Source organism: Sylvia atricapilla, chromosome 17, assembly GCF_009819655.1.
Source record: "Sylvia atricapilla isolate bSylAtr1 chromosome 17, bSylAtr1.pri, whole genome shotgun sequence".
NCBI lineage: Eukaryota > Metazoa > Chordata > Aves > Passeriformes > Sylviidae > Sylvia > Sylvia atricapilla.
The window spans coordinates 5,019,450-5,307,807 of NC_089156.1; the positions used below are offsets into that span (position 1 = coordinate 5,019,450).

General features: G+C 44.8%; 1 protein-coding gene across 1 annotated transcript; it reads right to left on the minus strand.

Moving 5' to 3' along the window:
* Window positions 1-24,402: 24,402 nt before the first annotated feature.
* Window positions 24,403-209,906, minus strand: MED13L (mediator complex subunit 13L). The gene is given in 32 exon segments (XM_066331362.1): window positions 24,403-27,252; window positions 28,267-28,379; window positions 28,685-28,846; window positions 30,737-30,891; window positions 32,993-33,169; window positions 34,378-34,536; window positions 35,709-35,851; window positions 36,298-36,521; window positions 37,930-38,118; window positions 40,429-40,584; window positions 40,586-40,649; window positions 41,994-42,438; window positions 44,021-44,213; window positions 44,806-45,029; window positions 46,587-46,766; window positions 47,410-48,356; window positions 50,627-50,832; window positions 53,915-54,135; window positions 61,789-61,888; window positions 63,000-63,118; window positions 63,438-63,543; window positions 63,964-64,186; window positions 64,845-65,570; window positions 67,851-67,955; window positions 68,778-68,940; window positions 72,869-73,060; window positions 73,461-73,655; window positions 74,799-74,944; window positions 107,011-107,094; window positions 111,086-111,170; window positions 190,135-190,372; window positions 209,117-209,906. Coding segments are annotated over 32 exon segments (6,645 nt in total). The 5' UTR covers window positions 209,189-209,906; the 3' UTR covers window positions 24,403-27,119.
* Window positions 209,907-288,358: the final 78,452 nt, after the last annotated feature.

Sequence of the window (288,358 nt, forward strand, 5' to 3'; positions counted from 1 at the left end):
TTGTTTTATCCCTCCCTACAGCTGACGTCTTCTGTCATCTCAGCATTAATTTCTACCAATATGTGGAGAATTTTGGTATGAAATTTTCTTATTCTCACACATTATGGATGCATTTTTCTGCAAACATCTTGATTGCAGGGTGGCAGTTTTAAAGCAGAGACAAGGAGGTAGGAAAAGTAGGTCTCACTGCAGTGAGAGCCTGTTTTGAGAACATTAGTCATCTGATCCCTAATTCCTGGGGGGACTGGGTTGGTACAAGATCACTTTATACTTACCTTGTTTCTTACAAGCTTTCCATTTGCATCCACAATGACCATTGTAACAGACAGGATGCTGGGATAGATTTAGCTGTGATCTAATCCAATCTGACTCCTCCTGTGTGATTTGATAGTGGCTCCGAGACACTGTCTCTCCAGTGAGAAGATTTACAAGGTTTACCCAATTTAAGTAGTCCCCATCAGTGGAGTTAGGGAACTGTGGTGCCTCTAAGTGCTTGACAGAAGGACAGAGACTTTGTTCAGCTGAAGTGGGACTGAGAGGCCTCTCGAGGCAAGTGCCTCATTGAAGAGCAAGTGCTATCATCGTTCCCTTCTTGCTCCCTAAATTTAAGACACTGAACTGTTAAGATCAGTTGCCTGAGGTCAGAATGTTTCTCGGTGCTATAACAGGATTCTCTTCTCCTGGGGAAAGTACCGTGTCAGACTAGTTAGTACCTCCTTGCTGCTGGCAATTTATTTCTAATGGCAGGAGTCGGAATTCCCCTTTTTCCACAGGAGACAAGGAAGACAGGAGGCTCTGGCTCTTGGGTTTTCTTGTCTTTTTAAAATACTGTTTAATACTTTGTAGATGTAGTTTTGCTCATTCATAGCGCAGCATACTGCTTCTACACCTATGTATGTTTTCTCCCCTCCCATTCCCTCAATTGTACCAAGAAAGCTCACAAGTGAATTGCAGCTTAGAGTGTGAATGCCAGGTTAGCTGGACCAGTCATAAAATACCAAAAAATCAGGATGCAGCAAGGTGTTGACTGCAGAGAGAATCTATGACCAGTAGAAAGTAAATAGAGAGGGGAAGAAACCTCAGCATTGATGATTTGTGTCATTAGATATCACAGTGAACTCATAACTGCTTAAAATTTTAGAAATGGGCTCTTCAATGTGTTTTGAGCCTCTCTACTGCTCTGTTGTCCCTTGCAGGACTGGCAATAAGGGCTCAGGGGCAGATTACTGCATGGAGGGCTCTCTCTCATCACCAAGTCTTATATGGAGTTCTCTGAAACTTAAGAGCAATGGTAACATAAGAGGAGCACTACAAAATAGGAATAATATGAGTGTTTGGATGGTGCTACACTAATGCTGTGGAGCAGTCCCTGGAAAGACAGTATAGTTAAAATGGAATAATGTGCAGGTCAGTGTGAAGGGCACACTGTAGTCTTCTGTATCTGTCCTTGCATTGGCAAAGGAACAAGAAAATCTGCTGAACATTATTTAAACCTGTTTTAAAATTTTTCTTTTCCAATCACCTCTTTCAGATTTGTCCCAGAAATTCTGCAGACTAGTGAAATATCATATTTATAGTGCTTGAGGAATCAAGAGGAAAGTGCTTCAACTCTTCAATTATCAGCTTTTCCTCTAATCTCCCTCCTTCTTGCCAATATAAATTGCACCATATTAAACTCCCCGTTGCTGTGGGGACAAAAGTAAGTGAACAAGGGGAAGAGCAAAGGAAAAGGAAGGGAAAGAACGTGATATTCCTACACTAAAAAGTAAACAGGACCAAAAATGTCTTTTAAGTATTACAGGAAATGCACAACATGCCAACATCCCCTGCCACCTGCCTGCCTAGAGCATGAAGGGGAATCTCTGGACACCCTCCATTTTGGGCTGTGTCACTAGACCCAGGAATTGATGGAAAGAAGACATAGGTAGAAAAACCTTAATCTCTTTATTCCCAACTAAAAGCATCAGCGAGGGGCTTTCCTCTTCTCTTAGAAAGTGCAGAAATCCCATTTCACCCTCCTGTTCAGAACTGCCTGCCTGTACCTGCTCCTCCTGCCTCTGCTGGTCTGCTGTGTGTGTTTGGAATGAAAGATTTTCCCTGCAAGCCCTGAACCTCTTCCCTGGCCTGTCAGGCTCTTATCAGCACAGGTTCCTCAGTGGGCCACAGTGATTTACAGTCCAAATAGTGCTGTTCTTTGTCAGAGATTGTGATCGAAAAGCCTTACTTTCGAGCTAATAAGAAACTCTTCCCTTTCCCTCATGTTTTTTTACCTGTCTCCAAATATTGTTTTACGAGCCCATTGCTTGCTATCTGCCTGACACAGAAGCTGTGCCTCAGGGCATCATTTTCTCACCTTTGAGCCAGAGGGTTGTTGCTTTGATGCTGGGCTTGAAGAGTTTGGAACAACTCCACGAAGGGTATCTACCCTGTCTCCCCAGGGCAATCTGCTCAGGTGAGGAAAGTTGCCTTCATGGTTCACACTGGTATTCTGGGCATTGCTGTTTTGTTTGGTTTCTCCCTGATACAAAAGGAAAAACATTTTATAAAGGGAGAGGGCTTGACATTTATCAGATGTTTAAAAATGGCAACACGAACGGGAAAATGCCTGTTATTCACTGCAGGTTTCTAAGGTTAACCTTCAAATGCTTGGGCACTTGGTTCTTAAGAGGTCAGGGAAAGGGATTCTGGGCTGCAGTATACTTCCAAAAAAGACAGGAAAAACTACTCCACAACTTCAGTTGCTACTTGTCAAGTTTCTTTCCAAATAAGAAAGGTGATGTTTTCTTGTTGATATCAAGAAAACCAGACCTTCTATTGCTTCATTTTCATTAGAAGCTTCCTATTAATTGTGCTATTTTTCAGAAAGGTCCCATTTCTATTTCTGCCTAGAAAATCACCTACTGAAAGTATGGCCATAACCTTTAAACAAAGTCCTGCCCTGAGATGCCTTCAACTGTGTGGGAACATCTGACAGCATGGCCACTGCAAATGCTTTTTTTCTTTAATTCAAGCACAAATACAATAAGACACACTCAGCCGAGATGATATTTCAAGCACGAGGCAATAGAGATGTCCAGACTACTCACAATTCCATTCTAAATTGATTTTTTTCTTTTTTCTCCTTACTTTACATAGAGACACACAAGTGTGTATTGCACTATTTATCTTCATACTGTAGAAATGTGTATTTTACCTTATCATTTTTCTCAAATGCATGCTATTATCTCGCTGTACACCTGAATGGTGACTTGACAGCCTATCATTTTCACATGTTAGAACACATTTTAAAGTGTCTATCAAAGGAGCCTGTTCTTAGCACCAGCTCTGTCACCCTTCAGCAGGGCTGCTTATTAATCATCATTCACATAAAAAGCTGTTTCCTTTGACTGTGTAACAAACATGAGAAAAAGAAAAGGGCAAAAAGGTAACAATGCATAGATTCTTTGAGATTTAGTGAAGTGCAGTTGAAGCTTGCATGCCACCTCAAGATACTATCTTATCAGATTCCATACATTTTAAAAAGAATTGCAGAGCAATAGATGATAAGAGCTCCCAAGTCAATGCAGCACTGCAGGTAGTCATGCAGATCAGCAGGGATTCTGAACATCCTGCAGCATTCTTTGCAAATACAGAGGTGCTAAACCTGCCATCCCCTCCAAATTCCAGCTGTAATTATTTTCTCTCCATTAATGTCTCATTGCATTTTCAATGGAGACATCATTCCTTGCTTTGTCCTGAGTTCATGGGTAACATTCCTCCATCACATTAAACTGCTGCCAATTTCTGCCCTGAAGGGGGCTGCAATTAAGTGGAGGATTAATGCTACTCCTTGTTTGACCTAAAACAAGTTTGGGTCCTTGCTGAAGCAAAAACCTGCTCCAGCTATTCTACTGGATTTCTTGGTTCTTGAAAGAAAAAGCAAATGTGGACTTCACACCTGGCTCAGAGTGTGCTGATACAAGAAAGTCAAGGGTAGCTGTGTATCCTGTTTGCTGTTTAACCAGAGGCCCAGAGGCTTAATGGGCAAATTACTGATACAGTGTCGAATTTAGATCAGATTAATACCTTGCCATTCATCTTCTTCTTCAAAAGGGCATTAAAACAATATCTAGTGCAAGAAGAGCTCCTTCTTATACTCTTCATGTGGCTTCAAAGTTGAATTAAGAGCTTTTGGTGGTGTTGGAGTTTTTTCCTTCAAGTCAAATTCGAGTTTGGTTTGTGTATGCCAAGCATTTGTGTGATCTGCCTGGAAGTGCTCAGCATCAGTGATTTTGGTTGAAAGATAGTTCTGGTTTTGTGGCTCTCAGAGGTGGCATTTCTCACCCTTTGCTGAGTACGAGCAGCACTTGAGAACCAAGACTTTAATTAAGGATGGCATCTCAGGCAGCTGCTGGTGGCTGCCCTCTTAGAGCAGAGTACATCCGTGGTCACACTGACAGCACAGGGGGCAGGGGAAGAGAAAATGAGGAGACCTATGTGCACAGAATTTGAAACTTATCTTCTGTTTGATTGTGTTTTAACAGTTAGAACTGAACTGTTTAGGAGTGCTTAATTTTTTTAAGTTCTTAATTGTTGAACAAGCAATTCAGCATTTCAGTCTCCTCTGCAGTTTTCACGTTGCTCGTGTCAGAAGGGATGTCTCTCATCAGCCAAGTGCCCACTGGCACAGGCACTGAGAGTGTCCAAAATGCCAGCTGCAATTAAGCATTTCTGTTGTGAAGCCCCCCAGTTTGTGCATGGTGAGAACAACTTCCCTCCCTGAGAATGAACTGGAGCCTACCAACCTCAGCAGCAAGAAAACCGCACATCCTTCCTCGGGTACTCACAGGCTCACAATACAGAGGCTTGCATGTAGATTAAGCAAAATAAACCCATTCTGTGTATCCATCCACTGCTTACAGAGAGCAGAGGTAGAACTAACCTCAGTGCTGTCTTTAGATTTCCCCCTAAACCATGTCTACTATGTGACTGCTTACTTGATGGCCTTGCTCTCTCTCTATTACCAGTCATATTCAAAATCAGGGACAGAATTTTTTGTTTGTTTTAGAGCCCCATGTTACCTCTGAAGAACAAGTATAGTGAAGAAAATTGTTCATTTTTATCACTGAATCTTTTGCTGATGTCACAGAGCTGACACAGGTTTTACTTTTGTCAATAACTATGTACACAGAAAATACGTAATGGTGTAGTTTAGCACCAGGCTTGGCCTATAAATCTGAGCTGAGAGAGGCTGAGGCTGTTCCTCCTCCCATTTCAGTGTGAAGTCCTGCTCATCTGCATTTAGCCTGAGTTTGCAGAGCCAGCAGTTCAAGTTGCCATCATTTCACTTGCAAAGACAGCGCATTTGAGCCAAGTCTACAGAATCCAAAACAGAACAATGCTCCCCTTCTTGCAGGGGAGTAGCCCAAACGGCTCTTGCTCCAATCCTCAGGGTTTATGTGGGACTCAGAGTTATCACCTCAGGTGGCTTGACTCACCTGGTCGTGACCTCCAGCTAACACAGTCCTTCATCCTACACAAACAGAGGGTTTTTCTCCTTGCTACAGAGTGAACAGATTTAGATAGTGCAGATTTGCTTCCTTCAGGGTTGAAGGAGACAGAAGGCTGGAGCAATAAAATCCATTATATATATCATTTTGTATCTCCTTATCATGAACTCCTAAGAAAGGGAACTAAGAGGATCACTACTGAGAAAAGCACTGTAATTGTAGCTCCTGAGCACCACATGGAGAAAATTGCCAAGGCAACCAATCATTCCACAGCAAGGGCAGAGGTAGTTGAGTTAAGATGAGGTTGTTACAAACCCCTGCGGTGCATAATCATATAGTAAGCAACATTTTAAAAGGCTCTTGTAAAAAATAGGACAGAGGGGAAAGGAACGAGAGAAATTAATTTAGTCCTATTTTTCTGCTTGTTCACTGATTGAGGTACAAGAGCAAATTATATGTGTGTCCTGCACCTGAGGACACTGGGGGCTCACAGGGAACAGCTGCTTCCTTCAAAACAATGCAGAGCATCTGACACATAGAGCACTGGGCTAGTTTTACCTGAAAAAATGTACTTTTGTTTCTAATGTATTTTTAAATATGAATTCTGTGCAAAAGTGTTCTTGTAATGCAGAAGCTCTTTGTTACAAATTGTGTTCTTGGGGGATTGTTTGAAGTCAACAAGATCTCTCTGAATAGGATTTGCTTCTGAAGTATGAGATTTGCAGATCAAATCTCTAAAAATTAAAAGGGTATGTCCACAGCATCCTTCCACCATCAGCAAACTCCTGTGAGGCAGATCTTTCCCTGAATTCCTCCATTCTGTTACTCCAAGCTACTTACCTGAGCTGCTAGAAATCAGCTGTATAGCAGTACAGTGATTCACATGGCTGGATCATCATCTGAAGCAGGTAATTTTATTTTTGGTTCAAATTAACCTTTCCAGGCAGCTATATCAGTGGTTCAGCCTGTACTACTGCCCCACAAATAGTTAACCAGCACAACAAAGCCCTGGCCAAGGCCAGGTACTCCAAGTACAAACAACTGCCAAAAAAATCTGCCGCAATACTTCAGTGAACAACACTTGTCACTTTTCCAGTTCCACACACTGCTTTCCTCCAGTGACCTTCCACTTCAACAAGGAATAATTACTGCTTCACAAATGGGTATTTCCATTGGGTTTGCTCCATTTTTGTTTTGAGCCATGCTGGCTCCTGCTAAATAGTTTGCAGACCAGACTGGAAGTGTTCTAGACTCACTTGTGCAGATTCCAATTTCCACGAGTTGAACTGACCCCTATTTTCTGTAGCTAGAACTGTGTCCATCATACATGGGAGCAGCAGAAATGGGATTCACCTGGGATTGTCCTGCAATTATGTTCTTGCTGCATAGCTCAGCAGTAGCCATACAGCAGGGAACAAATGAACCTTGTGGAAGAGCAGATGCCAGCTGGAAAGCTGAAGCACCACAGTAACCTGTGCTGTTGTGTGAATTTTTGCCTCAGAAAAGTCACATGTAATAAATATGATACTGATCTTCCCTTTATTGACAATTAGCAGGGGTGATTTGTATTCAGACAGGTATCTAATGGCCGACTAACTACATAGCACTCCTGCAGTGTGGTCTGATTTAGTGATGTTACAGCTAAAACCAAATAACACTTGCCCAGACCTTTCTTTTACTCTTTTACTAAAAATAAACTCCAGCTCATTCCTAAACAAGTTTAAGCTCTATGTTTCCCCTTTGGTACCCTTCAGGTGAAAACTGACATTCAAGGAACTGAAAATCAAATTCTTTAGCTAGCAGAGGGCCCTCAAAGGAAGTAATTTTTTTCATACACAAGGTGACCAGAGAGGTGGATGGTTCTCCTCTGTAATATTCTGAACCTGTGGAAAGATGTTTGTTTGTCCTACCATCCAAGATCCACTTCAATATTGATGTTTTCAGCCTCACCCTTTTAAGGGTCCTCAAAGTAATCTGCATATCTTTTCATTGACAGAATCAGCTCTTCCCAACTTAATTTCAGTAGAAAAAATGAGTCCCAGTTTCACTATTTCACTCTTGCATTTAAAAAATCTTTCCTGCTCTACACATCGCCTTCAGCCTGCAATACCACATCGTTCCATAAAGAATTTAGGTGTGGGGTTTGTTTGGTTTGCTGAGGAAGGATGCTTTTATGTCGAGGCAGACAACTGCAGTTGAGGGTATTTAGGTTGTGCCCACAGGGCTTCTCACAGAGTGAGCAGTGTGTGTAGCAAGTTATTACTTGACTGCTGTGGCATTGCTAAAAAGATAGGGATAATACTTCACTATTTCAAGGTGATACAAAACTGGAGTAGTGTTTGAAATCATGCTGAAACAGCCTCTTTTCCCTCAAATAGGAGGTGTAATGGAGGCAGTGGTTTGTTATTATTATGTATTTACCCAATCTCATCTAGATTTTACATGTTTTTGCCCTGTGGTTATGTCAAATAGGGAAGAATATGGCAAATATGATTATATGCTGTGAAGTAAATTGCTCTTATTTGCTGTTTTGTCCATAAAAGCTTCCTGGGGGAGCTAGGAGCTCAAAGGTAATTTTAGCTATGTCAGAGAGAGGTTTATGCACCAATGAAAGCATTATCCTCTTCCCCATCCTCCTTGCCACCCCAAAGTGATTTGGGTTATCCCTCTCCTTCTCCACCAGGTTAGGAAGGAGCCCACCTGGGGTGGCGGGGCTGACTGAGCTACTCAGACCCAATTTGTTTCTGAGCTGCACTTGCAAATTCATCTGCGCAAGCACAAGCTCAGAGCTTGGCATGACACATCTTTGAGACACAATGGCCCCCCCCCTTCACTTGAAGCTGACCACAGCCAAGTTCCCTTCTGGTATCACTTTGACAGAAATAATAGAAACAGTATTTGCACAAAACAACTCTGTGCTCACCTTGTCTTTTCTGCAGCCTTAGGAAAAGAATTGGACAGCACTAAGGTCATCCAGCTGGTGCTGCTTGGGCTGTTCTGAAACTGAGCCATGGATCAATGGGCTCCTTTCTGGCAGCCATTTGCCACCCCTGCTTTAGTTATTATGCTTTGCTTTACTCCAATTTCTACACAAATTGTGCCTAAGTGGGCAGGAGAAGTCTTGATCAAAGCTAGAGAAGTCTCCTCTGGTTTTTCTGGCTTTACAATCCCAGTCCTACATGTGTGCCCCTGGAAGGCTGATGTGCATCCCAGTGGTTTGGACTGAGAGAGAAAGACTCTCCTGAATGCCTAGTGTCCCAACTTTGGCTCGGCTCAGAGGAGTCAGGAGCTTATCAGTACTCTTCTTGAGGCTGAAAACAGCATTCCCAGACCAGGGAGCAAAGAGTGAGAGAATCTTGTAGAACCAAGTTATTCTACACATCAACATAAGGCACTTTATCCAGATTATTCCAGACAAATATGTTTATTTATGCTACTAAACTTAGAAGTTATAGCACATAAACTTATGTTTATGCCAGTGAAGTTTCACCATGAAATGAGAACCTCTTTCCCTTCCCTTGGATTTGAAACAATGTAGATGTAGCTCCAGGTTATCAGGCCTGAGATGCACAAACTTGTCTTTTTTCTCACTTCAAAGCTGTACATTCTGATGTCTCTCAGGTCAGCCTTTATCTCCCCAAATATATAGTAGGAGCAGAAAAAGTTATTAAACTCTGGGGAGAAACTGGTTCCTTTCCTGTGGGACTTTGTTCACTCTCCCATTCCCTACGAATGTCATTGTATCTGCTGTTTGCTGAGCAGGAAATGCATTATTAAAGTAGTTTCTCCTCCATAAACTGCTTTGCATCTGACCGTTCCATTGTAAATCCATAGCCACAAAGTCAGGCCACCTTGGGATAACCCAACGTGAAATCTGACCTGATGAAAATGGTTCATGCCTCCCAGCCTGCATTGCAACCTGTGAGAAGGGCTTTTATTATTTATTCAAAACCTGTTTAAATCCCCCTTTTTCTGAAACAACCATTTTAAAAATATTAAAACACCACAGCTAAGCTGCGAGATTAAACAAGTTTAAACCTTATCATCGCAGGTGGGATATTAGTCCAATAAAATGAGGAGGGATGGCAGGCTGCATGGTAACTGGAGCCCTTTCTACTCAGTAACTAATCAAAGAGAAAGCATTTGGGGAAGGAGGGGGAGAGGGGATGAGGGACTGACACAAACAATGCATCCAGGCTCCTGGCAACCCTCTCTGTTTACCATGGTGATGCACAAAAGGAAGAATGTCACACAGAGTAGCAGACCTGGATCTGTCCCCATAACACTTGCCCTAGATTCAAGTGCTCTGGGAGGCTGAAAATATGACCTTCAGATATTTTTTTCTGATGGGTGATGCTGCAGCTGGTCAGCACTGTTCCAAAGCTGTCAAAAGGCTGCAGAGTATTTGCCTACATTTCTTCCATTACACATTTTTATTTTACATCTTTAGCTACCTCTCTTCCATATTTTCACTCTTGTACTGATACTTTTTAAAGAGAAACACAAGTCTTTCTGTGGGCCTTATTCACCCAGAAGTGTAATTTCCTTAAAAGCATTTGAATTAAACCACATCAAACTCCAAAGTTTTCAGGTGAGGGATGACTATTTAAAACAGTATTCTCCTCTCTTGAGAGCACTATTTTCTAATAGGCCATTTGTGTTCTAAGGTGCCCTAACTTCTGTTTTCCAGTCAGGAGTAGCTTACGGGAACAATTTCAGTGTCCTACAGCTGGATCAGGCCTTCTCTTCTTTCCTGAGAGGATCACAAGTGGAGGTACAGCCTGGGGAGCCCAGCAGGAGATTGGACACTTCTAACCCTGAGACGCAGATATGCCAAACAGGAGAATCCTGCACTGCCCAACAACACGGTAAGAAAGGGGTTTATCAGTACAGGGACTTCACCATCTGACTGGTGAGAGAATCATTTAATGCTAAGAGAAATTATACTTGTTGCTTACAAGTTTAACCTCTTTTTGTCACCAGCATTGAGACCTGTGAAGTTGGCTCCTTTCTAGGGCATCTTTACACAGACACAGACTTAGAGCGGAGAGGATGCAGTGTTAAAAAAAAACAAAACAAGCAAAGCAAACAGTGCAAGCAAGTTTTTAGGGGCTACATAATTGTCCCAAGTGAGGAGCAGTAATCACTCAGTGATACTTCAGTAATTTAGGTTCTCCAACCTAAATTGAGAACTTTTAGGAGGAAAATTCTACCATGTAAAAAAAATCCACTATGACCTTAAGTAGATGAAGACAAAAATGCTAAAAACCACACCACTATTCCTGTCCCTCACTGTTTATTCTGATATAAGGTTTAACCAGAAACTAGTACTCCACACTCTACAAAGGAGAAGGAAGGTTTTGAGAGGTGGAAACTGGCTTATTTGAGCTGGACAGCTTTCATCAGGATATCACTGAGGAAAACTTTGAGTGTATATTCATTTGTTTTAAACACAAACCTGTCTCTAACAGAAGAATTTGTGCTCTTACCATGTATCACAGGTACTTACACAGGCAGTGTGTGCTGTATAAACTCATTTCATTAAATAGCCCTTGGCCACTGCTTAAAGTGAGACAAGTATCTGCCTGAGTTACGTACTTAAATGCTTAAGAGAGGGGAAAAAAAGGGGGAGGGGGGCAAAGTTAGGAGAAATCTCAGAGCACTAATAGTGCAGGTGTAACCCCTAGAAGGAGAACTACCGAATGGTGCATCCAGAAATACTTAGGAGTAAATAGTAAATGAGGTGCTTTGGAGGAGTGACCAGTGTGTGCGAAGGACAAACACAGTGTTAGAGACTGATGGAGAAAACCCTCTAACCTTGCTGGGTTGCTTGAGACCAGAGCCAGGGGGAGAATAGATCCAGAGCAGGTGTGGGATGGCCCAGCTCTCAGGTATTTTTGAACGCACCTGCCTGTAAGCCTCCTGCCCATATACCCAGCCCTTGATGATTGCATCTGCCTCTCCTTGTCATTAACACACTTTTTTTGGTGGGAATTGTAAAGAAATATTTAGTTGCAACTGAAGGAACACTCCACAGGGGAGTGGGAGAAGGATGATTTCACTGAATTAGAGATTTCCATGAGATTCTAAGGAGTAGCAGAGAAGTGAATGCACAGGGAGGATCCACGTGGGCCACAGAGCATCTGATTCCTTTTGGAAGATGGACTTTCTATTCATGATGTAGTTTTGGTATGTTTCCAGCTCTCAGCTCCACAGGATTAGAGTGACTCTCCAGTGGTTTGGGACTGTGTTAGTATTCTTGGATTCCTTGGGATTTATTTAACCTCCCTCCCACTAAATATGGCCTCTGCAGTCCGAGATATTCCCTTTTTCTGAGAGTGACACAGGCAGTTCATCCCCATTCAATATTCCTATATACAGTTAAATTTTATATGAGGGATAATCATCACTTCCTGTCTCAACTACATTAATCTCTTCCTATATACCAACTTATAACCAATATAAATTTGGGATATAATACAAGTTTAAAGCTTACTCCCAAAATATTCCTGTGTTCTGATGCTGGTGTACAGAAAATGTCTCAGTCTGATGTGTGTGGCTACATGTCCTCACACTGACTTGCCCAGTGGTGCCCAGTTTGCAAACACCACTAGACCAGCCAGTGCTGAGCCTCTGTTGCACTGGCAGCTGTATTTTCAAATACAACAAAAGGGTACCTTTGATGATCGCAAACACAAGTGCTGCATAAATGTCTCATTCAAGTGTAATGGCACTCAAGATACCCAAAAAATCAAGTTAATTATATAGTGCACAAGATGCCCAATACTGCCTTCCACTCTCAGGACACAGTCCCAGTATTTTACACCAACCATGTCCCCAGTGAAAGGCTCTTTAAATACGTCTTCTCTAATACAAGTAAAGCGGCTCTTTATGACATCTCTCTCCATATTCACAATCTCAATTTCTTTTTGTCAGACGTAATCCCAAATCCCTCTTGTTTTGAACATTTATTAGGCTTTAGCATAGGGGTCATCCGCGGAAGACAACCCAGCCGGCAGCAGGCTCAGTGGCCAGCAGGGATGGCCCCTCGCCCTCAGGCCTGCTGCAGGTGAAGCCCCAGGTGCACACGGCGGCCGCTGACAACGGGGGCCGTGGGAACGAGATGGGCACGGGGAGCCTCAGCCTGCTGCTGCCAGAGCACCACACAGGAGCTCTCGCTGGAGTCTGGTTCTGCCACCTGGGGGTGGCGTGTCCCCTCAGCCGGTGTCCGGGCGCAGCGGGGACACACCATGTGAGGACACAGCCTGCGTGTCCTGGCGCCTCGAGCCTTGGGCTGCGGCGACACCTCCCGGGAGCCGACAGCACAGGAGCGGCACCCGCTCCTCTCCTCCACTGCCGCGGCGCTTGTCCGATCCGCCATTTAGAAATAGCCTTTTGATTTTTCACTTGGGGCCCAGGAACCTTCCCCGTTTTACATTTGTTGTGTTCATTCCTCAGAGAAGCAGCCCTTTGTTTTACTACCAGGAAGACTTCTGATCTTGAGCACATCAGTACTAAGCTCGTAGGAGACAAGAGTCGAGCTATTTTCTATAGAAGGTACCTGGAATTTAACTGCTAAGTGGGTGAAAAATGCTTGAACAGTGGTAGTTAAGAGCCCTTTTTGCTTCTTAACCCTAAGACCCAGAACATTTGCCTGCATGGACAAACACTGGCACTTCCTGGGACTGGATCATAGGGATCAATAAGTACCTGGATGCACTAGGAAAGTTGTTAAGCCCCAGTTCAGCTCAAGGACTCCCAAATTATACAAAGCCTTTGTTCTGGTTGTGACCTTTGAACGGTGATGTGTGAGAATGGAGGACACTCTTGGGGGATCCTTTGATAAGTCAGTTGTGATGTGACTGGGTAAGTCATTCCCACATCAGCCCCGTGTAGGTTCGTGTCAGTGGTGTCTGTCACACTCCAGAGGGTACTGAGAATTTAAAACCCCTGTCAAAGGCAGAAGCTTCCAAAATCTGAGCAGCAAGGAAGAACACAGAATATCTGTATCTTCCTGCTGGTGACCTGGGCTCACTTAGTAAAACCAGATGTCCTGTATAGTTCCTCACACCTCAATGGGATGCCAGTCCTTTACCAAGGGAGCAGCCTGGTCACTCCAGGACAGAAGCCTCACAGTCCTAGCTGGCTCTTTGGGGGAATTCCAGGGTTTGTACTCTAACATAGATCTAAGGATGTGCAGGTATCCTGCTAAGCTCCCTTTGTAAGCAAAACCTGAGATTTCACATAGGTTTAAGTTGTGGGGAAACTGGCAACTGCAGAACAAGAAACAGAACTGACTCCTCATGTCACTGCAGAGATCCCTCCTGTCAGCTCTGTTGTATCATGTCTCCTGAGAATATTTCATTCAGTAAAAAAACGGTTCTTGCTACACTTTAGGAACAAAAAGTAGCGGTATCATTACATTCAGACATAAAAAGCAGACTAAAGCATCTGAGTTCAAGCTGTAAGTGGGAGTTAAAAGTGTTCTGCCAACTTGGATGCTTGCTGTCAGTTGCTGTGCAGTGGGCAGTGGGACAGGACACTATCTAACCACTTTCACTACCTTTTCCCCAGAAATGAGTGCTGGAGTTGTAACAGCAAGAGTGTTCCTAGACGCTTGTTTTTCAGTCTCAGCTCTTGTCCATAAGGGGTTTTTTCCCCTCCTTAACAGAATGGCACAGTCTTCAGCCTCCTCCCCTGGTTCCCATCTTCTTCGGAAAATAAACAGCTCTGATTGTTGTGCACTTGAGATTATGAAAACATCAAGTCCATTAGTATTTGGCAAAGTGCTCTCTCATTTCCTTCTGATGTAATAATTGAGAGAGAGGGAGCGGAGACGGCAAAGATAGCACAAGGCACGAGTTAATGACCTTCTCGCATGTATGTGTGGGCTCTTTGAGAGGGAGCCTTTTCCAAGCCCCATCTCGCCTCCACTCATACTGTTTCAGCTGAAACACTGCTTCAATGTGGCTTTTATTATTTGATCTGATGTCCCTTGGCCAGCCTTCAGAGGCAGCTAAATGGCAGGCAGGTGTGGGGGGCTAAGAGACAAAAAGCAAATGGATCTAATGCTTCAGCAGGCCTGCTGCACACAGGCCCTCGGCTCCAGCCCTGCAGGCAAATGCCACTGGTGCCCAGTTCCTCTTGTCTGCTTTGGTTTCACTTACACATTGAAGTCTAGGGCAAGAATGCATCCTGCTTCGCTCTCTGAGGGAGATTCTTTGGAAGACTGAAGGCCTGATAAAAATCGGGACACGGGTGGAGTGGCTGAGTGTAGAAAGGGATCAGCTGTAGAAAGAATTAACTGAGGTCAGTGGTCACTACTCTGTAAGTGTTGGACTGGCCACCCACTTACTTGATTGCAAAATTTGTGGCTTTACTGTGGTGCCTAGAGCCAAATTAAGATAGGTTAAACTCCACAGAAGGGTATAGTGTTCCCTGCTGGTTTTCTCAAGACTTTACTTTAGTCTTTTGAAGTGCTTCTAGAAGCCTCCAGAGATGTGTAGGTTTCCACATTAGTTTAACTGGAACCTAAGCCAAAAATCTCATCTCGTTTAAAAAATAATCTGAATTTGACAGCTGAAGTTTTGGGAAAATAAAGATTACCCTTTGCCAAGTGGTCCCTTTGAGGGCCCCACCTTGAAGTGACAAGTCCCTGAGCCAAAAGGTGATCACATGGATACTGCTCTTCATGACATTGGAGCCTGGTCCTTCCCTGTACCAGGTGTCCCTGATCTCAGCGGATTCACACAGTCAGCACCCTGGAAAGAGGAAGCATGTGAGGGATCACAAGTGGATCTGAGTGAGGTAGTCCCTCCTGCAGCCAGCGGCTTCTGACAACGAGTGGGTGGAGCTCTGAACAACCTGGGCTAGTGGAAGGTTCCCTGCCCATGGCAGGCTGACGGAACTGGAGGATCTTCGAGGTCCCTTCCAACCTATTCTGTGGCCATTCCAACCCATTATCACAGGCCATTCTGTGATAAAGGATTACTAATTTCTGCGAAGGATTGACAGCAGTGCCAGAAGATAATTCCACACTTCCTGGTGCCTAGAGAAGGTGCATACCCTTCCCCCCAAGTAAGGGTGTCCAACTCTTCCCTCTCTACCTGAAAGTGTTGCAAGTAAGTTAGTTCAATATATTCCAAGTCTCAGCAGGTTTGAGCTGCCCCTGTTTTGCCCCTACAGCACCCTGGGCTTGCATTTTCCAAGGCAAACTGGGTGTTCTTTGTGCAGCAGCATTGCAAGGCTTGTGGGGGGCATCTTTTCGACTCCCATTCCAAAGGGAACTGACAAATGGATTATAGGATTGATCTGCACCAGAAGGCACATTATTTTTGAAAGGATCTTTAGAGGGGCCCCCAGCTGGTTTCAGGGCTGTGTAACAATCCTTCCCTGCCAATCTAATATACCTTTATATTTGATCATGAAAAATTTCATATCGGAATTTTTTTTTTCCAGACCTAGCTGCAAGGATAGCTGTTTCCTTCCTCCCTGTACATTTCCTCCCCTCATATTTTATACATGCAAAGGCATATACATTCTTACTCCTTTCTGCCTTCCTTACATGGCTGCAGTTTTGATTTCATTGATTGCACACACCAGTGTCTGCAGAGCTGCCTTAAGTAAGTCGAAGCCGTTGGGAATTCAAGGTGAATACATTTTTCTCCTTCAGATGCGTTGTTTTAGTTAAAAGCCACTCCGGCTGCTCCGTAACAAAACCAGACACAGTGGGCCCCATTGTCCCGCTCTTGGCCAAGGTAGCATGTATGGATTAAGTGATGAATTGCAAAAAGGGCCTAAAAGCCAAGCTGTAACTTCACAAAAAGGCCATTAAAGGTGAGCGCTGTCAGTAAAGTGCCCATTCAGAAGGGCTTTTATGACCCTCGGTGTTCCAGAGACACTCACAAGCTACAAATGGTTCAGGCTCCCAGACTGCGGCCCAAGTGACACATCCTCAGCTGAACCTGGCTGGGAGACCTGCTCCTTGCAGGGATCTGGGTGGGATGCTGGCACTACCTACACCCAGTAGGTGAAGAAAAGCTGCACCTTGGTCCTGCTCAGACATAAGAAGTCATAAGTTTAACCTCAAGGTGAAAAAATTGGGGGGTGGGGGAGTGGGGGAAATGAACAGAAAATGAAAGCACGCATTTTTCAGGCTACTTTTACCTCCTAAACTTCACCCTCATCAGTTCTGCATAAAATAATAATTTTGTTTCTTTTTATACATCCCTTCATACGGTTTTCAGTGCATCTATAAAGCATCATAATTTCAATTACTGATGCTTTTAAAAGCATATCTTAGAATTTTGTACAGAGTGGAGGGGTCTACATAGCTTAGATGACAGAAAATAGCTCACCTGTGGACTATGATGTGCATATCCTTTAGTGGCACAAAGCTGCTAGAGATAAATTGTGCCTGAGTTCCCTTACACTCCCTATTACTCTCTAAAAGATGAAGGAGAATGAACTAAACTTCAGCCTGATTGTTTCTATCAAGCTTTAAAAACACAGTTCATAGAGCAGCAGATTCATTACAAATATTTTGATTGCTCCCTGGAAGAAAAACATGCAACTTTCTTCTTCGTAGGGGAACTGAAAGGAGTGGTTTGTTGACTTCTTTCTGATGCTTTGAAATCTGTAATTCACACTTGTGAAATGTTGGTGATGGTGGTTTGAAATAATTGCAACTCAAAGCAAGTAAATCTACCCAGGCTGGAGCATTGGCTACCTAATACAGCTGAAGTGAGCAGTCATTTCTCACCTGGACTCCACAGCTGAGAGGTATTTTGGGGCAACTGTAGTTTAGCTTGAACTATATTCAGGTCTTGGCTGAATTTAGTGTTCCAGACAAGACATGTTGAGGGCATTTCTTTCTCCACAGCAGCAGCTGCTTTTCCAGCACTGTTTTTCTGAGATCTGAGCTGGCTTTGCTGATATCTCCTTACTTGTACCTTAAACCCCAAGTTCCTGCTTTGGTCCAGTTGTAACACTGGGCTGAGTTCAGCCCTCTCTTTCTTTGGCTGAGAAGAACTGAGGCTGGGAGCAGCTGGGTGAACTTCTACCAGTTTGGTTGCAGTTATTTGCTGTGATGTTGCTGCTCCTCCATCAGCAGCTCCCACCCCAGCACCCAGCCGGACACGGTCTCTGCTCAGCCCTGAGGAAACAGCTCCCCTGGCAGTGTGCCTGTGTTTGGGGCTTCACTCTGACATGTCATAGCCTCACACATTGCTGGGGAGGTGTTGGAAAGGCACCACAGCCTCTCTCTGAGCGGTGCTCTTTAAACTTTCTACTGATTAGGGGCCTTTTAGCACTCAGCTGGCTTTTCCTAATGGATTTTGCCTTTTCATTGAGACCATTTTTTTTGCAGGCGTTGCCAAAGTAAACAGTCACGGATGGCTATTTGGAAAGCAGGGGAGAGAAGAAAGGGACTTAGAGTCAGGACTGGTCCAAATGTGTCCAGACAAGCACTGTACATCAGCTGATATGTGTTGAGGGCTAAGTGCTGCCAGAGTTAAAATCTCTGGGAAAAGGAGTCCATTTGTTGAGAGACAGGCACAACAGATACAATTGCAAGGTCTTCTCCTGGGATCAAAGATGCTATGCCTGAATTCTTGAGCCTTTAGGGGGAGCAGGGTGTGATGTTGGCATTAATCAGCCTCCTTCTGAATTACTTCCAAAGTTTTGAAGTCAGAGGAGGTGTTTGAGTAATTCCAAGCTTACAGAGTTCAAGCATATCAATCCTTCACTGCTCTGAAGCAGATAATTTAGCCTTCAGCCAGCTCACTGTGTGGGAACCTATCAGGCACTGTCCTAAATGAAACTCCCTTCCTCTGTGCTGTTCTGGTCAGTGGAAATCACACATCAATGCAGAAGTTCAGAATCTGGTCCAGGCCAACAAAGAAAACTTGGTATAGTGGCACTGCCCCCACCTGGGTCAGTGTGTCTGGTAACTTTTGTGTAGGCCCTGGATGCACTGCAGAAGTATTTTAGAGAAGTAATATATTTATGGCCTGCATTTTCTATCAAGCTCTGGAAAGAGTTGTTCTAGGTTTTCCTTCTCTGCTGCCTTGACAAAGTACAAGAGGAACAAAGCAGAGCTTTTGTGTAGGAATTATTCTTTCCCTGTCCCATCTCCACCCTGATTTGCTCCTTAGTTCAGCCAGCTGCTGAATGTCTGCTCTTCTTCCTCCTCAGATTAACTACAAGAATTCATAATTTACCCCTGATGCTGGGACTTGCTCCTTGCTGGAAGCTTCAGCTTTGTTTCATCTTGCAAAGCAGCGAGGCTTCACCTGGCTCCTTCTGGTCAGATGAGCATAATTCATGGACAGAGCTTGGGCTACTGACAACTAGATCTGATCAAATGTCTCAAGTGCTTGGGACTCCTGCAGCCTCCTCTCCCCACAGCAGAGTCACAGAATGTCCAGGGGCAGGCTCTCATGTGACTTTGATCCATGCCAGGGATGGATTCCAGATGGATACTTCCCCGGTATTGGCCTACAGGCATGTTTCACACAGCATTGATGGGGTGTTAACGATGCTAAAATTTCAGCCAAGCTCCTCAGACATGCTGGGTTGGGAATGAGGAGAAGAGTTCTTTAATAAAAACCTGATGTAGACCCGGCACTTTTACCTGTAGTGCAGTCAGAGGAGCAATCAGAGCACCTGGAAGAGGAAAGTGAAGGTGCAGCCCCTGCCTGTTACCAACTTACTGAAGCACCAGTGGATTTCTGCATTTCCCAACCTTCTGGCTGGAATCAGGACTGGGATGAAGCCATTTTTTGGAAGGTGCCAGGTGGTGTGCAAGTAGTGGCTTGATCCTGTGGGATCTGGAGGGGATTTGCCACCAGGAGCTGCGAGGTGGCCCAGGGCAAGGTGAGCTGAAGGGAAGGATCAGACACATCCTCACACAGCTGTGGCTGCAGTCCTGCCTCCAGCTCCCCACAGGGCCTGGGGTGCCCTGGGACACACACAGCTTGGGGCAAGGGGCTCAGGGTCTGCTCTCCCCTGCCCTCAAGTCCTGCCTGAGTCCTGGGGTGGGGACATGCCACAAGCAGAATGGAGCTGAGCATTGGGGTGGGCTTGAGTGCATTACCACACTCCTGCTGGGGTCATTTTTGGCTCAGAAATCCCACTTTTTTTTTCCTGAAGTGAATGATCCTGACCTGTATCCTAGTTTAGAGAATAATTTTATATCATCTTGACTAAATTTTGCAAACTAATGCTCTGTGTTCTGCTGTCTGAGAGCCTTAAAATGAACCAGAGCTCCAGTGAGCCAGTGGCATTGATTGTTACACAGACAAGGAGTAGCAAAGCCAACAGTGTGCCCAAAATCCCACATCAGTTTGGGCAGCTTTAGAGTGTTGATTTTTCCTCTCCCCTCAATCCCTTTAGCATACCTTCCTTACTTGCTTATTAAATCTAGAGCTGTTCTTCTGATTAACTTTACCCTTAATAACTGCAAAGCCATCGCTCAGGAGTCTGAAGGGGTGGGCAGCAGTTGCACAGAAACCTGAAACAGCAGTTCCATTCCATGAGTGCTGGCCTCGGGCACTGTGAGGTTATGCATTAACACTGAGTGCCAGTGCCCCTCACCTGCACAGGCACCCCGGGCTGCCGTCTCTAAGTCTCCCAAGGAACAGGGAACTGGGGTCGAGGAGCCCACATCAGTGTTGCACATAAAACAGAGGTCACCCCAAATACCCCTCCCTGATTAGGAATCTCTACATCAAAGTATTTGTGCTTCCTGAATGGACAGGGGACTCATCCAAGCCACCTAAATAACAAAAGCAGAGACATTCTGGGAAATTCGGTATTTACATCCTCTCAACTTCTGATTGAATTTTTTTAGGCAGGGAAGGTTATTATATTGTGGAAAGGGATGCTCACTTGTGTGCGTTTTTCTTTTAAATAAAAGCAACATTTTACTAGTGAAAAAAGGCCTAACATCAAAAACAAGCTTGCAACAAAGTGCAAAGAGATGGATAAACAAGAGATGATGAGGGCAAGGGAGGGGTGTCCTCTGTCCCTCTGTTGCCACAGAAGCAATAGTGCCGCTGGTGGTACAATTTTTCCACCTAGAGCTCTCTCCCTGTTGTTTACAGCTCAAGTAACACTGAGACCAGGCTTGGGCCCATGCAGGTCCCTTTTCTGTCCCCTGCCTGTCTCTGGACCCTCAGGGGGTGCAGCAGCATGTGGCATTGCAGCATGGGGCACTGCAGCAGAACCCTTCCCCACACACCGCAGCCTAACAGGGAGAAAAAAAATCCAAGGGCAATTACTTGTAACTGAAATGTTGCTGAAGCCAGGAGCCCGGAGAGCTGCTCACAGCATCATTCTTTTAGCACTTCCATGGGCCATTACTCTGCTGGGATTAAGAGCCCCCTGCCCTGCCATGCGCACCCTGCCCCATCACCTGCCTCTCCTGGCCTGTCTTTTCCCCAGGCACTAATGAAATTACCACCGAGACTGATTACAAGTGGGGTGGAGCACTTTGACCAATGAACCCACACCTGCTCGCGTGGTTGACCTTTAATGGTCCAGCTCTGTAACTCTGCAGTTTAATTTGCTTTTTTAAAGCCCGGTTTAGGGAGAAGCTGGTGTTTCATTTGCCATCAAAACATGACCCCTGCTGGAGGACCAGGGATGTGACTTTCAGTTATTCATATGGACAACCCTACACAGAGAATGGCACAGATGTGATTAATGCGACATGATACAGCTGTCACCGGCTGCAGGAAATCACAGACAACTAAAATAATGTTGGCTTAAAACGACTTCTTAAAGTGCTCACCCAACTGCAAAGGTAAAAAAGTTTTTCTGGCTATTGTTTTTTTGATTGATTGGTTAGCTGGTTGGCTGTGGTTTTGATTTTATTTTGGGTTTTTTTTTTTTTTTTTTTTTTTTTTTTTTTTTTTTTTTTTTTTTTTTTTTTTTTTTTTTTTTTATGTGTGGGATTATGTTTTACAGAATTGCAGGAACCAGTGAGCTTTTTCTGCAGGGCTCTGTGTATGTGTAATCCTTTATTAATGGGGGTTCTGGATATCAAATCTTTTGGCAGAAAATTATCCAAACACTTGTAGTAGCAGCAGTGCATTTGAGAATGTAGTTTGTTCCTAGATTTATACCAGCCTGACATTTTCCCAATGGCAAAATATTTAAATAAAAACAAAGAGAGTGTCAGGCTGGTAGGAGTTTTTTAAACATATGTCTAATTTAGTGTGTAAGGAAAATAAATTCCACTTGTGGCCCTAGGCCTGCCCTGGTTGCCACGTGGGCTGCAGCAGTTCCCTGCTGGCCTGGCTGTGTCTTTTAAAAGGGCCCAGCTGGAGTGAGCATCACTGCCTGGGGAGCAGCTGATGTTGCTGGGGAGATGACAAAGGTCCTGCAGGAGCAGGTATTGCTGAAATGAGACATCTGTCCAACAGGAAAAGGTGTGTGTGCTGTGGGAAGGAACCCACATTCCTGGGAGGTGAAGGTAAAGGAGGTGGCTGGGTACCAGGGGTTGGCTTAGAACTGAAAGCTTTGGTGAACAGTGAGGGTGTCAACAGCAGATGCTGCTGCAGTATCCTCAGAGCCAGGTGACAGTGGCACTGGAATTGGACCAGACCCTGTGGAGCAACCATAGGAAGCAAATGAATTTCAGTGGGTGTAGCAGGACCACAAAAAATGTTCCTGTACAAAGAGTCCTCAGCAGTGCCATGTCCTGGTTTGCTGCAAAGGGGCCCTTGTGCTAAACTGGTTTTTAACCATGATTCTAGAAGGTTTCAATAAGTAGCTCTTACAGGGGAAAGCTGTTCTTTATCAAAGGAGCATGAGCTGTATGGTTTTTGCTTCTATCAGCTGTACTGGACATGTGTGTCCATGGTTGCAGTGGCTGACAGGGCCCAGCGTGGTAGCAGAGCAGGAGCTGCTCGAACAGAATGGCTCAGACTGGAGCCTGCCCTGCCTGGAGCAGATCTCCCATGGGATCCCAGCACTGACAGCTCAGGGCAGCCTGAATTCCCAGCTGGCCTCACACAGAAACCGGGGCTGTCTTCTTCCAGGCCTCTGCAGAGTATTTCAGCTTGTAAACAGCCTTGAGGTGTCTGTATCCCATGGGGTGTGCTGTGGGATCCCCTGGCAGGGGAACAGCCAGTGAAGCACAAACCAGGGGCTGCCACATCAACTTTTGTCCAAAGGTTAAGGTTCAGTGTCAAAATAGGGAAGTGGAAGCTGCATAATTTTATAAATCCTGCTTTGTTGTCAAAGACCAAAGACATCCTGTTTGGGGATCCAGGGCTGTTTCCATTTCCACTGTAAATGGTGAGAGACTGCCCATAAACCTCATGTTTACTTCACAATTTCTAATGCTTTCTACATGTGCTGAAACAGCTTTCAGGTGGCCATGACATTTTGTCAAAAATAGAGATGGCAGATGAGAAAGGAAAAGTAGTTTAATGTCAGCTTAATATTAGAAAGCATTTCATTTATTGGAGTTTAAGAGCTGAGTCTATCACCACAGTGCTGCACACATTTGTTGTACATATTCCATTATTGTTAAAAATCAACTGAGTTTTCAGTGTTTTCATTCACTTCCTCCCTACAGTCCTCATGGAATGGAATATTTAATTGGTAGGTTTTGTCTGTGAAGCCAATGAATTAGCCACAAAGTAATCTCCATGTAACTAATACTGCTCTACCATAATTCCAGGCACTGGCAGCTCTCACAGGGGAAGACCAAAGTGTAACTGTTCTGTACAAATTTGGACAGGGTAATTGAACAGTGTCATTTAGTACCATAATTTACAGTAGTACAGTGAACTAAAAGATACAAGCTTGAAAGTTTAGGGGGAAAAAAGGTAAAATCTTAGGGACTATTTTTCTAACTACCTAAATTCAGAACTAAGACACACCAAAGTTCAAGTGGACAAAAATTAACAACTACTGAGGAAATCCCAAATGGCCATTAAAGAGCCAGGGAAAGGAGTGGCAGTTCCTCCATCCAGTCACTGCAGCTGTTACGGGATGCTCATGTGGGCTGCAGCTGTTATGGAAAGTAAGTTCTTATAGGATACTTTGTTAAGGGAATGAGCCACAAAGATAAGCTGTGAAACACTTGGAGCCTGCAGAAACATCCCCATCCTCTTTTGCCAGCCAGCACCACTGTAACAGGGGCTGTCCCTGCAGCCCAGGATGGCACAGCTGGATCCAACCCACACATCCTGGGATGGCACAGCTGGATCCCTCCTCACATCCCAGGATGGCACAGCTGGATCCACCCCACACATCCTAGGATGGCATAGCTGTTCATTAAATGTCATTTTTGGCACGGCTGTGTTTAGAAATGACTCTGCTAAACCCAGTGTTTCACTCTGAAGAGCCCTCCTGGGGTCCAACAGTCCAACCTAACCCTGCCCACAGCAGCTACACTTAGTACAGAATTCACAGTTAGCACAGAATGCCAGAGTATCCTGAGCTGGGAGGGACCCACAAGGATCACGGAGACCAGCTCCTGTGGGCAGGGGGTTCTGCAGCTCCTCTGGGAACCTGAGGCATGGCTCTGCTCCCTCATCCAGGGCTGTCCTGCAGCCACAGTGGCCCTGTGCCTGTGCAGGGACCTGCCCCTGCCAGCTCCTGTTGGAGACTCACCTGCTGCACATGGAGAAGTTCATCCAGCATGGATGGATCCCTGGGTTTGGAGTTGCCCGTGGAAAGCAGCCACTGCTCCCATGGCACTGGATGAGCCCAGGCTGCTCCCACCCACCCCTCTGTCAGGATTTTCCATCCTTGGCATCGCTGACACCCAACAACAGCCATGGTTTGAAACATTTCATTCTGGTTCCATTCACATCCCTGGCTCTGCACCTTGCAATTCCTTCCCAGGGAATGCCAAAACTCAGAGCTCAATACAAGACAAAACCTCCACCAACAGTTTCAGTAATTCAATAATTTATTCATCTAAAAAAGTGTGTAAAAGTATATAGCTCTCATCCACAAGGTATATATGAATGACATTTAAAATGGAGGTCTTTTATTATTATTGTTTCTTTTTATCAAAGTCTTTTTTTAGTGTATTGTACCAGCGATATACTGTAGATTTAAAATGAACTTCACATTTTTTTTTGTTTTCTTTCAAATTGTCGGCTATATATAAAAGAAGCTCACTGCAAAATGCTCAGAGGAAAAAAAAAAAAAAAAGAAAACAAAAAGAAATTCAGAACTCCCCAGAAATGTACAGCTTTTACATTTAAAAAAGGTTCTGAAATATACATACAAGCATGCTGGACATTCCCCACCCTCCCACTCCCTTTAGCTCAAACAACTGTAATAATTCTGATTTAGGCATGATTTTCCAAAGTTAAAAATAAAAAAAAAAAAAATAATAACTTTCTTCACTCTGTAGGAAAGCCAGGGCTTGTACATTTCAGATTAATTCAGTAAAAAACTCACAAGTAAAATAATGCATATTTAAGAGAAATATTATACAGAACTTTTCACACTGAAGTACATAAGATTTTTCTTTAAAATCTATTGCCATTCATTTATTTTGCACAAAAACGTATAAATATGTCACCAGCTTCTCTTAACTTAAAAAAATTAAATAAAAGACACCAGATGAAAACTACTCCTTGCTGCCCTTTTTTTAATTTCTAATTTTTGCTTAGAACCAGGTTTGTGGGGAAGAAATGCCCCTGGATAAAAACGGCCCATTTAAAAACAATAAGCAAAATAATAATCCAAAGTTCAGATGAATCCTGGGAACAAATAACCCCCAAATGGTAAAAGATTACAAATGTCTACTTTACATTTTTTTCCTCCCCAAGTTAAATTTTTTATACAAGTTTACAATCTTCATCTTTTTATGCTCTTCAAAAGGCCTTGAGAATTTTCTTTTCTGATTAAGAAAAAATAGTACTGCAATATTTTTAAAGTCAATTTTACACTGTACACATTAGATACAAATGGTTTGATATCAGATTTTTTTTTTAACCTATACATTGCAAAGAGGACATCCACACGGAGGGGTGGAGCAGGGAAGGAAATAATCCATTTACAGGTTCCTCTCCTGCCTTCACCTTCTCATTACACAAGCAATTCTTTTTTTTTTTTTCTTTTATTATTTTATATAATTTGTTTTAAATGTTACATTATCTCAAGAAAAATACTTTTTAAAATCATAGAATTTCATTTTTTTTAACCAGAACATGAAAGTCTTTTGGAAGAACTCTAAACCTGGTAGTTTTTCTTCACAGCCAGGGGAGGGGTCACCCAGCCTGATCCAAGTGCCTGACCCTGGCCCCCTCCTGCTGCCCAGTGCACCCCCAGAAATGAGGGAATGGGGCTGGAATAGGACCCCCTTGGAGCCTGGAATGAAGGAGTCATAAAAATACTTCAATTAGCCATTAACCTTCCCAATGGCGATCATTTCATTAAACAAAGTAACTTTGCCACCACAGTGGTGTAACTTCAAGTACTAATTTAATGATATAATTTTTAAAAATTATTTCTTTGAAATAATATTCCTATAGTCAGAAAAAATACACCAGATTTGTGACTGATTTAGTGTAAACAAAAACCACATTTTTGGATATGTACATGGACGAGTCTGCCCAGAATTAAAGGGCGACTTGGCTTTCAGTAAATACTTTTCTAGCATCACTAAATTTACTGGAAATATATTTCAATCATAGCTCTACAATAGATTAATTTACCACTTTCCACTTGCCCTGATACTGGGCTTTAAAGTATTTTTCCTCCCTACCTCCCTCTCACTCTTCTCCCTTAGGTAGTGTTATCCTTCATTAAACACTGGCCATTCCTTGCTTTAACCAGGCTAAACACAGGGGAGAATTCTTTAAAATACGAGCTACCCTTACCAGAACATGCGTCCCTTCCCAAACTTTGATTGTTATGAGCTTCACTTTTGATTTCCAGGCAGAAGAGTGAGAGGTCTGTAGATAAATAACCCTACAGAGGAACGGAGCTGGATTTTTAAGGTATTTCTACTGTTCCTGGTCCTTTATAATTTAATCCCTCCCCTCCCCAAACCTAAAAATAAATAAAGTATCTCCAGACCATTCATATCTACATGGACAGGTAACAAATGCATGCATTCATCCCAATCCACTCTGACAGGAACTCCAGGTAGACAGAAAACTCCAATATTTATACAAGACTACAACTGTGTGGTTTTGTGTTTGTGGTTTTTTTCCTCCTGCAAAGTCCCAGTTTATGACGATTAAACAACGAAACACCCAAACTGGTCACTACAAGGTGGTTTTTACTGGCAGGGCTGACACTGCTCGTGGGTCTTTATCAGTTCCTAATGCAAAAAAGATCCTGTAGTCTTCCTTAAAAAAATAAAATATTAAAAAAAAAGAATCACGCTGACCAGTCGTTACCGAGCCACCAAACTAAAACTGGCTTGAGGTTACTGTGTTCACTGTTCTTGGATGTTCCCAGATTTTGGACTGAAGCTGCCAGAGATGTTAATGGGTAGTTTAGTTTTGAACACTGCAGAATTCACATTTGGAGGAACAGAAGCACAACACAGGACTGGTCTGAAGAGAAGCAAACGGAGCTCTTTGCAGGTGGTGGCACGTTCCCGGGCGGAGGGGAGAAGCAGCCAGAAGAACAAGTGCTTGTGTCCTACAGGATGTTCATGATGGCGTTGTAGAGCTGGGTGAGCACCACGAAGTGCACGGGCAGGCAGGAGCTGCGGTCCTGCGTGGCCGGGTTACACGTCAGCCAGGACAGCGCGTTGTACTGCTCCAGCACGAACCTGCACAGCAAGGACACACATCACAGCCTGCCCTGGGGGGTCTGTCAGTGAACCTACACCCTGACAGAGCTGCCAGTGTGCTGCTAAAGGAGGAACCTCACTGAAAGCAGGAGCGTTTAGCTTTGTTACATCTCAACTATTTGCAAGAAGCCCTCCAAAATACACACAGATTCTGGACTCACAGTGGTTCAAATGCCACTGCTGTCAAGGCCTTGGGGATCGAACACCTCTCTGGGCACCCTGTGCCAGTATTTGCTCACACTGTTCCTGTGATCCTGTATCTAATTGCAATTTCTCCTCTTGTAACTTGTGTCTGTTGCATCTCATCCTTTCCCTGTCCACTGCATTCTTGTTTTACTCAATACCCGGGACACCTGTGAGAGCTCAGTCCTCTAAGAGGATGCAAATTCAGATCTTCTAGAACATTACGCCCCCAATTTCCTTAGATTAGACATTCCTGTTCTCTGATGATGTTTGTTTGTTTACTGGGGTGTCCCAAAGTGTGTGTTCTCATACACAGATCTGTGTTCAGTCCCCAAAGATGGAGGCAAACAGGGCCCACAATATCCTGAACAATGAAACACACACCTTGTATGTATTCAGAAACAGTGTCTCCTTTATATCCCAATCCTAGCACAGTGGCATCAGGCAGTGCTTTTATCTCCTACAAATCCATTTGGTTCCGTGAGCTAGGGTAATGAGTGGCACAGCTCAGATTAGATGCCAGAGGAACAGGGCAGTCTGGGTGGAGGCAAACAAACCATGATATCCCCATGGCAAAGCTGAGCTGTTCTGAGTTTCCCTGGCACCGTTGTGCACAGCAGAGGGAAACCCACAGAATTCCACCTCAAAGCCCTGCTCTGGCATCTTGGAGGAGGAAATGCCCTGAGACACATAGGGCATGGCAGGGATAAAATGTGCTGATAAAACTGATAAGTAATTGTGATAGGCTGGAAACCTCTGAGCTCAGTCCCCAAATGTTTAGGGCAGAAATGAAAACCTAAAGGGTGTTACCTCAAGACATCAGATGTAGTTTTAGAGTCAAGGGGGTGAGGAACTCGCTGAGAATTTCTGGCAGGTAGAAGCTCGTCTGTCTGCGCTACAGAGATGTGGTGATGGAGAGAGGCCTGTGCAAAGTGAAAGAGCAAAAATTAACTCCTTATACAGCAGGCACTGCAAAAGATTCCCCCAAAAATCCATTGTCAATCACCTCAGGGCAGCATGGGAAGTCAGCAATTCTGTGTTGAACCCCCCACATGACCACGTGTATTTCCAAATTAATGGTAACATTTTTGAATAAACTGACTGCAGCTCTGCAGTTCTGGAGTGAGAGGGCTCAGGTTCACTCTGACACCACAGACTCCCAACTGCAGCTTTTACAGGCATGGTAATGGAAATGGATAATGAGTGCTCCATGTGGAACATGACAGACCTTCAGGAAGAGGGGACACTGGTTCTGTGCCTGAGGACAGGAGGACCAGAACCACTGCGGGAGGTTCTCCGCTTTGGCAGTGGACACAAAGTATCCCAGAGCCAGAGGCTGCTGCTTCAGCTCTTCGGGGGCTTCCCTGGAGAGGAGACGTTCACCTTGGCTCTGCAAGACAGAAAAGGCAGCTCAGAGGGTGTTGTCAATACACCCCACTCCTGGAACCGTGACTTCATTTGCTAATTACTGTCCTGTGACAAATGAGCCTTCCTTTAGCCAGTCAGGAATAGTAGTCAAAGTTATCCAGGCCCTGCCTTATTCCCCTGTAGCTGGTTCTCCAGGCTTATGTTTCAGAAGCGCTGTAGATTCCCCAACAGCTGGGAGAGCAGTTCACTTCATCCATAAATGTCAACAGGTTAAAAAAAAAAAGGCAAAGATTCCACTGCACAGAAACCAGCTCAATTACAAATCCCTCCCTGCCAATCCGTTCCAGTGGGTCTGGACAGGAATCCAAGGAAAAAGCCTGGAGCAGGCACAGGGAGCCCAGCACACGGGGCCAGTGCCCAGCCATCAATTATTGCCATGACCCTGGGCCCACGGGGGAATGATCACACACTGCTGCTCTGCTAAAGCCAAACATTACACTGCAATTACCAGGCCTGGCTTAATGGTTAATGGGAATTACTCAGGTTCAGCTGGAAGGGGCTTGTCCAGGGCTCTGGGCACAGGCCATGAACCTCCCAGGACTGCTCCCAATGGATGCAAGCTCTATTGAAAGCAAGCTCTGCATGGACGTGGTACAGAATGGATTGCTGAGGGAACTGCGGGGAGAGAGGGAGAGGAGTTGTGATTTATGGCTGCAGGGTTTGGCAGCAGAATTTAGAAGTTTTCATTTGCCCACACACCAGTTTGGAATAACTGGGACAGCAATGTGCTGTTATCAAGCCTTTGATGGGAGAGTTGCACAATCCACACATGGTGGTTGTGGACTGAGCTCACAAAATGCAGGATTAGCATTTCTGTGGCTGAGGCAGGAGGCATTTCTCCCCCACTGATTGTATTAAAGCTGCACTGAGGCATTTTGGAGAGTCTGCAAGGAAAATACAGGTACGACTTTCTACTTCCAGGGAAACTACTGCACCCCTTTTAGTTAGTCACATTCAGGAGTTGAAATTCTGACCTCAAGATGGCTCACTGACATGTCAAAAATGGTATAAAAGTTACCCTGTTTCTCTCATGAAATACTGCATTATTTAGTGAAGAAGTAATATGCTACTGCTTTAACTTAATATTTTTAGAACAAAACTTCATAGAAACCTGTGAAGCATAAAACTTCTACCTAATTGTGATGGAAACCATTTTAAGAGAACAACTCAGTCTTAAATGATAAAATGTAGGAGTGAAAGAGCTCCATCAAACCTGATCCAAGCTATGCCAATTCAAAAAAAATAACCTGAATTACCAAAAATAATTTGCATTTTAAGTAATCACTGATGTTGGAACTGACTTTATAAAAGCCACTTCAAACAAAAATAACTCCCAAACGCTGTGTGCTCTGGGCTAAATATTCTGAAGAAAACAACATTTGCATAACCATCCAGCACCTGCGGAGTTTCCATGGGCAGAGTTTCATCACTGGGAGAATTCTCTCCCTCTTGCCTCCCCTGAAATCCATGGGAACAGGACTGTCACAGCTTCCCTTCTCTCAAAGACCTGTCACTTTGTGCCAGGGACATTCCACAGGATTTTCCAGGAAAGAATGGATGAGTACAGTTTAAATCCATGTAGGATCATCAGTTATGGCTGTGCCACACAAAAATAAAGCTGCTCTCCTCCTGCGCTCTCCCCTGCAATTATCCACCAACAGCTACCTTGGAGGGTGCAAACAGCCAATGCAGAGACACCTCCAGCAGTATTTAACCTTCAATTTTAACCTTATTTTTCCTTGCTTTGACCTAATTGTTGTGTCAGGATCTAAAGGAAAAAGACTTTGTTGGAGGGTTTGGGTCTTTGTATTTTATTTCAAGCAGTGTGTGCCTTATGGTGCTCCAGCCTTACCCTACTGTGATGGTAGTGAGATCCCACTCCAGTGCCAGATGGTGATCCAGGGGAAGGAACTGGGGAGGAATTTGGTGAAGAGTGAAGATTCCCTGTTATCAAAATTCTAATGTCATTGTCCATGTCATCTGGGAATGGGAGGTCAAACATGTCATCTGAAAAGGAAAAGAAAGGAGAATAATTTTCAATGTGCTATACTCTTTTCTCCAAGAAATGTTTATAATTTATTACCTTTCCCTTTAATTTATTATCATTCCCTTTTTTCTTTTACATACTCCCAAGATAGATGAAAGCAGAGATAAAGACTTTACTGTTTAATCCCCCTTAGAACCCTTGACTGCAACCACACAGACATGAAAGGGAGAGTTGGCAGGCAGCTATTCGGATAATGAATTTTAGCAGTGGCCACAGAGTGAACAGAATTCCCATTGCAGCAGCTCCATAAAATCCAGACCAAATTTTGTAACAGAACAAGTGACACTTCTGTACAGTTAGATAAAGTCCCCTTAACAAAAACACTTGGAATCATCACACACAGCTCCATGTGCTGCTGCCACAAGTGCTGCTCCTCAGGCTCCCAGAGCTGCACACCAGCTCCAACCCCGGGAACAGCCCTGGCAGCTCCAGGGAAACTGCCCCGGAATCCGTGAGGGCAGCAAAGGCCTGCTCACAGCAAGGGACTCGTGATCCTTCCAGACACTGCACCAGGATCCCCAACAACTCAGCCTTCATATTCCACTTTCATCTCAGGAGTTCCACACAGCTCATTAGCATAACTGGCTGGATTAATTTGGTTTATGTTAATATGTGGGGAGGGCTAAAGATACAGGGAAGATGTGTTTGCCTTGTGCATTCCATTACTCATCATCTTCACACAGGTTACAATACCCTGAGTAAGTTACAGGACAGAAGGATAAGGCACCATCAATATAGAGCCAAAAATTACAACATCACAATATGGTTTAGAGGGGTTTTTCTTACCCAGATTTCTCAGCAGGGGAAGAAATACAAGCGTATAATGACATTTAAAGTACATTTTAGTGGGTAGACAGGGACAATGGGAGCTGTCTGAATTAACTGCATTAATTAGAATTGCAACCAAATTTATACTAAAACACAAAGCCCTAAATAGAAGTCATGCATCCGACATATAATAAATAACAATTTCTCTTGAAAAAGATGAATTTATTCTGTATAAAATGAAAAAGTATGTGTGTCTTGAACTAATTTCACCTGAAACCCCAGTATTAAAACAGGCAGGTGGTTATTTTCCTTCATCTCCCAAAGAGAACCTCTGGATTGCCAGAGCAATGCTTTAACTGAAGTTTATTAACTTGTGTCCTACAGCCTCAGTAAACAAACCAGAGCTAATATCATGCTCTGCTTGGCCCCCAGAGCAGAAATGAGCTGGCTAATGGCATAGGAAGGAGCTTAATCATTAAGTAGAGCAGAGTTAAGAAAATTAAATTTAACACCATTTTGGAAAAGGCTATTCTTGTACCTGACTCTAATTAACATCTGCAGCACCAACGGGCAGGTTAATGCAGGTTAATGTTTGTTGTGCTCGGGAGGGATCCCAGTGCCTCCTGGGACAGGGATTGAGAGGGGCAACTTCACTTCAGAGGCCCTGGGACATTCCAGGAGGGACAGATCAAAGCCTTAAAAGCAGTAGCCTGCCTTCCTCTCTAACCCAACTGCCCTCCTCATTAATACAGCCACTGTACGTGTTTGTAGCTACTCTTGGCTTTAATTGCTTTGCACTCATTTAAAGGATTTGGGACAAAGCAGGAAAATGCTTATTTGGATATAAAGCATTAACCAGAGTCTGGCTGACTCAAACTGCAGGTTCAGTGTAAATGCACTCTGGAGGCATCAGGAAATCTCAGGTTGGGATATTTTCCCTACTCAACAACAAGTGCCTCTTTCCTGTCAGCTCTGCACACAACAGGGCACAACGTGAAGCACGACTGGAAAACAGGGGCTGGCCTGAGCAAGTCACAACAAGACGAAGCACATTCTGATCTGTGCCACTTGGTGCATTGGCTGGTCCTTGCCCCAGTGGGTATAAACCAGTGTGACTCTGAAAACACACTCAGGGAAAGCACAGTGTCCCCTGTAGCTAAAGCCCTGCATGGTTCCCTTGCTGGGGTGCTGTGGGGTCTGTGCAGAACCCTGGCCCCCTCAGGGGTTTATTCCTGCCCAGCTCAGCTCTGCTGATGCCCTGGCAAGGCCCCAAGGGCTTCCCCCCTCACTCACCATTGGTGGGGCTGAAGCCATCCTCGTTGGGGTAGTTTGCAGGTGCCACCTGGATGGTGGCAGAGGTGGGGAACACCAGGATGTGTGTGCAGGAGGCGTCCTGGGGGGTGTTGAGCTGGGATGACTGCAGGTTGAGCGCCGTGCTGCGCCCGAACACCGAGCCCATCGTCACCGCGTCTGTGGGGACAAACACCACGGCACAGGGGTCACTGCATGGTCTCCAAACACAGGAGCTGTGTCCGGGACTCCTCTGCCCACCCACCTGCTCTGCAAACTCACAGACACAGCTGAAGGGCCTTATCTTCACAAGATTACACTGCTCCAAGAGCTTGACTTTAACATCACCAGCCCCACCTCCCCTGTCATTCTGCTGCCCCTTAATCAAATATTTGCTTGTTAAATGAGTGAGTTAAATTGATTTTTCACACACATCTCTGTAGAATTATGGAATACACCCCACTTTGGTCGATATGAATACAAACACAAAAATAAAGCCATAAAACAATAAAGTTTCTATCTCCTCCTCCTCTATTCTACTCAATTATCCACCAACAATTAACTTGGAAGGTGCAAATAGTCAATGCAAAGACACCTTCTTCAGCAGAATTTAAACAGCACCTTCAATTTTAACCTAATTTCTGCTTGCTGTTGACCTAATTATGTGTCAGGATCTAAAGGGAAAAAATTCTGTTGCAGGATTTGGGTCTTTCTTTGTGTTTTACTGTGATATTGAAAAAGCCTCATTTGCCATCTGTTTTCTCACATTACAAAATCTCTGCTTTGAAAATATTCAACATGATACGTAATTTTCAAGCTCAATTAATTCTGCTCTATATTAGTCTTTTCTTTCTAAACCTAAAAACTCCCCGAGTGATTTGTAAGGATATGTTAAGGATGTATCACCACATACATTAAAATGTATATGCTTAGGTAAAACAACAAAGGGACCACAGCATTAAATTTTACTTCAATTTAAGCCCATGGACTGCTGCTTCTAAGTGAACTCTCTAAATAACTTCAGCATGTGATGAGGCAAGTGAGAAGGCAAGTGGGCCTTATTCCCATTTCCACAGGCTCCTACTGATTCCCACTGCAGCCTCCTTCATGCAGAAGGATGTCTGTGACACCACTTCCAGCCCATGGGAACTGGGCTGCCTGAGCTCAGGGGACAGATCAGCACTTGGGCAACACCCCACAGTCACCTTCCCTCAGGAGGCTCCTCTCCCCCCATAGCATCTCTCCGTGGTATTTTGGGGAATTCCACTGGCTCAACCTATTTTCTGCCACACATAGCCATGCTAGTCAAGTCCTTCACAGAAATCCCGAGATTACTGTACCTAAGTGTGAAATGTGACACAAGAACAGTTGTGTTGGCCAAAACATACCTGGCATCACCACGAACGATCCCTGTGGCTCCATGGCAACGAGGCAGGCACTGAGGATGGAGGGGGAATCTGCTGCGGAGATGCCGCACATGCGGCAAACCTCCTTCAGCTGTTTGCTGATTGTCTGCAGGGAACACTCCCCGAGCAGGATACTCCAGTCTGCAAGGGAAAAGCACCGTGGGAGGACAGAGCTGATGCAGAGCCAGCACCTGCCTGGAAACACCAAAACACCCCCAACACTTGGCACTTCCCTAATCCCAAACTCTCCAGGAATTACTTCTATACACACAAGGGGTCTGGGCCCACAAACTGGGTGTTAGAGGAGTTCCTGTGGAATGTTTTATTCCACAGGTTTTCCTTTATTCAATACATTTTTTCCAAGACCTTTTTGTTTGTTTAGTGATGTTTAAGTTGAAGAATCACAGCTGAATCCTGTCTGTATTTCTGTGTCAGGATAACTTCGTTCAGAACTTTTTCTAACATGACAAGGCCCCCAACTTCCCTTAGAAGGACAGTGTGCAAATCCTGCACACCACAAGAGAGTAGCATCAGACCCAGGGCACAAACAAGGAAAAGTTTATGGAGACCAATACAGTAATTCAGTGCTGGGTAAGACTGCAGCCAGCTCTCCTGTAATCCATGCTGTCATGGCCCAGGAAATTCCAGTTTGGAGGATCCTGGTGATTTCTCTGCCAGTACTTTACACCCAGATCCATTTGGTCAAGTGGGCATCAGTGTCAAGACAATGATGGGGACAAAGGGAGAGAAAGGGCTTCAGCAGCTCTGATGTTGATTATAAACTTCTAAGGAGCACTACCTGGGAAGCCTGGATATCTGGCTTCCCATCCATGTCTGCCCTCACTAAACTCTGGCAAAATAAACAACAGTCCTGTGATAGAATTTGGAAAACCTTGTTTAGCTTTGGTAAGGTCATGGTTCTAGGAAGCAGAGACAAGACTTGTGAAGGTTAAGCCAAATTTACCCCATCTAATGCCACTGTGTGATGGCAGAGCGCACCCTCAGTGAGTCTGCAGGTGACACAAAACTGAGAGGAATGGCTGAGTCCCCATTCCTGTAAGCGTTCAAATGCTGTGCCAATGTGGCACTTGGGGACACGGATCAGTGCTGGCCTCAGCAGTGCTGGGCAACAGCTGGACTTCATGAGCTCAGAGGGCTTTTCCAACATAAACAATTCTGTTGTTATGTGATTATCACTCTCAATTTCTGAGTTTGAAAGGTGTGTGATCAGGCCTGAGCCATCCTGCCTTGCACCCCGGGTCCCCCTGTCCCACACCCTGACCCTGAGAGAGGCAGCCCTGACAATTGCACACCTTTCAGCTCCCCGTGGCCCAGCCGGCCCAGGCGCCCGATGACGACTCTCCAGGGCAGGGATGTCATCTGCACAATGCCAATGCACCATTCCCACAGCTTCTGCAGCCCGATCTTCCGTGCAGACAGCTTGCTCCTCCTTGACCTGCAGGGCAAGGAATCAAAAACAACAGTGAGAGGAGAATCAGGGACGATATTCAGATTTCTGTTCTCTCTAATGATGTCTCTGTCTACCCTCTACAGAGCTCTGGGCAGTCCCTAACTTACCTTTTACTACTACTAACAAGAAAAACTATGTGTCTGCTTTCAGTACTGTTACTGCAGTGCCATCAAACTGCTGAGCAACACACCGGGTGTTCCTTAAGGGAAGATTTGTAAGCAAAACAGTTGTAAAACAAACTGTCAAACAAGTGTAACTCAGTCACTTTCACCTGTGCAGATCTGAAGATCTAAAAGTGCCAACTGAAATGTTCTCACTGTGACACCAGCACGATCTCCTGAGCAAGAAAGGGGATGGAAGGGAAGTGCAAGGAGCTGGTGAGGGATGACTCCAGGCATGGATCCATGGGAGAAGCCAAGGGCAGTGAGTACCTGCTGGGCAGGTCGATGTTGACGATGCAGGTCTCCAGCAGCTCCCCGTGCAGGTCGGTGCAGGACGCCAGGAGCCAGCGCTGGTCATGGGACAGGCAGTACCCCACAAAGAGCACGTTGTATTTCTGACTGGCCTCTCCAAACGTCTCTCCCAGCTCTGTCTGCTTGTCTTTGATGGGGGCCAGGATGAAAGGAGGTGAGTACAGCTGGATTGGGCTGGGCCTCTGCAACAGAGTCAGCACAACCATCAGCAGATAGATCAGAAACTACTGAACACAAGGAACACACACACACAAACTGGCAGTGAGTACAGAGACAGGCAAGCTTGAAACAATGAGTAAATTCAAAGCATTCCTAGTCAGAAGGGAGACTGGGAAAAAGGAGGTTATAGACAATTCACTGCTGCCAGTTACAGCTGATGCACTTCAAACCTTATCTAAAGATTTTTTTTTTTTTTTATGTACAAGTAACCTGGGGTATGAAAGCAGTCTTTGGACCAGTCTCTGAGACAGGCAGGAGTTTAAAGCCCCTCGGCTGTCAGATCCTCCTGTCCCTTAATCATCTTTAGGCCCTTGGCTGGATTTGCTCCAGTGCATCTGAGTTTCTTGTTCTGAAGAGCCCAGAAGGGAGGAGGACAAGCACCTTCCTGGTTGTGCTGCAGCACTTTCCCAGAGCAGCCCAACTGCTGCTCGTTGGGAGCATCCATCAGTTCCAACAGGACCTCCAGGTCATCTTCTGCAAAGCTGCTTCCCACATGGGCACCCCAAACCCATCTTTGCCTTGGAACTCCTCCCTGGAGAACACAGAGGAGGGGCCTCACCAGACATGTTCCATAACTAAAAAATGGTCAGGGTATTCTCTTAATTCTTCAGCAAAGTTTGGGAGTCCGCAGTGCAGACTGAGAGCAAATGTGTAAAATGCAATAAACAGAGATTAATTAAATGCAATAAATAAATGGCAAAAGGTTTGGTTTTGCAAGTAGGTTTTTAAACCTCCCAAGCAGCTCTTTATGCCAAGGTAAGTGTTTAAGTGTTTCGTTGGTCCATTAGATCTAAATAAAATATTCATAGTTATCTTTTAAAAAATGCAAAACATTCATAGAAAGCAGGATGGATTATTCTTCCTTTGAAATCCCTGAAATTCCAGAATCAGGACTTTAATATTTACAGTTTAAAACAGATAAAAGATAAGCCCATCGAAGAGGGGGATTTCTCCATTACCTCAGGGAATTAATATAACATCTGCAATTAGACACAGGAACTTATTTCATATATATGCATATATATGTGAATAGAAATAAAGGTTGGGTTTAAACTCTGGTTGAGCACTACAGACCAAAACCACAAAATGACTCAGAACCCAAACTAACAATCTTCATTTTCTCTTCTTTCACATTTTAACCTTTTACTTTATGACTCAAAACCAGAAGCTTAAAATGTTTTGAAAGCAAGTCAGCCTTATGTTTTTGTTACTATTTTCTATTCCATATTGGCTTGCCTTTTCCCTTTATATCATTGTCTTCTGTACCTTGAAAAAAAATCCCCTAACAAGTATTTTCTCTACTCTTTGATATTTGAGAAAAGTGGTTACAGTTTATGAACAGACTTTGATTTTCTTGCCACCAATACCAACCTCAGGATTTTTGAGGGTCATCTCAATGCTGGCAGCTGGCCCAAAGCCTGTGAGGGACTTGATGTGGATCTGTGTGGGCAGGGGCCTCCTGCACTGGCAGTACACAGAGAATGCCAGAGACTTCAAGTGCTGAATGTAGAAAACCTGTTCATCCTTCATTGTCTGCAGCATGTACTGGCAAGGCACAATCTGTGGAATTCAGACAGACAATAAAACAGGGCTGAGAGGCTTCCAGGAGCTGCTCATTAATATCCAACCAGATCCACACAGTCGTTAGTCACTGAACACCCAGCACACTTTGGGATGCTCCACAATTCACATTTCAGGTCCCTTGGCAGGACTGGCTGCAGCAGGCAGGGACTGCATTCTCTGGGACAAAACCTCCATCACAATGACAGTGAATTTAATTCCATAAAACCCAAACACTTGTATTCAAATACCCTGAATTTTTAAGAAGCGTTTTTCTGGGCAACACCTTCACTTGCAGGTGGGCCTGAACCACACAATCCCTGAAGGTTGTGTTCAGACAGGTTTGGCTCCATGGCCCATGATCAGGGTTGGGAATTGTTTGCTGCCTTTGTGGGAATTGGCACTATGGTGTCATCCTTAGAGAGGGGTATAGAGTGTGATTGTTTCCCCTTTTGTGTGATTTTGTTTCCCCTTTTCAGTTTAGTTCTCAGTGGAAGCTCAGCAGTCTCAGCTGCTGCTCAGTTCCATCTGTTTCAGAAAGTCATGGAAGCAGCCCACAAGGCATCACAGATTCAACCAGCAAGAACCAGAGGTACAGGGAGATTTGCCTGGGAGATGAGTTTGGGGGTTAAGATGCAACTACACAACAAAAGCAAGAAGGAGAAATGGCACAACACTCCTTCAGAAGGAAACAAAGAATGACAAAACCCCAGATTTTGGATCAAACCTATTTTAAAATCAAAATTAAATCCCTGTAACCTCACTTTTATCTACTGGTTTTATTGTACAAGTCCCACTTGTGGCAGTTAAAGCGTCTTTCCTTTTACAGTGAGATCTTTGGAGCAGAAACTGTCAATATAGAACATTTACATTGTAGCCAACACTACAAGACTCAAACAGATTCTTTCAACAAATATTTTCAGTAGTAATAAAAGTTAAGTGTCACAAAACTTTTACTGCTTTACAGTTCTTGCTTGAACTTCAGAACCTTGGCAGCACATTCTGCTTACTAAATGTGCCTGTGTGTTTTTAAAAGCCAGCTTTACCCAAGGATTTCAGAAGCTGAGCCTTTCCCCTCTGTACAGGAATGGTAATAAAGCTGCAAGCATTTGGGTTTGATTTATTTTGAAGTAACTGCATGTTGTGTGTGCCGTGGTACAGCTGTGAGAATACAGTGCTGGAACTGGATCATGTTTCCCTTGACTTAGAGAAAATTGCTGTTTTGACTTCAACTGGCAAAATGAATTTTGAGGAACAAACAGTGAATGTAGAAACAAACAGCACTGAGAAAAAGGGTCAGTGTGCTACAGCCTCAGCTCCAATGGCAGTGCAGAGGTTACACTGTTCTTGTGTTTTAGACACCGTGGTATCAGTGGCTGTTTGGTTTTAGTGTCTCCAGGTCTAGATCAATCAGCTGCCGGCAGCCTACCACAATAGGAAGTTGTGCATCTGATTTTCAGTTCATCCCCAAGCCTGAAATATTCTGGTGACCGTTTCCCCCATCCTTTCAGGGGACAATGAGGTCAAAACTTATAAAAAAACCAGTTCTCCATGCCCACCTTTAGACACCTAGAAGAACTTCCAAACTTTTATTATTTTTTAACTAATTTGAAATATCTTTAAACTAAAGTGAGCAGACAAGGGTAAGGTGCATAGAAATCCTTCCCACACTGTTCCTGCCTGTGCCCTCTGGCCTCCCATTCCCCCCACACTTACTGAGGCTCAGCCTCTTTGACAGGAGGCCTGGCAAAATGCAGCCAGCCTGGGCAAGAGGCCAAGAGCTGCCTCTGGCTGCACAAATTCAATTCTTCACCAATTCCATAGTAAGTAACTGTTTTTATATGCCAAGTTACATGCTAAGTTATTTTTAAGAAGCAGATAATAACAATACTATAGTTATACATTAAATGTCTGGCTTCACATACTTCTTTTGGATTAGAGAGTATAAATCAAGGGAATATAAACAGCAAACAACATGTACAGTAATCAAAGGAGGAACTGGCCAGTTTTGGCAATGGCAACTCGAGTTTACAACTTAATTGGAATGAGCCATTGAGCAGATAGGATTGCTGGAACCACAGGACATATTCAATGCAGGGATACTGTGGCTGCTCTAATTAATTTCCTCATCAAAACAAACACAAGGGCTTGTTTTAATATACAGACTTGTACTGTCAACAAAATAATTTGTAAATACCACCTACGTTTCATGCATTATCTCCCATGTATCTCTTTTAGCACAGTGTCCATATCCCAGGTGTGCTGCGACACAGAGACTCAGCGTGAGGATACAGAGGAAGGCAGAATTACCTGGAGAATGAAAGAATTCCTCATATTCTCAGGCAAGTTGTCCAACATTTCTGTGTAGCATCTCATGAGGCTCAGGAGCCAGAAGTTGGTGGAGGCAGACTCCTCGTCGGCAGTGTAGGTGAAGGGGTCCACCATGTAGATGACCACGGCAGGGGGGGTAGGCGTTGCTGTCCGCAGCGTCCGGCTCCGTGGGGATCCCGATCCGCTCCCGCTCCGACGCGCTGCGGGCAGAGGACACGGTGAGAACTGCTGCTCTCTGGGGCCAGGCTGAGCCAGGGGAAGGAAAGCATGAGGAATTCTGATGTCCAGGGGCAAAACTAATTCCCATGAGGACAGCCATTGAGATGAGTTGTGCTCACAGGAGCTCCTAATCTGAAATAGCTGGGGTTCATTAGGCATCAAAGCTACCATACAATCTAACAGCATCTCACCGAATGCAATCTGACCAGATTATACCTGAAGAATAGGGAAAAGTTGACTCCTTAGCTATGTGTCTTTTCGTGTGGGTGCGTGTCTGGGTTTTGGTGCAGTTTAGGGTTTGCATTTGGGAGAGGTGGAAGGGAGAGAGAAGGAATTTAGAAGTACCAAAGCAATTCATGGAGCCTGGAATCCTGCTCAGGCCCAGGGAAGACTCCGCTGGTAACAGAATGAGCAATCAAGAATTTCTTACTTTCTTACTTATTTTCTTACTTATTTCTTAATTTCTTGGTAAAATGCTCCTCCCATGCTTCAGCCGGGAGAGAGAGGCTCAACATCTGTAAGTGATCAAAGCAGCTCAGCCTCTGTCAAAAGCCCCTGCAGCTGCTCAAAGGGTGTTTTGCACAGATCAGGGAACAGATGTCTCAAGGACAAGCCCAGCTACAGCAGGATGTGGGCGTTTCCCTCCCTAACACACCAGGACTATCAGCAATGTGCATTATTATGAGAGTAATGAAAAACATGCTGCCTCAGGAAGTTACTTACATACAATGCTAAAAATCCTTTTCATAATTTTTATGTGATGGATGGCTATTCATAATGAAGTCTTTAAAAAGGTTGTGTTGCCCAAATTTATTTTAAAGTAACAGGACTACAGTCGTGTCTCCTGACCTCACAGTATGCCTGCTTGCAAAACAACACCTGCAACATCTGCAAAAAAAGTAGAAAAAAAAATCCATGGCTTGCATTTTGCATCTGTTAATGTTGCAGGTGTGATGGAGCAAGAGGCATGGGGTACTTGCTGCATAGGGCACCTGCAAGTGCCAAGCCACAGGTGTGGCACAGGACCTGACACACCCCATGTGCTCCTGGTGCTGCAAGAACAGGGTGGGTGGAGGGTCCTAAGGCAGCTCCACATCCATGCAGCTGAATCAGGCTGGGATTCTTGTGATGAAAATGGGGAGGAGTGTTTTTTCCAGCTCCCGTTTGTCAGTGACTGCTTCACACGGGAACAAGCCCTGCTCACTGCGCTGCACCTGTCAGAGGCGCCTCTCCTTGGAAGGGTTTCCCTAAGGCTTGGAGGCTGTCTGAGCACAGCACAGGGGACTAGTGAGCAGCACTTGGGGCCATGTGAGCGCCTCACTTACCCCTCCTGTCCCTCTTGCTGCTGCTGCGGCAGGCTGGGGCCCGGCTCGGCGTCGGCGCCGGGGCCCGTGCTGCCCTGCGGGCGCTCGGCCGTGCCTCCCGCGGGGCCGCTCTGCCCCGAGCCGGCCGCGCCGCTGAAGCCCGGCGTGGAGGACGTGCCCATCTGGCTGGCTCCAGGCGTGGCCGAGGACGCTGACAGCTGTGGCACCGAGGAGCCCGAGGAGGACGCGCTCCCTGCGGGAAGGCTCGTGGTGCCCGCGCTGGGCGTGGAGCTGAAGGAGCTGCCCGTGGCTGGGGCCCCGGCGGCGGCCGAGAGACACGAGGAGGAGCCGGAGGGAGCGGGGCCCGAGCTCCCGGGAGCTGCCTGCGGCTGGCTCGGAGACGGCGTTTGGTACTTGGGGGGCAGCAGGAGGCTGCTGTCCAGCTGCAGGGTGGCCAAGTAAGGTGCTGGAACGGCACGGAAAGAGGGATTAATGGCAGACAGATCAAAGGAATCTGCATCAAGCTGCAACTCAGATGATGTTCCTGCACTTTTACAACATTCTAAGAGTATACAAGAGCTAAGAGAATGGAATCTCCATGACCAATGTTTGCTCTGAAATCCATTTCTCAGGGTGTCAGTTCAAACTGATATGAATCAATCGTCTTTAAAGCCAAGGGCTTTGCAGGGCTTTGTGACTTTAAGCTGGTACTGACACGTTCTGCTCTCTGGCTAAAGTGTGTGGCAATACCAGCATTGTACAGTGCTCAGCTCTACAGCCTCTGACAGGTTATCTCCGTCAGGCTGGAAACCTTAGTCATTTATATCTGAGCTACAATCATGGCAAACTTTGATGCAGCTATTTCTGCTGTGAGATACCACAGTGATAAATGAATGTATATTATTTATTTGCTCCACCAGGTGGTGTAAATCACCAGAGGGGAAGTTTCCAATGCTGCCCCTGCCAGACACCTCAGGTGTGAACTGAGCAGCCCAGTTCCTCACCTGGCTGTGCACATGCTGCCTCTTTCTACAGGGAAGCCTGAGGTACTTCAGTAGCATTGTAATAATTTCTCAGCTTGCTATAATTCCTGTGTCTCATGCTAAGACCCCAATTCTCAGTCACACACAATATATATTGACTCTGGATCATTCTGGGAGGAAACAGCCATGTCTGTCCCCAGCTGAAATCAGGTGACTCCAGGAACTCAGCCAGGAGAAGTCAGCTGATCCTACCCCAGGAGATGTTACACACTTCCACATTCTCAGGTTCTACCAGACCCTCACCAAACAAGTGCTCCTGACATTGGTGTAATACAGAACAGGGCAGGGTGCCATAACAAAGCCAACCAGACCGATCTGTTAAAAGTCTCACTGTTTCAGGGGGGAAATAATCCTGCATGAGGTCCAGAGGAGAAGGTGCCTTCAGGGTCATGTGGTTCCAAGGATCCACACACAGCAGACCGAGGCCCAAGGCACCAAGGACACCAGCCCTTTCTCTTCTGCCCCTGTGTTAATTCCTTGCCTTTGCAGAGTGCCAGTGACCTCCCCTCTCCTAAAAATACACTTTTACACTGGAGGCCACCATGACATGGCTCTGTCACACAGGTGTGATGTGTCAGCACTAATAAACCACATCCATGGACACCTTCAGCCTTGTGTGGAACACATGCCCCATCCCAGGAAGTATTCGGGGACACGATGCAGAGGACTTGGAGCAAAACCTGGTCTGGCGGAAAGCATCCCAGGGGGCAGAAGAGGATTAGTTTTATGGTCCCTTCCAACCAGACCAGACTGTCATTCTGTGATCTTTGCGATACACAAACACCTTATACCAAACTGACTTTTCTACAAAGATAAGAATTCGAACCTCTGACACAATCCCCAGAGTGACAAGCAACACAACTTTCTGAAGCAGGCAAATTTAACATGGGAAAATTTAAGATAAAACCATGTAATATCTTTTAGATTTTTAAACAGACCCTAATCTGCACACTGTGGGTTGGCATCTGCCCCCCACAGTCCCCAGGGCCGTGGGATGTCACTCACCGAGGTGATGGCGGCAGACCTGGGCGTAGAGCTTGAGCCTGGAATGATTGTCACAGTCCTCGGAGCCCCAGGGCTGGCTGAACCACTCGCTCACCAGCTCGTCCGTCAGCTTCTGCGCCACGCTCTTGCCCACCCGCATGATCCCGTCCCGCAGCACTTTGCAGATGGGCTTGTGCTGCCCCAGTCTGCACATCTGCCAGGGGAGGGAAGGACAAACGCCCGTAAGGAGATGCCAACCACCCCAGCAAGTTACAGACACTGGTTTGTGGCTTAAGCCTCTCATTCTCAGCACACAGCTCGGGGCTTCTTAATAAATATCTAAAAAATATGAGTTACGTTTATCTGTTGGCTTGAGCAAAACTAAGGTTACAAAGGACTCTGACATATTGGGGAGTACACGCTAAAGAAATAAATGCTTTTATCCCCAGCCTAGCAACTGTGAGAAAGCAGCAGCTTCTTCAATGTGCTCCTTGCTCTTTAGGTGTGGTTGGGCCATCACTGGGAGGCTGCAGGTCTATTAATGTCACTGCTGCCTCCTCTGTGAAATGAACGTGTGCTGGGAAGAGCAGACAGCAACAAACACCTCAAAATGCCCAGAGAATCCCAGTGTCCAGACAGCATTCTTGGACTCCGAAAGTGCAGAAAGCCCTCAAAATAAATTAAAAAAAAAAACCCTTCTTCAAATAGTCGTTACTTTAAACCCCACAGATTTCTCCCTGTGGACATGCACTAGAGCAGCAATGACACTTAAGAAGCAATAATTTAGTGTGGTCCCTCTTTCCAACCTCGTATACAGCACTCAAGTCCCTGAAGAAAGTTTTGGCTCCGTCGAGCAAGGCCTCATTTTCCGGACACACCACGATGTAGGCGACATCCCGATGGCCCCCGTAGGGGTCCAGCAGAAGCCTCTCCCAGAAGGGCAGGGAGAAGGGAGAGATTGTCAGGAAGTCCTTGTCATAGCCCACCAGCAGCGTTGGGATCGGGAGAGGCTCAGGAGATTCCTCAGAGCCTTCACAGGACAAAGAACAAATAAAGAAAAAATGTTAAAATATGCAGCGGGTCTCTGATGGCCTAGGAAGTGGGTTCTTTTACAGGAATATGGGAAATCACTCATCCTTTGCTGTTCTGAGTGTCCTACAGGTTTATCATGGAGTGGAAATGGCTATCAAGGGTATGCCATGCCTGATAAACCATGTGCTCCCAGCCTTTCTTCTTGGAAAAGATATTTAATAAAGGAGACGAAAGATTTATATTGTACTAAAGGAATGTCGTATAATCAAAGTTGTTGGCCAAAGTGGAGGGAGCTGATCCAAGCACCACTTAAACTTTCCTAGAAAGCTGCAATAAAACATCTCCCAGTGTACTCCAAGCTCATGTACTGCCCTTCCCGAGGCTTCATCTCATGGTTTTCTTTTGTCATATCCATAACCGCAGCCCAGTAGCTCCTGTTCAATCACAGGCAATAACAGGAACACACAAAATCTGACCTTACAGCTCTTCATCCACCTCCACTGGTTGTGCAAAATTACTGATGCTTAGAGAAATTCATTCCCAGGTATATAATACTATACAAAGTTATTATAATTCTAAAAATTGTCTCCTGCCCCTCTCCATAGGATGTGCTCCAAGCACTGCTGTCCCCACAGAGAGGATTATTATCCAGTGTAACAGGGTGTCTCCCAGATACTGCCTCAGTAGAAGAAATATTGCTGAAAATGTCAAGTTAAAATATACCCAGTAGTTCCTGCAGAATATAATTCAACTTTATTAAAAAGTCAGCATCCAGTAAAATTCACTGACTTTCCATCAAAGGTTCTGCTCTGCACTCTATGGGAATTTTGGTGCTATTCTCTGGCAACAATTGGCAAATCCTAACTCTTCAAATTACAAATGCTGGAAAAATTATCAGAAGTGCTCCTGGTGGGGCACAACAGCTTTAGACAGGAACTGGAGTTATCCCCAGTTGTCCCAGCCCCAAGGAAAGCAGCAATTTATCAAATACCAACAGAGAGTAAAGTGTGGTGGAGCTGTAGGAAAAACATTAAACCAGACTGCGCTGGTTAAGCCTGAAATAAACTGCAAGCAAGAAATACAGACTGAAATGTTGTTATTCTGCAAACCTGCACAGACAAAATCTGGTTTGTTATTCTGTACTTTACAGAAGTGCCACTTACAGCCAAGAGATACTGAACTAAAACTTCTCATTAAATTGACAGGAACCTGTGTGGAGAAAGCATTCCCAGTTTTTCTGGATTTGCAGAGCTCACACACACATCAAATGTTCCCATTATGACGTGGCTGATTTCAGCAGCTCCCTCTGCTCCTCTACACCAGCTTTGGTCTGAGTCTCACCCACAGTTTCTGCTCCCTATAAATTTGCGTCACCTGGAGGGGTAAAACCATCACCAGAGTGTCACAAAGGCCTTTTGAGGCACTTTAAAGCTCTGTGAAGAGCTCCTTGCATGACCCCAAGCTGTATGAAGAGCCCCTTCCTGACATTTCCAGGACAAAGTGCCCATTTCTAGGAAGCTGCACTCTAACTTGGCACAGAGCCCCAAGTAGGTACCGTAGGTCCCCCGTCCTGCCATCTTATGGAATTGCTGCCAGGTGAGTGGTCCCTGCACGTGCTGGATGTTCTCCCAGGTCCTTCCCGTCCGCTTCTTCTGGATGGCATCCTGGAGAAAGGGCTGCAGGGAGAGCAGCATGCGCACCACGTCCTGGGAGGAGAGCATGCTGATGTCCAGCACTGCAAGGGACAAGGAGCAGCAATCACTTCAGGGGCCAACAGCACTCCCTCTGACACAGCAACAGCTTTTGTGGATTGTTCCTTGAATTGCTCTGCACACCGCCCATGGAATCTGGACAATTCTAATTAGCTGGATGGCACTCAATGTGGCATTTTCAAATACAATGCTGTCACCACAGGCCTTTACCCAGACATTTCAGTACCACTGGGGTCCAGCTCAGGTATTAAGATGTTAGAGCACCTTCAATATACAAACAAGTGATATTTAATTATAATTTCCCCCCTCCTTGGTTACCTTTTCCTCTTCTTCCCCCTAACTCAAACAGAGCAATTCTTTCCTGCTGACTGCTTCCACCCTCCTCCAAAGTAAAAAAGGGCCTCTAATTTTGCCTTCCCCCAAATACATGAATTTGCTTCAGATTTGTGAACTTCCACAGACTCATACCCAATTTAGGCCACAAAATCTGAGGACAACTAGAGTATTGATACTTTAGAAGTAATTTAAAGGTTTCAGAAGTCTACTTTATCTCTAGCATATTTTCAGTCCTGTCATTTCCCACATAAAGATTACATGGGTCACAACTAAACAAATTTACAGAAGTCACAAAACATTCAGAGTCAAAAGGCTCAGCTATGCCCATACCATTGCTGTGAGGCCAGGAATGGACAGTGGCACTTCGGACAAGGGCTTCATCCACCTTGCCCCCCGTGGGGTTGTCCACGTACTGCCTGCCCTGCTCCAGGGCGTTGAAACATTCCACCCAGGAGTCGTTGCTGTCAGCCTGCAGCCGGTCGTAGCTCAGGTTGACACAGGGCAGCGTCTGGCGGTTGTTGGAGGCCATGTAATCCAGGCAGCTCAGCGAGGTGAAGGGCTGCGTGTGCTGGTTCTGCAGCAGCAGCAGGAGGCTCATGGGAGGCTCCTGGCTCCTCCTGGCTCCCTCTCCCATCTGCGAGACCAAGTTACTCTGGCAGATCATCAGTCGCCTTTCTGCAGCCTGGCCGATGTCCGAGGTCTTGCCGAAAATATCCAGCTCGTCCTCGATGAAGAGCCCGGAGTTGTAGCCCAGCTTGCGGTTCATGATGGCGCTGAAGCCGCACGTGCAGCGGTACTGATCCTCGTTGGAGGAGTCGGGGATGTACAGCCCCACGTCCGCGCCCTTGATGTTCATGTTGCAGGCGCAGATGCAGCAGCTGTCGAAGTTCCTGTCCTTGAAGATGTTGAGCACGGAGTCGGAGAGGATCAGGGTCACGTAGAGGCTGTGCGCCTCCGGGATGGGCTGCACCGTGCCCGGCTCCACCGAGTTGAGCGGCCGCGTGGTGGAGGGCGTGGAGGCGGGGGAGCCCTGGTCCGTGCTGTCGTACTTGACGGAGCCCTGGCCGCTGGCGGTGCCCCCGCCGCGGGGAGTCCTGGGCGTGCGCGGCGTACGCGGCGTGGGCACCGAGAAGCGCGGCGTGGCCGGCGACGGCAGCACCCCTGCGCCGCTGTTGCTGGCGGGGGCCGCGCTGTTGAGCGTCACCGGAGTGCTCATCTGCGGCGTGCTCATCTGCAGGTAGTCCTGGTCCGCCAGGCTGCCCACGCTGGGCACGTTGCTGCAGGGGAGGGATGGGAACACAGAGCCCTTCTGTCAAAGCGCATCTTTTAAATACAAGGAGATTATAATACCTGAAGGGACTCATTGAAACTGCGCTAAAGAACGCTCTGCTCGTAACCCTGCCTCATGGCTCTCAACAGAACTCAGAATTCCCACCTCGAGCACTACTGTTTTCTTATCATTATGATAAAAAGTATCACTTCACCCTCTTAAAGATTATTCTCATGGCCTAAAACTCTAACGCTCTTGAGAACAATCTCTAGATAAATGATCAAGACTTATAATGCTTGCAACTTTTTTAGGGAAAAAAGGAAGAATAGTAGCTTTTATTTTAAACACCACTATCTGTAAAGAGACACAGATTAGTAGAAATGAAAGTATTTCAGAGAGATAGAAATCTTTATTTTAGAAATGATCACTTGAAATAGCTATCACAAGTCATAGATGTGGCTCTGATACATGAAGTCACCTCATGGACGCACTCTATGTGTTTATATTCTACAAATCCAATCCTCATTTTGGATTACACAGTCTGTGGCACAATGGGATACATTCCATTACAAAGTCTTGGTCCAGTAAAGCTAAGAATCGTATTTTTGGGTCATCTCCATTCATGACTGGGTTTTATTACTCTGTTTTTTGTCATTTCCTGCCAAATTCAGGTGATCACAGAATAGTTGGTACTATTCCCATGAAATCTGTCTTCCATCTGCAAGAACTCATTTCAAGAAACAGGTAATAAGGGGCCAATCAAAGAAAAAGATCCTACTTTTCTCTTTCCACATCACTTCTCATCTGCTTACTTGTAATATATTAATTACATATTAGAATGAGGAGAGAGTGTAAGAACTCAATGAGTCTCTGGATAAGGAAGGGGAAACAGAATTTTCCCATGTTTGTCTGTCCTCACAGTGTATTTTGTGTGCTATTGGAAAGGACTATCATTTGAATGCCCACCTATCATTAGTGACTTGAAAAGGAAAACACTGAAGACCTCTTTCCTTACAATCATTTTATTACCTTGAACTGATGTGTGTCCAGCTCAAAGCAGCAGAGGAGAAAATAATGAAGCAGGGTCTGAAGGAGTTGTGGAGCTGCAGCAGAGTGAGTGCCTCAGACTAATAAGAAAAGGTGACCTAGAAACCCTGATTGGCAATCACCACTCTGTCGGAAGCCTGCAGTAATAATCCTCACTCTAATTGGATTAGATTGAAAATGAAAGGGTTTTTTCCCCCAACAAATACCTGAAATTAATAACCAGCTCAGGCCCGGTGCATCAGTTACTATTATGAAAAAACCTGAGAATTAAATTGCTCCCTAGGCACTATATCAAGGGTGTACAATTTCTTCTTTCCAGTTCTTTTGAGAACACTGAAGGACCCTTTGGGGCTGAAAAAGGACTGATTTAAAGGATTTACAGACTGATTTAAAGATACAGACTGCTTTCTCTAGAAATGAAGCAGTGCAGCAGGAGACCTTTGTACTATTACTATGCTTTTTAAGAGGTTTTATTAATTTAATGGTGCAAATTCTTGCTAGCTTTCAAAACCTCCAGCAATGAATTTTGTCCATAAACATTGCTAATTTCTGAGAACTGAGTGAAGATTCCAAGCTTTGAAAACGAATGTCAGTGGTTTCCTGTAGGTCACAGCACTCTCCTCTTTTGGTATCAGGAAGGGTGGGACAGGACAGGACATGGACCAATGTCTGTTTGATCAGCAGCTCCCCATGGCCCCACTCAGGGACACCACAGGAGCTCAGAGGAACTCCCATGGGAACACAGACTGGGAGCTCTCACAGGGCCACTCAACATTTCCAGAGCCCTCAGAAGGGCAAATGGAATCGCCAGGACCAGAGATCACCAGGCTGGAGCTCAAAGTGACACAAGGGAGCCTGGCAGGAGGCTGGACATGGAAATGGGAGGGCAGAGATGTGATAGGTTCAGTGCATTCATTTTGTTCCCCAAGACTTGTGGTTTCTGTTGAATTACAATATTTCCCTGTATCAGAAATTACCATTAATTCAGGCATTGCATGTGCCTGTTCTTTTAAAAGCACTGAGAGTGGACATACACTGTAACACTCCTCTGACTGCCAAAGCTGGGGTTAAATGTTCCTGCTATCAGAACTTTTTGATCTCAGTCAAGGACAAACCTAAAAGGTTTAAAATACATTTGCAGGTTAAAGCACTGTCAATAAAAACAACCATTTTAGTTACTCAGCTTTAGGCATGGGCTTGGCAGACCCATTTCTCCAAGGCTGTACTTACTTGTAGCCATCTCTGATGAAAGTGGCTGCAGGTGGCAATGGAAGTTGTTCAATTTTCGGAGGAACAGCCCAAGAAGGCCTGAAGATGCAGGCATCAGGAATCTTCAGAGGTAGGAGGCACTGGCTGGGCAGGATCTTCAGTGGAGCAAACAGGGAGGAGCCCACAAAAGGTTGAAATGATGGAACTTTGTGCACATACGAAAAATCCTGTAACACCCAAGTGACCTTGGTTACAACAATGTGGTCAGGTTGCTCTTTAGATAATTATTTTTAATTAAAATCTATTGTATTGTTTGAACCCTCTACAATTACCTTTTTTCCCCCCAAATGAACTATATTTATTCCTTCTACAAGGCATTCAAGAGCAGTTCCTTCAAGGAAACTCAGCTGAGGCTCCCTGTTATCCTGAGATGCTGCACAGCTTTATGGCAGGATTCACAATCAGATCAGGCTCACTTCAGACAGGCTGTGCCTGAAACATGAGTAGTGCACGACAAAATTTTCACACTACCTAATTTTTAGCATCTCATTTAGGCACTTAAAAGATTGATCTTTGCAAGACTTCTTGTACTGACAGAAGGGAGAGGCTGTCACAGTGTGAGGAACCCTGAGGTGTCTTGAGGCAGCCTCTCCAAATAACCCCCACTATGGGGGTTCACATCACTTTAGCCACAACAGTGCACACTTTGCATATGCCAATCATTACACATTGTATTAAATACAAATATCTAAACAACCCAGCAAACACAGTGTTAACTATCAATGAAGTTCAGCCCAGCTGGGCTTGCAGTGACTGTCACGTTTGCTCGCAGAGAGTGATGACAAGAACTTCAGCCAGAGTTTCTAGAGCTATTCCAGCTCTTTCAGGAGAACAGAACTAGTCCTCTTGAGGCACTACTGCAAAGTAAAAATCAGTGTGAAAACAGTAACAGCAGTCTCAGTACTTAACATCTCGTTAGAGCATTTTTTTCCCTTGCACCTTGTCAAGCATTGAGGGATGAGGAATGTGTGGATTTCTGTCTCCAGCTGCGGAATGCTCAGCACAAGGAATCTACTCCCATGTTCTCAGAATGATCAGCAATGGGTTTAGTGCTTGTTTCCCCCACTGGTGTGTATGAGCAGGTGTGACACACACAGAAGCAAGTCAACTGTGCTGTTGGAAATGTTCTCAGGCAAAATTGAAGTAAGTATTTTAATACTCCTGTAATGGCTGTGAGGGAGATTAAAATATCTTTGGTATCAATGACGCCCTGAAATCTGCTCTCACTCCAAAACCTTCAGCTCAACAAATTCCAAGACAGACTTTTTTTTCTTTCCCAGGCCCAAGTTATCCTGTTCTTAAACAATTTGCTGCACAAGCAGAAGAGAAAACCCAGCAAGGTCTGTGGCAAGGTAAAGTCTTACAAACCTTATAAAAAACTTATTTCAAACTCCTGTAGTGGCATAGAAACTTGTGGATGCACCAGCCCAAGATGGGCAATGGAGACTGTCCTGGAGCAGACACTGAGAAGGTGCCTCTTCCCAGCGTGCCTCCAAGTGAGAGCTCAGGGAGGAAGGAGGCAGAGCTCTGGCAGTAAGTACCAAAGCAGACTTGCCCCATGTCCTGATGTCCAGCTGGGTCCCACCATCAGGAGGGACACTGGGAATTCCCTCCCACATCTGCAAAGCCCCTTTCCCCACAAAACTGCTGGGACAAGTTCCCTGCCAGCTCAGCCCTTGGCAGGGGAATGAGCTGGGAATTCTGGGGTCTGGCACACAAAATATGGGAGCACTGGACTGGCACCAAAATACAGGAGCACAACCCTGGAATGCTGTCCCACACATTGTCCTGCTTCTTGCCAGGGACAGGGACACCCTTCTCTCCCGGGGACAAAACTGAAAGCTCCTGTGGAAGAAGTCACTCTGTCAGATTTGCCACAGCCCCCCTTGCAGTCTGCCTGAGGGATACTATTCCTACTGGCAGGAAAATGTCCTGGTTCACAGCTGACCACACCATTTACACTGAACAAAGACATCCATCAGCACCCTCACACCACCATGTCTTGTCCATGCAGCTGCAAGTGTGTCCCTGGCTCAGCAGTGCAGAGCCCTAAAAATCAGCCCTCAGTTAATTCCAACACAGGCACAAAGGAGAGACAAGGAGGTGGTGCTGAGGAGAGAAGGATCTGCTGAAATAGAAGGAACAGGCTGTGGCACCTGAGGGACAGAGTGAAGGAGAAGAATAAGGCTATTCAGTCAAAGGTTGGGGACTACTAGGAAGCCAGACTTAGAGTGGGCATCTCCATTTTTATTCCCTGTGTACAGAGCAGCTTGCTGCAGAACAACGTGCTGTGCATTTTCACACAAAAAGCGCAATTTTTTTTTTTTTTTTTTTTTTTTTCAAAAAACACCCTTCAGGCTGTATGCATGGAAATATGGTAACAGTACCTTCTGACAAAAGTGACAAAAACCAGCCCCAGAAGTTCAGTAATGCAGGATACACAGGCAGAATGATCTGTGCCCTGCTCTTGCCCTGTGATGGAACAATGACACAACCAATGTATATCAGTGCTGATGCTGGGTCCCTCCATGGGATGCTATGGAGAAATGGCCACACTGGGATGTCACAAGAACCCAGAGTCCCCAGCTACAAACAGCTCGTTACTGAGACACTACAGGACTCGAGAGAGGAGGAACTAGGTGACATTACCTGACCTGTGTTACACAGAAAGTCAGATAAGAATGGTCCCATCTGGCCTTAAAACTTGTGAAGTAACATCAGCTGAAGAAGAAACAGAGCAAATTCAACCCCTGGACTTTCTCAGAGTTTCAACCCTAACCAAAAAAGGAACATTTCAGAGAGATAAAGGCAGCCTTTCTACGTGCACCACATCATCCACTGTATGCCAGCCTGGCACCAGGGAGAGGGGCACAGCAAAGGTGCCACAGAGAAATTATCTAAAGAAATACATCATTTAACAGCTACTCAGCCACAAGTGTGGTGTTTTTCCATACATGTACATTCTTTCTGTTAGCACAGGGCCTATTTCACAGACAATACTGTTTGTTTCCTGAGAACACCCAGAACCATTACAAACATAAAATTACAAAATGCATATAGTTAAAATCAGGGCAACAATTAAAAAACTCTTCTACTAGAGAAGAGTATTTTTCCAGCTCCAGGCTGACAGGTTCTTTACATGGGTCCAGCTCACATTTGTTAGTTGCTACACACTACATGGGACTTGTTTATAAAAATTAAAGTGCACATAGACAAATCTGTAAAAATTCCACACTTCTGGCATGTTACCTTAATTTCTTCAGGTTTAGGGCTACCTAATCCATCTTCCACCTCCATTTTAAACTCAGCCAGCTGTGTTGGAACCACATTGACCATAGGACTCTCCATCATTCCCAAGGTAGTCACAGTCTCTGAATTTATTCCGTCTTTGTAACTCATCACTGGGGAGAAGGCAGGGTGCTGTTCTAAAGAGGGTGGTGTTGGGAACATCCTTTGGAGATCTGCCACAGCTGAAGAGGATGAAATAACACAGTTAATCATTCAAATAACAATTCCCAAGGAAATTCAATAAAATAGAAGAGATCGATTCAATGCTAGCTCTTATTTCATCAGTTAAAAACTAGCAAAGCTTCTCCAGACTTACTGAGGTTCTGACAGCTGTGTAAGTCTAGACCAAAAGTTAACTCCTAAGGATAAATTCCCCAAATTCCTAGGGATACTCTGCAATGTTATTGTTCAGTAGAAACAACCTGTTAGACAGACAAATAAATGTACAGTTTACCAGCAACTAATAAATCCTTCGTAACTGGAGAGGTGAATTGACATTAATGCCAAGCTCACTGCAGTGACTTTCTACGGAGCCAAAGAGGAGTTTCCTCCCTTTGCCAGAGCTGACCTAGCCCTAAACCAGGAGGCCTTTGTGTGCCCTGAGCTGGATTTCTCCACTCAGTCACTGTAGCCTTGTCTGGTCCATGACAACCCAATTCCTGCCACAAACACGGGCAGTTCTGCCCAGGAACAGACTGCCAAGCATCACAAAGTTCTAGTGTCAGAGGAGCCACAAAATTATCATTTTGCATCACAAGACATTAAGCCAGGAAGATCCCTAAATGACTTCTCAGGAAATGAATGTAATGGAATCATCCACTGTCTGTTTTTCTTCTTAAAGTAGAACAACCAACCCCAACAGAGATGCTCTATACAATGTAATGCAATCAAACACAAATCACAGCAAAGTCTTGCATATTCTCCTGTGCTCCATTCTGCTTCCTTCCACCTACAGCTTCCATACTTACTTTGTGTCACATTCAGCATAAATGCTCTATTTTCCTGACTTGAATTAGGACAGGTCCTCTCTGGACAAAACCATCAGTGGTGAACCACTGTAATTAGAGAAGGGTGAACTCCCACAAGTATCTTAGATACTTTTTTGGACAGATTTAATGCCCAATCTCATTTCTATACCCAAGCTGACGGGACACGAGGACACTCTTGTACTCACTAACATCTGCATCCTAAAGATCATGGAAAATTCATAAATCAATACAGATGGTTTTCTGACTGGTGAACACTGTGTTGTGGAAATCCAAACCACTAAGAAGCAGTACTGTTCTCAAAAACTAACAGAAAAAGGCAGAAATAAGTAAGGGGATTAGAATTATCTATTGACTGTGAATACCTGCACTAACAGTACATTTGTGTAGGATGCTGATGCCTCAGGATGTGTCTCCACTCTGCCTCAACAGAGCCAACCCCACATGTGATGCTTTTGTGCTCAGAGATGACACAGCCAGGCTACTGAACTCTTTAGACAAAGGGAAACCACTCAAATAGGGGCAGTCCTCTCAAAATGCAGTTCTTTTGGTAATAGCTGTCCAAGCTGAACCCAGTCCTTCACAACCTGGAGGAGCATAGTAAACAGTGGGCTATGAATTATCCCCACTCTGTCCATATTCTTTTTCCCCCACTCTCTCAGTATCTGAATTTAAAAGACCTTAGTCTTGTCCTGATACAGTATATATCAAAGCTGAAAAAAGTTCAGCAGAATGGAAGAAACTCTTTTCCACCAAATTTAGTATGGAATACAATGCTCAGGCTGGCAGCTGGATTAGCTGCCTCTGTTTCTCAGCAATGAGAGGTGCTTTAGGCACTGGAGAGGGGACAGGGAGGAAGGTGAAAATGAAGGGTGGCCAGTAGGAATTTATGATGCTCTACAAGCACTTCAGCTCCCCACAGACACTGCTCTGCCTCGACAGCTGGTGGCAAGGCCACGGCTACAAGTGGAGTGTATCTGTTTAACTTCACACTACATCATTTTCTCACCTCCAGCTCACTCCACTTAGCAAAATTCTGCAGTGCAGATTCATAAAAAAGTTTAATTACAAAAAATCCCCCAACCCTACAGCAACAGGCAACTATCATCATTCATTTTCATGTGTGTCATGCTTGAAAAAGCTTTGCATATTTTAAAAAGCTATGGATCAACTAAACCTGTCAAAATCCAATCTCTGTATACTTCAGACTTCTACATTTGAGTAAATCAGCACAGCTTTTATGGGTCCATAAAACTCTGACTCATCTCCTTCAGACTGGTTTTTTTCTTCACCTCAATTTGTTCTCATTACCAGCTGAAGTTAATGAGAAGGCTTTAAAGAATGATTAGCAGAGAGATTGGATTTCTGCTTACAGTGGCCACAGAAATCAAACACTCTTCCCTCTCACCACTAAGTAAGTTGTGACTTGATTCATTACTACTGTACCAGAAATTCTCACCTTCCTCCTGTCCCACAAACACATTTCTCCTTTATCTCAAAAGAAATGCCACCTACACCAGCAGAAGCAGAGATCTGTTCAGGCTGGAAAAGCCCTCTGAGATCATCAAGTCCAACCACTCCCCAGCACTGCCATGGCCACCACTGACCCATGTCCCCAAGTGCCACATCCACAGGGCTGGTAAATCCCTCCACGGTTGGAGACTCCAGCACTGCCCTGGACAGCCATGCCAGGGTTTCACAACCCTCTCAGTGAAAAAATGTTCCCAATATCCTACCTGAGCCTCCCCTGGCACAGCCTGAGGCCGCTCCCTCTCCTCCTGTCCCTGTTCCTTGGGAGCAGACCCTGACCCCCCCAGCTGCACCATCCTGTCAAGTGCAAGAAATGCAGCAAAGCCCCCAAACCTCAGAGTACAAGTCACCATTCCCAATATTTGTTGGCAGAGTCCTTAGAAAACAGCCCTATTGTTTAACCTAATTTCATACAATTCCATAAGATTCCTGCACTCCCATAACTTCTCTTGTCCATGTGCAGGGCCTGCACAAGTATCACTACCATAACGACCTATAAAAGGTCCACACCAAGCCTCCAGTTAGAACCCAGCACCTTGATTTTAGTCACGCATTTCCACATCCAGAATAAACCCTGAAGGTGATTTTAGTTTTAATTTGTCAAACGTTCAATGCAATTTTCTTCCGAGATCAGTTGCACCATCATGGCCAGTTGATAAGCCATGGTTCTAAAATCTTTGATTTCGTTAAGTAGAAGGATTTATACTTAAAGAGGGATTTGGTAATGGTGGAAGCGCCCAACAGTGAGCAGAGAAGAGAGAGGAAGTCTTCCAAAGGAAGATTTGTAACAAACCCCTCCCATAGTTGCAGACCAAGACCACAATGTCAGCAGAAGAGTACCTCATATCTCATTAAACACCTGTATTACCACTGCCCTCATTACAAGCTGGCAATTCCAGCACCAGGTGTGCCCTCGGTGACACTGCAGGGCAGTGCAGGGCTGGGCAGTGCAGGGCAGGGCAGTGCAGGGCAGTGCAGGCAAGGCAGGGCAGTGCAGGCAGTGCAGGGCAGTGCAGGGCAGTGCAGGGCAGGGCAGTGCAGGGCTGGGCACTGCAGGGCAGTGCAGGGCAGTGCAGGGCAGGGCAGTGCAGGGCAGTGCAGGCAAGGCAGGGCAGTGCAGGCAGGGCAGTGCAGGGCAGGGCAGTGCAGGGCAGGGCAGGGCAGTGCAGGGCAGTGCAGGGCTGGGCAGGGCAGGGCAGTGCAGGGCTGGGCAGGGCAGGGCAGTGCAGGCAAGGCAGGGCAGTGCAGGCAGGGCAGTGCAGGGCAGGGCAGTGCAGGGCAGGGCAGGGCAGTGCAGGGCAGGGCAGTGCAGGGCAGGGCAGGGCAGTGCAGGGCAGGGCAGTGCAGGGCAGGGCAGGGCAGTGCAGGCAGGGCAGGGCAGTGCAGGGCAGTGCAGTGCAGGGCAGGGCAGGGCAGTGCAGTGCAGGGCAGGGCAGTGCAGGCAGGGCAGGGCAGGGCTGGGCAGTACAGTGCAGGGCAGTGCAGGGCAGTGCAGGCAGGGCAGTGCAGGGCAGGGCAGGGCAGTGCAGGGCAGTGCAGTGCAGGGCAGGGCAGGGCAGGGCAGGGCAGGGCAGGGCAGTGCAGGGCAGTGCAGGCAGGGCAGTGCAGGGCAGGGCAGGGCAGGGCAGGGCAGTGCAGGCAGTGCAGTGCAGGGCAGGGCAGTGCAGGGCAGGGCAGGGCAGGGCAGGGCAGTGCAGGGCAGGGCAGTGCAGGGCAGGGCAGTGCAGGGCAGGGCAGGGCAGTGCAGGGCAGGGCAGGGCAGTGCAGGCAGGGCAGTGCAGGGCAGGGCAGGGCAGTGCAGGCAGGGCAGTGCAGGGCAGGGCAGGGCAGTGCAGGGCAGTGCAGTGCAGGGCAGGGCAGTGCAGGCAGGGCAGGGCAGTGCAGGGCAGTGCAGTGCAGGGCAGTGCAGGGCAGTGCAGTGCAGGGCAGGGCAGTGCAGGCAGGGCAGGGCAGGGCAGGGCAGGGCAGTGCAGGGCAGGGCAGTGCAGGGCAGGGCAGTGCAGGGCAGGGCTGGGCAGGGCAGGGCAGTGCAGTGCAGGGCAGGGCAGGGCAGTGCAGGGCAGGGCAGTGCAGGGCAGGGCAGTGCAGGGCAGGGCTGGGCAGGGCAGGGCAGGGCAGTGCAGGGCAGGGCAGGCAGGGCAGGGCAGGGCAGGGCAGTGCAGGGCAGGGCAGGGCAGGGCAGTGCAGGCAGGGCAGTGCAGTGCAGGGCAGGGCAGTGCAGGGCAGGGCAGGGCAGGGCAGGGCAGTGCAGGCAGGGCAGTGCAGGGCAGGGCAGGCAGGGCAGGGCAGGGCAGGGCAGGGCAGGGCAGGGCAGTGCAGGGCAGGGCAGGGCAGGGCAGTGCAGGCAGGGCAGGGCAGTGCAGGGCAGGGCAGGGCAGTGCAGGGCAGGGCAGTGCAGGGCAGGGCAGTGCAGGCAGGGCAGTGCAGGGCAGGGCAGGGCAGTGCAGGGCAGTGCAGTGCAGGGCAGGGCAGGGCAGTGCAGTGCAGGGCAGGGCAGGGCAGGGCAGGGCAGTGCAGGCAGTGCAGTGCAGGGCAGGGCAGTGCAGGGCAGGGCAGGGCAGGGCAGGGCTGGGCAGGGCAGGGCAGGGCAGGGCAGGGCAGTGCAGTGCAGGGCAGGGCAGGGCAGTGCAGGGCAGTGCAGTGCAGGGCAGGGCAGGGCAGTGCAGTGCAGGGCAGGGCAGGGCAGGGCAGGGCAGTGCAGGGCAGGGCAGGCAGGGCAGGGCAGGGCAGGGCAGGGCAGGGCAGGGCAGTGCAGGGCAGGGCAGGGCAGGGCAGTGCAGGCAGGGCAGGGCAGTGCAGGGCAGGGCAGGGCAGTGCAGGGCAGGGCAGTGCAGGGCAGGGCAGTGCAGGCAGGGCAGGGCAGGGCAGGGCAGGGCAGGGCAGGGCAGGGCAGGGCAGGGCAGGGCAGTGCAGGCAGGGCAGTGCAGGGCAGTGCAGTGCAGGGCAGGGCAGGGCAGTGCAGTGCAGGGCAGGGCAGGGCAGGGCAGGGCAGTGCAGTGCAGGGCAGGGCAGGGCAGGGCAGTGCAGTGCAGTGCAGGGCAGGGCAGTGCAGGGCAGGGCAGTGCAGGGCAGGGCAGTGCAGGGCAGGGCAGGGCAGGGCAGGGCAGTGCAGGGCAGTGCAGGGCAGGGCAGGGCAGGGCAGTGCAGTGCAGGGCAGGGCAGTGCAGGGCAGGGCAGTGCAGGGCAGGGCAGTGCAGGGCAGGGCAGGGCAGTGCAGGGCAGGGCAGGGCAGTGCAGTGCAGGGCAGGGCAGTGCAGGGCAGGGCAGGGCAGGGCAGGGCAGTGCAGGCAGGGCAGTGCAGGGCAGGGCAGTGCAGGGCAGGGCAGTGCAGGGCAGGGCAGGGCAGTGCAGGGCAGGGCAGGGCAGTGCAGTGCAGGGCAGGGCAGGGCAGTGCAGTGCAGGGCAGGGCAGGGCAGGGCAGTGCAGGGCAGTGCAGGGCAGGGCAGGGCAGGGCAGGGCAGGGCAGTGCAGTGCAGGGCAGGGCAGTGCAGGGCAGGGCAGGGCAGGGCAGGGCAGTGCAGGCAGGGCAGTGCAGGGCAGGGCAGGGTAGTGCAGGGCAGTGCAGGGCAGGGCAGGGCAGGGCAGTGCAGGGCAGTGCAGGGCAGGGCAGTGCAGGGCAGGGCAGGGCAGGGCAGTGCAGGGCAGGGCAGTGCAGGCAGGGCAGTGCAGGGCAGGGCAGGGCAGTGCAGGGCAGTGCAGGGCAGGGCAGGGCAGGGCAGTGCAGGGCAGTGCAGGGCAGGGCAGTGCAGGGCAGTGCAGGGCAGGGCAGTGCAGTGCAGGGCAGGGCAGGGCAGGGTAGTGCAGGGCAGTGCAGGGCAGGGCAGTGCAGGGCAGTGCAGGGCAGTGCAGTGCAGGGCAGTGCAGGGCAGGGCAGGCTGAGCTGGGCAGGCAGGGCAGGGCAGGGCAGTGCAGGGCAGGGCAGGGCAGGGCAGTGCAGTGCAGGGCAGTGCAGGGCAGGGCAGGGCAGGGCAGGGTAGTGCAGGGCAGTGCAGGGCAGGGCAGTGCAGGGCAGGGCAGGGCAGGGCAGTGCAGGGCAGTGCAGGCAGGGCAGTGCAGGCAGGGCAGGGCAGTGCAGGGCAGTGCAGTGCAGGGCAGTGCAGGGCAGTGCAGTGCAGGGCAGGGCAGTGCAGGCAGGGCAGGGCAGGGCAGGGCAGGGCAGGGCAGGCAGGGCAGTGCAGGGCAGGGCAGGGCAGTGCAGGGCAGTGCAGGCAGGGCAGGGCAGGGCAGGGCAGTGCAGGCAGGGCAGGGCAGGGCAGGGCAGTGCAGGGCAGTGCAGGGCAGGGCAGTGCAGGGCAGGGCAGGGCAGGGCAGTGCAGGGCAGGGCAGTGCAGGCAAGGCAGGGCAGTGCAGGGCAGGGCAGGGCAGTGCAGGGCAGGGCAGGGCAGTGCAGGCAGGGCAGTGCAGGGCAGGGCAGGGCAGTGCAGGCAGGGCAGGGCAGGGCAGGGCAGGGCAGTGCAGGGCAGGGCAGGGCAGGGCAGGGCAGTGCAGGCAGGGCAGTGCAGGGCAGGGCAGGGCAGTGCAGGGCAGTGCAGGGCAGGGCAGGGCAGTGCAGGCAGGGCAGTGCAGGGCAGTGCAGGGCAGGGCAGTGCAGTGCAGGGCAGGGCAGGGCAGGGTAGTGCAGGGCAGTGCAGGGCAGTGCAGGCAGGGCAGTGCAGGGCAGTGCAGGGCAGGGCAGTGCAGGGCAGTGCAGGGCAGTGCAGGGCAGTGCAGGCAGGGCAGTGCAGGGCAGTGCAGGGCAGGGCAGTGCAGTGCAGGGCAGGGCAGGGCAGGGTAGTGCAGGGCAGTGCAGGGCAGGGCAGGGCGGGCAGGGCAGGGCAGGGCAGTGCAGGGCAGGGCAGTGCAGTGCAGGGCAGGGCAGGGCAGGGTAGTGCAGGGCAGTGCAGGGCAGGGCAGTGCAGGGCAGTGCAGGGCAGGGCAGTGCAGGGCAGTGCAGGGCAGTGCAGGCAGGGCAGTGCAGGGCAGGGCAGGGCAGGGCAGTGCAGGGCAGGGCAGGGCAGGGCAGGGCAGGGCAGGGCAGGGCAGTGCAGTGCAGGGCAGTGCAGGGCAGGGCAGTGCAGGGCAGTGCAGGGCAGTGCAGGCAGTGCAGGGCAGGGCAGTGCAGGGCAGGGCAGTGCAGTGCAGGGCAGGGCAGGGCAGGGTAGTGCAGGGCAGTGCAGGGCAGGGCAGGGCGGGCAGGGCAGGGCAGTGCAGGGCAGTGCAGGGCAGGGCAGTGCAGGGCAGTGCAGGCAGGGCAGTGCAGGCAGGGCAGGGCAGGGCAGGGCAGGGCAGGGCAGGGCAGGGCAGGGCAGGGCTGCGGGGCAGAGAAGCCATGGTACTCACTGGGAGGGTAGGGAACCGCAGTCCGGCCGTCCTTGCCCAGCGGCCGCTCCTCGGAGCCCGCTGCCGGCAGCTTGGAGGAGCGCAGGGCTGGGGACACGGCCTGCCAACCAAACACTGCAGTTAGCACACGCTGACACCGCCGGGGCCACTGCACGGCCGAGATACACCTGCCTCCCTACCCTCCCACCCACTCCCCCACACAAGGAGTCTGGACTTTTTCCCCCCTTTCAAAACTAAAAACAAATATTTTGTTATATATATATATATATCACAATCCCTGAGCTTGAAATGCATGTGACTGCCCTCTTTGTTTCCATGTTTGGATTACTCCAAGGTAGTAATGGGAATATGACACTGACAGTAAGCCCAACGCACGCAAATGTTAAGACAGGAAGAACATTAGGGCTGTCCAGGGCAACTTCAGAGAAGAGTTTTTTTTTTTATTTTGACAGGATTTTTTTTTTTTTTTACAAAATTAAATTTTTTATTTTGACAGAACAGTCCTCTGATAGATTTGCATATTAACTGTGGCATCTGATGTGCAGTTTGTGTAGAACCACAGTAAGGAAATTATGCACTTATAAAGTCCTGCCAAGAACAAGACATAAGACTTTTAAACACTGTTATCTACTAACAGTCACTTTAGGACCACCATCTGTATCATTATGGCTGTATCAGATTATGCTTGAAGATAGTGACTACCCAAATGTTTGCCTTCCCAGGCAACTTCCCTCCCCCCCATAACTGATATCAATCTGCATTTCCTTCTGTATTTCCTAACATGCAGCAACTATTCCTCTCTGCACTGAAATAAAGTGCTTGGAGGAATATGAGGGAACATGATTCAGAGAATTACGGGAATCCTGTACGGTTGAATTTATTTTTCTATGAGCAGGTTCTTAGACAAAGGTAAAAGAACCCATCATCGATTAATAAAACTTGAATATTTTCCACCATAATTCTCAAACAGAAGTCCAGGACAGAGAAGTAGTATAATGGATTTATAAAGGAACTGCATGGCTCTCCCTGTGGAAACTTCTTACAGCCTGTCCATGCAGGACGGATCTCCTGAAGGATCTCTCTCTTTGCCAGCTAAAATCCAAGCCTGCCTGCCTGGAAACTCTCTCTCTCTCCCATCTATTAGGGACCATCATTCCCACTGGGATCCCTGTATCCTGGCCTGCAGAGGGCTGGTCCCCAAGGAGACTCACCCCGAGCTCATCCTCGTCGGAGTTGTCGAAGATGTTGTCGAGGTCGTGCAGGGACGGGGCCAGGTCGGTGACCTGGGTGAGGCTGCCCGAGCCGGCCCTGCCGGGCTCCTGCCGCGCCTCTGCACAGGGAACACACAGTCAGGGCAAGGGGGGCACAGCCAGCAGCACAACGGCCCCTCTGCTCTGCTGGAGCCCTGCAGGCTCCTCAGCAACCACCCAGGCTCAGCTGGGGAACAAGGAAGGGGCTGCTGCTCATTTAACGTTCTAAAAAATATATAATTGCTTTTTATAAAAAGGACGAGGAAAATCAAGACTTTTCCAGCTTGAGAGCTTGTCTGTAGCTGTGATATTACGACCAAAAGTTTACATGTGATTTTTCCCTCCAGATGTTAATGGGTATTTTTTCTTTGCAAAGTGAATCAAAGGGCTTTAACTCACCGGTCTTAGGAGCAGAACTGAAAATGGACATGGCATCTTTTCCATCAGGAACTGGCGTGGAATGGCCCGTTGAGGGGATTTCCTTGGAACCAATCCCATCTTCTGACTACACAAAACACCAAAGAGATTTCATGGACATGAATTTAAGCTATGTAAGAACAAATGTTTTCCTTTGTCCAGTCAAACTCAGGGGTCTGAGTTAAATATAAGATTTACAAAGGATTCCATGGACCATATTCAGCTCTGACAGCCAGTCCAGGTAATCAACCACCTCAAACTCTCCAGGAAAAAACAGCTTTCAGAATGTTTGCTTGCACAGCCAGACACCAAAACAGCTCCATAAAGGATAAGATATATATAAGGAGCATTGTGCAGGTGACAATATAAAATAATTAAAATATATATATAAAAATATATACATCAGTGGAACCGACCTGTGTCTTCGAGAGTGCGGTACAGCAAACACTGTGCTACAGGATAAACCCCCCCAAGAATATTAAGGCCAAAGACTGGATTTACACCTTACCTTGTTCTTTTTCAAAGGATCTTTCTCAGCCCCAAGTCTGCATTTCTTATTGACTGTGAAACTGTACTTAATATCTCCATCTTCAAAGGTGTAAGGATCACTGGTGTCTCCCCAGCCTTCTCCAGGGGGTTGTAGTAGAGGCAAGGGGTCGAGATAGTTTAGAGTCTGCACTGGTTTCTGCTCTTCCAAAATTTTAAACCGTTTGTTAGGTTGTGCTAAGAGCCTGAAGTGAAATAAACAAGCAAAGCCACCATGAAACAAAACCAGCGAAATCTGCAGCTGTCACACAAATAGAGCCCATGGCTCACTCCATCCCCCTTGATCAAGGAGAAATGTCTTTTTCCTCAAATAGAGGATGTATGGGATATATTTAGTATTAAATACCTTACTGTATTAAGATCGACTTTGGGACAATGAAAGAAGAATCAATTTTGTCACTGTATAAACGAAAACACTTTTTGAAGTCCAGCTTTCCCAGACTGTGTTTTCAGGCTGAAACTCTTTTCAGCCTAGCAAGCTCCATTGTAATTACCAAACCAAATAGTCTTTTAACCCAAAATCTCTTCCTCAATTAATTTTTCCTAAACATTTTCATTAACCACTCTCTCTGGTGCATTTTTTAAAATGCATAATCAGAATGCTACAGTAATTTTTAGGATAGCACAAAACACAAACGTAGGTTACAAAGAGATTGATCGGTTCTTGTAGTGTCCAACAGAAACCCAGAGATGGAAAAGGCAAGCATCCTGCAATAGAGTGATTTTGTTTAAGTATTTGGTGCTCTCTGCAGCATCTGTGATGGTGAAGCCTTAGCCTTTCTCAGCTGAAACACAGAAATTAGAGTTTGGTGATGATTCAGACTGCCCAGCGTGCACTCTCACCTTTTCAGTGCAGTGCTGTCGGGGTTGATCTCCATCCTGCCATCATACCTCTCACACGGCAGCTCCGGCGGCCGGAACTCGGGGTCGTCACTCGAGGGGACACTGTAGGTCCTCCACACGTCCACGGCCTCGTTGCTCTGAGTTATGCCACAGTACAAGGCTGTCTCACTGACCTCTGCCATCAGAGGTAACCTCTGTCCCACCAGGACTGTCCTGTCATCTAAGCTGGGCAGTGGCTGCAGCTCCAGCCCGCCGCCGTAGAGTGCTGGGTTCACAGCAACGGAAGGGGGGTCCAGGTTCTCCGCCTCCTGACCTCTGGGCTGGGGGCTCAGGGTGGGAGGCAGAGGGGAAGTGGGGGAATGGGGTGAATCCATAGGATTCATATTAATTGGCTTGCTTGGATTTCTAGCAGGTAGCGAGAGCGGCTTCTCGTATTTCCTGGAATTGGGAACCTCCAAGGCGGACTCCATCCCGGCCAGCCCCAGCTTCTGCCCGGACGTGTCCTGCTCCATGCATAGCTCTTCAGTCACCGAGGGCCGATGGTGAAATGGCATCAGGGGCCTTTTTTGCAGTTTGTCTCCCTTGTCCTGCCTCTCGGTGGTTTTGTGCTTTGAGGAGGCAGGAGGGGGCAGCGCCGAGGCCGCCGGCCCCACGCCGAAGCCGGGCTGGGGCAGCGCCGGCGGCCGGCCCGAGGCACCAGCGCAGCGCTGCTTGAACACCTTGTGCCTGGAAAGGGAGGGGAGAAACCACTCACGGCGTGCTCTGGGCAGCTACCCCACCTCAGGGGAAAGCCAAACCCAAAGGACAGCAGTGAGAAACCTCCTGACTGCTCCTGATCTTTTAACCGGCTTTTAATTCTTGCCCGATGGAGGAAGCTTGAGTAAATATTCTTAAATATTCAAAATAAAATAATGCAGTAACATAACATCTTATTACTGGCTCCATATGGCTTTTTTTGACTTTATATCCAGTATCTTTGAGACTAAGAAGCACAGGACTGAATTGCAGTGTTTCAGGTCCTGCTAGAAAGTATTTTCATCATACTGATGATGATTTCCAAGGATGTGACAACAGGGATAAAATTGCCCATACTTCTACTGGTCTTTTTTGTTGTTCAGAGCTTTTTGTTTAGTTGTTTATTTGATTTTATTAAGCTAAAAAGAAATTGAAAGATGTGTTTGTGCTTAGCATTGAAACATGTTTAAAAATAAACACCATTTCAAAACGAATGACTCCAGCCCTATTTTATGAACAACAATAGGGCAACAAAAACCCATTTCAAAACATCCAATGTGCTTTTTACTTAAAAAAGATAAGCTACATGATTGCAAGTGAAGTGGACTAGATTGGAGACACCCAACCCTGCCTACAGGTGCAAACACAACACCCTGTGTTTGCTGCCCCTGTTCCCTGGCAGCACCCAGGCTGTGTGGGGTTATCCCAGCTTTCTGCAGGGCTTTGCTGTTCCCAAAGATTCCCTGCAGCAGCAGATGGTCTGTGCCTGCAATCACCCTAATGTGCAGCTAATGCCCTGGTAACTGGAGGTTTGCCTTAAGCATGTTCTTGTAGCATTTCATTGCCTTAATTCTCCATCATTCACCGTATTTTAACTGACTGTAGAGAATTATTTCAGACATTCTGCACCTCACACACCAAGCTGGGTCTGCAGGAGACTGAATTTGATGCTGAGCACCAGACAGCCCTTTGAGACTCCAGATCTAAGATTATATCCTGACATTTATCCAGTACATGGAATGGGCACAGAAATGACTAAACCAATTTCTGTATGCCAGTAGCTGCTCAGGTTCTGCAGCTACACAGAAAGTACTTATTGCAGTTTGAAATCAGGTACTGCCTTCATTTTAAGGATAATGTTTCCATTTCCCAGCTGCTGTGTTTACCAACTCCAGCATGATGCAGTTACCACTGGAGGGAAGAACAGACAGTGTGAAATGGCAAGTGCAGCTGAACCTATCCACAGAACCAGGCTCCCACTGCCCACTATTGAATCCCATGCTTTCCAGGCAAAGCTCAGTTTTCCACAGGAAACACTTGGCATTCTGACAAAACATTTATCTGTTCCACATTCCTGAGTATATGAATACAAACAATGTGTATAATCAGGGGGGAAGAGCTGCAGAAAGCATCCTCTCACTTGGGATAGAGCAGAGTCTCCAGGTTGAACATTCCACCTTTGTAGGATGCACAGTCCCTTCGTCTCTTCCTCACACTGCACAAAGAAGAGCTGCATGCTTAAGGAATAACTTCTTCTGGTAGAGGTGCTTTTACCACATACCTTACAAGCAGATGCTGACCTTGGGAATTAAGAATTTCAGTAGAAGTGCTTCACAGGACTATTTCACTACAAACTGGGGGGTTCTCTAGCCCTATAACATCTCTCTGATAGTTTTAAGAATGGTTACCATATTGGTGATGAAGGTTTGCCTTTCCTGAGTGAGGAGTTCTGGAATTCTAACCACCCAAAGATGACAGATAACACTAATAACCTCCTAAAGTGTTTGTGTGAGTGAGCTGTGAATTCTTTCTGATGCAGTGACAGTGGGTGACCAGGCTGCAAAGCTTTAATATTCTCTTGGGTGGGTTTTGATGCCCTGGCAGATTGACCAGAGGCACATGAAGTGATCTGTAGGGATGTTTTTTCCCTCTTCCTCCAAGTATCAGGATGCTCACAAACTTCGGCAGATCCTGCCCTCTTCACCACAAGCCTTAACCACTTAATCAAAGGTCACAGCTCTGAAAAGCTGCAAGATGAGCTCCTTATGAATGAGAAGTGGTCCTGGCCCTAATACCATCATTTTTCCACTTGGATTGGCTCCTTCAAGTGACAATGGGCTGAGATGCAGATGCATCCCCCAAATGTGTTTCCAGGTTTGATATTACAGTTTCCTCTTGCCTCAGCTAAAGCATAACTCCCTTCTGTAAGTGTACCTCTGTCTGAAAAGGGCTCTCACAATATGACAAATGTTTATTCTCTTCAAAACTCACCTGGAACAAGAACAACTGACTCTTTGGACTGGATCCACAAAATCCCATGAAACACTATTGTTAGGAACTTCCTCCTCCAAATTTGCAGCTGTAATTTGATTCCTCCTGAAGAAGAGAAAATTATTTTAGTAATCACCACCTTTGGAAAAGCATTATTTTAAAAATGTATGTGCATAAATTCATATATGTTCCCCTCAGATAAATTACTTCCTTCTACCTGACCTTTGAAATTGACAGCAGATCCCTGTACTACTCCTTAAATTTACAGTTTGATTTATGTAGGAGGAAGGTCCCAGCTCTGCATTAGATAACTCCGGAGTCTGAGCACAAGAAACAAGGGGAAAACCATTTAAACTGCTTCTGGAAATTAGTCTGACAAAGCCAGTGAGGAAATTGCATGGAAATAGGAAAAAACACATATTTCAGGGCTCACCATGCTGTGATACACTTTAAATCTCCAGCACTAAAGGTCTGTGATACTAACATCAATTTATACACCCTTGTCAATTGAAATCTTAGTCCAACTCATGTAATGCTTTACAAATACTCCCCTTAGAGCACTAAATATCAAATATATAAATCTGTTCTGCAATCACCCAGCTTTCAGTGTGGTAACTACAACTGGAGATAGAAGCTGCCATCACTAAATCTGAGAGCATTTGGCTGAAGGCACATCCTTTGGATGTGTGGCCTCAAGGACTGTCACAATTAGGGTACACAACTGCAAACACAGTGGGAAGTGTCAGAAGTTCTCAGCTGAACACAGGGACAAATTCACAACATTTTCTTTGATAATGCTGTTTGGCATCATCAGCTCTGATTGGTGGCAAAGGAATCCTGCAAGGAGTAACATTAAGGCAAACCATGACAATTTTAGCTGTATATTATGTGTTTTAAATCAGCAAAGCATGAGGACTGCTGCCATACTTGGACTGTGCCCTGTTGAGGATGCATTCCTTCCACACACGGTGAACAATACGGTTGTGAAATTTGGGAGTAATCTTGCTTGATTTCTTTGGACTGTGGACACTGACTGTCCCCTCCTGCACAGCTGGGTGGCTGATGCTGCTCTGAGAGCAGCCACTTTCTCCTGCAAGAGAAATAAAGCATTAATGTCAGAACTGTTCTTCATATTGTCACTTGCTGTTTTTTCCTGGAAGTCTCTTAGCAGGCTGCTGCTGACTGCACCAATGTTCACATTCACTGGGGAGGGCTCAGAGCATCCTTACAAAACACTTTTCAAAGCAGCACTTCCTTTGAGGTAACAAAGACAGCACTGGGTTGGACAATACACTTGTGCATGTACTGCACCTCACCTGATGTGATACACTCTGCATAGTATATATGTCTATAGATATCTATAAAAAAATACACTCCTTATTAAATGGAGGTACTTCAGATAGTCACTACAGCCCTGAATTGAATCACTAAAAAATAGTGCAGATAGAGCTTTTTCATTATTATCCTGGACGTTAAACTTGAATTTATATAGTCTTTGGTGAGTTGCTTTTAAGACAATATTTATTGTAATATAGATGGTCCTAAACGCATCTATTAGGAAAACTAATTATTTATGTAGACTATTTCAAAGCAACGATAAGTTCTTTATACTCTGTATTAAACCTCACTGAGGAAATGAATGGATCACTGATGCTTTCCTACAGACACAGGCTGGTAGAGCTGTGGGTGCTCACCTGGAGAGGAGAAGGCTCCAGGGACACCTCAGAGCCCCTGGCAGGGCCTCAAGGGGCTCCAGGAGAGCTGGAGAGGGGCTGGGGACAAGGGACAGGACACAGGGAATGGCTTCCCACTGCCAGAGGGCAGGGATAGATGGGATATTGGGCAGGAATTGTTCCCTGGGAGGGTGGGCAGGGCTGGCACAGGGTGTCCAGAGAAGCTGTGGCTGCCCCTGGATCCCTGGCACTGCCCAAGGCCAGGCTGGACAGGGCTTGGAGCAGCCTGGGACAGTGGGAGGTGTCCCTCCCATGGCAGAGGATGGAATGAGTTTACCTTTAAGGTCCATTCTAACTCAAATCACTCTCAGATTCTGTGCCATTTCTTTACAATATGTTTGAATTGAAATACTAGAATCAAAACTGGCTTTGCTGAGATCTTCTAGTTGAGATCTACACTACTAAAGAAATTTCCAACAGCTTATCACCAGTAGATACACTATTAACACAGCATATGATATTCTCAGTATGTATTTTCTGTATGATTATCAAAGAGATAACAAATGAAGATATTACTTCAGCATGTCTGAGAGCCTGAAAACTCTCTGCACTCCGTTCCCTCCTGTGATACAGAAGCCTGCACCAGCTATTGTACAAGCAGATGCTGCTTCTTCTGCCCTGCAATGTGTTTCTGTTTAGCTGAATTCCAGCACATCCATCTTGCCAAGCCCGAGCTGCAGCAGCAGAGGGAGCTTTGGGTCCACTGGCCTGGGCACAGAGTGCCTGCTCTGGGCTGGGCTGGAACAGCAAGGAGGGATGTGCTGCATTTTCACAAGGTCACACCAGGGTACAGAACACTTCGTCCTCCTGCTGACGCAATCCAACCAGCCTCAAGTGTGAGGTGCTGAAGGGACTCAGTGCTGCACATCGCTGCAGCTAACAGGGAATCCTGCTGCTTGCCACCAGGTGACTTGCAAAACACAACTTTTGAAATGGTGCACAGCCCTGCCTAACCCTGCATTTCCTTTCATCCTTCACATTATGAATTTCTTTCTTCAATAAGGTCTTCCGTGATTATCTTTTTGTAAAGTCAAATGAAAGTGAAATCCCCTGGCCACACTGAGGTTTGTGACTCTAACCATGTATTTCCCTGGCTTTCAGATGTTCTCTAACAAGTGGGAACTTGACAGATGATCAAAAAACAAACAGGTCAGAACTCCAGACTGGCAAATGTGCCCTCCTTTGGAGAAGGGGAGAAGGAATGTGTGTATAGACAAACATCACATGCACACAGAGGCATCACGTGTCAACAGCAGGAGGAAAACAAGATAAAGACTGATGGGAAGGGAAGGACAGGAGGCACGAGAGGATAACGAAGGAACTACCAGGGCTTTCAAGTTACAATGGAATGCATTAATTATTGCTTTCTGTAATTATGTAATATTTTATACTATACAGTACAGCAATATACAGCGTAACAGGAGACAGAACTGCACAGCAGGCAAAAGCCCTTTGTTCTCACACACTGACACTAATTTTTATCCATGAACATCCCTGACACAGTCCTGAAGACACAGAGATACCTATGGCAGGTAATGGGACAGTGAGTGGAGGACACAGCAGCCCCTCACCAGAGGCCACTGCACAACCCCTGCAGTCCACACTGGTGCCACTGGTGGGAAATGCCATTCCCCAGTTCCAGCAACAATTTGTTTTGTTACATACTTTAGACACAACCATGGAAAATATGATTAAAAGAAATCTGAAGAGATCATCTAGTCCAGTCCTTGCTTTAAAGCTGCATCAACAAATTTAACTGATCTGTTTCTTAAAAACAGCCTTACAAAATGCCCCCACCAAACCTCCCAAAACCCATCACCCCTCTGCTAATGCAACTTCTGAAGCTTTCCAACAGCCAATTTATTCCAACATTTCATTATCCTTCCTCAGAGCAAGTCTTTCCTCCTGTTTAACCTAGTTTTGCTTTGCTCCAGTTTAGATTCATTACATACTGGTTGCAGAGAAAAGCCTATTCTTTTTCTCCTTGAAATTCCACTTCTCTGGATTAAACCACCTCGATTCTGTCCATCTTTTCCTGGAGGTCCTGTTTGCAAAATCCAGCATCACTCTCACTGTACTTCCTTGGACTCCAGTCAGTTTGTCCACATCTTTAGGTGCTCCACACTGGACATGGCACTAAACTCACATTTTAAATAGCATCAGGCAGAACTGAAGCATTATTCCTGTGCCTCACACTAATCCAGTTTATGGATCCCATTAGTGATTCTGGACTGCATGACATGCTTTTCCAATTCATTTCTCTCATTTTTTAAGGTCTTTTAAAATGTTTTTTTGATAAAAAAGAATCCTTTCATTGTTTGCTGGAGAGGCACCCCTCTGATACAAATTCATACTGCCCTCAAACAACAGCAGAGATCAAACAGAAGCTGTGACTGCCAGATTGGACAACATGAACACTTTTATATAAATGATAGTTTATAAATATTCAAAAATAGAATCCCCCTTGTGATACTGAACAAGTGTAACAGGGTTCTAAAAATTTAAAAAATACAATAGCACACTAAAATATGCATAAGTACTTGAATAGATTGTTATTTAAATTGTGATTGTCTTGCTTCAGTCAGTTATTAATTGGCTTCTTGCTTATTTTAATTCTCAGTTCCTTTGAAAAACATCATTCCAAATGAATTTACATCTCATGTTCTGTCTTATTAGCAGTAAATACTAAATACTTTGACTGTCTTCATCTATAGGCTCTAATCATGGACAAGTGAATCCAGATGCATTTTCTTTGAACCTTGATCAAAACCAAAGGTTGGTCTTGATGACCTCAGAGGTCTTTTCCAACCTCAGTGACTCTGTCATTCCAGGACTGACCCTGTTGATGTGACAGAATTATCCCCAAAAGGCTAAGCTTGGGAGCTCCTCAGTGAGGGTATGACAAGGATTCTTTAGCCCCATCTGGCTGCACAGACTCACAGAAACTCGTAGGGTCTTTCTGTCTTTGACACTTGTATTGCTCTGTGAAATTTAATAAGTGCTGCCCAACAGGCTCAGAAATTCTCCAAGTTCAAGCAGAAGGTTGTCCAGTGGCGAGAGGTTTCTGTGCTGCTCTGCAGCACTGCACACAGATTACCTACAGGAAGGGAGCTGAACTGAATTCAGCCCATTCTGTGTAAAGGGGTGCTCACAGCACTGACTTTTTCCTTTCCCACAGACCTACAAAGTCTCCCCCAACACTCCTCCACTGCTGCCTTTACCCTGCACTCCCAGGAGCTGAGCAAAACCCAGAGTGTGACTCCACCTCCCCAGCCCACTGCTTACCCATTACAGCCTGCTCTGGAGAGGTGGGGGGAGTCAGGGGCATCCCACAGGTACTGACAGGATCCTTCACGCTTCCAAGGCCCTGCTGTCCCACATTTATATGGCCTGCAGCACTGGCAGCGCTCTGTGACACTGGGATGTCACTCTGGGAGATGAGAACAAAGGCTGAAGGATACACCATCCTCACACCCCCTGCAGAGAGATGGAAAACCACAAGTCTTAGACACACCTGATAATATCCTGCAACCACAGCTACTTCCACTTGTTTCCAATGTCAATTTGACAAAACTTATTATCTGAAATACAGAGAGCTAAGGCATTTCCATGCTAATACACATCCAGCCCTCTGTAACCAGTACAGAGCTGAAACAAGCAGCTCAATCCAGTGAATAATGGCATGTGGGATACAGGGAGTACAAAAGCTTGAGGCGACAGAACTACTCAGATGTTCCGGTGTCAAGAGAGCTACAAGAGAATGTAGGAAAATTATAATGGCTCTTTCTGATTAATTAGATGACTTTTTTTTTTTTTTTTTTTTTTTTCCAAATCATGGGGAGGAAAATAATCCTTCAGGCAGAATATTGAAACTTACCAACAATGACTTCTACTGCCACAGGAAAATCGTTGTCATAGCCCAGCTCCTCCTCCTCTTTCATGCCTTCCTTTTTCTTCAGCACCATGGGGTAGAAGTACTGCCACTCCTCCATCAGCTTGCGAGTGGCAGGGTCTGACATCTTGTAGGACTGGCCCGTGAGGGTCCCATTCAGGCCATAAGGACTCACCAGCACTGCAACACAGCAAAGAGCAGCCCTGAAGGACTCAGCAGCACTGCAGGAGAGCCAACGACAGCCCCACAGCAGGGCTGCTCCAGCTGTGGGTCAGCAGCTCTGCCTCTGCCACTCTTCCATCTCCTGAGGACTGAAGGGTCCAGGGAAAGCCACTGCAAAACCCAGGACAGGTGTGAATGCAAACCTACAGAGCACTGAGCCCTCCTGAGCAGCACCCCGGGCTGGTTTGGGTTCATTATTTCCACAGCAAGTGAAAATTGCAGCAACCCCAGTGTAGTGAAACAGCACTCAGGGATGAACACTCACAAAAAGAAGAGAGGACAGGAACATTTGAGACTTCTCAGCATTAAAAAGGATAGATAATACACAAAGAAGAGTCACAACAAATAGGGAAACTACTTGCTTAACAACAGGTATTTTCATTCTGACTCGATTTTGCTTTTAGTTGTATTTGATTTGAGTCATGAATTCAGCTCACTGAAATAAAATGTATGACTGAAGTGCCTGAGCCTCTGTCAATGCTTTACATCTAGACACAAAATGTTTTCAATAACGCTTCTATAAATAAACATCTCTATAAATGATCATTTCATGTGTCTCTGGGTGTTTTTTACTCTATGTTGAACTTTACTAAAGATTTCTTGCTTTAATTGCTTTGAAATTATAATTTCAGACTGTAGTAAAGACAGCATAATGCAACGACTCAAAATTCTTAATGTTCTTTTTTTTTTTTTTTTTTTTTTAGAGCATCACATGAAAATTGCACTATGAATTTACTAAGCCATCAACTTAATTCTGTAAAATTTTAATTTCTTACACTGGCAAATAAATAGTCATAGATACTTAAAAGTTTTGTCATTGTTTCTGCTACATTTTCACACCCACCCACCCCTTGTCTTTAAAACAAACCAGTAAATAGTTGCCAATGTATGAATGAAAAGCAGTCCTGAAACAGAATCCACACAGGATTCACAGAAAGCCCGTGTCAGAAAATCACACGGGCGCGCCGACTTTCTTAAATATAAACCTTTTTCAACTGAAACGATCGATTTGTTCGGCATGTCATTAATGTGAATCATGTGAATAAACAGAAGCTCTGGAGAATCCTCCCCACAAGGCTGATGCCCCGGGAAGCCGGGTACCTTGGAAGGGCGAGGGGGAGGACTGGGCCATCTGGATGTGCTCCTCGGTGATCAGGTAGATGGGCTGGTGCTGGGCGATCTCCACACTCGTGCACACGTTGCTCTCCCCGTGCAGGAAGAACGTGAAGGCACACGACAAGTGCTCACTGCGGGACACGGGAGACAAAAGCAGACATGGTGTTAATGGGCTCCAGGAGGGAAATGCAGAGCCTCGGGGGCCAAGCACACAGCCCCCTGTCCTATTCCCAGGCTCACTGCCTGGCTGATAATCGTATGACACAGGGATCTGTCACCAGTCAAACGACGGGCAATGTTGGCAGCTGTCTCTTCCATGTGTTCTCCTACTTGTTTCATCACAAATAAATAGGATTTTAACCAGAATTGAAGCAGTAAAATTCTGGGTCGTTAGAAATTCTTCAAATTCTGCTACTTTCACCTCACAATGAGGCCCAGCTGAAAAGGAATAATGAAGGAATAGGAAAGATGTTTGCCTAACATCTCATGAGAATCTTGATTAAAAAATATAGAAGCATGTGAATATTACAGAAAGTTGTCAACAATCTAAGGTGAACCATGGATTTGCCACTGCTGACCAAATTTAACTTGAAATGAATGGCACTGAAAATGTTTTCATTCTACCCACAGAGTGACTCCCATCACAGCAAAGTATTTGCTTAAATAGTTTCTTGCTACAAAGCCACAAGAAAAAAAGAAAACAAAGCACATTTCATGTTTTTAATCATCATTTTAATCAACTAAAAATGTACAGAGCTGCAGTAAGTGTGCAGAGATTTTTCTGCCCAATTCAAGAGCTGTGCACAGTTTTATGGGTGTTGGCTTTGGCACAGGGCCAGCCCTGACCCGTGTTTCACACACAGCTCTCACTACCTGCACCAAGAAGAAAAACCAGAGGCAACCACAACCATTTCACTTCAGCTTTAAAGCCAACCAACTGCTCTGCTACTGCTGCCAGTTGTTTTGAAACAAAGGCACTGATGGTCTAGGATTGGGAGCTACTCCAATCTCACTAAATCTCTGAATGATTCCACACATTGGGCAGAGTAACTTATCCTGTAGCCCCAGTTACTCTTCTGTGAGCCTCAAACCCGACCACAAAAGGAGAGCAGAAGAAAAAGTTCAGCTGAGAAAAATCCAGAGAGAAAAGGTTACTGAAATAACAGGCAACAGCCACACTTCCCTAGTGCTGCCATCCACAATTCCAAAGTACTCTGGAACAATAATTCCACGAAATAAAAGGGTTTATTATGTTTCACTTTACCCAAAGGAAAGAAATTTCACTATCCTCGGTGAGGAAGTGGTAAATTGATCATTAAGTTACACAGGGGGGAAGGAAGAGAACAGGACATGGGACAAAATGGGTCAGACTCCAGGTATTTCTATCCTGCCCCAAGAAGAGAAGCAAATCAATTAATGTAATAAATGTAATTAAAAATTAAAAATATTAAAAATTAATGTAATAAAACCCCCATGAACAATGGATTTCTGCACATACAAGAAATACAAAATTACAGCAAAGTCCAATTATTTAATCAAAGCCCCTTAGTTTCCTTACACAGGGTGAACACCTTTAATATAAAGAAGGTTTTAATAAATAAACCCCCCGTGAGAAATCTGGTGTAAGATCAAGTGGGGATAATGTGTGCAGAGAGTTCACATGCAGCAGGTCAGCACTTCCAAAGCAGACAGCAAAGCTGTTATTTTCAGCTCCTGTCTTTAGGATATACACAGAAACAGTCTGGATTCTGCAAGCTTCCTACAGGATTTAACTCTGGGTCTTGCTTGGCTGCTCTTGAACTGAAAGAAAAAAATTGGGACCATCCAGGGACCCTCTCAAGTGTATTGCAGAGTGTTCTGTCATGAACAAATCATGTGGAATCTCATCTAACAGTCACAGCTACCCATGAACACTGTGAGGATAAGGAATACACCAAATCATAGCTTGAAAGACAAGATTTGTTTGGTTTTGGAGGGATCAGTTGTTTGATGTGGACTACAAAAAAGAGGGCATTGAAAGGCAAATTTGAAACAGAAGAGTAAGTGAGAGCAAAATAAAATAATTTCCTTTAAAGCTGCTGAAGCAACAGGACAGGAGCAGGTCACAGTGGGGTCTGGGCAGGAGATGGCAGCAGCTGGACACCTCTACAGTCAATAACACTCCAACATCAAAGCAAATTAACAACTGAGTATGGAAATCACCTCTTCTTCAATATTCTGGAAATAAATAGGCCCAGAGAAGCTTCAACCTGAACGAGCTCCCACTAAAGGAAGAGAAGAAAGGCTGCCTGCCTTGACTTTAGAGAAGGCAGAGCCCCAGTTCCAGTGCAGAGTGGCCTTGAATGCTCCAGCACCCAGTTAAAGCACTCCCCTTGGCTGAGAGGAGGGATGCACTCCCGGAGTGCCCAGACCCTCCAGGACACAACACACCATGGCCAGGAGCTCCCAGGCCCCTGTGTCAGCAGAGAAAACTTCCTCACAGACACCACGAGAGCAGAGGAGCACCCGGAGCAGCAAACAAAAAAAAAAGGCCAGGCCATTTTCTGGCCCTTAGGGGAAATCGCACATCCCAAACCACAACTAAAGCTCAAAGGAAAGAATTTCCAGGCGTGACACAATTCCAGAGTCCTCTGGACACCACAGAACCCACCACAGAACCCACCCCAGCCCCCATTTCTGCACCAGACATGGGACCCCAGAGCCAAGTCCTCTCACTGTGGCCCCAGACGCAGATCCACACTGAAATATGGGAACACCAACCTGGAGCCTGCCTGGGGCTCTGCCACTCCACACACCAACCCCTGGGAAGGAAGGACTCCCTGCCTGACTGGATCCAGCATTCTCTGTGTGCTGGAGCCAGCACAGGGCAATTATTTCACTGTATGACAGCACCTGAAACAACTTTTCTTCAGGTGAACACACTGCTGGCTCAGGAACAAGGGAAACTGATGTCTGCTTATACACCTCTGCCCAAAGTCACTAGTTTTTATATGGCACAGAATAAGAATACAGGAGACCAAGCTGCAGATTAAATCATATCACTTTTGCAAAGACTCCTTGCCTCTTGATTTTATCTCTTTCTCTTCTACAACTCAAAGAAATAAAAGGAAGACCAGGGAACAGAACATCAGTTCCCAGAGCTATCAGATCTTTAATAATGGTATCTATAAGTCCATTTGTTGTCTCACATATTCTGCTGGATTTTTTTTTTTTTTAAATTCCAATGATTTAAGATGCACAGACAGAAACTTTGTCTACATATTAATCGCCTATAATGTTTTTCCAGTAGTGAAATAAAGCACTAAGGTAACAGTTTCATAATGCAGCAAGCATTTAGATAACATTATCTAAACACTTGCTGTGTTACAGACTTATTATCTCAACACTGCCTCAGTTGTCACCAGCAAAGCCCTTGCCAAGGCCAACACACACCTCTCTAAGGGGACTCCTTCCGTGATCCCATCCCCAGCAATCTCCCATTAATGTATGCACAGGATGAGCTGCCAGCCTGGGGGACACAAGGGATTATTCTTCCAATGGAGCCATCAATCTGCAGTGTGACAGGGTAAGGACAGCAGTAGCTGCACGAGTCCAGGGGAAATGCTGCACATCCCATCAGCCTGTTCTGAGCAGGAATTCCACTGCAGCATCACTTGGAACAAGACCCACATCAGGTCTGTGCTGGAGGCAAGGTCATGTCCAACACCCGTAACCTGTGGTGGGAACACGGGACAAACTGCTCCCATTTCCTGCCCTGGCTTATCCTGATGTCTCAGAGAGCTCCAGGTTTGGGTTTTTTGGAGATGGACTGGACTGCTTAGAGAACAGAGAACAGGCTTGGCTGTGAGTAAGTAACACAGTGACAGTGCTCCTGCTGAGGAGGAGTTTGCACTTTAGGGAAGCAGAGTTTCGCCCCACAGCTCCTGCAGGGAGGAACAGGTTCTGCAGTAACAGCCATCCCATGCTTGCCCTGGAAACTACACATAGAAATAAGCATATTTTTACACTGTATTCAAGCAGTATTCAATATTTGGTTCCGTTTTTATTAATGGATAATTTAAATGTATAAGGAGCTCCTCCAGTGTGCTGGCATTGGGAGATTCCCTTGTATGTACAGAGTAGTTTTATTCCTGTGATCCTCAGTGAAGTACTACAGGATAATAGGTGAAAATTTCCCCTAAATATTCACAATAAACCCTTGTTTTTCTGTATCAAGTAAGTTTTGCATGTTGAACATCAAAGTTTATTGATCTATTATTATTACATCTGCATAAAATGTGACTTGTCGAAGTATGCTGGTCTTAAAATGCATCCCACAATTTTTAAGATTAACTGAATTCATTCTCAGACCATTGATGGTTACTGAAGAAATAATTCAAAATAATACCCTGAATAACTAAATCAGGCAGCAGGGCTGTCATAACTACTGCAACGTATTTCTTTTCTCTACACTCAGGGAAAAACCCTGCTCTTGATATCAGTTAATACCAAAGGTAACCTGGAGCAACAAAGTAAGTCTCTGGATCAAGGATAGCATTTTTCTTTATCCCATATAATCAGAAATATGTGACAATGACAGGTGGCACAAAAGGTTGGTCAATACAGCTGCCAATATGAAAATAAACACGGTAAAGTCAGAGCATGGCTATGCAGGATTTTGGTTTTCATGCTGAAAGTTTGACCTGCTTGAAAGAACTGGAGAAGATTCCTGCTCTGGAAACGGGCTGGGATCCATCTCTAGGGGGATTGTAACCAGCAGATCAAACCACAGTAACCCAAGAGCACTGCTCAACAGGGGAGGAGCTTGTGCATCCTCCCACCAACACTCCAAAGTCAGGAACACTGAAGGAATGCCAGGTCACAAAAACCCTGTCTGCAGTAGGTAAGCAGAGGTTGTAGGGTAGATGAACAGAGCAGATCAACATAAGCAGTTTCCCTGTATCAGAAATTCAGATCACTTAAAATTTTACGTGCTAAATTATCACTTTTTAATGAAATCTGATTTTTACTAACTGTAATCAATACCAGATAAAACTGACCAAACCCAAAGGGTCTCCTGGATCTCAGAAATAAAATTCCTGCAGTGAAATCCCAGTGAACACTCCTCCCTTGGCAGAGGGATGGTGAGTGATGCACCATGCAGCTCAAGGCACTGAGGATTACTGAGTCCATTATTTGTTACATTTGTGCCACACTTCAGAGCAGTGTTGATTTAGAACTACAACTATTTTGAATTATTTAATATGTCAGTACCAAAAAGTGATTCTGCAAGTTTATTATATTCATTATGAATTAAAATCCATTGTGATGAGACACTGGATCCTGCCCTATTTAGAAAACACATAAGTTGCTGTGATCATATTTCTACTGTACTACAGGATATAGACTTTAAAATACTATATAAATGCATACCAAAAAAGAAACATGGAGATTATTAAAGTTATTTTCAGGTTAATGCCAAAACAAACACATATTTTTCACTGGAAATTCTGAGCTTTTTAAGATGTATGTCTTTAGGAATCAGTAACTTGCTCATATCTGTACCAGCATTACCAGGTATTCTACAAACAATACTACCAGCTGTGAAAACTACAAAATGGATTATAACTAACTAGAAGACTGTCAGAATGGATGCAATATTTCTTGCTTTAGCATACTCAAAACACCAACACATCAGGAAAAATTGCATATAAATCCTCTAAAATCCCTGCTGTTATCAACCCTCCTGCCATCCCTCTCTCTGTCTGAAGCACTGTGTTTCCACACAGGGTCTGAAATGGGTCCTTTGGAAAATTCACTTCCATGAAAGATCTGATACCCTTCCCAACAAGAATGCAGGCAGATAAGCTCATATATTCAACGTGCCCCATAAGTTATTCATGGCACATGAATAAGTTACATGTTAGTTACATGTGGCATCTCCCCAAAAGCCCTCTTTTTGTGCTGTTAGTCTCAGCAGTTCTTAAATACCATCCAGGCCTCAGAACTGTCATGAGCAGTTGTGCTCTGGAGATCAGGACTGAAAAAAACCCTTTTGAATATTAATAACCCCAAACTCCAGCACGAGCCTGACGAGCGCTGATGGAGGTTCGCCAACCAACTATTGCCATTTTTTTTTCAGCCTAAGGCATAAACTGACCTTTCCTTAACAGCTCGGCCCTGCAAAGTTTAAATGCTGGGTTCCCCGAAATTGAGGCTTTCTGTGGCAGTTTGATCACAGATAACACAGCTATCAGTTCCTCTGGCTCACAGCTCCAGCTGGATGGTTGACTGGCACAGTCAAAATGATTTGTCTGTGGGTCACAGACCCAAACGGAGCTGAAGCTTTGGAAAAAGCTTCCCACTACCCCCCATAAAGAGGTAAAAATATTATCCTTTCTATTAAGGTTTGTGTTGCACACTGGCTATTGGTGAGCAGTTAACCTTATCCAAGTTAAGGCAGCTCGGTTTTCAGTCTCACAGCTGACCTGCAGGAGTTGTGTGTGAAGTCAGTGATGAAATCATGTTCAGCAGAGAAACAAAAGGAGAATTGAACACGGTATGGGGGAGTATCAAACCAATTTACATCGGGAGCTTCATTTTCGTAAATTAATGCTGCTCTAGGAGTAAAGCCACAGGTCATTAGTGATCCCTTAGTAATTGCTTTAGACAATTCCTTACTTTAATATGCCCTTGTAGCACAGATTCACTCAAAGCCACAGCTGAGTTTGTCACCAAGATTTGCTGTGCTCTACTGGATTCAAAACTGCACATTTAAGATGAACATCAACATGGGATATCCCAGAAATTTATTTGTAACAAATGATCAAAAATTACCTAAATTCTGTTTTGATTTACATCACAATTAGCTCTGAAAGCAAGAAATTTCATGCATTTGATAGTCTGTTTTGGCTTGAAATGGCTTTGATCTCAACAGCCATTTGTTAGAAATGACTACTCTAAAATCCCTGGACGCTGAATGAACACTGTGACGTGGATAAGCACTGCTGTGTGTTTTACAGGGCTACTCTGTTATTGTGGAGACAGAGTCTGAAAGGTCACATTATTTGTTTATGTAACACATGTGGTGTTCTAACAAATAGCAGCCCTGAGTTCTTCAGAAACCAAACACTCCCTCACCTGGGAACACCGAGCAGGAACAACCGCCCAGTGCTGTGCAAACCAGGCTAGGGAGACCCAAAAAATAAAAATATGGGAACAAAACCTGTCAGTGCTCTACAAGAACCCTGACTAGCAGGTATAAGGTATAAGGGGAAATAACACGTGAACATCAGATTCTCTGAATGCTCACTGCATAGGGAAGAAAGTCAAGCAGCCACTGCCACTTACTCCTGCTTGCACCATGTGTTTAAATTAGGGAGGGCTTGTGTGAAGCTTTAAAATTATTTTATCTGAATTCTTTCAAGATAATCAGTTCTACACAAATCCTAAAAATGAAGCTCAAAACCAATGAAAATTAAAATTCCATAAAAGAAAAGACACGCGTTTCTTACAAGCAAATGCCTGACTTTCTCACAAGCAGCCAGGTTTATCTCCCTGCTGGGTAAGTAAAGCAGCACCAGCATGGTAACACAGTGCCCAGTAATTCACAAGTTAACAGACACCACAATTCATTTGCTCTCTCCCAATTTAAATTCCTGCAGTCTCAGTCACAGGGATGCTCTCCAGACATGCACACTGGCTCTGTCACCACACTCAGCAGCCAGAGCACAACCAGGGTGCTCCTTTCCATGTCTGAGCTATAAAAATAAAGCCCAGCCTGTCCTAGGCTCCTCCTCTGCTCTGCAAGGCCAGCACTGCCTTGTTTTCCCTGCCTGCTAATGTAGGTTAATGCACCCTTCTCCCCTTCGCCCCATGGAGGCTGAGCTATTATCCAAAGTAGCATTATATTAGATTAAGGCCATTCAGGAAACAGATTCCTGGGAAAAAAACGCAGCAAACCAAAGGGGAAGAAGGGCCACACATCCATTTCTCATTGTTATTGAGTTCACTCCACGTGAAATTAAATGTATCAGTTTCATTCACAAAGTAGGTACATCAACAAGGGGGAACTGTGGTTACCCAGCTTGTTCAACACAGAAATAATAATAATAATAATAATAATAATAATAGTAGTAGTAGTAGTAGTAGTAGTAATAATAATAATAATAGTAATAATGTTCTCAAAATCTCAAAACTATTAATGCAGTTTTGATTGGTGCTGCTTACTGTGGGCTCCCCAAGGGAAAAGGAGAAGTAAAGCATTATATTGTTTTATGTCGCACAGTCACACAACCTTAAAAAGAAATTCAGACTCTGCAGGCATTAAACCCGTGTACCCACTCTCCAGTGTGAGCAAAGTTCAGTTTTTCTGGCAGGTGAGCACCACCAGCCCTGGGAGCTCTCCAGTGAGGAAGCACTCACTCTCAGAATGTGGGTGCTGGGGACCTTCTGAACGTCTCACATCCATTTAGGAGTGGCAACTAGAAACAGGATTTGTAAGTGCTGCAAGTCTTTAACCCCCCTCTAAATTAATTTCTCCCCGCAAACTAACTCTTCTGATAACTTCATGTGATTATAGATCTATAATAATAACTCAGTATTTTCCATTACAGAACACGAAGAGAGAAGAATCCTGATGGAGAGCTTTAATATTCCCAGGACTCGCAGCTGAACTCCTGAATGTCACAGGACAACAGCACTACTGCAAAATGGGAGGAAATAACACTCAGCCATACCTGGAGAAAATTAAACCAAAAAACCAAAGCCCCTCCAAAATGACAAAGCAAAGCCAAGTGCCTAAATCTCTCCACATTTCCCCGCACAGCACACCCTGCCCAAGCACTAAGCATAAAATGCCCTTCACACTTCTGTTGAAGAGCACAAGGTTTAATGAGCTACACAGAACAGACACAAAGTTTTAAGAGATCTGAACCTCATTTTACAGCATGGTCTCAGGGAAAATTTGATCTCCTTTGCTGTATGGAGTGTAAAAGAGCCTGCAAAGGCTGTAAACACCTCCTAACACACACTGAAATTGGTGCTGTAAGCCTGCTGCCAGCTGTCCTTTAGGAGGATGGCTGCACAAAATTATTTCACATGCGTCCATTATGCAGCATGATCACAATTAATGGAATAAATTTTATGATTCAAAACAAATTAAGCAACATGTAGAAAATTCTAAAACCATGAAAAATGCATTAATTTATTCATTGCCATGCATTTGTGATCTTTCCACTTTTGGAGTACGGTTTAATTGACTAGTTTAGAGACCAATTAATCCCTTTACGTTTAAGTCAATCACTGAATCCTCTCCAAATAATTTAGCTCCTACATGCTGCCTTCCATTTGATGTCCCTAGAGAGTGACTGCAGTTGAAACAGGTGGTACACAAATCACATTTAGGAATGAAGAAAGAGCTGCACTAGCAGGGACACAAAGCATTAAAGATGCACAAGCCAGTCAACCATGTTCACTCCCTGATCTCCACTACTCCAGCTCCCAATCGTGTCCTAAATCTTTGGGGGAGTTTAAATGACAATTGTAGGTCACACATAATTATTTTAATTTTTGTTATTTTCTAGTCCTCACCTACCTACTGCTCCTCTCTTCATTTTATTACAAGGCACATGGAAATAATTCAGTGTCAAAGTTCGGAGAGGTGGATTTGTCACCAAGGAAATCATTCCTCAGTTTGGGAAGTGAGGTATTGGACACCAAACTTGTAACCTCCAGCATCACAACCCTAAGAGAAGGGAAAAATCCCAACATATTGAGGGGGTTTTGCCTATTAAAACCACTCACAATCTCACCAGCATTGGAATGAGGCAGAACATTTTATTTTCCCACAAAATAATACCTTAAAAGGTATCAGAATGAAGGTAGGATTTCTTTATTTAAACAATAAAGTAAATCTGAAAATGAGCCAAGGACTTCACCCCTTCTATAAGGTGCCCAATCAACAAAAAAGCTTGAAAAGAAAAATTATTTCAAATAAGCTAAAACCAGCTCCTAAAACCACATGAGGCTCAAGTAGAAATGAAAGAAAAGTATTTTTTTTGTACACCAGTGCAAGGCTTGTTGCATTTTAAACATTTACATAGATACATGATAAACAAATGATCTGACAGCCAAAGAAAACATGTTCCAAGCAAAAAATTCGAGAAAAATCATGAGAAGGAAAAATAATTATTCTCATACCAAATGCAAGATTTTTGTGTTTTCAGTTCCACCAAGTAATTTTACAATATAAATTATTTTCTCCTTCGTTTTCCTCTTGAATTAAGAACAAGTTTCTGTCAGAAAATGAAAAGAAAAAACCTCAACCCCACCACCGCAGATAAACATTTCTGCAGTGAGAAGGATTTTATGGAAATGCCTGAAATACCAATTCTGTGTCTTGGCAGGACTGAAACTCCACCCAAGTGAGTGAAGCAGACAGAGCCCTGGTGACCAGCACCCACCCACCGTGGGACACAGAGTGATGCCCAGAGAGAGGGCCAGCAGGATCCTTATCCATCCTCAGCTCCAGCAGGTCTGAGCCCTGTGGGAGCCTTGTGGAAGCCTGGGTGGGCTCAGCCCCTGCACACCCAGAGCCTGTGCCCTGCCCTGGGCTGCTCTGGCTCAGGAGCTCTGCCAGGCCAAACAATTCCTGAGGCAGGGAAGTGCTGCAGCCGTCACTGTGTGCTCAGTTCTCACCCACGGACAGGAACCAAAGGATTCAAACGTTCAGGCTCCTTCTGTGGTGGTGGCACGGGTCTGTTTTCTGCTCAGAATGACTTCCACCCAAACGTGGAAATAAAATTAGAAATTGCTCTAAAAGCTGGATTAGCCTATTAATTAGCAGGCAGAAGTGACACTGCTCTGCCATGTGCACACAGCTCTCCACGTGTGTAACGCTGAGCAGCAGTGCACAGGACAAACCACACAGAGACAGCACGCAGGGGAAAAGGATGCAGCTTGCCCTGATCTTCCAGCAGACCTCTCCTGAGCAGAGCCAGCACTGGGAGGGAATGTACCCACCAGGGAAAGCTGAGCTCCATGAACCCAGCTGTTAAAAGGCAAAGCTCCTTACCTGGACTCCACAGTGTTCAAACTGTACAAGTCCACAAAACTTCTCTGACAACCCCTACAATAGCATTATTTCTAACAGGTCACCGAGATGTGGCAGGATCTTCCTCAAGGTCAGAAACATTCTGTTCAGGCTTTCAATTAAATACTGTTAATTTCTGACTGAATTACAGGGTGAAGGAAAAGCAAATAACCACTTCTCAATTCTGGTTGTTCCTCTTCAGCCTGGTCACTTTGACAGGCTGTCAGAATTTCTGAACATTCAAACTCCAGTGTGTGCTATAGCAATGACTGTTACCATTTTGATCTGGAGGAAGCCAAAGATCACACACCATGTCCCAAGACCAAACCACCAGAAGCAGCAGCAGCTTGAAGTTATTCAATGTTATTGTGCTTCAGTCATCAGCAACAGAATTCGACAGGAATCACTCAAACTTCAAAAAGAGAGAAAGAAAGGCCCCCATGCCCTTCACAACTCCCCAGCTACACTGACCAGAGGCAGGAGGACTTTCACACACTCTTGATACTCCAGTGGCCTAAAGATACAAGTACCTACATTTCCTATGCAGTCTGTGAACTGCATCTTCCCTCTTTCACACACTGCTAGTTAAGACATTTTAAAGACAGGCTTTCAGAGGAAAAAAAAATTCCCTGAGAATTGTGTGTGTAGCAAAGAACACAGTCCTTATGTAAAAATTAAGTGTGAAGTTATCATTCATTAACATTAAAACCCATCAAGTGAGAGGTTTTGTCACACTGGCCAATAATCCCTAAGTGACAGAAGTTGTGAACATTTTCTATTCAGTCAGCCAGCAATTTGCAGCAAGTATCAGCAGTGAGACAATTTGTTTGTGAGTGTGTCTGAATCACACAGAGATTGCAAACATCACACAAAAAGCTACACTTTTGTATTTTACATAAATGGAACTTTCAACAGGTATCTGCTGGAGGAAGACACAGGTCCATGATAGAAATGAAACTATGTGTTTGTGAAAATAGTAGGATGTTCATATGCAAGAATTACTTTTGCCACACAATCAGCTTCAAAGGGTGATCTGCATCCAAAACCCAGCAGGAGTCTGCTGTTGTTTTACCCCAGTAGGACCAGGGCATAAGCTCTGTAATGGCTGGAGATTGTCAGTTAAATGTGCCATGGATCCTTCTACAAGGAAGTTTGAGTACACAGGGATGGAACATGATATTCTTATTTCAATCACACAACCAGTCCTGCACCAAGCTTCCAGGGAAGCTGTTCTTTCTGCGACTCCTAATAATATCCAGAGTGACTTAAGAGATGTACAAGCAGCTCCTCTCATTCCAGACTTCTTGTCACTTCTGACTCATGTCACTGATTTCTTCCTGGGGAAAAAAGCCCCATCAAAACATCCAGAGAACAAACAGAAAGATCCAGCTTAAGCTGAGATGAACATGGAACACTTTGAGAGGCTTTTCAGGTGTAAAAATCCTAACAAAGCACAGCCACCCCTTGAGAACGTTTGGGGATGTAAGGAGCAGAGCTCCAACTCATCTTCTCACAGACAATGCTGGCAAAAGCCTCACTTGGAAATGAATCTGTATAACCAAGAGTTCCCTTCTTCTGTTAATACAGCTTCTCAAGGCCTGTTTGAAACTGCCAGAATACAGTATTTTTGCAAATTTAAGCTACACCAGCACCATACAGGTTTGGTGGTTTTCACTCCCTCATAAACTCTAAGTAGAGAGAGATTTTTCAGTAGTCCTACTTGTGGGGTCACTACAGTCACCATCTGAGGTGGGAAGGGTGAAGTGCTGCTGAAAACAAGACGTCTGCCTTAAGAGTATTAAACATTTCATCTGTACAGATATACATACATCAGAGAGCACAGGTGAACTGTAAGGATAAGGTCAGCCAAATGAGAAAACTGGATTCCATACAGGGTCGTTTCTTCTCAACCAAACAATACCAAGATTCTCAAAGTACCTAAAAACATGTGTCTCATGAGAACTTTGCAGTTAACTGTGTTTTTTCTCACAATCTTTCCTTCTGTAACATAAAGGCTGATGATAAGTAATGCAATAGCAATCTAAGCTAGCCCTGAAATTTCCATTTCTAAACCTCTCTCCATAAAGCGGAAAGGATTTCAATTTTCCAGCAGCCATGGGAATTCAGAGGAGCAGGAAGGGGGGGAAATCATTTCAGAGAGATGCCAAATTTTATCACATGTGGAAGTCTAAATTAAATCCAAATCTAGGAAAATTATTTCGAAAGAAGACACAGTATGTTTTTGTATAAAACTACATAGATTTAATACCAAGGTAAGCCACTGCCAGCAAATGGCTTTAGCAGGTTCTGCTTTCCTTGTGCTGGGATCAATTCATGAACTGAGCATGAGGGAAGACTTCCTTCAGGGTTGAAAGGGTAATTTAGTTTCTATGGTCCATTAATTTCTTGGCTTCTTTCCCCAGCCTGCTCATTAGTGTGAAGTGCGGTGACGAGGTTTAGAATATGGAAGTTGAAACAGCACCTACAAAATTCCTTCACACAATGATTGCAAAACATCTATCAGAATCAGCAGAGCTTTGAGATTTTTTGACCTAGAATTCAGACTGGCCTGCATCAATAACCCTTTCCATCTTTAAAGACGGTACCAAGTCAGTTAATGGCATTATTAATGGTTCCTCACGATTATCCATCAGCACTTGCTCCACCAGCCTCCAAACAGACAAACTAGTTTTACTTCAGCTGAATTAGTAACAGATGGAGGAGATGCATTACCCTCAATCACAAGGTTAAACAGATAATTATGAAAAAACACCCGCAAGTCTCCGATATTATCTGATCCTATTAATGTTGCAGGCAACGGAGTAACACAGAGCCGAGCAGAGGAAGCAGGAAAATTATTTAGGTCACTCGAAGAAACAGATTTCTCTCTGATTTCTTTCTTTCCAGAAGCACAGACTGCAAGTGAGGCAGCCAAATTTGGCAGCATGGAGGCAGATAGAAAGCTGGGTGTGAGTTCTAGACTCCCAGGAACAGCTCCCACTCTGCAGAGCACTTCCCTGGATTAAACACTAACAGGATTTGACCCTTCCCTTCCAGAGGGCAAGATGAAGAAGAGGTTTATGTTTTTATTCTGCTGGCCTGTGAAAGCCAACCCTGCCCTACACCTTTGTATTCTCCATCTGTAACACACAAACAAATGTCATCCTTTCCCACATGGAATTAAATGGTTAAAAAGGTATAGCAACATTAAACTATAACCAGAAAAAAATAAATAGAATTGTCCCTCATGCTATTCCCACCCTGTACTTCAGGTTAAGCTTGTTCATTTTCTTTTTGAAACCTGCAGTAAAAAAAAAGTAAAACTCAGAAATGAATAATTCTCTTATTAGCGCCCACCTTAAATCTCAGTATTTGAAGTAGATTTCAGCAGAATAAAAGAAAAGTTTGAGTAAAACCAGACCTACATTTAAAAAAAAAAGTTGAATTCAACCACTTCCTAGAGCTTGGCTGCCTCACTGACAGCACTTGATGAAAGAATATAAACTTCACTAATTCCTGCAGCCCAAGATGTCCTGCAAGATGCACCATTCCTGCCTCCAGGCACATGGGTGTGTGCAAACCACCCCACTCCTGCAGAAAGTGTCTGTCCCCCGCACAGGAACAGCACCGTGCCTGTGTCTCCTCAGGGGAGGTTTCTGTGACTGCCTGGAGCCAACCCTGTGTCACTGCTCCACACAACACCTCAGTACACCTGACTGTGGACAGGCAGATATTAAATAAGAACTCTGCAGTGGGATAATTTATTTCTTTGGAAAAGAATCAGATTAGGTAGTTCCTTTCTTACTTTCAACAACAAACACTCTCCCAATATTAAAATGGCCTGGGTGGAACAGCTCAGCTCACATTTTTCAACCATTAGTGAATGTTTTCCTAATGCTCCCGTTGAAAGACAAAATTTTAATAAAATCTGTTAAGATTCTTTAGATGCTACTATCTGTGAAGACTAGGTCAGAGCAAGTAGCAGACAAGAAAAATCTAAATAATGACTTAAAGCTATGTTACCTGGCCAGAAAATTGACTCATAAAATTAAGCTCCTAAAAATAAAACTAAGTATTTGAAGTGCTCCTTGAAATGCAAGCTCTATTGTGTGCACTCTGCTAGCAAAGTGATCCCATGGAATCAATTAGAAAAAAGAAATTACACAAGTGTGAGGAGACCATGGCATTTCTAAATACACACGCAGAGCTACACGCACAGCCATCTCTCAGCAATCTCAAACAATCATCAGGACAAAATCTAAAGATCACCAGGGGAGTAGGGAGGAAGCAGCAAACACCCTGCATCCTGTAAGGAAACCCAGCCAAACACACCGTGTACTTTGGAATTTTATGCCATGGTGGGAAGTGTCAGGTTTGCAGAGGTGCATGGCTGCTACCAGATAAATTAATCCCAAGAACATGTGAATATAGGCATTTAGCACAAGACATAAGGACAGGAATACACAGTTCCTGTTTCTAAATGCGTTGATACAGCAGGAGGGGTTTTATTAATACCCATTCAGGATTGCTGAAGTGCTTTGCTAGTGGAAAGTCCAGCAGTGAATTAGGCAGCTCAGATGCTGGTTAAGCCCTCCCATCACACAGAACTAACATCTCCCTGAGGATGCAGGCCAAAAGTTACCCAATTTTAAACAGAGCCATGGCTCCACATTCACATCAGAAAGCTGGAGGATCCCTGGCAGCAGAACGGGCCAGGAAAAGAATCTCTTTGAAGCTGCTCATGAGTTTGGAATGTACAAATGAAGACTGTATCCTAATTCAGGCAGACAGGGAAGGCAGGACATAGCTTTAAACAATCCTGTGGTAACAACGGCCTCACTGGAATGTGATAGTCTGAAATTATGTGCAGCTCGAGTGTTTTTTAAACAAGAACTCGAAGGAATCCAACCGCAGGGAAGGAGCAGAGCACTGTTAAACCAGCAGGCACCACACACAACCCTCTGTACCTGATGGTGCAGCTCAGCCCCTCCAAGGGCAGCTCCCAGCTCTGCCTTCCCCCGGGCCACTGCTGGGTGCTGGTGCTGCTCCCTGCGAGGAGTTCAGCCCCAAAGCCTGCCTCCTGAGCTCTGCTCTCATCACTTCACTTGTCATTACTCACAAGGTTTCCCTCAAACCTACGGCAATGTTTTTGTATTTCCAAGAAAGTCACTTGAAAGACAAAAACCAAAACAGTGGTTAAGTATTCCTTTGCTCTGTGATTATTAATATTTCAGGACAAGCCTTCTGTTGTGTTTGGGGTTTGTTCATAGTTGGAAATACCAAGTTTTAGGGTATACTGGTACAGTAGGTCTGTGGTTGGGGTTTTCCAGCCCCAATCCACACAAGCATAATTTAATTTCTCAAACATAGCTAAATAAGGTTTTATAAGTAACCCCAATGGAACTGTTGTCATGCAAAATGAACTAAGAGTGAAGTGTTCACCACATATTGATCTTAAAGTGGTTCCATTAGGCTTAGGAAATTTAAATTAATTCTAATTGCTGTTATTCTGGGTTTCATAGAAAAAGTTCTACAGAAAATATATTCATTTATTCAAATACAAAACAGAAAAGCAGCTCTGTATAAGCATTTCAGTTTTCAACTAAAAATATCTGAAAATTATTCTCCTTAACAAAAAATCTAGTTGAAAACAAGACCAGCAGCACACATCTATCTATAGCTAAGCACAGATGATGTAATGTGTTTGCATATGCAGCAAGGATCTACAGGCACAGTCCAGCATCCCTAGGCATCACATTTTTTGACTGCTCTTCCAGTTTATTTCAGTATAAAGGGCCTCTAAACTAATAAACAAAGCAAAAAACCAAAGGGTTGTTAAAAAGATAATCAGAGCCATTCTTTGGAGCACAGAAGGAGCCATCTTCTTGCTAGAAAAGCCAGTATCACAGGTAATCCTTTGACTTCACTGACAACAAGGATAAAAGCACCTCATCGAGGGTCACATTTGCATGGTCAGCAAAAAAGAAAGTAAAAGCAGCTTTCCACTCCCCCTTCTCCTGGGAAGGCTGAATATTAGGCTATTAGGTAGTCAGATATATTATTTTATAGCTTGCAAAGCCCTTGGGTAATAAAGAATGAGTGCAACTGCCACAGGCAGCTTTACAGGAAATTGTGTGAAACAATGACAGATGCTCCAGAATTGTTTCAAAACAAGAAAGCCAGGGAAGAGCAGTGTGTCAGCTCAGGGGTTTTGCCCACAAACCATATTCTCTAACATGCTGACAGAAACTGTGTGCATAAAAATTGTGCTTGGGATTATGTGCACATGCACACAAACAGCCCCATGAATGCAGAGTTAAATAATTCTACCCGTAATGAAACATTTCAACATTTCTATTGTCACTCTCAGAAACAGGTGGATAAGCCTCACTCATTTAACAGAATTTAACAGGAATTACTTGAGAAGCTACAAAGGAAAGTAAACAGGAGTGACAAAATTAAAGCTTTCATACTGAACTTTCAAATAAAGCTGAAGTACTGGTCAAAAAAACCCATGCAGGCATTTAAAATACTAAATCTCACAAACCCTCAGCTGGATTTAATATCCTTTACTCAGGGAACACAGGACCTACATCACAAACCAACTTCAGAGCTAGATTTTAAAAGCAACTGGCTGCTGTTAGATGGAAAAAGACACCAAGCAGGATCTTGAAGAAACAAATAACGCCCAATTGCCACTCACAGAAACATGAAGTAGCTGCCTAATGGTGCCAGCAAATCCTACAGGCAGATACCTGCACATTAAATCCCAGAGATGCTCTGAACTGCCTCCAAACTCAGAATTTTTAACTACAACATAAAAATCACTTACGAATTTTGGAACAGTAGCACAGGGATGATTCTTTCACCCAGCCCAGGTGGCAATCTGCTGCTTTTGGCAGAATGACACTGATATTATTTTGCAGTGCCATCTGACTGTTTAATAAATAGGGCTGCTTCTCTGTGATCTCCTGGTTGGTTTGTGTGTGTAACTAACCATGTCTTTGTCTTGCTTAATACATGTTTACATTTCCAGAGTGCTTTTTACTATAAACTGCTTTAAACGATTTATTTGGTTTAAACACGTTACCAACGCAGTATGTAAAAATTCACTTGACTGGCTTTTATAGAGACTTTTAGAAAAAGTAATAATGTTTAAAAGCTTAACAGTAAAATCACATCAATAAAGTCAGCTGACTACTTTTTTCAAACAAAGCAGTGGAATTCCAGTGCAGGATGCATCTGCAGAGTAAAGACAGGTGAAATTATTGCAACATTGCCAACTGTGTAAGTAAGTGATTTCAGTTGTGATTTTCATTGTTTATTAACATTTCCAGAAAATACCGTTATTTTTAAAAGACTTTGGTCCAAACTATTTCTTCAAATAATCAGTGTTTTCATTTAAAAAATATTGCTGAGCCTTCTCAAAAGATCTCAGAAACTCTTGAAGTGTGAACCAAGTGTATCCCCAGAGCTCTGGTAACCCAGCACAGAGAGGACAGAACAACATCCCCTGGCTCCAGAAGTGGCAAAAGTCAAGTCTTCCTTGCTTAATCTCTGGAGTTTTACAGTAAGAAAATTGTGTGTTCAGCTTTATTAGAGCAGTTTAGAACAAAAACAGAGAGCAAATTACAAAAATCCACCTCCAAGCAGCAGACGGGTCACACGAGCACGTCAGTGACACAGCGCCCAGTGCCAGAAAAGCAGAGAGGCATCAGGGCAGCCTAAAATAAAGCACTGCTATTTTTAGTTCTTTGTTGCTGTTGATTGCACTGTACCAGAAATAGATTCTAAAATAAATATGGAGGTTTGGTGGAGACTTTATTGGTCCATCTGTTCTCCAGGAGACTTCGATTTTTCTGTAATACCACACAAATGACAAAGCTGCAGTACATGAAGATGCCCTTAAATATAAAAATATAATCAAAAGAACTTTCAGGAAAACATGCACTAAACCAAAGTCAGTCCAGTCTCAAAACAGTGGTTTGCAGTTTGCAACTTGAGCAAAACAAAACCCCACCAAACTAACACTTCTTATTTCAAGATCTCTATTGTGACAGTGTATTGTAAAAGGATTGACTGGTTTATTTTTTAACTCAAAGTAAATCATCTCCACTCATGCAAAACTGTCATTCAAAATTGGAACATTAAATAGATTTCTCTTTTTATACTCTTGAACTGGTAATTTACATCCAAAATGAATCTTCAAAGATCATAAATGCTACATAAAGGGAAATGGAAATGCAGTAGAAATTACCAGTGTGTGTGTGTGTGCGTGACACAAATGGGAACAATCATGGATTTGTGGAAAAGTGGCCTTAAGAATAATGAAGTACAACAGCAAATCCTGCTACACTGCACTCTTTATTACAAAGAACAGCCACTCTAAGAGAATAACAGAGATTTGGTGTTGCTGACAGTGTAAGCCCCTGTAAATAAAATGCACATTTGATGCACAGGGTGGGGAATGGACAGTAAAGTCACTGGCCAGTAGAATTTCTCAATCAACTGTTTTATATTATTTAATTCCTTCATTTAGAACAGCTGTCTATGTGCTAACTACCATCAGTGAGATTTTTTTTTTCTCTGTAATTTTTACCATCAATACAAGTGCTACAAGTTTGGACTGAACTGTATTAAACAGGTCTGTGTGGGCAGTTCATAAAGTGCTCCAGCTTACTTTAATTAGTTCTTTTAATTCTCTCACTTACACAAACACTACAGCTACTTAAGTGCCTCTCCTGAGATCACTTAGCCCTCTTTGATTTCTTCCAGCATTGAGACACAGTCCTTGACTTAACTTTGCATTTAAAAGAGATGTCACAATTATTAAGGCTAAATAATGAGAATTAAAAGAAGGCAAACACCACAGAAACAAATTCTGCTCTGATTATGATACTGGAAAAATATGAAAACTAGAATTCAAGGCAAAGAACTGTAGTACAACTTCAGAGAAGTCAGAGACTGGATGAGAAAAAAACCACAATAGGGAAAAAATCCTCCACTAACAAACCCTAAAATTAAATTTAATAGAAATAAAGAAAAGGAACAAGAGGCAAAATTGATAATAATTCCATACAAAGAACATAAGGAGTTTTCATTGTGAATGAGATGACCTGAACAGAGAGGGAGCAGATGTGTACTAAAATGAAAAGGCTTGAGACAAAAAAGGATATAGTTACATTCTCTCCTTCACACAGAAAGTAGGAGCCCTAAAGTACATTAATGAATGAAAAAATTAAACCAAAAATCCCAACCTTTTTTCTACCCATTGCATAGATGAGCTATGGTATTAATTACCAACAAGCATTTATGCAGGCTGAAATTCTGTGTGGGTTCAAACTCAATTAAATGCACAAAAGAAAAAATCATCAACAGTTGTTAAACGTAAAAATATGTCAAGCTGTATTGTCAAACCCAGCATGAACCTGACCAAGTGTAGAGAAAAATAACTGAATTCTTGACATGATCTGAAGACTCTTCCCTGAGCTGTCCCACTTATGACCACTGCTGGATACAATTTTTATGGTAAGGGATTATTTAGGATCTGGGTATATTCCTTTTTAAGAAATTAGAGGCACATAATCGTAGGCAGCTTCCTGAAATGCCCAGAGCAACTGTATTACACTGATTTTTATCTGACCTGGCCAAATGCTACATCTGTCTCATGGCTGGGGCCAAACTAGGCAGAATCTGATACTCTTCAGGCAACATTTCCACTCCTTCCTAAATTAAATCTTTTTCTAGGAATTGGGCAGGGCAGTAAATAATTTCCCTGTATGTGTCTGTCCTCGAGAACTGCTCTCCAAAATGTCAGATCTAAACGTGGCTCCAACAACACTGCGTGCACACATATGCCTTTCTACATAGTTTAAAAACTAGTAAAGAGAGAATTCTGTACATTAGACATCCAGTTCCATATTTTAGACTGTTGGATCCTTCAAAAACGAAAAAAAAAGAAAGATATTTTAATGTTCTTCCTTCAGCTCTTCTCCATCAGCTTTCCAGTCAGCAGATGGAAATTATATAATTAGATATACTGACATCATCATCCAAAAAACACTTGCAGTTCCCCGTGTCTTTAACAGCTGGCAACATGAAGAGATTAAAGAGATGAGATCCCTCAAAGTAATTTTTGCATTTTGCTTTCCTCAGGAGACAGAAAATCCCCTTGCCTGGTGGGAAATTCAATCTCCCCCTGCGTTACCACCTTGTCCTTCCAAACCCTTCTCCCCACAGCCCTGCCATGCAGACACCCCGGCCACCAGCATTAGTCTCTCACTCTGCCACGTCACCTCCTCAATCGTGGAACCATATTTTGGAAGTCTTTGGATCCTTCACATAGGCACCCACAGCTCCCACTTCTCTCAGAAAGCCTTCCCCCTCCCATTCCTCCAGGGAGGAAACCCCAAAAATTGTCACCATGACATCCAGAGTGACAGAAATCAAGGGAAGGTAACAGCCTCCCATGCAAGTTTCAACTTTCCCAAATACTCGTGTCTAGCAGTGCATTGCTGCACTTAAAGATGGCCATCATTACACAATGCACGGTAAGAAAACTGGTTTTCAGTCCAAATCTCGACTGGTCCTCAGAAATCCAGATAAAACTTGAACACCAAGACAAGAAGAAAGAGTGGAGGGAAAAGGAAGAAGTTACTACTGCGGGAAGAAAATGTCTTGCAAGTCTCACCCCGTGAGTTTCACACAGGCATTGCTAAATCCAGCGATGCATGAGGAATTACTGATGGGATTTTCCTTATAGATCACCAAGGATTTCAAGGCACTGCCACAGGCATGGCCTGGGATCACAGGATACTTCATCTGCAATTCCCTGGGCAAGGTGAGTGAGCCCTGGCCAAAATACTCAGAGGTGACTCTGCACACACAGAGTCAGGATTCAGAGCCTTTCCCCTGTATAATGCAAACTCTCTGTAACTCACATAAGCTGCATAAGAAGTGCTTCCCATCCTGAAGAACAGTGCCCACATCCAAGCCTTGCACCAGCAAATCTGCAGACGTGTCATTACAGCACAGGATCTCAGGTGCTGCCACAGAGAAAAGCCACGGTTTGATCCCTGCAGCACCACCAGACCTGATGGCAGTAGGTGGCAGCATCAAGCACAGTACGGGCAAAGATCAGTTTGGCAATGCTGGAAGAGTATTTTGCTGGCCACCTGGAGGAACGCTCTGCTCCTTAGGAATTACCCACCCTTATCTTTATTAACAGGGTAGAAGAGTTAAGAGACTAAATGCAGTCTGATTTATTACAACAACGTTTTATGCTAATTGATTTTTCAGAAAAAGACTTTACATAAATACACTGTGTGCCATGACTGTGAAGCAGAGGGCTGCCCACCTGCAGGTCCAGACAAGTGGGTCTATCCCACCTTGAAGGAATCCAGACAGCCCAGAGCCACACACTGTTAGAGATCCAATTCTTGTTTCCAAAATGCTATCCAGTCACTTGTCCAGGAATTCTCAACTTCCAAAGTGCAGACACTCAGAACAGAAAGTCACTTCTCTGCCCAAGTGAGAGCACTCGGGAGTTGCCCAGCATTTGGGATTGAGAAAGGACATGCTCCACACGTGCTCCTCACTCTGTCTCCAGCTCAGACCACACATAACTTGTGCAGAGGTCACTCTGAAGGAACAAAGTCTGCCCTGCAATCCCAAGCAGGAGGAGAAATGGGTTTTTCCTGAGGATTTGCCCTTCAAAAGGCAAAATTCTTCAACAATTCACCCCAAAATCCCAGTTTGAGGGAGGTACGCCAGCAAGGGATCACACATCCAGAACCTCTCCTTCTCTCCCCCTCCTGCCCCACTCTTTTCAATGAAAAAGCTATTTTTAACCATATGAGATTTCTCAAAGAGGAAATGTAAAAGCCCTGTCACCAGTCAGTACTTTGTGCAACAACTCAGAGAGAGCATCCAAGAAAAACAACCAGCGGCTTCTCAATGCACTTTACTAATCAAACTGTACCCAGTTTGCCCCAAACATCACTGCTCCAACTGCAGCTCCTCCTGTTCTAGACAGGTTTAAAAACAAATACTGCTGAGCTCAGGACAAAGTTTGGTTGGAGTGATTATGCAGGAGAAGAGAACGAGCCATTGGAACAAACGGAAGGGAGAAGCAGTGAGCATTACACTTCTGTCCTCTCACCAACAGACTGGAGCCATAATTCAGATTTTTGCTTTCTCAGTTGCCAACAGAGTTCACAAATGGTGATGCATTTTAAGATGAATCTGCTGTGTAATTGTTTGTATCAGCAGATTGGGCCTCTGCAATGTTCACTTCAGCCCTGCAAAGCCAGCCTACAGCTCCCTGTGCATTGTTCAGATATGGGTTTGTTTGTGCTACAGGCCCACCCACAGGAATTGGTTTATACAGCCTTATTTAGATTATATAGGGTATACCAAGCATTCATTCAAGTTTGCTGTCTTCTAAACCAGCAGTAAATTTCTGCCAAAGCTACTTTAAAGCTGTGCCATTATCCTGAATCTCACCATTTAGTAAGTTAAAACACTACAGGCATTCAGAAGACTAATACAGCTTTTGCTCAACTTTATAAATGGTTCCAGACAATTAGTGTTTAAAAATAAGCATTTCCTTTTTTTTTTCTTTTTTTTTCCCCTGCACAGCAGTCACAAAATAGTCCATTTATATTCCTGTCATTTGAGGATTTCTTAAGCAAGGGACCTGGTTGCAGAACACCTAATGGATCATGTGGTATTGCACAGAAATTTTGCAGTATTTAAAGGACTTGTTCCACTCTGCCATGGGCAGGGACACCTTCCACTGTCCCAGGTTGCTCCAAACCCCATCCAGCCCGGCCTTGAACACTTCCAGGGACCCAGGGGCAGCCACAGCTTCTCTGGGCACCCTGTGCCAGGGCCTCCCCACCCTCACAGGGGAAGAATTACTTCCTAACTTAATTTAAACCTATTCTCTTTCAGTTTAAAACCATTCCCCTGTCACCACCATTTTAGTCTGAGTCTTTGGAAAATAAGGGTTTGCAAGAATTTTTCATGCAATGTAAGTCTCAGAAAACAGACTTTGTGAATAAATAGCCTACATAACTGTTATGAAACAAAGGTTTACTTCAAGATTAAGTTATTTATAAGTGATATAAAAGTGTCAGAAAAAAATGAAAAAGGTATTATTGACGACAGAAATAATTCAATGGAATTGCTTTCAACTGAAGTTTTCTTTCCTGGTTTTGGAGAGAGATTGAAGATTTTTTTTTTTTTTTTTTTTTTGCTTTGGAGACCAGTTTTATATGTGAATATGAGAAAGTGTATTTACTTCTGAATTGGACTGAAAACAAACCCCGCAGTGCTATTATTTTTGCAGAACTCACAAGACCATATACGAGGACTTTCAATCAGTGTAATGCCCAAATGCAGCCTGATTTTCCAAAACCCAGGCAAGCCATTCTCTCCTGTTCCTGGAGGTTCCTGCAGCACAGGGAGGAGAGCTGCACTGCACCTACAATTAGAGTAGCAACAGATTTAAATATTCCAAACTAAGGCCCTCTAAATATCTACAGAAGCCCTTAAGTCAATTCATTACTGATACAGTAAGTGACAACACTTGTGTTTGGCAGACAGTGCAACTGGGAGCCCTGACAAATCTCATTAACAGCACATCAGGGGCACTTAGCTGATCCTTTACACACAGTGCCAGTACTGAGTGTATAATGAGAAAAGGAGCTTAAACTTTAGTGGGACTGCACTAATTGGTCACCAAGTCCTGATTAAGCCAGGCTTCATATATAATTACTGAAGTTCAAGTATTTGACACAAATGTATCCAAAAACACTTAATGAAGATACTCAGTCACTTCTAAACTACACAAATAAAATTAAGGCATGAAGAAGGAAAGAAACAGAGAAATAGGCAGCTTATTTACTTGAACTACCTGCCTTTTATATACTGCTTGTGCAAAATATTTCAATCATTTAAATAAGTATATTTTCTTAAGTTATAAAAGTGTGAAGATAGTATCTCAATTACATTAAATAATGCAAACATCTCGAATATATACAAGCATTCCAGTAACCTTATATATATAAATATTTGGATATATAAATAACATTGCCCAGAAAAAATACTAGAAGAGAAGGTTTTACAACATCCAGAAGCTAAAGATTACTAGATCAGCTTTATATATTTATTCATTTACATTAATTAAATCAGTAAAGAGGGCCCTTAAATTCAACACTGCAAAGGCAACTCGTCTGTCTTCTGGAATTCGCAGAAGTGTGTGCCAGCACATCCCCCCTAGATGGTAAAAGAGGAAACAGATGGAAACTTATACCCTAACACACATATCCTGGATCTCCTGGCTTCTTCAAAATCCTACAAGGAGGTGGTAGTTACAAACACACACTGAGAATTGATGGATTCTGAGTATTTCAGAGGGGAAAAGGCAATCCAAAGTCTCGGGCACCTCACAAAAATCAGACTGTGACACTCTGTGACAGCACCCTGAATGTCTGTCCGGGCTCAACACAGCCCAGGGGTGCAGGGTGCCTTTGGAAGCAGAGGGTGTGATGGAATTCTTCTTTCTCAGGACATAAAGGGATGAGAATTCTGTTACCATTTCATTTCAGACTGGTGGATGATGGAGAACTTGTCTCCTGTGCTGGAAGCTCATGAGGAGCCAAACGCCTGGAGTTCACAGAGATCCTTTCACAAGACTCTGCCACACCAGATGATCCTGTGAGTACCAGCCCTGCTGCCTCATGCTGGGAATTGCTGTGTGACAGGAGGGACCTGACCTGCCTGCTGCTGCCACAGACACACAGACACTCCAAACACACCGGGCAAGTGCCCCACCAGCTGAGCTGCAGCTGAGATAATGCTGCACCTGGACAAGGAGGTCACCCCAGTCACAGAACCTCTCCTACCAAGGGGACACTTGTGAAGAAACAATTCCTACCTCACTTCTATCACCAAAATACAAGCTCTGACACGACTGAACAGCCCCCAGCACACCTACCAACATCCCTGCTGCTTTATCTGAGGTGGCTGGCTCAGGTCCATGCCCTCAGCAAACAGCAGGGCAAGGCACTGCCCAGCATCACCTGAACTGGCTCCAGTGGGGATGTGCAGCAAACTGGAAGCACAGCTCCAGTGACATCTCACCGATGACCCCATGCAGGGAGCCCTTCTGTTGTTCCCAGGGCCTTATCCTGATTGGCAAGGGACAAGGAATCTGAAGACTCGATGCCTGGGGTTGCCTTGCTCCTGTGTGTTTAATGGTTTTAGCCAGGGAAGGAGATGAAAGGCCAGGCCCTGGGGCTGGGCCAGCTCCAGCTGCTCGGTTCCATTCCTGAAGGACACCACACAAAGCCCCACTGCACAGCTGGGCACAGCCACTGCAAACTGGGTCACACGGTTCAAACCGGCAGTGGAAACTGTACAGCACGCTCCAGCACTGTTCTCACCAGCTTTTAGAAAACTCTGGTTTATTATTTTCATTATTAAATAAAAAAACAATAAAAGGACAACTGAATAGCCCTTGATTTATAGCTTATCTAGAAGGTTACTTTGGTGATAAAGCACATGAACATTGAGACGTTCAGTCTAAAATGCTTTTTTTCCTCCACAGTGTGCTAACGTTTTCGATCAAAAATTTTACATACAAGTTTCCAGAAATACAAACACACAGAATATTCCAAGAGTACCAGTAGCATATATAAGAATAGATGATAGTTATTAGAAAGGTGTTGTTTGAATAGCATTTACCCAAACCATTTTAGTAGTATCCTTAAGTAACCCTAAGCTGCTACTATTATTTTGCTGGTTTGCCTATAAAACATAAAAATATGTTATATTTATTAGTGGTATTAAATTAATACACTTGAATAAAATGATATTAAATTGCTTGGAAAGGTCTATAAACATAAGCACATGATATGAAGAACACCTTGATATCACCTTGATATATTTGCAGCTTTGCCTGAAAAATGCATGTGAAAACACTTCAAATCTCTATTTTAGGACTATTCCTTCTGCTAAAATACAAACTCAGAGTATCTCATGTTTGGTACATTACACAATATTTCAGAGTAAGTAAGAGTTAATTCAGCTTTAGCACACACAGGATTATCAATTAAAGTAACACCAGCCACAAGACATAACCAACTTGGTGTATGGTTTATACTGAAACTATAAGTAATCCTCAGAAGAAACTCAGCAAAGATGAACATAACGTTTCAGAACTTAAACCTCGAAAATATGAAAATATTTCTCTGGGAACTAAGCCTCTTAAACTGAAATAGAAAGGCTTATTTTTACAGAGGTGCGAAGAATTATTGGAAAATACACAGTATTTCTTATTACTCCATATTTCTATCACATTTATTTTGACAAGTCAGGAATAAGAACACATTAGTTAAAATTAAGTCAGATTGATTTTTATTATTTTCCTGCCTAGCCTTTCCTCATTTATAATGGTGCTGGCAATACTGTACATATATATTCGTATAGCATCGCTAGGCACCATTTTCAAGACACATATATGATCACATTGCTGAATTTTTTAAGATGGCTAAAATACAAGCACACAAATGTGCAGAATTAAAATAATTTATAAGACTTCTTTTTCTCAAAGTCAAGGAAATAAAACCCTCTTTGCTGCATCACAGCAAACTGTACACGCACAATCATTTACTTTTTCTCAGCTGAGGAATTCAAATCTCCATAAAAATTTAAATAGAGCACTTCAACTTATTTTACTTTGCTTTTACTGCACTATGTCACCATGTAATGAAACACCTGAGTGCCATTTGCCAGAAGACATTATCTGTGTGCCAGGAGCAAAGCTCTGTGTGGGATTCACTCAAGGTGCCTCCAACTGCTCCTGGCACAGCAGCTCCTCTCCAGGGCTCCCCAAACCCGGTGTTTTCATGTGAAGACACTGACCTGACTTGCAGGAGTTCCTGACGTGGCACAAAGCAAATGCAGCTTGCAACAATGCTCAGTGTCAACTGATTTAGGTATTCCTTGGATGGTATCACTGATTTAGTTATTCCTTGGATGAGTCCTATGGCTAACCCCAGGAAACTGAAGGCAATGATGATTTCAAGGATCTGAGAGTGGGAGCAGTGCTTTAAGTGTCTGCAGTCTTCAGGTTTGGCTGGCACTAATTAATGCCCAGTTTTCATGTTCACAATGAAGGGAACACTGACCAAAACTGGCTGTGGATGCAGTGACTGAGCTGTTACAGAGGGAAAAGTTCCTGGATTAGGTCTGCAGGAGGAGAGCTGACATGGAATGCTCTGGATATTTACAAATGTACCCATGCATTCGTAACTCAGGAGATTTCTGTGTTCCAGCACATCACATGAGGTTGTCAAGTATGGGACAGTGAGAGCCAGAAACCTGTTTGGGAACTGCAATCCAAGGGCTGCATGTCCCTGCAGCCTGACTGCAACCCCACTGCCCCATCCATGCTGGTACACAGAGGGCACAGGGGCTGCCTAAGCCCCATTCCTACCTGTCAGCCCTCTCACTGAGTAACAAGACGAGGAACAAGCTCCAATTCTAAATATTCTACTGATGTAGTAAGTTTTTTTAAGGCTAAAAACACCCAGCACACTTTTGGAAGAGGGGGTGACCCATAAATTGTTTAAGCTACAAAAAGCAACAATTATTTTTTCATGTGTTCTTTACACTGAATTTAAATAAAAACAGCTTAACTACTTAAGCTGCTCACACAGTTCAAAACAAACTGATTTTCCCCCCAATTTCCTACACACTAAGAAAACAATCACTAAAACAGTCAGCAAACATTCTTACATAAGATGATCATCATTTTTTTTTTCAGTAAGTTGTTTAACACTTCACTGTGGTGGTTTCCAAAACCAAAAAAAAAACCCCATAATAGACTGTGAGAATGAACTTTCCCCATACAGTGATTCATTACCAATGCTTCAGATCAGACAAGTTCTGTGAACTCCAAACCTACAGATCTCCTTTAGAAAGCTGTGTGAAAAAATAATCAAGCCTGCCATTTCCCATCAGTCGCGCGAAACCTATTTTAGACACACTGCTGTAGGATGACAATAAAATGTGTAGAATTATTTAGGAAGTGACACATAATACTGAAAATACTTCGGAAAGGAAACCCACAAATTTTGCACTAAATTTCCTGTCAAAAGCATCTGGTCTGCACTGAAAGCAAAACAAAACACAAGCATAGAGAGATCTGTCTGGAACTCCCTCTGCTGCTCCCCCAGCCCTCCTGAAGAGCAGGAAAGCTCATCCTGCACTCAGTTCCCAGCACTGGGAAGGCAGGCCAGGCCCTCTGCTGCTCTAAGGCTCCCTCTCACATTCCAGCATAAGTAGGTCAAGGCCACTGCCATGCTCCACTTCATCTTGGACTTCATTCTGAAATCACAGCCCTCCCATCCTTCTCCTTTAATGCCATTCACAAAAACCACAGGCCCCGAAGGACTTTACTCCTTGAAAGCCAGCCCGTGACTTTCAGCTCCTGCCCTGCTCATTTACACCCAGCCCAGGACTTCTCAGTGTATCCCTGAAAATGGCATCAGGAACTCCTGGACATGGGAAACTTGAGACGAGCAACTCTGCCACAAGCAAAAAAGTACAAAAGCAGACTTTAGAGATGGTTCTGTTCCTTTAGCAGAAAGACACCTGCTGGTTCCCACCATGCAAGGGGTGATATATCCATACAGATCTCTTTCCACACTCAGGGAGAACAGAGCAGGGGTTTTCAACAGGGACTGCCTGTTCCCAGACTCCAATCTGATCACTGTACACACATTCAACTTATTTCTCTTACTTTATATAATAACACAGCTTTAAGTAATATTTTACAAAATGCCCTTCTTTTTTGTTATGAAAATTTTATGTTAAAATACCTAAACACCCTCAGTTGGCCTCTTCTTCCCGTGACTATTCCTTATTCCTTTATCTAGAATGAGCTGCTGCTTAGAGCAAGAGCTCCACAAAGAATTTATCTGGAATTAACATGAATCAATTTGTGAAGACAGTTTTTTGTGCTATGCTGAGAAAGAAAGCTTAAAAGATTAAATAAAAGGTGTCTGGACAGATTAGTGCCCAAAGCCTCCTTCTACTTGTTGCTACTGTCCACAGTTGACTCTACTGTCCACTTTTGCAGTCTTTACTGCAATCTCAGGAAGATTAGTTAATTTAATGTAATATTTGTTGCAAAAAAAAAAAAAATTAAGAACCTGAAACTACACAAAACTTATTTCTAATTAGGCATAATTATTATTGCCAAATAAACACTTTTAAATGGTGCATATCCAAAGGATCTATAGTGACCAGAACTTATAAAAATAAACAGAGAAACCAACACCACCCTGCCCAAACAACATTATCTTCTACAAATCAAGAGTGCACCCTCCAACCCCAAAATCCTCAGTGTCAGATTTATATATGGAATACTTTAAACACAAACAGAGCTCAACATGAACTCAGATTTTGTGATATCTTCCAGGATTTCTTTATGCACAGACTGCACTTCTGTTTCCAAATGCAATTATCCCCTACAGAACCCTCACTGTGCAGGTTGATTTGGTGTCACACACATGTAAATCAGACACAAGACCTACTAATCTGTCAGAATTCTAGTGTGGCATTACCTCCCACGCCAGTGCTGCTGCTGTTTTTGACAGACATCATCTACTGTATCAGATGCTTAATTTATTAAATTGATACACACCAGGAACAGGCAGGAGACTCACAAGCACATTTAATCTGAGCACTCAAGCTGCAGTGACGTGGGTAAAACAAACAGCTTTTGCTGAAAGGAGCTGCCTCTCTTTTCCAGAAACTGGAATTGACCCCTACTTACGTCACTTAAGGGAATTAATCTTCCAGAAAATTAAGCTGTTGTTGGTATGATCAGAAAAGCAGCAGAGTAAACACAAGGGAGCAAAGTGGTTACGCACAGCCAGGACAGGGGAAGGTATGGAAAAACCTGGACCTTTCCACGGCTCCTTGCTGTTAGATTGATGTGAAATCAAAGCTTACACACAGCGTGGCAGCCACAAAGTAAACAGTAACAAAACAGGTAACTCCAAGCTACCTTAACACCTTTGGGTTTTAGAAAGGAGACAAATCCATGGTTAATTCCTGCATTCTCTCAAAACCAATTTCTGCTTGTAAGCAGCCGATTCGCAGTAACTTTTCTACAGAAGGAAGCCAATGGTTTGTAGCATTGCACTGTAACATTTCTGCAGTTAAACCTTGCAGTGAGATCACGATGAGAAGGAGAAGCCAGGTCTGATGTGCAGGATGATTTCCACCTGTCCCCACCCTGCCATCAGACGCTGTGTGACTGCAGCTATGCTGGATGGATGAAGAAGTTGCCACCCCACTTCATCTCCACTGCTCATTACCTTCAAATCTCCCAGCATAACTGCGTGTTTAGTCACTTCCTAACCCAGTTCTGTCAAAATGATTCCCGTTAGAAAATCTGTGTTTCAGCTTAACTCAGATTATTTTTGACAGAACTTGTTTAGCGGATGACTATAAATGCAAGTACCAGAAGATCTGAGAACACTGTAACCTTTAGAGCTCGGAGAGGAAACAGCGAGCACTGGAGCCAGCCACCCCTGTTCATGGCTGTGCTGCTGTGGGAGAAGCACATTAATCACTCCTATAGGTCTGAGCTGTCAGCCTGCCTGAGCAGGGAAAGCTGTGTATCGAGGGTGGCATCTTTAAAGAAAATAAATCAGGAAATCTATAGACTACTTATTTTACTGCTTAAAATGTCAGGTTGGGGTTTAGTGTCCAGAAATTAAAATAATTCGTTGTAACTGCCTCCAATTCTGTTCTATAATGAGTGGAAAAGGCAGATGCTGCTCAAAAGATATTAATAAATGTGACATTTCTGTGGAGCTAATGGATAAATACCAACCTCGCCTTCTTATCTTAAATTATCATAACAAGGCCTGAAAACTTACTTAATTGCTTTCCATGTATTACTGATGTGAACACGGTGTCTGTGTTTTCACTTGTTACATGGCAAAAGACGTGGGAAAACTCCCAGGAAAATGCAGCATCCAATTGCCATCACACAATCCACAGCACTGACAGGAGCAGGACTTCATGTAGAGATCTCCTTACCTTTTATTAACAGGCTTCTCATCCTTGTCATAGGGTCGTATGAACCATTTCCCAATTCTTACAAAATTTTTATCCATCAGGCATCTAGAAAACAATTACAGGAACAATTACTAGTTAGATCTTAAAGCCTAATTAAAAGGAGTCCTTGAAGACAGTGACTCTGAGGGATTAGGCAAATGAATTTCAATCAGATTGAAATAGAAGTTTGAACTTTTTGGGTTCCACTTTTTGTTTTCCCACATCAGCTATAGAAAATCCCTGACCCATCATCATGACTGATGCTGAACTTCACACATGCATTTTCCCCTCACCTTTGCCACAAACCTTTCCACCCTGTGCTACTCTTTTTGCTGACTGATCCCTTGTTCTACTTCACATTCCTCTTCTTGAACAAAGGCCATTCATTAGTCCTGATTCTTTTCTATTCGGTCTTTCAGATTTTAGATGATAAAGAATATGCATTCCCTTATTTTTGGCACGTAAATGGTGTAGTATAGGAATGACAGAAAATTAAGGAAATATTAACAATGATTCCATTTTCTCTTCACATGATTCCCAGCACAATTTCAGGTGCTGAAACTCCCATATTTACGGCTTCCTCTGACAGAAAACCTCACAACATCAAATATACTCCCACATCACCAAAATTAGAGCAGTAAGTTCCATTTTCTGTGATCCGTTTGGAAGTCCAGTTTCTTTTTAGAAACTGTATATTTCTCTTTAAAAAAGCCTCAACAATGAGGACTCAAAGTGATCAATATTCAATTTAAATGGACAAGGTAGGGAGTGCCTGGTGCCCTTCCAGGTCCACCTGTGCAGATGAATCACAGGAGCAATTTGCCAACCCTGAGTATGCCTCATACATTAAACATGTACTTGAACATGCTGCCCAGGGGACCACACAGAGAAATTCATAATTAAAGCATATTTTTCAGTGAGGTAAATAATATGCTTCAAAAATTCTGTAAAACTGGTTATTTGTGGCTCATGGTTTATACACCATTACAAGCAATATGCAAGCCTTGCCCATGTATTTCACATCTATTCAGTATTTTTTATTTAGATGAAAGAACTGGATTTTTCCACCCTTCTAAGTTTTCCAATAGTTTATTTCTATAGCAGCTGCTAAAGATTAGCCAAAACAAAGGGGAAAAAAATCTAAAAAATCACATGAAACTTTCTGGGCAAGTACATTCTGCAAGGTTCAAAAAAGCTGTGTGATCTACACTTCAAAAGCATACCTAGAAGACACAGATAGGAAATGGACGACTGACAACATAAATACTAATAAGCTCCTAATTTTTCTGTATAAACTTGGCAGGATTTTCCAAAGTTAAAGCTGAAGAAAATTCTACCAGCACTTTCACAATTAAAGCAGAAATAATCCATTTCAGTTGAATAACCAATATCTTACACTGAATATGAAAGCTAAGCCAGCAGAGATCTAAAGACATTGGTGGGGGAAAAAAGCTTCAGCAACTATTTCCCTAGGAAATATTTGCTATCAGAGAGTCTGTCAGTGCCAGCATGTTTTATACAAACAAAAGGAAGTCTGTGAAGTTTACACAGATCCCTAAAGAAAACAATATGTACTAGCAAAAAAGTAATAAACTCTTCCCATCACACACACTTCAATGCCACATCGCTGTGTCTCACCACAGCAGGTTTAACTGCCTCAAACTAATGCTGCTTTCCTAGGAAAAAAGTCTTCATGGGAAGATTTGTCCTTAAAAATCAGTCAGCCCTCCCTGCTAAACTAAACCACGGGTTATTTAAGGAATAATCCCATATAAAATCAGAGCCATGCCTGCAGCAGCACAGATCTCAGATGTGACCAGGTGGGCAGTTAATGGCAGTATGGTTATTTTTGCTGAAGAAGCACTAAAGGTAACTAGTCTTTCACAGTGAGCTGTAACAAAGGACTTGTGAAGGAAAAAAAACCCAAAAACAAACCCACCCCAATATATGGTGATAAAAAGCAGTTATTTAATGATATAATGAAACACCCCGCAGGGCCTGGCTTCTCTCCCACTTCAGGGCTGGGCAACCCCTCCCTCAGCAGGGCAGCTGGTCCAGCACTTCCCTGGAGCCTCACCTCCTGGATTTCTGACTTTTCCATGAAAAAACGACCCGCCAAGAGCACACCAACCACTACAAAACGACACTGTAATATTTTGAGTACTCATCCCTCCAATCTTGTAATGTTTTCTACAGTGTGAATGAACATAAACCGAGCATTAGTGTGGGTACAAAGGGGGTGTGGAAACAAAAAAAATCAAAAAACTCACAATCAGTTATGTAAAGGCCCTTTTTCTTGCCTTTGCCTGTGTTAGGTAAAAGCAGAGGCTACTGCTCCCTTCCTGCCCCAGCATTTTGAATCCCAGAAATGGATTTGAGCCTTTTGCTTTATTAATGGAGGTTTTCCTAAACACTGGATAAAATAGGGCTTTAACATTTAAACTGCTGTTTAATAAAGCCTGCACACATGTTGCTATTACTTTAAATGAGAAATTATGATAAGTTCAGATTTGGTATGGCAGGGAAAAAAATAAGAGAGATAAAAAGTGAATGACTTGAAGTAAATTCAACTGCAAAACTGTAAAAATTGCCATAAGAAAAGCAGCAAGAAGATGCTCATGTCCAAGGCTGGGATTCCAGCAGGAGTTGTCTCAGCTCATAATGACATGAATCATATCAGCTTATCATAACATTAATCATATCATCTTATCTCAACATTAATCATATCAGCTTATCATGACAGGAATTGTTTCAGTTTATCAGGACGTGAACTGAGGCTCTTGGCAAATACCTGAGGTGTGTTCACCAACTACTGCTGGAAGAAAAAGACTTTCCAGTCACAGCTGGACAGAACAGTTCTGCTGACTCTGCCAACTGATTTCAATTAAGTTACATTAAAAAGAAAGATTAAATTTATTTCACAAGTTTAAAGAGGTCTAAAGAATAAAATTAGCCACTTTACACTTAAAAGTCAGCTGGCTGGATACCACAGATTAATAAACACATATCAAATTAATTTTCCCTTTTATACTATAAAGCTACAAAAGAACTAATGAACGTTCTGGACTTGGAATTTAATTTTTATACTTTCATTCATTCTAAGTAGCCTACAATTTCTATAAAGATCCCCTAAAGAGACTGATGGGATAGAATACAGGGAACACAACAAGTAATCCTTGTACCTGCAGATATGCACACAGGTAACTCAGTTACCCCATGGAAACAGCCTCAGGAACATAATGCAAACCTCATTACCAGTAAATCTACATCAAAGCAAACAGGACACTAAATGAGACAAGATGAAAGTGTTTTCCATTTGCTTATTTTGTCTGAAAGAAAAAATATCCAAGGCTGCATTCTACAAAATTACTGCAACACAAAGGTGCATTCTATTTTGTTGGTATTATTATTACCTCAGAGAAAGTGGGAATAGTCTAATGACACTTAATAATTAATGGAAGATATCCAAATTTGTAAGAACTAGGATGTAATTCAAGAAGCTGATGATGAATAACTCTGCAGTCAAGTCATATATATATCTATATCTATCTATCTATCTATCTATATATATATATATGTATAAAATATATACGGCTCATCAGAGCCAGGAACTGGTGAGCCTGAATACTGTGCACAAATGTAGTCAAATTGTAACCAAGATAGTTGAGAGAAGAGAGTTAAGAGCTTTTAAGATAGGTGTCATTTAACCTCATCAAGGCACTGAAGGTGAGATACAATTACACTACCTAAGCACTTCCAGAAGGTGAAAATTTCCCTTTTTTTGGCTTTTAACATGGCTCCTTAGCAAAAGTCTGAGCAGAAATATGTATCAACATTATTGTTTGTAGGAGTGTTTAATTAGTTTGCACAGTATTTTATGATAAATTACCAGAGACTATGACTTAAGAGATCCATCTTGATCCTGTTTGTTTGGATTCAAGGTCTTAACTCTAAAAAAATATAGTTTAAGATACATAATAATATAATTGCTCTATAGGTATCCTGTATGATTGTAAGTATCAAAATGAAATATTTGAGAACACTCGATTTTTCTTACCTTTCCAGAAGATTATGAATTGCTTTGAAGAGCAGGGTTCTACACTCATAGGAAAGTCCATTCTCCCAGAATCCTTCTTCCACCACTACAAAAACACAAAATGTCAACACGTTTAGAATAGGGAAATACAAACATTTATCCAAATTATACCTTCAACAGCTTGAATTTCCAAAGTAGCTTATTTCATTAAACTATTTCAACTATTACCTATATCACCCAAGCAGCTTTAATCTCTACTTGCCGAAGATTCAGCCTTTGAATTAAAAAGAAAAAAAAAAAAGGAGAAAAAAAAATAAAAGCGCTAACACAAAAGCATAAAAGCAAAGCCATTTGTTTGCAGCATTCAGTATGCCAGTACAGGGGTGAGGAATGCACGACCATTCTTTGCCACCACTGCTGAGAGATCCTTTAAAACTTAACCACAGATGCCGACGATCAAGAAACAAAGTGAATCATTAAAGGTGTAAAATCAATTTACATAACTGAAACAACATGAAACAACCCTCCCGAACCTCTCGTTGTCGCACTCAAGTGCAATTCTTCCATTGTACTGACTCCAACTATTGCAGTTTGAGCAGTACACAGCAGATTTTATGCCAAAATAAAAACTGTACACTCAGGACCGAACCGCAGAGATTTTAGAGTTTAAAAAAGTATGTCAAATTATCTCTCCTAGTAGAGTGCAGCCTGAATTAGTCACCTGTAGGGCAGACAAACCTCAGAAATATCTGCTGTCCGTACCGGTGCCTTTTGGGTGTTCGAACCACCAGGAGCAGCACTATTTCTGGTACTCCTGTACCACATTCTAAACCTTACTCAGCCAGAACACGCCGAGTGAAAACAGATGACAACACAACTTTGTCAAGGAGTAAGAATCAGTTAATTGCCTGAGTTGTGTCATTTCGGTTTTACACGACTAGTCGGCAGACCTTTAAAAGCACAAACATAAAATACTACTGCAAGTTAAGCACTGAACACTTCACACCCCTCCCGGGCCAGCCCGCAGGACGAGCGCGTCTATGGCACGGAGATGGTTATCTCAGTGCGCTTCACGGCATTGCTCAAAGGCAAGCGAAAATACTAATACTGCCAGCAGCCTTCACAGCCTCGAGCCACTGTCTGCTGCTTCTCCGGGAGCTGTAACTCACACTCAGAAGAGAAAAGGCACATTTTTTTTTGCATGTGCAATGTTGTGATATGCTAATGGCGGTAACTGAGCCTCTCTCTCGGAGCAGAATGGAAAAGGCAGGTTTTAGTACCTAAATCACCATTATCGGCGGCACAGGACTTGCCGGGAGAATGGGGACACAAGCAGCAAGACACAAGAGCTTCTCCTGACAAACCAGAGCCGGCCCTTCAATGCCCGCAAGCCCTGCTGAGCCCGGGATGTAATGGGGCTCTTTACTGCACAGAACTCCTCGGCTTTCGTGGGTACAACAAACACTGTGCTTAAGGAATTCGAGCCCCCGTGCAAGGTCAGAACCATCCATTTGTAAATTCTCAACAGCTCAGATCTACTGATGCCCCCCAAGCTGCAAGGCAGGTAGAGTCTTGCACTTTAAAAAATTACATAATCCTCAAATATAGGAAAAGCTACAGGTTAGTTACACGATGAGAGATCACACCTGCATGAAAATTCACTATGTAAATTTTAAAAAATCGAACTTTTGGCAGAACCTGTAGAAGTCAAAATAAATTCACTTTTACACGGCAGTGAGCTCTTGCCCAGTTTCACACTATCACACTGTACTGCCACTATTGCCCTGCTTTAGGAACTTCATGCAAAACAGGGGAGACAAGACTCAGTCTATGATTTTACAGGGAAGTTCCTACCACCGGTTCTGAAGTTCTCAGTTCCACCTCCCTACCTCTCCCAGGTACACACAGCAGACCAACGGGACAGTTTATATCATCTCTCAGAACTATTTTCTGCAAGTATAATTTTGCCATTTCAGAAGAATTCAGATCTCATTGCTTTACACCACTGAATGTAATATTCTGTAGAGTTGGTAATTTTAATCCAGAAGAATTCTTTTGTGTCTGGATATGACCTGTATTCTTTTTTCCCTGCTCAGTTCCCCTGGGCTACTGCAGCCTGTTATTCCTGCACAATCCCAGCCATGAAAGCACTACACTCCCAGCAGGAGGGACTGGAACCTGGCAGCACTCCCCCTCCCCAGCCACCACCACAGCTGTATCCACAGCTGTCCTGCACTGAGCACAGGGAATGGCTCGGAGGAAGGTGCCCAAAATCCTAGCAAAAGCAGGCAAAAGCAATGTTAACCCTGCAGCCAAGTCCCGAGGGTCAAGTGTGCCATGAGGTCAGACTGGCGGAGGAGCAGCAGTGGAGTGGGACAGGGAAAAGTCTGGAGTGGTATCAACCCTCAATATTCTAATTTTCCAAACTGCCGCTTTTTGTACACAGAATTCACATAAATTATATATGAAATGGAAATAAAATTACTTCCCTATTAAATTTAACTCTAGGTATATCATAAGACATCGCCATAACCATTTTCCTATAATAAATAATGCCTCTAATTCCCAGATATATTAATGCACTATACTTACTGTAATTATCTCGAATGCTTCTTTATCCTACTAAAAAAGTACATTTTACAATTAAGAGCATGTACATATGTCTGATGCCATAAAAATGAGGAGGAAATATCAGAAGTGCAGCATTTCACTTCCTCTCTGCTCTTCCTCATCCAGACTCCACAAGAGAAGTGTTGAAATGACTGGAGCCAGTTACAACTTCAGGGTGCATATGGGGACCAGTAAAAAAGCTTGGCAAAACACTGAAAATCAGACTATTCCTGTAAATTCCAAAGTTCCTGACACTTATAATTTAACTAGATTTTCGATATTGAAGAGCAATTTAAATTCTTTATAGGAAATTGAAGCCTAGGAAATAGTCTCTCTTTGTCTACATGATGATTTCTAATGCTTTTAACACTCCAAGCCCCTCAGCTTTCCCATGCTCCTGACAGCATTTCCAGACACAGCCAGCAGAACACAGGTGCTGCACAGGTTCCAAAACATGGCAATACCTGTGGCCTGTCCTGGAGACCTTTCTGTAACTTCAGCTGAAATATTTCTCTTTAGACACAACAACTGAACAGCGGCTGTGAAAGGCATCTTCCAAAACAGAGAACTTCTAGGGGGACAATCAAGGACAGATGGAATGTTTTAGTGAAAGAAAGTACAACAGAGCACAAACAACACTTTCCTCCATGGAAGAGCAGAGGACAAGAGTCTGGAGAGGCAGCAGAGCAGAGGGGATGGTCTATGGGTCACTGCTTGCCATGGGGAGACAAATCCATGGCTCATGTGCTCCCTGTCTGCAGCAGCCCCATCCTGGGCAGGTGCCAGGCTCCAGGAGCCCAGGGCCCTTCTCAGCAGGTGACTGCTCCTCCCCTGCGGCAGGTTTGTGCACACACACAGCTATAGCTCTGTGTGGCTATATATATATTTCTGTAAATGTTAACTACCCTATCCCAGCCTCTGTACACTCTGGAGAAGGGTGACACCCGGGAGAAGCATTTGCTTAAACAGGCGGCTCATCTCCTTCTCACTGCCCTGCAACAGCGGGAGAACTCCACCACATCATTTCTCACCAAAAGAAGCAAACTGCTTCCCTGTAGTTATGTTTTGGTTTGGTTCTGGGTTTTTTTTTTAAACGAAATCATCTCTGAAAATAAACCACTAAGTCTATTAAAATTCTGTCTGTAAAAATATGGATTTTCAGAAAAAAAAATAATCAAGAGTAGCAGAAAATCCAAAACAAGAAAAACGTGTATCTGACACTTGTAATAGATTACAGTGGGGGTGTTAATCTCACTGCTGGTGCTCAAACAGAACGGGAATTAATCAACAGCCTTCATACATAAAGTTTTTAGGCGTTTGTTATGATATTTTTTTCATAGGTTCAAAAAATGCATAAAACGTTTGTGCTGATTTTTATGTTTATTCTTGCAAATCAGATGTTGAAAGAATAAAAGGCAACTACAATAATTTAGGCTTACACGGGAAATTTATAATTTAAACATACATTAATGAGCAGCTCAGTTGGCTTGGGATCTTTTTTATTTTCAAGTCAGAGATATTAAGGTCTTCAAAGTGTCCAACAATTTTTATGAAGCCAGCCATGTTCTCAAAAAAAAAAAGATCCATTATAAAAATTTCAAGGAGAGAAGTCACAGCAAAATATCAAAGCAAATACTTCAATAATTTTAGGTCTCCCAGCAGAGATACAGGAAAGATAATAAGATCTCTGTTCTGCTTCAGTGGCCAAACTGACATATTTTACTTAAAAGAAATATAGGAAGGAAGGAGAGGAGGCAAGTCGAGGCTGTGTCGGCGCTGCAAAGACAGTTATACCTTTAAGAAATCCAGCCACCCACATTTTAATAATTCAGGTCACACTGCCTTGTGCAGTTTAAACGCAGAATTAGTTTCAAAGAATACATATTTCCTCAGAGCTATGTTACATATTTCCTTTTAATGTATCATATTGCAGCAACAGCTGAAATGAACGTCTAGACATCAAAAACAAGGCTTTATTCCCACCTACTGCTTTTTTACCTCAGGCATCAGAGCTAATGAAACCCATTATCCAGAACACTGCCCTCAGTTACCACATTGGCCACTGCAAATATGAAAAAACACTCTGGGACAGCACCAGTTATTCAGCCATTAAAATTACTGAAAATCAATTTCTTGCTGCACACTGCAGAAATACTGATAGATTAAAGCAGGACACATGGGACAAGGAGATTACTTCCAGGGAAGATTACTATGTCAAACTGCTGAGGACGGGGACTTACTCAGCTCCTCAAGATTCACATTCAGAGCAGCACATGCTCCTGCCCAGCCTTTGATATTTTGCCTCCTCGTTGTCATGAAATATGAAGGATGTGGGGTTTTCTTCCATGTTTTAAAAACACATGGCTAAACAACTCCAACAAAATCAGACATAAAATTACTACAAGCAAGCATTTAATTTTTCATCTGTATTTTTGTTAACATGCCCTTAAAACAATATTTCAAAAACCAACGAGCATTTTGAAGCATCATTTCTCCTAAAAAAATTGAGTTAAGAGAGTAACAACACAATGCAATGGTACATTAATTCTGAAAAACTATATTATACCCATAAAAATCCAATTAAAGACAACGCCATTGATCGATCATTGCTGTACTGCCATTGATCACCTTGTAAAATCTGCGTTTGAAGTCATTAGAGATTAAATTGACTTATTACTAAATCAGATTCAACCCACTTAGAGATCTAATTTCCTTGTGCTGGTTATGATCGTAGGGAAATTGTGCTGCTCACTCGTACAGGCCTGAGAATCCATCTTGGCTCCCTTCCCCAAGTCAGCTCATCACAAAATGAACCAAAACAGGGCAAATGCTCCCCAGGATGATTCATTTGTGTTCTCCTATTTCCAAACATAGGGAATATTCACTGGACATGCAGAGAAGTGTTTCCAATCTGCATCCTCCCAGGGTATCCTTAACAGCTTCCAGGAAAATCAGAGTATTAATGGAGACCATGCCCGGAGATTGCTGCTCAGGCACAACCCGAGTTTGCATCTCAATGCACCGCAATTTTCGATAGAAAAACCAACACTTGCAAGCAGAGTTGACTATGAAACTAAAATTGTTGCACTTCAGAAGGATAAATAAAACCTTCAAAGGCAACAGCTGTTGAATATCACAGGAATACTCCGAGGCTTTAATTGTTGCGCATTGAAACAGAAATTAGCATAATAGCTATTTATTGAAAAACAGATGGTAGGTAACTATCTGCACTTAGATTGTGTTAGCACTACTTAAAGTAATACTTTTATCACTTCCTCAATCCTGGTAGGTACAGAGTTGTTTTTATAAAATACACATTAAATGTTACATCCTCTCCCTGGCCCACACACTCACATTCCTGTGCTCCTGCACAGCCCCTCCTGCCTTTCTCCAGAGCACACCACAGCCACATCTTCACGGGGATGGTTTCTCAGCAGCTTGGTTAACCAAAATTATTATCTGTGAAATCAGAATGAGCATTTCTGTGCAATTACAGCTCGAGTCTACTCTCTCTGTAGGAATGCAGATGAGCTGCACAGAGAGCTGAGCTGCTCACTCCCGAGACAGGACGGATTCCAAATCAAACCACGGATTTGCCGTGTGGTTTTTGCTTTGAATGCTTTCTACAATCACCAGAAAGAGTAAAAGGAACAGAAATAATGCACAGTTTTACGTGGTTTACACAGTTTCCCAAAGGAAAGCAGAAATTGTATGCAATGGGAAACCTGCTCTTGCATGTCAGAAAATCCCTCCAATCCCTGATTTACACTGCTTCATTTGTCCCACCATGTGTTTGTGTTAAGCAATATTATTTCCAAGTCATTTTATATTTCTTTGCAGTGGTATTTCCTATAAATGAAAAGCATAACCTGACCATAGTGAAAAGGCACTAAAGGTTTGGGGAGATTCTCATCATAATTTCCTAAAACATTCCAAGCTAAGGATACCAGTAGAAAAGAAGTATTTTCTTAACTTTACTCCTGGGAGTTTCTAAAATTTCCTCTCACATTTCTGAACTTTTCATTTTCCATTACATCTCCAACTCTTTTGAATAAAGACATTAAAGGTAGTTTGTCAGAAGAACATAGAAGCAACCCAAAAACTCCAAAGAAAGATAAAATTTTCAAAAGCATACTGTGCTTTCCTAATCCCAGAAACCACCTGTACACTCCAAACTTGATTTGCTCTCTTCTTTCCCCTTCCAAACCTCCCAAGTTTTCTTCATTTCCATTTCCAGTGACCACCTGGGCCTTGCAGCCAGCGTGACCCTCAATTCCACACATCAGCTGCAACCCCCCCTTCTTCTGCCTTTTGATCTCCCCAGTTCAAAGAATACGGAATCCCTGCAGTGGATGTGCAGCAGGGAGACCTTCCTCAGCACCCTCAATGTGATGAGGAGGACTTGTATTTTTCCTCTCCAAAAACAACTGGTGTTTACCAGCACTGACAGGACACGGGCTGCATTCCCTGTTCCCAGAGCTCCGCTGGAGGTGACGGAATGTACAAGGGCAGCGAATCTCTCCAGAGAAATCAGAGCGAGTTCAGCCATCCCCGATTAGGACGGGGCTTCTTCTGAGGAAAAATGCTGTCCCTATTAATCCCTACTTGGAAAGCGAAAGGAGCCCGGAGTCTTCTCTCACTTCCCAAGCATGCAGGACGTCACTGCTGGAGCACAGCTCAGCCCGGAGAGCAGCACCAGGCTGAGCTCTGCCCGCCCTAACACACGGCTTTGCTCAGAAACGCCCACACGGCTCTGGACAAGCGACTCCACTCACACTGCAAAACTGCCCCTCCTCGTTCCCGTTCCCATTCCCAATCCCAATCCCAATCCCATTCCCATTCCCAATCCCAATCCCAATCCCAATCCCAATCCCAATCCCAATCCCACCCTGCCCGCTGGCCGTGCCTCCTGCTGACCCATCCCCACATCCACAGGAGCTTCCCTGGCCAAGGGGCACGGACACGAGACCCTGCCATGCCCAAGGGGACACAAACACGAGTCCTCACTCTGCCCAAGGGGACATGGACACGAGTCCCTGCCTTGCCCAAGGGACACGGACACGAGACCCTGCCATGCCCAAGGGGACACGGGCATGAGTCCTTGCTGTGCCCAAGGGGACACAGACACGAGTCCCTGCCATCCCAAGGGGACACAGACACGAGTCCCTGCCATGGCCACAGTGACCGCCATGGGGACACTTCCCACCGCTGTCCAAGGACGGCAGCCGCCAGGATCCTATTTTCTTCATTATTTTTTTTTCTTTTTTTTTCCAACCTAATGGTTATAAAATTAACAATTTTCACTAGAAAATCTTTTTCTTAACTTACTTGTAATGCTTTATTGTGAGAAAACAAGATTTGGATTTAAGTGACACAAGAAATATTTTTAGAGCGGTTTCTGGTGTTAAATACACGTCATGTGCCCCACACAAAACAGCCAAAGGTTGTAAGTGTGAACTACAACACTAATTCCTTTATACATGGAACATATTAGATAAGTCCACTTCATGTCAGTGTTTGAAAATAGGAAAAGATGTGAATGATTTTTTTTTCTAGGTTATACATACTTTCAAATGAATGTTTTAAAGCTTATTTTACTACTTGTTTTCCTACCTCCCAGCTGGAATTCATTACATTTTACACAGGAATAAATGACAAAATTGACTTTTCAATTTGCATACTAAAAAAGTTGCTGCAGCAAAGGCTGAGGGATGCAAAAAAACCCAAACCCCAACCAATAATCCCCAAAAATACAAAAGTAAGAGCTAGCAGCAGGAAACCCCACGTTTAATATTGCTGGCGGGTTTTTCGAGTAGCAAAGTTAAGCAAAGGTCCCTTCAAATCCAAACCATAACATGATCTTGTAGGTCTTTCCAGACCTGACTTTCAGCTTCTGATTTTTATCAATTAGAAAATAAATTTCAGCTTACAAGGTTTATATACTTCAGAAACAGAGGGTGAAGCTTGAGCAATAACCAACATCACTGCAAAAATTGTTACGGTCAGACTTGATACTTGTAAATAAAATACTTAGAAAAATATTTTCAAAAGAAAAGACTCTCAGTACTGCAACAATTCTTAGAAATAAAAAAAAAATTTAAAAAAAAATTGAAAATGCATCTTAAATTGAGGTGCGAAGAAGAGCATAAATGAAATATCTTTTTATAAATGTGTCAGTGAGAACCTTTTCCCTCATATCCTCATCTTTTTGAAGAGGCCAGGAGCCTTCCAAAACCACAGGCACAGAATAAAAACGCAGAACAGACTTCAAAGACAGAAGAAGCATATTTTTGTCATTTTGTTTGTTCTTTACTCCCCACAAAACATGCCAAAATACTTTGTGCTCTTCTGTAAGCAAATGTTTACTGGAGTTTGCTGCTACTTGAACGGAAGCAAAAGCAAAATAACAGTTTTGTGTTGAGTTCCGCCAGCAAAGGGCATGAGCTGGAGGCAGCAGAATGTCAAGCAGGTTTTTAAGCAGGTTTTTAAATCTATTTTTGTCCTCTAAGGAAGCCAGCAGAGGGAGCTGGCTGGGACCCGGTCTGGGCTCTTTACCCAGGGGCTGCTGTTTCGATTAAGAAAAGGATCCGAGATCACACAGGCTAAAAATAAAACTTCAGGGAAAAAAAAAAAAAATCGACCACATGCAGTAATAAACATATTAGGAGAGAGCAGGTTTGAAGTGGGGACAGTGTAAGTGCTCCTTTTAAAATAAAACCCTCCATATGAAACAGTTTTGAAAGCTGAGAAACTTCCTTGAAAAATAATCTGGTCAAATGTGTGATCCCTTGGGAAAGGCTCCGGAAGATCTCTGAAAATCCTGATGTCCATTACTTCTGCTGGCTGAACAGATACTTGCCCCAAACAGGTACTGAAACCTCAGTGTAGGAAAACAAGCCCCCTCCTTCCCCTCCCTGCCTTTCCAAGCAGCGACTACTGCAGATGCTCTTTCAATGGGGACAGAAAAACAATTTCTCCAGCAGCACGTTCTTATTTATAATAATATGTTTATTTACTCCTGTTTATAAACAGAAGGTATTACAGGGGGAAAATAATGAGGAAGACACAACACAACATTGGGAATGGAAAAAAAATAAATTACTGAGGACTGGAGAGCTGTTCTGAAATAAAGGAGTCCTTGGATTTCCACACAGTAATAAATTAAGCTGCAAGATTTTACAGATTTAGACTACCAAGTACTCAGCTTTTCTCATGATCATTAAGGCTGAACATATACACAGCAATTATTAATTTAAAGCCAATCCTGCACTGTAAGATGTCTCCTGTAAGAATCTCTCCTTGAGAGTTACTGCAAACAAGAATCCAAGTAAGCAGGATTCCCTTGGGGATGAGCAGGCTCCCAGAGGAACACCCAAGATTAGAAAGCTGTGATTTAACTTTCTATTCAATAAAAAAAAAGTGCTGCAACTTCTGACTGCTCTGCACTTGGGACTCCTTCTAAAGATCACTTTTATAGAATTTGAGCCAATTGACCACATTTGACCACTACAAAAGAATTCTCCTTCCCAGGCATCCCCTGTGCTCACTGCTGGAGTTCTTTCCCATATCCATATTTCAGCAGGAGCCGTCTCCCTCACCGCTGGTTCTGCAATGCAAATGCAATATGTTGTTCACTTTACAGCCTGTTGCCATGGATATTAATGTGATGTCATAAATTGTTACATCTTCATTGCAGAAACAAAATGAAAGGGCTTGGAAGCAGGAGAAGAATAAGAACTCATCTAACCAAGCATATTTAAGAATAAGCAACTGTTGTACAAATCACAGAGGAAAAAGAGGCACATAAATGTGCATCTTAATTCAGTGTTGTTGAATGTTTCTCTATGTGCTTCCTAAAAGATTCTAAATTCCCTATTGAATTTTTTTACTGGACTGTTACCTGCACAGTGGGACACCCTCAGCAACAGATGGAACAGCACTTCTGAAATTCAGCTTTCCCCACAGCTGGAAATATATTTTTCTGTTGGAAACATCAGTTTCTTAACTCTACTTTAAATTATCAGGCAGTGGCCAACCATCCCAGCAATGCCAACATGCCTTGCCTCTGCTTTTCCTTTCATTCCAGCTACTTTTTGACTGACCAATTCTATTCATACGGCCCATAGCAAGTATTTAATTTTTGAAAAATCAGAGTTGTGAGTTGCCCTTAAAAATTATTACCGACAAGTATTCCTGAAGTTTTTCCTCTCCAAGGACTCCAGGAATCAACAGTGACAAAATGTTCTTTTGCCTTATTAAAACAGTAGCTAAGATTACAACAACTTAATCTACTTTATCTGTAGATATACACACAGAGAAAAGAATGATTTAGCTTAGAGAAAAGCAGAATACAGTACAAAGCACACCCAGTGTTCACAGTCACAGAGGATTTCCCTCATTTTCAATTAGTCAAACTGTCTGGTTTAATCTTTTTCCCAAACAGTTTAGCTTTGCTGAGAGTGGATTTAACTAAGTCAAAAGACACACAGCAAGTGGGGAATGAATGGTCTCTCTGCCTGCCTGGAGCTGCTGACCTGCCAAGGAGGGACTGCCTGGGGACAGGGATAAACACATCCCCACTCCCTTCCACTGTCACCAAATGGGCACCCAGAGCTGGAGCAGCACTTGGCCAAGGAGAATCCTGGTGCTGTCTGACCCTCTCCAGACCGTGGTGCCAGGAAATGCAGGCACTCCTCAGCTCCTGAGCATTTCCTCTGGCAGCTCCAACAGGAAAAAAAGCCTCACACCTGGCCTGCATTTCTTGTGGCACTTCTAAATCTACCCATTCAAGGGTGAGGATGTCATCCACTTACAGTGGTGAGGTGTTCCTCCCCTTTCCAAACTCCCTTGAATTGCACGTGGAACGGGATAGATCCACCCTTCCCTTGAAATAGAGCACCCCAGACTCCCACATTTCAGACAACAGAAGAGATCTCATCTTCAACTACCCAAGAGTACCTTCCCTGGCCTTGTCTGTGGCTTCCATTTCTGCATTCCATCTAATCAGGAGACCTAACCTGTTCCTCCAAGCCTCTCACCCTTAACTCTCCACTCATTTAGGGGAGGAGGAATACTCCTCCAAAGATATGTTCATCATTTCAATATCTACAAGACTTAAAAGGCTACTGAATAGCTGAACAAATACAAAACAAAAATAAGTTTCTTTTTAAAATTGGTGTTCTGTAATTGCAGCTTTATTAGTTTGGGAGATGTTCAACTTTCTTGACTTAACCTGTTTAATTCACTTGCTCATGAGAGCTCCTGCTGCCAGTAAAACACTCAGTGAATAGTCCCCCTCCCAGTTCAGCCCAGTCCCTCTCTGCAGCTGCATTTCTTGGTGATGGCACCACTCCCACTGACTCTATGGCAGCTGCACTACTGCATCAGATGTTTGGGGACAATCTGAACAACCTGGGCAACACAAAGTCACCTGTACTCTGTATTTCAAATCCTATTTTTAATTCAGGAGCTTAAAGGGCAAAACATCCTCCAAAAGACATCCCCTGGTCACCCACTCATCCCTGCCCTCTGGCAGTGGGAAGCCATTCCCTATGTTCTCTGTCGCTCTATCCCTTGTCCTAAGGCCCCCTGCAGCTCTCCTGGAGCCCCTTTAGGCCCTGGAAGGCTGCTACAAGCCTGCAGATCCCCATTAACTGCTCCCTTCTGAAGTACTTCTTGATTGGAATAGTTTAATTCAATTCCCAGGCTCAGTGGGTGCCTGTTCTGGGGGAGCCACCCAACACAGAAATGCTGCCATGGGCCCTGCTCTGAACAGTTAAGCAATAGCTGCTGGGTGAGCAGTAACACTGAGAATTTATTACCCTTGAAGGATTTGCCTCCTACAATCCTACAGACTGGAAGTCCAAGGTCAAAGGGCAAGAGAAAGGCAACGAGCCCTACAGGGCAGCCTGAACACACCATAGCAGCACGCTGCAACAGCAGACAGAGGGATCAGACAGGAGCAGGAGCAGCACAGGTGTTGGAGGAACACCTCTGGGATACAACATGAAGGACTTTCATCAAATTCCCCACCCAGAGCACTCTCCTGAGCTGTATCCCACAGCTATCCAGGCAAATCCACCCAAGAACAGTGCTCTGCACGCAGCACCCTGCAGCTTCTCTCTAAATAAGGAGGGCTCTGTGCAATGTAGCCCAGGGGTTTGCTGCACAGGAGAACACAAAATGCTATTTCTAAAATAAAAATAATTATAAAATTGAGCTTTTATTTTATTAAAAAACCTAATTCTGTTTTAAAATGCAGCTCTAAGAAGATTACAGCTTAGCCTACTTAATTTCCCCTAATATTTCAATAAATAACAACCATCCATTTCTGCATCTCCAGGAAAACCCTTGGCTGTCATGGAGAAGGAGCGACCCAGAGAACTCTGCAGAGACCAAACTGGACTGTGGGGTGACCCCATGAGCCCTGGCCCTTGCTGTGCCCTGGGACAGAGCATGGCCTGGCAGCACCATCACCACATCAGCTTCACCCTGCCATGGCCTGGCCTGCTGTGCTGCCCTGGGCACAGCCTGTCCTGGGCACAGCCTCCCCTGGGCACAGCCTGCCCTGGGCACAGCCTGTCCTGGGCACAGCCTGTCCTGGGCACAGACTGCCTGGGCACAGCCTGTCCTGGGCACAGCCTGCCCTGGGCACAGCCTGTCCTGGGCACAGCCTGCCCTGGGCACAGCCTGTCCTGGGCACAGCCTGTCCGGGGCACAGCTCACCTGGGCACAGTCTGCCCTGGGCACAGCCTGCCCTGGGCACAGCCTGTCCTGGGCACAGACTGCCCTGGGCACAGCCTCCCCTGGGCACAGCCTGCCCTGAGCACAGACTGCCCTGAGCACAGCCTGCCTGGGCACAGCCTGCCCTGAGCACAGACTGCCTGGGCACAGCCTGTCCTGGGCACAGCCTGTCCTGGGCACAGCCTGCCCTGGACACAGCCTGTCCTGGGCACAGCCTGTCCTGGGCACAGCCTGTCCTGGGCACAGCCTGCCCTGAGCACAGCCTGTCCTGGGCACAGCCTGTCCTGGGCACAGCCTGCCCTGGGCACAACCTCCTCTGGGCACAGCCTGCCCTGAGCACAGACTGCCCTGAGCACAGACTGCCCTGGGCACAGTCTCCCCTGGGCACAGCCTGCCCTGGGCACAGCCTGTCCTGAGCACAGCCTCTCCTGGGCACAGCCTCTCCTGGGCACAGCCTGTCCTGGGCACAGTCTCCCCTGGGCACAGCCTCCCCTGGGCACAGCCTGTCCTGGGCACAGCCTGCCCTGGGCACAGCCTGTCCTGGGCACAGCCTGTCCTGAGCACAGCCTGCCCTGGGCACAGACTGTCCTGGGCACAGTCTCCCCTGGGCACAGACTGCCCTGGGCACAGCCTGTCCTGGGCACAGCCTGTCCTGGGCACAGTCTCCCCTGGGCACAGGCTCCCCTGGGCACAGCCTCCCCTGGGCACAGCCTGCCTGGGTACAGGCTCCCCAGAAGATGGGCACAGCCTGCCTGGGCACAGCCTGCCCTGGGCACAGGCTCCCCTGGGCACAGCCTCCCCTGGGCACAGCCTGCCTGGGTACAGGCTCCCCAGAAGATGGGCACAGCCTGCCCTGGGCACAGACTGTCCTGGGCACAGTCTCCCCTGGGCACAGCCTGCCCTGGGCACAGCCTGTCCTGGGCACAGCCTGTCCTGTGCACAGCCTGCCCTGAGCACAGCCTGTCCTGGGCACAGCCTGCCCTGGGCACAGCCTCCTCTGGGCACAGCCTGCCCTGGGCACAGCCTGTCCTGGGCACAGCCTCCCCTGGGCACAGCCTGTCCTGGGCACAGCCTGTCCTGGGCACAGTCTCCCCTGGGCACAGCCTGCCCTGGGCACAGCCTGTCCTGGGCACAGCCTGCCTGGGCACAGCCTGTCCTGGGCACAGCCTCCTCTGGGCACAGCCTGTCCTGGGCACAGCCTGTCATGGGCACAGACTGTCCTGGGCACAGCCTGCCCTGGGCACAGCCTCCTCTGGGCACAGCCTGCCCTGGGCACAGCCTGTCCTGGGCACAGCCTGCCCTGGGCACAGACTGCCTGGGCACAGCCTCTCCTGGGCACAGCCTGCCCTGGGCACAGCCTGCCCTGGGCACAGCCTCCCCTGGGCACAGCCTGTCCTGGGCACAGCCTGTCCTGGGCACAGACTGCCCTGGGCACAGCCTGTCCTGGGCACAGCCTGTCCTGGGCACAGACTGCCCTGGGCACAGCCTGTCCTGGGCACAGCCTGCCTGGGCACAGCCTGTCCTGGGCACAGCCTCCTCTGGGCACAGCCTGTCCTGGGCACAGCCTGCCCTGGGCACAGCCTCCTCTGGGCACAGCCTGCCCTGGGCACAGCCTGTCCTGGGCACAGCCTGCCTGGGCACAGCCTGTCCTGGGCACAGCCTGCCCTGAGCACAGCCTGTCCTGGGCACAGCCTGCCCTGGGCACAGCCTGTCCTGGGCACAGCCTGCCCTGGGCACAGCCTGCCCTGGGCACAGCCTGCCTGGGCACAGCCTGTCCTGGGCACAGCCTGCCCTGAGCACAGCCTGTCCTGGGCACAGCCTGCCCTGGGCACAGCCTGTCCTGGGCACAGCCTGCCCTGGGCACAGCCTCCTCTGGGCACAGCCTGCCCTGGGCACAGCCTGCCCTGGGCACAACCTCCTCAGGGCACAGCCTGCCTGGGCACCCTGGCAAGGGCCCAGCACTTACAGGATCCTGAGCCAGTGTGACACAGAGTCCACAGGATCCTTCCCCAGTGGAGGAATCCGCTGCCAGGCTGTGCCAGCTGCCATCTGGAGCCTGCAATGGACATCGGCATTTTGCCTTTCTGTCAATAATTTTAGTGTTAAAAACCAAGCATACACGTGGCTCCATCCCCACAGTGTGCCTGCAACAACCACGGCTGTCCCTCGTGGAACAAAAATAAGTCGATTTTCCAGCACTGATACATCTTGCACTTCAGAACGCCTACAGCCAAACCCAAATTCTCACCCACTTACCCCAGAAGCAGCAAAGCCAGACTTAATTGACTTTGTCACGCTAGGGATGCAAAAAGCAACTTCTAACTACTTCAAATCATGGCTAAATACAAATCACAGCACTCGAGTTTCACTGCAAATTACCAGGGAAAAATCCTGTGAAATCTCCCAGCACCCTGGCAGCCTCACCCAGCTCCATCTCTCTGGGCCAAAGAATTTCACTCACTTGTAACATTCAAACATAATTTGACAGCAAATGAAGCTTCAGCTGAAGACTACTAAAACACTGGGTTTGCTTACTTGTCCCCCCTCAAGTAGAATATAAACCAGCTGGAAAGATATTCTCTTGGAAATGTATTCCATTATGTACTCTTCATCCTGATAAAAGTTGTTATCAAATACAACCAACAGATCAATGACTGATGCTACTGACAATTTATTTTCTTTTATGCTTCCCTTCTTGTTTATGTGATACCCCCATAGCCTGTAAGGGGCCTCTGCCTTCAAGCACAAAGCAGCACAATTACTCCAGACATTATTTTGCTGGTATAAAACCCCAGCTACAAATGCATTTAAATTTCCACAAAACATGTCTGGGTTGTTTAAAGAGGGTAGCAACAGGGAGATAATCCCACTTTAATAACTCTGCATGTAATTGCTCTGAGCTACCATCTTAAGCTGTCTTACATAAAACCCATGCCCTGGGTCACTCCTTGTGCCCCTTACCTTGGGAGCACGGTTTGTGTCAAGCTGCACCTCCCAACCCAGCTGTGCTCCATCCCCACCACCAGTGTCCTTCACCTCCCTGAGCTCTCCACATGATCACAGCAGAGATGGTCTCCCCCTAAATTAATTTCCAGGATTGTCCCAGGATTTTGTAGAAAGTATCACACGAGAAAAAAAAAATAAATCTTGATTTCATATTTAATAACTAATATCTATGGTCTGTGGAGCTTTATGTTTATTTCACTGCAGCATTAGCACACTAAAATTATCAACATGCAGCTTCTCTCTACTAAAATTACTAGAAAGGATTTAATGTCTGAAGTAACTATACCACCTCTGGTTTAGGTAAAAATACAAAAATAAAGGTCTCTACTGCTGGTATTTAACCTTTATCTCTAAAATTTAACTTTCAGCTGTGAATTTAACAAGCGGTGGGTTTTTTTATCTGGGCTATCAGAAAGGAATAAAAGTCAGATCAATGGAGGTAATTCTGGAAAATTATTGATATTTTTCATTTATGCAAAATAAAATCAATCTGGTTATGAAAACCTACAAGAACCTCAGTAGAAAATGCCTTAAGTTCCTATGCTCAGGGAAGAGAAAAAAATTCACCATGCATGAGAATCTTTCCCAAGACAGACCAGTAAGAGACAGACAAATTATTTAACCAGTCCTTCACTTCCACTGGGGCATGTTTTGGCAAGAGATTCATACCACAGCGAGAAAATGCATTTGATGAGCAATGTTTTATACCTAAAATTCTCCTCATTCCCAACAAATTTCCCATGAATTGTCAGCAAATCTATAAGGCAATAGTTCCCTGTTCTCACTGCTGTCACTTTTGCATTTCACAGAAGTGGTCTGAATGTCTTTTCCTTGCCAAGACATCCCCACTGGAATGCTGCATTTTTTCTACAGCTAAAATAAAATACACCCTACTCAACTTCATTTTCGTCTCTCTATATTTTAAACTCATTTTCACGTGACATCAGGCACAAATCAGTCCAGAAGACTTTGAAGTTCCTGCATTGTGTCCCGTGCTCAGATTCCAGCAGTACCAGGCAGCTTCTCCTTGTCCCACCCACCCCAAACCAGGAGTGGAGATGCTCATTTCCAAGAGCTGAGCAGCCCGGGTGCCAGCAACTCCCTCCTGCAGCTTCCCAGGCCCATCTTATTTGTAAATAAGTTCATTTTGGTGCAAGTTACACAATCAAATACACACAAGCTTAGCTAAGAGGAAAAAACAAATTAACTTCTCATTTGGCTCATTTTCAAACTCCAAATTAAGAAAGAAGTGGAAGTAACTGGCTTCATCCCACTGCTGCTTAATAAACTCTTAGTTTGGTGTATCAAAGGAAGATAAGACTCTTGTGTGTATATATATATATATATAAAAATATATATGTTCACACACACATTTATACTGAAAAGTCTTATATTCTACACCACCCCTTAAAAACATAAGAATTAATTAATTATTCTAGAAAACATTATGGACAGCACCACAGATGCTTTTAAACATGATTTTTAAGCAAGTACTTAATGTATTAGGTACTGCTAATGCTAAGGAATGATCCAAACTCTGAGGTATTCACATCGAACCAGTGCACACCAGAACCTTGTCACTGGAAGATGTTCATTTATTCCCGGCTGGCTCCCCAGCGGATACCAGGATACATCTGAATCCAAGCAAGAGAATGGGAGGGAGGAAGCTCAGAAGCAATTTCAGATCTGTCAAAATTGAAATATCATCTCAATACAACAACATTTTCACTTTGGGAGCTCTGGCAGAAGAGAAGAGCCACCCTGCAGTAACTGTTGCTCTTTGGTGTGGTGTTTGTGTCCAGGAACCATCTTCCATGATGCTGCTGTGGTGAGCTACTACGGGAATCTCCACACTTGGACCTGCCTTAAAATCTACCAAACCCACTGCATACAGCAACTGGCAGCAGGAGCCAAACAGGGAATTGGACAGGGATGGTCAATGGAAAAAGTAATGCTGGAAGGCAAGGGAACCAAGGCTGGTGTCACTCTGCTCCTGAGGCCCCTCTGCTCCTCAACCAGCACAGGCTGGGGACATCCCACCTGGCATCAGCACAAAGTGGTGTCACACAAAGTGGGAACAGCTAAACAAACAGAAAAGATTCATATAAAAGCAAAACAAAAAGCACTTGTGATTCTATCTGCAAGGTAGAGCTCTCATCAGCATCTCCCAGTTTAACCCAGTTTATTACAGCGAAATTACTCAGCAGAAAAAGCCCAACCCAAGTGTGGTAGGAAGGGCTCAGGGTGAGTGCACTGTTGGAGGGGCACATTTATCTCCTCATGACTGTTTGAGAGGGTTTGCTGTTCATGGATAAGATATTTATAGCTCATCTGGGCAGCATCCACATCTTTAATTCCGTAGCAGCTTCCCTTGCCTTTTGAATTAAAAATTGAACTTTACTCCAACGGATTCTCAAGGGGAAAGCATTAAATGTGCCACATCCTGTTCTTTGTTTCAAAGCAGCAGTGTGAAATAATGTAAAGAGCTCACACAGCTCTGATGATTACTGCATATTTCATTACCACTCCAACACTCTTTGTCCCACTTAGAGCTGCCTACATGCCTTGGGCCATATGGAGCTGGTTAAGCAGGGCCTGTGATTACTACTTGGAAAAATCTACAACAATCATTCTCAGACAATTCTCAGCATTGTGATTACTTAACTTCCATTTTTCTAAACCTAAAAAAGTAATCGACCATGTCTGGAATGTAAGCGAGCCCAAATTTTTCAAAATTTATTAAAAGATGCAACTGATTATATAAATACAACACACAACAAGTAACTGAGCAGAGGTGCAATGGGTTACATTTATTTTTGTCCATCATTTTGAGTAAGTTTGGGGGAAATGCACAACTTCAGAGTCAGAAATGAGTGATCTTTTATAGCCAACACACATGGCTGGCAGGTGGCACACATTATTTTGTTGTCTGTGCTGCCGAAAACTTCCAGACTTTTTGGTCTGTAACAGGGCAAATGTTAAATCCATAGATGAATTTGTGGCCAAAACAATTTTACCTGGAGCCTTACACAGAAGTGCCCAGCAGCTCCATCCCACAGCCATGGAAAGCCCGAGCCCATCCCAGTGTCACCCCCGGGACTCTGCAGGCCCCAGACACAGCAGCATCTGCTCCTGCTCTCCAGACATGTCCCTCTGCCAGATCCTTTATTCCCACTGTCCAGATATATTGAATTAATTACATCATGGTTGTGCAGCATCCAGGAAAGGGGGATGCTGTTAATAATGTAAGCCCAGCTGACAATTCTATTTCAGTTTCCATGGATCTCTGAAGGCAATCATTCCGTGGTGCTCATCCCCTGCGGGCTTGCAAAAGCGCTCCAGGGAAAGTTTCCAAAGGAGAGGCTTCTGTGCTGCTCACACGCCCCTTGGCCAGAGAAAAGGGCACATTTAGGGGCACCTGTCAGCACAGGGAGGGTGGGCTGATCTTTCTGAGGGCTGGCTTATTCCATAAATGAATCCTGATCAGTTCTCAGGTAACACTGAAATCATTTATCTTCTCTCTTCAAGGAGAGCCCTCTCAGGGAAGTTTAGGCTGGACACTGGGAAAAGGCTCTTCCCTCCAAAATTACCCAATAACATTGAATTAATCACTAATTGACATGTCTAGTGGTTTAATACCATGTAATTTCTACCAGCACATACTCTGCATCACACCAGTTCCCTCACAGGGCTTCAGTGACATTCTGTTACTTCATGGCTTATTCTACTCCCAGGATTATACTGGATACTGAAAAGCAAAAGTAAAGCGCTTTATGCAGAAAAACAACACTTGCAGCATATGCAAAAGCTGGTTGCAGAGCAAGCCCAGAATTAGCTATACAGATATTTTTCCAAGTTTGACAGTTGAGCCTTCTGTGCTTGTCATGCATATGCCACATTAGAAAAATAATGTTCTTATGTAGTAGTGAACACATGTTTATTTAATGGCATCTGCCCAGAGCGATGAGATATTTGCTGGGAGCACTCACAGAACTGTTTCTCTCAACCCAAATCACGTTTGAAATATCTAGGTTAAAACCAATCTGGAATGGGTTGATTTCTGAAAAACAAGACCTTTTTAACTTTCAAGAATTCAAACCCAGGGTTTTTTCTACACATAACTGAATTTGCTATGCAGGAAAATATCCCCCTCTGAAAAGAGGGAGAGGAAATCAAATAAAAATATTTTAAATATTGTAACATTTATAAACAAAAAATATGGTTTCAAAGAATATACTAGGAAATTTTATTCTTTCTGTTCCCCACAAAACCACGTTGTCTGTCCTGATCTATGATTTTGGGCCACAGCCACAGGGAAACAGAAACTAATCCTTCAAATAAAAACAGATTTGCTTGGGTTTGCCTTGCATTTGTGGGAGGGTTTTGTGTGGGTTTGGGTTTTTTCATTTGGGTGGAGTTTGGTTTTCTTAATAAAGCAATGGAATATTTATGTCTTAGGGTATTTGTTAAAGGAAATCATCAAAATGCAGAAAAGAAAGCTCTTTGTACAAGACTCACTACCTTAAAAGATTAAAAAAATACAGGAAACAATGGGTAAGGCTCTAAAAATAAATAAAAATGAAAAAGCCTGTGTTCTATTCCTTCTCTTCTTCCCGAAGTGATGACTTCAGCTGAGTAACTCAATATTTGTGCTTTGGCACCACCATCCATAAAGACCAAACAGAGTGAGTTCATTCATCTTAAAAAGACACAAAAGAACTCCATCCTTTCCCATCCATGACTAACACACGTGTAGGAGACTGCAGGCACTCAAAATGTGATGGCATCATTCGAAAAATTAGGAACTAAAGGGATTTTGGTGTCAAACCCAGACTGAGGTCTGACTGAAACACATGCCAGCAGTGCAGCAGCAGTTATGGGGACCTGAGGGAAGGGACAAAACACCAACAATTGTTTCAACCTCTGCAGGGAATGAAGATTAAAAATTCCTTGAAAAGGAAAATTAGATTTAGGTCGTCTTCCCCTTCTAATGTTTATTTAAATCTGTTTATGCCGGAGTTTTCTGGGGGGCAGCCTGGCAGGGCACAGGGGAGTTGCTGAGGCACGTTTTGGGCACAACATTCAGGGATGCAGAGCAAAGTTCTGTCTGAACTTTGGAGAAGCACTTGAGCCTCCACTCTGAGATTAATGCTGCTGCACTGGAGGCCCTCAGGGTATTCCAAGGTCTGCAATCTCCCAGGGTGCCATCCACGCCAGGGCCCAGGCTGATGGACATGGTTCCCTCACCAGGGTGACATTTGCTCCCCAGCTTCCACAGCCTGACCCCTCTCAGTATCACCCTCTCCCCCTATTTCTCTCCCATCCACATTTTCCCCTCAAATTTATTCCTCAGCTTCCATCAGGATCTGCCAGCACGGGGACCTCTGCAGAGGTGACATCAGTGACAAAGACTGGGGCAGAAGAGCCCAGCTGGAGGCAGAGGGGAGGAATTGGCCCCGTTTTTTGGAAGCAAATCAGATTGAAATTTAGATGATCCTGCAAACACAGCTGGAAGCATCTCCTCCTAGAGGCAAAAGCACCCAAGCCTTCCAACAGCACTCAGAATCTGAGCTGAGGGGGAAATAATCTAGAAATAGAGAACAAATTGCCTGATCAATTGGTGTTTAATCAGAATTTCTGCTGTATTACATTTGTGTTCTTCAGGGTTCACACACTGTAAACAACACGTCCCTGTCCAGAACATCGAAACAAGCTGCACATGGAACACACACAGCAATTACAAATAAATGTTGTGTTTCTGCAGTGCCTAAAGGGCTTAAAAACAGCTCCCAGAATATCTAAAATATTGTAATTCTGCTTCAGTGGCAAAAAGCTGCAACACATAAATAACTGCTCTGCAGAGCATCCAGGCAGGCCTAAAAAGGACATTCTATGTTATGACATTTTTAGTGCTTTGTAAGAACAAACTTTGGATTTCTGCTGTTACAACGAGGACAAAGTCAGGAGCCATATCCCCTCCTTGCCTCTTTGCTCTGCTTCCTCCTGGGAATGTGGCCAGAACTCAGGGAGAGCTGAAACATCTCCACTGGTACAGGAATTTAGGAACAATTCTTTGTCCTTTTATCAATATTAGGGTGAGGATTTGGGGGTTTCTGTCCACTTTGCACTATTTCCTATCTTTTTACTGCTGAGCTAATAATAAATTGATGATGAGCTCCAAGATGTATCATGTATTTCAGCTGGATAGCTGAAGCTGAGATGTTTGTCATCCATTAATTAATCTTTCGGAGGGTTTCAGGGATGAGAGAGAGAAACAATAAACCGTTGAATAAATGGGATTTAATTCCCTTCCTCTCTCATCTTCCATTACTCAGAACACACTCAGTATGAGAAAGTCTATTTGACAAGAAGTATCAACATATTAAACACACACAAAAGCCATCCATCCTGCCAGTGCTTCCTGCAGCAGCAGCCACTAACTGTGATTAATTTACACTAATTTGGAGTTTAAAGAAAGACACTGATAAAATAATGTTTCTCCCGCTATTAAAAATATGGAGAAAAATACATAGAAGGCAGCCAGCAATTCGACAGTGTGCAAGTCAAAAATAAATTTACCAAGACTAAATTCTGGGCGTTATCATTGCCATGCTACACCTGAGGACTGTCAGCATTCCAGGCACTGGCAGGGACATTTCTCCAAGGCAATTACAGCCCACACCTGGGTCCCACCTCCCTCAGAGTCTTTTTGCTTTCAGAACTTTAAGAGGACAGTTCAAAAGGAAGGAAGACACTGAACCTCTCCTCTGTGCAAGCAAACACAATAATTAATGAAAACTGCACATTTGTGGTTTTAATTTTTTTACCTGCACTCAGTAGGTGCTGCTTAGATTTTGTAGCTGTTCACATTTTTTTTTTTTCATGCAATGAGAAAAAGAGATCTTAAATGTTTTATTAGGTTAGTGTCTGTCTGGTTACTTATGAATGTTTTATTTGCTGAAAAACAAAACAATTTCTAATTATTCATTCTCCCTCTGCTCTTCCATCCCAGAGGCCAACCTGGTTTTGATAAGAGATACCATTCAGCAGCACAGCCCACAGCCAAAGGCTTGGAGGAGCTGACAGCATCAGCTGGGGTATAGTCTCTTTCCTGGAAAGCAAAAGTAGATGTTTTTATTTAATTGTGGTCTCCTTGCAGCTTGCAACAGGAAAAATTGCACTATCAGTGAGATCCACACTGCACCACTAAAATACTGGAATCCTTATCAGCTCAGAAGCAAATCAGAATTTCCAGATAAACCTAACTCTTGAACTCCATAATGAGTTAAGACGTGTCTTATCCTTCCACCTACACAAGGATTTTAATTGTTCAATTATTTTCCGGTATTACACTGATTTGGGTGGTTGTCAGGCAACAATTCCATCTGCAATGGCACCAAAATCTGCTGCCCCCTTCCAGGCAGCTGTGCACCCAAAGAACAGTGTCAAACCACTCCCAGGTGATGTTAGATCACAGCAAGAAAACAATGGCTCAAGTTCTATATCCTTATCCTTTCCCTGGGGCCACAACTCCAGCCTATCTTTTATAAAGGCACATGCTGTTGAAATTAGGAAGTACATAGACTATCTGTGTGTTAATCTGGGGGGTTGAGATCATATTTACTTTGTGTTTTCTCCTCTATCTGAACTCATTAAATTCTTCACAGCCATCAATCAGTGCAACAAGTGTCTGAAGGAGAAACATTCCCTATGGATCTCATCTGAAGCTTTCCTATGGAAAAGAGATACATCAACAAACAGGAAATCGCCACTCTCTTGTGCCAGCACATCCGGAATTTCTGCAAGTCTAAGGATCATTGCCCAAATTTAAGTTAATTCCAGTGGAGTTCCACAATGTGACATGGGAGCTACAATGAAAATCTGGGCCCAGCAAACAAAGTTGGCACAGAAAACTGAAGGAGAGGGAAAGGAGGAGTGGACTGAGCCCTAGTTTAAACGTAAATACTACAGGTGCTCCCTCACTTCTGTGCTTCTGGCATAGGAGCTGCACTCCAGACACTGCTCACAGTGAGACTGTTCTGGGATGACAATCCAAATGTTAAGAAAAGGGACCTGTTTTTTTTTTTTCTAATTAGCATCTAATAATTCTGCAGGTTTCAGAACACTTTGGAGCTGCTCTGTGAGTCACTCCAAAGTGAATTTCTTACCCTTACCTCATTCTACAGTAATCTGAAGTCCAATGGACTGTGCCTGTATGAAGTGTAATGAGTTTCTAACCTTTAATAATTTATATGAATATTATCAATAATAATATTTTCAAACACACAGTCTCTCCAACAGCTTTAGGATAACACAAAACATTGGAAACACAACCATCCCTCCATGGGAGTTCCCACAGGAGCTGAGTAACAACCAAATCCAACATTTCTTTCATTATAAATCTCATGCTTTACCCCACAAACCATTCCAGTTTCCCCCAAGGCACAGAGGGATATCCAAGTAACAAAGGATTTAACAAAAGCTCTCCTAAGCTCTTTTATCTATTTATCAAATCAAGAGGGATCCAGACCTGAGTCTGGCAGGGTGAGGAGTTCTGCCCCTTGGAATCAGCCCTGGCACCACCTGCAGGTTTTATTCCCAGAGCAGGAGACCACGGCTGGATCCTGAGCTGAAATCAAACAGCACTTCAGCTCACAGCTCCAAGTTTCCTTCCGCACAACAAATGATCTGAACAGGTTCTGACGTTTTCTTAGGGCTCTATTCCAAAGTTAATTTGGATCATGGCTCCAGCTTGCCTGGCCCTCTGATACTTTCTCTGCCTCCCTAAAACCACCAGGGGCATTCCTGCAGTGTTACCACCAGGAAATTTTTCTTTCACCTTGCCTGGTGCATCTCTTGCTCAGCCTTTCCGAAATCTTTATGTATTGACAAAACTGGATCTACAACCACCTCAAACATAAATATGTATTTAACCTTGACCTCCCTTAAACTTGGGTGCTGCACTACATAAACCCAGCCCCACTCCTTACCTTATCTTCTCTTTAAGGACAAATTAACTGCTCCCTAATTTCAGTAACATTTCCTCCCACAGGTGTGTGCCAAGCAATCCCACTGGAGCTACCAAACCACTTTTCCTTGGACACTCCACAATCTGTCTGCAAGCAAGGAACAACCAGCTCTGCCCCACAAAAATTGGTGAAAATATCCAACATAAGAAAGCCAGGATTTGGCTGTGCATTAAAAAGATTTATGGTTGTGCTCTCACAACTGAATGTAGACTTGACAGGATGAATTGGCCTTTAAAGATAAGACAGGTTAAAATCCCATTTCTGCCTAATTAGCAACTTCCCCAAGAGCAGGAGCTGGTTTCAGAGTAGAAAATCCCATGAAGGACCTTTACATGATGATAGTTCAGAGGAAATATTTTCCTAAAAGAGGAAGCAGATAACATGCTAAAAAAACATAGCTTGATTGTATCTCCCAGATTATTTGCTCCCTCTTACCAACTTCCTGTAATTTTCTGACATGTAATTCCGAGGTGGAAAACAAAAGAAACCCAGGATCTCACAGTAACTCCTCACCACCACCAAAACAGCACATTAAGCCTCGTTAACAATAAGGGCACCTCAAGGTATCTTTCGTATTTAAAAAATTTATTAGAAATCACAGAACACCCTGATGTTTCAATTCCAGTAGGGAGCAGGAAGGCAGCAGAGAATTAGGCCACCAACAGCATCCATTCTCCAGGGAGGAAAGCAGATCTGGCCCAGGGCAGACACCCCTGCCAGGCAGTGACCAGGTAACATCCCCTAGACTGGCTCAGGCATTTACAGTTACCAAGTTTGGCTTGGAGTTTTGATGTCTTTTTATAACCCAGTGTAAAAACCTTTTTTTGTTCAATTTACATCATCCTGAGTGCTGTACTGCAGGGAATTACAGTTCTAAATTCCACCAGAGAGCCCATTAAAAAGGAAGAAAACAAGAGTGAAAGGACAGAGGGATGGTAAATGCTATACTCCTCCTTCCAGGCTGTATTATGGAATGGGAACAATGCTTTTTGGGATATGAAAAGGGTCAGAGCACAATGCATCACCACCAGTGAATGTTCCAAGAGCTCTAAATAGCAAACTGGGTATCTCAGCTCAGCGAACTTTAATTTCTTTAAGATTCAAATACTCCAGGAAAAATGTTCCTGCATCAGAAAACAAGTGAAATAAAAGGGGGAGGATTCACACTGTGGCAGAGAGGGCACCTGGCAGGGAAATTCTATCCCTAATGTTCATTTGCTCTTTGTGTCCAATCTCTTGACAGCAATCTTGTACCAAACCAGAGCAGCTTCTTCGCACAGCCCAGGTCTGCATCCACAGCTTTTCTGTGGAAAAAAAGACACTCCTCGACTGAGGTGATCCCTTCCAAAAAGCAAAGGAATCACAGTAAAATTTAGCCCAGAACCCTCCTGAGGCCATGGCCTGTAATCAAATCAAAAGTTAGCTAACGCTGCTCACACAAGTCTGGAGCATCTCCAGGGATGAAGATTCCATCATCTCTCTGGACAGCTTGTTCCAGTGTTTGAACATCCTCCTTGGAAACAAATATTCTGATCCAAAATGGAAAATTCTGCCCATTGAGGTAACTTTTCATGTTGTTTTTCATTTTCCTTGAGCACATCTACAGCAAGAACCTGCTTCCCCTGCCTGCTGCCCCCCAGCCTGCCCACCTGAGGGGCCTCCATGGAACCCAGGGCTCCAGGTGGTCCCACCAGTGCCTAAGAGTGAGGAATGCTCATTCCCAGAGCAGCAGGGAATTCTCCACAGGAGAACTGCTACTGATACATATTCAGGTCCTTGCCCACCAGGAGAGCAGATCCTTTCCTACAAAAGCTGCTTTGCTGTCCCCAGGCTATAAGTGGTTGTCAGTGCAGGATTTCTTTCCATCTCAGGTGAAATAACCGGCATCAAACCCAGGACTGACTCTGGAGAAGTGTGCTGCTATAACCCAGAATGCCAACTGGATCCTGAACCACTCCCTCTGAGCCCAGAGGCCAAGCCTGTGCTCCACACCAGAGACCAAAACCATCCCAAAAGCCCTGCTCCTCCAAAGTCAAGTCCAGAAGACAGAAGTGAAATCAGAAAATTCCAAGATCTCCGTGTCCTGTTGCCCCCTTGAAGGCTTTCCAGTTTTTTAAACCAGCCCAGGCCAAAACTGTCCAGTAAGAACATAGTGTTCCATTTAAAAGATACAAACATATTTGGTACCATGCTCCTGCACTGAACAGATCTCCTTCCACCATACAGCAAGTTATGTATGCTAATATATGCTAATTAGGCAAGCTAATCCTCTGAGCTGAAAACCTGTTTCAAGAGGAGGTAAATTTCAAAACATTTCTCAAAAAAGCTTCCACTGAAATCCATATTCATTACCTTGCAGGCACAATGTACCACAGCTTGCTACATTTGCAACTGGGCTTGACAGAAATCTGAACCAAGTACCTCCATTTGTCCAGAACTGATGGAGAAGATGGACTTGTGGAGGAAAAATCCTTTTTTCTTTAAAGATGAAATGAGACCTCTCCAAAAAGATTAAACACTGCCAGTCTCCCTGGTTGTAGAAAGTGGGGAAGCTGTGCATGTTGATTCTCCCAATTATTATCCAAACCAACACTCCATAAATGCAAGGAATTTGTACCATGACTTCATTAATAGGTGGCACATACAAATGTTCTGCTCTGAGTGACACAGTATTTACTGGATCACTGCAGAGGCTGCTCTCTAAGGAAGCAGCCATAGGAAATCCATCTCCATGAGCATTGTTAATATTCTGTGCTCCAGGAAAAGCAGAGGGAATGCTGTGGCAGCGTCCAGTGGGTGACCATGACTGTGTGTGTGTGCCCAATCCCTGATTTCCATGGATACACAGGGAGCTGCACAGGCACATGGCAGAGAAGGCCTTAGAATCGCACAGGTTGTGCAGAAATGAGGAACTGTCACATAAAATCTGGAATCTGTTACCGATCCAACTGTTCCACTTAATCAAAAGCAAAGAGACTTCTAAGAGCTCTCTTGCTACTTCTGACAGCCAATTTCCCAAAGAAAGAGCAACTGTGCTAACAGATCTTAATAATTCACAGGGCCTGGAGAGCTTTTTGCTTTTAAAAAAACAGGAGGGAAGGAGGGAGGGAGGCTTTTCTTTTTGACAAAAACCAGCAAATGGCCTCTTGAAAACAGCAAGAAAAGAGTCTGCCCTGCCTACACGGAGTCTGCAGAGGAGAGGGAGCCAGAGCAGCGCCACATTCCTCATTCATTCCCTGGATTTAATGGCTTTTTCATGCCTGGAATGATGAACAACACGGCTGTCTCCAGTGGATTACCTGTCACACAAAGTGCTTACCTCCAGGACTACACCCTCTCTGCTGCTGCTGCAGCCTTTTATGGATGGTATTGTTCTGTGGATGACCTTGTTAGAAATGATTAAAAGAACAACTCCTACCACAGCCAATTAATCTGAATTTAAGGAAAAAAAGCCCAGCTCTGGTAAGAGATTTATTTTCTCTCAACAGCAGGAATAGTACATACTATAACTTCTGTAGGTTATGGGAAAGCCCTCCCAGAACAAGTAATAACCATTGCCTAATTCTTGAAAGAATAACCAATAAAAATGGCTCAAATAGAAAATGATTGAATATCACCCCTGTCAGATAAAGCTTCCAGGCTCTGATAAAATGAAACTTGCAGAGGAATTTTTCTATAAAACAAACTAAATTTTATCACTGAACAGTAGAAAATTTCTGAAGATATTTGCAACAGAGTATACAGTTCTGAAGAAGTGTTCAACTTTATTCCCCCTGATATCAAAACCAGATGTTGCTGCAGAGGGGAAGGAAAGCCTAACTTGGGAGAAAAAAAAAAAATCCACAGGATCCATAAAAAACCCATAGGTATGGAAGCGGTGTTTGACTGCGAAGGTAACGCAGCTGTGCACAGCCACCGAGAATTCCCCAAGCACTTTGATAAGATCATTTCATTGGAAAGGGATTTTTCTATTCCAGACACTTTCCAACAGGCACAAGTGGCAGTGCTGGCTGCGCTGTGGCCCTGCAGCCAGGCACAAGTGGCAGAGGTCTCTGTCCTCAGGTGCCTCTCAGCCCCTCTCTGCGAGGAAGGAGCTCCCGGATCCGGCCTCCCAACAGGAAACGGTTCCAGGCAGCAGATGCTGGCTGGGACAAAGCCCATTCCCTGCCAGGAATAACTCTGAAACACTTCAAACAATAACATTTTAACTTTTTTGAGTACTGCCCAAAGAAAAATAAGTACAAAGAGGCCTGGAAATGCTGGCGTGTTTATAGCACAGAATAAGCTACAACACAAGCAAACCAACAGCGGTCACTGAAGTCTCCTTCTCACAAAAAGGAGTTGTAAAGTTTTGGAAGCAAAAGCAAAAATACCAGGGTAAAAGAGCTTCATTTAAAAAATCCACGTAGAGAAAATTATTTTCTCAGCTGTTTTATGAAGGAATAATAAGAGCAAAACAATAATAACATGAGCACGATAAATGAGGAATCTAAGACTGGCTGAAAGTCCATTTTATAGATTAGCAGTAAATGTTTTGTTTGCTTGATTTCTCCCTTGATTTAAAAGCAGAAACATGCCACTGTTCATTTTCTGGCCTTTCTGTTCATTTTGTTTTCTTTTACTTCTGGAGAAAGATAAGACCTTTGTTGCCAAGCCCATAAATCATGAATGACTGCATGAATGCCTTTGGGGTCTCCTGTTGTCCACAGGCACTCCAAGCATCTCCTCTGTAAGGACACAGGCAAAATAGGTGGAAGGGAGGTTACACAAGGGAAGGAATCAATAATATACCCCAAACCTGCCTGTTACAGCTTCCCCCCAAAGAGCAGCACAGCACCACAGTTAAAATATCAGAAATAATTGTCATCAGTCCCAAAGGACACTTGAGGCAAATCAGTTTGATGTCCACATTAAAACCTTATCAGTTAAACTCAGGATCTGCAGAAATCAGTGGAATTGATGTAGGATATCTTAGAATGGCAAAGCCTCCCAAGTTCCATCAACATTGTGATAACAGAGTCTGAATTTCATAGACGTCACATTGCTGAACATGGAGTTTGAAGCGTTCAAGGAGGAAATATTTAAGGTAAGACTTCCATGGAGAGCATGGAGTGCAGAGCGTGTGTTACACGGTACAGTCTGCCGCTGGGGGAATTCAGGACTGAAATTCTGGGGCTCCCTGCAGTAGAAACTCAGCCACTGGCACCCAGAACTGTCAGGCACTGCCCAAGGGAGGTGGCTGAGCTTTGATCCTCCGGCTCTGCAGAGCTGCCAGCCTTGCCAAGGCTCTCTAAGGGAACACAAGGTGCCCTTTCCATGAGTTCAGACCTGGGATCCCAGAACAGGCAGCAGCAAACAGCAGAGGACCAGCATTTCATCTCCGTGACAGGCTCTGCTGCAGGCATAGGGAAGGGAAGAATTTTGTGCACAGAATCCCAAAGCCAGACTGACAACTCCATCCTGTACAATTTATCAATTAATTCATCTGCCATTTTCATGTCAGGGATGGAAACTGTACACAAACCATCCCTGCTAGAACACACACTTTCATATACTTCTACTCCATCTTTCCTGGAAACAAGGGAGGTATTTAATATCTTCATACTCATCTGTAGTTCATATTCTGTCAGTGACAAAACTAGTTCTGAAACTTGAAAAGTTGAAAGTGTGACCTAAAGCAGAAGTGAAACAGCTTCCAAAAGAAAGGTTTTTAGGTAATTTCTCAAAACAATCCACGGAATTCAGATATTCAAAGCAATTCACAGGTGACTGCTTGCTCTGGATACCATTAATAATTCAACTTGAACTTATTCTCAACTGCTTCTCATGGAGCTCTGTCAAAAACCTGCTGCACAATGCAATGAGGGTGTTTCTTCAACACACATCATTATTTCCAAACACACCTTCCACTAGTCCAAGCTGTTGTGACTATGTTAATAAAGTGTATTTTCAAAGAACCAAATAAAGAGTCTGTAAACAGAGGCTCATAAATAGAAACAGCAGCACAGGTGATCATTGACTTCTGACACCACAGAAATTATCACTCTTTTCCACAAAAATGAAGTAATGCTTACAATAACAAAAGGCCAGAAATTAAAGCTCCTTCTCACCATTCAAGTAAAAGCATTAAAAAGATGTACAGGGGGTTCAAGTGTGCTTGAATACCTTTCTAGCCCTGACTATTCCTGACCCAGCCAGCACCATCAGAAACTCCCCAAAGCACTGGGGTTTATCCTCAGCTTCACCTCAGCCCCTGCTCCAAAGCACTGAGCACAACTACTGTGAGAGCAGCAAATTTGATTTAACCGCACCAACTGACCTGTAATGCCATTAATAACAACAGTCAGTCTAATAAAACACTTAATGCCTCCAAACTCTCACATTTTGAGCCCATAAAAGCAGGAGAAAGGCAGATAATTAAACAGCTTTCCTGTAAAACCCAGCCCCATCTGGCTGCAGCTCATTTTCCCAACTGCAGGATCATCAAGCACAAGACTCGACTTTTCATAAGGATAAAGGGAATGGAAAACTGGTTTTGTTGCCCGTGAGCCTTGCAAAAAGGCACTGCCATCCATATGGATACCTGTGCTGGATTCCAGCTCAGCCTGAGCTACAGGTGTGCAATATCCCGAGCCGCAGGAGGGGCAGCTTACAGGGGAGCAGATATTACTTTTTGGGGGCTTATCAAAAACCATCCATAAAGGAGGAATTTTTGCTTCTTAATGTTTCCCAAATCCCTGCCTGCATTATTTGATCACAAACAAATCCAACAAAACCTACTCACAGTATGCTTTTAACAGCTCATTTTAGCCTGATTTACATTTTAAAGAGTCCACCTACACATGACCATCTCTGCTAACTCTGAAAGATGATCCAACTGTTTCCATCAAGCCTGTGCCTGTTCAAACTCCTCGTTTCAATTTGAACACTGAACAACACTTAAAAATTCCTAGTAAATTTTATCACTGTGTTTGTTCCAGGTGAGCCACTCCAATTTTTTCAACAGGCAAGAGAGAAAGAGCTCGAGAATTTCAAACTGAGAGTAGGTTTAAATGGGATATTGGGAAGGAATTGTTCCCTGTGAGGCTGGGGGGGCCCTGGCACAGGGTGCCCAGAGAACCTGGGGCTGTCCCTCGATCCCTGGAAGTGTCCAAGGCCAGGTTGGACAGGGCTAGAAGCACCCTGGGATAGTGGAAGGTGTCCTTTGCAAGATCATATTGAAAAGTGATTAGGGATTAGAAGCACAAAGCATTCTAGTTATGGAAGTTAAGAGAGGGTCTAATCCAACAGTCACATTACAGTTTTGCCCTTGTTTCCCAAATGTGAGTAATGCAAAATAGAAAGACTGCAGTAATTGAGTATATGGCCTCTCCTGCAAACTTGGAGAGAAAGTTATCCTGTGCTCATTTTCATCTCCAGGATTTTTTTTTTTTTTTTCAGCGAAATAATAGCAGCAGAATTTCAAGTTTCAAGAAATGATGACAGGGATCTCAGTACCTACAGACACTGCTCTCAGGGCCAGGAAAGCAATTGGCCATGCTTCAAATCCTTAAGAAATGCTTATCAGACAACATGAATTGCAGTAAATATAAGGACACAGCTCCCAGGGGACAGTATTGCCAAGGCTGCACTGGAAAGGTTATTCCATGTAACTCCAAGGGCAGTTTGCCTAATGAATCCACATCTCAGCCAGCAGGCCTTAATCCTGTCAGTCTTCCTGGGTTGCCATCCCAGTAAAATTGGATTTTCTCTACAGGAAAAGCCTCCTTTTTGTTCTTAAAATGCAGCTCTGGGGCAGCAGGAAATTAAGAAGGCAATATGCACTGTGGAAGTTGCAGGAATTCTAGAGGCTGCTTTGGAGCAGGTGAAGGCTGGAATGGAAATGCTCTGATCAACCTGAAGTTAAAAAGCACAGCAGGAGGGTGGGTGTAAAATTAGTCCATTAAAAACAAATAATGATCTTTATCTCAACCTCCTTTAGGACAGAAGACACAGAGGGTATTTCCAGAGCTCCCTGGGGAAGCTGGAGCAGAGAAATGGTGCCTTCCCTGAATGCCTTCCCCAGTGATGGATTCACCTGAGCACTATCACATTTCTGAAACCAGCCTGCGTTCAGGAACACCGATGGCTCCCCAAGCCAGGGACACTTTCCCAAAGGTGGCCCTGCCTGGAAAGCCTGGGCAAAGCCTGGGCAAATTCTGGGCAAAGCCTGGCACCATCAGCATCACGAGGCTTCTGGCACGGAGTCCAAACACTCTCAAACACAGCGGGAAATTGAGCTCAGCACTAGTGTCACCACTGGCAGCATCAACCTATGAAAAGCTTCATTTATGAAGAGTGATTTCAGCTGGAATTGTCCCTCCAGGAGCAGCACTCAGTGGCCCAGCACTGGCCCAGCCACACCGGGCTCGGGGCACAACGTGCACAGGGAAGATGCTGCTGGAGCAACGCCCCCCAAATGTCACTGAGCATCTTCAAAGTGTTCAAGGGTTTGCAAATTCCTGAGAAATGGACTAGAGGATGGCACACAATTATTTCTTATTTTCACAATCGGAGCAGATTTTAGCTGAGGAAATCAAAAATACCACGATTCTATCTGCAGTTATTTTGATCTCAGATATTAGGAATGAAGAAAGCTTAAAAATATTCTGGCTTACAACAACAACAAAAATAAAGGCAAAACAAAACCAACCCCAAAACAACCTAAAAATCTGTTTTATCAATACCTTTTCTGCTTCCACACAGACTAATTTTTGAGAAAGGTCAAAAAACGTTTGACTTCAGAATGGAATGCCTCATTGTGAATGAGAATGAGGCTACCCCATCTCTTCAGAAAAAGCCAATTCTGTCAATAATTTCTAGATAAATAATCCTGCGTCTTTCATGAGCTTTGCTAAACTATCCATTTATGGAGCAGTATATTATGTGTCATGCTGAGCCTCAAGCCTGGGTGGAAATATAGACAGCACCATTAAACTGCAAGAAAAACCCAGTGTTTCAAGTGATCAACACAAATTCAGCTTCATGGACTTGCAGTGATCTAAAATTGTTCCACACAATTCTAATGTCACAAGAAAATCGGTGTAGCTAAACCCACATATGGCCCAGGATAAAAAAGAAAAAGAGAAGAAAAAAGCAGTAAAAGCCAAGTCCCAGCACCACAATGCAAGGATTCAAACCCTCACACAGCTCATTATGTATCTGAATAAAGCTGGCATGGTCTGGCCAGGGAATTTGTTCCATATGTTTGTGTGCACTCTCCTCTCTTTTCCTACAGAGATCTCAGTAAACGGAACGATTCCTGTCTGCAAGGTGAGCCCTTGAATAGGTGTGGTGGCCAAACCTTGTGCTCACCTTTAGTGCCCGTGGACAAAACTCCCAAATTTCAGGAATTTCATTTACAATTCTGAGCTGAAGATGACATTGCTTGGTCTGAGCTAACAAAGGGAGGCCCTGGAGACACTTCAGCCACGATTTTTTCTGCACCTTTTTTCTGTAGTAGCTGGAATGCAATAATACTGAGAATTACCAGTGAAAAGTAGGTAATAAATACCTATTCAATAAATATAGTCTCATAAAAACAGCCATATAAGCATTTCCCTGATCATTTTAGCAACACCCTTCACATCCAGGGCAGCCTTGAAAGTGGATTCCCAACAAGTGTGTTGATGTCAAGAGCAGTTCATTGTGTCAATGGTTTTATCTCTTGGATGAGATTCAGACCTCAACAGTTCACAGCATCAGCAACCCTCACATCTGTGGTTTTTTCAGAGGAAAGGCACCCAAAATGCAGCTCCTGCTCTCCTGCCTCTCAGGGGCTGCTCTGCAGCCACACAGGGCAGAGCAGTAAAAAAGCTCTGAGCTGCACTTTTATGCAACAAATAAATTTTAAAAAAGGATGTAGTTTCCAAGCATTTCCCCCGTCTTTCCTCTTTCTTTCTTACATGTCTTAAATGCATCTATTTCTGCCAATGCTGAGGACACCTGCAAATCACAGTTAGTGCTTCCCACTCACCACTGCTATCAGGTGTCTCTTATAGTGAGGGAATCCCTTTAAACCACTTCCATTAATTCTTTAAAAAAGAATTCCTAGATTTAACGAGAAAATTACGTATTTACAAAAGTAAAAGCCATTATTCAGCAGAAAGGTTGTTTTAATTCTTTTTTAACAGAGTGCCATAACATAAGTAACAACACATTTTTTCCCATTTTAAGCAGCAAGTTCTCCTACGGTTTTCCCTTACACAGCACATCTGGATTAATACCTGTGGGAGGCAACAAGGGGATCTCTAACACCCAACAGATTCAGGCGTTTGATCACTTGCCAGAAGCCACGAAGTAGCAGATAAATACTGAAAACCGAGAGCAATTATGACAAACACGGCGCTTACACAACCGAGGTTACTAAAAATGCAAATAAAGACACAGCCATTTCAGATTTGGCTCACTCCAGGGAGTGCAAATTCCTCCCTGGAAAACATGACAGAGGATGTGGGACCTCCCTCCACGGAGCAGGATCTACACTGCTTAAGAGAAGTAGGGAATGGCAGCAGTTTGGTGAGTCTGGATTAAACAAAGACCAATTATGTACAAAAGAAATCCCAGTGCCCCCACCCCAGAATTCCTGAGCATGTCCTGACTCTCCATCTCTCCTGTATCTCCCGCAGTTCAGCCCAGATGTTAAAATATTGTGTTTACAAACCAAAACAGGTTTTGTCATAGGATCTACAAACATCACAAGCTGAATAATTTAAAATTTTGTTTTCCCTTCACACAAATAAAGGCCCCAATGTGACTGAACATCGCAATATATCACTGGAGCAAATCTTCTACTCAGCCTTTTTCTAGAGACAGTATTTCTTTATTTGAACAAATAAACATATTCTCAAAGTATAGTCAAATATTTTTACAGCTGACAAGGTTCTTCCCTCATTTAAAATGAGAGTCGAAGAAGAAAAAACAATTAAGCAAGTGGTTAAAAAAAGAAAAAAGCATCAGCTGTTCTGTGAATTGGGGCACCAATAACCATCAGATCCCAACACAGAGTAAATTATACTACACAAATCTCCAAAAGCCATTTCTGTTTAAGCATTATGTGCTCAAGTTTCTGAAAAAACATAAATTTAGCTTTGGGGTGTATCTCCTCTGACTGGTGGGAAAACCTGCTAATTCTAGTTAAGGCAAACAAAAACCAGTCACCAGAGCTGGTGTTCTCACTCTAGCACAGCCTCTCCAGGGCTGGAAAATAAAGACCAATCCAAGTGGAACGTTAGAGCTGGGAAGGGATGGACTGTGCTGAACGCTGCCCTCAGAAGGAAAGCAAGGAGGGAACAATGGCCGGACAAAATACACATTTAACAATCAGAAAATCAAAGCAATCAAATGATTCGGTAGATTCTTTCTAAAGAACCTTTCAGGGCTTGGTAGAATTTATTGAAGGAAGAGAATGCTGAGAGCATGGGGAAAAGAGCCAGCACATTTCCTGAGACCACAGCAGCAGCATAGCGCATGAGCTGGAATTTAATGCACCCCCACATGCAAAAAACATGTCAAGGTGATGTACAAAGACACAGTGGCTACAGAAAAGGATGCAGAATCCCTAAAATGCTGGGAGGCCCACTGTAAAGAGCTGGACGGAGTGGAAAACCAACTTATGTGACAGTATTTTAGGGTGAGAGGGAAATTCTGTGGTTGAACCAGGAACTTCTTTTCATTTGAAAAGTGTCAAAAAAGTCTCAGACTATTGAATGATACACAGACCCTGGGAGAGGCATTGAGGTATTGGTCGTACCAGCTTCTCCCCATAACTAAGGCACTGCAAGGAAAAACTTGAGAGAAATTCTCAAAAAATATGCATCCATCAGCTTTCTTCTCGATGGGATGAGGAAACCCCCATCAGCCCACTCGAGCACTAACCATATCAAAAAGAATGGAAATGCACTACAGGGCTTCCAGAAGAGAAATGCTGTAGCCATGAGCTCTCTTGGGCACTCCGTGCTGCAACAACATTCTCCCCTGGAGCCTACCCACGGCAACCAGAAACTTCCAGAGGGGATGAGGGACACAGGAAGAGCCAGACCTGAAGACCCCTCCGCTGGGAACTCCAGCCATGGAATGGGAACGGGAAAGCCCTAAGACTCAGCCAAGTGCTGACTCTGAAAGTGCTGGAACTGACCTCAGAGGCACTGACACACTGAGAGACCTAAAGGTCTCCAATGGCCAGGAAAAATATAGGACTAGGGAATTGCCCCCGGCCAGGTGCAGAACCTGGCACTCGGCCTTGTGCGACCTCGTGAGGTTCTCGTGGTCCCACTCCTCACGCTTGCCCAGGTCCCCGGGCATGACTAAGTCCTGCTATGGTGCCCCTGCTGCACACTGTGGCACCGCGGGAGGGGCCTGGGGAACACCAAGGCCTACAACGGCCCCGAGTCCGGGGCCTCCTCCATGCCGCTTCCAGCGGCCTGGGCTCGGCTGCCGAAGGGGCCGGGTGTGGCCCTCGATGACGCGGTACATGACGCCGCCCGGACACCACTGTGACATCACAGAGCTGCACCGCTGAGGCTATCAAAGGGCCCGGAGCCCCGGGTGCGCAGTCCCGTGCGAGCCGCTCTCGCGGAAGGAAGCAGCTGCCGGGAATCGCTGCAGGACCTCAGCAATGGAGCGCGATAAGTCAAACCCCAACTCCTTCCAGCCACCCAGCCCCCTGCCCAGCTGGGAGCGAGACCAGGCCCTCAGCGGGCACTTGGTGGGGGCAGTGGCTACCTCAGTCTGGCTGCAGCCAGCCACTGAGGAGGATGAGGGGGCCCTGGTCTTCCCGCAGGATCACAAGAATCCTGACGTGGAGGACGGGCCTTGGCAGAGGGGAGACCTTTGGGCCCAAGACCTTTATCTGGGGGAAGAGGCCACAGGCGGTGAGTTCTACCCCGGGGAGGAGGTGCCGTCAGGAGGGGCACAGAGCCCAGTGCCTGCCCTACACAGCCCCTGCTGGCCCCGGGGCTCCCTCCTCAGCCTGCTGCTCGCCCAGAGCTCCAGCGAGGAGGAGGAAGAGGAGGAGGCAGACGAGGGGACACCCCGGACAGGGGAAGGGAGCGCGGAGGAGACCCCAGATGGGGAGGACGGAGACTGGCAGTACAACAGCCAGCCTGGGCCTGCCCAAGAGTGCCAAGGTGAGGCAGAGTCAGAGCTGTCCCAAGGAGAGCTCAGCAGCTCCCAGGGCCTCTTCCGCTGGGAGCACTGCAGCGAGCTGGAGCTGTGCTGCCGAGAATTCTCCGACTGGCTCTCCAGCAGCCAAGGCAGCTCCGTGCAGCAAGACAGCAGCAGCGACGGCATCAGCATCTTCACCTTCGGGTCCACTCCCTCACCGCCGGAGGAAGACGCCTGGGACAAACTCAGCCTCATCGAACTCCAAGAAGATGGAGGCAGGGCCCAAAGCCCGGCGCAGGGGCTGCCGGCCTCTGTCCCTCGGGAGGCCTGGGTTGAGGAGGAGGCAGCAGAGTCACTGTTCAGTGCCTCGCTGCCCTCCCTGCAGAGCCAAGACTCCGTGGCCCACCAGGGGCCCCAGGCAGGGCCGCCGAGCCCGGGGCCCGCGCCGCACAGCCCCTCAGCTCGCCGGCCGGCGGCCCAGGCCCCCAGGCGGCGGCCGGCTCTCTTCAGAAAGTGGCCGGGCCGCCTCAGGAGGGGCCTGAGGGCGCTCAGGGCGCTCTTCCGCTGTCCCTGCCTGGCACCGCAGCCGCAGGAGTAGCGCCCACGCCAGCACCAGGCCGGGGCCTGCAGACGGCGGCTGGCCCGCGGCCCGCGCGGGGCCCCAGGGAGCCACACGGGCGGCTTCGGCCCGACGTGGCCCCGCAGCCTCCGCTGCCCAGGGCCATCTCCCCAACAACCACAGACAGCGCTGCCGCCGGCCCCAAACAGCACCCGCGGGACGTCCTCCGTGCCAGGGCACCGGGAAGCCCACCCAGTCCTCCACGTGGGAAGACACCCTGACGGTCACCCAGTGCCACTGGCACCCTGGCTGCACCACCGGCGCCGCAAAAACCGCGTCCCCGAGGGCCACCTCCGCACGGCTCTCCAACACCTCCCTGGGGAACTTCTGCCAACGCCTCACGCCTCTGCCACAGAGAAATGCCCTCTGACATTGGATCAGAAGCTCCCCTGCTGCCATCAAGGGCCATTTCCCCTCATCCTGAAAGGAGCTCCATGCCGGTCCTGTGGCACCATATCCGAGAAGAATGGGCGCAGATGGCAGATCTTGCCCCACGGATATGACTGGAGGACTTCTACACCCACAGTCCTCCAAAACAATTCAAAGTTCTCTTAAGAATTAGAAGTAGATAAAAAAAAAAAAAAACAAAACAGTATTAAAAAAAATAGGAATAGGAGTAGGAATAGGTAGAGGATTAGGAATAGGAAGAAGAAGATGATAAGAATAACAGTAGTAGTACTAGTAGTAGTAAAGAAGAATAAAAATTAAAATAGGAATAAGAAGAATAAGAATAAGACAAAAGAAGAAGAAAGAGTAGTAGTAGTAGTAGCAATTAAGAAGAAGAAGAAAGGAAAGGAGGAGAAAAGAAGAAGAAGAAGAAGAAGGGAAAGAGGAAACGATCCAACTGATCATCTCCTGAGCTCTCTCTGGGACCTCTTTACTATTGCTACGTCCCTAGATCCCATTTCTTCTCCAATAAATCCGTGTCCAATTAAATCCACTTGTCCTCCTGTGGTCTCGTCTGCGCCTTCACTGGGGCAGAGGCACCTCTCCCTCATGGCATCCTGACCCTGGATGGAACCACGGGCAGCCTCCCTTCCAGCCACAAGCCTTGCGGCATTCTCTCAGGGACTCCCTTCCCTTCTTCCCCCAGCTGGAGAACGTGCAGCAAAGCAACCTTTGCTGTCTGCTCTGGGAGCCCACCCAGCTGCCCCTGCACAGCTCCCTTGGGAGGCACGGCAGGGGCAGCACCCTGGCGGCCTCAGGGATTGCCCTCTGGGATCCCCGGCACGCGCTGCAATGGGCTGGAAGTCCAGCTTCCAGCCAGGAAAAAATGTTCCTGCCCTTCAGAGCAAAGCTCGGAAGGGGCCAGGCCCAAGTGGAGCAAGATCCTACCATGACATTTCACTGCCAGTCTCCAGAACATCATCCGGAGCTATTTTAGAGCCTGGACTGGGGAAAAAAAGAAGACAGTATGGGGAGGGTCTTTGGCTGGGAGCTGTCACAGGTAAACAGAGACACTGGGAGGGGACAAGAGCAGACAAAGGAAGGCAGGAGAGAAAGCACAACACAAATGGCAGCCAGCTGACAAGGTGGCACTCTGAAAACCGACCCAGAACCTACAGAAAGGGAATGGGACAGAAATGAAGAATTCTGAAACTTTATTTACTACGCTTCTCTGAGCAACCTGCTGCAGGACCTGGCACTCGGCCTTGTGCGACCTCGTGAGGTTCTCGTGGTCCCACTCCTCACGCTTGCCCAGGTCCCCGGGCATGACTAAGTCCTGCTATGGTGCCCCTGCTGCACACTGTGGCACCGCGGGAGGGGCCTGGGGAACACCAAGGCCTACAACGGCCCCGAGTCCGGGGCCTCCTCCATGCCGCTTCCAGCGGCCTGGGCTCGGCTGCCGAAGGGGCCGGGTGTGGCCCTCGATGACGCGGTACATGACGCTGCCCGGACACCACTGTGACATCACAGAGCTGCACCGCTGAGGCTATCAAAGGGCCCGGAGCCCCGGGTGCGCAGTCCCGTGCGAGCCGCTCTCGCGGAAGGAAGCAGCTGCCGGGAATCGCTGCAGGACCTCAGCAATGGAGCACGATAAGTCAAACCCCAACTCCTTCCAGCCACCCAGCCCCCTGCCCAGCTGGGAGCGAGACCAGGCCCTCAGCGGGCACTTGGTGGGGGCAGTGGCTACCTCAGTCTGGCTGCAGCCAGCCACTGAGGAGGATGAGGGGGCCCTGGTCTTCCCGCAGGATCACAAGAATCCTGACGTGGAGGACGGGCCTTGGCAGAGGGGAGACCTTTGGGCCCAAGACCTTTATCTGGGGGAAGAGGCCACAGGCAGTGAGTTCTACCCCGGGGAGGAGGTGCCGTCAGGAGGGGCACAGAGCCCAGTGCCTGCCCTACACAGCCCCTGCTGGCCCCGGGGCTCCCTCCTCAGCCTGCTGCTCGCCCAGAGCTCCAGCGAGGAGGAGGAAGAGGAGGAGGCAGACGAGGGGACACCCCGGACAGGGGAAGGGAGCGCGGAGGAGACCCCAGATGGGGAGGACGGAGACTGGCAGTACAACAGCCAGCCTGGGCCTGCCCAAGAGTGCCAAGGTGAGGCAGAGTCAGAGCTGTCCCAAGGAGAGCTCAGCAGCTCCCAGGGCCTCTTCCGCTGGGAGCACTGCAGCGAGCTGGAGCTGTGCTGCCGAGAATTCTCCGACTGGCTCTCCAGCAGCCAAGGCAGCTCCGTGCAGCAAGACAGCAGCAGCGACGGCATCAGCATCTTCACCTTCGGGTCCACTCCCTCACCGCCGGAGGAAGACGCCTGGGACAAACTCAGCCTCATCGAACTCCAAGAAGATGGAGGCAGGGCCCAAAGCCCGGCGCAGGGGCTGCCGGCCTCTGTCCCTCGGGAGGCCTGGGTTGAGGAGGAGGCAGCAGAGTCACTGTTCAGTGCCTCGCTGCCCTCCCTGCAGAGCCAAGACTCCGTGGCCCACCAGGGGCCCCAGGCAGGGCCGCCGAGCCCGGGGCCCGCGCCGCACAGCCCCTCAGCTCGCCGGCCGGCGGCCCAGGCCCCCAGGCGGCGGCCGGCTCTCTTCAGAAAGTGGCCGGGCCGCCTCAGGAGGGGCCTGAGGGCGCTCAGGGCGCTCTTCCGCTGTCCCTGCCTGGCACCGCAGCCGCAGGAGTAGCGCCCACGCCAGCACCAGGCCGGGCCTGCAGACGGCGGCTGGCCCGCGGCCCGCGCGGGGCCCCAGGGAGCCACACGGGCGGCTTCGGCCCGACGTGGCCCCGCAGCCTCCGCTGCCCAGGGCCATCTCCCCAACAACCACAGACAGCGCTGCCGCCGGCCCCAAACAGCACCCGCGGGACGTCCTCCGTGCCAGGGCACCGGGAAGCCCACCCAGTCCTCCACGTGGGAAGACACCCTGACGGTCACCCAGTGCCACTGGCACCCTGGCTGCACCACCGGCGCCGCAAAAACCGCGTCCCCGAGGGCCACCTCCGCACGGCTCTCCAACACCTCCCTGGGGAACTTCTGCCAACGCCTCACGCCTCTGCCACAGAGAAATGCCCTCTGACATTGGATCAGAAGCTCCCCTGCTGCCATCAAGGGCCATTTCCCCTCATCCTGAAAGGAGCTCCATGCCGGTCCTGTGGCACCATATCCGAGAAGAATGGGCGCAGATGGCAGATCTTGCCCCACGGATATGACTGGAGGACTTCTACACCCACAGTCCTCCAAAACAATTCAAAGTTCTCTTAAGAATTAGAAGTAGGGAAAAAAAAAAAAACAACAAAACAGTATTAAAAAATAGAATAGGAATAGGAGTAGGAATAGGTAGAGGATTAGGAATAGGATGATAAGAATAACAGTAGTAGTACTAGTAGTAGTAAAGAAGAATAAAAATTAAAATAGGAATAAGAAGAATAAGACAAAAGAAGAAGAAAGAGTAGTAGTAGTAGTAGCAATTAAGAAGAAGAAGAAAGGAAAGGAGGAGAAAAGAAGAAGAAGAAGAAGAAGAAGGGAAAGAGGTAACGATCCAACTGATCATCTCCTGAGCTCTCTCTGGGACCTCTTTACTATTGCTACGTCCCTAGATCCCATTTCTTCTCCAATAAATCCGTGTCCAATTAAATCCACTTGTCCTCCTGTGGTCTCGTCTGCGCCTTCACTGGGGCAGAGGCACCTCTCCCTCATGGCATCCTGACCCTGGATGGAACCACGGGCAGCCTCCCTTCCAGCCACAAGCCTTGCGGCATTCTCTCAGGGACTCCCTTCCCTTCTTCCCCCAGCTGGAGAACGTGCAGCAAAGCAACCTTTGCTGTCTGCTCTGGGAGCCCACCCAGCTGCCCCTGCACAGCTCCCTTGGGAGGCACGGCAGGGGCAGCACCCTGGCGGCCTCAGGGATTGCCCTCTGGGATCCCCGGCACGCGCTGCAATGGGCTGGAAGTCCAGCTTCCAGCCAGGAAAAAATGTTCCTGCCCTTCAGAGCAAAGCTCGGAAGGGGCCAGGCCCAAGTGGAGCAAGATCCTACCATGACATTTCACTGCCAGTCTCCAGAACATCATCCGGAGCTATTTTAGAGCCTGGACTGGGGAAAAAAAGAAGACAATATGGGGAGGGTCTTTGGCTGGGAGCTGTCCACAGGTAAACAGAGACACTGGGAGGGGACAAGAGCAGACAAAGGAAGGCAGGAGAGAAAGCACAACACAAATGGCAGCCAGCTGACAAGGTGGCACTCTGAAAACCGACCCAGAACCTACAGAAAGGGAATGGGACAGAAATGAAGGAATTCTGAAACTTTATTTACTACGCTTCTCTGAGCAACCTGCTGCAGGACCTGGCACTCGGCCTTGTGCGACCTCGTGAGGTTCTCGTGGTCCCACTCCTCACGCTTGCCCAGGTCCCCGGGCATGACTAAGTCCTGCTATGGTGCCCCTGCTGCACACTGTGGCACCGCGGGAGGGGCCTGGGAACACCAAGGCCTACAACGGCCCCGAGTCCGGGGCCTCCTCCATGCCGCTTCCAGCGGCCTGGGCTCGGCTGCCTGAAGGGGCCGGGTGTGGCCCTCGATGACGCGGTACATGACGCTGCCCGGACACCACTGTGACATCACAGAGCTGCACCGCTGAGGCTATCAAAGGGCCCGGAGCCCCGGGTGCGCAGTCCCGTGCGAGCCGCTCTCGCGGAAGGAAGCAGCTGCCGGGAATCGCTGCAGGACCTCAGCAATGGAGCGCGATAAGTCAAACCCCAACTCCTTCCAGGCCACCCAGCCCCCTGCCCAGCTGGGAGCGAGACCAGGCCCTCAGCGGGCACTTGGTGGGGGCAGTGGCTACCTCAGTCTGGCTGCAGCCAGCCACTGAGGAGGATGAGGGGGCCCTGGTCTTCCCGCAGGATCACAAGAATCCTGACGTGGAGGACGGGCCTTGGCAGAGGGGAGAGCCTTTGGGCCCAAGACCTTTATCTGGGGGAAGAGGCCACAGGCGGTGAGTTCTACCCCGGGGAGGAGGTGCCGTCAGGAGGGGCACAGAGCCCAGTGCCTGCCCTACACAGCCCCTGCTGGCCCCGGGGCTCCCTCCTCAGCCTGCTGCTCGCCCAGAGCCTCCAGCGAGGAGGAGGAAGAGGAGGAGGCAGACGAGGGGACACCCCGGACAGGGGAAGGGAGCGCGGAGGAGACCCCAGATGGGGAGGACGGAGACTGGCAGTACAACAGCCAGCCTGGGCCTGCCCAAGAGTGCCAAGGTGAGGCAGAGTCAGAGCTGTCCCAAGGAGAGCTCAGCAGCTCCCAGGGCCTCTTCCGCTGGGAGCACTGCAGCGAGCTGGAGCTGTGCTGCCGAGAATTCTCCGACTGGCTCTCCAGCAGCCAAGGCAGCTCCGTGCAGCAAGACAGCAGCAGCGACGGCATCAGCATCTTCACCTTCGGGTCCACTCCCTCACCGCCGGAGGAAGACGCCTGGGACAAACTCAGCCTCATCGAACTCCAAGAAGATGGAGGCAGGGCCCAAAGCCCGGCGCAGGGGCTGCCGGCCTCTGTCCCTCGGGAGGCCTGGGTTGAGGAGGAGGCAGCAGAGTCACTGTTCAGTGCCTCGCTGCCCTCCCTGCAGAGCCAAGACTCCGTGGCCCACCAGGGGCCCCAGGCAGGGCCGCCGAGCCCGGGGCCCGCGCCGCACAGCCCCTCAGCTCGCCGGCCGGCGGCCCAGGCCCCCAGGCGGCGGCCGGCTCTCTTCAGAAAATGGCCGGGCCGCCTCAGGAGGGCCCTGAGGGCGCTCGGGGCGCTGTTCCGCTGTCCCTGCCTGGCACCGCAGCCGCAGGAGTAGCGCCCACGCCAGCACCAGGCCGGGTGGCTGCAGACGGCGGCTGGCCCGCGGCCCGCGCGGGGCCCCAGGGAGCCACACGGGCGGCTTCGGCCCGACGTGGCCCCGCAGCCTCCGCTGCCCAGGGCCATCTCCCCAACAACCACAGACAGCGCTGCCGCCAGCCCCCGACAGCACCCACGGGACGCCCTCCGTGCCAGGGCACCGGGAAGCCCACCCAGTCCTCGACGTGGGAAGACACCCTGACGGTCACCCAGTGCCACTGGCACCCTGGCTGCACCACCGGCACCGCAAAAAACGCGTCCCCAAGGGCCACCTCCGCACAGCTCTGCAACACCTCCGAGACGGTCACTCCAACACCTCCCTGGGGAACTTCTGCCAACGCCTCACGCCTCTGCCACAGAGAAATGCCCTCTGACATTGGATCAGAAGCTCCCCTGCTGCCATCAAGGGCCATTTCCCCTCATCCTGAAAGGAGCTCCATGCCGGTCCTGTGGCACCATATCCGACAAGAATGGGCGCAGATGGCAGATCTTGCCCCACGGATATGACTGGAGGACTTCTACACCCACAGTCCTCCAAAACAATTCAAAGTTCTCTTAAGAATTAGAAGTAGAGAAAAAAAAAAAAAAAACAACAAAACAGTATTAAAAAAAAATAGGAATAGGAGTAGGAATAGGTAGAGGACTAGGAATAGGAAGAAGAAGATGATAAGAATAACAGTAGTAGTACTAGTAGTAGTAAAGAAGAATAAAAATTAAAATAGGAATAAGAAGAATAAGAATAAGACAAAAGAAGAAGAAAGAGTAGTAGTAGTAGTAGCAATTAAGAAGAAGAAGAAAGGAAAGGAGGAGAAAAGAAGAAGAAGAAGAAGAAGAAGGGAAAGAGGAAACGATCCAACTGATCATCTCCTGAGCTCTCTCTGGGACCTCTTTACTATTGCTACGTCCCTAGATCCCATTTCTTCTCCAATAAATCCGTGTCCAATTAAATCCACTTGTCCTCCTGTGGTCTCAGTCTGCGCCTTCACTGGGGCAGAGGCACCTCTCCCTCATGGCATCCTGACCCTGGATGGAACCACGGGCAGCCTCCCTTCCAGCCACAAGCCTTGCGGCATTCTCTCAGGGACTCCCTCCCCTTCTTCCCCCAGCTGGAGAACGTGCAGCAAAGCAACCTTTGCTGTCTGCTCTGGGAGCCCACCCAGCTGCCCCTGCACAGCTCCCTTGGGAGGCACGGCAGGGGCAGCACCCCTGGCGGCCTCAGGGCATTGCCCTCTGGGATCCCTGGCACGCGCTGCAATGGGCTGGAAGTCCAGCTTCCAGCCAGGAAAAAATGTTCCTGCCCTTCAGAGCAAAGCTCGGAAGGGGCCAGGCCCAAGTGGAGCAAGATCCTACCATGACATTTCACTGCCAGTCTCCAGAACATCATCCGGAGCTATTTTAGAGCCTGGACTGGGGAAAAAAAGAAGACAATATGGGGAGGGTCTTTGGCTGGGAGCTGTCCACAGGTAAACAGAGACACTGGGAGGGGACAAGAGCAGACAAAGGAAGGCAGGAGAGAAAGCACAACACAAATGGCAGCCAGCTGACAAGGCTGGCACTCTGAAAACCGACCCAGAACCTACAGAAAGGGAATGGGACAGAAATGAAGGATTCTGAAACTTTATTTACTATGCTTCTCTGAGCAACCTGCTGCAGGCACCTGGCACTCGGCCTTGTGCGACCTCGTGAGGTTCTCGTGGTCCCACTCCTCACGCTTGCCCAGGTCCCCGGGCATGACTAAGTCCTGCTGTGGTGCCCCTGCTGCACACTGTGGCACCACAGGAGGGGCCTGGGAACACCAAGGCCTACAACGGCCCCGAGTCCGGGGCCTCCTCCATGCCGCTTCCAGCGGCCTGGGCTCGGCTGCTGAAGGGGCCGGGTGTGGCCCTCGATGACGCAGTACATGACGCTGGCCGGAGACCACTGTGACATCACAGAGCTGCACCGCTGAGGCTATCAAAGGGCCCGGAGCCCCGGGTGCGCAGTCCCGTGCGAGCCGCTCTCGCGGAAGGAAGCAGCTGCCGGGAATCGCCAGCAGGACCTTCAGCAATGGAGCGCGCTAAGTCAAACCCCAACTCCTTCCCGCCACCCAGCCCCCTGCTCAGCTGGGAGCGAGACCAGGCCCTCAGCGGGCACTTGGTGGGGGCAGTGGCTACCTCAGTCTGGCTGCAGCCAGCCACTGAGGAGGATGAGGGGGCCCTGGTCTTCCCGCAGGATCACAAGAATCCTGACGTGGAGGACGGGCCTTGGCAGAGGGGAGAGCTTTGGGCCCAAGATCTTTATCTGGGGGAAGAGGCCACAGGCGGTGAATTCTACCCCGGGGAGGAGGTGCCGTCAGGAGGGGCACAGAGCCCAGTGCCTGCCCTACACAGCCCCTGCTGGCCCCGGGGCTCCCTCCTCAGCCTGCTGCTCGCCCAGAGCTCCAGCGAGGAGGAGGAAGAGGAGGAGGCAGACGAGGGGACACCCCGGACAGGGGAAGGGAGCGCGGAGGAGACCCCAGATGGGGAGGACGGAGACTGGCAGTACAACAGCCAGCCTGGGCCTGCCCAAGAGTGCCAAGGTGAGGCAGAGTCAGAGCTGTCCCAAGGAGAGCTCAGCAGCTCCCAGGGCCTCTTCCGCTGGGAGCACTGCAGCGAGCTGGAGCTGTGCTGCCGAGAATTCTCCGACTGGCTCTCCAGCAGCCAAGGCAGCTCCGTGCAGCAAGACAGCAGCAGCGACGGCATCAGCATCTTCACCTTCGGGTCCACTCCCTCACCGCCGGAGGAAGACGCCTGGGACAAACTCAGCCTCATCGAACTCCAAGAAGATGGAGGCAGGGCCCAAAGCCCGGCGCAGGGGCTGCCGGCCTCTGTCCCTCGGGAGGCCTGGGTTGAGGAGGAGGCAGCAGAGTCACTGTTCAGTGCCTCGCTGCCCTCCCTGCAGAGCCAAGACTCCGTGGCCCACCAGGGGCCCCAGGCAGGGCCGCAGAGCCCGGGGCCCGCGCCGCACAGCCCCTCAGCTCGCCGGCCGGCGGCCCAGGCCCCCAGGCGGCGGCCGGCTCTCTTCAGAAAGTGGCCGGGCCGCCTCAGGAGGGCCTGAGGGCGCTCAGGGCGCTCTTCCGCTGTCCCTGCCTGGCACCGCAGCCGCAGGAGTAGCGCCCACGCCAGCACCAGGCCGGGGCCTGCAGACGGCGGCTGGCCCGCGGCCCGCGCGGGGCCCCAGGGAGCCACACGGGCGGCTTCGGCCCGACGTGGCCCCGCAGCCTCCGCTGCCCAGGGCCATCTCCCCAACAACCACAGACAGCGCTGCCGCCGGCCCCCAAACAGCACCCGCGGGACGTCCTCCGTGCCAGGGCACCGGGAAGCCCACCCAGTCCTCCACGTGGGAAGACACCCTGACGGTCACCCAGTGCCACTGGCACCCTGGCTGCACCACCGGCACCGCAAAAAACGCGTCCCCAAGGGCCACCTCCGCACAGCTCTGCAACACCTCCGAGACGGTCACTCCAACACCTCCCTGGGGAACTTCTGCCAACGCCTCACGCCTCTGCCACAGAGAAATGCCCTCTGACATTGGATCAGAAGCTCCCCTGCTGCCATCAAGGGCCATTTCCCCTCATCCTGAAAGGAGCTCCATGCCGGTCCTGTGGCATCATATGCGAGAAGAATGGGCGCAGATGGCAGATCTTGCCCCACGGATAGGACTGGAGGACTTCTACATCCACAGTCCTCCAAAACAATTCAAAGTTCTGTTTAAGAATTAGCAGTAGGGAAAAAAAAAAAACAAAACAGTATTAAAAAAATTAGGAATAGGACTAGGAGTAGGAATAGGTAGAGGATTAGGGATAGGAAGAAGAAGATGATAAGAATAACAGTAGTAGTACTAGTAGTAGTAGCAGTAAAGAAGAATAAAAATAAAATAGGAATAAGAAGAATAAGACAAAAGAAGAAGAAAGAGTAGTAGTAGTAGTAGCAATTAAGAAGAAGAAGAAAGGAAAGGAGGAGAAAAGAAGAAGAAGAAGAAGAAGAAGGGAAAGAGGTAACGATCCAACTGATCATCTCCTGAGCTCTCTCTGGGACCTCTTTACTATTGCTACGTCCCTAGATCCCATTTCTTCTCCAATAAATCCGTGTCCAATTAAATCCACTTGTCCTCCTGTGGTCTCAGTCTGCGCCTTCACTGGGGCAGAGGCACCTCTCCCTCATGGCATCCTGACCCTGGATGGAACCACGGGCAGCCTCCCTTCCAGCCACAAGCCTTGCGGCATTCTCTCAGGGACTCCCTCCCTTCTTCCCCCAGCTGGAGAACGTGCAGCAAAGCAACCTTTGCTGTCTGCTCTGGGAGCCCACCCAGCTGCCCCTGCACAGCTCCCTTGGGAGGCACGGCAGGGGCAGCACCCTGGCGGCCTCAGGGATTGCCCTCTGGGATCCCCGGCACGCGCTGCAATGGGCTGGAAGTCCAGCTTCCAGCCAGGAAAAAATGTTCCTGCCCTTCAGAGCAAAGCTCGGAAGGGGCCAGGCCCAAGTGGAGCAAGATCCTACCATGACATTTCACTGCCAGTCTCCAGAACATCATCCGGAGCTATTTTAGAGCCTGGACTGGGGAAAAAAAGAAGACAATATGGGGAGGGTCTTTGGCTGGGAGCTGTCACAGGTAAACAGAGACACTGGGAGGGGACAAGAGCAGACAAAGGAAGGCAGGAGAGAAAGCACAACACAAATGGCAGCCAGCTGACAAGGTGGCACTCTGAAAACCGACCCAGAACCTACAGAAAGGGAATGGGACAGAAATGAAGAATTCTGAAACTTTATTTACTACGCTTCTCTGAGCAACCTGCTGCAGGACCTGGCACTCGGCCTTGTGCGACCTCGTGAGGTTCTCGTGGTCCCACTCCTCACGCTTGCCCAGGTCCCCGGGCATGACTAAGTCCTGCTATGGTGCCCCTGCTGCACACTGTGGCACCAGCAGGGAGGGGCCTGGGGAACACCAAGGCCTACAACGGCCCCGAGTCCGGGGCCTCCTCCATGCCGCTTCCAGCGGCCTGGGCTCGGCTGCCGAAGGGGCCGGGTGTGGCCCTCGATGACGCAGGTACATGACGCTGCCCGGACACCACTGTGACATCACAGAGCTGCACCGCTGAGGCTATCAAAGGGCCCGGAGCCCCGGGTGCGCAGTCCCGTGCGAGCCGCTCTCGCGGAAGGAAGCAGCTGCCGGGAATCGCTGCAGGACCTCAGCAATGGAGCGCGATAAGTCAAACCCCAACTCCTTCCAGCCACCCAGCCCCCTGCCCAGCTGGGAGCGAGACCAGGCCCTCAGCGGGCACTTGGTGGGGGCAGTGGCTACCTCAGTCTGGCTGCAGCCAGCCACTGAGGAGGATGAGGGGGCCCTGGTCTTCCCGCAGGATCACAAGAATCCTGACGTGGAGGACGGGCCTTGGCAGAGGGGAGACCTTTGGGCCCAAGACCTTTATCTGGGGGAAGAGGCCACAGGCGGTGAGTTCTACCCCGGGGAGGAGGTGCCGTCAGGAGGGGCACAGAGCCCAGTGCCTGCCCTACACAGCCCCTGCTGGCCCCGGGGCTCCCTCCTCAGCCTGCTGCTCGCCCAGAGCTCCAGCGAGGAGGAGGAAGAGGAGGAGGCAGACGAGGGGACACCCCGGACAGGGGGAGGGAGCGCGGAGGAGACCCCAGATGGGGAGGACGGAGACTGGCAGTACAACAGCCAGCCTGGGCCTGCCCAAGAGTGCCAAGGTGAGGCAGAGTCAGAGCTGTCCCAAGGAGAGCTCAGCAGCTCCCAGGGCCTCTTCCGCTGGGAGCACTGCAGCGAGCTGGAGCTGTGCTGCCGAGAATTCTCCGACTGGCTCTCCAGCAGCCAAGGCAGCTCCGTGCAGCAAGACAGCAGCAGCGACGGCATCAGCATCTTCACCTTCGGGTCCACTCCCTCACCGCCGGAGGAAGACGCCTGGGACAAACTCAGCCTCATCGAACTCCAAGAAGATGGAGGCAGGGCCCAAAGCCCGGCGCAGGGGCTGCCGGCCTCTGTCCCTCGGGAGGCCTGGGTTGAGGAGGAGGCAGCAGAGTCACTGTTCAGTGCCTCGCTGCCCTCCCTGCAGAGCCAAGACTCCGTGGCCCACCAGGGGCCCCAGGCAGGGCCGCCGAGCCCGGGGCCCGCGCCGCACAGCCCCTCAGCTCGCCGGCCGGCGGCCCAGGCCCCCAGGCGGCGGCCGGCTCTCTTCAGAAAGTGGCCGGGCCGCCTCAGGAGGGGCCTGAGGGCGCTCAGGGCGCTCTTCCGCTGTCCCTGCCTGGCACCGCAGCCGCAGGAGTAGCGCCCACGCCAGCACCAGGCCGGGCCTGCAGACGGCGGCTGGCCCGCGGCCCGCGCGGGGCCCCAGGGAGCCACACGGGCGGCTTCGGCCCGACGTGGCCCCGCAGCCTCCGCTGCCCAGGGCCATCTCCCCAACAACCACAGACAGCGCTGCCGCCGGCCCCAAACAGCACCCGCGGGACGTCCTCCGTGCCAGGGCACCGGGAAGCCCACCCAGTCCTCCACGTGGGAAGACACCCTGACGGTCACCCAGTGCCACTGGCACCCTGGCTGCACCACCGGCGCCGCAAAAACCGCGTCCCCGAGGGCCACCTCCGCACGGCTCTCCAACACCTCCCTGGGGAACTTCTGCCAACGCCTCACGCCTCTGCCACAGAGAAATGCCCTCTGACATTGGATCAGAAGCTCCCCTGCTGCCATCAAGGGCCATTTCCCCTCATCCTGAAAGGAGCTCCATGCCGGTCCTGTGGCACCATATCCGAGAAGAATGGGCGCAGATGGCAGATCTTGCCCCACGGATATGACTGGAGGACTTCTACACCCACAGTCCTCCAAAACAATTCAAAGTTCTCTTAAGAATTAGAAGTAGAGAAAAAAAAAAAAACAACAAAACAGTATTAAAAAAAAATAGGAATAGGAGTAGGAATAGGTAGAGGATTAGGAATAGGAAGAAGAAGATGATAAGAATAACAGTAGTAGTACTAGTAGTAGTAAAGAAGAATAAAAATTAAAATAGGAATAAGAAGAATAAGACAAAAGAAGAAGAAAGAGTAGTAGTAGTAGTAGCAATTAAGAAGAAGAAGAAAGGAAAGGAGGAGAAAAGAAGAAGAAGAAGAAGAAGAAGGGAAAGAGGAAACGATCCAACTGATCATCTCCTGAGCTCTCTCTGGGACCTCTTTACTATTGCTACGTCCCTAGATCCCATTTCTTCTCCAATAAATCCGTGTCCAATTAAATCCACTTGTCCTCCTGTGGTCTCGTCTGCGCCTTCACTGGGGCAGAGGCACCTCTCCCTCATGGCATCCTGACCCTGGATGGAACCACGGGCAGCCTCCCTTCCAGCCACAAGCCTTGCGGCATTCTCTCAGGGACTCCCTTCCCTTCTTCCCCCAGCTGGAGAACGTGCAGCAAAGCAACCTTTGCTGTCTGCTCTGGGAGCCCACCCAGCTGCCCCTGCACAGCTCCCTTGGGAGGCACGGCAGGGGCAGCACCCTGGCGGCCTCAGGGATTGCCCTCTGGGATCCCCGGCACGCGCTGCAATGGGCTGGAAGTCCAGCTTCCAGCCAGGAAAAAATGTTCCTGCCCTTCAGAGCAAAGCTCGGAAGGGGCCAGGCCCAAGTGGAGCAAGATCCTACCATGACATTTCACTGCCAGTCTCCAGAACATCATCCGGAGCTATTTTAGAGCCTGGACTGGGGAAAAAAAGAAGACAATATGGGGAGGGTCTTTGGCTGGGAGCTGTCACAGGTAAACAGAGACACTGGGAGGGGACAAGAGCAGACAAAGGAAGGCAGGAGAGAAAGCACAACACAAATGGCAGCCAGCTGACAAGGTGGCACTCTGAAAACCGACCCAGAACCTACAGAAAGGGAATGGGACAGAAATGAAGAATTCTGAAACTTTATTTACTACGCTTCTCTGAGCAACCTGCTGCAGGACCTGGCACTCGGCCTTGTGCGACCTCGTGAGGTTCTCGTGGTCCCACTCCTCACGCTTGCCCAGGTCCCCGGGCATGACTAAGTCCTGCTATGGTGCCCCTGCTGCACACTGTGGCACCGCGGGAGGGGCCTGGGGAACACCAAGGCCTACAACGGCCCCGAGTCCGGGGCCTCCTCCATGCCGCTTCCAGCGGCCTGGGCTCGGCTGCCGAAGGGGCCGGGTGTGGCCCTCGATGACGCGGTACATGACGCTGCCCGGACACCACTGTGACATCACAGAGCTGCACCGCTGAGGCTATCAAAGGGCCCGGAGCCCCGGGTGCGCAGTCCCGTGCGAGCCGCTCTCGCGGAAGGAAGCAGCTGCCGGGAATCGCTGCAGGACCTCAGCAATGGAGCGCGATAAGTCAAACCCCAACTCCTTCCAGCCACCCAGCCCCCTGCCCAGCTGGGAGCGAGACCAGGCCCTCAGCGGGCACTTGGTGGGGGCAGTGGCTACCTCAGTCTGGCTGCAGCCAGCCACTGAGGAGGATGAGGGGGCCCTGGTCTTCCCGCAGGATCACAAGAATCCTGACGTGGAGGACGGGCCTTGGCAGAGGGGAGACCTTTGGGCCCAAGACCTTTATCTGGGGGAAGAGGCCACAGGCGGTGAGTTCTACCCCGGGGAGGAGGTGCCGTCAGGAGGGGCACAGAGCCCAGTGCCTGCCCTACACAGCCCCTGCTGGCCCCGGGGCTCCCTCCTCAGCCTGCTGCTCGCCCAGAGCTCCAGCGAGGAGGAGGAAGAGGAGGAGGCAGACGAGGGGACACCCCGGACAGGGGAAGGGAGCGCGGAGGAGACCCCAGATGGGGAGGACGGAGACTGGCAGTACAACAGCCAGCCTGGGCCTGCCCAAGAGTGCCAAGGTGAGGCAGAGTCAGAGCTGTCCCAAGGAGAGCTCAGCAGCTCCCAGGGCCTCTTCCGCTGGGAGCACTGCAGCGAGCTGGAGCTGTGCTGCCGAGAATTCTCCGACTGGCTCTCCAGCAGCCAAGGCAGCTCCGTGCAGCAAGACAGCAGCAGCGACGGCATCAGCATCTTCACCTTCGGGTCCACTCCCTCACCGCCGGAGGAAGACGCCTGGGACAAACTCAGCCTCATCGAACTCCAAGAAGATGGAGGCAGGGCCCAAAGCCCGGCGCAGGGGCTGCCGGCCTCTGTCCCTCGGGAGGCCTGGGTTGAGGAGGAGGCAGCAGAGTCACTGTTCAGTGCCTCGCTGCCCTCCCTGCAGAGCCAAGACTCCGTGGCCCACCAGGGGCCCCAGGCAGGGCCGCCGAGCCCGGGGCCCGCGCCGCACAGCCCCTCAGCTCGCCGGCCGGCGGCCCAGGCCCCCAGGCGGCGGCCGGCTCTCTTCAGAAAGTGGCCGGGCCGCCTCAGGAGGGGCCTGAGGGCGCTCAGGGCGCTCTTCCGCTGTCCCTGCCTGGCACCGCAGCCGCAGGAGTAGCGCCCACGCCAGCACCAGGCCGGGCCTGCAGACGGCGGCTGGCCCGCGGCCCGCGCGGGGCCCCAGGGAGCCACACGGGCGGCTTCGGCCCGACGTGGCCCCGCAGCCTCCGCTGCCCAGGGCCATCTCCCCAACAACCACAGACAGCGCTGCCGCCGGCCCCAAACAGCACCCGCGGGACGTCCTCCGTGCCAGGGCACCGGGAAGCCCACCCAGTCCTCCACGTGGGAAGACACCCTGACGGTCACCCAGTGCCACTGGCACCCTGGCTGCACCACCGGCGCCGCAAAAACCGCGTCCCCGAGGGCCACCTCCGCACGGCTCTCCAACACCTCCCTGGGGAACTTCTGCCAACGCCTCACGCCTCTGCCACAGAGAAATGCCCTCTGACATTGGATCAGAAGCTCCCCTGCTGCCATCAAGGGCCATTTCCCCTCATCCTGAAAGGAGCTCCATGCCGGTCCTGTGGCACCATATCCGAGAAGAATGGGCGCAGATGGCAGATCTTGCCCCACGGATATGACTGGAGGACTTCTACACCCACAGTCCTCCAAAACAATTCAAAGTTCTCTTAAGAATTAGAAGTAGGTAAAAAAAAAAAAAAAAAAAACAGTATTAAAAAAAATAGGAATAGGAGTAGGAATAGGTAGAGGATTAGGAATAGGAAGAAGAAGATGATAAGAATAACAGTAGTAGTACTAGTAGTAGTAAAGAAGAATAAAAATTAAAATAGGAATAAGAAGAATAAGACAAAAGAAGAAGAAAGAGTAGTAGTAGTAGTAGCAATTAAGAAGAAGAAGAAAGGAAAGGAGGAGAAAAGAAGAAGAAGAAGAAGAAGAAGGGAAAGAGGAAACGATCCAACTGATCATCTCCTGAGCTCTCTCTGGGACCTCTTTACTATTGCTACGTCCCTAGATCCCATTTCTTCTCCAATAAATCCGTGTCCAATTAAATCCACTTGTCCTCCTGTGGTCTCGTCTGCGCCTTCACTGGGGCAGAGGCACCTCTCCCTCATGGCATCCTGACCCTGGATGGAACCACGGGCAGCCTCCCTTCCAGCCACAAGCCTTGCGGCATTCTCTCAGGGACTCCCTTCCCTTCTTCCCCCAGCTGGAGAACGTGCAGCAAAGCAACCTTTGCTGTCTGCTCTGGGAGCCCACCCAGCTGCCCCTGCACAGCTCCCTTGGGAGGCACGGCAGGGGCAGCACCCTGGCGGCCTCAGGGATTGCCCTCTGGGATCCCCGGCACGCGCTGCAATGGGCTGGAAGTCCAGCTTCCAGCCAGGAAAAAATGTTCCTGCCCTTCAGAGCAAAGCTCGGAAGGGGCCAGGCCCAAGTGGAGCAAGATCCTACCATGACATTTCACTGCCAGTCTCCAGAACATCATCCGGAGCTATTTTAGAGCCTGGACTGGGGAAAAAAAGAAGACAATATGGGGAGGGTCTTTGGCTGGGAGCTGTCACAGGTAAACAGAGACACTGGGAGGGGACAAGAGCAGACAAAGGAAGGCAGGAGAGAAAGCACAACACAAATGGCAGCCAGCTGACAAGGTGGCACTCTGAAAACCGACCCAGAACCTACAGAAAGGGAATGGGACAGAAATGAAGAATTCTGAAACTTTATTTACTATGCTTCTCTGAGCAGCCTGTTCCAGGACCTCACCTTCCTCTCAGGTAAGAATTATTTTCTGTATTGAACCTGAATTTCCTCCCTTTCAGTCTGAGCCTAATGAAATGCAATTTACTAATTTGTGATAATTCTCATAATTATGAAATAATAATGTTTACATCTTTGTTCCAGTGTATCCAGCAAGCAAAAGGCAGGGCAGTTTCATTAGCATGGGAACCCAATTCACGCCGAGAGTTCCAGAAAATCTAAACATCAGCAGAACTCCAACCAGGCTTGTTCATCATTTTTGCTACAACAGCCAGCACTTAAAATTATATGTAATGACAGTCTGCTAATTACCCCAATCCCTTCTTCATTTTAAACTTTCTCTGAAATAACCAAAATAACTCATAAAATTCCTTCATCTTTGTCAGTCCCAGATCTTTTGACTGCTAACTCAGGGAGAGAGTAGAACATCAGCATCTTGTTATTCAGCTTATTGTCTCTCTTTCCCTACTCAATTACAGCAGTAGATTCTGGAAATAACCAGGTATCCTGAGGAATTTTTCCTGCGGCAAGTTATTTTCCTATCATGGTCCATCTGTAATTTTATTACTTTTTAAAAGACCAATATAAATACAGTACAGCGCCTTGCAATTACTCCTCCATATATTTATAAACCTCAAAGTCTTCCAGGTCCTAACAACAGGGAAAACCCTGTGTTACCCTTTCAGGAGATTAACATATTTAGTGTTTGGACACATCATCCACAGGACTAAGTAGGAAAACAGCTGAAGCTTCTGTATACCCTTAATAAACCTTTTCAGAAATAAAACTCTGTTATTTCAGTGTCTTGATTTTTCATTAATTCAAATATTATCTATTAATTTCTTTTCTCTTTTTGTCTTTTCAAAAGTCAATGTTGCACAAAAAAAGTGGGCTATGGAAGCCTGAAACAAGCTGGGCAATTAGGGCTGAACTGCTCTATCTGCTTCACAGAGAATTTTTATTTGACCCCAGGAATGCTGGTTACTCAAGCAGACTAAACAACTTTGATTCATTTCAGTGTGTGAGGACTGGGGTGTGCAGCTCCAGGCCAGGCTGGCAGGGTTGAACAGGAGTTCCCAAACAGCACTGTAGTCATCGTCCCCTCAGCATCCCCTGCTCCACCCAGTCCCAGCCTGCCAGAAATCAGGCTCAGCAGTAAAATCATGAATTCTGAATATCTCAGAATCGCTTTACAAGACAGAACAATCAAGCTCTGTGATTCCAAAGTCCCATCTCAGGTTCTCATCTGGGCTAAAGGCTGTATTTTGGGTTAGGAACAGGCTGCCTGACCCAGCCCCAGCTCTTTTTGATAGTTATCAGCACCTGGCTGCTTTCGGGGTCTACAGGAGCACAGAGCCACAGATAAACCCTGCACCAATCTGTTTGCCTAGAGACAAAACTTATTTTCTTCTGCACACCAAAGTTCCTTTCATGCCACCTGGTTTAGATAAGCTGCTCAAGTTTTGCCTGGTTGGATTTGAACAGCTGCTCCCTGAAGATGAAGGGAGAGGCCAGGAATAGTTAATAACTTTCTTAACTGGAAACACTGTTGAATCATTTGTTTCCCTCCCCACAGATTGTGCAAAGCCTCCTCAGTGTTTGAGTCTAACCAACCTTTTAACTGGAAATAGCAACCCTCGGCGGGATTTTCCTGTCCAGGCACCAGTTTCTCTCAGAAGTGTCCACCTGGCTTCTAGCCAGAAGTAAAAATGGCATTTATAAAAGCCAAATTTTGAGACAGGGGAAGGTGTGCGTGGAACATTCAAGACAACAGCTGAATTCTGAGTGGTTTATACCTACAAACCACCAAGGTCATCTCTGTTCCCTAATTCACTAATTATTTCCTATCCTACCTTTGACTTTAACGCTCATTCTCTATCCCCAAAAAAACTGTTCTCTACTGGTTTTTATAGCTGCAACTATTCTGGTGTCTCTGTAGCTCTCCAAAGCATTCAGTCTCAGACAGGACACCTGATTTCTGAAATTCCACCCTATGTACTCATAATCACTCCTACCCCAGACCTTCCCTACAGCGCTGATTCCCGCAGGTCACCCCAGCCTCTATGGCGCTGGGGTTGTTCCTCCCCAGGCAAAGGACCTGCATTTGCCTTTGTGGGATTTCCAAAGTTTCCTCTCTGCCCATCTCTCCCAGCTGTCCAGGCCCCTCTGAAGGGCTGCACCGCCCTCCGGGGATCAGCGGGTCACCACTCCTCCAAGCCTTTTATCACCAGTGAACTCCCTGAGGAGCCATTAACCACCCAGGCTCTGCCTGTCTCACTGCAGCTCCCAGCTCACATCACCTCTCCTATGTTTATCACCATCAGAGTTGCTTCTCTTTTCTTACAGAGTAAGAAAATAAGAAAAAAATCTGGGTGGATTAATGCCAAATTATGCTGGCATTTTACAGAGAGCATGAAAGACAACAAAACTGACAATTTTCTAAAGCAAAAGCACTATTACAGTCACAATAACACCTATCAAGGAAAAATCTGTTCCCTAAAATAAGGAATAAATTTTAATATAAAGTCCCATTCGCTCAAGGTGGTACCAATTAATCAAAACAATTCACTTGCAGATTCTTTACAGTCACTGTTTTTTAAATGGTAATTATTTTCTTACTTGCTATTCCAGTGTTGGCATAAAGGAGGTTTAAGCTGATTTTCATCCAAACTTAAAAAACAAATCACAACTGTAGTTTAAAATAGTTGGGATTGTTTACTCCTCTCAGTTCTACGTGCCAATTCAAATACTGAAAAAATGATCAAAAACCAGCACTACTGCCAAAATGAACACCTGAGAAATGCCAAAGTCATGATGCACAGTTCAGAGCAATACTAAAATCTCTGATTTTTCATACTGTACAAGTAGAGTACAATTAGCAAACTCCAAGTATGTTCTGGATTCACATGCCCACACACACCCCAAGTGTACACCTTAATAAAATTAAATACTCATTAACTGTGAACAGTCCTGGGTATTTTTATGAAGATGTTGAGCTGCTAATTGAATTTGAAGCACAACAGATGCTTAGTACTTCAACCAAATGCTGCTTTTCATATATATTAAATATATGTATTTGTGTGGATACATACAAACACTCCTCAGCTACTAAAGTAATTAAAAAATATCAGCCAAAAAAGGGTTTCTGCTTCCCCATGGCTTAAGAACTCAAGCCATAAGCTAAAAACCTCAGCACAATTCCAGAGAGTAAACACTGCAGTGATGCCATAGTAAACACTAATTCTGATTAAAACACCTGAATGTATAAAGAATGCTTTTTTAAAAGTTGAAAAATATTTTTGGGCACGGCTTCTGCAAAAAAATCCTCTTCCACAAGAGTCTGCCAACTACTACAGAGTTACTCAAGGTTTAAAGTGTTACTCCAGGTTGTGCCTGGGCCAGCAGGGCAGAGGTCGGAACTCTGCAGTAAATTCCTGCCATCAGGCAGCTGAGAGATAAGGGTTGGGAAAAGAAAAAAGAAAACAAACACAACAAACCCCAGAGCCCCACATCTCCTTAGAGTCAGAGACCTTGTAAAACATCACCTTTGTCTCCCCTCATGCCAAACTCCTGACAGGAGGTTCAGAACAAAGCACAGGGGATGTGGAAAGAAGAATTTAACAAACCGAAACCACAAAACTTGTCTTGGCCTTTGTTATTCAAGTGTTTTGCAATTTTGCTCTCAGAAAGTCATGCAAGTTTCATGAAACTTCCATGGAATTTAAATCAAAGATTTAAGGTGTGATTTTTAGCCCTCTGCCTGAACACTGGTACCTGCACTTGTGTGCACACAGTAAAATAGATAATTTCTGAAACTCTGCTCCACAACACCAGGAATGGGAACAAAGCACGTCCATATGCATCTGGCAAAATGCACAGACCTACCTGGGGATGCTGCTGTCAGCCCTTATGCTCTGGAAAAACTCTTCTACTCATCTCAGGCTTCAATAATAAACACTAAGCAAAAGAAAATGTTGCAGATACTGCAGAGGCATCTCTTGCAATTTCTCCTTGGCAGATGTCTTCCTGGTGGAGGGGAGGCTGTGGCTGAGTAATCTTCCTGCTGAACCCCTCAAGTGACAGGAATTTCAGCTGGGATCACAGCTATTCACAGCTACCAAATCGGCTGTCACAGACCTGACAAGGTATTAGGGCAGGACACAGCAAGTTTCATACAAAAGACATTACAATCTCACAACAGAAGAAGCCACATATGGACAAGGAGACAGATTTGCTTTATGCAATTTGCAAAGAAAATTCAGATTTAAGCACTGTAAAATCAGCTTTTAAATAGCAAGGCTGCAACAGATGCTCATTTAATGAAATAACAGCTAACTGATCTCCTTTCACATCTTCAAGTGTCTGTTTGATCATAACACAGGTTCATCCTCACCATCATCCACTAGATGACCACGGACATACTGCAGCTTCCTGAAAATGTCACCTAATCATTTCCTCCACAATCCCAATTAATTTCCCATAGCACAGCCCCAGCTGGGCACAAGGAAGCTTTGGCTGCTGCTGTGTTTCCTGAAGTTCAAGTGAATCCAACTCTGCCCATGGTTACAGGTGTTGTTTGGCACTGAATTCCAGAAACATGGGTTGAGAGGACCTTACAGCTCATCCAGTGCCACCCCCTGCCACGGGCAGGGACACCTTCCACTATCCCAGGTTGCCCTAAGCCTCACTCAGCTTGGCCTTGGACACTTCCAGGCATACAGGGGCAGTCCCAGCTTCACTGGACAAAGCATAAGGAAAGTGGTTGTGCTCTTCCACAGATGTGAGTCAACCACAGTGGCAATAAAACCCTGGGCATAAGGATGTACTTAAAAACATCAGAGATGGTCCTTGTGCCTTTATAGGTAAAAGAGATCAAATGTTATTTGAAAACAGTCAGGACTTCAATGCATTCAGAAAAGCCTTTCATGAACATCAGGCAAGAGGACAGAAATTAGAAAATACCTTCAGCCAAGTAAAACTGGCTCCATTCACTGAAACTATAGTAACCATCTGCTTTTTGTTGCCTCTGTGCTCTTACAATACTGTCCAGAATGACCATGTTCAGAGAAAGTGAACACAGACAGGGGGGAAAAAGAATTATTTACAGCAGTTCTACAGCCCTCCTTTTACTTCGATGCTCTATTTAAATATTCTGGCTGTTTCAAGGGCTTGGTAAAACTGGCTTTTGTAGACTAAACACAAAAAACAAACAGGAGAAAAATGCAGCATTTTCCCCCCTCAGCCAGAATACTGTGAGAGCACAGTGGTTAAGCAAAGGCAGAGTAAGCTAATTACCAAGTACACAGCTGCTCCTACCTGGCAGAAAGCAAAGGGAAAAAAATCCTATGAGTCATCAAATGCAGCTCCTAAATCTGGAAAACGCCTTACAAAAATAAACTTCCACGAAGAAGGGACCAGCTTCAGAGGAAAAAAAAAAAAAGTGATGCAGATAAAAAGATCATTATTTCAGAACAAAAAACTATTTCCAGTTTGAAAGGAAAAAGTTTTTTTGGCAAGGCAACTACTAAATATGTCATCTAGTTAAAAACAGCTTCTCTTCTTGTGGTTTGCTGGGGCAGAATGAGTGAAGAGATCTTCTACCAGATTCTTTTTTTATATCAAACACCGAAAGAGGGTGGAAAGGAATAATTTCTAACTCGATTTAGAACATTTTTATTCCTCTCCATGATCATCAGCACTTCTTACATCCACCTTTAACACACACACAGAGCTCCAGATAGTCACTAAGAATTCGGGGGAAGTTTCATGTTCCCCTTTAACAGGAAGGATAATCCTGACTTCCCGGTTTTGCAGACACACTGGGATACAGATACACAACTGTTTATGCTTTGGCAGAACTTCTGTTTTGCAAAGCCCTTACTTGCCTAATTTCTCATCTATTTTAGAAAACAGCAATGAGTCTCTAAATTATTATAGCGAAACAAGAGAATTAGTAGAAAAAGTATTGCTTGAAATTTTTATTTTTCAGTTTTGTCACTAACTTTAGTGCTTCCCTGAGTTCTTTTGGGAGTTCTCTCTTGCACTCACACATGGTTACTGCTGAAATTATATTACATTGGCCATTAAATTTGAAGGTACTTAAATTTAAAAAATAAATTTAAAAAGAAAGGAGCTGAAAACTTCAAACTTCAGGTGTGAGCTGTTGGGTTTGTGAACTTTCTGTGCGTTGGGTTTTTATCTGACCCATCTGTACTCACACACTAAATGAGCACTGACAAGAGCTACTGCTGCCCACATACCCCTCACCAAACCCAGGAAGCCAAAACTGCATTTTCTTCAGTTTTCAAAATAGATTTTTTGATCCAAATTTCAGACAGTTTAATTAAAACTATTCCTGAGGAGAAATGCATCAGCTTCACAACCCGATCCCATGAGCTGCTCCATTATAAGCTGCAAAATATCCTGATCTTAAAAGTCATTTCCAACCTAAATGACTGTGTGACTCCATGAAACATATTTAAAATAAAACTATGGAGTATTCTGAAACAAAATCCCCATTTCAATTATCCTCCAAAAGGTCTTCAAAATTGCAGTGGAAAGTCTCCTTTCTGCCCAAATCACCAGATCCCCCTTCAGCTACCTCAAGTTTCAACTACTTTATACTCCCACCTCTTTCCTCCTAGTCACAGTTACCAGAAATTTGCTTTAGGTTCATTTTAGAAGGAAATAGTTGTATTTACAATTAACATTCCAAAGTATTTCTTGTGTAACATTTTCCCATTGCTAATCATTTACCCAGTGGCAAGGCACAGGAATCCACACAGGGTGAGTGTGCAAGGACAAACAGCCAGGGGCTCTCAAAATGCAGCATTTAAAGTGAAAAATGCCATGTTTTACAGAGAGAACAACAGTTTTCAAATTCCTTTCAGACTGGCCTGTAATTTCCAAATCTTTCATTTCCAAACAAAATTGGCTGACTTCTAATAAGTTTCCTTTTGATATTTTCTTCCCTTGATGTCTGGGTGGATTATCAGCAAAAAACAAGTTCCTTTTTTCCTTATTCAAAAAGTATTTGACTGCACAGCATCTCCTCAGAACAGACAGCAGGAGACTGACACAAAAGTAAAAACGCAAATCCCAACAAAACAAGCAAAGAAGAAAAGAATTATAATCACACACATCATTACTGAGCACTGTTATTTGATAAAAAAAATTATTTATGCACAATTGCAGTGTAATTCTTCTTTCACTTCTCCTGCACTTCACGAGGTTTTCTTAGCAGGTTTAATCAATTTTTCCAGAATCTTGTTGGATATTTAAATAATGACATGCCCACTTAATTTGCACAAAAGGCATGGATTAAGGGTTGCTTTGATTCATTGGTTAAGCATTAAGTAATTAGATTTGCCTTGTTGTTAAGGAGAGAATAAACACATTGCTCAGTTATGATCAAACCCAAAGCTGCCCTTCTACACTTTTTTACCCTCCAAAAAGTTCCTTTCAAGTGGACACTCAGAGACTACCTAAATGAAACAAGGACCTGGAGGGACAGGGCACAGGGAATGCTTCCCACTGCCAGAGGGCAGGGATAGATGGGATTTGGGGAAGGAATTTTAGAGATAAGTTAAATTAATGTGTTGTGCTCTTCTTCCAACACAGCCACAAATCTTCACATAGATAGCTCAGAAATTATCATCCCTGACTAAACCAGCTATCATAACAAAAAAAAAATGGAACCTGCTCCAAAATTATCTCTTTTTTCCATCCCGTTCTTACTATGTATTACCACACAAAAAAAAAAAAAAAAAAAAAAAAAAAAAAAAAAAAAAAAAAAAAAAAAAAAAAAAAAAAAAAAGGCATCACCTCCTCAATTGTGTACACAGAGACCGCTGGAAAAAAGGAATTTATACACGGCAGGATCAAGTGAGGAATGGTGACACAGCCTGGAATTGAGACTACACCAATCACCCTGTACAATAAAAAGAAAACTGGATGCTTATTATAAGTTAATATACACCAGATTGTTCACAAAATACAGTGTCTAGAGACATCTTGTTCACAGCATTTACTATTGAAAAAAAGCCACAGAAAATAAATCTAAAAGCCTCATATCTCTATCCTATAAATCTACTCCCAGGAAGATCTGTAGAGAACATTTGTACAGTATTTGAGCTCGGGAAGGTTTCCACACTCACCCTGCTTTATACTTCCTGAAAATGTTTATTTAAGTTGCTATTTTCCATTACTGTTGTGACTCCTGTCATTTGAAACACCACAGAAACAGCCACAAAGTGTCAGTACAAAGCCAGAAAAACAACAAGATAAAGCTCAGAAAGAACAAAGCCTATTTTGAAATCTGAAGACACCTGTACAAATACTATTTTTTTTTCAACAAAAATAACCCAAAACTTTTTCAAGTGAAAAACAACCCCTCCAAAAACATATAAATTCAAGTGAAACAGTCAAGATAAAAACAAGGAAGTTCAAATGCACTTGTACTGGATAATAAAAGAATTGGTTTGTTTGCTATCTACAGTGATTTTTCCTAAGAAAACATTCACCAGAAGACAAATATTTAATATTACTCAAAAGCAACAGTCCCTGTTTAAAGCTGTTCTGTAAGACCAACAACTCTGTTGAGCAGGCAGTGTTTATAACAAAAACGTGCTTTTTATATCAGACAGTTTGTGCTAACTCGGCAACATTTCCAGCTCAGTACACTCTGTACCAGCGGGGCTTGCCAGAAACTCAGCTCTCCACGAGCATTTTCCTATTTGTTAACTATTTCTTCCAAAAGAAAGGAACTAATCCCAGTGTTTTGAAATCCTCTCCCCAGCCATTTAACAAGGAATTCATTTGCCTAACAAATACACAAGGAAATACTAATGTAAATAGAATAATGGCAAAATAATTTCTGCTATGTAAATGAGAGAATCTGGTGGTTTAGTTTGAAACCAGAGCAACACAAAGCCAAGCATTACGTTTCCTATAAGGCTAAATCACAGGGGAATCCAAGAGGCTCTAAAGGCTACTTATCTTTTCCCAATTCTATTCCAGATAACAGCCGAAAAAGTCCCTTTGCATTTTGATTTCGTAGTGATGGTCGTTTTTTATTCAATAAATATTGATAAAATGTTTATTAACAAAGAGAGAGAGATGGGGGGTTGATGTTCTAGCTTAATGGACAGGCCAGGAGCACAAGCAGCCCCTCACACAACCACTGCTGTTCAGAGTAGAAAATCCAGGGAATTAGGAAGGAAATGTGCATCCACAATCAAAACCTACACACCTTCCAGTGGCTACATCTCTTCAAACCCCAAAGCTGTGCTCAAACACCGGGACTATCAGCCTTTAGGGGTATTTTGCAGCCATTTGGCAGCTGCCCCTGACCCTGCAGAGGGGGAACTTGGCTACAACCAGCTCAGCTCAGCTCAGCCACAAGCTGACCACGTTTGTGTGCTTGCACACCAAGGTCGGGTGCAACACATCCCTCACACAGCCAAACCAGGGCGTGTGACACAAATAGCTGTTGTCACAACAAATGGTGTCTCCTGAGGGGGAAAACCACCAGGGCCTAATGCCACCCATGCAATGCACCCACTGCAGATGAGTGACAAACGCAATTGTCACACTGATATTGAGGAACAATAAATGCCAGGCAATCACCAATTCTCATCACTCTGCCCCTTCTGGTATGTACAAAACAGGTCCTTTTGCCAGCAATGAAATACTGACCTCTGAAAAACTGAATCCACTTCCACAAAAATCTGATAATGGGATTTCAGGTTATGATGGCTGTGCCTGCCACTTCCTTTGTGTCTCACCCTCTTGGACACTGCACAGCACAGTCAATTCTTTGCAAAGCTCCCATTAAATAAACTATCATTACATAAACAGCTCCACTTTCACAGCACATATGGTTTTGAAAACTCCCTTTACCCACTGGGCAGCTGCAACGCTGAACAGAAGCTATGGCCATAGTTATGGTACATGGCAGAAAGTTCTGTAAATCCCACGTTTCTGTGTGTTTTTATTTGGTTGCAAAATGTCATATTTCTGACATATGATGGGGATTTACATCTGCAAATGCTCAACATGTCACAGTGACAGACTGGGGCCATGCTGACTGTGTTTTGTTAACACTGACAACAACCACAGCCAATAAAACTCTGGGAGTCTTTGTACTCCAAATGCACTCTGTATTCTTTTCTAACATTTGTACAAAATATCTTAACTTCTTCCATTTTCCTCAAGCACTGTATATTCAAAGGCTTTAAAAAGTTACAGTTCATGGGATTTCAGGGTTGTATTTTCTTTTGTTCTTTTTCCTTCTCATTTATTTATTTATAATCTCATCCCAGATGTGGCATCAAATGCACACAGCGGGATATCCTTAAGCATTACTTTGTAGAGTTCTTTGTGTCACAATCCAACATTCTTAATCACGTGAAGATTAGCAGAAAGACTTAGCTGACAGTAGTGTGAGCAATGGGAGGGGAAACCGGGTATCTGCTGGTTTAAAACAGTCCCACACCAGCTCTCTCTCCTTTTCCCAATTTCCCCAGCTCCCAGAACATGGAGACAAGGTGGAGCAATAACCAACCTTCCCTTCCATTCACCATTTGTATTGCCTGCTTGTTCAGCACAGCACTTCAAAGCAACTGTGGACCAGGGCTCCCTCCTCCTCCATCCCACATCCTGGACACATCCTGGATAATTTCACAGCTTAGAGGGGGTGGCCAGGGGGGAAATGCTGAACACAAAAGCTTTGGTTGAGGCAGCTCCCAGTTCTTGGTTCCAGTTGGATCCACAGCTCCAGATCCAAAAGCAAGAGCAGCCACTGGTGTGGTTTGCAAACCACTGCAAACAGCCAGGCGAGGGAGGGTGTAACAATCTGAGAGTTCAACACTCCCACAGAACTTGGCCACTGCACCAGGAAACCAGGACACCAACAATTCCATGTGTAAGACAGGCAAACAAGGGGGCTGGACTGATTACAGTCACAGGCATCGGGAACTTGTGGATTTCCATCACAGGTCACTGTTCTTAAACCAAGACCGCCTAACGTGTGCAAAGTAACCACAGAAAGCCTCTTACAAACTGATGTACAGGTGACAAGAAAAGTGATTTTCAGAGCGCAGTAATTAATTCCTCATCCTAACAGGTTAATTTAAATGGCTACCTGGGATTAAGCAGCCACAAGCCCAAAAATTCAGAAACTTGCATTGTTAAATAGGGAAACCCCAGAAAAGAAGTGGATCTGCTGACAACACAACTTCAAGCCAGAAGAGGAATGACAAATTTTGCCTCTGACACATATGGACTAACAGGAAAACAAATTAACAGCAGCCTGTTCTCGCATGAAATTATGAGACAGCACAATAGTGTAAAAGTCATCTTATATGCAGAGCTCTAAAAACTGAATTAATAGAGGACTATTGCATAGTTACTGCTGGTTATAATTTGGAATACATTAAAACCTCTACTTCCCCAGACCAATATTTAAAATAAACAAGAAGCAGTGAGCAGGCACAGCCACTTCATTAAAGTGATTACATAAACTCTCAAACCAAGACTTAATTTGAATTAATAGTAAAGATAAAATTGAATGCATAAACACGCCATGCAGAAAGAATGAAGTTCTGAAAAGAATTAAGTGGGTTGATGATATCACATAGCAAACACCTGATGAATTCATTAAACACAAAGGGTTGCAGATGCCACGATACGCAGTGAGCAGTTCCTACTTGAAAAATCAGATGGATGTCAAACTCACAAAAAACTAGCGAGTCTAAAGAGCTGCAGGACACAGGCAGAGGTTTTGCAAAGCAGCAGCAAAATTTGAATCTACAACTGATACAGCCAAAGTATCAATACCAGACATGATTCATTTCAAGGAAGTTATTCCCGTGTTTGGGAGAACAGCTTCTATTTCTGCTTGGAAACGCCAGGGGGTTCTCCTTTAACACTGCTCTATAGCTGAGATCCACTTTCCCCCAGGCACGTTCCCAAGGGGAGACCCTCAGCCCATCGATTACATAAACTACTCTCTAGTCTTACTCACCTTAGTAGGGCAGCTAAATATATGCACCAACACGTAAAATCTGCAGAGCCATCAAAGCACTTCTGCTGGAACAGAAGAGCCGACAATTTATAGGCTTTTCAGTTGTGCCTGCTTTTATCAGGCTGGTTAGTTGAAAGAAAATGCACACATAATTACTTAATCCCATTAAAACAAAGACAAATGACAGCAGAGAACTCCCGAGCTCAGCAGTTTGAGCACTGAAAGATCCTGAACTCACACAGAAATGAATCACGGAGCCTTCTCTGTGGGCAGCTCCTTCCACAGCCCCTCTTATTTTGGCTACATCAGCATCACAGTTCTGACATCCTGGTATTCCAGCCAGCTCCAGAAAATGGCATCTTAGACAATGAACAGCTTCCAGATTTCCCAGTGTACCAGCAATCTCAAATCTCCACTTTTTTAGTGAAGAAGTGATTACATGTCAATTAAATAAAGCAAGTAAATTCACAAGAAGCTACTAAAAAAAAAATTCAATAGTTTCTTCCAACATTTGGGGAGCACAAGCAGGAATCCTTAACAGGCAGCAATTGGCAATTTGGGGTTGGTGCTTAATTTTAACATTTTGAGTTTCAGAAATTTACAGGAACTCCTGTTCAGTGCATTAATGACAAAATGTAAACTGCAGTCAGTACCTGAACAGGGAAAATGAAGTGAATTAACTTTTCTCTAGGGGACTTATACCACAGGTCTGCCAGCATGTTTACTATGCAGAAATAAAAAAAACATGTAAAATTATTGCAAGAACTCACTGAAGAACTGAAAACTGAACTTATGTAAATTCACATTAAACTCAAAATCAGTTCTTATGACAGTAATGATTATTTTTTTTAATACAAATATATAATAGTGTACCTCTAAGCATCAGGATCTTTTTTCTCTGCTGTTCCCACACAATAATCTGAGCCCTTGAATGTGAGCAGTGTGTCACCTCCAGGTTCAGCCATCCTACAGCAGCTGTCTGGGATAGGACAAGCAAACAGTGCTGAGTGTAATGTTTGCTCACCAATTACCCTTTAGAGGGCTCACTGAGAAGCTCCCAGGACAAGGCCAGGCAGGAACCCGTGTCACAAAAGGGCAGGGATTAGGAATTTAAGTACTAGAGTGCATTTCTTTGGAGACTAAGCAGTAACAGTCTTGCAGGCAAAACATTTTTCTTCACACTCTCCAGGCCTTAACTGTGGTTTCCAGCAAAAGAAATAGTAATAAAATAATGCTTCCTGCAGTCTGGTTTAGTTTAGGAAAAAGGCAGAGAGGGACTGAGCCATAATTCCACATGCACCTGGGACAGGGGTACCTGTCTAGAAGTTTTCCACTTCCAAGGACAGCTTCTCCAGGTACAAAGGCTCTCTGGGGAGATCTCTCAAGCACGCTGCTGTTTGTTACTCTCAGCTTTACCTCACCTGCTTATTAGCTCCTGAATACACTATTTCCCAAAGAACAGGAATAAATGAGTGGGAACTCCTCCATTTGGACTGCAAAACCCTGCTGGGTATAAATTCCATGGGTTTATGCACCAGGATTTGGTGCAGATACTGTCCAGGAGGAGCAGAGGGATCAGGGCTCTGCAGGTTGGGCAGGAAAGGCTGGGACAGCCGGGGAACACGGGAGGTGGCAGTGCCAGGGCCCAGCCCAGCCCTGGGCTCGTGCCAAGGCAGAGTCAGGGCTGGGAAGAGGCAGAGGCAGCTCAGGGAGCTCCCAGCCCTCAGCCCTGGAACAGAAACTGAAACTGTGCCAGGCTCCCAGCAGCCCTGAGCTCAGGGACAGCCGCAGGGCGCTCGTGGGACCAAAGCAGCACCGCAGCCTTGGCTGCTCAGAGGCAGGCTCAGCACCCAGACCTGGGCTGCAGCCCCAAGGACACACTTAAACGTGGTTTACATCAACCAGGAGGGAAAAGCATTTCAGCCTTGCCCACCTTGCAGAGTGCCTTTCCTCTGACTTGTACCGTCACTTCAAACTAGCGAGCATTTCAGCCTTGGAAAATCAATTTTACACTGTTCCATTTAAAGTTCTACTTATCATTATATGACTGACTGCAACACATGAGTACTTGGTTTGCTTAGTTTTGTTGGGGTTTTTTTTGTTTGGGTTTTTTTTTGTTTGTTTTTAACCAAGAGCCTAGTATTTAACTAACAGCACAACTCCAGACCTTTCTTTTCCTTTTGAAACCCCCACTTTCCCATGGGCAAAGAGCAAAGGTAAGAATCCACCCTCATTCTTAATCTATCCCATGTACTCAATTTTTTTCCACTTGCTCCTCCTCTTCATTCCATGCAGGAATATGGTTTTGTTTGCTTCTTTGGAAAGGCCATATTCCAGCTTCATAGCCCTTAGGTTTCCATGAACATCAGGAACAAACTTCACATTTCCAAAGCTACCTCCCCTCCATTTTCCTGGCTCGTCACTGACACCCCAAGCCATGGATCACATCTGGGACTGGCCCCATGGACACAGTGCCAGGTATCCAAGGTACTTGTCCTACAGATTACAGCGAAATCCCAGGAAAAGTAAGTGCAGGTGTATAATGAAACCCACTTAAAATGAAACCAGTCTCAGGCTTGGGGTATAAGAACTCTGTAGTAAGATTTATGACCTTTAATAGGAACTTCTTTATAAAGAAAGTGACTTATGTAATGAAAACCATCTCTCTCTGAAGAGGAATGATGTGTTAACATCAGCAGAACTGTGTTTCAGTGTTTTCTGTTTGCAATCCAGTACCATTGTCACTTTAAGTTCATTAATTATTCTAAAAATGTCATTACCAAAATGCAATTGTATGCAATATTTAAACAATTTTCTTCAGAAGGTGGCATTTCATCTATTTTTAAAGTCTAAATTTTCCAGTAGGGCTTACCCTGTGTTCTTAGAATTACTCAATACATGAAAATACAAACATTACTAATGAGCCCTATTAACACAGATTTCACTTCAAGCTAACTTAGATTTACTTCACACAGTTAAGTGAGTTCATTTCAATGGAAAAAGAGATTCCCTAAAGGAAAAACCATCAGCTACTGTGGCTGATATTGCCCAATACATTGCTGAAAAATAAATTCTATGGATTGGATTTTTTTCATTTCCCCCCAACCCCTGAGCAGCACTTTTAAAAATACAGTCTTTTAATGATTGTTTAATTTTCATATAACTAGAATATAAATCCTTTACACACTGCTTTGCTGCAGCTGCAGCATAATGTCTCGTTTTTCGTGGAAAAAAACCTAATTACGTGGTTCACCGAATTGCCTGTGGTAACACATCAATTTTATTTACATTCAAAAGTTGGACTTGAGTTTTTTCTCAGCACTCCAGTTAATTCCAAGCCCATTTTACACAATACTTCTCCTGGATTCATTAGAAACACCTCACTCTGCTGTTATTGGGAGGGATTCCCAGCTATTGGAACTTTGTTTTGGATTTCCAGCACTTCCCTTGCAGTTCTACTTCCACAGGTCAATTCCACTTTAAATATGCTGGACTTGCTGTAAGTCTGGCCTTGCTGAAACAGTTCTGCCAAAGGACCATCAAACGTCCCTCCAGAAGGCAGCTGTTAATGCTGCTTCTGGAATGCCAACTCCTTTTCCCACAAGAAAAACAAGAACTATTGTGTGGCAAATAAAATCTAAAGGTTAATACTCAAAATTTCAACTATTTCAGTCGAACTGAGCCTATATTTGGAAAGCAGAAAGATTATGAGGAAGCCACATGGATTCAGTAGAGAATTTCTTGGCTTTGCCTTCCATCACTGTCTTTCCTCTAAACTGTTTTCAGAAGGTAATTTGTTGCAATCAACAGGAAAACCTCCAAATTCCCAGCCACGAACAAAATTAAGCTGTTCATTCTTGAGTGATATAAACAAAACAACAAAAAGCATTAGGCTTTTCTACGCATGGCCGTTTGGTAGATTTCAGACTTTTTAGCCTTAGATATTGCCAGCTGTAAGAAGAGAGAAAATGCACTATGTAAGAATGATCCATGGAATATCCTGAGCTGGAAGGGACCCACAAGGATCAGTAAAGTCCATTTCTTGACTAGAATCACTAATGAATTCACAAATGCCACATGTACTCATTGGATCCTGCTCTGAAAACTGAGATTCTCTGTTCACATGGAGACAAAACCACTGGAGGAAAGAGGAATTAAGGCCAAGGTAAGTGAAATCAGAATTCCAAACAGGACACTCAGTTTTAATTCCTTTTTTTTATGACTCTCATAAACTAACTTTCAAATAAAAGGAGTAGAAGTGGTGGGAAAAACATTTATTTTTGAAAGAAAACAAAACAAAAATGAAGACATCTTGCCCAGACACAATAAGGCTCTTGTCAACTTCATGTGTATAAAAGGAGTTGGCATTTTCCCATGAAGCAATTCCTTAATCCCAAATGATGGCATAATAACCTCATTTAATATGCTTCCTTAAAAGAAAAAGTTTATTTTGTCTAAGCTGAACTTCAACTGGCAATCACTGGACACCAATTACCAGTGTCAGATATAAGGGTCACAGAACAATTCTGCAAGCTGAGAAAGCAGGAATTCACTTTTCAATCCCATCTTCTCGCCGAAAGAATGGAAAAGTTGAACTTTGTTTTTATGTCTTTGGGAATAATCTACGCTAGGCAATTAAGAAAATGCAAATTACTTATCTTATTGAAAATAATCAAGCCAGAAACAGACTTTTCAGTAACTTAATATTCCAATAAAGTCTTCTGTCATAGGAACCTACTTGTTAATTCCACTCTGCGCTCAAGAACCGGCAATTAACCATTTTCAGATTTCACTTCAAATTATTAGTAAGTGGTACTCAGCTGCTTGATATTCATTGCTGCTTTTTAAATGGAAAGCCTTCCAAAAGCCTTGCATTTCAGATCCTTTATTCCTTGTTCATGAGCTGCTTTTCCATGCCCTGGCTGCTCTCCTTCTTGGTGCCACTGGGCACGACATGAGTTCTGGGGTTTATGGAGTTACTCAGAGTGCGTACAATTGTTGTAATACACATCCCATGCTTGCAGCAAAGCCCAGGGATCCCAGGAATAACCTTTGGGCAAATCCAAGGAAGTCTCCAAGCCAGCTGTAATGCAATTCCAGCAGCAACTCCTTCTCTTCTTGCCTACTCCTATAACCTCATAGTAAAATGAAAAGACTGAGGAGCACTCTCATTTGAACACCCATTTTATGGCAAGAGGGCTCAGTCTTCATTTCACACATTGCTTCACACACTTAAAATATGTTTGAATAGACAGGAACATCCTCTCATTCAATAATTAACATATCTCACTACACAAAGCTTCGAACACACTCTGTAATCCCTGACAGAGCTCCCAATTCCTCACAATTGCAGAAATAAGGCAGTACTCTGAAAGAACCTTAAATAGGCTCAAATAGAAATGGAAAGTTGATTTTTCACTACTTTATTCTCTTTTACATTAGCAGAACCAAAATGTATAATTTTTCCCAAGTTTTCCCATTATTTTTCTTTTAATCCCTAATAAATGCTGACAAACACCAACTACTAAACATTTATAGGTTAAACACTGACTTAATTTATAAGACTTGAGTGATAAATGAAGCTTTGAGATCTGGCAGTTTGTAAGGAAGCATCAAGAACCCTCCCTAGCAGGAACAAAAACAACCACATGGAGTTCTGGGGCAAGTTGCTCTCCTGAGGAAAGATCCTTAAAAACAGAGCTGACACGTTCTGCTTTCCTGTAGGTAAAAATCAGCAAATTTCAGGTAGAGAAACAATAGCAGAAATTAATTTTGAGGCACAACCACGTGGGTTAATGTGGGTGCCCTGCACACAGCTCTTCCTACAGGCAGCATTTTTCCCTCCTCACTTTTATCAGCACCAGGGGATTACAGCTGCGCCAGCCCGATATGCCAAGAATTCATAAACAGGAACGAGCTGAAGCTCCAGGTTTTTCCTGTCACAGCTCAAATTTCAGCTACGTTTTTAAACTTACCAAGCTCCAAAGATCATGTACAATAATCTTTCAGGAACGACTTGCCCAATTTATTCAAGGTAATCTATTCTTCATAAATGTTCCCACCTAAATTCTTATATTCTACATAGCAGAGAGTGAAATAGTATCATTTTTCTGGGGAAGCAGCTCCAGAAATTAATGGATCAAGTGCAATATATCACATGGAAATCCCAAATACCTACCAGAATCAGTGAGTTCAGGCACACAAGCTACTAAACTGATAGAAAGGTGCAGTTTTACCAAAAGAACTACCAAACACTCTGAATTTACTCATTTTCAATCTCCTGTCTCAGATTTTGCCAGCCTTCCAGAGTCTACCTCTAATGCTGTGCTTGCAGTCACCAACCTGTATTCTCAGTAGTGGTACATATCAAAATCCCTGCATTATTTCTCAGAATTCCAATATTCTGTACCACAGATGAAGCAGACAAAGCAGAATACATCCATAAATCCAGTACAGAGATTAAAAATTGATAGACAAAACTGTGAGAGAATTACAGAATATTCTTAGTTGAAAGGGGCCCACAAGTTCAAGCCCAACTCTTGGAGTGGTGTAAAACATCAGAGCAAAGTGCTCTTTGCAAAAGCAAAGAAGGGAACCGAGAACAGATCTCCCTTCCCTGTCATCTGTGAGGAACCCACAGGGTCCAGGGCAGGGGTGGGAGAAAAGAGAAAACCCAAGGGTTGAGTCTCAGTTCTCTGTGATGCTCCAGATGGTATTTGGTCACCAAATGCAAATGAGAACTCTGCAACTTGCAAATCCACAACGTTCCTGTTAAAAATGCTGCCAACAGCCACACACTCCCTCCTCTCCTTCCACTTCTTCTGTCGGATGCACAAAAAAATGGATTTAGGGGAAAAGGTAATGTGGCTGGAAGAGTTGCCAAACCTCTCCAGGCAATATCATTAAACAGCATTTATCCTTCAGAAAACCAAACTCCAACAAACTAGAGCATACCCAACTTTTTCAAGCTTACAGAATCTCCAGTTTTTCCTCACTGACTGACCCCACCCCAACTAGGTTTTTTTCCACAAGAATTGAAAAAAGATCTTCAACCTCTGGTCCAGTTTTAAATGCCACCACAATAAAAACCAGAACATCACAGTGAAGGCTGGCAGGAAGAAGAAATGTAGGAGAATGTGCAAGAGACACTTCTGAAGTTCCCAGCTGCCTGGTTAATCCAACCACTCCACTGATCTCTAACTGCTCTGCAAATAATTGTTTTTACTTAATCTCCCATGACAGCATTTAATTATCCACAGTTTTGGAAAGCTACTACATAAACAACTCTCCTCATACCTCCTGTTTACAATCACTAAGTTGTTTTCCCTATGACTATTTGAAATTCTTTTATTAATGGCAGATTTGTTGTTTACCAAATCTTCAATGTTAAAAAGATAAACGAACCCTTAGAGTTCATGAGCAAAAGTTTTTGAAGTGCTTCTGAAAGCAGAGCCTCAGTTTGGACTTCTCCTCTGTTTACTGAAAGCAGTAAATACCATACAGCACTACTGGAGTGACTCTTATCCAGAAAAGTAAAAAAATTATAATTTAAACCTGAATTAATAAGACATAACATTTAAACTTTAAATTCTTTAAAATTTAGTTATCACTAAGTTATTTCACTTTTAAGGCACATGTCCTAGGAAGGAAAAGAGAAATCTAAAACTTTATTCTTGATAAGAATTCACGATTTCATTATCTTACTTCAGGCATTATTAAAGTTCCTATATCTCAGATGTCAATGTTTTGGATAGACTCCAGTCTTTCTCTTGGATTTGCAGCATCAGATTCCTGAGACTTGTGCTCCTGAACACATGAATACAACACAACAACAATATTTTGGCCACGGAGCCCTAAGTCACAGCAACAATCCAACCTGTAGGAACTGCATTTTAAGCCAAAGGAGCTCATTTCCTGAGCAGGTTATCCCAAAAAAAGCATCATGTTACCCTGGCCCATCTGACAGGCAAGGAAAACTCTGCTTCAGTAACTTTCCTATTTTCTGTTTGTACACCCACATGGAAAAGCCCTTGATATTTTCAGGAAGCTAATTTCGACTGTCAAATAGTTCTGTATTGTGGCCTGCTTATACAATAAAAAGCAGAATAAACTTGTTCCTTTTGCCTTCTGGCTGCATGGAGCAGTGAACACAAACTGTGTCCTCTGTCCTATCTTAAGGAATCAATGGACATAAATGCCTTGTTCTGGCAGAATTTAAGGCTCAATATTTTGTCAATACTGATGTTTGAACTCTAAAATGTACTGAACAGAGCCCGACAGCCCTATCAGCAGGAAAATTTACAACACTTACACAATTTACATCACTTTGAACTATATCTGATAAGTCACTACAAGTGTTTCAATGTGCTTTTAATATAGAACAAGGAAATCTATCCTTGTAGGATTTACACACGTGACAACAGATGAGTTTCAGACTGAATTCTACTTAAAAAGTTACTGCTCTGAAGGGTCCTGGATGCTGGAACACCGAGTGCTGTGTCCAGTTCTGAGCCCCCCAGTTCAGGAAGGACATTGAGGGGCTGGAGCATGTCCAGGGAAGGGAATGGAGCTGGGAAGGGGTTGGAGCACCAGGAGGGGCTCAGCCTGGAGAAAAGGAGGCTCAGGGGGGAACCTTGTGGCTCTGCACAACTCCCTGACAGGAGGGAACAGCCGGGGGAGGTTGGGCTCTGCTCCAGGGAACAGGGACAGGAGGAGAGGGAACAGCCTCAGGCTGGGCCAGGGGAGGCTCAGGATGGACAGCAGCAGGAATTTCTGCAGGGAAAGCATTGTTAAACATTGGCTGGGGCTGCCCAGGGAGGTGGTGGAGTCCCATCCCTGGAGATGTCCAAGGAACACCTGGAGATGGCACTCAGTGCTCTGGCTCTGGGAATCAGGCACAGGTTGGGCTCATTGACCTTGGAAGTCTTTTCCAAATGAAATAATTCTGTGATTCCGTAAAACTTTGAACCAGGTAAACAATGTGTGACAGTGATGCTTTGCTATACTCTGCCTCATACTGCACCCAGCAGCAGCAGGTTCACTTGTCCAAACATTTAAGCGGATTTCCATACCACCACCACTGGAAGCAGCATCACATTGTTGTAACCAAGATGTCAGATATAAACAAGCTCCATCAATTTACAACAGAAACAGAAGCATCACCTGCAACTCCCCTCAAATAAAAAGACACTTAAGTCCCATCTACTGCATTTGAAATATTAAATAAATTATATTTCACTAAGAGAAAAGCATATATTATTAAAGCTTTGCTGGGTAAGTAGAAATATTACCCATTCCTTCATTCAAAACAGGTGTCTCATAAAAAATGAATGTCAGTGGAATGGCTCAGTGCAGCACTTGTGAGCCATCTCTTTAATTATACATGATCACAGGGCTACCTGTGTGGAACACACCCCAAGGTACTCAGGCCTGCATATCTGTGATTTCACAAGCTCTGGTGCCAAATAAACAATCTGGCAGCCATCAAAGCAGAAGTTTGGAACGTTGCTTAGAACGGAATGAAAATAAATGAATATACCATAACCCAGGACTAAACAGAGCAGGGTACAGGTGGGAGATAAGGGACAGTTCAAGCACACTCGATAAACAAAATAGTCTGTGTACTTGAAACAAACTTTATCACCAAGTCACCAGAAGGTCTGAAGGCCACAAGGATAAAAAATTATTACAAGAAACCAGAACCTGATCATTATGATTGTCTTGGGGTTTTTTTAACTACTGTTATTATTCCAGAACTGCTGAACTTGAGTTGTTTTCTTGCAAGACACAAGGTAAAAATGGAGGTAAAATTCATACAGCCTAATAAAACATCTTTTAGTTCAGGCAAACTAAGACTTGTTATAGCAACAACACACCACTGAAAGGTAAGTAATATATACTGGATATAGTCGAACCAGTATAAGGATCAAAACAGACACAGCAGAAGTAACTTTATCATGTTAAGGTTCCACATTCTGGAGACTCTAAGGACAATCCCAGTAGCATAAAGCCTATAATCATCAACTTACCACTGTCACCTCTGACCTACCTGCCCCTTCCTGCCTCCTATTCCTCCAACTCACTTGTTGCAACTCGCCTTGGATCATGCTCAAATCCTGCAGCATGAGTAAGGAGCAAGTCTTGACCTCACATATTTACCTGGGGTGCCATGGAGTTCACCTGACTCTTAACAGGAGAGGTGATTTATTCCATCAGTTACAACCTTGTACCAGAGCAGGGGTATTATTATTATTATTATAATCCCTTGAACTAGAATTTACTCTATTTTTAGAGGTTCCTCAAAACTCCAAGTCGTGACGTTTACTACAGATCTCCTGAGTTCATGTTCCGCTTTGCATTCCACCACACGGCAAAAAAACTCAAATCTACAGTTTTTTTTTTGTTTTCCTGTCAGTCTTAAAACACAAGCTATGTGACAAAATCCCATCAGGTAGCAAGTAAAAACAAATTCCTTTTTCACGGGAGCAAAGAGAAGTAACTGAAGAAAGAAAGGAAGAGAGGCTTACTGTGCAGCTCGCGGTGGATGACATCGACCAGGTTGGGCTCGTCCCCCCACCAGAAGATCCAGAGCTCCTTGCAGTCGGGTTTGACGTCCCGGCGCCACACGCACAGCAGGTTGGCCTGCAGGCAGCGGATGAAGCTGAGCAGGATGGGATCATCCTGGGCTGGAGCTGAAATGATGGGCCCACAGTCCCCATGGCCTTCAAAGTTGTACCTACGCCATTTGATGCCCGTGAGTTCAGCCTAGGGGAAACAAAAACAAAAAAAAGGAGAAAAGTCATTGGATTGCTTCATCGTTTAGTTGTATTTGTAGTTTGTTTAATTTTCATTGGTTAATTCCTCAATTCAAGTTTGAAAATCTTCCTATTCACGTATTTTCCTTTATTCCCCTTCAAGGAAAAAGATTTAGAAACAGCACTGAATAAACCTGGCTCAACCTTGCATTTAGATTTTTACCACAGCCTAACTCATTTCTATTAATTTCTATTCTATTAACTTCCAACAGCTTCATTGAATTTCTAACCTTATTGTTATCTTGTTGTCATCTTACAAGTTAGAAAGGAAAAAAACCAGTGAGAGGGAATGAGGCTCATTCCCTACAGGCTGCTTAGTGGCTACCTGAGCTCAGTGTCAGTCCAAAAGTTGGTCACTGGAAAGTCACAAAGTACCACAGTACTTAAGAAAACCAGTGACTTACTGGAAAAGCTGAAACAGTTTCACTTTGTGATGTTACAGATTTACCAAATGGGCTTTTTATTTTGCCTAAATGAACAAAAGCAGAATATGGAATGTTGCCATTTACTGTCTCTCAACCGGACAGAATTCTCGTATTAACCATCAAGGAAGAATAAAAAGAACAGATTTGCTACCCAGATGTTTGGAAAAGGTTTTCTTTGGGTGCTGAACAGGTTCCCCAGGGAATGGGCATGACCCCAAGGCTGCCAGAGCTCCAGGAGTGTTTGAACAGTGCTCTCAAGGATGCACAGGGATTATTGGGGTGCCCTAGGCAGGGCCAGGAGCTGGATTCAGTGATCCTGGTGGGTCATTTCCAGCACAGGGTGTTCTGTGATGCTGACACTTCCCTTCACTCTCAGTTTGCCCCACCCCTGTAGTAGCCTCCCTCTTTCTCTCCACTCTCCAGCACAGGACAGCAAATATCCCCAGGATAGTCTGGCTGTTATCAAACACAACTGGTGTGTGTATACCCTGCTCACAGTGGGCTTGTACTCTACTCTCCAACCTGTTACCACATTCCTCCTGCTGCTATTCCCTCACTGCTTCATTTCCAGTGTTCACACCTTCCCTTGGCTGCCCAGAAGCAGCCGGTGCTCAGCTCCAAAGTGCTCCTGCAGGAACAGCCAGCTGGTCTGCCACAAGGAGTGCAAACACTCCAGGGCAGCAACTACACCTCTGACAAGAGAGGGCATTGCCAGGGACAAGGGAAAGACCCAGCAGTGAAAGCACCGTAGGAATGAAGTTTTACTCCTAAAGAAAGCCAAAGACTTGCAGATCACATATTCCTCCCATTGTCATCACCAGTGTAAGGACATTCAACATCATCTCCAAAACCCAAATTCCTCATCACACTCAGAAGGATTTCCTTTTTCAAGTCCACAAACTTAGGCCATTTAAAAGTTTAAACTCTAAAATTTCCTTCTGTCCACCTGAAGGAGCCTGGCTGGTTCAGGCTAGTGAACTGCTGAGGAGCTGAAGCTGATACTCATCATACCAACAAGTGAAGCAAAAAACACAGTATTTCTTGGACCTTGTACATCTCTGAAACAGTTTTCATTCCTGTATACTGCCTGACACAGCAAGGCTCTGGCCCATGGCTATGGTTCCTGGGATTCTGCCTCAAGGACTATTTCCCCAAGCACTAATTATCCAGATTGTCCATTTAACTGTCCTCTGAAGAGGCCTCACCAGGCACGTGCCCACACAGTACTGCACTGGGAAGGGGAAAAACCTATGGAACACTGAACAGCAGGGAAACTGTGTTTATTGTTTGCAGGCCCCTAAACCACCAGGCATTGTCAGCCCCAGAGGGCAGAAGGGACACTGCCACACTATGTCCTGCCAGCAGGACACCAGTCCTGGATTGTCCCAGCTGGAGGCTCCCTACAGCCAGCACTGAGCTTTTTGCACTCAGACAGAAACGTTGATCAGCCATCCAAAGGACTGAGATCTACGGAAAAGGAAATGGGAAAAGATAGTCCAGACTGGTCGAGGAACACAGCCATGTGCCATCTTCCTGGCATGACAAGGGCAGGGGAATGCAAGAGGAAGAGGCAAAATGGAAGGAGTAGAGTTATTTTTTTCCATAGTAGGGTGCTAAAACACCTCATACACTGAATAACAGTCTAAGAGAAAGCCCTCCTCCAAAACATGTACATCTGTTCTATGTGTGTCCTCAGCTACAGCATGGAAAATGAACAGGCAGAGTTTCTAAAATAGGATAACGAATATAATAATGAACCACAAAACACCAAGAATTAGTGCCAGCATAGGCAACCTGTGAAAAAATGATGTTAAATGTTTGTGCCACAACCAGCTAAGAACACATGCTAAGTCACAAAGAGCATGGAACAGGAAGATGACGAAAACCAAAAAACCCAACTGAACAAAGGACATTACCCAACAGCAGCACTCACTTGATCCACACAGCAAAAGCCAGAGCTCAGCTGTTTCAAAGAGCAGAAAGGCTCCTGTGGCTTCCTGCCAGCTCAGAGGTATCACCCCAACATCCCCCCCAGAGGAGGTATCAAACAGAGTCAAGGAAAGCACAGCGAAACCAGCAGAGCTGCACCAAATGTAACTCTGCGCTAACAAACTCCTGGAGTCTGTAATTCTGTGGACTGTGAGGAATGATAAACTACTAACCTGGATCACACCAGCGCCCACCCACACAGAGAGAGACTCTCAAAAAAGGGAGAGGTGAGTCCTGGGGCTTTGGACTCAGCAGCAGCATTAAATGAGCTCTCACACACCATTTCCGAGTCCAAGTTGCAGAGATGTGGTTCAGCACATGTACTGGGATATGTCTTTTTCTGTTTAAATTTTTAATAGGTAAGCACCAATACTAACCCCTCAGAACTTCTGGATTGTGTCCTCATGTTAATTAAAACTGAATTCAAATAGAGATTTGAATCCAGAAGGGATACACGAGAGCAGACTACACCCAAAACACTTACACACATTCTACGCCTCTACTGATGTTCTGGGTAAAGTATTTAACACACTATAGGGAGAAGATCTGCACCCACGTGGGGATTTATTTACATTAATTTCTTTGAACAAACCAACAGCCCTGGTTTGAAGAGGCCTCCATCTGCAGCAGGGTTTGCACAGACAAGACAAGCAGTGGGCTGTGGTTCTGGGAACTGTTCTGAAGAGCCAAATGCGGTTTCATTTGTGCTTCATCGGCAGTGAGCACAGGCTGACCCAACACAGCCTCCTCCTCAGCCCCAGCCACACATTTCCATATCCCCGTGTGACACTGCACCCACTGGTCATGGAATCACCCAGTGAATGGGTTCACTTCACCAATTTAAACAAGAGAAAGCAAGAGAAACTAACATTTCCAGGCTCAGCACCCTGACAGCTCATCCGGCAGCCAGGGAATCACTGAGCAGCCACAGGAGAGGGGGGAGAGTGGAGAGGGATCTCCCCTGTCAGGGCCAGCTCCAGTCAGATAAAACACAACTTCAGTGTACCCAGACTGCTGCTCGTGGGCACCTCAACCAACACAAGCAAACACTGGTGCCAGAGCAGGCCTGCCCTCCCTGCAGCACTGGGCTGCTGCTCAGACATTCACACCGAGCTGGGCTGACTCAAACCCAGAAGGGTTGGATGAAACGACTTTTTCCTCTACTCAAATCAGTCCCCACACCTGATTCATTAAACAGCCACAGAGATGCTTGTACCAGGAAGTTTGAGGACAGCAAAGCAGGTCAGGGAGGGCAGAGCTGCTCTGATTAGTAAAACTGCTGGTTTGAAAGCAGCCTGAAACACTGAGACAGAAACCAAAATTGCCAACCTGAGGACAAAACTGTGAACATGCTGTTTAACTCACAACTGGCTAGAGATGAATGCAGAACAAAGCAGAACTCTTGCCAGGTGATGTAATCTACTGAGTTTCTTGCATCTCTTCCCATATGCACAGTTTTGGCTTATAGCAGTTGCTACAATGTTTGTAAAACTAAAAAGCCTGACAAAAAAAAAAAAAAAAAAAAAAAGGAACTTACAAATACCTATTATTATCCAACACTGTTAGCAAATCATGCATTAAATGATATTTTTGCTTTGGTTTATAAAGGAACATGTGTTATGGAGGACAGTGCTGCGAAGGGTTCAACTGCTCAGATAAGTGGGGCTGTTTTGAAATGGGTTTTTTTCCCTAAGTTCAGCTAACTGCAGTTGGACACAGAATATTTGTGAGACGCCAGTTCTAAATGCACTGGGCCAAGCGTGTAAGGAAACAGAGAAATTGGATCTCTAACAGTAATACCCAAACCCTTCACAAACATCCAACTTCTTACAGAGTAATTCCCAAGACACAAAAAGATCTGTTTCTGATGTTTTCAAAAGCAGCTGTCAGGGTAGAAGAGAGTGTTCAAATTTCACACAGGCATCCAAAACCACCCAAAACATCCCTAAGAAATAGGCACTAATGAAAACAGTGCATTGCCAATGTCTTTATTCAGATGCATGGACTTAGAGTGATCACTTGGAGTCCCTTGGAAAGGGACACAAACTCAGGTTTCAGTGACCATCATCACACCCTGCGGAGTGAAACAGCCTCGAAAGAGATGAGCTGAGAGTGTGCAAACCTCTGATCCCTCTGCACACAACACAGACGAGCAGAGAGACACAGAAAGTAAATTAGCACTTCCTTTCACACCCTGCTGCCCTAAATACAGACATCTCCACATGTACCTGCCACAGCTCAGGGCTCCAGGACACCATCCACTACTGTGAATTCCTAGGATACAGAAAACCTTAGCTCTCATTCTTCTCCCCCTCAGGCTTAAATCACAATAATAGGCAGGCTGGGAGGGGCTTCTGCTGATCTCATTGTGCTCCACTCAGATTGGTAGAGTTTAGGCTGCTAAAAATCACAATTCCCCAGTAACATTTCACAGTGCACAACTCGGTGCTGGCTCGGCCCCAGAAGATACAATTAGTGCTGGGTAACCACTGTGACTGTTTTCCTCTTCTGCAGCCCCTGCAGATGGAACACAAACAAAACCATCATCCACCTCCTCTTTTATTTCCCATCTCCACCAAATGCTTTTTGGCCTCTGTTTTATGGGAAATGGACAGGCCAACTCTAAATTAACTTCTCCAGATCACTTGAGTAGTTCCACCCATTTTAATACAAAAAGCTCCCTTGGAGAGGGAGCAACAACAATATAGACACAACAGAAGGAGAAAGAGGAAGAGCATCAAAAGTTTGAGAAATTCTTGTATTTGGCCACACCAAGAGTAAAGCAGAGCTATTTTTTAACTACTTTGTGCTTCCCTATATTAAAAACAATTACTAAAACTATATAAATGTGTTATTTTTCCTGCTTCATATAGTACAGAAAAATAAGAAAAGCTAAGAGAGAGTCAGGCTGCAGAGTGTAGAAAATCATCACTCTGGTACTTTCAAAATACGAAGGATACATTGGAAAGGAGGCAAGATTATGTCAAGAGTAAAAGAACCAGATATCCACCACACCAATCCTGCTTTCTCAAAGACTTTCAATATTGCAATGTTCAGGTCATTTAATTTTTCACACTTCTCGAATTTGAAACAAAACAAAAAAGTATAAAATATAAAAAGTATATTACATATATTAAAAAGTCCAAGTATAAAAATACTTCCCAGTTGCCTGCCTAAAAGGTGCCACTCAGACAAATGCAGGTCTGCCTGATGCTTCAAACATAATTTCCTTTAAAGGTCTTAAAAAACCAATGCAAGCAATGTAAAAACCAAACCACACCTCATCACTTCTACAAACACATTTCAGTTAAACAAAGGGAATATAAAAGCTTTCATCAAATGTCCTTCCAGCCAAGGGGAAGATGTTAAGCTGCCGAGGGTATCTTACAATACTATTTACCAGCCTCTTAAGTTAGGCTTAGTCTAAACAATTCCTCTAATCTAGACTTTTGTTTGCTTCTACGTAGAAGAGTAGTTGCTAAGTATCTTTAGTCTACAATTTATGCTTCAAATTGGAACGTAAAACATGTAAATGCCATATATATGTTTGCCAGTTTTATTAGTGTCTCATCTTGAGAGCTTCATTCAAGTAAGTAGCTATTCTGAAGCCACCAGAGACTCATACTAAGGACTACTCACATGAGTGAAAATCTGCATAAGAAAGCCCTTAGTTCATAGTCCAAGAATTTAAACTGTAGTTAAAGGTGTCATGGGAATTACACCACCATTTTAATTAAATGCTGTAAGATCTTGCAGACAGACTCAAGATTAGCACCATCTGTTTTGGTTACAGTGCCTCATTTCACTACATCATCCTCACACAGCAACGAAATATCATTGCACACTCCACTCCAGCCATTTAAATACCAGATAAAAGTTATGTCATGTCGATACACTTCACCTGGAAGGAGGACAAAAGGAGGAGGACAGGGGCACTGAAAACTACTCTGTAACAACGTGTTGCTTGTGGGGAGGCAAACACCATTCTCTCCCACAGTGAAATGAAGTCTTCAGTAGCATCTGCCTAAGTCCCTGTCAAGTGAATTGAAAGAACAGAGGAGATTGCTTAACTAAAAAATTCGTTTTCTTCACAGCTTTACAGACTGTTTGTACACCCTGAGAAAGGTTCCTATTCAGCACAACTGAGCAGTGCCAGCACCTGTCCACAGACATTCCCCATCTTTTCTGCTGGGTCGCAAGATCTCTGCTCTGGAAAACCCACAGCAGACTGACCATCTCAGTCCTGCAGTCTCCTGAAATCAGATCCTTCCCTGAGCTACATATTAACATTCTCCTCTTGATGCTTTCCATGTTAAAAAAGCAAGGAATGGTTTGTGTTCCCTTCCCTGAGGGCTTATCCCTTCTGCCCTGGAAGAGGGGGGATCACATGGCAGTGCAGAAGCCTTGCATGCACTGAATGAGCCTCAAAAGGACACTTCTGTGAGCCAAGTATTGCCATAACTGCACAAAGTCCTCCAAACCTGCTCTGAAATCAAGAGCAGACAAAAAAATGGAGCATTAAAAAACAGCTAATTCTGAAACAAGTGTCCCATGGCCAAAAAAACCACCATGCCATGGTTTGTTCTCCAGAGCCCAGCTCTCAGCCCTCTTAGTATGCAACTGAGCAGCAGCAGAATGACATGTTTGACTTTAATCCTCTCCCTGCATAAGCACACAGTCAAGTGGCTGGAAAAAAAGGGATAAAGGGCAGCCACTAACAAGCTTTTAAAAATGAAGGATGAAAAAATTACCTTTTTTTTGGTTGTTATTCCTTTGCTCTTAAAAACCAACGTGAAAGTGAGCATGCCAGTGCATGCAGCACATGTGCCTGGAACAGCTTTCTGCTGGATAAATCCCTGCACTCCATGCTGCCTCCTTCCCTCATGCCCCCTGGAGCAGATTATCTAAATGCTCCTACTCCAGAGCTGTTTGTGACAAGCAACAGCGTCAGGGCATTGGTGTGTCATCTTTTACCTTTGCCAAGTCTCAGAGAAGGATTTAGCTGTAACCAAAATCCTATTATCAGATATCTCCCTGATGGACTTCTGTACCTGGGGACATCTGAGATCCCATATCACATTATTGAAGAGCAGAAAACCAAGGCATTTCTAAAATAATAGATTTCACGTTATTAAAAGCCACAAACTAACAGCATTAGCTCTTATGCCTAAAATGTAAACAGCACTGACAGAAATAAGGTATTTTTTCCTCTTTCTCCCCAGCATGAAGTGACTTTGTCCATGGAGGAGAGGAGGCAGCCAGGAAGATTAATTGCTTCTTTCAAAGAAACAAAAGTCGGACCCATCTCAAAAAGAATCTGAGGTGGCAACTAAGTACCATCTTTCCCAGTGGAAAATATAAAAGGACTCCAATACTAAAGCTCAAATTTCAGCAGCTCTGGCAGATGCAGGAGTTACCAACAAAGGCTTTTTGAGTGGCAAGCATCAAAGAAAGAGCAATCTGGTAAAAGCACCCAAATTACTGATATGGATCCAAACCCTCACAGAATTTCAAGGTTGAATACTAAAGTAGATAACTGCAATCAAACACAGGAGAAGGAAAATGAGCATACACTGACACACTGAAAAAGTATCTTCTTCCAGTCCACCACAAAAACAGGTTGGCAAAACAAAACCAAACGTGAGAAATTCTTATGAAAGAAACAGAAGGTGACACAAAAATTGAGGCCATTCCAATTCATCTGCAGCTCTGCACATCCATCACAAACTGCAGCTCTTGTTTCACAACATCAAAACCAGAAGAATCACAGGAATGGTCAAAAATAAATATTCCATACAGTTAAAAAAATCATCCAAGGATTAAGTCTGGTTGGTTCACAAGAGCGGAACAGAGGTTCTCTAGAGAACAGCTGCTGGTTTTCATCCAGATATCAAATTAAATCATCAGAATGCAGACTCAAACCAAAACGAGGTGGCCGAAAATGTTGTATCCAGATAAAAACTTATGTACTAGTTCAGAATTTGCCTACAAAACATCTACCTGGTTCAAGAAACCTCTCAACCAAATACAGAGAGCCTGGGAGATTATTCGAGTGAAGTGCAACTACATCCACTTCAGCAAACCTGAGAGGCCAAACAAATATTGGCAACCACTGAGATGGGACACTTTGGTGGAATTATGATTCCACAACACTGTTCCATGCCCCTTCATTTAGCCAGGTACCAAGAGGTACCTTGGAAATCTCAACAGCACAGAGAGAGCACTCAGTGGTCACCCTCAGAGCTGCCATCCTCAGCCAGAGCCCAATGTCCACCTAGGACTAACTGCAAAAACTCTTAAAAAAATTCAAAAACAATAAAAAACTAAAGAGGAAATTTTTGATAAAACACCTTTGAGTTACATCAACATCTTTCACCTTCAGTGAAGGCTTTGGTTAGCAAATCTGCAGCCCTTAACCAATGCAGCAAATTCAGAACACAGTTCCACGCTGGTGCCTGTCTCTGCAGCTCCCCTCCACTGCCAAAACCCAGTTCATCAGAGATGGGAAAGGATAATGTGATAAGCACGGCTGGAAGCCAAAGGGCTGAGACTCAGCCATCACTTGAAAAGGTACTTTCAAGCCCAAAATATTCAAGACACAGACATAAGGAAACAGAAGGATGGCAGCAGCACTGTCCCAGGTCAGCGTGGGAGTGAGACTCTCACAGACACTTCCCCACAAAATGGGAAGCTGCCGTGCCAGAATCCATCACCAGGAGTGAGAAAGGGAAACGGGAAAGCCAACCTGCACAACAAAACTGAACAGGCAGGAATCTGGGGTTCAGAGGACGCCCACATCCAAACATCTACCCAGCAAAGCCACGGCACCCAAAAGTAACAAGGCATGACTGGGTTTGCTTTGGTTTGGGTGTCATTACTGGGAAAAGGGGAAGAAGTGGACTTGATCTTTGGAGCTCTTTTCCAACCTTACTAATTCTATATGGAAAGAAGTTTACTCATGGCAGAGCTGAACTTTTTCCCCTTTAGGTTGTGTGGAAGCACACAATGCCTGGAAGCAAAATGCCATCTCCAAGACGAGAGAGAAGGAATTGAAGAAATTCTTTTACCAAGCCCTGGGTTTAGGTAGTGATCTATCTCACAGCACAAGTCACAGACACTATATTACAGAAAGGCATCTCTGAGTTCTCCATCACTTTAGCCAGTTTCTTCACAAAAGGGAATCAATTATACTTTAACTTCTGAGTAGATGGCTGAGAACAGATAATAAAATGGAAACTACCTACTGCAAACTTCAAGAGCACACAAAAAAAGGCAAATAAAGATGTAACTTGCCAGCAGCCAGAGTATCCCTCCCTTGTTTTCAGACAGGGTGAATTATGAGGTCTGCAAGTTCTCTTCAGAAAGAATCAGAACTGACTGCCCATTTTCCAAACTTAAAAGTCCCCTCTTGGAGAAAGCTGTACTACAGAAAAGCAGTCCAACACAAGGAAAAAAAAAAAGACAAAAGCAAATCTACAAGAAAACAAAGGATTCTTCTCTATTCTTCCCAAACTTAACTTTCTTTTCTAGATTTTTTTTAACTGAAAGAGGAAGGAAATGTCAAACATCAGAGTCATACAATGGACTATCAGCTGTTTCCCAAACCAAGTAATCTGACATATGGGCAGAAAAAGATGGAGGGGAGGATGGGCTGGAGGAAGTAACAACCCGAGCAGAGTAAACTTTGGCACAGTGAGTTAAAGAATGCAGTTCCCTTTCTTCCATTACACAAAAAGCTGCACCGAGGACTTGGAAGACTCCTGTGCCCCACATCTGAGCAGCACAGCAGCTCCCGTGGGTTTACAGCTATGTCCATCCCTGCCCAGCAAAGCTCAGCTTTAACCCATGTCCAGCCCTGCCCTGCCCAGCAAAGCTCAGCTTTAACCCATGTCCAGCCCTGCCCTGCCCAGCAAAGCTCAGCTTTAACCCATGTCCAGCCCTGCCCTGCCCAGCAAAGCTCAGCTTTAACCCATGTCCAGCCCAGCACAGCTCACTCCCCTCCCAAAGGGGCCCATCCCAGGCTCCTGCTCTGGGACAGGGAGGCAGGAACAGCACATAAATCCCATCCCTCAGCCCTGGTTCTTTACCCCTGTATTCATCACTGACATCCAGTAATGCCCAGCTTGTCAGGAGCAGCCAGAATCCCTCAGCCCTTCAAAACCCACCATCTGGAGAATCCTGGTGTATGAATCTTCCGTAATATGGGAAGTAGTAAATAAAGCCACTACATGACTGGTCATGCAGATTCACTTTGCAGCTCTCTCACTGTAATTCCTGCAAAGACAAGAATCCAGCACCTCCTGCCAGAAGGGAACTATGGAAATTCACAGAGAGCTCCAGTCAAAATGTTATTAAAATACACATGGAAAATTAAATAACCAGAAACACTGGGCTAAAACTGAAAGCAGCTCTTTCAGAATAAAGTAATTAAACCAATTAACCTTTTCTCTCAGCAAAGGAGTTATTTATAAAAAATACTTGACATGGCCACTACAAAATACTTCTGGAATTAATTTCGTGTCACACCAGAGCCACCTACAAATCCAGTAACATTTTAGACATACAATGACATGAGACTCACAAAAGTCCAACACTAAGAGACTACAGATATACTAAATTAAGTTTGAAAACTCCTTAGGAAACTAGAGACTCCTATAAGTAAGTCGGGAGTCTATGATGTAAAAAAACAACACATTTTGAAACTTACATCTCATAGCTGTCAGCTATGAATGCATCGTTATCAAAACCTGGAAGTTTGCCAATGCCTGGTCAATAGGTAAAGAAGAGTTTTCCTTTAAATTTTGCTTTCAGTCCTCTGTTCTCACAAAATATTGTATTTTATGGGCAAATATGGAGTCATAAGATCAGGCAACCACAAGGCCCTGACCACAGCACAGCTATTTTAAAGCTAAAAGATGAATGAAATAAAGTTTTACTGAACAAGCTTTAAATTTCCTTCTCTAAGACACGGATTGTGGTTACAAAGCCACTTTGATCTCTGTTCAATCCACGCCACTGCCAAAACGTGGTGGGGAGAGAGGAATGAGGGGAACAGAGCTGCCTTGGGAGAGAGAAGGGGGAAGAGATTTTCACTAGGTCAGTTCCACACTCCAGGCTTAAATATGAATTTATGGAGTCACCAAGGCATGGAAGAAGAGTGAATGGGGAGGGACAAAAATGAAAGGGGGGGGAACCCAAATTTTTTCCTCTGTAATTATAATTTTCATAAACAAGAGCATACTATGGTGCAACATTGGCTGATTAAAGAAAGCTGACGTAAGTGCCTCACAAGAAGTGATACAGAAATACATGTGTCACATCTTATTACTCTTGTAATTTTAGAAGCCTGGCCATTTTTCTCCATTTTCATAAGCTGATTAAATACATTCCTTAATATAGGGACAAGGTCATTGTGTATGTTTGAGCTCATCTGTGTTAGTCACATAAATATAAATATTGCCTCAGGGCACCTTATACAACAGCACCACACAATAAAATTCCCCATCTCAAAGAAACAAAAGCAAGGATGCCACTAAAAGCTCCAGCCACATTTCCACATGCACTACTGCAACTGTGCTCACGAATTAAGCCACACATGACTCAATGAGAAATAACATATTTTTACAGATTAAGGTAGAAAGTCAGAGTCAGAATTCATCAAAATTAATCAAAACTCACAGCACAAGCCAAAGGAGAGACTGCTTAAATCTTCCATATTTGTGAATAAGGCAGCTCCTTACTACGTAAGGAAATGTTGAGAACCCTCCTAAAGTGAAAAGCTAAACTTCCTCCCTGGTATCAGAGCAGGTTCTGCTCAGCTCTCATTATCATTTTGCAGGGCTGGGATCACACTAATGCACAGCTCTGTAAGGAGCTGGGCCACAGCAGGAAACAACACAAGCTGTCATTCCCAGTACCCCAGTCCCCTCATCGCTCACTGTGCCTTCACTCCACTACTGTGTGCACAGGGGACCCAACACCAGCTTTTAGTCACATTTTGAGGTCGGCAAAGCAGAATATTTTTATTATCTGGTTTCTCTTTAAAACTACCAGTTGATGTCAGGGAACTCAAGGAAAGAGGATCTATTTTTAAAGCAATACTTTGAGCTCAAAATGAGAGTGGTGGAACAGCCTGGTCTGAGGAACAAAGATGCCCCCATGTAAACACGCAGTCCTTGTAAGCAAATCTGGATTTGGGTTGGGATCTTCTGTTGGAAACACTTGTGCACTTTTAAAACTGGCAAGTTATTACCAAAACAAGCATGTTTTCAGTCAGAGCAGTATTTTTGCTTATTATTTGTGTTACTATGGCACCAACAAGATGCAAATGCCACCATGACAGACTCTACACAACGAAGTGCACGACTCACCCACAGAACAGTAAATGAACACACACAGACTCCAAAGTTTTGTATAAACTGCACTTGTCAGCCTTAACAACAGTGGGAACAGCTCAACCACCTATCCCAGTGTTACTGAGCTGTCCAGAGGATCCCACACAAGCTCACAAAAAGGGGGTTTGTAGGTCTGTGGACATCAACTGTCACCTTCCACAGCTATGATGGAACAACCAGAAAAAACCAAAGGACATAAATTTATAATGAGGTGATCCTGGCAGACACTGGAGCCAGCACTCAAGGAAAAATAAAAGGCAAAGAGGGAGCAGGCGTAACAGCAGAGAGACAATGAAGAAACGCAGCAAGGTGCCAACCATTCCAGCCAAGGGATGTGAGAAAAGATTTGTAGGTGCATCCCTGCTCCAGCTAGAGCAATGCCCAAACCCTGAAAAAAGCGTGCTGCCACAACTAAGGATGCAAAAGTGGACAGGGGCAGATGAGGAGGTGGGTGTAACTCCATAGAGAGATCAAGGAAAGTGGAGACAACAGGTGCATTCTCACCCAGTGAACAGGAAGCTTCAAACCAGCCCAGGTGTTCACCCCATCACAAAGGGCAACAGCCTGCTGGTGGTGGGGGGTGGTATTTAAAAGCACTGCATCTGCATACACACATATCCTTTCATGTAATGCTTCTGAGAACTAGAGACATGAAAAAATTAAAATCCATAAAGATTCCTCCTTCATCTAATGACCAAAGTTACTCAAGTTAACACACTCAGCAAATATATCTTATATGAACCATACTTATTTTTTTTCCACTGAAGATCAAAACCTTCAGTTTCTTTAGATTTTCTTCAAAAGAACTGCATTGTCCAGAAGGAAAATAATAGAAGAAAGGATTAAAAAGTTCTATCTGTAGATCTTTCTTTATTCTTTCATATGAGGAAGCGCTCTCAGAAGAAGGCAGAAAAATTCAAGATCAAATGACTCAGGGCGGGGAGAGTGTTTTAGAACTGGGGTTATGATGTCAATTCTGTATTAAAAATGTAGAAAAAATAGAAAAATCTATTTCCAGATAGTGTTACAGTAAATTAAAATTCTTGTTCCTAAGGAGCAGTTACCCAGGATTTTTTTTAACACATCAACCTAATATCTGAGTTTTAATTTTGCTGTGTTGATGTTCCCAACACCCATCACACCACCACACCCCCAGCGTCACCAGAATGATGACCCAGTCTCTGGGGAAGGACTCCCAGCCCCAGCACATGTGTACATTCAACAAGATACTCAGGATTTCAAGGAAACCTCACTCAAATGTTTCTTAGTGATGACCTTGGGCACACTGAGTCTGAGCAAATGTCACTCCTGCACCCCCCATTTTCTTTGGGAATACTCAAAAAAAGTTGGTTATCCAACAGATCCCTCAATTCCCCTCCTGGAGCTGGGCACACTGGCTGAACATCACTGTCCCAAACTTTCTGCAAATCTGGGTATGTTCTCTTCAAACTCTCTCCCTGACACATCCCATTAAACTGTCAAATACTCTGACAGGACATAATAAAAACCTACCACTGAACTGATTTAAAACCTGAAATAATCTTTTATTAGCAAGAAGTGAACAAGCTTTCTAATGTCATCTCTCCACTTCTGTCTTGTTACCTAACGAAACTCAGGATAAAGATAACTAAAGAATCAAATACTTTTGCACAACTTGAGAGGTTAATTCAATTTCTTAATTATTTATGCATGTAAATTCACACCTACATAAAATTCCAAACAAGCAAGATAGACACTGTGCAGTGCTGTAACATCCAGCATGCCAAAATCCCAGCCCACTGCTCGGAGCATTGCATTTATGAAAACACAACAAGCAAGGACTACTGGTAAATTCACTACTACTGAAGGCATTGAGCAATCAACATTTACTATGAAGTCCTTTACTGACTATTATGCAACACCAAGGAGTAGCTCACAGCAGCCTCTGCTACCTTCACTTTCTGATGCCATGAAGAACCTTTAGGAGAATAATCCAAATGCCACCTCAGGTTGCCTTAATTCCTTTTATTTTATTCTGCAAACATCAACAAAACTCACTGATCAAAGGGGACAACTTCTGTTCCTGGATGTGAACTGCAAAAAGCAACAGTAGGAATGACCTTCACTGTTTGTAACGTCAGCTTTTAAGTAAGAACAAACACAATTCCCACTGCCTGGACCCTTCTGGCACCAGGAATGAACAAGAACACGGGACATCTTTCATAGCAGCTTCTATAATCTGGTCTCGTTTCCCAAAACCACAATCATGTCTTTTCCAGCATGAAGATTCTTACAGTACCAAATCTTTCTATCCCATGAAAACTCCTCCAAATTTCAGGTCATTCCTGACACCCTTGGCTGTACTGTTTCCAGCTCCAGTATACCCAGTGTTATGCAACTTCACCCCAATTTCCCGAGACTGACTCGTGCCTTTGGATCCACCAAGGCAGCAAAGCCAGATAGTTGAGGAAACATCTTCATGCAAGCCCTCCCTGTCATATGAGTAACCCTTACTCACAGGAAAAGTCAAATTAATTTCAGTAAGACTACTTTTATGATTAAGGATTATTCACAGGAAGACTGCTTGCCAGCTGAGGCTGAAGTTTTAATACAAAGCATATTACCTCAGAACATTTTGTCTCTAAATAGTTATTAGACAGCTCTTAATTAGTATTTAAATAAACTGGCCCATACAATGGCTTATTAAATACTGTTTATCAAAACAGACATTCTTTTCAGAAGCAGCAGCAGACATTTTGACTACAGCAAAAACAAAGTGAGGATAAATATCACTTCTCCTACTGCTGTGCTAGGAACAGCAAATTCAGACAGAAAGTGTATTTTTAATGAGCAAGGCTATTATGCGTAGCAGATTAAACAAGTTATTATTTGAGGAGTACTCTGATGACAAAGATGCCCTTCCATCACCTTACTGGGAAAGGCTCCACGCTTAGAGCAGAGCTGGGGATGTCTTTGTGCAGCTGCCTGGGGCTTTTGCCTGCCAGAGCACACCAACATTAACCCATTTTCCAGCACGGCACTGGATCCCTGCACTGCTGGAGAATACACACACACACAAACACACTGGGGCTGCCAAGCGCTGCAATCCAGAGGGACATCCCATGGAACCCAGCTCTGCCAGCCCAGCACCTGCACAGTCAAAGGGAACTTTAAAACCTTCACTTCAGACCGTGCCCTCCCCTCAAGGTGACACATTCTGAGCACTGAGGACCCCCAGAGTTTCTGGACATCGCTGATAAAAGAGAATCAGTTACTAAAAGCTTTTAGAAAACACTTCCCATCAAAAATTCAGAAGCAGCAAAGGCTCCTAACCTCTCTAGCATGTCTACAGTCGACAGAAAAACAGAAATCATGAATTGCTAAACCAACCCAAATCCAACACAGCAACCAGACAGAGCTGGCACAGATCTCTGGCTTCTCCAGGGTAGGGAGACAGCATTCCTGCTTCCACAAAACAAACGTCTGTGGTAAGGAATATTATTTAACCCTGAACAAACAGTATCACGATAGACTGTAATTATTTCAGAACTGTAATTCTCCAGTCACAAACATTTCTTTGTGATTCACACACAAAACAAAGCCTGCAATTGAAAACCTCCCCAACTTCTAATAGCAGAATCAATTTTCAAAATATTTGTAATCGACCTTGCTCCTAAAGAATGAATGGATTCCCACCAAGTAGTGCTTTAGATTTTGTTCTGTTGCACTGAGAAAGTAAATGATTAGCAAAGGTTTCTCTAACTACTAATCCAGACTACTGTAGCTTTAACACTTCATAAATTTTGAAATGAATATGACAATCTGAGGTTAAAGGGTCAGTGGTGCTGACCACATATTTCCATTTTCAATATCTTTCTCTGCTACATAAATCCCCCCCAAAAAATAACACTATATAAAATAAATCTTCCTAATACTTTTCATATAGACCGTATTTTAAAAATACTACTTGACTCCTTTCTTTTTTGGCAGAACAAGAATACAATTAAAAAAAGCAGAGTTTCATACACAGCACCACATTAAGGCAGAGATACCTCCCACAAAATTACATGGGAGATTAAAGGGTTGCACATTAAACTCATTATTATTAAAGCCACTTGCAAAAGAATTTCGTTGAACTTATTTCAGTGATATTGCACACCCATTTAAAATTGAACATTTCCCTAGCCTAGTCAGGTGGGAGAAAAAAAAAAAGCAACCAAACCACAATAACTATGAAATAGCTTCACTTTATAATTTATGCTAATTGCATGCCAACAATTATTTTTACCAGTGACAGATTTGCAGATTGCAACTGCAGGAGAAGTTCCGCCTCTCCAAACACACACTCCAGTCTGCATTAATGAACGGGGACTTCACAACTCCGCGAGGAGCAAACCCTCCACTGCCGCCCTTCCACAATCAGATACGATTGTTCCCTTTATGCTTCCCGATTTATTTTCCTCCCTGGTTAAGAGTCGAAATCACCATAACAATCCCCAAAATCACCCTTCCTGCATCTCGATACACAGAACACTGCTACATATTTATCAATATTACTACACGCCTTCAAACAGAAGCACCGATATAAACTTACATCATGTAACAGTTCAATAAAAAGCCAAAGTAAATGTATCATTCTCACAGAACAAGCTCTTGGGACAGTTTTCCAGCAGCGGAAGACTACGACTCTTGTCCCAGATTCTTAAAAGGCACGAGCAAAATACACACCAAACATATGTAGATTAAAAAAAAAAAAAAAACAACCCCGAGACAAAATAACAAATATACTACAATAACGTTAAAAAAAAAACATAAAACAAAGAGCTTGATCATTTGCATTTCTAAGTAATTCCTTTTTTTCTCCTCTGCTCATTCTCATAAGGGAGCGAAAAACAATCTCTTCCGTTCCATCAGAAGAACATATGCACCCACCTCCAATTCTGGCAGAGCTCTGCGGCGGGGAGGGGGCACCCACCACAACCCTTTCACACATGCTACCCCCAAAGTTGCATCACCAGGTTTTAACTCCACCGCCCCACGCACTGAGCAAGTCCCTCCTCCCCTCCGACATTATCCCTGTAGCACTGGAAGGCTCCCGATGATCCAGCAGCCCCCTCGCTCGCTCGGCTGCTGCCCAGCCAGAAGGGAAAATGCTCCTGTGCGTGCCAGGTAAAATAAAGGAAGGTATTTCCGAATGACTTTGCCATTACACACAATTTGTTTTCGTGTTTTATATTTAAATTGCCAGTATACGGCCAGCCAAAACTGATAGCATGATTTCTGCAACATTAAACCACGCAATCGATGTCGGAAGTTCCCAGTGAGATGGGCAGACGGCATCTATGCAAACAATCCGGCGCACTACTGTCAGCCGCTGTTGTTCTTCAGAGAAGAAAAATTAAAAGGTTTGGGTTTTTTTCTTTTTAACCTCTTGCCCCCGAGCACGATATGCGCGAAGAGGAGAGCAAGCTGTAACAGCAGCTGACACGCCGTCACAGGAGCCCAGAGCTAAGTCCGACAGACGATCACACTACATGAGCGTTCGCTGCTGCTGAAATGGCGTTTGTCATTGTGAGAGAGAAAACCCCCCGGTTCGGTGGCACAAAGCGCACAGGGCACGGAGTGCCAAGGGAGGCGGGGAGAGGAGCCTGTTTACCAGGCAAGATGGTCGTGCAGGGGACACAGAGCCGGCCCCTCGCCGCTCCCCAGCAGCGAGCGCGATACACGGACCCGCAGCAAACCACGCTAAGGAGCAAAATAAACACGGGGACCGGGCCGGGGGAGGGGCCAGCGCAGGAGCAGCCCCGGGCCCTGCCTATAAACCCCCGGCAGCTGCTCCCGACCGGCAAACCCGGCGCGGAGCCACCCCCGGGCACCCACCCGCCCACCGCCCGCTCGCTCACTCACCAGCGAGAAGAGGTTGGAGTGACAGTCCTCCAGGCTGGCCCCGTTCGCCACCCAGTTCGCCGCCGCAGTCATGATCCTCGGCGAGCCGGGCCGCCACGGCGGGGCATGTCTGAGGGGACGGCCGGGGGGCGAGGGGCAAGGCGGGCGACCCCCGGGGCGACCCCCGTCACTGCTCGGGGCGGCCGCCGCGCTCCGGCCCCTCGGCCCCGCGGGGCCCCGCGGCCGGGAGGGGACGCGCCGAGGCCGGGGCGGGCGCGCTGCTCCTCGCTACCCGCCCCCGCGCCGATAATCCTCGAGCCGGGAGGCCCTTCTCCGGTGCAAGCAGGGGGGACGCGTCCCCCGCTCCTCCAGGCCGGGAGAAGAAGAGGAGGAAGGGGGGGCCCGGGGCCGCCCTTCCGCGTCCAGGTGCGGCCCCCCCGGCCGGGGGTCGCGCGGAGGGCGGCGGGTCCGTGCGGGACGCGGTGCGGGCGGGGCGAGGGGGTGTCCCGGTCCCGGCCCCGTGCGAAGGCGGCGGCGGGCGGGGGGCGCTGTGTCCCCTCCCCGCCCCGCCCGGCCGCCCCTCGCTGCTGCCGCCGCTGGCTGTGCGTGGATGGTGTTTTCTTCCTCCTCCTCCTCCTCCTCCTCTTCCTCCTCCCGCTGTCGCCGCCGGCGCCGCCGCCTCGTCGGCGCTGCCCGCGGGGTGACGGCGGTGCGGGCGCGGCCCGGCCCGGGCAGGGAGCGCTGTCCGCCCGCGCTGTGCCGGCCGTGCCCGCGGCGGCCGCAGCTCCGCGCCCGCTCTGCCTCCTGCGCTCTGACAGCAATGGCGCCCGGGCCCGCACCGCGCCGCGCCATTGGCCCGCGCTGCACCACGTGACGTGCGCCCGGGGGCGGGGCCCCGGCGCCGGGGCGCCTCCCGCCGCCGCTGCGCTGCGCCCGCCGCCCGCTGGGGGCGCTCGGGAGCGGCGGGGCCGCGGGGGGAGCCTGAGCCGGGTCCCGCTGCCGGGCCCCTGTCCCCAGCCCCGGAGCGGGATCTCCGCTCCCTGCGGACACCGACCGCGCCACAGGGGACGGTAGGCTGGAGAGCAGGACGGGCTTCTTCCCGCAGAGGGTGGTCTGGCGCTGAACGGGCTCCCCGGGACCGCTTGAAAGTCAGAAATTACCACAGGACATAAGAAAACCACTCACATAATGGAAAAGGTGAAACAAGAGTTTCACATTGTGATGTTACAAGTTTACCGAAGGGTTTTTTTTTTTTTTTTTTTGTTTGTTTGATTGGTTGGTTGGTTTTTGGTTTTGGGGTTTTTGGTTTTTTTTTATTTTTTTCCCCAAATTAATTAGGAACGGGATAAGGAAAGTTACCATTTACTGTGTCATCACCTTATTAGCTACCAAGGAAAAGCAAAAAGAACAGACGTGCTCCCCAGACATTTGGGGAAGGTTTTGTTTTCCTTCGGGCACGGACCAGGCTCCGCAGGCGATGGGCACGGCCCCGAGGCTGCCGGAGCTGCGGGCGCCCCTGGACCCCGCTCTCAGCAGTCTGGGATTGTTGGCACGGCCCTGGCAGGGGCAGGAGCTGACTGGATGACCCTGGGGAGTCCCTTCCACCTCGGCATTTTCCGTGGCACGGTGACCGTGTCCCGTCCGTGGAAGTCTCTCGGGGTGCCGGTCACAGGGCAGTCACGGTCCCGGCCGTTCCGCCGAGGGTTTCCCCAGCACACGAGAGTGAACAAAGCAATTTTAAAAAGGTCTCAAAACTCGTTCATGTCCACTGCCTCAATCAGGGCACTCCGAGCTCCCGTTCATAGCCGGCTTTAACCCTGGTTCTGCACAGCCCAGCACTCACCTGAAGCACCTTCAAAGATATTGGGTGGCATCAGTTTTTATAAAAGGACCTCGAAAACACCTGAGTTAGATAAATGAAATTCATTCCCAAAATAATCATGGTCTGGAGAAGAACCACAGAATATTCTGAGTTGCAAGGAGCCCACAAGAATCATGGAGTCCAATTTAAGTCAGCATCATGCAAGAAAGTACTCCGTTTGAAACAGATAATTCACCACGAATAACATTTTCACTGTTTTCACCCGCTGATTTGAACCAGTGGGAGCAGATTTAAGCTCACCTGCCTGAGTTTCTCCCTGACTGGAGGGAGAGTTCCACAGGTGCTAGAAAGCAAATATTGTGCTTAACAGATGAAGATATTGAGCATTTCAGCTTAAGCTTCAATACAGTAATGCGCACGTTTTCAATTATTTGATTCAATGGAAAAAGTCCTCAGTCTGTGCTCAATGACAGCTTTCCTTATCGTGATTTTAATCTCATTTAAGTGACTTTTTTGCAATTTACTTTTCTCGGCAATAAATTAAGATTAGCATCTCTTGCAATGGCTGACTGGAGTTTGTTTGGATTTACCTCACGGTAACAAATCTCTCACACAAAAAGGCATCACATTTACCTGAATTACGTACACAGAGTGAGAGAAAGAATTTAAGCCAAAAGAAAATTTCCACGCAGCTCAGAGTTCATACCACGTGTGTGTTTCCTCTGACAAATCCATCATCCATCCAATCCCTTCCCTGCTGCACCAAGCAGGAGTTCTGTCTTGCAAAGACTGGGCCTATACTGTGAAGAAAAATGTTTTCAAATACAAATTATTCATGTTCAGTTACAATTTATTCAGTCCAAGTGTCGCAGCCTTGAAACTGCTTGTTGCATCCTGGCACCAGCAATCAGGGAAGTACTTTGGCCCATGTTACTCCCCTTCCTTTTGGCACAGGTCTTATAAACAGAGAACACAATCTGACACTTGTAAATATGTCAAGCAATGTGTATTAACCAACCCCAAACCACATCCTTCCGCATTAAAATAGTACAGCTTTTGTAACTCCACTGCAGCACCACGCACCCATCCTATCACTACAGGAGGCCCAGGGACAACAAACCCTTTGATGAAGTATCCATCCTATTTCTGGAATAAAAGAACATCCACTACCATGAAAAAAAAAAACAAAAAAAAACAATAAAAACAAACAAACCCAAAAAACACAAACAAACAAACAAAAAACCCCACATATTTTTCTTATAGAAAATACTTTGGAATTGTGAATCATATTATTATTTATCCAGGTAAATACTGTGCAGGATTGGACACTGCAGAATTCCTGTTTCTTCCATATGCTGCTTAGCCTCCAAATGGTGTTTCCTGTCAGCATCATTCCTCTTATGTGGATCTTTCAAATAGTGGTGACTTATTATTATTTTGTTAGGAAAATGTGGGGTCTAACAGATGATTCAGGTCCATTTTCATGAGGAGAAATGTTAACATACTCATACTGTGCTGCTTTGGCCACCTTCCAGTACTCTTATGAATGTTAAATACTTTATAAATTAAGAATTGTGAAATCATAGAATGGGCAGGGACAGTTCCACTATCCCAGGTTGCTCCCAACCCCATCCAGTCTAGCCTTGGACACTTCCAGGGGTGGGGAAGCCAGAGCTGCTCTGGACAACCTGTGTCAGCACCTCCCCATCCGCACCATAAGTGGTTTCCTCCTACCATCTAATCTAAATCTTCCCTCTTTCAGTTATACTAAAAATCATGTCATGTAATTCAATTATCTGTTTTGTGGCAAAGTTTTGAAGTTGAGTAGTTGGTTCTTGCACTTTGGAAATGGTGCTGGTCACACGTTTTGACCACAGCCCTGTGCTGCCAAGTCCATTTTGGCTTTAAACTGAAAAAAGAAAAAGTAACATTTCTTTTCAAGTACCCTTTGCCAGGCACTTGACTTTATATTGTGTTCAGTTATCACAGAGAAGGGAAATCATTACAGTCTAATCCTTCCCTTCCAAGTACCAAACTAGGGAAGTTCCCTTGCTGTCTCTGACAGCAGCGCTACTTCAAACACAAACTGTTCCACTTGCAGATATCACACACAAGTGACACTTCCTTGTGCATAATTACCTGAGATGGTATGTGGTGGAACGTGTTCCCCAGCTCAGGGCATTCCAGTTTTATTCCCTGTTTTCTTTTACCTCTTTTCAAAATTCAATGAACATGAAGAGTAACATTGGGATTTCTACTATACAAAATTTTTCCGTAGTAGGAAGATACAGTCTTAACTAAATCTGTCAATTGATTCATTTGCAATTCCAAAGTCTGCAGCTGTAAGTTTCCTGGCCTCCTAGAGATCAGCTGGGTCATACTCAGCCTTCAGCACACAGAGCTGGGGACAAGCCAGTCCTCCTCTAGACAAAATTACTCCAAACGGTGATAGCCCAGTTTATTTCATTCTAGAACAACTTCCCCAGAGCTCAGAGTAATGATGAAACCTGTTCTTCCAGGAGGATGGCTCAGCACTTCCATAGCCTTTGTTTTCGCCAGCAGGTGCTGCTTAAACTTCAAACTCAAAGAGGAGAAGACACAAAGGTGTCATAGGAGGCTCCAGCAAAGATGGAATGGTGAGCAGGAGCTTGGCTTTGTTTTGTCCCGAAGTCTGGCCCCTTTGCTGTACGCCCCATCCACGGAAAGAGTGTTTCCTGAAGGAATAGGACTGGCTGCAGCAGCAGGCTCAGACAGGGCTCTCCCTGCTCTGCCTGTAGGATTTGGCCCTTTTCACACCAGGAGCAGAACTGGAGGTCAGACAAACGTTGTCTGTATCAAAACTCAGCAGCTCTGGACATTCCATGACAAAGACAACTCATTTCCAGGTGAAACGTATTTTTCAATGTCTTTTCTCTGGTTATTAACTAGAACAAAGCCCAGTGGCTGCAGTGCCACTAAGGATTGTCTCGTGTCTTATTTAATTAAGGGTTTTTTTTTTACTGTTTTCTGTGTTTTCCTCCCCAGTAATAGCAAGAACAGGGAGGGGAGGATGATATGATACCCAAATTCTGAATATCACACAAGCAAATGATCTCCAACTGTTCCATATAGCAAAAAGCTAAAAATAAAATAATTCTGTTTGCCTCCTACTCTCGGGTTGTCCTTAAATAAATTGTACTAAAGTGAGCAAGTTCATTGGTAAGGATTTAAAGTCACAGAATTTTAGAAGATTTGGAAGATTTTGACCATGATTTATGTAGGGTTTTTTTGTATATTCTCATGATACAGAACAGCTGAGCAGCCTCACTCCAGGGATGTTCTCACTGGTCTCATTGTCCATTTTTTATGAGATTGCATAAATTTCTTAAGTGTTTTTCAATTCATTCACTACTTGCATTTTTTTCAAGTGTTTGTATCAACAACTCAAAATTATTTCGTTCTTAAACCAAAAAAATTTTCTTCCCCGCGTTGGAGACATGAGAGAAAAAAACCAAAACTGAACCAGCCAAACCAATTCACTGGCTTAATTACAAAATCTAATTTTAACATAAAAATAATTTTAAAGTTCACATAACAAACCAATACCCAGTAGTTCTTTTTTTAAATGCTGATACAGATTGCCTGTAAAGTCACATTTTCGTTTTATTAAGATACAGGAATAGCTGCATTAGCAGGTTTATTTACTCCTGGTAAAAATAAAAACAGTTATCTGAGTTTCAAAACAAGATATTGATTTTCTGAAGGGATGGGTACTTCTAGAAGGAAATTAAAAACATCAGTAAAAGGTTTGTTTGTAGAGCAGTTGTCCATAGACCCACAGCTGAAGTCCTGCCAGTGATCAGACCATGGTCTTTGAATCAACCAACCTTGTCAAGGGTTCCACATCCCCTGAGAGTCATACACATGAAAATGCCCTGAAAATGATTTTATTTGCTTGTCTTGATCCTATACTAACAATGCCTATTAGGGAGCCATTTGAGGAAAGATTAATGACCTGGAAAGCAAATTGGGGGAAGTTTTTCCACCTCCAAGATAATGTTGAAAGAAATCTGCAGTTGTAGAGGACTTCCATTAACTGAAGGTCACATCATCAGGAAAGTGAGAACAGAAAAAGTTCGAATTAATACTCAAGTCCTAATGACAAGAATGAGACATCTAAGCTGACTCAGGAGCAGATGTGCTCCCTTCTTTTTATCAAAAAACAGACAAATTATCTTAGGACCTGCTTGTACTCTGGGTTGTAGAAGATAGAAGAGAGGCAGGAAAGGAAGCAGTGGCAGGCAAGGGGAGATAGACAATCTCGTGCTGTCTAGCAAGAGAAAAGATCATCTCTGACTGCTACGAATGGAGGAGCAGCAGGAGCTCAGCGAGAGCAGGGAGGAGTGGGATGGACAGAGAAGGAACAGTGACAGAAAGGAAGGCACCAAAGGTGCCCAACTCATTCTAAAGAGGAATGCTTGTAGCTGGGTGCCTTTACTGGTGATAGAAGTGTAAGGCAGCCAGGAAAAAAGGATGGCTAAATTTGTCAGTGTGAAGTTTAAACTGCCAGCAATGAATCCGAGAAAATCTCTAGAAATGTGGCTCTGGATGAAAGGATAAAAACAGTTCAGGAGCAGAGTAGATTGATTCCTTCCCTACATCACAGTGATATTTAGATGACATTTCAGGTATAACTGGTAGGGATGAAGCAAGTAGTAAATGCAAACTGTTACTTTCAAGCAAGTGTAATGCTAAAAAATAGAAGTTGTTGGAAACAGAGATAAGATTTAAAAATCAAGCTTCAGGCAGTCCTATATATGCTGACCCATTTGACAGTCAAAATGTGTCAAAACCTGTGAACAGGTTTTCACTTGGGTTTTTTTTAAAGAAAGAAGGAGAGTATCTGTTTCACAGAGGCTTTGGGAGCTTCAGGTACAAGTGGGACAGAGAACTGGCCAGAAGAACTTGCAAGGAAGGCAGAGGAAGGTGTTTATTTTCAAGGGAAAGTGAGGAACAGTTTTGTGCTCCGGCTTGTCCTTTTGGTTTCTGTGAGACACCGTTGCAACTTCACATTTAAATATTCTGTAGAACCAGAGTAAATGAGCTGCTTGGAAGAACAGAGAGAAGCAAATGACAACTGAAACTAGTCAGGAATGAAAGGGGTGTGTGATTTAGGCAGACAAAAATGGCAAATACTTTTAAATTGTAAATTATTTTTGCACTCAAAAGAGGAAAGAATGGTGATTTGGCAAGATACCTTGCATTAGGAATAAACATACCTGAGTTTCTGAAGGATTTAATAATCTAACATGAAGCTCCCAGTAGCCCTGCAGGCAGAGGATGGGCCTGTTGGGTCATGGTTTCATACCATCAAAGAGAGAGATTTCATCTTTCAGATGTTGTTGTGCTCGCTTGGTAAGAATTCAGCTTATTAAAAAGTGTTAAATAAGATACAGGATAAAAATACTACAAGAGAAAAAAAAGTAAAATATTTAAGGCTAAAAGGCAAAGTAAATATGGAAATAACATTTGGCGAACACATTCTGAGAACAAAACTCAGAGTTTATTTGTTGGAATAGGTTGTGGGGTAACTCTGGATGGCTGATGCAGCTTGGTGTGCCATGACCCTGGAATCTGCCAGGCAGACAACACCCTGTGCTGCACATGTGGAATGTGCAGCTTTTGGCATGGGAGCCCCAATATTAAAATTGGCCCATAAATCTGTGTTCAGTTTTCAAGGTTTAAGAATCTTATTTTATCTGGATTAAAGTCCTCTTACCCTCTGGCAGTAGAAGGTGTTTATGGCTGTAAAAACAAGAATGGAGAAGTATTGCAATGAAATGTCTGAGGGCTTCTCCTGCCAAACTTACAAGGTTTACTTTGCAGTTTAAAATTAAAACAAACAAACAAAATAATCTGCCAGCATGGCCTTTGTGGACAAAGTGCAGGAAAAGAATGGGCAAATGAAGGTCATTACTCCAAAAGTTTTTGGAATTCTGAAAATAGTTTTGCTTTCCTGTGGTGGGACGAGATAAGCTGAAGTTTTTCTTCTAAGTCATAAGAAACGTTTGGAGTTTTTGAATGCTCAAGTCATGTTACAAAAAAGATGAATAAAAAGTGTGGCTCCTGTCTATGATCAGTGACCACATCAGAGCCTGGATTAATGCAGCTCTTTGGCTTCTGTTATCCTCCAACAATTCCTCCTTCAGATATCCATAGGCGGAAACAATTACCACAATCTGGAAAGGTATAAAAAATACTTTCTAGGCAACAGCTCTGCAACTTCAGTCCATAATCAACCACTGTGCAGATTCTTGCTTTGAAATTCAGATCCTTATAGGCACCGTTTAATAGGAATTGCCAATTTCTCCTCTTTTCTTCCCTCTAGATTTATTAGTCTTGTCATTAAAATATATTTTATTGTTGTGCAATAAATTTTGTACATCTTGATTTCTGAGGGTACAAAGTTATGCTGTAAACTGAAAAGAGAACAAACCATTCCACAGGTCTGGGATCTGAAGAGGGGAGAGCAGCTGTACAGTCAGCGAGCATTTATGGGATGGAGAGCAAAGGGTTTGGAGCAGATGTCACTGCCATGGACTTCACCATTTAAAGAGAGATTGAAGTTCAGGTCATACCCCTGAGAAAAACCTCATCCACAGACTAAAACTGCTCTCAGTGTCAGGTGTACTGACTAAAATGCAAAGGCAATGTCCCTGCATTTCACTCAAGCACACACATTGCAATATTTGTAACAATTTCTGTATTGTTCACATTTAAGTCTGTTCTTCCTTCTGTCTTTTCTTCCTCTCACCCCATTCCAGACCAGAGCTTGAACAACTCAGTGGAGGCTCATCAGTAATAATGAGATTGAATAAGGAATATTCTGTTTTACATTCTGTTACCACTCTGACCTCATTAAGGCCCTTTTGTTCTGGAACCTCGGTATCAGGACTTCCCTTCGGCCACGGAGCTGTCAAGTTCACTCAGAGCTCACTTATAAGAAATGTAAATCAAAGCAAATAGTCAGCTCTGGCTAAATTCTGCCTTCAGAACATATATGAACTCTATTTTTATGGGAAACAAAACATGCAAAAGGCAAAGCTTGCACTGGTAAAGATCCAACCATTAAAATAATTTACTGGATATCTTTGATGTTAATTTTCTTCAGCTGTAAGCATTCAGTGATCCATCAACTGTAGACAAATGTTGTGCTGAAAGCTTTCATTGAAATTATGAGAAGGAATAAAGGAATTAGAGCCATAAGACTTCCAGAGATGCCCTGTGTTGACATCCCTGTTTCCAAGCCCTATTAAATGAAACAATGCATTTTTCTGAGATTTTTAAGGTTTCACATGCCCTGATTTACAATGGAATTACAGAGCAAATCCTATTTTGCTACCACTCCTACTATCAAAAATTTAAAGTATTCACCTTAAGAGATAATATAATCATATACAATAAAATATTTCAACTGCTTTTAATTTAATCAACTGCTTTCTTGATTACTCAAGAAACTATCCATGCCTTAAAATGTTTGTGTAAAGGGAACCTATGTTTCAGCTCAGAGATATCTGTTCAGCCTTCTGTTTTCCTGCAGCCCAGTGAATATTGCCTTTTTGGATTTTTCTGACACTCATTTCAGGAAGAAACTGAAATGTTTTTCTTTCCCTGACATACAAAGGAAGGAATTACACAGGGATATTTATTATTTTCCTGTGTGGAGCCTGCAGCCCCTTGGCCTCATTTAAGTCACACAACAGAACTAATACCTCCATTCCCTCTCGGCCAATCATTTTGGCTGAAAATCCTTTGACTGAGATTTTATGCAGAAGAAAAATTAAAAATTTGAATGGGTTTGCAAAGGAGATGGAAAGGGTAACACGGACCCAGTCCTGGCAGGAGAGTGTTCCCTGGATCAAACCAAGGAGCTGTCCCTGCCTCCCCAAGGTTCACCTCCTGACCCAAGGGGAACAGTTCTCCTGAGCCCCTGTATTTTCTGAAATCACAGAGGATCCTGCTCCAGTCTAATCAGAGGTGACCTTCAATTTTCTGGCATATGAACCTAAAATGGACAAAGACCAGCTCTGCTGATTTAGACAAACCCAGCTCCTCATATTCAGAAAAAAGTGCTGTTTGCACTTGCTGATTTGGGGCTTGATGGATACAAACTTATTCTGAAATCTGCTTGGTTTTGCTAAGAGATATATTTTTTTAAATGATTGACAAAGCTACAAATCACAGCACTCTGCAGAGCCTAAATTCTATTCTACACCTTCAAGCTAATACAGTATTTTGACAAAACACAGTTGGTGTTCCAAATCTGTATTTGGAAGAAATGTGTTTGTGTAAAATCTAAACTCACATCAGAGCTGTAGAATTTGAGTAAAAGAAGAAACGTAGGAGCAGAAATTCTACTGAATCTCTAGGTCTCAATATTAAGCCACTAAGATGGACTGGAGGAAGGCACATAAATAATTCTTTTGTTGTTGTTTACTTTGTAAATACATTAAATGTTTGCAAAGAATCAACGGGGTGCAGACCCCTGAGCTGCAGGAGAAGCACATTCCCAGTCTACACACAGGCATTGGAATTATTTGCAGCTGAAGGTCAGACACACCCCTTGTGTCCCTGTGGTACCTGCCAGGCAGGAGCTCCTCGTCCTGTCCCTCAGTTTGGACTATTCCAATCACTTACCAAAATACTGAAAACTTGAAAGATGTCAAAATGGAAGGAAGGTTTTGGTAGCGTGAGAGCTGGGTATCAATTCTAGCACAACCCTCAGCTCACTTTGTGGTTTCAGGCAAGACTCCTGGCTGCCTGTGATACAGGTCAAATATTTTAGGTGCTACTCACAGATGTTAAATGAAGGATTACACTATTACTGTAACAAGTTACTCTAGAATAGTATTTTTGAGGTAATGACACCATTTGCGAGCCAAAATCCAATTTGTACACTTGGAGCCAATTTGTACCTTTGGAGCCAACTGCCATCAATTTTCAGTCCCTGTGTCACAGTGTCACACTTCTGTCCCAAGTGGCTTCTTGAGGTCAAATTCTCTCATCACAGATGCTGCCTGCTCACGGTGTGTGCTCTGGCTCCAGCCTGGGATTAAGCAGCTGTCTTTCCATCCAGGACAGTCTGGGAATCACTACTCCAGTCCTGCCTCTCAGACAAGGAAGGTACAAACCATGGGAGTTTCTGGCCTGTGTGCCCTTAGTGTTCCTTCAGGAGGTACCACACTCAATGGTGCCCCTTTAAATCCACTTTTCAAATATAATATGAGCTGTGGTGCTCTGACCTGTAGACAAAATTTACATTGTAGCAGTTGGAAAATCTCTTTGGTTAATGTGCCCCTTATAACGCAATCTCCAGAAAATGCAGATACATTCCATAGGCTGGAATAAGTGATGTTCCACTTCACCTAAGGAGAACCCACTTTTAATGAAGAAGAGTTTTCACATTTGATTTAAAAAAAGCAGCACAGCCCAGGTCAAAAGTGTGTCTGTGTATCACATCCAGTGCTTGGTGAGCTGCACTCCCTCTCTAGGAGCAGTGGGCAGGGAGTTGGACAGCGCAGAAATAACTCCCAAATTCTGCTCTCTGGATTGCTCCTGTCTCTTGTAATTACTTCTACTTGGAGATGTCTGCCAAATTCTTCCCAGTGGACATATGGCCTCAGCAGGTAGGAACAGGCCGAAAGTGCTTTTCTTGCACTGACGTCAGTGGGGGAAGCGTGACTGAGTGCAGCTCCCATGAAAATTAAATATTACCTGACTCCTGCCCTTTTATCGAGAGAACAGCAGCATGGCCTAGTTATTCCTACAGCTACTTGAGAAATCTTCAGGCTTTTGCTTTCATATAGAAAGTGTCTTTACACTTAATTAGACGATAATGCCAGTCAGCTTCTGCTAATTATTTGTATTTTTGCTTAACACTTATAAATCTACTTGTTCAGGTATTATTACAAGCTAATATTTGTCTTGTAACACACATTAGTCATTACAATTAGCAAGTAGAAATAGATTAGTCATGCGTAAACAATCTCATAAATGAAGTATTTATGCCCCCTTTGGGGATGGAAAGGAAGGTAATTTGAGCCTTTTATGATTATCAAGGGAAACCTTACTTGTGTCTTCTATTCACATTGTTGTTTCAGGATTTCTTTTGGGGCAAACTCACTGGCTGGGGGCTTCCTTTAAAGTCCAGTAGCACCATGAGAAGTGTTACGGATTTAATAAAAACCATCAGGTGTTACCTTATCCTAAACTGCTGGTCTGCATTGTTCAAAACTCATCACTTTTTTTCCTTCAAAAACCTGTTTAGTTAATATTTCAGCTTTTTCTGTGGCTGCAGGAAAGCTCCTTTTCCCATCTCTTAATTTAGATGTTTAGTTTGAGCAGCGAATAAGAACATTTATTCTCAGATTTAGGGCTTCTGTTACCTCTCTCTGGGAAAGACTGACTGAGGATCAAAAACCTGTTACCCTAATCTCTGTGTTACCTGTGGCATGGAGAGGTCCCTGCTCAAAGCCAGTCCAAGCTGTGATCATGAAGTACCTTCCAATAAAAAGGTTATGCAATGGGTTGATCGAAAATGTGAGTTACCAAGTTTCCTTCAAGCAATTGTAAAAGAAAAGAGTCTGCAGAACTCCATACTTTTTATTTCATTTCCCAGTGGCTTTTCCCTGTCTCTTTTACATAAAATATCATCCTGTTTCTTTTCAATTTGATGAGCCACTCAAAAAAACATCACTCTTTGTGTGCATATATAAAATCTCCTAAAATGTCACTTTTAAAATAATTGGGCTAAGCCAATCCATAAAGCCATTTTAAAATGAAAACTCCAAGTGATTTAATATGTGAATTTAACAGCTGTGGATTGTTTCCTCACTGGTTTCTCTGCACTGCCCACAGGTGAGGGCACTGTCCCTGATTGCAACGAACCATCCTATTACCACCCAGACCTTCATTTTTCCCTTTGCTTTCTTTAATTTCATCTAATATTTCAATGCACAATCAGGCAGCTCACAGCTCTTCCTCAAGGAAACGTTTTCTCCAACTAAAGAAGTTGTCAAGCTTCCCGAAGGAAGGTGGGAAGGAGGGAATATTTGTTGCTATGTTTAGCACAATTACAGAAATAGGTCACATACTGTTTCTGAAGGAAATGGATCACAGCATAGAGGCCCCCACAACTCATCCTGGTCTCCCTCCTTCCACCCCCGTACACAGTGCTTGAAGCATTCCAACATCCTTGCCAAATTCCCTCACAAATACTTTAATTCTTTACGTGCATGTCTCATTCCATCTGTTCCACATGCTCTTTATGCCATTTACATTCACTGGCAGGGGCTGTGAGATGACACCACACGGTGTAAATTTGCCGGGGTTTGAAGCAGTTTTGGGATCGCATGAGGGAAAAGCAGAGCAGCTCCAGGTCTGGGGTTTGCTCCCTGAGCCCAGAGTTCATCCAGCTCAGGGCAGAGTTGTGGGAGTGTCACCAGCAGGTTCTCAGAGCACTGCCTCCAGGATCAGGAGGAAAAAACACTCTCCTGCAGAGGATTTGTGATGGGACTGCTGGTGTAGGAGACTTCGTGCCTGAATAAACAACGACAAGGCAAGTGTGATGTAAAGGAGGAATAAAGGAATGCAGCACTCAATGGGAAAGGTGGAATCACTCCTGAACAAATGCTGTCTGTGTGCTCCTCCACCACAGGAGCAAACCACAGCCTGGGAGCCTTTAGGGTCTGCCTTTGGGGAGCATCCACTGGCTTTGGGGTTTGGCAGTGTGATCACCCCAGCCCACAGCCAGCTGTAAAGTCTGGAATGCACAGAGAGGCCATTGCAAAGGTCCATGTGACACAGATTTAAGGGTATTTTCCAGGAAAAGAATAGCAAAAAAACCCCACCTCTTCAGGTTTCACCACAGGGACATTCACACCAGCAACCCACAGATCAGCTGTGCATGCTTGGCCCAGGCCTTCAACTCCTTGAACCAACTATATGAAAGCCTCAAGCCCTGAAATTTCAATAATGCCATGAGTGCTGGACCCCAAACCTTTCCTTTCACCTCCGTAAGAGAACCTCAGATGAAAGAAGCATGAACTTAAGGGACACATAGGAGTCCAGCAGAGATTCCAGGAAAAAGTACCAAAAAAACCCACCAAACTGTGATGCTTGGGTGCAGCCTGCCCTGCGGAAGGCACCTCTGCAGCAGCCCCCCAGGACCAGTGTACCCAGTACAAGGAATTTGGTGTCCTGGCAGTGACAGCACAGCCGGAGTGCTGGAATGTGTTACAAGTATCCATTTTCTCAGACCATTATGCAATACAACTATTTTACTATTCTCATTAAGAGGTTGTGAAAGTACATGCTAGATTTCATCAGAGGTCAGTCAACAGCTCTAACCTTCCCTTTTCCCAAAATGAGACAGCTCAGCTTGCTTACCTGGCAAAACAGATTTCTCAATCTTTACCTCTCCATTTTTCCACATTCCTTTCCTCATCTAAATTTTCCTGCTTAGCTTGTGTGCTCTACCCCATACCGTGTTATCTTCTACCCCATCTCTCTCTTTGCTCCCTGCCTGTTATTGCTACACTGTCTTTAATGTTTCCCTGCTCCCATTTTCTGCCAAGCTCCAGTTTTCAACCGCTGTGAAAACGTTTGATTCACACAGTTCATTGTTTCTCCTTCAAAGGAATCGTCATTTAAAATAACCTGCATGTGCTGGAGCAAAGGCAGGGAAGGGAAGCCTGGCATTCCCTGCTCACTTTCAGTTTGAAGCCTTGTAGGAAACTGCCCAGCAAATGAGGAATAAGGAGAATAACAGCCACTGTCCTGGAGAGGAAGGGATTTGGGTCTTTGCAGCACAGCATCGGATTTTTAATCCAGACTGTCCAAGTGAAAGAAAAAAAAAAAAAAAACAGCTAGATTCTCTATTGTCCAAACTCTCTGTCCTTTACACATGTCCCAAATTAACCTGGAATGATACACCTTGGATTCCTGATCACTTCACACCTGCCTGGTAAATTGTAGCAAAGGATCAAGAGTTTGAGGTGATGGCATGAAGCTGATTGTTGGTTTGGTCCGAGGCTGAGAGTTCTCAGAGGTGTAAATCTGTCTGGGAAAGAGCTGAGAGAGAGCTTGCAATGGAGTCAGGCTTGTGCATCACCCTGCCCAAGGGAAGGCAGGGCTCTCATGGGAAAGTTTGGTTCCTCAGCAGATGGACAGATGACAAAGATGTCAGTGGAAATCCTGAAGGGAGGGGAGTGTTTGGAGTGTCTTTCTCAGCAAGGTTTAACCCTCATGGTCCTCAGGTGCAAAAAGCTGACCTTTGGGGCCACCTTTGGTCACCTCCCACAGAACTGGTGCTCCAGCCAAGACCATTCCCCTTGAGTTTAGGTACCTGAGGTGACCCTGTTAGAAAACATGTTCTGCAGGCACTGGGGCAATGTCTCCTGTCACTCCAGTAGCAGGGAAATGGGAGACATCTCCTTAAGGAGCTTCAAGCCCACATCTCCCATGGAAATGACCTCAGTACTAAATTATAGGGTGTTTGTTCCAGGTGGAGCGTTCCCCACCCTTGCTTTGATGATAGCCCAGTGTGCAGCACAGTGAGAGATACACTGGGCAAAAGAGAAGAATTATTAAAGCCTAATGAGTAAAGCACAGACTTATTTTGTCTTCTTTTGCCACCGACTGCTTTACCTAATGACAGGTAAGGTCCTGTGCAAGCACATCTCTTTGATCCACAGAACCACTGAAACCATGGGGAATAGGCTCATCCCATGAATTCCACTCAGCTGCAAGGAATTTTTCCTTCTAAGGTTGTTATTGCACCTTTTAGATTTTTCTTCTCTTTCTAGGTGCCTACTGTCTTTGCTAATTACTGCATTATCTTTACCTTTTGACATTTCATCCTTAGCGTGTGCTGCTTGCAGAATTGTGGAGAGAAAGAAATCCCATTGTAAGCTCACTTAGTGTCCTGTTGTGGAGAAGAAAACCAGGAGGGTGGGATTTAATAAATGCTCAGTAAAACCACCTAGGTAAGTGTGTCCCACTGGCTCCATTTCACCAAATTTAAGTGATTCTACATCACAAGTGATTTCACTATTTTACCTTTTGTCTTCTTTCCAGGCAGATTTGAATTTTTCACTTCTCATCATAAAGTATCACAGAACATGTGTTATACACAGTACATATAATTTATGGTTTCTTACTCTATTTTTGCGGCCTTATAGTTGGAAGCCAACACCATTTGAGAATGACAACTATGAGAAATATTTTCTATTCTCCATCTAGGTTGCCAAGCACAAAACCAGAAAGATAGGTGAGAGAAGTTTCTAATACAAATCTGTCCACAAAATCATCTGTGTCCTTAGAAAATAATTCTCATTAAGAAGTAAGCATGGAATAAAATCACCACCCAAATAATTTACAAGTGAAATATCAGGAGCAAGGACACGGGGAACAGCAAGACAAATTATTGCTTAGGGTAGAGTTCAGTGTCTCCTGTGGTTTAGGTACAAAAAAGTCTTCTGAGTGGAGGGGGAAAACTGTTCATGTGCAGAATAAGTAAAGGAGAAACAAGAGTAGCCAGTTAAGACATGAAGAGAAGCTCCAGCTTCAGAAAACACAGCGTGTATTCACACCAAGCACCAGGCACAGAGTGAATTGAATAAAATAGTTCTGAGTAGTAATCCCAGTGGGACTTGGGCCAAAGGGTGAAAGGAAGGGAACACATTGGAGTTGTGATTCAAGATGTCCTGGAATCCTTCCTGACCCGCTGGGTCGGAATTTCTGACTCGATCCCCTGCCTTGACTCAAAATAGGAAACTGGATCCTAACTGCAGGTTTCTTTTTATAGAGCAAACTTTATTGCCAACTTCCTTTGGAGCACAAGTTTATCCCTCCTGGTCTTTAGGCACTGCACCACTCATGAGACACAAGTGCAAGAAAATGTGAGCTCTGTTCCCTAAACATGACCCAGCCATTCTCCAGAAAGCAAACAAGAGGCCCAGAGTTTGTCTTTATTCCCCGTGGAAGGGAATACAGAATGCACTGAAGGGTTGAAAACCAGCTGGCTCATCTTTGGCCTCCTCCTTCTCCCCCTCTAAACTTGGCCAACATGAAAGGACAGCGACGTGGGCCAAGAAATGCTTGCCAGGATTAGAGGCTAAATTGGAGATTTCTTGTGTAATGCAGTAACAGGCAGGGGATGGGAAATCATGCTCTGGGAGAGACCTTGATTACCAGGATTTTTCACTGAATTTCTCCCACAGGACAGAGTCTGTCCTGGGGGATCAGACAAGACTCCTCCAAGCTGTTTTGGGGCACCACAGCTGATAAGTCTGCACACCACAGTCTGTGGTGTGTTCTAGCTCTGGTGTTGATTACAGCCTAGAAAGGGAAAGCTTTGAAATAATTGTGGTTACTTTCTATTATTCTATAATTGAAAAGGAGAATTTTATCCCTTCATTTCCACCGAATGGCAAAGATCAAGACTGCATTTAAAATATACAAATCTTGTAAGCAAGACAAAACCTCTCAGAACCTTTTTTGATGCTGAGACAGCACCTCCTCTTTTAAAACCATCCACATACTTAAATCAATATTCATCATTTAACCCCACTGTATCTTACATGAAATTTTTGGAGTGAATTAATCCCAGAACACATGATATTAATTAATCTTGCAATTTCCCTCTTACTGAGGCAGCTTCTCAAGTCTGTGAAGAAGGCAGAGTTAGCAGGCAGGTTCCAGCACTTGGCACCCTGTTTGGGTTTGAATGAAATGCAGGTATTAAGTGACTTGCCCAAGGTTATGAAAAAATTATAGAGGAGCAACCTAACACAGAAACCACAGAACCAAGTGAGGCACTTAAACTGAAAGGCCTCTTGTCTCATCCAAGAAATTTAAAAAAACCATCTCTATACAGAACAAAATTCCAGACAAAGGTGTATGTGATACCACATTTAATATTTTCTGTCCTATAAAGCAAATTCATTTTAAGTAGTCAGACAGAAATTTAAGTAGTAGGCCAGTAATAAGATGCAAAGAAAATCTTCTTATTCTTCCCATAGAACTGAAAGTCTATGGATTTATGTTGTAATATGTTTTCCAGTGGTGAGATCTTGGTTTTGGAAAACTGGGAGGAACTTCACCAGAACTGATTTTCAGCATCAGTTCCCTCCATGGCTTTAGTCCCTTCTGTTTGCAGCACAGGAAGAGTTCGAATGTCAGGGATCTGTTTCATGAACTCACCTGGAGCAACTTCACCAGAAGAAATAACATTTCAAAACTACTAAAATAACATTTTCTAAAATGACTAATATGTTCAGACCCTACTCATTTTTAGCAGGACGGCTCAGCTCTCATTTTAACAAAAACCATTTTTCAAAGCTTCCCTCTGTACCTTCAATTATTTGTACCTTCAATAATCTGTACCAAATCTGGCACAGAAACCTGGACTAGATGACTTTCTTCTCCCTCTTTTTTCTCAAATACAGTGATTTAGGGAGAGGAAGGAAATTGAGTCCAACATGGCTGAACAAATATTTCTGAGGAAAATTTCTACCAAAATGAATTTTCACCGATGTCTGTGATTTTTTTGGTTTTTCACACTTTCCCAGACACAGATGTTCATATACTTATTTATTTGTATGACTTTATAGGGGAAAAAAAAATTCAAACTACATCTAGGTGAGATTTGGGGGGTTATTCAATTAATATTCACTGTTGCTATTTCATTAGATTTATTCATTCTAATTAGCAGTGATTTAAGGAGAAAATTCTGTTTTCATTGCCTCGAGGCACACAGATCCAGCAATTGGGGCTGGCTTTAACACATCCTCCCTCCACAGGGGAAGGGACCTTCCCCAGTACAAATACCAAAAGGATTCAGATCCACTTCATCCCGAGGGTGTGCTCCCCGCAGGATTTTTCCATGTTACCTTAGGCATGTGACAGAGGGGATGGGTTGGGGAGACAGTGGTAGGACGGAAGGAATGGAAGGACATGAGGACTTTAGGGCAGCCCCATGGGGAAATTAATCCTTCCTGCACACAACACAGACTGCCAAGATTTGTGTTTGATGGCAAATTTTCACTCGTAGGTTTGCAGAGCTGTCACCTTGATTCAGGGAAGGGAAACCACTCACAGAGTTGTGCAAAGCCTCGCCAAAATCCCAGTTTCTCCACCAGATCGTGCTCAGTTATTCCAAGAAAATCTCCTGATTGCAGAAGAACCAGCTTAAAATGGCTCTTCCCAGCACGAATTCAGAGTTTGTCCTGGTTTGGTTCTGAAATCGGGAGGTACATTGGGGGAATATTCTCCCTGTGGCCCGTTCCATGCAGCTCCCAGGGAGGTCAGGGAAGTTTTCTGCATGAGTTGAATGCAGGAAGGCACTGGGAATCTGCTCTGCGGCGACGGCATCTGCATTGCAGATTGGAGAGGGGAATTTTGCCCTAAGTGCCAAATCTCATCTTTTAGAGCAAAACTATTTTTGTTTTATACAAGTGTAGAAAATTATCATCTGGGTAATACAGAACTGAGGAGTTTAAAAGTGAAAAACAACAGTAACTGCCCTGCCATTTTGCAAAGTAATTAAAAAATACTTTTCTCTAAGTTATTTTTTAAAATATTTTTGTTCCCACACATTTTTCTAAGACTAGCAATGGTGACACAGGCCATGTATATTTATTTTGTTGCTGATTTTCAAAACTACTTGGGAAGCTTGACCTAATGTGCAGAGATAACTCTTCACTATTCATGTGGTAAAAGCCAACACCATTCAGGAACAAACTATAATCAACAAAGTTAGCAGAGATTTTATTCTGATAGGAACAGTGTGCATTCATATCAGTACAATATTTCCTGTCAGTTTAGAACAAGAAGAGAATGCAATGTAAAATGCAGATGCTGAAATTACAGCAAGATTTAAGATGTGGGTAAACACATTCTCCCTTGCTCAAATTTTGGGATAAATTTCAGATTTAACACATTTGGTCAAGATTAGCATAACGGCCATGGAACATTTCATTACAGCATTTACAGTAACAATCAGTGTTTGAAAAAGAAAACCCTACCTTTTCCTTTATTCCTACTCCAGACAGTGCTTTGTCCTTCTCTTCCCCACCACCCCCTTAATGATAAACCCAACGTGTAATTTTCTGTGATTTCAAAGCCCAGTTTAAGTATAGGTTTAACAAACACTGACAAGGAGTAGGTGCATTTACTGATACACCTGATGATCTGAAAAATAGCTACTTCTGCCTCCCCAGTGTGGTGGAAGCTTTGTGTTGTGTTTCAGCCGGAAATGGGTTTCTTCAGTACAAATGTGTTTTGTAGCAATGGCTTGGAGTGTGGAGTGTGGTGGTGGAGCAGTAAAAGGGGCAGCTTTGGCGGTGTCAGTGACCACAGAACTCAAAAAGAATTTGCTTTGGCATATGGACTGCCTTTGAAAATTGAGTACAGTGAGTCCATGCAAGAGGTTTCAGCCTCAAGTGCACTATCAAACAGTCTCTGGGGAGCGTGGCAAAGGACAGCCTGGACAACACTTGAACCAGTCCTACTCCTCCTTTTCCGTTGGTTTAAAGATGGTGACTCCTTTAATCTGCACCGGTGATAAATGATATTGTTCATGTATTTGTAAAACCCTGTGTGAGAGCAGCCAGCTCTGAACACCTCCCCCCTGCCTGACCTCAAGAAATCTCAACAGATTCTTATGTAGGCACTTAAGGCTGTGAATTGCAACTTATCCTGGCATCCGTTGAGCAAACCAATGTACCCAGCCAAGAGGTGAACAAAACCACAGACCCAGATAGTTTTGCACCACCTCAATGCTCAAAGATGGGGTGTTTCACCACTGGTTTTTTTCTTTCTCTATTTGTATATATTCCCTTTAGGCCAGCATTCCTCCCAACAGCCCCTGTATTAATCCAGACTCTCTGTGGCTTGGATGAAGTAGATAATGACTTAATCTAAGATTTGGTGTAACAGCAAATGAAATTTGGCCCCGACACCAAAAGCATTGAGGGAAGGGACACAGTCTTAATAATTGCCTGTAAACAATTGATCAGTTCCCCTAAAAAAAGACTTCTACAACATGTTTGGTGTCCAATTTCACAAGATGGCATTCTGTGATGTTTTCTGTATGAGATGGCTCTTCCCTGTTATACAGACCCTGAACTGTCAATTAATGAGCAAAGGAGTAAACCCCACCTATCCACCAGGCGCTGCCTGCACTTTTCTATCAGAGAAACAATTACCTCACTCTGCCTCAGAAAATGAAAACAAGGGAAGAAGGAACTCTTCCTGACATACTTGTTTTGAACACGGTGTGCATTTCTCCCCTCCTGTATCAATACAGTTAGATCATGTTCTGTTTTCATCAGGTTACAGAACATTTCACTCTGTCAGCATGAGATAATTTGCAAGCGAGGTGATAGATCTCCCTTGCTGAAATAAAGGATCTTCTCATGCTACTTAACAAAGCTCTGATTCTAATCACGTCCATCACTATTTGGTTCTGAAATTTGCTGGAGTATTTACATTAAGTAAAACAAAGTGATCTGCACAGACAATCTGAAGCGAAAAAGAGGCTTTCAAGATTAAAAAAATGAGCTACAGAAAAACCCTTCAGAAAAGAATCTGGTAGGACTTTGAAAGTTGCCATTTAAACTCTTGCAGTAATCTCTCTTTCTAAGATTTAGTGAGGAAAAAAGGGTTTTGAAAGAGACAAATCAAAATTTAATTATGCTAAAATGACTTAAGAAATACTACACACTTCCCCTTTCATTTAGTCCAGGAAATGATGGATGCCTTGCCAGAGCAGTGAGTCACAAGGCAGACGATGAATAAGATGTGGGAGACTCTTCTTTCAGTTAATACTGATTAGTTCTGAATGGGCTCACTCTACACCTTTCTTACATGCAGAGCAAGAAAATTTTGGGTATGCATCCTGGGAATGATGCACCTGACCAAATTTTCAAAAGCTGATGCCTCTAACTGATACCTGTGTTTTGTAAGAAAATCCATTTGTGAATGAGAATGACCAATGTATGCTCAAGTCACTTGTAATCATCGCAGTGAATTTATTGATAAGCAGCCTTTGGAAAGCTACAACAACATCTTTTCTGTGTAATACTCCTTAAACTCTTTAGAAGCAACAATTATGGTGTAGGGAGTGTTGTCCTCATTTCACATGCACACAAATGGAAGAGCAAAGCCAGGCAAGGACTCTCTATTAGTGACAAAATCTGGACTAACTCATTATCTTCAGCTCAGAGAAGAGAAAATGAAGACGGAGATGGAAATCCCAAGTGCCATGGATAAAATGGATGAAATATTATTATTTGCTGCTTCTCATATTACAATGATTAAGGAGCCACGGGGAAGGCATCTGATAAATTAGTTTAAAACCAGACAAAACAAGAGTTTTTCTTCATAATTGAAACTGCGGGATTCACTGATGCAGGATGTTGTGGAGGCACTAGGATCTGAAAGGACTTAAGTTATTTCATGGAGGAGTGATCCACTGACAGTTATTAAACACGATGGTTTATGTGCATCCCTCCTGTAGGGACACACACAAACCACCACCTGTCAGGAGCCAGGGGGATTCAGCAGCAGGATCTTATCCTAGGCAGAGCCATTCCACAGCTCAAGCTTTCCCAGTTACTGGGTTTATGTCATTTGTGTGCCACAGACACTGAGGTCAGAGGAGAATCCTGGTGTTCCCAGGCAATTTTCAAAGAGTTTCTGCTTTGACCAGGAGTAGAGAAGACTGTTGGAAGAAGGAGATGTTGGAGTGAGTCCAGATGGAGCACCTCTCCTACAAGGAAAGGCTGAGACAATTGGGATTGTCGAGCCTGGGAAAGAGAAACTGTGGGGTGACCTGATTGTGGATTTTTAGTGCCTGCAGAGACAAATAAGAAACATGAACTCACACCATTTAGAAGGGCTTGGAGGACCTGGACATAGGGAATGGCTTCCCACTGCCAGAGGCAGGGTTAGATGGGATATTGGGAAGAAATTCTTTCCTGTGAGGGTGGGGACGCCCTGTCATAAGTTGCTCAGAGAGGCTGCAGCTGCCCCATCTCTGGAAATGTCCAAGGCCAGATTGGACAGGGCTTGGAGCAATCTGGGCTAGTGGGAAGTGTCCATGCCCATGGCAGGGCTTTTGGAAATGGATGATCTTTAAAGGTCCTTCCAGCCCAACCATTCCACGATGATTCTGTGATTCTATAATCATGGATACAAATGCCTGTATCAAAACATCAGAAAGACATCTGGATTCTGAATCAAGTCCACAGCATGGATTTGGATTCTATGTCCTGATATACTGGCCCTGGGGAAGAATCAGTCAAAATATCACAGGAATATCCCTCTTGAAATTTGAAGACAATTTAATCAGTAAGTGGGAAAAAATAAAAAAAATAAAAAAAATAAAAAAATAAAAAAAAAAAGGAGAGAGAGAAAGATTAAAACATTCACAGCTTCTAACTCAAAATTCATCTTAAACTTGACCCTCATCCAATTTTCTCCTTTTCTCCCTCATCCTGTGTATAAATTCTTTAACTGTGAATGAGCAAACCATCACAGAGCTGTCCAGAAACCTGGATATATTTCCAGTATGTAGGACATGCACCGCTGAATATAGAGACCTTACAAGTTTTTTCTGCCCACTCTGCTCCAGAGAACTTCAGAGAGGAGGGAAGACACCGAGTTCCCGGGAAGAAACGGTTCTGTAAATTTTGCATTTTTCACTGAACCTAGCTGATGGCTACATCCCACTTAGGAGAAATCCTCCTTCCACAGCCCCTCAGAGAGAACACCTCGTGTCCAGCACTCAGGCAGAAGAAACTCTCTGCATTCCCCAGCTCCCTCTGAACTTTCGACCCCATTGTATACTGGAACCAGCAGGATTATTTCCACGACCTACTTTTCTAATGTTTTTCTGCTGCTGAGTGACATGGCCCGAGTGCTACTCAATGCTGGGGCTTTAACATGGCAGGAGCTGCTCAAGTGCCACTGCCCAGGCTCCCCAGGGAACGGGCACAGCCCCAAGGCTACCAGAGCATTTGGACAATGCTCCCAGGCACAGGATGGGATTGTTGGGGTGTCTGTGCAGGGCCAGGGGTTGGACTCAATGATCCTTTGGGTCCCTTCAAGTTCAGCATATTCTGTGATTCTTTTAAACCGGTATGGAGTGGCACAGTGCTGGTGAGCTCTGTACAGATGCACAACTATTATTTCCTACAAAAGAGCCATTAAAAAGCACGTTCTCTGCTGCTGGAAGGTCCCAAGACATTGCACCAAACACTTTCTGTGTAGTCGTCTGTTCCTCAGCCTCATCAACCCTGAAGTCAGAAAAGCAAGAAAAAAGCCAGACAGAATTTTCCTCATGGCTTTATTAATTAAGCAGCTGTTCCTGTGGGATCAGCATGTGCACATCCTCCTCCAGAGGCAAATGTGTGCTCTGCCCTTGAAGCACAGCAAGGTATAAGCCATACCACCATGCAGCTGCCAGAAGAATGACTGTGGTAAAGTATCTTCTGTCCTACCTGGTTCAGGGATGAACTCTGATGTCTGTGGATACACTGTTTCAGTGTAGGCTGTCCTGAAATCGGCCCTGACTCTGAAGTTCATCATTCCAGACACCCCAAACACTTCTAAGGAGTGGTGCCATTCTCTGTGGCCCTGCCTTTGGCCATGCAGAGGAATGGGACAGGTGTGTTGGCACCTTGGAAGACTGAGCTTTCCTAAGAAGATACACTGTAGAAAAGGTGGGAGTTTCACCCTTCTGCAGTGCTTTACTTCTGCCAGCCTCACTCTTGAATCCCTTTCACACACCCGGCTGTAGGTATTAGATTCTATCAAAATTCCCAGAGAGAGATTAGAGAAGCGTCTTGTGATTCAGACAAGGACTAGAGACACCTCACAGCAGATCCCTTTGCCACACACGATGCAGGCAGAGAACAGAGGACCTGTGCTCCTGTACAAGTGTGGTGCTCCAGCCAAGAGCAGTCCTGCTGAAATCAGTGATTTAACAGTGGTGGAATGGAAAGATCAGCCACACAGAGTTTTATCTGAGGGCTGGCTTTGGTTACCTTATGCAATGAGTGGATTCTCTTGGTCATAGCCAAGAGAATTTTTTGCACATTTTAACAGGTGTGTAAGTCAGGCAGGAGCTGACCCAGCATTGCTGTTTGACTGACACGTTTGAACTGACACTTTTGAACTGACATCTCTTTTATTTTAACTACCTTTTGGAGATCAGAGTAGCTGAGTTTTTCCTTGTAATTGTCAGTACAGCTTTAATTACTGTCTGAACAGCTCCCACCCAGCAGCATCTCTACATTACTGCTGCTTGACAGGACTGTAAAAGCAGAGATATACCCAAGAGCAGGAGGTCCCTGCCTTTGTGGCTGTTGGCCTCAACATTTAACAGGAGGGAAAAGAGAAGCAAACCCCAAGCACCTGCTCAAGCTGAAGCCTCCCCTGTGCAGCCACACAGTTTTCATCCTGTTTCATGGGATGCCTCTTTGTTCTGCAGAAGCTTCTCCAGTCTCTAACACTACATAGTCACCGATGGAGTCCTGAATCCTTCTGGAATCCCCTGATCCCAGCCTGAATCCAGACACTGAATCCAGACACTTCAGCCCATGCTCTTCCCCTGTGCTTTCTTCTGCCACAGTTCCCACAGGTAACACCACTGACATTCAGTCCCTGCAATTCCCATCCCTCCACTGCCACCACTGCTCTCCATCTCTCTGTACTTTCACCAGCAAAAAAAGGCTACGCCGCTCTTCGTGTGAGAAAAGTCATCCTAGCATCTGTGAAAATGGTAAACGTCATGTAGGGATGCCCCCCAAAATAATCAGATGTACATTTAAAAAAATATGTAAATTATTAAAATACTTGGTTTGTCCCTGAGCAGTAACTTTTTTATCCCTTTGTGGCTTATGTTGAATAAATGTGCAAGGAACTCAGAGTTATACAAACCTTAAGGAATAATCCACATAACTTTTTTCAAGAGAAGCCAAAAAGCAAGGACAAGCCATACAAGAAATTTCTGCATAAAGCATAAGGCAGACCTCTTGGGGTTATAATAAAATCTAGAATTACCATCAAGTGAAATTCATCCCAAGTTTACACTGAGTTTTTGCATCATTTAAGCACATGAACAGGAGATTAATTCCATCCCTGGAATGTACAAAACAACACCAACACTCCTGCTCCAAAGAACAGGTAGGGGAGTTGTCAGGATCAGAGAATTGTTAAGTTTGGAAAACACCTCCAAGGTCATCACATCCAACCTTTGACCCCCATGCTAGCAAAAACACAGCACGAAGTGCCCACAAGTCTCCACTTACATTTTGAACACTTCCATGGTGACTCCACCCTTGCCCTGGAGAGTCTGTTCCAATATTTAACCACTCTTCCAGTGAAGAAATTTTTCCTGATATTCAGCCTGAAAAAAACCCCTGGTGCAACTTGAGGCCATTTCTCAATGATGGGGATTTGAGGGTGGTTGTGTCCTGAAGAAATTTTTCCCAGGCTTTGTCTGAACCAGAGAATGAAATCGTTGGAATAACTCTGAAGCTTAATACTGGTTTACATTCAAAGACTTGTGTGTTTGCAGAGGCTAAAGCACTTCCAAGCCTGGCTCATCTCCACAGTCAAGCCTTTTTGGAATGAGTTAGGAGCCTTCTGCACACCCCTGCTGGACCCCCACCTAAGGGTGAGGAAGAGCCCCCTTGGAAACCTGGGAATCCAGGGGATAACAGGTGAGTTGTTTCAGCTACTTCACATCCCAACAAATCAAGCAGGATAAAACAACACCCAGAAAGTGAAACTATTCTGAAAAATCAGAGGCAACCCTGTAAACAGTTCAGAGCACTTCTCTAGAGCACAAGGAAAGCCGGTAGCAGGATCTGTTTGTTCTTCCCTGTTTAATTTCTCTCCTGTGGAAATCCATAACAAACACTCTTTGCAGAGTTATAGCCCTGAGTAATCTCGATGGCACCCAGCCAGTATCACTGAGTCTGTAGGAGGCCTCGTTGGAGACATATTTGGAACTAGTCTTGACTGACACTTATCCTTCTCCCTCCTGCTATAAAAAGAGTGCATTTGCCTGTGTTGTTTTTAAATGAACTATTCTTGTTCACATTATGGAGGAAAACCCAACATATGCATCATTAATGAGCCACTGAAAATAAGGCAGTGGGACTGGAGTATCTCCATTTCAAGTTTTTCATAACCCAAAGGAAAACACTGAAGTGGTTGGTTTATTGACATGCAGAAAACACCAAAATTCATCACCAGCTTTTGACTTGTGTTGTTCTTTACCAAAGAGATGAGAGAAAAGAATTCACACAGATGTTTTCTAGAGGCAGAACACAGACTGAGCATACACCTCACACTACAGGAGAAGTTGCCTTGGCAGGGTGAAACGTCTGGGGGCAATCTGTGCTCAGGATCAGGCAGTGAATTACCTTTCTTCAAAGTCTTACTTCTCTAACCCTGCTTTTCCAACCATTCCATCACCAAATATCTGCACAAGGTTACTCTTTTGTTTGTGAAGTGGAAAAATCAAATTTTTTTTGCAGTATCAGCTTTGTGATTCTTTTTGTTCTCCATAACAGGAGCACCCTGAAACCAGAAAATCTGCTATGAATTAGATGTGTTTAGGCTTAAATGATTTTAAAACACTCACTGCCTATAAAACTATTGTAGTAGTTCAATTTTATGGTACATACAATTAACTTGCACTGTAGGTTCACTGAATGCTTTAATAAATACGACATTTTCCTGGGCTTTCTCCTTCTGCTCCAGCCCAACTCTGAAGTAGCCATTCCTGCACAAAGAGATATGAAATGTTCAGAGTCTGGGCGCTGCAGGTGCATCAGAGAATACTGTGGGAATCACAGTGAACAGAAATTGCTGTTTTGTTCAGAAAGCTGTCATGGCTCCAAACCCAATGCTCGGAGGAAGAACTGCCAAGCAGGAGTGGGTAGAGGAAAATGGTGAGTAGGAACTCTGAGCTGGAGTACAAATCCTGGAGTGACATAACCAGGGATGTCAGCCCTTACAGCTCCAGTAAAATAGACACAAAATTTGTCTTCTTGAAATTCGCTTTGTATTGCTGGGCTGTAAATAAATTCTTCTTTCCACGACGTGATTTTGGTACTGGATGTGAAGGGATGGGGGATTCCCTCTGCTCCCCACTACATAGGGGCTTTCTCAGCATTACCTCTACTGGAGAGCCATTACCAGTGCTGGAGAAATCAAGAGCAGGAGGTCCAAAACAAGGATGGCAGGGGATAGAGAGCCACATGCATCTCTCTTGGAGAAGAACTCACTGATAAAACAACAGTCTCAATGGAATTTGCTTTTCCTTCTATGTTGCTACTTTTAGGCCTGAAAATCATAACATTGTAAGGAGGCTGGCCTGCAAAGAGAGATTTAGGAACACCTGAGCCAAATTCTAACTCAGAATTCAAACAATGAAAGAAAAGTGATAAAACCCCTAAATAAACATGGTTTTACCCAACCTTCTTCCACTCCCCTGGGAATAGGAAATCCATCTCTAAGTTCCCCTGTCTAAGCTGCTGATGCTGGGTTTTTCTCCCCTTACTTGATTCTACTGGCATTTCCATCATTCAAGAGCAGTTAATTTATGGCCCTTGAGTTTCCTTTCTTTCAGAACCAATCATTTCAGCAGGGAAGGTTCAGCACCAGGTACTGCTGCCAGCACTGCCATTGGTCTGTGCTGACCTTTGGCAAGTTATTTAACCTCCCGATGTCTCCATTTGCCAGACTGATGAATGGTGATGAAAACCACCTCATGATAATGTACTTTTTAAATAAAGTTATTAAATACTTGGCAATTACTGGATAAAGATGATTCTTAGCCCTTCAACACAGCTCCATCTCTTAGCAGATATTCAAAGTAGCTTTTGTCCATGCTTGGTGCCCAGTCACTTTTGAAGTGACAAGTTAATTTTCACAGGAGAAAAACACCTTGTGCACATCTCAGCTGCCTGTCCTCCTTTCCCAGACATACAGCCTCTGCTGCACTTACTTCTCAAACACAGTGAAATACACCTTGTTTCTAGGTCAGCTAACCATGACAGCTTATTTAAACTGGGAATAAAACAAAAGATGGCTGGATTTAATTTTTTAATGTATCAGTGTTCCATTCATTCCTCCTTTTACTCATCATTCACCTCGAAGAATCATCTTTGACTTCACTTGCTCTTGTGTAATGCTCAAATTACCAACAGCTGGTCAAATAGCAGTTTCTAAGCAGTGACCCCAAATTCCTGGAGAGCCACAGAAGACACAGAAATGTGACCTGACCTGCTTAACCCTGTCTGACCTCCCTGGCCATGCAGCCTGACCTGACCTCACTCCTTTTATTCTTCACAACATGCTTTAATAGATTCCACCAGAGGAAAGCAGTGGGGGGAGAAGGAGTCAGTCTGTCTTAATGTCTTATTTCAGAGAAGTGTTTCCTTAGCTAAATATCATAACTCTCAACAGTGATTTCCAAATTGCTGGAACATTACCTCCCACCTTGCCAGTGCAATCACTTCTTTGCCTGGGATATTCCGGAGCCACTGTGCCTTTGCCAGCAGCACCTTGGAGGAAACACAACACATTCCTCAGCAAGGATTTCTCACTATCGCAGAAAACTTCTTGTTCTGCAGAAAAGACTGTTTGGGAATTTTATTCATCAGCCTGATAGACACTGCCACTTCTGCTTGGATTTGTTGGGAGAGGACAGGGAGGTGTCAGTTTGCTGCCCCATCATAACGTAATAATAAATAATCCCTGAAAGCTGCAAGAGCAAACCACCCCTCACAAGACAGAGCCAGGATTAGCACTGACCACACCTCTGGATTTCAGCCAGTGGCTCCTCGTCACTTATTCCCTGTTTCCAGAGCATGGAGATCTTCCTGTCTTTCCAGGAGACCTGTATTTGCAGGCAGGCTTGGAAACTCAGAAGCATAACAGATGTCTCCCTCCCCTTTAAATTTCTGCTTTTCTCTCCACTTACATAATGCTAATTAATTTGGGCTGAAATCTCTCTGATTCCTTGCTTGCACAGCACACATTCCAGACTTGCTGCTCTCATAGGCAGTCTGAGCAGCATTACACTGAACGTCCCTGCCAAATTCACTGTGCTCTTGTAACTAAACTCCAGGTCTCCTCTTGTCCCCAGAATATGAAATATCCCTGGTTTTCAATGGAAGTAGTGTAGCATAATTATTTCCACTGAGAGGTAAATGCTGTTTTCCAGAATAATAATTCAAAAGCATTTCTTAATTACTATAAAGAAAGTATTCTGTCATCCCAAGGAGGAAGATCTTTAAAATTAGGGGAACACAAGGGAAATAAAACCACTGAAATGGAAGGAATCCATGCCAAGGAGATCCTATGTATGGAAATCCAGTCACCCAATGAAGTCGTACCGAAGGGTGGAGAGGAACTCATGGGAATATCAAGAAAATGGGTTTATTCTAAGAAAATGGGTTATCCCATGTCACTCTGCTGATCAGGACAATTCTATAATTTTGGCACCACAAGATGTGTGGGAAGAGTTGGCAACATGAAACTCTACTGCTTTTCAGGCTCAGCTGGCAGCAGCCAGGCCACGTCTGATGGGCAAAATGGATGCTGGAAAACCCCAGTACATGATGGCCAGAGACTTCAGCACATCCAGAGACACAGAGCTGGGCTGAGGGAATCCAGCACCCAACACTACCATCAGCACTGTGGAAACTCATTTTTTAAGTGGGCCCCCAAGGGAGGTTTGGAAAACAATGCAGCCCTTCCGGCAATTAGAAGCAGACTTCTTTAAAAGAATATGAGAAAGCAAACCAGCTAACCAAAAGATGACTTCCTATGCCCAAGACTTTTACAAAATTTGTCCCAGTAGTCCATTAATAGAAACTAAAAAACTCATGGCATTGATACCTGGTTTTGAAATTCCCAGTGCCCACAGCACTGTGTTTGCCTTGCAACAGTTCTAGTCCCAAGATAATGAACAAATCCCTATGATCAGCAAAAGTGTGAACATCTGTTTGACTGCTGAACTTGTACACTGGGCTTCCCTTTATTTTGTCCACACATTTGCTTCATTTTGGAAATCTTCCAAGACAGCTCAGTTTCTTGTTTGGAAAGCACAGGGCACAGAAATAGTGTCTTACCCCATCAAGCCTTTTTTTCTGTGAAGAAAATCAATTTTAGCCCAGTCAAAACACATATCCAGTCCTAAGGAACAAATTCCCACAGCCTCTCTTTTCCTGAAGTGCCTGTTCTTACTGATCCTTGGGCTGATGTTCACTAAGAGCCTCCAGACCCTTAGAATCTCCTCTCAAGTGCCTGGCTCTTCACATTAAATAGACATAGGCTGAAATTAAAGTTATACTTCCTGAATCATTTAATAATTTGACCTCAAAACTGTGGAGATAACCTCCCTCCTCAAGGATCCTTCCAAAGCTGGCAGCAGGGCACAAATGCACCTTCCTAATCACTCAATCAGGTGGGAGAAAATAATTTCTTGTTTGGAACTGATACAACCCTTGCTTCAAAAGGGCAGGCTTTCCCTCAGATTCCAGGGAGAGTTACTGTAGGAGGAGGATACGCTTCCTTTCTCCATCATCCATTGTTTACACATGTGTGCACTCAGAGAGGCTTTACTGCTGCAGTGCAGCCCTTTTTGAACAGGTTAAACAGTTGCTATTATCTCTCTTAACAATTGGATTGGGACATCGAAGAGATCATCAGCCCAGCTCCTGGCCCTGCACAGACGCCCCAACAATCCCACCCTGTCTTTGAGAGCTCTGGCAGCCTCAGGGCCGTGCCCACTCCCTGGAGAGCCTGGTCGGTGCCCAGCACCCTCTGGGGGAAGAACCTTTTCTGATATCCAGCCTAAACCTCCCTGACACAGCTCCAACATTTCCCAGGGTTCTGTCCCTGAGCAGAGATCAGAGCTGCCCTTGGGAGGGAGTTACAGACTGATTTGAGGTCTCCCCTCAGTCTCCCCTTCTCCAGGATAATGAGAGTTGGGCACTCTGTGTCCCTGAAACTGCAGAGGGAATCTCAGCAGGCAAAATATAAGAACTTACTGTGGGCTGGAATCTGGCCAGCTACCAAATTTCTCATCCCTTGCAGAAAGTGCTAACACACAATGGGAGATCAGAGCTCCAGCCTTAAGTCTCATTAGAAAAAAAATGGCCCTGTCAGCAGCACGGGACCCTGTAACTCAGCAGTGACCTGTCGGGTTCCATCAGATGTTTCCCTCTGCTGTGGCTTTGCCACCATAACTCCCACACTGAACAGCGCAGCCTGCTGGCACCAGCTGAGTTCAGATCTCCCCTTCCTGGGCTCCTGCGGCTTTTCCAGCACGGAGTCAAAGGCTTAAAGAGAACTGCTGGAGCGGTCTGGCTCAGTTTGTCAGGAGGAATAGGCTGTGCCCAATCCACCCCGCGAAAATCAGATGAATAATTACACCAAAGGGCTTTAGGCAGTTCACAAAGAACCTGGTGTGTAAGGTTTTGTTCAGAGATGAAATTTCCTCCTTACCAAAGCTCATAAATATCTTTCAAACCTTAAGCAAATAAATTTGCCATTTTTCAAATCACACAGAACCAGTTTGTCTCAGGGCGAAGTGACAGTGGCTCAGTTCATACAAAAATGTGGGGTTTGTACTGTTCCAGCTCAGGGGTTATCAATGGGGAGAGGGAAGAGAGCACACAGCATTCCATGTTGGCATATCTGGTTCACTTGCTTCGTGCCTGTTGTTATCCTGGCACTGCAGAACAGTTTAGATCTCTGGGACTGCTCCCTGAACACATTGAAGGGCAGTGTCCTTGTCAGGCCTATAAAAGAATCATGGAATGATTTGGCTGGGAATAGTCCCTAAAGTCCATCTTGTTCCCCACCTGGCCATGCACAGGGACACTTCCCACTAGCCCAGATTGCTCCAAACCCCATCTAATCTGGCCTCAGAGACACTTCCAGGGATGGGGCAACCACAGCTTCTTTGGGAAACCTGTGCCAGGGCTTCTCCACCCTCACAGGGAAGAATTTCTTTTTTCCTAATATCTAACCTAACCCCACCTTCTGTCAGCAGAAAGCCATTCACCTTTGTCCTGGCACTCCAGGCCCTTGTCCCAAGTTCTGTCCATGCTTCTTGGCTCCTCCAGGCACAAGAAGGCCACAGTTGGGTCACCCCAAATCTTCTCTTCTCTAGCTGAATAATCCCAACTGTCCCAGCCTTTCCTCCCAGCAGAGCTGCTCCATCCCTCTGACCATCCTGGCACCTCCTCTGGATTTGCCCCAGCAGCTCCAGATCCTTCCCATACTGGGTCCCAGGGCTGGGGCAGCTCTGCAGGTGGGATCTCACCTCAGCAGGGCCAAGGGGCAGAAAGGGAAGTACCAAAGCCCCCCAGCAATAACCCCACAGCTGCTTCCACACACGCATTGAGCAGAAACTCATTATATTTCTAGACACTGCCAGCCATCCAGGAAGATTGTATTGGAGCTGAAACTGTTCCTGGCTCACACTGCAGTCTCCAGCAGCAGCCAGACCATCCTTCTTCCAGTTTCCCACAAAACACTTACTGTATACTCACAAAATAAATTTTAAAATATGAATAATTAAAAAGCAAAATATGTCTTAGAGTTTAACAGCTATGAGGGAGAATGTTCAGCCACAAAAGGTATGGTTTTAATAATTAATTGCTGCTTTATTTAGAACAGAAGCAAATGTCTTAGATCAGAATTAAAGCCTTGCGAGTTCCTTGAAAATGGCCGTGCAAAAGCGGGATAAAAACTTGACCACAAATAGCAAAAGAAGAATGAGAAAATACTTCTATAAAAACCTAAACTGAACCAATTTAGAAAAAAGCTTATTTATTTAAATGTGACAATTTCCCTCTCCATTCCAAAGAATGGATGCAACCCCCGTGTATTTATCCCACTTGCCATGCTCCTGTTTCCATCACCCTGCTGGAATGCTGTTCCCTGGGCAGACAGCACTGCAGGACCACAAAGCTTTGCCTGCCATGACCTCTCGAGGTGAGCACAGAGCCCAGGCTGTGCCCACTCTGCTCCTCCCCAGCCCTTCCTCTCCCCCATCCAGCCGTGCCTCCACCATCACCAAGTTTTGCTGGAAAAAATCAGCCTTTGGGGCTGGAAGGGGACAGGGCAGCAGAATGTCCCTCACTGCAGGAAGCTGCAGGGAGGAGAATGGGGCAGAGCACACAATAAATAGCATAGAAAGAGGAAGAAAACTTATTTTTCTTGATTGCTTTCCAGTACATTAATAAAACCTGCTTACTTCATGTACCCCTGAGAACAGTAACATCTCAGATGTGTTTGCAACCCAGTTACCACAACACTGTGTTAGTGCATGGGACTAAGAAAGAGAAAACATGTTTAAAAAACCCTAATCCTGCTTTCTAGCTCCCTTAAGCACTTCATAGGCTAAACTACATGGATGCTGAGAAGAGAAACAGTAATAGCTACCAGTTTGTAGCAATAATTTATTTTGTATAACAATTTGCAGCAAGGCTACAAATTTTCACTGTTTATTTCTGTGTTTTTAGTTTCCAAGACTGAGCATGGAAGCACAATAAACCTTTTGTTTTGAGGATTCCTGCAAACTAATGGAGGAGATTCCTTTTCCACTGCAGTCTGTAGGCCCCCAAAATTAAAAGGAAAGATGAAAAACAAAAATATATTTTCAGGACTGGATTCTCCCACTCCTAAGCTTCATGTGAAAGGATGTTCAAGCAGGAGTGGAGCCACAAAGTGGAATCACAGTCCAGCCTAGGGATATCCTTTGTAAACTGCAGCTTCACCTAAGCATTCATTGAAATAGTTTTATGGCATTGTTGAGTAATTTTATTTGCTTAACCAATCTTCAAAATTCGATTTTGAGTTGACTTTTCTCCTACATTTTCAATTATCATGTAGCCATCACTGCACATCATTTGCTGCACTCTCAAAACCAATTCACAAGTCAATATAGATGGTAATCAAGTGGAAACAAGTATTGGAAAAACAAAGATATCCCTTAACAGAGGAGAACTGAAGGTCTATAACAATGTTTCTGCATTAATATTAAGACAACATAGAATTGGCTGCTTCCTCCCTCTTTTGCTGTTTCTCAGGAGAAGCTTTGTGGCTGATGCAAAAGGCAACTTGCAAATCCAGCTCCAGGTGCACATGACAGAGGTGGGACTGGAATAACAGGGATATCCCAGTCTCAGACTCAGAGAGAAAAGCAGGAGCTGTACAAGAACCACAAAATGGGATTATAAGGGATGAAATCTCTCTGCAGGGTTGTGGGCAGCATTGCATGCAGGATTAGGACTTGGGAAGAAAGAATTCCAGAGCTCCAGACCAGCAAGGAGAACGAGTTGAGGAGTTTGAATGTGCTCTCTTCCAGGAGTTCACAGTGAGCAGGAGATCCCTAAGCTTTTTCTTTGACTGGTCACCTCATTTGTGGCAGCTGGAAAAGAAGAGACAGGGACTGGTTGCAAAGGGGAGGAGTTTTCCTTATGAGATAATTCTGCTCATGAGAAATAAATTAGAAACACTTGGAAAATAGGGTGTGTAAGTTATTACTGCCTGAAGGCAGCAGGAAATTATGAGAATAATAGTGTATGCATGTCTTTGGCCATTATTTACCTTGGCATTCAATAAACCATGGGGAGTTGCCAAAGCAACTTCTACACCAATGGTACAAAAGCTCCATGAATGTTATTTCTCCATCACAGAGACACCCACACCCACACACCCCCAAAAATTGAAATGATAGGGTGATTTTGAGAAGGAATCCTGGAAGTAGCAGCCTCAGGAGGACCTTCTTCTTTTGCTGGAGTAAATAAATTACTTCAAGGAATTCCTTTGGCTGAAAAAATACTCACTTCTAACCCAATTCTGAATGCTGAAAGCGCCTTTAGCTGGAGTTTGACAATGGCCATGGTGCCACAGAAAATCTGCATTATCACACACTATTAACAAAACTTTTCCAGCAGTAACTTGTCACAAGTGAATTCTATACTGGAAGCTGAATCCTCAGTAAATCACCTTTCAATTAGACATTCCCTCGATCCTCTGCTTTCAGCCATTGATGACCTAAATTTTTCAAAGTCCAAACCAGAAAAGATATTGAAAATCATGAAAAGGGGAAAAGCACAACAGCCAGGGGCAGAACTGAACTGAGCAGCCCCTGATTTACACTCCACTGCAGGCACCAAAGGGCCTGGCACCTCCACCTTAAAGGTCACATATGGTTATTAACTTGATTTAGGAACCAAAGGACTGAAGGGAAACTTGGAATTTGATTCACTTTTCATTAATTTTTTTGAAAATTTATGGACAAGTAAAATATCATCATCATGATTTAAACAGGACACCCTTCCCAAACTTAGATCGTTGAACACACTTTACACAGTTGGAGATTTTGAGGGTGCTCCTGCAAACTGCTTTTGCAGGACAGAGCCACTCTGCAGACGAACTTTGGATAAAAAGACAAAAGCAGGGAAAGATATTGAAAATTAAGTGGGATGCAGAAGAAGACCAAAGGAAAAAGAGACAACAAAAGTAGCTGCTGGAGACAGAACAGTTTTACATCTAATAATTCAGTGGGGGTTGAGGTGGTGTTAGGAAAAGCAAATGCCTTGAGCTGTGGATGGGTTTACGATTGTGGATTGACTATCCAGCAATCCCCAGTGAGTGTTTCCTGCAGTGCCAAAGGACGGTCACAACTGGAGAGCTGCAGCCACTCCAGCATTCCCTGAGCTGTGGGTGAGCACAAAGGACAAACAGAGCAGAGGCTTGGCACAAAGAGCCCAGGCTCAGACTCCAAACCTGGAATGCCAGGGAGATGAATTTCCTCTCCAAGCCTCACTGCACTGGGCTGCATAAAAAGTGTGTGGTGGGGAGGGACACCAGGGCAGTCCAGCAAAGAGGAAGAGAACAAATCCCGAGTGCCAGGTCTGCAGCAGCTGTGTGGTGCCAGCACCTCCTGGGAAACCTGCACCAGCTGGATAAAGCTGGGATGGAACTGAAACATCGCAAATTTACAACCAATGGAAAAAATCATCTTCCTTTTCATTTGTAAATTATACCACACAGCAAAGTTATCCTTAAAGTTATGTTGTTAATTCTAAGAAAAACATTTAGATTCTGGACAGAAAAAGGGACTCAATGTAAAGATGAGCAGGAGTCCAGTAAAAGAGATAAATCAGTTATTGCCAAATTTTTCATTAATTATTCTCATTCACAGCGAAGTTCACTTTCCCCAGACTCTCTGAACTATATTTCTCATTTTGTGTTTGACCTTAAGATCTCAACCTAGTTTAGAAAAAATACCAGTCAGCAAGCAGATGGAGGATATTAATACAAATAAATAACTTGGGGTTTTGTTCATTTAGGTTTTATTTTTGTTTGTTGCACTGTGTGGTTTTTGTGAATTTTCTCCCGAGCACTCACCATGTGTGGTATTTGGGTTTTTTGTTTTTCTTGTTGCCTACCACAAGAGCTGTTCCATGGGGGTGAGTGCTTTGTCCACTCTCAAGGTCTTGTAATGAATCTTTGTTTTATAATGTTTTCTTAAAGCTCTAGTTTCTGTGGGCACACAACTGGAACTTTCATTTTAGAAAAATTAAAGGTAAATTTCTTAGATTTTTTCTTCTGTTGTGGATACTCGAGAGAAAAGGACAAAAAAAAATCACCAAAGAATCACAGTTTCAATAATCCCATGAGGGAGTTAATTCATTTTTTGAACGTCCTTGCCATAATCCAGTTTAAAAAGTAGCACTCAGTGGGCAGATATTTATGAAAGACCAGCACAGGATCAGAACTCCAAATCTGAACTGAAAATGAGGTGAATGTAGGTGGCCAAATGAAATGCAATATGAAAACAAATTAATATTTCACAGAATATGCCAATGAATGGAGAGAGATGCAACAGCAGGAATTCATTTTCTAGGAAGAGACAAAGCTCCAGAAAGCAAGTCCGTGAGCTGAGGAGGTTTCTGGAGTGACACTGCAGCAGGTCCAGCTCATCTAAGAAATACTGAGCACAAAGGATTGTCACTGACTGCAGCTCAATGTAACCAAGCACCCAAAAAAGACTCAAAACCTTTCCCTTTGTCTGTGAGCGTGGAAATCCAGCAGCATAAAGGTGACCTCAAACATCCTTGAAGCCCTACCTTCCTTGAAAAAAAAGGTAGGATGTCTTTCCTGGAGCACTGGGCTCTAGATATGTAACAGATGGAAGCACAGAAATGAGATAGCACAGGCACCTTCCTCCCTCAGCTGCACACAGGTGAGCAGACTCCTGGGCTGTACCAGACTCTGTTTGCTACAGATAAACCAATCTGTGACTTTGTTCTTCCCTTGTGAAGGTGATAAATACTGATTTCACAGGATTCCCAGCATGTTACTAAAGCTGTCCTGAGATCTTCTCTGTCCCACGGCTTCAGCCTCACTCTCTTACTTTCCAGAATGGACATTTTATCCTGGAGTGGGGCACATTGAGCCTTGTTCTGAGCTCCTTATGACAAGGAGGACCTTGAGGGGCTGGAGCATGTCCAGGGAAGGGAACAGAGCTGGGGGAGAGGCTGGAGCACCAGGAGGGGCTGAGGGAGCTGGCAAAGGGGCTCAGCCTGGAGAAAAGGAGGCTCAGGTGGGCCCCTGTGGCTCTCTGCACAACTCCCTGACAGGAGGGGACAGCCGGGGGGTGGGGGGGGGGTCAGGCTCTGCTCCCTGGGAATAGGGACAGGAGGAGAGGGAATGGCCTCAGGCTGTGCTGGGTGGGGGCAATGGAGGCTGGGTAGGTTGGATATTTTAAACATTTCTCCCTGGAAAGGGTGGTCAGGTTGGCACAGGTGTCCAAGGCAGTGCCGAAGTGCCCGTCTCTGGAGGGATTTACCAGCCCTGTGGATGTGACACTTGGGCACATGTGTCAGTGGTGTCCTTGGTAGTTCTGGGGAGTGGTTGGAGCCAATGATCTCAAAGTGCTTTTCCAACCTTAATGATTCCATGACTCTGAAATGCCCCTGGCTCTTCCCAGTCTGGAGGAACCCAGTTTGACTCCTGTGCTTTCCAAGATAGAAATTACCCTCTTTGCACAGTGCAAAATCAATGAAAATGCTGCAGGGGACTGTGGCCACCAGCTGGGAAGCACTCAGGAGTGCTATTTACTGACAGAAAAGGGACATTTTCCTGCCTCTACCCTGCAACTAAGGAGACATGCAGGGCTGCTGGTGCAGCCATGCCTGGGGGAGTGGCAGCACAAGGGGAGGGAGCCTAAAATCAACTGCTGAGTCCTTGCAACCTCCTTGGAACACAGGAGATATGAGTTCACCTACACAACTCCTACTAAAAGCAAAAGAGGAAGGAATAGGTAATGTAAAAATGGACTTGATGCTCATCTCAAATGGCAATTGCACCTTTAAAGTCAATTGCCAAATTATTCCTGTTTAAATCAAGAGAGATGAAGGCTGGGAGCTAAATGGGGGCAACAGCTGGAGAGCTCTGGCTGGCTGAGGGTGGAATTCAGCATCAGCCTTGCAATCTTTTTTTCTCTTCCACACATTGCAAAGCTTCTGAGCAGATTTCTGGAAAACACCCACAAAGTGAAGGATTCATTATTTGACAGAGACAATTTTTAGGCTGAGGGAAAAATCCAGTGTTGCCCAGTGGGTTGCACTGAATGCGATGCACATGGTTGCAGCCAAATCCAAATTTCTAAAGCACTATGTCTGGGAAGGCTTTCTATCACTGGCTTTCCTGTTTTACCCATGTACACACTGAGAAAGACCTGTGTTTTACCTTTCAGAGCACGATTTAGGGATCATAGGCATTACAGAAGAGTGAGGGGTACACACTGGCAAGCTGCCCACAGACTCCTGCCCTGCTCCATGATCCTGTACTCTGCCCTGGAAATCCTGGCATTTATTCCCCTTTCACAGGAGGAGAGAAGTACAAGACAGGAGAGAAAATGTCAAAACTACCTTTACCCAAAATAATTGTAAGGGAAGACTTGAATCGCACTGTCCTTGTGCTTTCCTTCCTAGCCCTATGTCATCCTGCTTACTCTTAGGGAGGAAAAAATATTATTTTGAATGTGTGAAGAATTTAATCAAGATTTACAGCAATCAAGATTATCACAACCCAAACATCATGTTTTTGGGCTTTTTGGGAGGATCTGGTCTTGGAGTATTTTATACATTTTTTATTTCTCACAAAGACCCAGCTCCCAGAATCAAGAAATTACTTACCAGTCTTCCCTGTCAACTACAAGACTGTAGAAAAGTCTAGAAAACGGAATCCTAAGGGCCATCCAGAAAGTTAAATCCTGAACGCCCTGTTTCTGGGATCTGATTTATGATTTTGGTACACTTTGAATGGTCTCTAGTCATATAAAAAAATTAAGTTGGAGTTTTTCCTCTCCTTTAAAAATCTGGTTTATATATCAGTCTGAAGGAATGCAACTGCAATGTTCTAGATTTTTCCTGTAGAAGTGTTAAGCTAAAATACTCAGCACATTCCAAAAATTATTTCTGCATCCAGACAGGGTCCATAAAGCTCCTTCTTTCTATTTCTATTCACTCTTCTGAGTTCAAATTCTCAGCTGAGAATCTAGGAACACCAAAGCTTAGTCAATAATAATGTATTTTTATTACATCAGAGATGTAAGACACAGACAACCCAACTCTGACAAGTCCATAAAGTGCCACTGGGAATGATGTGGCCAAACATCCCTGCATTAGTGTAGAAAGGGCCATAGAAATTAAGAATCATAATATTCCAACAAAAACACAGCAAGAAGCAATAGCATTAGGAGGTAATAATTTATAGTGGTTCACCATGAAATTTCCTAGGACTAGAGAGAACAAAAAGCTGGACTTGAAAACAATGCCAGCACTGCTTTTCTTTGAGAATTCCTTTGTTTCCTCACCCTGTCTGAACCACTCCATATGGCAGAGCCCCCTGTCTTCTGACAGGATTCCTCCAGTACTGCTCCAGCCCATAAATCCATTGTGTCCCATCTCTCCCTGTGTGTCTGGGCTGCACTGGGCTGTAATCTCTTATCCTTGCACCCACACTCAGAGTCGTTCTCTTTTCTCTAACCAGCAATCCAATACAGTATCCAAGGGATGCACATTAGTGTTAAAAAGAAATAAATACAACCCTCTCAAAAATACAAACACAACCCTTCTCAAAAGAACCAAAAAGTTATGCTCGTGCTGGTCATGAAGCAATAGGAAATCGGGGCCAGCCACATGGCCCAGAGTGCCAGAATCACCTCGGCTCCTCCCTGACTCCAATATGAAAGTTTCAAAATCTTTCCCCTTTTACAATAGTGGAAAGATTGATGGCTCACAGCCAGCAGCAGAGAACAGCTGCCCCACCTCAGAGATGAAAAGCAAGAACATTTACCTCCAGCTTCCTTCTTCCTAAGACCTTTGTGGGGAAGGGAGGGGATTGAAAATTCAAGTTCCCTCAGGTATCCCTGTCCTTTGAACTGCAGGGAGCCCAATCTGCAGGGAATGCATAGGCATGTGGGATGTACTAGTGACTCTCACACCACATCATTTACCCTTCCCATTTCTTGATATTAAGTTTTAGCTTTTACTCTTTTCTGATAAGTAAATTTTCACAAACACTCAGCTGACAGTTTTCCTCCTGTGTGGAGGAAAGAGGGGTTGACTTCAGGGCAGGGATGTGGTATGGAAAGGTGACCAGAAGTTTTTGTATCTGACACTGACACGAAGCTGAGGGGCAGACACACGGCTGCTCACAATGTGAAACATTGGGATGAACTGATGCATTCCATGGGAGCCATTCTTGTTTCTCCTGTTCCTCATCTTTACAGTTAATTCTGACATTTAAACTGCAGCCAGTTCTGGCTACATCCTGCCAGTAATTTTGTACAATATCAGCACCTCAGTGGATCAAAGTGAGCACTAAATTTAGCCCTGGAATTCTGCTTTGGACTAGGTTTAGCCTGGTTCCATGCATAGGGCACCCAATCTGTATGTTTGGTTTAGGAGGATCTGTAAAACCAGTCCTTGGTTTGGGTCTGTACATCCCAGCTGGAGGTTATGCTACTCCTAAAGCGCGTTTTGTGTTTAAGTGCCTCCAAAATAAACTGATTTGATGCATTTTAAACCCACTCCAATGCAGAGAAAGCAGAACTGATGAGAGGACTCCCTTCAAAAGTACACTCTTGCTCCAAATCAAAACACTAATTCAGGTTAAGCTCCTTTCGGCTGAAAAGTAATCACAGTGGCAGGGGCTTAGCAAGTGGTGTTTGATAGGGGTTCATTATCATAGCCACAGCCATTCCAGGGAATCCCAGCAGCTCTGTACCTTCTCACATGTTACCATCCTTAATTTCCTTAAGTCCCCTGAAAATCTTTCCCCAAACACAGGAAAGCCTCAGATTACACACAATGGAAAGAGGGATGGTTTGTGGTAAGCCAGTGTCTGAACACACCATATCCCTTCCCTGAACAACGGAAAGAAGAGGGACTATTTAAGAAAATATTTGGATATGTTCCCCTTGCCATGCATAGGATATGAGGACTCCAAAACATTACAGTCTAGACTGTGGATGAGAACCATCCAGATTTAGCAATCTCCATCACATCAAGCATGGATGCAACACCCTAAGATGGCACAAAAGCAGGGATAACCCATTGAAAAGATGACAAGATATGGAGGTACAAGAGATCTGTAATTCTTCCTCCATTTATTCTGGTGGATCAAGGAGTTTTCTGTGCTTCTACAGCATAAATGAACAGAATTTTCCATGGGCTTCCAATGCAGCAGTGGCCACAGGAATCCCACACAGTCAGTTGCCTTAGTCCCAAATCTGATATATAACTGCCCCAGGGCAATATAAGGAGCTGGGCCCACTGACAGAGGCCCCAAAACCCAAACCCCACCTCAGAATACACTCAGCGAAAGTGCCAGGTGCATGACAAGGCTGGTACAACTGAGTCTTCACTGGCTTTGCTTACTCAGCAACTAATTTGCTGGGGTTTTTTTGAAAATGTGCATATTTATATTGTACAAGACACTACTGGGGGAGCACAAGATGAAACATTGCCTTGGCAAAACCTCCTTTTGGGCTTCTAAAAATTGTTTATGTGAATAGCAGATTTAGCATTAGCATTTTGCACCATAAGAAGACAAAGGCTCTCATTTCAAAATTAAAAATTATTTATCTACAATTTGACACCTGTCCCTAAAAGCACCCACTGCCAGCTGGACAGCCAACCCTACACAGTTCGGGCTGTTTTAGTGATCCTTGAGGATTCTGTTCTGCTGAACATTCTCCCTCCAGCAGGAGCTCTCAAACCACTGAAGGGCAATGCTCTGCTTTAACACTGGCCTTGTTTAAGTGTCTGCACTTGTCAGCCATCCCCCACTTGGATGGAAAGAGATAAGACCCCAGATAAGAGCCTTTCAGGACAACTCCCTTCCCCTCACCCTCTTTCCCTGCCTACAGACCTGCCCTCAGCAAAGAACTTCTCAGTATTTCTCCTGTCCAACCCAATCAGACACTCCGAGTTCAGTGCTCTCTTTTTATCCTTCCACATGACAGGGAAATGGGGAAAAGAGCTGAGGGGGCAAAGGAATGAAAATCCTTGCTGTTTTTGTGTACAGTTAAAATGAAAGGGAAGAGGGGAGGTTCTGCTACTCTATGTTATTTTTATTAAACCCCTTCATAAACCTCAGCTTGTTTTCACAACTAATTTAAGAGCTTCTTTTTCACCTATCAGAAACTCCCAAATACTGTAACCTGTTATTTCTGGTGCATCCTAGTATTCCACACAAAATGCTAAAATGCTCCTCAGGTCTGAACTCGATTTCTTCCCTGACACTACCCACTGGTGCACCAAAAAAAGATCCCTTTCCTTCAGGGCAGACATTCACTGCTTTACCTTTTTTTTTTTATTTTTTTTTTTTTTTTTTTTTTTTTTTTCCCTAAGAAGATCCCAAATGTGTTTCTTTCATGCATCCTTCAATTGCTGATTAACAGCTAACTACTCCCACTCTGGAATATCAGCCTATGTATTCTTTGCATGATGTACATCAGGCTGAGACTGTACATTCCTCCAGGCAGGCATCTGCTTAACCTACATGTTTGAAAAAAAGGGAGATTGGGTCAGACTGATTTTTTTTTTTCAGCTGACAAGGGGGAGCCAGGCAGAAATAAAGAGAGAAAATAACCATGAGGACAAAAGGGGAAAACAAAGAATGGGCAACGAAGGTAAGGACAGAAAAATGAAAATAAAAGGGTTGCTGGAGAGTGGGAATAGAGAGCTAGCTAATATATTTGATGAAAATGCAACATTAGCAAGCACAGTGTGATTTGACAAGTGTGAACAAGCCTCCACCAATGTTAAAAAGCACTACATCTGGCAATGTGTCAATGTTTAAGCAGCACTTTCCTTCTCCTTCCCATGCTGGGATTCTGCATCCTTGATATTCCCTCAGATCCACTTCTAAGCTGCTTAGGTCTACAGGAATACGTTTGTAGAGGTGGATTGGACAGAGAGCAGATATAAATTTGGAGTAATTACAGTCACTATCATTCTCTCTCTCCCCAGGTCACCTCATTACAAAGGAAAAGATCAGCAAAATATTGTGAAATGCTGATATCCATCCAAACATGGGAAATCATTTAAAACAGGAACGTTGGGGTTAACCATATGGCATTTAACCTACCTATCCCCTTGTGAATATTCCTTTTACTCCAGCAAATATATGGCAATGAGATCACTTGTCTTTCGAAATACAGCAACAGTGCTGGGGCACTGAATTCAGCAGCTGCAGAACCTTAACCAGGGCAGGATATATATGTGAAAGGAATTTTAAAATTTCCTCAAACAACTTTCTCTTAGAACCTGTGTTGATATTTTCCTTAAGGAACTGGGCTGTGTGTAGATACACATTCAGACTGGATTGTAGGACTTGGCAGTGCATGTTATCAGTGAGCTCATACACCACATACTTGCTATTTTTATGAATCGAAAACTCCCAGATTTGCTCCATGTTAACTGTTAGGTTTTAGCAGGTTGACCCCATGTTGTTCTCAACAGGGTTTGGACATTATTCTACATTTTAACCATACGTAATCACATTTTGGGTTTTTTTACCTGTGGGTCCACTGGATCCATCATTTCTGCAGCTCTCAGTACAAACTAGAGCTCTATATTTAATAACACAAACTACCAAATCTGTCATGAAATTTGATTTTGGAGGTATTATGGAAGCAAAATATGAATCCTCAATACTTCATTCTGCTCATTATACTGAATCAATTTAAAGCAACCAAGCCCACAGCAACACAAACTTCCTCTTACTTGCTCCTGCAAAGCTCATATGAGCAGATTGTTGTTTCTCCTCATATGCAAAAGCATTTGGAAGCTATCAGTCTTTTGGAGGGGGAGACAAGAAAGGAAATTCCCAAGATTTTGCATGTAGGGACAAATTCAGTCCCTGATTAACAGGTGCAAGATTTGTTGTTTTTGCCAGATTTATTTTTGCTTCTAGCAGGACAGAGCTGAAAAATCATGGGTCTAATAAAGCAGATTTATCATCTAAATAAAAATAGTTTCTTTATCCTCTGCACTCTGTGTCCTGTGCTGCTAAGGAACTCTTCAAAATTCTTTTGTTTTTGACAATAAAGTGGTTCCCATGGCAACACCATCTGATGTCACAGAAACAACACACGTGAGGTCATAAATCCCTCAGAAGAAAAAATAGAATCACAAAGGAGGCTCGGAATTTTACATATCTGTGATTTGAGGTTGATATTGCCTTCTTTGTTCTGTATGGCTTGGTTTCACTCTCTTGCCCTTCTTTTTTTTCCCCTAAATATTTTATTAAAGAAAAAAAAAAAAAAAAAAGTGGAAAGATTTGTCCCAGGAATTTCCTGTTGGCTGTTGTTCAGAAAGCAGAGAATACCAGCAATAATGTGAACAATGCAAATTTCTCCTAGGCCTGCCTGGAGCACGATTCCAAGTCCTTCTCAAAGTTGGCTGAGATCTGACAGTGCTTTGGAGAGGTTACTGGGCTCTGTAGCCAGAGGTTTGTACTGAAACATTTCAGACTCTCTCCTGCTCCTTCCCCCTTCTCCAGGCTCCGAGTCACAGGACTCCAACAGTTCATGTTATGGAAATAAACATCCTACTACTGCACCGTGAGGAATCCTTTAAGCAAATGGATTCACAAGGGGAAAACACAAGCTGGGATGTGGGATGTGATGAAACTCAGGCCACGGCCAGTGTAGGGGAGGGGAGTGGATGAGGTAGACCATCAGCCAAGTATTGTGTCAGTGGTCAGTTCCAGGAGTTTAAATCCAAGATAACCTGCAGAAAGTCAGTAGTTGGGAAATAATGTACTCACTATTTTTCCCTGCTCAGTGCTTGCCCTGCTTCCTGAAAGCTCTATGCTGGAACCACAGGCACATACACATTTTTCCTCCCTTTCCTTTGCCATTTTTCTCTCTCAACTATTCCCTGTTCCTGCTCCTAAGAACCAGGCAGCTCTGAAGGGGTTTGTGGAGTTTAAGTAAGGAATTAGGCAGCTCCCTGAGAATCTGCCTTCAAGAGTCAAAAGAAACATCAGCAGATTTTCAGGTCACGTGATGAAGATTTTAAGAGCTGAATTTTTAATGTGCTTTATACATTAATGCATATTTAAGAGGACAGATGTGTTTTTCACAGCTTCCATCCAAAGATCTCAAAACATTTTTAAATAAGTTTCTAGCTTAATCTTCGCTCTTTTATGAGGTAATGGAAAGGATGTTCTACCAGTGAGAGAGGAAAGATCCCAAGTAGATCATGGCAGCAAAAATAAACAAACAGTACCTTGTTATCAAGTGCAAACATCCAAAACTTATTAGTCATGCTTAAGTTAGAGACTTCATTAAAAAGAATGTACCTCTAAATTACATTTTCCCCTAGTCCTCCAGTGCACTGAGCTGCTAGTTCAGACTTTTCCCCAGCTGAGAAAACCAGAAGTGTGCCCTTTATGTAATGAAATAGAGTTCGCGTATTTGCATTGCTTCAGGAGCTGGGACTTTTTGAAAATACAGCTATCCTGAGACTCCATAAAATCACAAGAGCTGGCAGCCCTGAGTTTTGGACAGGAAGTAATGAATGGTAATGCTTTCACTCAGAACTCCAGGGATAGGTAGAACACAATTACTAAAGTATGAATTTACACCAGGCTGTGCTTAAATATGCTCCCTGAAAAAGAAAAAAAGTCTCCTATTACCAGAAGAGGCCAAAGTCACCAGGTGTGTAATACATCATTATCAACAAATAGCTCGTACTTCAGTGTCTCCTGGAGCTATGCAGGAGCTACAGGTCAGAACTGGCTTCAGGAATACTTTCTACTCTGCCTTTGCTTCCTGCAATGTTTGGCATTCACCTGTGAAAACACTGACTCAGAGCAGGGCAACTTAGGAGATAACAGGATCACAGCCCAGACTCTGTGGCTGTTAGAATAGAGGGATGGAGTACAGGCATGGAATACAGACATGGAATACAGGCTTGGAATATAACCCTGCTGGAGTGACCAGTGCAGATACAACCCCATGGCAGTTGAACTGTTGGAAGTTAAATCCATTGTAACACAGAGTTGTGCCTACAGGTACAATTTTCCATAACACTTTTCCATAACAAGCAAACGTCCTCAGGAGGTGACAGTGGATGGTGCTGAAGTGCTTGGCTGTGGATGTCAGAGAGCTTTGTCTGAGGTGTAGAATTCCAGTTGCCATCCTTTGGATGTCAGCAGCACAGGGTAATTACCAGTGATGACCTAAGCGTGCTATATATACTTATACCACATATGTGGTTATGGAAACCTGCTGTATTTTCAAACCCATGATACAAATTTCCAAGTATTATATAAAGTGGCTTTCTACTTCACTGCTAGGGTGCACTAGCCTCTTTCTATACCATTCCCAGCATAGTTACTATAGTAACTAATGCTCTGCAAAAGAGAGGAAGAAGGGGGGAAAAAAAAAAAGAAAGAAAAAAAAAGAAACTTTCAAACTTATGAGAACCAAAGATGAGGATCATCTTTACAAAACCTAAAAACAAACTGTGAAGATTGCAGGCACAGTTGTGTGGCCATTTGTTTGGAGCTGCCACCTCCACTTCACTCAGGATCTTGTCACTTGATTCACGTAAAATGTTCAGCCCAACAGTTCTTGGTCCTCAGCACTGCAGTACTAGGCAGTTCTGGACTGCGTGAAACAAAGATTTTATTCCATTCATCAACAAGCAGAACTTGAAAAAAGAATTTCCTCCATACTCCAATTAATACTGCAAAGCTTTCAGATCCAGGAACACTTCTATAGCTTGCATCAAATGATCATCTTTAGGAGAGATGAGTGTCTGAAATCCATGAAGAGTTTAAAATTTCACATTTTCAAGTTACATGTGCAAAGCAACTGTGGCTTTAGCAGAGCAGTGTGGGAGTGACAGATCGACACACAAAGTAACAGAAACTGTTACATAATAGTACATACTAAGGAGAAGAAACCTCAAGGGAAAACAGGGCTCTCTTAAAGTCGGGCATTAAAGAACTTTTAAGCATTGCTTTACCTATGTGCATATGTATATTCATACAGTGCAGTCTGGTTTTCTACTACCACATGCAAATCTTTGTGCAAAATCATTATCTCAGCCCCAGATTCACCCTGTTGCCATTCCACAGCTGCAAAAAGCAAACCAGCCGTGGGACAGTAAACCCAAATACAAGAATAGAAAGTCAAGAGCTTTAACCTCATCAACATTCCCTTGCCTAAGGATATTCCTGATAAAGCCTATAACTCACTCTCTCTGTCAGCAGTTCTCTTTCTTCAGCCTTCTCTGATACTGTCTTCTTAATAGCAAAGCCATCTTCTGGTTGGTTTGGTTTGATTGGGTTTTTGTTGTTGTTGATTGTTTGTTTGTTTTGGGGGGGTTGTGGTTTTGTTTTGTTTGTGTTTTTGTGTTTTGGGGATTTTTTTGGTCTCAAAATATTATCCTGCTCTCTGGAGTCTCCCTGATGCTCTCAAAAAAAGCCACTCTCATCATCATGTCCTGGAGAGTCATTTCAGGGATGCTTTCTGCAACTGACATTTCCCAAACCCCTTTGAGAGAATGTGAAAAGCAGTAAAAATGGTTTCCACTAAACCTCTTGGGGCTGGATAGGTTGAGCCATCAGCTATTCAAAGGCTCTGGCAGCTGCTCCAAAGTTGCATGTCAGCTACACAAGTGAACCCGTTTGGCTCCAAAGCAGACAAAGAACACATGGAAAACTGCCAGCATAATCAGTTCAAGAATAAAAACATAGCAAACCAGTTGGAAATTTTTTTAAGACCTTCTTTCATTTTGCAAATATTTAGCAAACCTCAAAAAAACAAGGGAAGCTCAAAAGTAAAGGGTTTGCCACTGGTTATTTGGGTTGGCTGCAGGAAATGTGGCAATAAAACTCCGCTTCAGCCCACTCTAGGTATCAAACCTCACAGAGAAGAGAAGAGAATAGAATCTCACTGAACTGATGGCTGTACAAATAAACCATTGGGGAAGGAAGAAAGAACTACACAGAAAGTTGACTCTCATCCCCTTGTCTAGAAACTCATGGGAAGTGTCTAAAAACTCTTCTTGCATTCTTCTTGGATTCAGAATTTTAGAATGCAGAAACAAAGAAATTGCGTTTCCCAATCAGCCAAACTACAGCGCATAAAGAGCATCCAACAAAGAGTTCTAAGCTTTTCCCAGTGAACCTGGATTGACAAGTTCACCTGTATTTCTCATTCCTTTTGATTTTCCTCTTTCCCTCAACACACAGAAAAGATAGCACATACTCTTCAGACAGTCTAATATTTTTTTAATCAAAAGGAAATTAAAGAAGAGGCAATGATGTACATTCCTTCTGGGGAAAGTAGAAGCCTCATTCCTATCCTATCTTAAAATAGCCTGATTGAACTACAATATTTGCATTACAATTCTGGGTCAGCTGCACCATGGGATTAGGCTGCAGATCAGAGGGTTGTTTAGTTTTTATTTTCAGCCTTGTAGATTTTTCACATTATACCCATTCCCCTGCACATTCCTCCTGATATTGTATATTGATGCAGTTTGGAACAATTGGAGAGATTTACTCCCTGGATATTTGGAGGAAGAAACAGGCCTAGGGCAGTTTTATTCATTGGAAGTGGAAATCTTTGCTGCAGAGTATCAGGTGTCAAAGTAGACAAAAGAGCCTTTGATTCTTTTCAAACATTGATTCAGATTCTGATATTCTCTACTTCTGGGTCAAAATGCAGCATTCTCCACTCCAGTACTCTGGATTTCACCTGGACTATATAAAATGAGGACCAAATAATGCTTGTGAGGTGTCATCTGGAATAAAATTCTTTCTGTCAAGAACAATTGAACAAATGTCTACCACAAGTCAGCACAAGTTGCCAAATAATTTCACTTTCTTCACATATTGTATGTCAAAATTTTGGACATTTTTTTATCAGAACAATCTAAAAACTTATTCACTGGCAGGTCTTGGTGGCCAGTTCACATGCTGAGTTGAGGCTGAGATGTTTGGTTACCCAGACCAGATGTTTCCCCATTTCTCTTTAGGCAGCACTGACTCAGAAGTGCCCGTCCCTACAGAGCTGCACTTCACACTCCTCTCCCCTCACCTGCATGTGCAAGGAGCACAGCACTTGTTGATCACAAAGGAAATTTGAAGCATCAATTAAATCTCTTTAAAATCATTTGCTGAAAGGAGCTGCAAGAATATGAAATATTATCTGCTATGTAGTGAAGTAGCGAACAAATCTTTGAGATTGAAGAGAACGTCTAGTCCCTAATCCTGAGCAGTGCAGCAATTAAAGTATTCTAGGAATGATACTCAGTCCTAGTCAGTGGCTGTACTTCTATCATATTTCTTAGAAATGTGCTCCTCTGTGCACTGACTCAGTCAAGAACAAATTTCATCATCTCTTTTTACCTCAAGAAATTACACTCCTTTGTATCATCTTTAATGGCTTTTCCCCCAGAGTTTTTTCCTTTGGGTTTTGTGGTGCATGTTCTGGCTTTTCTTTTGCAACCTCCCAGCATTTGCGACTTTATGAAACATTTTACATTATCAGACCATGTCTCTCTTACATTTCTCTACCAAGCTGTACATAAAAAACTCTTTTGATTTGCCTTCATGAGTCAAACCTCCAGATATTTCATGCTTCGAATTGATGCTGATTTTCCCCTGCTTTGTAAAATCCTTTTCTCAGTCTAGAACTTACACACAGATTATAATGCATAGATTTTTAGGGAGAAAATCACTGGACAGGATCTGACTGGAACAAGGAACAGCCTTTCCAAGGAAAACTTAATGTTTCTGACTGTACCACAGAAAAAGATGTTTTATTTTCATCAGATAGTTTATCCTTATCACACCACTGTAATTTCAAAGTGACCTGATGGTGAATATTCCTGTTCTGAGCAGTGAAAACACTTAGGTTTATTTTGATGGCAAATTTTTTCCCCTGTATTAGCATAAGAAATGGCCTAGACAAGGCCAAGTGGTTGATGGGCTGTAATTACTTTCATGATTGATTAATAATCCTGTGTATGTCCTCTTATTTTTGTTATTCCTTTGCTATCATTCCTGATATACTGATACACAGGAACCTCATTCTTATTTCTGTACCAGCGTGATCTGTCATGCAAACAGGGGAGTGGAAAAGCGCCATTCAGTTTCAATTCTGTAGAAGATGTTTGATTTTCTGTGATAGGAAATTCTGATGAAGAAACCAGAACACGACATGCATTCCAACATGACACACACCAAATTGATTAAAAGCTGGCTGAGAAGCCTGAAAATACAACAATATGGAAAAAAGCTCCCCTTCTCACCCTGCTTGACATGAGTCTCTTCTTTGAGTGTCTCCTGGATATGTAACATATATTCCACAAGAATAGAAAAGATTGGGTTGTTAAAACTACCTACACATGGACACAAACCAACTCTCTCTCCCACTTCCTCTTCCCCTGCTCTTTGTCTCTCTCACTTTCACACACACAGCTCAGACCCGAGATGGAAAAGCCCCAGTTACCTCCTCAGCAGAAAACAGGAACAGCATTTCATGTATATTAATGAAGATGCATTAAACATCTTTCGCTGTGACTGAGCAAAACAGTGCTTGAAACCCAGAAGTTATTGAGAGGAGGAGAGAAAGAGAGCAATATAGAAACAAACACAACAGTCTGAACATGCCAAGGGCAAAGCACAGATTTTCACCTCCTTCTTGGGAGCATCTGTAATGGAGAGAGCACATCCCAAGTCTCATCAGGTTCTAGTGCTCGCTCGGAATACGACACTCCTGAGTACTTTTTTATGGCTTAATTTTGTTTAATGTTATTGTTGCTAATATCCACTTAGAAGCATGGAATTAAAATGGGATTTTTTACTACTATCACCATATTTTTCTTTTTGGTGGGCTGACTATTTAGCTTTCCTTCCTAATGGGACCTGAAAGGAATATGATGTTCAGTGCTTTTGTGCCCCAGTTTTTTCCCTGGGTGTCTCCATCCCGCATTGCCCAGGGATGTTCAGTGTTACCTCACACTCCCTCTGCTGGCTCTCAGGCACTGGAACAATGAGACTGTTGTGGTTAGGTCCTACATGCCCCAAATATGTTTATTATTAAATTTATATAAGAACAATAATAGAATTTAAGGAAAATTCCTGCTAGGACCATTCAGTCTTTTTTCCAAGAGACCTCCAGGGAGTCACACAGACACAGACAATCCAAGTCCAGCAGCCAAACAAGTAACACCTCAACTGCCAGTCTCAAATTAGATGTCTTAGGATCCTATATGATCAGGTTTTCCAAAAAAAGTACATTTGATGCAGCTATCAGTCACAACTATGAAAACCTTTGGAGAAAATCAGCAAGCCATCATTTTAAGGAGATAAATATGAAAGATGGATGATAAGCAAACTGATAGTGCGCAGAAGGAGGAGTCCAATTAATCCCGTGGATATCAAGGTGAGCTCAAATTGGAAGATTCAGTCCTGCATGTCTACAAAAATACGTTGCCAACACCAAACATGATTCCTGGTGATAATACAACCCTCTTAGCCCATCACTCATGGCTCTTTTCTGTAATAATTGTGGAATTAATGCACAAGAACCAAGGATACTCTCAATCATTTTGCAGCATTATGCAAGAATCACCTCACTATCTGCATCTCAAACACAAAGGTCTTTTTCAACCTTCCAGCTGGCCCTTCTGCTCTTCCATCAGCACAGTTGACACAGCTGACAAGTTTATCTATCTTAACTGCACTCTCCCTAACTCAGCAATAATTGCTGACAAGTATCTCCGCTTTCAAAACAAGCTGAAGGCTCGGTTTGCTGTAAAATCATGTCTGGAGCAATGAAAGCATCCTGTACTCACCCAGAATCTCTTTTCCAAGAGTCTAGATTGATTTCAGCTATTCTTCATGATCCTCCCCAGAACTGCTGTCTCCAACAGCAAGACCAATTCCTCCCAGGCTGAGGAGGATTCTCCCAATTTCTCCTCCCTGAACAGAAGCCTGGGAATCTGCTGACGGGACTATGGAAGAAGCATGAACCTCCCATCTCACCTTCTATTAGGATCCTCCTAATATTCTGAAGAGACCAACAACTCCTGAGTTTTTCAGATCAGTATCTCAACACTGAAACAAATGGCTTGACCAAGAGATCTGAGCAGAAACCTGTTACAATATTCTCTCAGTATCTACAGCAAAATGTAAAGACACTCTGGTGGATGAAAGAGGGAAGAGAAAGTTCAAACAGAAATTCAATTAACATCTTCTCATCACTTGGAACTCACACCTGTTCCTCCTAGGTGGCCTGTTTCCTAACGGCAAGGTGCAGAGATGGGAAGAGTAGAAGTGGTTCAGTCCCACTGGAAGTGTGAGCACCGCCAGCTCAGGGATCGGTGAGAAGGGAAAAGCTCCCAGCAGAACTGAGTGCCACAAAGAGATGTCCAGAGACAAAGGTCGTGGGAATGACAAACAGACCTAATGCATCCTGCTCAGGGCACAGCAAAATCCAGGCCAGGTACAGACCTGTTTTGAAGGATGGCATAGAGGCATTGCTGAAAAACTGCAGAGATACACAATGAAAATAAAGTATTTAAGACTCTGTCTTTAAAAATGGAATTTTTTCCCAGCTCCTTGCAGCAGATCCCTTATAACAGATCAGAAAATTTCCTCAGGATTTCTGATGCTTTTCTGGGAAAATCTTGAAATATTTTCTACTTGAAGGATATAAACATAACTAGAGTACAGGTCTCCATGTCAATCTGAAATACCCATGTTCAGGAACTTCTCTGAACAGCTGGGAACTTTCTGAACACAGTCCCTGTTGCTGACCCCTGGTAGGAGTGTCTTCACAAGAGAGTTCTGCATGCAGTGAGAGTATGGTTTAGGAGAACTAAATGTTAATATTAACATCACCAGGCAGGTTAGCACCCACTGCCTGCAGTGACTGCTCCCACAAGGTGTGAAATGGAAGTGCCACTATCCCTGGCAAAGTGCTTGGAACAGCTGACAAAAAATATAAGAGACACACAACCACAACTCCCAAAATTGAGGAGTTTTCCTTTATTACAATAAATGAAGCTGCCTTGAGGTAAAGAAAAAAAATTAAATCACACCCAGATGAACCCAATGTCACATGGGATTCTACAGGTATGTAAATAGGTAGATGGAGTATAATTTTCTATGGGCCAAACACAAACCCATAGATCATATATTCTTCAAAACCTAGCTAAGGTGACACAGACAACTATGCATTAATAAATCAGTTAGTCCTAAAAGGAAACACCATTATGTCTTGACTTTCCTCTACAAGTGGTGTGCAGTGTGCAGCTGGAAGCACCTGGCACATGCTGGCCCTGGAACACATCTGGGTGGACAATACCCCATGGGAGGCTGTCACCAGTGCTGCCAAACTCCCAAGTGCTGGCACAAAGGCTGAGAAAGACTTGCTCAGCATTTACCTTGGCCTCACAGGATCCAGGAGGATCACGTGCCAATGTGGGAACAGGCCAAGCGTGTAACTGCAGAGTTTAGAAACAGTTCTTTCTAAATGTCTCAGTCATCTTAAACTCATTGAGTTGGGCTTTGGATTCCAGGCTGGGGCAAGAACACTCTGTGTCCAAATGGAGAGATGCACAAGAATAAACTTTCCTGACCTTGTCCCACTCTGTCCATGACAAATGGATAGAACTGGGGCAAAACAAATTCTGCAGCACAAGCCCAGGACTTTGCCCAAATTATTAACCAAACCAAAAAATTGTGGAATCAGCCTGAAAGAGCCTTGCAATCTAGTAATTCTCCCTGCTCTGCAGCAAGATCCATTTGTTCTTACACAAATTATTCTAAAAAGTCTTTTTACTTCTCTAAGAAATCCATTTCAGTACTTTATTGCCATTATCATTTGAAAAGGTTTCCTAAACTCATGTTTGAGGCTCCTTGCTTAAGTGTAGACTGTTTTCTCTTAGTTTATCCACCATAAAGAAAAATGGATCCCTCCTCTCCTTACATCAGCCTTTTATACACTCTAAGACTAGTATGGAGTTCCTTTTATAGTTCTGCTTTTGCTTCAGAAAAAGGACCAGCAGTGTTTGCAGTCTCTCCCCAAGCTGTTGAGCTATAAATCTGAACATTCAGGTATCACTGTTGCATTCCAGACACACTCCACCAGTTCAAGACCATGAAGATTTCTCGAAATCTTACTTGTCAAATTGAACCCAAGACAGGAGGCCTTACTGGAAAAGAAGGAATTGTCACCTCTCAGGCCTGAGAAACAAATTTACCATTATGCTTTGCCAAGTTTGATTTCAGTGGAGCCAAAGATGTTTCTGGTACTGTAAATTCCATTCCTTCTCTTCCAGCTGTTCCCTCAGCTGCTGCCAAAGTGTAAGGTAGCTAAAGACTTCGTGGTGTCTGGATGGAGGCTTTATATTCTCCAGAATTCTGTATTTTGCTGCAAATAAATTGGACATGTGTGAACTGACAGATCCTCTGTCTTCTCTGAGGTGGAAAAGATCAGACACCGCAGTTGTGAAGATCCCGAAGGTCAGCTCAGGTCTGTGTTACTTTACAGTGCAAAGCCCAGAGGGAAATAAAACATGGACAGCTGGGAAACATCTCCTCAGTTCCCAGCTCCATTTTATTTAGTCATTCCAATCAGTGCATGTTGCATCTCTGTTGCGGCAGAAATAACTCTAATGAAGAGACTATTTCAGTTAATAATTCTGCTTTTTCAATACTGTATTCATTCTGAAGACTCAAAAACACTACACAAATGATAAATGAGAAACAGGACTGCAGTGACTGATAGCAAGTCTGGCACACAACTTCAGCAGAAAAGACAGGAAAATGTAGAGGACCAAATCAGAGTCTCAAGAAAAGTCCAAATGCACATTTTCAGGCTGGCCACTCTGTTCTAGTACTTAAGTCATGTGAACCAACTCTCTTCGTGTGAATTCTTCTAAACTCCAGAATCATTGAACTAGACACCTAATCTTTTAAGAACCACACTAGAGAAATAAAAGGTTAACATTTAAAAGTTTAAGGTTTAACTAAGTTATCGGGGCTACAGTGGCATTCCCAGTCTGACAGAAAACTGAAGGCAGAAATTATATCCCGCAATCTGCCCAAAATAAAACAAAAATAAGTGTAATGCTGGTGAACTAAGCGCAGCGTTGTTTGCCCGCAGTGATCCTTGAACACGGAGCATGAGAGTGCGGGGAGGGCCGGCGCTCTCCGTGTAGTGCATTAGTGCTCCATCACCTCTGCCAAAGTGAGCCATTACTTACTCAAAGTGCTCTCCTGACGGGCCCCTTCTGGGACAGCCAACCCAGCGCTTTCGGAAGGGGAGTTTGGAGGATTCTTCCCTTTTTGTTGGGCAGTCCCCTGGGTTTCCAAACCTCATGCATTATGGATAGGATCTTAATGGAGCCTGGCTGCCTAAGCGCTGCTTGCTGAGCCTTTCAGATCAAGACAGTCACTGCTGCTCTGCGCTTTCCGCTTCTCTTTCCATCTTATGCAAACACAGACTTTATTTCTGTTCTATCTCTGTGAACCCCATTAAAACCCAATTCTGCTTATTACCAAAAGCTTTCTTTAAGCTCCTTTCCCTCTAAGGATTCTCCGGGGTTCAGGACAAATCAATCTGCCATGACCTGGCCTGCTGCCATCGCTGGCTGCTTGGACTGGTCCCCCAGTTTGCACTGGGAGAGCACCTCCAGCCCACTGTCACCTCCATGGCACTGTGCAACCTGCCACCATGTTGTCCCTTCCTGCCCAGCCTGATCAAAAATGACAGTTCTTGGACATAAATGCCCTCAAATTACATCTCTCTCCTGTAACATAACACCACAATATCCTCTGTAGCACTTGCCCACAGGCTGTAGCTCTATTAGTGGTCTCTCACTGGCAAATGCACCAGTGTTCTGACTTCAAGCAGAAAAGAACTTGCTTATAAAATATTTGTCAGTATCAATAGACAATTAATATCCAATAACCTCTTAATGAAGAGTCTCTGATTATAATGAAGCTTTGTAGCTATGTCCTAATCTTCTTTAGCTAAGAAAATTGGCATGTTTTATGAAGACTATGAAACCTCAGCATTGTTAGATATAGAGGAGTGTGAATGGGTTCATGTCTTCTCTTACAGTAAAGAAAAGGGCAAAAGAGAAATATTTTTCTTCCACACTAAAAATCTCATCTTTTTATGAAAAGAAAAAGCTTCAAGAGGGTGTAGTGAGGCTCCTCTTTTCATCTTTTCCTAGTGAGGATTATAGCTGTTAAAAGCAGAAAGCTGTTGTTTTGAAAACTGTGTCAGAGTAGCTCAAAAATAGACAAAAAAATTGAAAGTATCTGCTGTCTTCTTCTTGATAGTTACCTGTGCCTGGGCTTTCCCACAAGGGCATATGAATACTCTTTTACTGCAGGCAGCACAGTTTTACAAACAATTTGACACAGGAGGTACTCCAGATCTGGAGCAGACTCTACAATGAAAATCTTGGAAATCTGGCAGTTTGAGTAATTCTTGAACTCCTGTCCATCAATGCTGAGACTCTTTCCAGGGACAATGAAGACTGATGTAGACATAAGCACTCCTCCACCCACAGAGCTCTGTTGGGAAAAGGCTGATTCCATGTTGGAGCTGGAGGAACCAGAGCCTTTGTGCAATGACCACAGAAGTGGGTTTGCTGACATAATACCTGCTGATGGGTAGAGTTCATTTGTATTATTCTTTGTCTTCCTTCTCCTAACAAGTTCTCCCCTGAAGATTTCTAAATGGAGGGAATTCCCTTTTAATCATCTGCATGTTACACCAGTAGAAACATTCCAGGCTGTTAAACAGAAACAACATCCAGCCTTCCCTGAGCTGCTCTGCCCTTACTGTCTGGAATCTAGCCATGAAGAAAGAATAGAATGAGACTAAAGTGACCAAAAAGCCATGATAGAGATATAGGAAGTAATTATAACCTGTTTTGTAGTTGGAAATGGTAAACTCATTGGAGCAAGAATATATCTGGCAATTTTTAGAACTCTATTAGATCCTTGTTGAGCTTTATAACTGACTAGCAAACACAGAGAAGAGCTGGCAATAAATACAATGGTATTTTATAAAGTGTTTATATAAAATGGTAGCAAGATAAACAATATAAACAGACAATAAATCATATTTTTTACTCAATCCTGGCTACATCACATGTGTTCTGTACATAACACTTCTCTCCAAGGATCCATTCATTCCTGGCCCCATCACTTGTGTTCTCTATGTAACCCTTCTGTCCAGGGATTTATCCTATTCCAGACTCCCGGAACAGTTGGAAAGACAGTTGTTATTTAAAATATAGAATAAGGAACATGGCCATGGCCTGGTCTCTATTGTTTATCTTCCTCTAGTTGCAGAGGCCCAAAGTGCAAGATGGATAATAGTTCTTCTTGCATTAATGTTAAGATGGAAGGTCTATTGCTTTAATTCTCAAGGACTGGATCTGTATGCCATAACCCACCTGTCCCATTGCTGGTAAGTCCTGGGAAAGGCATAATTCCTGAGAAAGGAATTATTATTAACACAGCAATCCCAAGGACCTTCCTTTCAGTCACAGGTTCCAGCTAACTCAAACTTCCTGCTCACATAATGATGGAGACACACGGAGCCTCTGCTTTTCCAGCAGGTGAGCAATAAAACTTGGGTTTAACTGTGGCTGCAGCCTCTGGGCATCAGAAGAGTTCATGTGAGTTCAAAAGAAGGTAGGAAGCTGTATTTACTGTGGGGAAATCCTGAGTAAAAATAACACGTTTGTGTGCTCCTGACACACGGACAGTGAGCTTAACAGACCTGGGGGGTGCAAGATCCCCCTTTGTATCTTGCTTGCAGCAGTGCTCCCTGTTCTGACCCTGCTGCTGAACTGCTCAAACTCCAGATGCATGTGAAAAAATCCTCAAACACCACCCCAAAAATACAATTTTTTTAATAAAAAACGGGGGAAAAGAAGACATAGTCAAGATAACACCTATCATGTCTCTTCAGATTGGTTGTCTTCAGATGAGGGGATAATAAACCATTTACTCACTAGCTTAGGCAAGGTCAAATACAAAATTTCTTGGAGTAACAGAATTTTTCTTTCTTATTTCCCTTCACTTGCCACCACTATTCCTTCCTTAAAGCTTTCAGCACTTAAAGAGCTCATATCCTCAAGGATAAGTACGACACAGATTTACTGCTGTAATAATATTGCACCCTGAGCAAATGTTTTTACACAGGAGTAAGCATAGCCATATGGTGAGATATTCTGGAATGGATGGAGCATTTGAATTGCACCTCTGGTCAGTCAGTAGAAGTTTCTCTGTGGACAAGGCCAGCAAGATTGGATCCATCATCCAGCCCAACAAAACCAGGTAACTCACTCTTTTCTGTAGATCCAGTAGCAAAAGCATCCTTCCAGAGTTGACTGCTTTCAAAATCATTATGGAGTATAATTGTGTAATCTTTTGTCCAGAGCAGCTGTAGCTGACCCTGGATCCCTGGAAGTGTCCAAGGCCAGGTTGGGCAGGGCTTGGATCAACCTGGGATAGTGGAAATTGTCCCTGTCCATGGGAACCAGATTATCTTTAAGGTTCTCTCCAGCCCAAACCATCCCATGATTCTGTGATGTCCTCCTGGTGTACACCCCCTATGATCACCAACAAAACAGAGTCAACCAATTTCTGACGAAATCCAAACCACTGGTTTCTAGGTCTGGTGAATTTTTAAGTGGCATCCTGATGATCAGACACAAAAGTACTTTGGAAAGCATGTAAATGAAGATCTTTCAGACACTTCAGTGTGTTTATTATTCCCTGGCAATGTAGGTGGGTGATATTGGAATGAAGAGACTGACAGAAGAGCTCGAGAGCCAGTTTGCCCTGTCTTGGGAAGTTCTGTAGGCTCAGAAGGCAATCAGTAAATTCAAGCAGATGGGTAAAAACAGGAACTGAAGCAGAAAGAGGGAAAAATAATTCCTTGAGCAGCATTCACACATTTCCAAGGTCTCATTGCAAACCAGGACAGTGAGTTTCTTGCAAAGGGAGATGAATTCTACAACACTGAGCCATATCACTGCACACACAAAGCTGCAGTAAATGAAATGACTGATGAGTAAATCAGACATCAAGAGCTACTGAACACTGGCCAGGAACTCCTGCTGCTCTATCCTTCCTATGGACACACAGACGACATAATATTGTTTGGAGTGGTCAGAACCAAACCTTATCACATATGAACATCACAGCTCCTTTACAGCAAAGTGCCAGTGCAGATTCCTTTTTTAGCCCAACAGTGAAGAGCCTCTGCTTTTCTATCAGGACAGTTCAAACTCTATCTCTGGTTAACCACAAAGCCCCAAGTGACTCTAAGATGCAGTAGTGACATCTCTACACAGCTTCAGAGGCCACAGATTGTTTCCATATTCTAATGACTACATCTCATTACAATAAAGAAAAATAACTTCTTTTTTTTTTTTTGATGCAAAAGGAAGATGTTGTGGTTAAAGTAAGAGGATTCATAGAATCCAGAGGTCTAAATTTTTTTCTCCTTCCAACTCTGTTGCAGACTTCTAGTGCAATAAGACTCACTTTCTTCCACTGACTACTGGAAAACTTAACAAATCTGTGCTCATGAGCATTTTGAGGTCCTAATTTAAATGCCTTGCACTGTCACAAAATACATAAAATAGCTTACAAGAAGAATTTTTATTATCACAGATTAGAAAGTTGGGAAAGAGGAGACACAAAATGGATCCTGTAGGGCTGATTTTTTGTGTTAACTTTATTTTTAGAACATTGAGCAATTAGCAGATACTATGCAGTGTTTGAATTTCCAAAAATGTAATCCTCAATTAAATCATGGTTACTTGAAAGAAGTTTGTAGAAGGTAATGTTCAATTCATGCAGTTCTGATAACCTCCCAGCCTCTCTAAGGCATCAAAGCCTGTAAATCACAAAACTTGGTTCAGCCAGAAAAGAAAAGTGGCTGGTTTGATCAACCACACCATCACGGGGTTTTCAACCCAGTGCCACATCCTTCTAACGTATTGATATTTAAATTTAACCCAGAAATAAACTGGGTATTTATGCTGACAGGAAACTCTGATTCTTCAGCAACATTTCCAAGCTGCAGCATCTTCTGTGGAAACCTGGGTTTCATGTGAATACTTGACCACAGCTGGCAGGATAGGGCATGAATGCCTGTGTCCAAAACTGTGCATTGTGGGTGTGGTACCAGGAACAAGGTCAAGGGATGTGCCTCTTCTAGCCTGGGTACCAGCTGGGAAGTGCTCCCAGGGGCAGGAGAGCTTACCTGAAGTGACACAGCAGCGCCCTTTGGAAAGGCATTTCCATACCACATCTGGAAGTCACTGATGTCAAGAAGGTAATGAGTTTTACTCAGAGTTTTTAAAGGCACAAAAAAATCACAGGGTGTGAGTATCCCACTGAACCTCTAGAGGGAAATTACTGTGAGAAAACCCCTAGGTGATGCTTTGTGGTACATAAGCAAATTAATTCAGAGGACACTTCATGCCCACTCCTATCAAATGCACTCCGTGTAATAAAGGAGTTCTGCAGAACTGTGACCCACCAGCTGCTAACAGAGGTGTTTCCCTGTTCCAAAAATTCAGCCTCTGTGCTGTGGTGGGGAATCTCCAAAGGGTGAGTCACCCTCAGTGAGCTGCTGCTTCTGGCCTAAGGAACTTAAGAACTGGCCTAACTTGTTCTTGCCAGCAACAGATGTGCCACTAGCACTACGGAGGTTCATCCCCGTTCAATCCACAGTTATCCCTCCTCAAACGGAGCACACACTGATGTTCTGCACAGCACAGTTAACTGCAAAGTGAGGGACGTTATGGCGGTGACACCAGGGCTCTGCAATCTGAACCCTCCAGAAGAAACAAAAAGCAGAAACAACGCCCCTGCCTCCTGAGCTTCAGCAGTGCCTGAAAAGAGCAAAGGCAGAATTGCTTTGCTTATGGTCAAAAATGAATTCTGTGAGGAAGGGGCTGGAGGGCATTTTAGATTTCACGTTAAAGAAACAAAGCACAAATTGACTTTTTATAAAGGTCAAATGAAAAATTGGGTATCTTAAGGCTGCAGAGAATTTCTGCTCTCTGCTTAGTTCTGTTTACATTTATATAAAAAAAGGAGAAAAATATTGTCACGCCCAACTTAACAAATGATCTGGCTGGGACAAAGCAAAGAAAAGAAAAGGAGAAGGGCTGCATTTGCAACAAAGTCTGGAATTTTAAATAATACTGTTTCTAGTAATGTTCCTCGATGGAAGCCATTAAGTTACTCTTTCACAAACCATTAATACAGGAATAAAATCAGTTCAGTTTGTACATAACCTGAAGGTTCCAGCATTTGCCACATGCTTGTGAATTAGTGGGTTATGTGCTGAAACAGGTATTTAGGGTATATAATTCATCCTTTAGGCTAAAAATACATAATGTAACAAATAATACCCATATTGAAAATTATATTTTACATTCCTTTCACATGGACTAAACTGTGTCCCATGTGCACTGACTACACAGCTTTGCAGCAACTAAAAAAATAGAAAGAAAAAAAAATCCCGATTTGATGTTTTCACCTGGACAAGGTTTAAAACCATTATGCACCAGGTGGCTTTGATCCTACAGTGTGCTTTGTTCATGCCATTGCCAGATTCCTTGCTGGCTCAGTGTTCTGTGGTTCACCTCCTACATGGAAGATGAACATTAAGCCCAAGGACATCACAGTCTCTGGAAGGGAAGGGAGAGGGCAGCCCTGGGGGAAAAGCAGCAGCACTGATTGAAACAACAAAAATTGGCATGACTGAAACACATAAACACAAAAAGCCTGGGCTGCCTCCTTCCCTACAGCCCCTCAGTCCTTCCCAGCCCTGCCAGAGATATTGGGAATTTGGTGTGTTTGCTGGGAAGGAGGTTACTCCCTGCCCAGGGATCACAACCAGATTTCACACAGGGCTGAACAAGCTCTTCAGAATAGGAGTTCATCCCTCTCCATCTGCACAAGCCCTTCCTTCCAGTCCCCTTTAAGTTCCCTACTCAGGGTGTCCAGCGTTGTTGGGTCTTTAATCTCCTCCTCACAGTTTCACATACAAACCTTGGCTTCAATATTTGGATACATTTCCTGCCTTTTTTTTTTTTTTTTTTTCCTCTTAAATACTCTTTTGAAGCCAAGTTGCTGAGTGAATCGTAAAGGGGGAGAATTCCAAGAGCCTTAGCTTCTCTGCTGTTCCCAGGGCTGGTCTGGGCCAAAATAAACCCCTACTGTGCCAGCAGCAGTTACTTACAGTCAAAGCCAGGCAGCACAGCCCTGCAGCTTCCCAGTCCGAGCCATCTCCCATTTCCCTTCAGAGATAAAGCTCCACTGAGATTTTTCACTTCTCCAACTGCATCCCTTCCCATGTTTTCCTTGAGTCACAGAATAACCATCAGGAAAGAAAATGGTGTAAAGGTAAATATTCCACCTTGGATCCAGGGAGTCTCTGCCCAGAACATATCCTGCTTTGCTACGAAGCTTTTCCATTCCCACCCTCATTTCTCCTTCTTGGGAAAGGGTTTGTTCCCAGTTTCAGACACCAGTGGTTTGCACTGTGCCTTCCCCTCCACCACTTCTGTTCTCATAGAAAACTTGGATGCCTCAATCACATTCCTGTGAAAGAATTCAAGGAACAAATGGCCACTGCTTCACCAATCACAGGATTTCGGTCAGACAGAACTGAAATTTGACATCTGGGCAGAGCAGTCCCAGTAGGAGACATGTCCACAGTCAGTTATTACACAAAAATAATGGAATTATTTTTACCCTCTGAAACGAAGCTTGATCTTGAAGTCTCATGCACAACATGAAATCTGGTTCAACCATTCTTTGATCAAATAGAAGTCAGTACATCTTTAAAGATTTTTATAATAATTTTAAGAATTTTCACCACGTTTACTTCATTATTCTACCTCGTTCAGGTGAATTTGCACCTGTTGTGCTCACATCCATTTTACATATGCATTTACATCACAAACTCTGATGACTATCATCCTTGCAGAGAATGAATTCTGGATGTTTGTAGGCAAAGGCCTATAGGGGAACTGTCTGAGCAATTTGATCAAGCAGCAAATATAAACAATACTGTGGCAATTAAAGTTTGGATTATTGTCTTAATCCCATAAACTGTCCATAAGCAAGTCTGAGAGATACAAAATGTCCCAAACTTGGGGAAAAAATTGTGATCATTCATACTGCAAAAACAACAACACAAAAAACTCTTGTGTATATTAAAATGGCAAATTATTCCCACAGTTGCTTAGTCAGCTTGAGTACAGAGGGTGGAAATTAGAGCATGAGGCTTCCCAAGAGGTATGCCTGCAAATCTTTTGGAAAATACCTCTACCCTTCTAGCCAGAGACACCATTTCCCTAAATTTTTTCCCAACGTGTCTTTTTTTCAAGACTCCTATCCAAGAGCAGTCTTTTTCTCCCTGAAAGGCTGGTCTGAGAAACAAAAGACCTGAGTTGCTCTAGACTGCTGTCCCCCTTAGGAGAGAACCGTCATTCCAATCACTTGGATTCTGAAACAGCACCACTTCACATCACAAGCCTTCACATCCCTCAGGAATCAAGGCATGCATTTTCTCCTGGTTGCAGTCCCCTCTCACTTCCACTGTGGCCCTTTTTTCTATTCTATTTCTTCTGTGTTTTTATGCAAACCTGAGTTCCCATTTCCCTTGCTCATGTTCCAGCTCTCTCCCTCTCTCCCTGTGTCTCACTGTGGTGCTGGAACATGCAGCAGGAATATGATGGATGATCACCTGTCACAGCTTGTTTATTATAATTCAGACAATCAATTACACATCCCTAATGCCACTTGTCCCGCTGGAAATTTACATGCTCGGCACAGACCAATGTGAAAATGGAATCTCATTTGCCAAATGTCTTTCCGTGGGTACAGCACGATGATTGCAGCCTGGTTGTTTCAACAGTTGTGTGTGTCTGACAATGTCATCACTTACTGCTTGCCACGGGTCACATTGCTCCAAGGCATTATTTATTGTGCTGTGCAGGCTCAGGCTTTCAGAGGACAAAGATGTTGTTAAAGCTATAGGCTCATGGCAAGGTGGATCACACAGCAGGGACAGCCCCAGCATCCAGCACCTGCCTTTGTTCCCACTGGTGGGAATCCTTGTACCCTTTCCTCCTTTTTTTCTTTCAAGGGTGGCTTGTACTGAAGGGCTGGGGAGCTCCTGCACAGACAGGCAGGGTTGTTAAGGGGAAGTGCTGGTCCTGCAGTTAAATAATCCCAGAAGAGCCAGTGATTTAATGAGAAACAAAGAATTGTGGAAAAATGAGACAAGGGGGAAAGCAAAAAGGGCTCCTGAACACTTGGCTAAAATGCTGTGCAGCAGTAGGTGCTGAACATGCTGAATGCACAAAAGGGTTAAGTGCATTTTACTGATTGAGCATTTCTTCTGTCTAGGTAGATTTGATGTGGAAGATAAGATCCTACAGCAAAGAGGATGTAGAGTGTGGACTGAGCAGTCCATCCTGGTCTTCAGTTTGAAAACCGGATTTGATCTGAAGTAGTGAGAACTTCAAGAAGAGGAGGGAGGATACATAAGATGTGAAGGAAGTTTCTTCTCCCTTAACAGGAGAAAAAGGTAGGGAAAGGAAGATATCTTTCTTCACTAGGAGTCAAATTTCTAACACCTTCCTTTAAGTGGAAAGAAGGAACAGGAATAGCCCCATCAAACCATGCTGCTGACTTATACTTGCTGTTTTCTTTTTCTCACACACCAGTCAGCTGCTTCTCTCCACCTCTTTCTGCACAACCCAGCCAGACTGGTTTGGGAATTGTACCTATGCTGCCTGTGCTCTCAAGCACCCACAAAACAAGTCATTCCTGGAAGACTCAGGTGGAGAATGGTGAGTAAACTTAACCAGACTGATTTTCTCATTGCCAGTCTCAGTTGTGGAGCTGGTTGAACACATTCAACATAGCCAGACTAACCACTTCACTTAGTTAAAATTATTTTAAAGCATTCAACATCTAAATGGTTAATCTAAAGGTCTGTGAGAACAAAAACACTAGCATAACCTGCAGAAAAGCCATGATATTTATTACACATAAGAGAAAAGCCTAGATTAAATAACATGTTTTCACTCCTTCAATAAAGAGGACTGACCTTGAAGAGAGATGGCTGTTCACAGTAGTTATCTTACCAAGGTGGAGGGCAGGCAGTGAAATGGTGTAGCACTGATAACATGTTTTAGGATCTTATGAGCCACCTACATGTGTTTTGTCAGTCCTTTGTGCATCTGAGGGCAGAGAAGAGGCCCTTTATTCTCCCTGATAAAACAAGGGCAAAAGACAGTATTGAGATTTCAGACCAGGGCTGTGTTCCCTGTGTGAACAGAGGTACTAGATGGAGCTGTCTGTGATGCCAGAGGACTGGACAGATGAAGTGGAAAGAGCCTCTGAAGCCTTTCTTTGTAATGATACTATTCATATGTCCATGGGACAGGGTTCAACAAGTCTGTGTGGAGCAGATCATGTTGGTTATTTATTCATACGTTAAAATCCCTGTCTCAGCAGCCCTGTGAGAACTAGTATTGGTTGCAAATCCCACTGAGTCAACCCAAATCATGACAAAGTTCTCTCACTCTCTCTGCATGCACATGTATATATTACACACACATAAGCTCATTCACATGTGTGGATGGACTAAGGTGGTTTTGCTTTTAAAGAACCTGTTTTTCAGCAGAGGATCAGCACAGTTAGTACTGAGGCTACATGTGCATCTAATTTCATAAATGACACAAGAGCATGTGAAAGGGCTCAAGTCCTTCTTACATAGTAAAAGGCTTCCTGTGCTGCTGCAAGTTCTGTATGAGTTGGCATAAAAAAGTCTGTTGAGGGGGCAGGGAGGAAATGGAGCAATCAAGTGTGTAAGGAGTCACTGCTGTCCATGGAGGCAAATTCTGAAGCTGGCTGAAGTGAGTCATATTGAAGACTCAAACTAGTTTCTCTCTTTTCTTCTTCTTTTTTTTTTTTTTCCTAGTACTGTCTTCAGAAAGATGCCTTAGTTACAATTTTGAAAAGAAGCAAACAAATACTAGCTCTTGTTGCTATGAAATCCTAAGTGCACCAGGCAGACAGCCTGAAAGAAGGAAGGTTTCCCCTGGTGCCCTTGGGGGGGTGTGCAGCTGTGCTGAAGCTTTCCGAGGGGAGGCTGGGCCATCACCAGTACCTGACCAGGTGTAAGTAAGGCTGTGAGGGGTAAAACAGTGTGACCTGTGTGCAGGGGGTTGTGGAGCAAGACCTCCAGATGGACTCTGTACAACAGGGCATGTTCTAATGAGGATACAGCACTTCCCAGACCTTCTGAAAAGTGCATCTTGGCATGGACAGCTGTGACTCCTGTGCCTGGTTCTGAGGCAGGACAAGGAAGGATCCTCACCAGAGTCAGTGCTTGCATTAGGACACATGACAGTCCTTCTGCGCCAGATCCATAACTCAGTCAGTTCTGTTTGGAATGTCTCTACCACAGGCAGAATACCCAAAGACAAACACAGCTACATGGCCCAGGGAAGGCTGCTATGCTCCCAGGGGAGAAGAAGAGTTGTCTTGCTCTTCTCCATCAAACTACAAATTTGAGAGCTTCCATAAGACTCAATTCCAATCAGATATGAATCCAGAAAATCATAATAGTTAAGGAACCTTTCCTCCTATACAGGCAAATGATAAAACTGTCACTCAGTGAAACAGACACATTCCCATGCTTACAGGAAAAGTTCCTTTCCTGCTGCCCCCAACAACCCCAATGCAATTGGAATTTTAGAATTTTTTTTTTTACAATGGACTCAAATTACACCAGACATTTAATTCCTCCTCACTCTAGCTGGCATTTTGCTGTTCATGCAAGTTCCTCTGTGTTTTACCAAACAGATTCATTTTTACATTGTTTTTTGTTACATACTTGTAGCACAGTAGTCCCAAAAAGTTCTCCTGAAGCTGTTTTAAGCTGTTAGACACTATACAATCACATGTAGAGGGACCACCTTTATATCAAAAATTATAGTCCAAAGATACAATGGAGACAAAGGGTAGAACACTGAGAGGCAAAGAGAGCTCACTTGCCCTGACCTGGTAACACAGTCTTCCTGTTCTTACTCCATCACTCAAACCACCAGGCAAAGATGTCTTCCCAGCCTCCTCCCTCACCTCTTGTCTTCCCTCTCAGAACTCCACAAAATTCTGCAGTGTGCAAACATCCTACAAATTCAGTAACACATGTGGAGTGGTCAGATGCTGCCCCATGCCAAGGATGAGATTAATCTGCCTGGAAAACATGACTCAAGATGCTTCTGAGACACTGCATGTTGTCATAGGACTGAAGCATGGAAATGGCTTGGTGTGTTCTGTAGGGCTGATCTGGCAAGGACCAAATCCTGGAAGAGGCTCTCATTCCTTACAGAACACCATCCTCGTGTCAGGTTCTTTGTACATCATTGTGTACTTTTACAGACAGTAACTTCCACACATTTACAGTTTTGAAATAAAGATCAAATAAAGACCATGTATTTTTATCTATCTGTGGGCACACTCTTCAGAGTGAATGATTCCTGTCCCTCCAAACACCTCTATCCATGTGACTGAGCATTTCTCTCCACTGGCTGGGGGAGGCAGAGGAGGGGACCCCCTGCTTTGCCCACAGCACTCCTAGTCCTGCTCGAGTGCACTTGGGGAGTGCTGAGGCCAGAGATATGCTGAGTCAAGCAGCTCTCCCAGCTGCTCACCGGAAGCGCAGCTGTTAGGTAAAAATAACCATAGGGGCAAGGACTTGCACTTTTCTAAAGAAAACAGAAAGATAAACACATTGACCCACTAACTCAACAAGAGCCTCCTGGAGCTACTTGATTAGAGGAAATCCCTTTTCTTGCATTCTCCACTCCTGGCCCAGAGGCTGTGCTGAGTTCTGTGCTGCTTGCTGTGGGCTGGGCCTGGGTGATGGGAGAGGAGCCAGGGCCATCTCCTGCCCTGAACCCCAGTGGGAAACCTGAGCTCACTGTTGGAATGGCCAGGGGAGGTGTCAGGAAGGTGGCCAGCTCATAAGCACAACCCCATCCAGCAGCCCGTGGCCTGTATCAGGCTGTGGAATAGGATCAGTGCTGGACAAGCCGCTGTTTGCTTGTGCCTGCGTCCGGCCATCCCCAGTTGTGCAGTGGCACCTGTTCCTCTCCGTGTGAGCACAGGCTGTTCCCAGCACTCCAGCACAGACGAGTCACAACTCCCAGATTCAGCAGCTACTTGGATAATGCCCCAACTTCTTAAAGGGCTCCAACCCCATTGCAGCCGGTTCACACAGTGACACTCCACTCAGAAACAGCTCCAACAAAAGTCTGGGAGAAGGCAAAATGCAACATGGGGGAAGTTGAGGGCTCACAAGCAAAAAAGTAATTGTATTATTTTTTAGGGAAAAACTGTAAGGTTTTGATGATCCTGAATGTGACCTACATGGAGACATCCAGTGCATGGCAGCATTTATCAAAGTTCTCCAGGATGCAAAGAGGGTAGCAATTCCCAAGAAGGTGCACAGCCCACTCATCTATCCCGCCCTGGGCCCAGAGCTCTCCTTGGCTCAGAAATGGTCCATAAAGGTCACTCCTAAACAACCTTAATCTTATTTCCCCTCTCCCAGCCACTGAGACACAAGCTGCCCTTTCCCTCACCATAAGGCCAGGCTACCACCTGGGGAATTTGACTTCACAGTCGCATACCTAAATTAATTAACAGATTAATTCAGAGAGGCCCAAACTGACAGATAAACACTGAATGTCCTGTGACAAGCCCCAGAACCCATTACGTTAATGACCCTAGAAATCAAAAGGAAGAAGATAATTAAATATAGGCTGAGGAGGAGGGAGAAGACAGGAGGCAAAAAAGGAGAAGGATACAGTGGTCAGACCCCAAAAAGGCAGACAGCAGATATCAATTTGCATGATAGTTCTGAGAACAACAATGAGTGCCCAGAAATTCTATTTAAAGATTGTAATATTAATATAATGGAGAAAATATCTAATACAATTCCCAGAGAATTTTTCAATTAAATTAATATGATGGGCTTTAATGGATATCTTAAGCAGAGAGTGGGATTAACAGAAATACTGCATGAATTATACTTACATGTTTTATAAAAATTGGCGCACAGCCTTGTCATGCAGGGAACCTTATTCTAAACTCTGGCAGCCAGTTGTAATTCTGAACAGAATTTCCCTGCTCAGACATGAATCATTTCCTCTTGGGATTTTTATCCTTCCCGTAGTCTGGACAAGTAGCAATGTGATGAACCAGAAAGAACTGAATATAAGAACTCTTGGGGTGTTTTTTTCCTTCTTTTTACAGTGTTTAGTGAAACTGTTCTGGTCTCAGCATAGGATCTCAGAGTTGCTGCAGAACACCCAAAGTGTAATTGGCAGCAGCTCCCTACAGGAGCAAAACACCTTTTCCCAGTTGAACTCTGGGGAGTCCTATAGTCACACAAAGCCCAACACTGGGGCAAGGAAGGATTTTACTGCCCATGCCACTGTAACCTCAGGACTATGAACACAAACACCAAGGAATAAGGAGGGTAGAAAATTACTCCCAGCATCCAGCTCTTTCCTCTACAGAACTGTCTTAAGTTCCCAACAAGCTGCCCAGGTTGCAGAGTTGCAAACAAGCCCTGAGCTGTGAGGAAATCAGCTGCTACATCAATAACCCTTCTCTACTCATATCACACATTTTCATTCCCAGTGGTAACTACCCCTCACTACCATCGAGAGCCCACACATTTGCACCCTCATCATTAACAGCAGCCTTGGTGCCCAGCACTCTGAAGAGTTCCAAACATTGTCGCTTTAATAGAGCATTGCTGAAACATTCCTAAAGATCACACTGTATTTCTTACACCTGCTTTTTCCACCTGGGAATAACAGGAAACAACACAGAGATGTCTAGCTGCAAATGTGACTGTGTGAGTTTTAACTGAGGCAAGAATTGCCCCAGCAGATGAAGTCTGTGTGCAGTGTGATGGGCACTGCACACAGGCAGTGGCTGCTCAGAAGCCGCTCTGTGGTGTGCCAGGAGAGCCATTTGCTCTTGTGATTCCAGCTGGCTCAACGCTGTATTAATTAGGGACTGCTGGCAGATAACTCCATTACAGACTTTAAAATTCAGAATGCAGTGGAGGGAAGAATTTTGGTGAAAGCTCCAAGCATTAGGTGTTGCAAGAGAGCCACTTTTAGAAGCTGAGTATGTCATACACCAGATGAGCTCAACACAGTTGTACCCTTGATCTAATGTTTTTTTAGATTATACCCACACAGCGAGCTAAATTCTATCAGATACCACACATGCATTTCATACTTCCTCCCACAGAATCCACACAGAGAAGTATTCAACAAGCTTCATAAATATTTGAATGAGAAGAGGATCCTGCAAATAAAATAGCTCTTAGTTTTATTCTCAGCCTGACTACTATACTGTTGTCCCTTTAAGCAATTACTAGACAAATTTTCTGCAGCAACATCTGCACAGCTGGTTCTTAATTTTTGGAAACCGTTGACCCAACTCTTCAATTTCTTCACATTTAACCCCTTCTGAAGAAAGGGGGAACCAATCAGCTCTAAACATCAGGACGCAGTTCCCTCAAATTAAGCCTTGAAAAACGCTGACATTTTGAATTAGAGCCACTTTTGAGTATTAGAGAGACGACAATCAGCTTTTCTTTTAAGCCCAGTTCAATGAAATGTTACCAATTTCATAGTCATGAATCCCAATAAATATTTCTCCAAAGCAGTCTAAGATCACTGGACAGCAGGTGTTAGTGAATGCTAGATGTTATTATTTTTCTTGTGAAAATCCTATCAGCAACTCCATGCTGTGATATCCGGAAGAACAGCTTCCAATGAAGAAAAATTGCTTGTCACTTGCTGCCACGAGATGTGAGATAGTTCAAGTTAAGCAGAAGCCATATTGCTGTGTTTTCTATTTCTTTCATAAAACACAAATAAAGTACCCTGTGGAAATATGTGAGCTGAAGTGACAGGCATCTCTTGAATGCTTTTAATTGCTGCCAAAAATAGTCTGAAGCTTTCACCAAAGTTAATACAGACAAAATTTCCATGGAAGGCATCAGCTCCATGTGAAAAAAGTTAGCTTTTGCATCAGTTAAAATAAAAACATCAATTACCCAGTTTATCTCTTCTGAAAATTCCATTTTACCGTACAACAGAGATGCAGATAATGCTGTGCTCACATCAGTGGAGAATGCAAGAAGCTCAGAATGCCATCTTCCTTCTATTGCTGTATAGTAACATCAACCCCTGCCACTAGTAGGCAGATTTTAATCATCTTCTTTTCATTATTGTTACAATAGTGCCTAATAATGTCAGTCAAGGACTAGAATCTCATTTGCTAAACTCAGCATAAAGACAAAATGCTCCCAGCACGTTCAACAACAGACCTCTCTAAAATCATGCACTCAGAGCTTCTAAACTTTCTCCCATTAATAAAAATTCAAGCTGAGTTAGCAGATTTGCTCCCCAGTCACAAAAATTAATCTTCTCTCATTATAAGTGTAATCAGTGAAGGCTCCCAGGCAGACAGGGCTCTCTCCCTGGCTGCTTGCAGTCCTGTGCAGCACAGCCATGCCAAAGCTCTGGCCAAAGACCTCGGTACTGGGAGCAGATCCCAGAGAGCATCTCTTGCTGCAGAAAAAAACACTTATCTCACAAAACTTGCAATCATCTTTCTCTACCTCTCCTCATTTATCATCAGCTCTCAAAGGATCCAATTTTTGATTGTTTCCCACCCTTTCCATGACACAGAAAGGGACTAAGATACCCAGGTGCTCAAGGCACTCGTGTGGAAAATTGTCAGCGGCTGTTTCAGACCTGCGACCTGACCGAGATCTTTACCAGCACAGGTGACTTCTCCCAGCAGGAGGCTACATCATTATCAGGTAATATTCTGGGACAGGTCCCTCTTGTTTTAGCAAGAAGGGTCTGACCTGAGGGACTACCCTCAGGGTTAGTGTTTCCTAACCACATTCTTGACAGAGACAACGCATTAAGGGGTGTTTTCTGAAACAAAATGTTAAAAAACCCAAGCAAATCCTGAGCAGCTGTGGCCCAAACCGTGCATTTCCTGAACACTGACAACTCCCAGTCAAGTCGATGAATTCACAAGATGGACAGGATGCAGGATCAAGCTCCTTGTAATTAAAATTACTATTTTTTTACAGTTTTCTTTATTTAAGTTTTGCTTTCCCAGCATCCAGAGAAAACACACATCAGCATGAAAAGAACCCATTAATATGTCTAATGCTTTTCGCCTAAAACTACCATGATCTCACCACTTCCAAAGCCCAGAGGAAATGAAAGCACAGCTCTAGAGCATGATGCTGAAAGATACAACTTAAAAACTCAAGAAAGCTGGGAAAATTCTGTGTAAAGGCTGCAAATCGGAGCTTGGAAAGGAAAGAGGCTTACAGTGAGCTGTAATAAAATTATTCCAGTCTGTAACCTGAAAAGAGAAAGCTTGCCATTCAGCAAACAGGAAATCCCAGAATTTATAGATGACCCTGTTACAAAGCAAATGTTTTGGAACAAATGGTTCTCTCCCTGGCGCCTGTTTTCCACTGGTTTCTCTCCTGCACTTTCCCCCTATAATCCCAGGGCCAGAGCAGCACCGTCTGGCTGTCGCTGGTAGTGGCACTCCCAGCTTCACCCACAATCTACGGGCTGGAGGGAGTGACCTAACAAGGGGTCCCAGCCTGAAACCACATCTGGCTTTTTGCAACGTTACCAGTTAGCAAACTCTTCCTACTAACCTTGCACTCTTTTATTCTCATGGACCATTATGACTGCAGCACAATTACTTTTCTACTAAAAAAAAAAAAAAAAAAAAAAAAAAAAAAAAAAAAAAAAAAAAAAAAAAGAGTTCAGAAAAGCTTGTGTGATGTGCATTACTTCTGCCCTCAGACAATGTTAAGTTTCACGTGGTCATCATATATATGACAAAGGCACTGCACCAAGGGTGGGAAGGAAAACCTCTCACAATTACAACAGCTTTTTCAGCTTTCCTACTTTTCTTGTGCTTGTTATGTTTCAAAGACTCAGAGGCAGTAGATGTAAAAGAAAAGCAGGGGACTCTCCCCACAGTAATAGGCTGGTCAGGAAGGAGAAGCACAGCTGGGTGCCAGCGCGACCCAGACCAGGGAAGGTCTCATCGGCCCTCTTAGGTCCCACACCTCCCTGCTCACTCCTTTGGGAGAGACACCAAGTCAGGAAACGGCAGTAAACGCCATGAAGCACATCCCACCTTGGTGTTCCCATCCCCACTCCAGTGAGCACAGCATCACTCCGGTGTTCCCTGGAGCAGCACTCAGGTGCTGCAAACAGCCCACAGAGCCTGCCTTGGGAACCCCTCTGTGCTCCGAAGCCGGCAGCTGGCAGGGCAGACAGACCTTCCCCGCTGACTCAGCGAGCATCTGCCCGCACTTGCCCCAAGCAGCAGGGTCATGCAGCGGAGCCTCGCTGCGGCAGCTCCGGGTTACAAAGGGATGGGTGTGCCAAGGAGGGCTGGGCTGGCTGAATCTGATACACCAGAGCGCGGGCTCTAGAGGACAATGCTCACTGCTCAGCGTGACCTAAGGATTTACCTCCACACAATATGGAAAGCATCCATCACTCAGAATCTCCTTCCTGATCATTTTCTTTCTTTCACCCTATCCCAGCATTTTTAAAGGAACAAATATAATTTTTTTTTAAAAAATCCTTTTTCTTTCACAGCTATCAAATTGTCTGGATTGCTACACACTTTAAAAAAAACCAGATATATCTCTCTCCTCAGCAAATCTACTCTGTAACATAAAGAATTCCCCACAGGAAGTCTGTGAGGCTCAATCGCTATGACACAGTCAAGGGAAATTCAGACAGTCAAGGAAAATTTAGTCTGATGTTTGAGAAGCCAGGACAAAAAGGATCAGCCCTCCTCAGGATGAAGAAAAGGTGGCTGAGCTAAGTGAGGCTGGCAGACCAGCGCTGAAATACTCTTCAGATATGCAATTACAGCTATCCCTAGGGGTTTTGCTTTTGTGTTGTTGTTTTTTAAAACCCTTCTCCAGAGTCAACAATTTGCCTGAATCGCTTCTTATTCATTTCATCTTCATGACTTCTGAAGGCATCTAATGAGGCACTTTGAAGTTTGCCTGAAAACAAAACAGAACCAAGAAAAAAAAAAAAAAAAAAAAAAAAAAAAAAAAAAAAAAAAAAAAAAAGGCAACCACCCTGAGGTGACATTAAATCTTTCTCCTGAAACTATAATCTCCTGGATTACAGCTCAGCTCTGTTTTGTTGTAACACTGTGCTATATTTGGATTAATGGGCTTTGTCCTTACGGTGTTAAAGTATCTTGGGAACCAAAATCCAAAATGTGGCACCTATGATACAGTTTTGCAGGCTTATGCACTGTGCATGGAGTCAGGACAGGGTTTAAAATGTAAAATTTGAGATAAGCATTTTGGTTTTTTCAGGTTCTGTTCAGGACAATGTCTTTGCCTACTTAGTTCTGAAAACACTGCAGGTGGGACTGTGAGTAAATTGTAAAAACAGTGAGAAAAATCTGGAGTCAGTCATGTTTTTCAGCACAAAGCTTTGCATTTACAGTGCTTTGAGTGTATTATCTGACCTCACATCTCTTAGCCAAGCCCACACATAAACACTCATATAACTACAGAAGAAAACACAATAAAAACATTATTTAACTTGATTCCCTGATGGCCTATTGAATAGCCCTCCAGAAATACACATACTCTTGAATATTTTTTTAAAAAGAAATCAAAGAAGTAGGAGATTTGTGGAGATGTGGCCAATCTCTGCTGAGGCTGCAACTTGCCAGATCAATCAGCTTTGTGATTGCTGCCAACAGCTGAAGGATTTCTTCCTCTACTTTAAGGTACCTGGTCTGCACAGAGGGAATACATGGAATCCAGATCACCACGTGGTATTGTGCCACAAGCACCTGTGTTGTAAGAGGGGTTTGTTTTTTCACTCTGTATTTTGTTACAGCCAAATCCTGGGTAAGAACCAGGCATAGGCACTGATCATGTCCATGTTGTTTCAAAATAGGGGCAGGATGGCAACAACTTATCTCACTACTTGCCAACATTTTACTTTTTGCACCCAGGCACAAAACCTCAGTGTGGCAATTTCTTTGAGAGCCACAGGTTCTGCTGGGTTTACTGACTGAAGGCTGGTGGAAGGAAAAACAGAGCTGCTGGTGGTGGGACACTCTCCCATGCAGCACTTCAAAGCGTGTCCTGTCAGACACACGGATGGGATTAAATTTGATTTAGGTTCCTAGATCTGGCACTTCTACCCTTATTTCTACACAGCCAGAGTTTCAAAGGATCCCTCTGCCAGCATCTTTTCTTCTTGTTGTTTTAGACCAAAATTTCTGGATTCTTGCAGAGCACTTCATAAGTCAAAAAAGAGAAGGTACACTTTGGAATAGTCTCATACACAAGCTGACCGTGAGTTTGCCAGGAACTGGGAGCTGGAGTCAGTGCTGTGTGGTTTTTGTGAGCAGCTTTGATGTGAACAGCAACACACATAGCTCCTGAGTCACATAATGAAGCTTCAATGCTTGAAGGCAAGGAGGGCAGAGCAAACCACACCTTTGACATTTTGCCCATACCCAGGCTCCACACAACAAAACGTCTCTGGCTGTGCAGTCACTGCTTGGAAAGGTTTTCAAGACTTCCTGATGCAGCCACAGAGTATTTGAGACAAGCTCTACCTAGACAGAACATTCCCTTCATTCCCCAATGGCAAATTCAAAGGGATGACCTGCAATGTGATTCACCTTCAAACTTCTCTCCAAATTTGTCAACTCTGAGAAAGCTACACAGCATTAGGCACAAATCTTACTGTAATTAAAATACTTCTCAAGATAAATAGGCCATATTACAGAGAGATGGAATAGGGACAAATGAAAAAAACAACCATAAAGTAATTGTCTGAAAATGTGAACAAAAGAGAAATTGCCTTATGACAGCTCTCTCTTACCTGAAAGTAACATTTTGGGGAGACAAAAGTTCTTTCTTCTTCAAGGCCTTGCTGTTCAAACACAGAAGTATAACTTACTAATTCATTATTCTGAGTCTGATCAGTAAGAAAGCAACCTACCAGCTTATTTATATGCTTTAGAAAGCTAATTTTGCTCCAGAAGTCTGTTGGAGAAATACTTATTTCATTTTCACAGCTGTTAGAACTCGTTCTAAGATATGCATATGCTGAACTCTCTATTTAACCTTAGATGAGAAGGAAGGTTTTAACAAGCATTTCTGAACTAAAACCATATGTCTGTCCTTTGCATATTTAAAATACAGAAACCGATGAACAATACTCACCATGCTGCAAAGCAACTTCAGCAAAGAACAGTTGCTCCAGCATTACTAGGAAAGAGCACAATACTAAACTCTAATTGAAGAAACCACATAATAATGTTTTCTGTCTTGGGTAAAGATTATTCTGAGCCCTGTTTAGATCCCAAGTGGATTATGGAGTTTGGTGGCCAAGTCTCACATGGCCGTTGATAGTTCTACTTTCAAGGGGGGTAAAATATAAAAGAAAATAGGCATGTGGAAGACATATGCCACGCTTGCAAAGTAGCAACCTTTTAACCACCTATCCTAGTTAAGAACAGCAGAATAACAGTATTTTGAGCCAAGAAACTAAAGAATTAAGATTAAATTCATATTCCAGTTGAGTTATTGCAATAAATAATAAATGGAAACTTAACAAGCTGGAGGCTGACTGTACTGCGGAAGTCCAAGTCAGAGATAAGGCACAAACTGCTGTGAGTGGATAAGGGTCAAAACCCTCATTTGTATGTTGATTTAAGCTCCCGAAACAGCAGGTATATTGACTGGGAAGCATAAAAACAGAAGCCCGATTGAGTTTTATTACAAAGATACAGTTAACTACTTTTTTCCCTTTGCAGTGTTTCCAGTGATACCTCTCAATTCAGTTCAATTCTTCAATCTCTGCTGCTACTTTGTAAATTCCATGAAGCAGCAAAAGAGTCCCAGTTATTGTCCTAAAAAAGAGTTGGGTAACCGAAAGTATCTTCTGCTAATATAAGTAAGTCTGGATCTGCATAAAATCATGGCCTTCAAACATTTTCTCTGGTAAAAGATAAGTTAAGATAGTCATACTTCCCTCGGGCCCATTTTAATTAAGCAAGAATCCTCAAGGATAAATGAACAAAATTAGCTTAGTTTGGAGCAGCTTTTAACTACATAGTGAACTTCATTGATAGGTGGGAGTTGCATCAAGAGAGACACTTCCAGAAGGGATCTGGATGGGATCACAGGGTAGTCAGAAGAGGTTCTTGAGACCTTGAAAGAGATTCAAATAGTCCTGAAGTACATTGTCAAGTGAAAATCTATACTCAAATATCACAAGGTACACCTGCCAGCAGAACCTGATTTTTAGATGCTACACTGTATCTCAGAAAGAAAAAAGGAGGGAGACTCCCAAATGTACATTCTGCATGGTTACAGCATTTTCTTAGACTACAGATTTTCTTGGACTGAACAGAGGTAAACCATGACATATAGAGTGCTCTTCAGTTCCGGGGGACTTAACATAAATACAAATGCACAGAACAGTGACATCCTTGGTTCTATGGCATTCAACTCCACTTGCATCTCTGTGCCTGAGAACTTGCAGATATATCAATCATGAAAAATG